The 288,358-nt window shown below is 41.9% G+C and overlaps 6 protein-coding genes and 2 long non-coding RNA genes across 20 annotated transcripts; 5 read left to right on the top strand and 3 right to left on the bottom strand.

Moving 5' to 3' along the window:
• Nucleotides 1-61,018: 61,018 nt before the first annotated feature.
• Nucleotides 61,019-215,147, top strand: PLPPR1 (phospholipid phosphatase related 1). Of its 8 annotated transcripts, none has more exons than XM_087926500.1 (8): nt 61,019-61,458; nt 146,748-146,844; nt 185,032-185,220; nt 191,761-191,893; nt 196,878-197,128; nt 208,206-208,382; nt 209,102-209,233; nt 212,674-215,147. In XM_087926500.1, exons 2-8 carry the CDS (start codon nt 146,782-146,784, stop codon nt 212,794-212,796), a joined length of 1,068 nt encoding a protein of 355 aa, XP_087782626.1. In that variant the 5' UTR covers nt 61,019-61,458; nt 146,748-146,781; the 3' UTR covers nt 212,797-215,147. The 8 variants fall into 8 exon arrangements, with proteins under 8 accessions (XP_087782626.1, XP_087782622.1, XP_087782628.1 ...); XM_087926496.1 differs by having other exon boundaries at nt 61,020-61,458; nt 146,738-146,844; XM_087926502.1 differs by lacking the exon at nt 212,674-215,147 and adding an exon at nt 210,737-211,175 and having other exon boundaries at nt 61,023-61,458; nt 146,738-146,844.
• LOC148127254 (uncharacterized) lies at nt 148,514-169,166 on the top strand. The gene is made up of 3 exons (XM_087928491.1): nt 148,514-148,603; nt 166,147-166,825; nt 169,066-169,166. The coding sequence occupies exons 1-3, from the start codon at nt 148,514-148,516 to the stop codon at nt 169,164-169,166; spliced, it is 870 nt and encodes a 289-aa protein (XP_087784617.1).
• Nucleotides 215,148-217,973: 2,826 nt separating the features above from the next.
• Nucleotides 217,974-221,713, bottom strand: MRPL50 (mitochondrial ribosomal protein L50). The gene is made up of 2 exons (XM_026713387.2): nt 221,560-221,713; nt 217,974-218,929 (listed from the first exon to the last, which is right to left on the bottom strand). The coding sequence occupies exons 1-2, from the start codon at nt 221,646-221,648 to the stop codon at nt 218,548-218,550; spliced, it is 471 nt and encodes a 156-aa protein (XP_026569172.2). The 5' UTR covers nt 221,649-221,713; the 3' UTR covers nt 217,974-218,547.
• Nucleotides 221,714-221,852: 139 nt separating this feature from the next.
• Nucleotides 221,853-256,183, top strand: LOC148127252 (uncharacterized). The gene is made up of 2 exons (XR_015742138.1): nt 221,853-221,886; nt 255,586-256,183. It is a non-coding gene; the product is annotated as an uncharacterized LOC148127252 (long non-coding RNA).
• Nucleotides 225,029-243,893, bottom strand: ALDOB (aldolase, fructose-bisphosphate B). The gene is made up of 9 exons (XM_026713386.2): nt 243,822-243,893; nt 233,936-234,052; nt 232,983-233,194; nt 232,353-232,407; nt 231,612-231,772; nt 231,369-231,452; nt 229,963-230,137; nt 228,248-228,447; nt 225,029-226,293 (listed from the first exon to the last, which is right to left on the bottom strand). The coding sequence occupies exons 2-9, from the start codon at nt 234,045-234,047 to the stop codon at nt 226,198-226,200; spliced, it is 1,095 nt and encodes a 364-aa protein (XP_026569171.1). The 5' UTR covers nt 234,048-234,052; nt 243,822-243,893; the 3' UTR covers nt 225,029-226,197.
• LOC148127253 (uncharacterized) lies at nt 235,782-250,473 on the top strand. Its single transcript, XR_015742137.1, has 2 exons — nt 235,782-236,114; nt 249,240-250,473. It is a non-coding gene; the product is annotated as an uncharacterized LOC148127253 (long non-coding RNA).
• On the bottom strand, nt 247,681-255,818 carry PGAP4 (post-GPI attachment to proteins GalNAc transferase 4). 4 transcript variants are annotated; one of them, XM_087926495.1, is made up of 2 exons: nt 255,762-255,818; nt 247,681-250,627 (listed from the first exon to the last, which is right to left on the bottom strand). In XM_087926495.1, the coding sequence occupies exon 2, from the start codon at nt 250,553-250,555 to the stop codon at nt 249,323-249,325; it is 1,233 nt and encodes a 410-aa protein (XP_087782621.1). In that variant the 5' UTR covers nt 250,556-250,627; nt 255,762-255,818; the 3' UTR covers nt 247,681-249,322. The 4 variants fall into 4 exon arrangements, with proteins under 4 accessions (XP_087782621.1, XP_087782618.1, XP_087782619.1 ...); XM_087926492.1 differs by having other exon boundaries at nt 255,646-255,783; XM_087926493.1 differs by lacking the exon at nt 255,762-255,818 and adding an exon at nt 255,608-255,743.
• A 470-nt stretch (nt 256,184-256,653) lies between the features above and the next one.
• RNF20 (ring finger protein 20) lies at nt 256,654-283,507 on the top strand. Of its 3 annotated transcripts, none has more exons than XM_026713389.2 (20): nt 256,654-257,077; nt 258,679-258,847; nt 259,355-259,522; nt 259,609-259,756; nt 259,888-260,070; nt 262,018-262,136; nt 264,469-264,615; nt 265,545-265,622; nt 265,744-265,863; nt 268,907-269,086; nt 269,538-269,673; nt 270,347-270,468; nt 271,615-272,000; nt 272,580-272,697; nt 273,525-273,674; nt 274,517-274,729; nt 276,160-276,285; nt 281,218-281,358; nt 281,863-281,964; nt 282,237-283,507. In XM_026713389.2, the coding sequence occupies exons 2-20, from the start codon at nt 258,719-258,721 to the stop codon at nt 282,411-282,413; spliced, it is 2,943 nt and encodes a 980-aa protein (XP_026569174.1). In that variant the 5' UTR covers nt 256,654-257,077; nt 258,679-258,718; the 3' UTR covers nt 282,414-283,507. The 3 variants fall into 3 exon arrangements, with proteins under 3 accessions (XP_026569174.1, XP_087782617.1, XP_087782616.1); XM_087926491.1 differs by having other exon boundaries at nt 256,688-256,792; XM_087926490.1 differs by having other exon boundaries at nt 256,690-257,083.
• Nucleotides 283,508-288,358: the final 4,851 nt, after the last annotated feature.

The raw sequence follows: 288,358 nt of genomic DNA, 5'->3' as shown, positions 1-288,358 counted from the left end.
GCAAGGCAAGCCACTTCTGAAAAACCAGAAAAAACTGCAGGACCTTGAGATTCAGAAACAATTTTATGGAAGAAAAAAAGAGACAAAGAAAAGTATTTAAGTTGAAATTAATAAAGGTGGGTGGAAATCCTCCATGCAACTTTTAACACAACCAAATTTCAATGAAAAAGGATATTAAAAGAGTGTTGGGTCCTCAAGTCTCTTCTCTCTTCTGCTGTTTTTAAGGCTTCCAGGGAGGCAGCAACCATCTTTATCAGGATAGCTGAAGTAGAAGCCTACCTTCAGCTCAATTACTTCCATCATTCCTCAGTTTTTCCACAAATATATATATGACTTATTAGGTTATTAGATTATTTATCAATAAATAAATAAGGAAGCAAATCCAGAGGAAAACCACATAAAACTAATATAAAATAAATTTGTATAAAGCTTTAAGAAATCCCTTAATCCCAGTTCCATTTTTCTTTTATGCATTTGATTTCCTGTCAGGTCTGCCATTGTAAACGCTTCGGCCTGCTTCACTTTCTTTTTTTATGGTATCCCGTCACAAAGGGAATGTAATGGTGGAGGGATGACAGGAACCAGAGGTACCAATCTGGAACAGACCAGCACATCCAAGGACATGAGAGTGAGAACAGAATGTGAAACTACACCAAAGAAGCCCCAAACCTTAAAGCTGTTACCAAAACACCAAATGCGAACATTGTTGGACACTCATGAACTGGTCATGGAAGTAGGGCCCAGGAAATGGGGGAAAAGCAGGTTTGAGCGGGAATATTCAGATCCAGCTTTGCTTATGCTTTAACCACTTGGCTTTAGTAAAAGTGTACCTTTTGCTACAAATGGAATTGAGGGTCTTTCTTTCCTAAATGCCCAAGCTGGGACAATCCTGACTTTTTCCATTTATCTTCACAGGTGCTCAAATTCCAGACTGGATGCAACTATGACATACTAGCCTGATCCTCTGGTATGTCAATTTGAGGCAGTCTCTATTTGAGCTTATTTTTAAATGAACCTGCTAAATACCACCTCTGATGTAATGTAGTGCAGTGGTGGGATTCAAATTTTTTACTATCGGTTCTGTGGGCGTGGCTTGATGGGCCTGGCAGGGGAAGGATACTATAAAATCTCCAGTCAGAGAGTGATATTTTCCAGTTCTCCGAACTACTCAAAAATTTTGCTACTGGTTCTCCAGAACTGGTCAGAACCTGCTAAATACCACCTCTGATGTAATGTGGTTCTTGTTGTTTTTGCAATAATTATGAAAGTAATTGCTATGCCTCCTTTCGTTTTTAGTTTCCCAATGTAGAGACTCAAATGTTTCCTGAGATTTCTTATGCAATTAATAACCAGACTTAATCCTGATGATTTCATTTTGAGATCAGTGGAAGTTATCCTGATGCTATCAACTGTTTAAGTGCCTTTAGCACTCTCACCTCTAACAGCCTCATTATTTTCATCATCATTCTCTTTCCATCTTCTTGAGTAGATAGTGTAGTATATGCTAGACTGCTTTTTCTCCATCATGACATTTACATGCACAATGAAATGGCTTTGATTTAGAAAGACAGATGGAAAAAAAAAATAAGGGTAGAAATAAAAGGAGGGTTGGCATGAAGATGAATATTCAGGAAAGAGGGCAGGCAGATGGCAGACAAAATGTGTTGTGTAGTGAAAAAAATGATTCTCCAATCCTGAATGACATTTTCATCTTCCTCCTTCATTTGCTTCAGTTACTTATAACCAGTTTGGTGCATCAATTTGCATATGTGAAGGTTTCCCTGTGATATGAAGGGATATTTTCAGGTATTACTCAGCTCTGTAGCCTTGAACTGAATTGCTTATCAAGTCAAAGAAGCAAATCAAGCATGTACTCCAGGGGAAAGCAAACAAAAGTTCCTTGGTATCACCATGTAATATGGGGATGGGGGGGAAATCCTGTTTAATTTCTCTGTCTGATGATCAATCAGACTGACCTTGTCTGTGAGGAATCATAAAACCATCTGTTGAAATATCCGCCCAAAAATGTTATTGACACACGCTCGCTATAAATAGCTTCTCTTTAGCTAGAGCAATTCTCAGGCCAGTTTATACTTTTTCTTCTTCCCCTCTTCCCAACTGAAAGCAATTTGGAGGATTATTTCTTCTTGAATGCATTTGGGCCAATATTAAGGGGTGGGGGGGAATGACATTGCCATAAGTCTATACTATAGACTACTCAACCAAACATTACCAAGCTCTTGCAGTGTTCATATGTTTTAGCCTCCAGCCCCTGAATCTGTTCTCTACACCTTTTGTAGAGTCTTGACATCTTTTTCGTATTGTGGCAACCAAAACTGGACACAGTATTCTAAATGTGGTCATACTAAAGCAGTGTGGCATGTGTTTTCTTCCGTTTCCTGATGCCCAAAGGCATTAAAAACTTGGCTTTTTCCTCTGGCCTTGGGCCAGGATGTTTTTCAGGGGGTTGTAAATATGAACATGGGAGTTGCCTCTGGTACAATGCATTTTTGGTGGCGGCGGCTGCTGTTGACAATATTTCAATGGTTTTAATTATTGTTTACTACCAGAGTCATAAGTCAAATGGGTAGCTATATACATTGAAATAAATAAATAAATAAAAATTTAAAATTATCTAGCGGTAACTTCCAACGTATCAGCATCTTTCAAGTTTCCCACATTCCTCTAGGTAACCTGAATCTCATTACCTGTTGTGGTTCATTGACTGCCAGTGGAGATGGCAGTTGAGTCAGATGAGTCAGAGGAGATGGAGGGGGTGTCGGGGTACCATTGGAGCCAGCTGCAGCTCTGAGGAGCAGGAGGTCTCAGAGCCAGATGCAGAGCAGGGCCCATCTACTCACACTTAGGCATCTACTCACACTCATTCAGCCTGAGCTGAATGAGCGGAACAGCTGGGCCCTGTCCCAGCTGCAAGTATGTGCAGAGAAGTGCAGAGAGGAGAGCAACACAGGACTGAGGGCCAGCTATCTAGAAAAAGAAGCAGACATTAACAAACCCCTCCCTTGCTGCGATATAAAGAGGAGGGGCATGGGAGGCGTGGTTGTCAGAGACCATTCATGCTCCAGAAGAGTTCCCTCTGGCAGATTCCTTGCCAGGATTTCTTTGCCACTAGTGTTAAGTTTGAGCAATGAGAGGCTGAACCAGAGCATGAGTGCAACAATACTTTATTTTACAATAAAGGGCTGACCGTGCTTGCCACGCCTGGAACTGGCTCGCAGCAATCAGCAACTGGTTGGACCCCGCAGCCTGCTTTTATAGCTGGCTGCTGGAGAGAACCAACCAATGGGAATGGGGGAATAACGCCCACACAAAGTGAGTGGACCTGAGTGAGAACTCCTAGAGTTCTCAGGACATAACACCCCTTCCCCCCAGATGCGAACATGCATAGTCCTTGAGGTAGACGGGGGGTTTGTGTTGGCGCCCGGAACGGCGCAGCTCGGGAACATTGTCTGTCTGTTCGGTATCAGTCTGAGACGGTTGAGCCGGCATAGTGTCGCCAACGCTCCCTCCGGACTGGGCATCCTCGGAAACCACCGGGTTGGTTACTGGGGTCGAGCTCTCGTGGGTTGGATCAGGCTGGTCAAATCTCTGGGCGCTGTTGTCCGAGTTTGGGTTGACTGGGGCGACCGCTGGTGCAGACTGGTCGTTGGGTGCGATGTGGCTGGGCGGCGGATGTGGTGGTTCCTCTTCGACTGGAGACTCTGGATTCTTGTTGGCAAGGGTGCTGGGGTGCCTTCTAAGCTGGTCTATGTGTCTCCTCCAGACGCGACCATCCTCCAGCCTTACCCTATACGATCTCGGCCCGGTGACGGCGATGACCTCGCCTGGAATCCAAAGTGGGTCCCCAGCAAAATTCCTTGCGAATACTGGCTCCTGTAACATAAAATGTCTAACCCCCAAAGTAGAAGCGAGGGGAGAGTCAGGGCAGTATTGAGGGTGCAGTCTGTCCAATACAGTCCTCAGGCGCCGGCCCATTAGAAGTTCCGCTGGGGACTTATTGGTGACTGTACAGGGGGTTGAGTGCTGGCTCATCAGGAACCGTGCGAGTTTGTGGTGCCAGTCATCCCTGCCAAACCTAGCGAGGGCCTCTTTGGTGGTCCTGATGGCCCTTTCAGCCAACCCATTACTGGCAGGGTGAAATGGGGCTGTGAAAATGTGGCGAATGCCCAGGTTGGCAACAAAACGGCTGAATTCTACTGATGCGAACTGTGGGCCATTATCGGAGACAATGGAGTCGGGTAGTCCATGTGTAACGAACAGGCGCGTTAACACGTTGGTGATTGCTAGTGTGGTGGTCGTGGATAGCTGTGCCACGTCTATCCATTTGGAATAAGCGTCCCACGACCACTAGGAACATCTTTCCATGCACGGGCCGGCCAGATCGATATGGATTCTAGACCAAGGCGCTGGCGCTCTCCCATCTGGTAGAGGTGGCAATGGGGGGAGCCGGACGGGATTCCTGGCAAATGCTGCAGGAACTTACCCAATTGACAATGTCCTCGTCTAGACCCGGCCACCACACGTAGCTGCGTGCTAATGACTTCATTCTCACGATGCCGGGGTGTCCCTCGTGCAACGCCTCCAGGACTCGGAGTGCGCAGCGAGGTCGGAATGACCACTCGAGTGCCCCACAGTAGACAACCCTGCAAACTGGACAGCTCCTGCATGCGAGTCTTAAAGGGTGTGAATTTGTTATCAACGTTGCCTCCCGGCCACCCCCTCCTCACCCAGTCGAGCACCTGGGCGAGTGCTTGGTCTGCCTTGGTTTTAGCAGCGATGTCAAGGGCGGTGATGGGCAGGTCCAACTGGGTGATTTCGAAAATGGCGTTGACAGGAGCTGGGTCTTCAGCCGGAGCGGGTAAGGGCAGCGACTGAGAGCGTCGGTGTGGGATAGAGTTTTGCCCGGGCGGTGAATAAGTTTGTATGAGTAGGCCGCTAGGAAAAGTGTCCACCTTGTCATCCTAGGGAAAGGACTTGAGGTGTCTGTTTGTGCGCCAGTAGGCCCAGGAGGGGTTTATGGTCGGTGATCAGTTCGAAGAAGTGGCCAAAAAGGAATTCGTGAAACTTTTTCACGGCCGCAACAGCTGCTAGGGCTTCCTTGTCTATTTGGCTGTAGTTTCGCTCCGTGGCCGAGAGCGTCCTGGAGAAAAAGGCGATGGGGGCCTCGGCGCCATTGGGGAGTCTGTGACTAAGGACCGCCCCAATTCCAAAAGGGGATGCGTCTGCTGCCAGTACTAAAGGAAGGATGGGGTCGAATTGGATGAGCACTGCCTCTGACGTAAGTAGTGATTTGACAGCGTTAAACGCCTGGTCTTCTTTGTGCCCCCAGTGCCACGGTGACTTTTTGTCTAGTAATCTGTGTAGGGGTTCGGCTACTGAGGCTTTATGGGGCAAGAAGGATGCATAAAAGTTCAGCAGCCCCAAGAAAGCTTGTAGCTCCGTTTTGGAGGTTGGTTTGGGAGCTTCGTGGATTGCCCTAACCTTGGACTCCAGGGGTGAATGCCAGAGGCGTCAATTTTATAACCCAGAAAGTCCACCTGTCTAGTGGCAATGGCGCATTTTCTTTTTTTAACTTGAGGCCATGCTGTCTGAACCTCTCTAACACTGCTCGCACTCTCTGGAAGAGTTGGGGTCTGTCCCTGGCCGAGACCAAGATGTCGTCGAAGTAGGGTACTACACCAGGGAGGCCCTGTAAAATCCGCTCCATGAGGGATTGAAAAATACCGGGGCAACACTTACGCCAAATTGGAGGCGCTTGCATCGGAAGGCACCCCTGTGAGTGGCGATGGTCTGAAGTTCCGCTGTTTGGTTATCAACAGGGAACTGCTGATATGCTTGAGACATGTCCAATTTAGCAAAAATACTGCCCGGCTCGAATGTGTGTAATAAGTGCTGAATGACGGGCACAGGGTAGGCGCTAACTTGTAAATATTTATTGATTGTTGTCTTGTAGTCGAGCAAATTCTCAGGCTACCATCTTTTTAAGGGGTGTGACAATGGGCGTCTCCCACTTGGCGAAATCTGTTGGCTCAATGACCCCTTGTTTTAGTAGTTTATCCAATTCAGCGTCTAGTTTTGGTCGAATAGCAAATGGAACTCTACGTGGTTTTAATCTGATTGGGACTGCCTGGGGTCAACGGTGAGCGAGATGGGGTTCCATTATAACACCTCAGCTCTTCGCTGAAGACATCTGCGTAGTCAGCGAATAAGGAGTCAGTGTCTGAGGTTGAGACAGCATGGACTCCTGTTAGCCCTAGGCCGAGGTGGGGAAACCAATCGAGCCCCAATAAGGTGGGTAGATTGCCGTTAACTACCACTAGAGGTAGGTGGCCTTTAAAAGCTCTAAAACTGACAAAGAACTTGCCTCTGCCGATCACGGGAATGGCCTTCCCCTGGTAGTCCTTCAGACCGAACTGGCATCTCTGAAGCCGGGTAGTAGATAGGCTGGGATGGAGTCTCTTGAGGGTGCTCCACGAGATTATTGAGAGCGCTGACCCTGTGTCAACCTCCATGTGGCACGGTTTACCTTCTAGGGAAACGGAGAGAGAAATTTTACTAACAGTGTGGCAAGTCGCCTGGCAAGGCGGTGCGTGCGACAGTTTAATACTTGCCTCTGTGGTCCCGAGTGCGAGGATGGGGGTCTGTGTGCAGCGCTTTGAGGGGCTTGGCAGACTGTCGCGATGTGCCCCCTCTTATGGCAGTTGTTGCAAGTGGCTCCTTTAAACTTGCAGGTGGCCCTTTGATGCGATCCCCCACAGGCTAGGCACAGTGTGATGTGCCTGGGTGGACCGGTGTATTCTTGTTTGGCCCCTACCTGCGATCGTCTGTCGTTGGCGAGGCGGTGGACGTCGTTTTCATCGTTGTGGGTTTCCTCTGCTTCCACCTCTTCGGAATGGACTGGGAACGATGCCAACTTGGCACTTGGGCCCTGAATTTCGGTGGCTGAGTTCGTTGCTAGCTCGGCTGCTAGGGCCTCCTCGACCGCTTGCGCGAGGTTGAGGTCTTTTTGCTAGCAGGCGCCTCTGTAGGTTGAGATCCTTGACCCCACAAACTAATTGATCGAGGAGCATGTCCTCCAGGTATGTTCCAAACCCGCAGTGCAGGGCTGCTGTTCTGAGGGCGGCCATATATTGATTGATGGTCTCCTTACTTGATTGCTTCCTCATACAGAACGTGAACCTCCCGGCGATTTGTGAAGGCCTGGGAGCGTAGTGGTTAGTGAGGATCTCAAGCAACTCCGGACCACGGGCGTTTTTCAATTCTCTCGGCGCCACGAGTGCTGCGGTGGTATCGTAAGCGGTGGCTCCGCAGTAGATTAGGAAATAGGATTTTTCCGATGCTCTCCGCATCCGCCAGGCCGACCGCATCGATGTAATGATTGAAGCGGTTCTTATACGATTCCCACTTCTCTTCGTCTGGTTTAAACGCCGGGAATACTGGGTTGGAACTCATGGTGCTGGAACGGCTGGGTTACCTGCGGAAAAATCTCTCTGGGACAACGGGCGCTCGTGAGTTACTAGTGATATCAGCTCTGGAGAGGTTTTTTGCTACCCTCTCTTTTTCTCTCTGGGTTACCACGTTGGCTGCTAGCCGTTGGAGGTATCTTGATTCGCGCCAAAAGTGGGCGTTAGTGACTTCCTACAGCGCTGTGCTGTGTCTCCTACTGGCTCGAAATTAAAATGACACCCGTTTGAATTTCGCGCCAAATACAGAGCGGCTGTGGCTCGCAGCGCTTCACTTTCCCCGTAGCGGGGCTAACAAGCGGCTACGGACGCTTCTAACTTTTGAACCAGACCGCTTTCTCTGGCTGCGGATCAGCGTTTGCTCTTTTTGATCGCTCGTTTTGTTGGCTGACCGCTCTCTCTGGCTGCGGATCAGCGTTTCCCTTATCGCCAGCCGATCGCTCTCTCTGGGCTGCGGATCGGTGGCTAGTGACTCAGCGGTTGCATGGTGCTTCTGGTAGCCATCCCATCCTCGTCGCCAGTGTTAAGTTTGAGCAATGAGAGGCTGAACCAGAGCATGAGTGCAACAATACTTTATTTTACAATAAAGGGCTGACCGTGCTTGCCACACCTGGAACTGGCTCACAGCAATCAGCAACTGGTTGGACCCCGCAGCCTGCTTTTATAGCTGGCTGCTGGAGAGAACCAACCAATGGGAATGGGGGAATAACGCCCACACAAAGTGAGTGGACCTGAGTGAGAACTCCTAGAGTTCTCAGGACATAACAACTACCAAGTTGGTCTGACTCATTGTGTTGGGATTGAAGTGCTAATTGAGGCTCTCTGTGAGGAACTCAGACTTCTACAGCTTGTGAATCACCTATGGATGTGTGACCTGGAGCTTTGTCAGTGAATAGCAATAGCAATAGCAGTTAGACTTATCTACCGCTTTATAGTGCTTTATAGCCTTCTCTAAGTGGTTTACAGAGTCAGCCTATTGCCCCCCCAACAATTTGGGTCCTCATTTTACTGAGGTCGGAAGGATAAAAGTGTGAGTCAACCTTGAGCTTGGTGGGAATTGAACTGCCAAATTGTAGGCAGCAGGCTGCAGTAGAAGTAGCTTGCAGTACTGCACTCTAACCACTGCACCACTGAGGCTCCTCTGTGTATTTATTTATTTATTCTGTGTATTCAGAATACAGAATGCCATGTATAACTGCCTTTCTATATTAAAAAGGGGGTTTCCTCATGAGTAGGTTGTTGAGTGCGGCTCGTGAAAGTTGGGTCAGAACATTACTCATATATGAGCATAGTTACAAATGCTCCTCATTCAGCTATTTTCAACAGAGAAAGACAGAAGAGATATCTACATTCATACAGTATGTCAACTGTGTAATATGCTAAGAAGATCAAAGAAGCTCAGGCAATCCAAGAACAATATCATCGTATTTTCATCTGAGATCACATCATATTACCAGCTACAACAGACAAGAAATACCGATATTTGCTTTCAGCAAAGCCAATGTTAATAGATTTAGGGAAGTATTAGGTAAGATACAATATGCAAAGTAGTTGGGAGTGTCTTGCAAATAAATCACAATCACACCCATTCTAAAGCTAAGGAAAAAAATGCGAGACACTACAAAAAGTGTTCTGGATGCATAGGAAGCTTTTGAATAATTATTTTTATGTCTATGAAGAGCAGACTTGTACTTTAAGACAAGGTAGACATGGCAGGTACAATGAGTTTAAAGTACAAAGAAGTAGCTTTTGATTGGACAACAGGTAAAATTTCCTAATGGTAAAAGTTATTCAACAAGGGAATAGACCACCTTGTAAAATAGTGAATAGACTATTTAAACAGATAGCAAAGAGACATTTAAACAGAGGTCAGATCAGAGATGATATTGTGGTAGACTTTTCTTGTACTCAGCAGGGGATGGGATTAAATGATCCCTTCCAACATTATATATTGCTATGAAATTTTATAAGTTTTTGATTTTGAAGAAGTTTAGTGCCTGAAAAAGTTATTTAATCTACTAAGTTACTTATATTGTTCTAACCAATATATCTCTCTACGTGGAATTATCTGTTTCACATGTCAACTCAGTGGGTTTCTTAAATTTTAAGAAAGCTATTTTGCTTTACTTCACTGTTTTAGAATGACTGCCATTGAATAAATTAGTGTTGTTATTATTATTATTCCGCATAACAGATGTTCCATACTTCCAACACCAATATTCCAAAATGTGTATTGGACAAAAGAAGTAAATCTAATCAAAACAAGTATCTTATTTTATGCACATTCACATTGGTTTCAAACATGTGATTAAGCACAATAATGTCTGTTTTTATTAATTTGTTAATACAAAACGGTAGTAATTACATTTCAGACTCACTTTTCTGACTGTTCCACAGAGGCAAGAAAATATGCACCAATCCTACCCAATCAAGTTTTTTTTTGCTTTAACACAAACCAAATAATGAACCTAGCATTTAAAAACATTTAAAATCCTTGTAGACCAGATGATTAAACCATCGAATCAAGCATACAGAATGTCATACAGAGGTTAACTAGATAGATTCGAGAAGATGAATATAAGCATATACTACAGGGTGATGGCTTCTTCCTCTGTTGCTTTTGGGTGTATGTGAAACATGCTCCGTATGCTTCAAGAGACAGTAAGCAGTGATCAGTATTAAAAGCCACTGATAGCCTGATATTTCATAAACCTCATCCATCAATATCAAGTCATCATAATTAGAATGAGATAACGGATATCTTATCCCCTGAGAATCCTGTCATCTCTCTGTCATGTTCTGCTATTCCAGTTCATCTGCCTTGGCGTTAAGAGAACAAATGTGCTCTCTGAGAACCAAGAACTCATTGCATCCAGTGTACACTCATGTCTTCTGCCCAGCAGATAGATACACCCTTCTTGGCCTTCTGGCTATTTGCGATTAGGATTTAATACCCTGTATTAAATACTATATTAAATCTGCTACATTTCAATTTGGTTGTAAGAGTCTTTTCTGCATGTGTGTTAATTATATTACAATTTGATTGCATTGCTAGCTGCTTTAATCGAATCACCTTTAAAATTGTCTTGGAACCAATAGGTAGAATTAACACCTAAGTTAATGTTCATGTGCCCATGTGTATTTAATACTTCTCATATTCTGCACCTATGGATTGTCTCAGTAGGTAATTAATTATGGTAATAAATCTTCCATACTAGGTTGGTTGTCTGACTCTTAATGTCCATTATAAGAATTATAAAGAGAACTAGCAAGGTTGCTTATGCTGCAAATTTTAGGATTTATGGCGGTGAGAAAAGTGCAGGAAATGAAAGCCTTTGCATTTTTCAGAGGCAAGAAGGAGAATCAGGACAAGTTCTTTAATTCATCAGTCATTGCTGAAGCAATCCAGAGCAGGGATCAAGCAAAAGGAAAAAGGGGTTTGAAATATGACCAGGCCAAGACATTTTGCAGCAAAGACAGGAAAAGGAAGAATAATAACCTATGAAGAAAAGATCTAGATAGCCAGGAACCTAGCGTGAATTCAGGTAATTGCCTAGTGTTTTCTACTACACTTGAGGGCAATGGACAGTGTGAAGTGGCAGAATAGACCATAGAGACTTGCAGAAAAGAGGAATGTTCCAGGGGCTGAAAAGGAAATGATATTCATCTTATGATTGCTGCCTGAGGAAAAAAAAAAATTTCAATTTGTCTAACATAGTCCAGCCTATGCTCTATAGATTTCAAGCTATCTTCATACCCATTTGCACCTCTCTAGTCAGATTCTCCTTTAAAAAAAAAAACACATTTTCCATACCTGGTACACTTCAGACATGTAAAATCATAATTACCATCAGGGCTTAGGCAGATGGGGGGTCAATGCAGGATGTGATCCCATGTATCTGGAATGGAGTTCCAAGTTAGAAAAGATTGCACTTGAAAAATAGACATGTTTTATTCTGCGCATTAGTATACTGATGTAGCACTCATTGGAGAAGACCCTGATGTTGAGAAAGATTGAAGAAAGACAAAAGAAAAAGTGGACAGCAGAGGATGAGATAGAATAGAATAATAACAGAGAGGACCTTGGTACTCTTTCATTACCCTAACATTCTCAGTGGTGGTAAGGAGTGCTGATTGGTGTCAGTTTATATTCTAGTAGCTTGCCTGTCAGGGTTGATGGCGGGGGCGGGGTAGTCTTAGAGATTCTTTGATTGAGCTGTTGGCTTCTTTGGCAGTTTCTTTATTAGGGAATTGTTTACTTGGTTGTTAGTAAATAATAACAGAGTTGGAAGGGACCCTGGAAGTATTCTAGTCCTATGGTTAGATAGTGTCATTGATGCAATGAATGTAAGTTTGGGCAGAGTCCAGGAGACAGTGAAGTTTGGGGGGTGGGCTGGTGTACTATGGTCCATAAAGTTGCAAAAAGTCAGGCACAACTTAGTGACTGAACAGCACTGATGCAACACTTCTCACAAACCTGTATGAATTTATTATTTACAGCAAACCATGACTGAGATGTTAGCTGTCATAATATTTCAAAACAATCAGAAAAGGTATTGAGATTAAGATCAGACTCCTGCTGATAGCAACCTGCAATTATTGCTTTACAAAAAGAAATACCCAGGAAACTCATTCCCCGTATCTAGTAAGAACCTACACTTAATTTGAAGAAACACCATGGAAGCAGTGTAATTAAAAATAGAGAGGAATTGAAAATGTAAACACAATTGTATGTTAATTGCTACCTTTGTTTAAAATCCCTGGTTCTCCGGGATTACTTTTTGATTGTTTTTGTTTGTCTTCTGAATTATCTGAAGCTGTATAATGGATGCCTTTGTTAACTCCACTCCTAAGCCATACTTGTTATGCTACTTTACTAAATCATATGACTACATGCTAACAAAGTGGGTTGGGAAACATTCAGGACAAAGAGATATACAGTATATATACATGCTATGAAAAACATTCTGGGTAAGAGCAATTTTAAGATTTATTACACAAAATAAATAAATATACAAACGTTCTGGTATTTAAATGTTTAAATGATACAGTTAGCAATCAAGGGTTTGGGAAGTCAAGCCTATCATTATTAGACTTGCCTTCAGCATGATCCCAGATTGACATTCCCAACCTCTAGATGGGAGATTGAATCTGCTTTTCATGTATGTGTATATATTCATATTATAAAATAATATGTAAAATGAAATATAATTATGTATACTGTGTTGCATACAGTGATCTCTTTGATACATATACACCATTGTATATGTGGATAGTGGAAGCCTAGAGAGTGATGAGGCTTGGAGCAGGAGGTGCATTTACAGTGTCCCATTGATGTAGGATTAAATATTAACTCAATGTTAAATATTAATATTAGTGGAATTAAAAATTAATTCCACTGTTTGAATCCTAAAATAAGTTATAATAAGGCACATTTTAACATGGGCTCTGATAGTCTTATATTGATTGACTGAAATTAATCTGCCCTAGGTATTAGGCCAAATGCTTATGGAATGTTTATGAACATTCTAAGTGATGTAAAGTTTTTTTTAAAAAAAGCAAAAGACAAAAAAAATTTATAGACTGAAGGGCTGTGCAAAGAGGGATAGAAGTAGTAAGTATTGATCAGTTGCTATAATGGATATTTTGATGCTATTTGTTCATGAGAATTTTTATAAGACTGAAAACTGAGAATAATATGTGTGACTTTCTCTCTGTATGCCTTAGGGTTAGTCTTGACGCCTAAGCAATCCCTGCAGTCTTCTTGGCAATATTTTAAAGAAGTGGTTTGCCATTGCCTGTTTCCTAGGGCTGAAGTAGAAGAACTGGCCCAGGGTCACACAGTTGTATTTATGTATAAGGTAGCACTAGAACTCATGGTCCCACAGGTTCTAGCCTGGTGCTTTAACCATTAACCAGCACCTTCTTTCTATTACTGTTATACATTCAGAATATCATTTATGAGTACTCTGAATGAGTACATAATTATAGGGATATGTGCACATGTTTATGAAGAAATATGAATCTGTGAGAAACGGTATAGGAACAAACAGCAGATTTTACGTGCATATCTCTGGTTTTAATCAGAGCTTGGCTTATTTAGTTTTATAAAACTTACATGATCAGCATGTACTGCTAAAGCATATGGAAGCTCTCTTTTTCTATTCCAGCAGGTGGTAGTAAAACAGATCCTGGTTTTTTTTCTGGTGCTAAAATTAAAAGTGCCATCACATTTCACTCAAACCAGGAATTTACAGAATACTTATGGAAACTTATGGAATCACTGAATTTACTTTGAAAATTACAAATTCAAAACTTATTTTATTTTGCAAAACAATAGTTTCATATTTTATATTGTTCCCAGTTTGGAAAATTGGTGTCCAAGTACAGTAAAGGTAAAGGTTCCCCTCGCACATATGTGCTAGTCATTTTCGACTCTAGGGGACAGTGCTCATCTCCATTACAAAGCCGAAGAGCCAGCGCTCTCCGAAGACGTCTCCGTGGTCATGTAACCGGCATGACTAAATGCCAAAGGTGCATGGAACACTGTTACCTTCCCACCAAAGTGGTCCCTATTTTTCTACTTGCATTTTTACATGCTTTTGAACTGCTAGGTTGGCAGAAGCTGGGACAAGTAACAGTAGCTCATTCCATTACATGGTGCTAGGGATTCAATCCGCCGAACTGCCAACCTTTCTGATAGACAAGCTCAGCGTCTTAGCCACATATTATAGTATACAGTATATGTGCTAACTGAAGGTAAAAATATCAAATATTGGAATCAGGTTGAAATACTGTGATTCAAACATTTCCAAATTCTGGTTGAGATTCTTGGTACTTTTTTTCTTTTAATTTTGTTAATTAAGATTGTTAAATTGTGCAGAAATTAAAAGATGTACCTTTAAAAGCTAGCATTAATTATAATTATTCTAATTACACAGCATTATTTTTTTAAATAAAGCATCTTCAACTGTTTAATTGATGGAAGTGTGATTTTCATAATGTTATTGAAAAATCGCTATAAGAAGTCCCCAAATTTATTATGGCATATAATCCTTTGTTTCACTGAAGTACTCTGCTAGTACAATTCATTCTCTTTTAGCAACTACCTCGTTGAGAGACCATTTGCTGGTACAATAGTGATGAAAAAGTAATTTTACAATCAAACTCCTTGCATTTTCAACCTTTGCATGTTTGTAAAGTAAGATCATAAGGAAAATTGTGGTTTCATTTAGAGACCATTTCTCTTAACGACTGAGTAGGCTGTTCCAATTGTGTTATCGTTAATAGAGAATTACCTGTACAGAAATCGCTAACCTGAAACATCTCCTATCAATAAAAAACTCTCTGCTTTTACTTTCCAATGCAATGCTATTTTGATTTTTGTAATTACTAAAATTCTAAAAAAACCCAACAAACAGTTCAATAATCATGAATTCAAGAAGCTCTAATATTTTTGAGATTTCATAATATGTTTTGTACATGCACATGACCACATTTGGAAATGGACTTCCACTCTTGCTGCATTCTGCAATCCTTGTGAACCCAATGTAGTAGAGAGGGTTTCTTAAAACCCCAGAGCAGAACTGAAAACAGATTAACAGATTAACAGAGTTTGGAAGGGACCTTTTTTAAAAAAAGTCTCACCTATTCTACCTGAGGTTTTATATTCACACTTTAATATTATGTGGTATTATAGTAAATATTATGCTACAAAATATATTTATTATGCACCACTATGCTGTATCATATAGTACGATTTTGCAATATAATAGTATAACACTAAATTTTATACTACTACTTTAATACTACATACACATTCAGACTACTTTCTAGTCTGATTCTGTTTTATAGCCATAAAACAGGGTGCAACTGTCAAACAAACTTGCCATTTCTGAAAATACAATTCATGTGATTAAAATGCTTTCTATTGATTTCAGTAGTTGCCATTATGTTGTCTACATTTACAAACTCCTCTGATTTAAATTAATTGGAAAGAAGCCCAGCTCTTGACTCAATGCTGCCAGGAATGAGATGGAGAGAGTATCTGAAACAAGTCTTAAGACTTCACTTAGGTCCACATTATATATTTTTGGTTTGGTTTTTAAATGTTGAATTTTGAAAATATTCCCTTTGAAAAAAAATTAATTAAGGATGAACCATAGCTCAATCTTAGAGCATGAACTTGCTGGTCTAGCCTCTAGACTGACCATTGATTTGATTGGCAGATTAGGAAGTTGCCTTATATTATATTTATTGCTTGCCCAAATATATTGATGCTATAAGCAAAGGAAAAAATAACAGGTCTATCTGAATTAGAATTATTAGCATTGACCAGAATGTTTTTCAAGTATTATCTGGATATGTTGACAATATATGTGAGGCCTTCTGCAATAATCTATATATTTTGAACATGCAGCATCTGCTTGTTATTAAAATATATATTTCCTTCATAGAAACCACACCTTATAAACAGTGCTGTGATTCAATTTTTTTTACTACCGGGTCTGTGGGCATGGCTTGGTGGGCATGGCAGGGGAAAGATACTGTAAAATCTCCAGTCAGAGGTGGCATTTTCCAGTTCTCCAAACTACTTTCCACTACTGGTTCTCCAGATCTGGTCAGAACCTGCTGAATACCACCTCTGCTTATGAAGTGTTGAGTATAAAAAAAAAGAAAATATGTTTTTAATTTAAGAGTGGTAACATCTAGATTCTAATCTTCCATTAATCAGACAAACTGATTGAATTTCTCTCTTTCTCAGTTCTAAACCGGGATGTTGAAAGACATTTATTTACAACCAACCTGAAGTGGTTCAATTATAATTAATGATCTTCATTAAAGAAGTTGATAATTATTAATTGACAGACTAGAGAGAGAGAAAATGCATACACACACCCATACCCACACAACTATTTAAAAAGACTTAGCATTTTAAGAGGTGATTTTCTTTATATTTTCATTCATTTATGTGACTACCCATTTCACATACATGATTCTTATATGAAGATCTTGCTTAATATTAATTCAGTGGCTTCTCTGAATCACCAATCAGTTATGGAGATTTCATAGTTCAAGTGTAATCAATAAGTGACAAACACTATAAAGAAATACATTGAAATTGCTTTGAAGTTACAACAACACTGAAAAAACGGACATTATCATATTTCACACTTATGACCATTGCAGCATCCCTGTGGTCACGTGATTTACATTTGGATGCTTGGCAACTGACTCACATTTATGACAATTGCAGTGTGTGGGGTCATGTGATCCCCTTTTGTGACCTTCTGACAAGTAAAGTCAATGGGAAAACCAGTTTCACTTAACAACTATGTTATTAATTTAACAACTGTTGTGATTCATTTAACAAATGTGGCAAGAAAAGTCCTAAAATGGGACAAAACTCACTTAACAAATTTCTTACTGAGCAACATAAATTTTGAACTCAATTGTGGTCATAAGTTGAGGACTATCTATCTATCTATCTATCTATCTATCTATCTATCTATCTATCTATCTATCTATCTATCTATCCATCCATCTATCCATCTATCTATGTGTGTGCGTGCACATGTGTGTGTGCATATATAATCCCAGCTAATACATATTAGCTGGGATTGAAGAAGCGATCATGTTATTAAATACAGGAACAACATGCCTTTTGCTGGAAACTTTTGGTTCATTCAACCCATACGCTCTATCACTCTGTAACAACTTTTTCTTCTTTATATAAATAGAGTCCACCATGAATGGGCATTGTTACAGTAACGTAGTAGGTAAAACTCTTTTGAGATTCAAATAAGATTCTTGGAAAGGATTCAAAACAGTATTTGTAAGGTGAATGCTGGAATCTTTTCCTAACCTTTGCAATTTTAGCTTCAGTTCCTTTCATTTTAAGAATGTTGCCAAGGCACTTTCTTATTATTTTCTATATATAAATTGGCAAAGCAGCAGCTGTGCCTAAACCATTTAAACTGTTTATAGTCATTCACTGCATTGATTACACAGCCTGCCCCAGGAAAAATTGGGTCCAATCTAGGCAGGATGAGGATTATAGGTTAGCATTTTCTGCTCCCTTTTTTTAATGCCTCAAATTTACCTGTGGCTTGAGGCTGCTAGGAGAATGATTGTCTCAAAGAGTTTGGCAAAACATCTGGACAAATAAGATATTCTGTATCAAAAGGTATAGCTTTCATATTTTAATAAACACATTTTAATAAGTTAATAAATGGTAATTAATAATAATTTTAAAAGTTACAAATAATAGATATATATGGGTCTCTCTTTTTAATGACTCCTGGAGCCCTGTCTTCTTTAGTTAACTTATTACATCCATTTGATTTTCTTTCTACAAATAAATCTTTCACCCAGAAAACCTGCAATGGTGGCCAAATGTAATTATTGCCAGGAGTCCTTGTCTATGCTGGAGATGTTTATAGCCTTGTCTTGGCTCTTCTTCCTGGGACTAATTTTGGAACTAAGCCTTGCAAGTGAGCTCATGAAAACAAGATGCTTTAATCTTTATTCAGATTTGAGGTTTTATTCAAGTGTGTTAAATCAGGCAAGAATGCAGTTGCATTGAATGGAGGTTTGCAATGAAAGAGCATAGCTTTCTTTCCCTTCTCTGTATTTTTCTGCTTCACACATTCTCTTCTCTCTATACCAAAAACTGATTCTCAGATCAAAACTATGACATTAACCCCCTGTTACATATCTATGATTTATCACAGTTTATATATAAGATTTCCTCAACTATCTAAACAAGTGTTTTGATCACATTCCACAACATCACAGCATTTTGGCTGTGAGAAGACAATGGCCAGCAGGCAAATGATCAACCACAGTAGATAGTATGGAATTAAATTAGTCTCTTTCAGCCAGATAAGTTGAGCTACTCAAATATTCTGTACTAAGGATGTGATGCCAGAATGAAATGCAATAACACAAAAATGAATCCTCCTTTATCAGGAAGCTGAATGGGCAGAGAAGGCATAAATACAGAAGAGACATTAGATTTTTAAGAGACACCAGACCTGTTATTTTAATCAGTGCAATCGCTGATGCTATTGCCATATGATCAGAACAATGAGAGCAAGAGTTCCATAGGTCTGTCACTAACCAATTATGGAAAACATGCTACTTGCCATTTCCACGATTCTTCTCAAAAAGTACATTAATTTGGTAGGTCCACTGCATCTGATGACTGATCTGCTACTGTTGTACCATAATTTCCTGCAAAACAGAGAAGGGCATAATAAAAAGGGAAATCTAAGAGTTCATGTTTTTACATTGTGGTATAATGAGATAATTTAATCAAGTGCTAATGGCTATAGCTCTTTCCCTCCTTTACTAAGCTGTGGTTTTAGTAGAGTGTATTGAGAGGAAACTAAGAACCCAACAAAACTATATTGTGTGTTATCCAACTTCAATACAATTGTTACACCACATATGTTCTCTCTCCCTCCCTCTCCCCTATCTGTATAGACAGACAGACAAATATAGATAAATCTCTATATTAGAACTGCCAGTTCTCAAGTATCCTCTGGCTTCTGTACCAACACGCTTTGCAAAAGATGGAATGGGATGGAGGGAAAGAAACTGGACTGCACCTTGGAGAAACTGCCATTTCTTCTTTACATCAAAACCGGCCTTCTCTATCACTTGATAGAGGAAACTGCGCTAAGAAGTGACACCAGTAACATCAAAAGGATTGTGTAGACAGGTACCAGCATAAAAGTATCTTAAAAAATCTTTTCATCTCTATCAGGGATCTTTTGCAAAGAATGGACTCTGCTGTGCCACAGATATTCCTAATAACACATCTAATACAAGGGGGTTGGAAGGAACTGGAGAATGCATTTCAACCTATCAGGCAGAATTGGTGGTAGAAGGCCTGATTGTTCCAAAGTAATGTGGACATGTAGCAAATATGATAACGAGCAATATCTGCTAAGCGACATTATCTCGATGAACCAAAATTAAACCTCACATATCCTAGCTGGGTTAAGATTAGGTGAAATGAGGAAAAGGTCAAAGCATTAAATATTTGAATCTTAACGATTATATTTCCTTTCCCTTCCCCACAGTATTTTTTTCGCTTGCCCAGATGTTTGCGCAAATCGTTGCCTTCACTTTCACATTTTCCACATATCTCCTTTGACACCAGTATTGTTCCTTTCTAAATTAATCAAAAGTTGGGGAACAAGTTGCTTTTTCTCCTATGTTCTTCTATAGGCCTATGAAAATGTCTTTAATCTTCTTTGTTCAATGTTTCCTTCTGGTTCTGGCAAGAAATACCTACTGGATATCATGGTTTAGTTTAATATTTTATTTTTCTTATATGTATCCATGTATTCAAAAACTATGTTTTTATTTATACCTATTATCTTATAAGCAATTGACAAACCACATAAAATAAATTAAAATAAATAAATAAAAATATAGAGCAGCATTCATTTAACTGCACTGTTTACTCTAATAACCAATGCAAAAAAGTCATGAACTTGGGTGCAGTTACATGGCAACCCCTTAACGTCCACAGTACCTCACAACTACAATTTGGAGCTCAACTATGGTTATAAATCAAGGAAAACCTATAGTGAAGAATGGAAGAATTGCAATTTTAGCCTATCTGGAATGCATTAAGTAGGGTACAACATTCTTAATGCTTTAAGTCCTGATTTTTTTTTTCTTTCCCCTCTCCAAGTTAATTCAGGAAAAACAGTTTTAGAGCTGGTTATTTCGTGAGATGTTATTTCTCAATTACAACTTTTTATAATCGATTGCTAGAAAAAATAAAGATTTTTTTTCAATGACTAGTTCTTTGGATATGAGAAATATTTGAATGTTTCCCCAAATTTAGACATGCATATTGCTCTAGCTCAAACTTAACATTAATGTAAAATGTAAAAGTTTGGCCTGTCAGCAGTACAAGTCTTTAAACACCCATCATCTGTGGGTACGTCAAATTGCAGACCACATTGTGACCAGCTGTAAACTGAGGGCATATACAGAGTATGGTTATTTTTTAATATAAACGATGCTGCACTTCAACAGTTAGATGGCCTAAACACTGATATTTGAATATAGATCTTTTTAACATTTAAAACATTTATATTTTATTATGTTTTATTACCCTAGATAAATGTTAATAGATATTGCTAATGATGAATGAAGTGTGTGTGCGTGTGTGCATGTATTTGTGTGTGTGTGTGTGTGTGTCTGTGTGAGAGGGGGGGGGGAGGGAAGGAAGGAAGAAAAGAAAAGAAAAGGAAAGAAAGAAAGAAAAAGAAAGAAAGAAAGAAAGAAAGAAAGAAAGAAAGAAAGAAAGAAAGAAAGAAAGAAAGAAAAAGGCACAGAGATTTCAACATTTGCTCCCAATATCCAGTGTAACCACTGGCAGGCCAAGCCCCTGGGCAGGCCAGCTGGAAGGGCTGTTAGAGCCTCCACATGACCACTCTTGAAAAAGGGCCCATGGCGACTTTTGATGTTTGGCCCTTTCGTTTTCTCCCCCCAGAGAGGACAGGCACTGGAGGCCAGGGCTGTCCACCATGTTGGAGACCTTCACTGAGTTGGTAAGGCTTGGACAGTTCCTCCCCATGTGAGAAGAAGAAGCCCTGTCTGTGTGGTTTTCTAGAGATGCCAACAGACGGACTCTTTGCATTTTGATTGCAGAAACCAGAAGATCAACTGGTGGAGGAGGAGCTCTCTCCTGGTGGGGAGGAAACGCCTTCCTCACAGGTAAGAAAGCTTGGGCCATGGGGCCGATGGAGGCCATGCCATCATTCCTCATGGGAACGGGAGAAGGCACCCTATCTTTCAGCAATCTTACTGAAATGGAGAATGCTTGGTATTTAATATTGTCGTTTGCAGGATTCACTGACAGTCCTGGTGGGCTCCAGCAGCCTGGGGGATTTGGACTCCTTAGCTGACCTTCTGGAGGAGGAATCTGAGGACAGCAGGGACCAGGGTGCAGAGGCGTCAGAGGCCAGTCCTTCTTCCAGTCCATGGTTAAGAAAGACAAAGTGTTTTGGGTTAGGGAGGGATAGGGTCCCTCTCGTCAGTTCTCCTAACCTGAGTGAGCTGGGCTGGAGCACTCTGGGCAGTGGAGCAAGGGGAAACCCGGCCCTTGGGAGAACGTCCTTAGGCTAACTCTAGGCACCCAAGCTCTGGTGCGACTGGTTTCTTTGCCGCAAAGCAGCAGGGACTGGTGCCCTAAATGGATGTGGTCCCCATTCAATAGGCCCTCTTTTAGGAATTCGGAGTCTCTTTTCCCTGATGGCTAAAGAGGAATTATTGTGGTTCACAGGATTCTCCAGAAGGGGAAGACACCCTGGAGGATGTCAGCATCCTGGAAGAGGACATCCTGGACTCCCTGGAACGCCTTCTTCAATGAGAAGAGGTATCTATTTTGGCCTCTTCATGGATCAATGTTTTGCCTTGCGACGCTCAGTGAAGCCATGAGCTATGCTGCGCAGGGCCACCTAAGTCAGACAGGCCCGAGTGGAGGTTGCTGACACAATGGGGTCCACTGGGGAAGGAAATGACAACCCTCTCCAGTATCCTTAGTAAGAAAACCCCAGGAAAAGTATCCAAAGGCTAAAAGCTACGATGCCAGAAGATGAGCCCCTCAGATCAGAAGGCGTCCAGGTGGCTACCTGGGGAGAGCGGAGGGCTATTAAAGGAGCTCCAGAAAGAACAAAGTGGTACTAATAGTAGCCTTTGATTCCTCCCTCAGATGCTTCCTCAGATTCCTCTCCAGATGGCAGCTTGGAGGAGGAGGAACCCAGGCACCTCAGGAGGTGAGTTGGTCAATGGCTCTGAGCAGCCTGCCAGAGTGATTGGGCTGAAGCAACAGCCGCAACAGGGTAGCCCTGAGGCTTCAGGTGGGGAATGCACGCACCTGCCATCTAGTTAGTGAGGAAGAGGAGGAACTGCCTTCTGCAGCTGAACCCAGAACACTTAGGGCAGAGCAAAGGCAGGAGCAGCGAAGGTCAGCTTGATTACTTGCGAGGAGCCAGTCTCGCTCTTCTTGAGGGGCTGCCCCAGAATCTGGCTCTGGAGCACAGCAGGCAGACGAGGCAATGCTGGGAACAATTTGTTGGTAAGAAGGGGGTTGGAGTAGAAGACCTCCCAAGGTCCCTTCCAACTCAGTTACTCTGTTCTATTATTCTTTCTGTATATAGAGGGACGGCTTCAGCAACCGAGGATGGAGGGCTGAATCACCCCCACCGGTGAAGCCCATCGAGGAGCCGCTTTCCCTCAAGGAAGTTTCCTTGATTGATGGCTTGCTGTTTTTTGTTTGTTTGTTTGTTTGTTTGTTATCATCGTTGTTAGTTTTAATATTTATTCATTTTTTTAAATTTGGTGTTTTTATGTTATTATTTTATAAACATTTTTGTTTAATTTTTGTTTATATCAACAAAACTTTTAATTAAAATCAACAGTTAAATAAACAATAAGCAATAAACAACAGTCAAATAAACAATAAACATTTGTTCATTGACCGTTATTATTTTCTATATACAGCTGTATACAGGTAGTCCTCAAATCACCACCAAAATTGAGCCCCAAGTTTATGTTGCTATGTGAAAGATTTGTGAAGTGACCTTTGCGCCATTTTATTGCCCGTCTTGCCACAGTTGTTAAAGAAATTAGTCCGTGGTGAGATTCAAAAAAAATTACTACCAGTTCTGTGGGCATGGCTTGGTGGGCATGGCTTGGTGGGTGTGGCAGGGGATGGATACTGCAAAATCTCCATTCCCACCCGACTCCTGTGGGAAGGTTACCACCGATTCTTTGAACTATTCGACATTTCCGCTACTGGTTCTCCAGAACTGGTCAAAACCTGCTGAATACCACCTCTGAAATCAATCCCGTTCTTAAGTTAGTATCACAGTTGTTGTACGAATCTGGCTTGCCCATTGCTTTTGCTTGCCAGGAGGACACAAAAGCAGATCGCATGACCCTGGGAGACTGCAACCGTTGTAAAGATGAGTCAGTTGCCAAGTGGCTGAATACTGATCATATGACCGTGGGGATGCTGCAAGAGTCATAAGTGGGAAAAAGGGCATAAGTCCTTTTTTTCAGTACCGTTATAATCTTGAACGGCCACTAAATGAACGGTTGTAACTCGAGGATCACCTGTACTTTCTGCAGCACCAACCAGTAAGAAGTAGAATTTTGCTCAGCAACTTCAAGAAGATTGGTCCTTGGAACATCATGATGGTACTAACAAAAAAGCACAGTAGATCTTCTATACCGGCATAAACTTTGTGTTCTTCCAGAAAAAGACATTTTACAGATCGGTACCCAGGTTACAGTGTCTAAGAGGTTATAATTTATGCTCATGCTAAGTTGGTTTTACAATACATACACTAGCAAAATGCTGTATATAATAAGATACACAAATGAGACCGCTAAAATGGCCGGGAGAGTGCATGTCTGAACCTGGCATGGAGAATTTCCAGGCACAGTGATTTCAAGTAAAGTGTAAACAAACATTCTACCTCATGTGAATGGCAATGTAGCATGCCTTGCTTTGATATTGTCCGCTAAGTAGTAACCTTGTTAGTTGGTGCAACATTTTCAATTGAAAAAGGAGTCTTGATTCAAGTTCACTAAGAATTAAGAATATAAGAGGACAACAAAAGTCCATTCTTCTGATTTGGATAAAGGGCAGACCTTATGGACTAGAAACTGTAAGTTAACCATGTCAACGAGCTACAAAGAGAATTTGTATAAGATGCATGAAAGGTGGCACTTACCCTCAGCGAGAATGGCCAAGAAGTTCAAAGACAAATTGGTGAAGTGTTGGAAATGCCATCAGACACCTGGATCATATTACCATGTGTGCTGGACATGCATTGACACTAAAAAATATGGACTAGAATATACACGTGGTTGGAAAAAATGATAAAACAACATAGATTTAAAATCAGATATATTTTTATTGGGAATTTTGCCTGAAGGTTACAACAGAGAGATAACATATTTGATTATCAATGTACTAACAGCAGTTAGAATTGTACTTGTACAAAATTGGAAAAATGAGAAAATTCCATCAGAGGAGGAAACAATTAAGAAAATAATGGAATGTGGGCAAATGAGTAGATTGACAATGACAATTAGAGACCAGGAAGAAAAAGATTACTGTAAGATTTGGAATTTATTTTATGAATGGCTAGATAGAAGAGAGAGAAAGAAAGAAAGAAAGAAAGAAAGAAAGAAAGAAAGAAAGAAAGAAAGAAAGAAAGAAAGAAAGAAAGAAAGAAAGAAAGAAAGAAAGAAAGAAAGAAAGAAAAAGGCACAGAGATTTCAACATTTGCTCCCAATATCCAGTGTAACCATTCCTTCCTATTGCCTTCCCTTGTTTTGCCCTGGTATTCATAGTTATTTATGGGATTTTGTGTTTGTGTGTCTGTCTTCACTACAAAAAAGTGTGGAAAGCATTGGAAACACTGGCTCTCTCAGCCTGAGGAGCAACTGCAGGAGGACAAACAGCCTGGACTGCAGGCCTCTCTCACCTCAGGCCTGATTTTGAGGCCCTGTGTTGGGAAAGGAGGCGGCCATTTCCTAGTGCCCAGAAATTCACTGAGTGCTGCTGATTGGATCTTAGGACCATCCATCAAAGGACAGTAACACGGGGTTCCTCCTCCTGGATGATATCCTTGCGAATATGGACAATTTTCTGTCCAAAGGTTCTTGGGACAAACTCAAACGAAATGCCAGCTTGTTAGGGACTCAAGTCCCAGTTCTCATTTGCCTGCACATGTCCTCCTCGGCTTAAAACCATAACAGAGCTCAACATTTCTGTTGAGAGATTGGTAAAGTAAGTTTTGCCTCATTTTGTGACCTTTCTTGCCACAGTTCATAAGTGATTCACTGCCGTTGATAACTTAGTAACTTCGAACCTGGCTTCCGCATTGATGTTGCTTTGCCAAAGGGGAATCGCATGACCTTGGGATACAGCAACGGTCATAAGTATGAACCAGTTGCCAAGCATCTCAGTTTTGATCACATGGTCATGGGACTGCCAGAAAAATCGTCAGGTGGTGATATGCGGCCAGCATAATCCTTAAAATAAGTCATACATAACCCTGGAACAGTTCTTCATAACTTCAAATGCAACCAGTCATAAATCGAGGAGTACCTATAATGAGTGGCTTGTTTAAATACGTATAGACAATAAAACACACCTGTAGACATTGTGGTGGAAACAAAAAGTTAGTAATCAATACTTTCAAGAAGACCACTAAATAATTGTCTTTTATGAGGGGAAAACCCTGTAAGGAGAGAGGAGGGCCTGTCCTGCCCCTTCCTAAGCCAGGCCAGGGGAGGAGGCCACGCGCGTCCGGCATGGTCCCTCAGCAGCCAGCAGCAGCAGCGAGAGGGGCAGCAGCCCAGCCAGGGTCCTTCTACCTCCACCCAGGGGCACACAGGGCCGGGGGCACAGAAGGCTCCAAGTACCAGGGCCCCAGGAGAGGTCACGCCTGAAGTCTGAATGGGGATGGGGAGGAAACCCCTCCTGGGGACCCTGGCCAGGCTGGTAACATAAAGAAGAAGAGCCTCGAGGATGGCTGGAAAGACCTTTGGGGCTTGCAATGGAAAGGTGACAACATTTGCAGAGCCTTTCCAAGTAATCCTCACCTCCGTTGGTGTCCCTGGCACAATTAAGGGGTTGCACCTGTGAACCTCCTCCTAATGCTTCACCCCTCCCTTGGGTTGAGTGGGACTCTGTGTAAAGAGGTCAGGGCGCCTTAAAATCAAATCTGAAAATGTTCCGTATATTAGGATATTCTAAGCAGACAGGATTGGGCCCCACTAACAGGGGAGCTAGAGATGCCAGGCTGTGCTTCCCAATGGGTAAAGGAAGGTCAAATTGCCCAAGGAGCCCAGCATAGAAGCAAGTCGGCTTCCGGGGCGTCTTGAAGAGAACACCAAGGAAAGACATGATGGCAGTCTTCCAATACTAGTAGGGCTGCCACCGAGAAGAGGGTCTTGATCCTCCAAAGCAGCTGAAGGAAGGACACGGAGCAATGGATGGAAACTCATCAGAGAGAGAGAGAGAGAGAGAGAGAGAGAGAGAGAGAGAGAGAGAGAGAGAGAGAGAGAGAGAGATCCAATCCTGGAAAAAAGGAGAATTTCCTCACAGTGAAAACTGTTAAGCTGTGGAACAGTTTGTTTCCAAGACTTGTTTATGTTCCATTGTCAAGATGTTAAAGAAAAGATTGGGCAATCATTGGTCTGAGATGGTAGGAGAAGTCCTTCTTTGGGCAGGGAGTTGGACTAAAAGTGGCTTCCACACTAGGATTCCACGATTGCCTCTCTGCTTTGCGCCACAATGATGGAGCTTCTCTCTTGTTCATGAACAGGCAACTCCCCACATGAAATCCAGAGGCCCAAGACCACCAAAGAGTCAGGCCCCAGCCACTCCTAGACCCAGGTGAGCTGCCCTCCTTGGGTAGGTATAGAAAATGGCCATTGTTTACCTGGATGCCAAGGGAACAAGGTTGTCACTTGCCCTGAAAAGCCACTAGCCACTGCACAACTGCCCATTCTCCCTTGGTGCACTGCAAGTAGGAGCAACTAGTTGGTCATGGCTGCCAGAAGGCTTTTCAGAGTAAGTATGGCCATCTCAGCTGCCAAGAAACTGGCAATAGGGGAGAAAATCACGCTTCTCAACTCTTCTCACTGACTCACATTTATTTCTCTTCTCTTCACAGAACATCTGGAAAAGGTGTTCGAGCCTTTTCTGTTGCTGGAAGAGCAACATTGAAGATCTTCCTGTGCCTCCTGACAGGTACCCCCACCCCCTTCTCTTTAAACCCTGGGCGTGGGGGCATACAGAGTCTAAGGGCCTCTCCCCCAAGTAGCTTTTTGTCCAGAAGGGGCTTCAGGGGGAGAAAGATGGGTGGGTGGGAGGGCTGGCCGGGGTTAGAAAGGAGAAGCTGAGCTAGATGGATGTTCTTTGAAATGTCACCTTGTTCCTTTGATCAGCACCGAGGAGGCACAGGAACCGGATGACCAGCAGGGAGATTGGGAGACACATCTTCATGTGTCTGATGGAGGCAGATCTTCCTTTCCTGGGGTAAGGACGCTTCTGCAACAGGGACAGTGGGGCTTCAGGTTTCAAAATCGGGTGGGGGAAGGGAGGAATTTGCCCTTGAGGGGAACCTGGCCAGCCTAGAAAACTGAAGAAGAGTCCCTTGGATTTGTGGAAAGATCTTGATGGCTTGAAAGGGAAAATCCTGGGGAAAACTAAGGAAGAGCCATTTTGAGCCTCTTCCCATCAGCCACATTTTCCATGACCTGCTGCCTCTTTGCCCTCTGGGGAAGATAAATGTCCATCACATGCAGAGAATTTTTAATTCATACTTTATATGAACAATTGTTACTTGCAGGTTGTGATGGGTGTTCGTGCAATCACCCGGAGCCCCAGGATGGAAGAGGTTAAGCCCACTCTCATTTTAATGAGGTTAGTGTTCTCATCTGAGGGATTCTGAAGCCCCCAAGAAGGAGGTTGCACTGAAGCTGTTAAGTTTGAGCAATGAGAGGCTGAACCAGAGCATGAGTGCAACAATACTTTATTTTACAATAAAGGGCTGACCGTGCTTGCCAAACCTGGAACTGGCTCGCAGCAATCAGCAGCCGGTTGGACCCCGCAGCCTGCTTTTATAGCTGGCTGCTGGGGAGAGCCAACCAATGGGAATGGGGGAAATAACGCCCACGTAAAGTGAGTGGACCTGAGTGAGAACTCCTTGAGTCCTCAGGACATAACACCCCTTCCCCCCAGATGCGAACATGCATAGTCCTTGAGGTAGACGGGGGGTTTGTGTTGGCGCCCGGAACGGCGCAACTCGGGAACATTGTCTGTCTGTTCGGTACCAGTCTGTGATGGTCGAGCCGGCATAGTGTCGCCAACACTCTCTCTGGACTGGGCATCCTCGGGAAACACCGGGTTGGTTACTGGGGTCGAGCTCTCGTGGGTTGGATCAGGCTGGTCAACTCTCTGGGCGCTGTTGTCCGAGTTTGGGCTGACCGGAACGACCGCTGGTGCAGACTGGTCGCAGGGTACGATGTGGCTGGGCGGCGGATGAGGCGGTTCCCCTTCGACTGGAGACTCTGGACTCTTGTTGGCAAGGGTGCTGAGGCGCCTTCTAAGCTGGTCTATATGTCTCCTCCAGACGCGACCATCCTCCAGCCTGACCCTATACGATCTCGGCCCGGTGATGGCGATGACCTCGCCTGGAATCCAAAGTGGGTCCCCGGCGAAATTCCTTGCGAATATCGGTTCCTGTAACAAAAAATGTCTAACCCCGACGTAGAAGCGAGGGGAGAGTCAGGGCAGTATTGTGGGTGCAATCTGTCCAATACAGTCCTCAGGCGCCGGCCCATCAGAAGTTCCGCTGGGGACTTATTGGTGACTGCACAGGGGGTTGAGTGTTGGCTCATCAGGAACCGTGCGAGTTTGTGGTGCCAGTCATCCCTGCCAAACCTAGCGAGGGCCTCTTTGGTGGTCCTGACGGCCCTTTCAGCCAACCCATTACTGGCAGGGTGAAATGGGGCTGTGAAAATGTGGCGAATGCCCAGGTTGGCAGCAAAACGGCTGAATTCTACTGATGCGAACTGTGGGCCATTATCGGAGACAATGGAGTCGGGTAGTCCATGTGTAACGAACAGGCGCGTTAACACGTTGGTGATTGCTAGTGTGGTGGTCGTGGATAGCTGCGCCACGTCTATCCATTTGGAATAAGCGTCACGACCACTAGGAACATCTTTCCATGCACGGGGCCTGCCAGATCGATATGGATTCTAGACCAAGGGCGTTGGCGCTCTCCCATCTGGTAGGGGTGGCGATGGGGGAGCAGGACGGGATTCCTGGCAAATGCTGCAGGAACTTACCCAATTGACAATGTCCTCGTCTAGACCCGGCCACCACACGTAGCTGTGTGCTAACGCCTTCATTCTCACAATGCCGGGGTGTCCCTCGTGCAGGGCCTCCAGGACTCGGGTACGCAGCGAGGTCGGAATGACCACTCGAGTGCCCCACAGTAGACAACCCTGCAAACTGGACAGCTCCTGCATGCGAATTTGTTATCGACGTTGCCTCCCGGCCACCCCCTCCTCACCCAGTCGAGCACCTGGGCGAGCGTTTGGTCTGCCTTGGTTTTAGCAGCGATGTCAAGGGCGGTGATGGGTAGGTCCAACTGAGTGATTTCAAAAATAGCGTTGACAGGAGCTGGGTCTTCCGCCGGAGCGGGTAAGGGGCAGCGACTGAGAGCGTCGGCGTGGGATAGAGTTTTGCCCGGGCGGTGAATAAGTTTGTATGAATAGGCCGCTAGGAAAAGTGTCCACCTTGTCATTCTAGGGGAAAGGACTTGAGGTGTCTGTTTGTCGCCGGCCAGTAGGCCCAGGAGGGGCTTATGGTCGGTGACCAGTTCGAAGAAATGGCCAAAAAGGAATTCGTGAAACTTTTTCACGGCTGCAACAGCTGCTAGGGCTTCCTTGTCTATTTGGCTGTAATTTCGCTCCGTGGCCGAGAGCGTCCTGGAGAAAAAGGCGATGGGGGCCTCGGCGCCATTGGGGAGTCTGTGACTAAGGACCGCCCCAATTCCAAAAGGGGATGCGTCTGCTGCCAGTACTAAAGGAAGGTTGGGGTCGAATTGGATGAGCACTGCCTCTGACGTAAGTAGTGATTTGACGGCATTAAATGCCTGGTCTTCTTTGTGCCCCCAGTGCCACGGTGACTTTTTGTCTAGTAGTCTGTGTAGGGGTTCGGCTACTGAGGCTTTATGGGGCAAGAAGGATGCATAAAAGTTTAGGAGCCCCAAGAAAGCTTGTAGCTCCGTTTTGGAGGTCGGTGTGGGAGCTTCGTGGATCGCCCTAACCTTGGACTCCAGGGGGGTGAATGCCAGAGGCGTCAATTTTATAACCCAGAAAGTCCACCTGTCTAGTGGCAATGGCATATTTTTCTTTTTTTAACCTGAGGCCATGCTGTCTGAACCTCTCTAACACTGCTCGCACTCTCTGGAAGAGTTGGGGTCTGTCCCTGGCCGAGACCAAGATGTCGTCGAAGTAGGGTACTACACCAGGGAGGCCCTGTAAAATCCGCTCCATGAGGGACTGAAAAATACCCGGGGCAACACTTACGCCAAATTGGAGACTCTTGCATCGGAAGGCACCCCTGTGAGTGACGATGGTCTGAAGTTCCGCTGTTTGGTTATCAACAGGGAACTGTTGATATGCTTGAGACATGTCCAATTTAGCAAAAATACTGCCCGGTTCGAATGTGTGCAATAAGTGCTGAATGACGGGCACAGGGTAGGCGCTAACTTGTAAATATTTATTGATTGTTGTCTTGTAGTCCGAGCAAATTCTCAGGCTACCATCTTTTTGAGGGTGTGACAATGGGCGTCTCCCACTTGGCGAAATCTGTTGGCTCAATGACCCCTTGTTTTAGTAGCTTATCCAATTCAGCGTCTAGTTTTGGTCGAATAGCAAATGGAACTCTACGTGGTTTTAATCTGATTGGGACTGCCTGGGGGTCAACGGTGAACGAGATGGGGGTTCCATTATAACACCCCAGCTCCTCACTGAACACATCTGCGTAGTCAGCGAATAAGGAGTCAGTGTCTGAGGTTGAGACAGCATGGACTCCTGTTAACCCTAGGCCGAGGTGGGGAAACCAATCGAGCCCCAATAAGGTGGGTAGATTGCCGTTAACTACCACTAGAGGTAGGTGGCCTTTAAAAGCTCTAAAACTGACAAAGAACTTGCCTCTGCCGATCACGGGAATGGCCTTCCCCTGGTAGTCCTTCAGACCGAACTGGCATCTCTGAAGCCGGGTAGTAGATAGGCTGGGGTAGAGTCTCTTGAGGGTGTTCCACGAGATTATTGAGAGCGCTGACCCTGTGTCAACCTCCATGTGGCACGGTTTACCTTCTAGGGAAACGGAGAGAGAAATTTTACTAACAGAGTGGCAAGTACGCCTGGCAAGGCGGTGCGTGCGACAGTTTAATACTTGCCTCTGTGGTCCCGAGTGCGAGGACGGGGGTCTGTGTGCAGCGCTTTGAGGGGCTTGGCAGACTCTCGCAATGTGCCCCCTCTTATGGCAGTTGTTGCAAACGGCTCCTTTAAACTTGCAGGTGGCCCTTTGATGTGATCCCCCACAGGCTAGGCACAGAGTGATGTGCTTGGGTGGACCGGTGTATTCTTGTTTGGCCCCTACCTGCGACCGTCTGTCATTGGTGAGGCGATGGACATCGTTCTCATCGTTGTGGCCTTCCTCCGCTTCCACCTCTTCGGAATGGACTGGGAACGCTGCTAGCTTGGCGCTTGGGCCCTGAATTTCGGTGGCTGAGTTCGTTGCTAGCTCGGCTGCTAGGGCCTCCTCTACCGCTTGCGCGAGGTTGAGGTCTTTTTAGCTAGCAGTCGCCTCTGTAGGTTGAGATCCTTGACCCCACAAACTAATTGATCGAGAGCATGTCCTCCAGGTATGTTCCAAACCCGCAGTGCAGGGCTGCTGTTCTGAGGGCGGCCATATATTGGTTGATGGTCTCCTTACTTGATTGCTTCGTCATTCGGAACGTGAACCTCCTGGCGATTTGTGAAGGCCTGGGAGCGTAGTGGTTTGTGAGGATCTCAAGCAACTCGGACCACGGAACGTTTTTCAATTCTCTCGGCGCCACGAGTGCTGCAGCGGTATCGTAAACGGTGGCTCCGCAGTAGATTAGGAAATAGGATTTTTTCCGATGCTCTCCCGCATCCGCCAGGCCGACCGCATCAATGTAATGATTGAAACGGTTCTTATACGATTCCCACTTCTCTTCGTCTGGTTTAAACGCCGGGAATACTGGATTGGAACTCATGGTGCTGGAACGGCTGGGCTACCTGCGGAAAAAATCTCTCTGGGACTACGAACGCTCGTGAGTTACAAGTGATATCAGCTCTGGAGAGGGTTTTTTGCTAACCTCTCTTTCTCTCTATCTGGGTTACCACGTTGGCTGCTAGCCATTGGAGGTGTCTGGATTCGCGCCAAAAAAAGTGGGCGTTAGTGACTCTCTACAGTGCTGTGCTGTGATTCCTACTGGCTCGAAATTCAAATGACACCCGTTTGAATTTCGCGCCAAATGCAGAGCGGCTGCGGCTCGCAGCGCTTCACTTTCCCCGTAGCGGGGCTAACAAACGGCTACAGACGCTTCTAACTATTTGACTCAGACCGCTTTCTCTGGCTGCGGATCTGCGTTTGCTCTTTTTGATCGCTCGTTTCGTTAGCTGACCGCTCTCTCTGGCTGCGGATCAGCGTTTCCCTTGTCACCAGCCGATCGCTCTCTCTGGGCTGTAGATCGGTGGCTAGTGACTCAGCGGTTGCAAGGTGCTTCTTGTAGCCATCCCATCCTCGTCGCCAGTGTTAAGTTTGAGCAATGAGAGGCTGAACCAGAGCATGAGTGCAACAATACTTTATTTTACAATAAAGGGCTGACCGTGCTTGCCAAGCCTGGAACTGGCTCGCAGCAATCAGCAGCCGGTTGGACCCCGCAGCCTGCTTTTATAGCTGGCTGCTGGGGAGAGCCAACCAATGGGAATGGGGGAAATAACGCCCACGTAAAGTGAGTGGACCTGAGTGAGAACTCCTTGAGTCCTCAGGACATAACAGAAGCCCTACAGAGAAGGGCTAGAAGAAAGGATTGCAGAGGGGAGGCATCTCCACCCTCTGCCTCTTCTTCTGACTCAGGCCCTTCATTCTCTCCCCAGATATGAGAGGACATTGAAGTGGACGCCACAGCTCCCTACAATCTTGGAGACCTGCACTGAGTCGGTAAGGCCAGACCAGCTCCTCCCCAAAGTAAAGGCAGAAGCCCTGTCTCTCTGGATTTGCTAATAGGCCAAGAGACAGAATATTTGCCTTCTTCTTGCAGGATCCATTGGAAGAAAGCCGACCGATGGAGATGGCTAAGAGCCTAAGGGACGTGCAGGAGGAAAGCAGTGCCTGCCTACCAGGGTAGGCAACACTTTGGAGGGTGAAACTTTTGCAGAGGGGAGGCATCTCTGCTTCTGCTACGGGAAGGAGGACTCAGGGCAATCCCACTGGCAGGCCAAGCCCCTGGGCAGGCCAGCTGGAAGGGCTGTTAGAGCCTCCACATGACCACTCTTGAAAAAGGGCCCATGGCGACTTTTGATCTTTGGCCCTTTTGTTTTCTCCCCCCAGAGAGGACAGGCACTGGAGGCCGGGGCTGTCCACCATCTTGGAGACCTCCATTGAGTTGGTAAGGCTTGGACAGTTCCTCCCCATGTGAGAAGAAGAAGCCCTGTCTGGGTGGTTTTCTTGAGATGCCAAGAGACGTAATCTTTGCATTTTGATTGCAGAAACCAGAAGAGCAACTGGTGGAAGAGGAGGAGCTCTCTCCTGGTGGGGAGGAAACACCTTCCTCACAGGTAAGAAAGCTTGGGCAATGGGGCTGATGGAGGCCGTGCCATAATTCATCATGGGAGCGGAGGACTTCCTGTTTGCCTGGCTTCGGTGACAGCAGGGATTCACATTTCTCCGTGATCCCTGCTGTGCTAGCCGTCTTGGTGCCTCCGATCCTGACGGATTTGGAGGATAAGGCTGCCCTGTTGGGGTAGCTGAAGATAGGGGGGATCCGGATAGGGGTTGAGGGGTATCGCAGACCCTCTCCCCAGCCGGCAATAACCCCCTTTTCTCAAGGCGGTGGAGCGGCAGTCTCAATGGCCGCCATGAAGAAGCCGGCAACTGGATTAAGAATGTGCAGGAGGAAGAAGGAGGAAGTTTTAAAATGAAAGTCTTCTTGGCTGAACCGGGAGTTTAAGGATATATTTAATGCCTGGTAAATTATTATCTTTCTGGATGCTACAATGTTTCTAATGGAGGTTTTCAGCTGCAAAGGGAAATGTTGAAAGAGAAAGTTACTCTCCCTCCCTTATGGAATTAACAAATGGACATGGAAAATCCGCTCTCTAACAGAAGGTAAAAATTTAAAGCCCTTTATTACAAGTGGGAAGGGAGCGGCTTGGAAAAAAAAATATTTTCAAGACTTCGTTGGAGGAGATGCTTTGAAAATAAAAAGATTAGAAGCAAACTGCAAAAAAGAGTTAAAATACAGATTGGGTTTTTTTCCCTAATTGACTTTACCCCAGAAAGAGAAACTGTAGAAGGAAGAAGTTTGTGCTTTGCCTGGACTGTTTGATGATTTTGGGATTTCGGGAAATTCTTTCAAGTTTGGAAATATTTAACTGGCTTAATAACAAGAAGAGGATGCAGAAAAAGAAGAAGAAAAATGGCTCTACCTCTCGATGAACTAAAAAAACAATATCTAAAAATAAGGAAAGAAGGCAAGGACGCTATGGGAGAAGCCCTTTGCTTTCTAGATATGGCGCTTGCTATGTGTCAGCAAAATAAACAACAGCTGGAAGAAGCGGAAGAAGAAGAAGCCATTTTTAATGAATTAAATAGTGTGATTAAGAAAGAAAGGAGAAAGAGAGGAGGGAAAAGGAAGGACTTAAGACATAAAAAAAATCTATGAAAGAGGAAAATAAGATGCAAAAACAATGTACTGCCAGAAAGCAAAAGGAAAGAAGAATGCAACAGAAAGGGGAAGCTAAGAAGGCAGAGGTTTGGAGAGGAGGGGGTAAAAAGTCTAGGTGGGCCGAGAAAGAAAGGAAAAAGGGGGGAAAAAGTTATAAAGGTATAAAACAAGATGGGAAAAAGAAAAAAAAAATTAGGGACAAAGGGTAATGTATGATTTTTTTCTTTTTAAAGGGGATTCTGCATAGTACACATGATAGTATTGTAGTAGCTGTATTTGTATCAAAAATAGAAAATTAGAACTTTATAAGATTTAATAAAAGATTAAATATTAAGGCACAATGTTAAAATGTTTAATAATGAATGATTTTAAGTTTTAATAAAACATTAAAGGAAATGTTTAAAATATTAGTTTAATTATAGAGGTTAACGGGCTAATGCGTTGATTATTATAGTTTTATTACTGTAGTATTTGTTTTTGAAATAGTAGAATGTACTAAGCAGAATCAGATTGGGACTTAGGTGTTATTTCAAATTTCAGTTTAGGGGAATGATAGAAAGGCATCATACTCTGACTAGTGATTTCAGGAGAAATTATTCTTTTCTATATTGGGAATGAGATAGATGTAAATGGGAAAATGGACAAAAGATATAAAAATATTGCTTTAAAGCAAGATGAAATATATAAGTGGGGAGGAGTTATATAGAAGATATAGAATGATAAATAAGATAGGCAATGGTATATAAGAAGAGCATGTATTTAATTGAAGTCCATACAAAAAGAGGTAATCTGGAGCCAAGTTACTTTCTACAAGGAAGTTTTATGTTTTTTGTGTTTTATATGTGTGTGTCTAATTGAGAATTATTAAAATCTCGGAGGAAGGCCAGATGAGAATAACTGTAAACAAGCCAGAGGAAAATATAAATGTGATGATTGAATAGCAGATAAATTAGAAAAGAAAGGTTATTGAATAAGAGTAAAGAGAAATAATGTGAAATTTGTTAAAGGGAATTTACGTGTTTATATGGAAATGGGATAAATTAGAAGAATGTGATATAAAATAATGTGTTATCTGACTTGTAAAGATTTATAATGGAAAGAGGTTTTGTTTTTAATGTTTAATGATGTTTTGTTTTGTGTCTTTGTTGTTAAAATCAATAAAATTTGCTTAAAAAAAAATTCCTCATGGGAGCAGGAGAAAGCACCCTATCCTTTAGCAATCTTACTGGAATGGAGAATGCTTAGGATTTCATATTGTCCTTTGCAGGATTCGCTGACCGTCCTGGTGGACTCCAGCAGCCTGGGGGATTTGGACTCCTTAGCTGACCTTCTGGAGGAGGAATCTGAGGACAGCAGGGACCAGGATGCAGAGGCTTCAGAGGCCAGTCCTTCTTCCAGTCCATGGGTAAGAAAGACAAAGGGGTTTTGGTTGGGGAGGGATAGGGTCCCTCTCGTCAGTTCTCCTAACCTGAGTGAACTGGGCTGGAGCACTCTGGGCAGTGGAGCAAGGGGACACCCGGCCCTTGGGACAACGTCCTTAGGCTAACTCTAGGCACCCAAGCTCTGGTGCGACTGGTTCCTTTGCCGCAAAGCAGCAGGGAAGGGCCCACTGCAATAGACTGGTGTCCCAAATGGATTTAACCCATCCTGCTTATTCTTATTCTTTTTCTTTTTGTGCATCCTGCTGTTTCCAGACAGGGAAAGGGTAGACAGCCTACTTTTCTGGGGGATGTTTGGGGTGGGAGCAGGGATTCCTCTCACTCTGGAGATGGGACAGAAGCATTGTTCTGATCATGGATCTGAGTCAATAGGCCCTCTTTTAGGAATTCTGAGTCTCTTTTCCCTGATGGCTAAAGAGGAATCATTGTGGTTCACAGGATTCTCCAGAAGAAGGGGAAGCCACCATAGAGAATCTCAGCAGCCTGGGAGAGGACTCCCTGGACTTCATCTTTAATAAAAGAAGTACATATTTTAGAGTCTGGATGGATCAGTGCCTTGTCATGTCAAAGAGTCTTGTGCAGCTGTGGCCGCCCAAATCAGAAAGGCTATAGTGGAGAGTGCTGACACAACGTGGTCCACTGGAGAAGGAAATGGGAACCCTCTCCAGTATCAAAATACTAAAAGTTATGCTGCCAGCAAATGACCTCCTCAGATCAGAAGGTGCCTAATATGCTACCTGGGAAGAGCGTAGGGGAATTACAAGTAGCTCCGGAAAGAGCAAAATGTTTCTACTTCTACAGAAAGCATGTGGTACTAGTAATGGCCTTTGATTCCTCCCCCAGATGTTTCCCCAGATCCCTCTCCAGATGTCAGTTCGGAGGAGGAGGAACCAGCCCAGCTCGATGACTTGCGGGGAGCCAGTCTCGCCCTTCTTGATGGGCTGCTCCAGAAGCTGGCTCTTTAGCACGGCAGACAGAGGGAGGCGATGCAGGGAACAATGTGTTCATAAGAAGGGGGGCGGTGAGGAAGACCATCGAGGTCCCTTCCAACTCAGTATTTGGTTCTGTTACTCGGTCTGTATGTACAGCGACGGCTTCAGCAACGGAGGGTATGGAGATGGGGGGCTAAATCGCCTCAATTGATGAAGCCCAGTAAGGAGATGCTTTCCCCCAAAGAACTTTCTGTAATGGATGGCTTGTTGTTTTTGTTTGTTTGTTGTTGTTAGTTTTAATATTTGTTCATTTTCATTTTATGTATTTTTTTGTTTACTGGTTAAAATTAAAACCAACAGTTAAATAAATAACGTTGTTCATTGACCATTATTATTCTTCCAGTTTTTTTCCACTGTTGTATGGAATACAGTGAATTAGTACTCAGTTACCATATTGATGGAAACCTGACACTTGCAGATATTCCACAGCTATATACAGTTAGTCCTCAACTTACCACCGGAATTGAGCCCCAAATTTATGTTTCTAAGTGAAACCTTTGTGAAGTGACCTTTGCCCCATTTTCTGACCTTTCTTGCCACAGTTGTTAAGGAAATCAATGCCGTTCTTAAGTTAGTAACACAGTTGTTATAAGAATCTGGCTTGCCCATTGCTTTTGCTTGCGAGAACAATGCAAAAGCTGAGACACTGCAACTGTCATAAAGATAAGTCAGTTGCGGTGTCTGAATATTGATCACGTGACCATGGAGATGCTGCCATGGTTGTTAAGTGTGAAAAAGTCACACTTTTTTTTGGTGCCGTTGTAACTGAACAGTCACTAAATGAACTCTTGTAACTCAAGGATCATTTCTACTTTCTGCAGCATCAACCAGTATATTGTCTAGTAAGAAGTAGAACTTTCTTCAGCAACTTCAGAAAGATCGGTCCTTGGAACATTATGATGGTGGGGCCAGAAAGCACAGTAGATCTGCTATGCTGGCAAAAATTTGGTATTCTTCCAGAAAATGGAATTTTAAAGAACAGTACCAGGTTACAGTGTTTAAGAGGCTATAATTTCATGCAGGTCATGCTCCAATGCATACATTAGCAAAATACTGTATACAAGATAAATAAATGGGACATGTAAAATGACAGGAAAAGTGTATATTTTAACCTGGCATGAAGTATTTCCAGTGATTTCAATACAAATATAAACAAACATTCTACCTCATGTGAATGGCAATGTAGCATGCCTTGCTTTGATATTGTCCGCTCAGTAGTAACCTTGCAACATTTTCAATTGAAAAATAAGTCTTGATTCAAGTTCACTAAGAATTAAGAATATAAGAGGACAACAAAAGTCCATTCTTCTGATTTGGATAAAGGGCAGACCTTATGGACTAGAAACTGTAAGTTAACCATGTCAACGAGCTACAAAGAGAATTTGAATAAGATGCATGAAAGGTGGCACTTACCCCCAGCGAGAATGGCCAAGAAGTTCAAAGACAAATTGGTGAAGTGTTGGAAATGCCATCAGACACCTGGATCATATTACCATGTGTGCTGGACATGCATTGACACTAAAAAATATGGACTAGAATATACATGTGGTTGGAAAAAATGATAAAACAACATATAGATTTAAAATCAGATATATTTTTATTGGGAATTTTGCCTGAAGGTTACAATAGAGAAATAACATATTTGATTATCAATGTACTAACAGCAGTTAGAGTTGTACTTGTACAAAATTGGAAAAATGAGAAAATTCCGACAGGAGGAAACAATTAATAAAATAATGGAATGTGGGGAAATGAGTAGATTGACAATGACAATTGGCTAGATAGAAGAGAAAGAAAGAAAGAAAGAAAGAAAGAAAGAAAGAAAGAAAGAAAGAAAGAAAGAAAGAAAGAAAGAAAGAAAGAAAGAAAGAAAGAAAGAAAGAGAAAAAGGCACAGAGATTTCAACATTTGCTCCCAATATCCAGTGTAACCATTCCTTCCTATTGCCTTCCCTTGTTTTGCCCTGGTATTCATAGTTATTTTGGGGCTTTTGTGTTTGTGTGTCTGTCTTCGCTGCAAAAAAGTGTGGAAACCATTGGAAACACTGGCTCTCTCAGCCTGAGGAGCAACTGCAGGAGGACAAACAGCCTGGACTGCAGGCCTCTCTCACCTCAGGCCTGATTTTGAGGCCCTGTGTTGGGAAAGGAGGAGGCCATTTCCTAGTGCCCAGAAATTCACTGAGTGCTGCTGATTGGATCTTAGGACCATCCATCAAAGGACAGTAACACGGGGTTCCTCCTCCTGGATGATATCCTTGCGAATATGGACAATTTTCTGTCCAAAGGTTCTTGGGACAAACTCAAACGAAATGCCAGCTTGTTAGGGACTCAAGTCCCAGTTCTCATTTGCCTGCACACGTCCTCCTCAGCTTAAAACCATAACAGAGCTCAACATTTCTGTTCTTAAGTGAGAGATTGGTAAAGTAAGTTTTGCCTCATTTTGTGACCTTTCTTGCCACAGTTCATAAGTGATTCACTGCCGTTGATAACTTAGTAACTTCGAACCTGGCTTCCGCATTGATGTTGCTTTGCCAAAGGGGAATCGCATGACCTTGGGATACAGCAACGGTCATAAGTATGAACCAGTTGCCAAGCATCTCAGTTTTGATCACATGGTCATGGGACTGCCAGAAAAATCGTAAGGTGGTGATATGCGGCCAGCATAATCCTTAAAATAAGTCATACATAACCCTGGGACAGTTCTTCATAACTTCAAATGCAACCAGTCATAAATCGAGGAGTACCTATAATGAGTGGCTTGTTTAAATACGTATAGACAATAAAACACACCTGTAGACATTGTGGTGGAAAGAAAAAGTTAGTAATCAATACTTTCAAGAAGACCACTAAATAATTGTCTTTTATGAGGGGAAAACCCTGTAAGGAGAGAGGAGGGCCTGTCCTGCCCCTTCCTAAGCCAGGCCAGGGGAGGAGGCCACGCGCGTCCGGCATGGTCCCTCAGCAGCCAGCAGCAGCAGCGAGAGGGGCAGCAGCCCAGCCAGGGTCCTTGTACCTCCACCCAGGGGCACACAGGGCCGGGGGCACAGAAGGCTCCAAGTACCAGGGCCCCAGGAGAGGTCATGCCTGAAGTCTGAATGGGGATGGGGAGGAAACCCCTCCTGGGGACCCTGGCCAGGCTGGTAACCTAAAGAAGAAGAGCCTCGAGGATGGCTGGAAAGACCTTTGGGGCTTGCAATGGAAAGGTGACAACATTTGCCGAGCCTTTCCAAGTAATCCTCACCTCTGTTGGTGTCCCTGGCACAATTAAGGGGTTGCACCTGCGACCCTCCTCCTAATGCTTCACCCCTCCCTTGGGTTGAGTGGGACTCTGTGTAAAGAGGTCAGGGCGCCTTAAAATCAAATCTGAAAATGTTCCGTATATTAGGATATTCTAAGCAGACAGGATTGGGCCCCACTAACAGGGGAGCTAGAGATGCCAGGCTGTGCTTCCCAATGGGTAAAGGAAGGTGCCTGCCTAACAGGGTAGGTAACACTTTGGAGGGTGAAACTTTTGCAGAGGGGAGGCATCTCTGCTTCTGCTACGGGAAGGAGGACTCAGGGCAATCCCACTGGCAGGCCAAGTCCCTGGGCAGGCAAGCTGGAAGGGCTGTTAGAGCCTCCACATGACCACTCTTGGAAAAGGGCCCAGGGCTACTTTTGACCTTTGACCCTTTCGTTTTCTCCCCACAGAGAGGACAGGCACTGGAGGCCGGGGCTGTCCACCATGTTGGGGACCTTCACTGAGTTGGTAAAGCTTGGACAGTTCCTCCCCATGTGAGAAGAAGAAGCCCTGTCTGGGTGGTTTTCTTGAGATGCCAACAGACGGAATCTTTGCATTTTGATTGCAGAAACCAGGAGACCAACTAGTGGAGGAGGAGGAGCTCTCTCCTGGTGGGGAGGAAACGCCTTCCTCACAGGTAAGAAAGCTTGGGGCAATGCGGCCGATGGAGGCCATGCCATCATTTCTCATGAGAGCAGGAGAAAGCACCCTATCCTTTAGCAATCTTACTGGAATGGAGAATGCTTAGGATTTCATATTGTCCTTTGAAGGATTCGCTGACCGTCCTTGTGGGCTCCAGCAGCCTGGGGGATTTGGACTCCTTAGCTGAGCTTCTGGAGGAGGAATCTGAGGAAAGCAGGGACCAGGGTGCAGAGGCGTCAGAGGCCAGTCCTTCTTCCAGTGCATGGGTAAGAAAGACAAAGTGTTTTGGGTTGGGGAGGGATAGGGTCCCTATCCCGCAAAGCAGCAGGGACTGGTGGCCTAAATGGATGTGGACCCCATTCAATAGGCCCTCTTTTAGGAATTCTGAGTCTCTTTTCCCTGATGGCTAAAGAGGAATTATTGTGGTTCACAGGATTCTCCACAAGGGGAAGACACCCTGGACGATGTCCGCAGCCTGGAAGAGGACTCCCTGGACTCCCTGGAACGCCTTCTTCAATGAAGTATGGCCATCTCAGCTGCCAAGAAACTGGCGAGAGGGGAGAAAATCACGCTTCTCAACTCTTCTCACTGACTTACATTTATTTCTCTTCTCTTCACAGAACATCTGGAAAAGATGTTCGAGCCTTTTCTGTTGCTGGAAGAGCAACGTTGAAGATCTTCCTGTGCCTCCTGACAGGTACCCTCACCACCTTCTCTTTAAACCCTGAGCGTGGGGGGCATGCAGAGTCCAAGGGCCTCTCCCCAAAGTAGCTTTTTATCCAGAAGCGGCTTCAGGGGGAAAACTATGGGCGGGGTTAGAAAGGAGAAGCTGAGCTAGATGGATGTTCTTTGACATGTCATCTTTTTCTTTTGGTCAGCACCGAGGAGGCACAGGAACCGGATGACCGGCAGGGAGAAAGGGAGACACATCATGTGTCTGATGGAGGCAGATCTTCCTTTCCTGGGGTAAGGACGCTTCTGCAACATGGCCAGTGGGGCTTCGGGCTTCAAAATTGGGTGGGGGAAGGGAGGAATTTGCCCTTGAGGGGAACCTGGCCAGCCTAGAAAACTGAAGAAGAGCCCCTTGGATTCATGGAAAGATCTTGATGGCTTGGAAGGGAAAATCCTGGGGAAAACTAAGGAAGAGCCATTTTGAGCCTCTTCCTATCAGCCACAATTTCCATGACCTGCTGCCTCTTTGCCCTCTGTAATGCAGCCCTTCCCTCCTGGGGAAGACAAAGGTTCCACCACATGAAGAGAATTTTTAATTCATACTTTATATGAACAATTGTTACTTGCAGGTTGTGATGGGTGTTCGTGCGATCACCCGGAGTTCCAGGATGGAAGAAGTCAAGCCTAATCTCATTTTAATGAGGTTAGTGTTCTCATCTGAGGGATTCTGAAGCCCCCAAGAAGGAGGCTGCACTGAAGCCCTACAGAGAAGGGCTAGAAGAAAGGATTGCAGAGGGGAGGCATCTCCACCCTCTGCCTCTTCTTCTGACTCAGGCCCTTCATTCTCTCCCCAGATATGAGAGGAGATTGAAGTGGACGCCACGGCTCCCTGCAATCTTGGAGACCTGCACTGAGTCGGTAAGGCCAGACCAGCTCCTCCCCAAAGTAAAGGCAGAAGCCCTGTCTCTCTGGATTTGCTAATAGGCCAAGAGACGGGATATTTGCCTTCTCCTTACAGGATCCATCGGAAGAAAGCCGTCCGATGGAGACGGCTCAGAGCCCAAGGGACGTGCAGGAGGAAAGCAGTGCCTGCCTAACAGGGTAGGTAACACTTTGGAGGGTGAAACTTTTGCAGAGGGGAGGCATCTCTGCTTCTGCTACGGGAAGAAGGACTCAGGGCAATCCCACTGGCAGGCCAAGCCCCTGGGCAGGCCAGCTGGAAGGGCTGTTAGAGCCTCCACATGACCACTCTTGATAAAGGGCCCATGGCGACTTCTGATCTTTGGCCCTTTCGTTTTCTCCCCACAGAGAGGACAGGCACTGGAGGCCGGGGCTGTCCACCATGTTGGGGACCTCCACTGAGTTGGTAAGGCTTGGACAGTTCCTCCCCATATGAAAAGAAGAAGCCCTGTCCCTGTGGTTTTCTTGAGATGCCAACAGACAGAACATTTGCATTTTTATTGCAGAAACCAGGAGAGCAACTGGTGGAGGAGGAGCTCTCTCCTGATGGGGAGGAAACGCCTTCCTCACAGGTAAGAAAGTTTGGGGCAATGCGGCCGATGGAGGCCATGCCATCATTTCTCATGGGAGCGGGAGAAAGCACCCTATCCTTTAGCAATCTTACTGGCATGGAGAATGCTTAGGATTTCATATTGTCCTTTGCAGGATTCGCTGACCGTCCTTGTGGGCTCCTTAGCTGACCTTCTGGAGGAGGAATCTGAGGAAAGCAGGGACCAGGGTGCAGAGGCCTCAGAGGCCAGTCCTTCTTCCAGTGCATGGGTAAGAAAAACAAAGTGTTTTGGGTTGGGGAGGGATAGGGTCCCTATCTCGCAAAGCAGCAGGGACTGGTGGCCTAAATGGATGTGGGCCCCATTCAATAGGCCCTCTTTTAGGAATTCTGAGTCTCTTTTCCCTGATGGCTAAAGAGGAATCATTGTGGTTCACAGGATTCTCCACAAGGGGAAGACACCCTGGAGGATGTCAGCAACCTGGAAGAGGACTCCCTGGACTCCCTGGAACGCCTTCTTCAATGAGAAGAGGTATCTATTTTGGCCTCTTCATGGATCAATGTTTTGCCTTGCGACGCTCAGTGAAGCCATGAGCTATGCTGCGCAGGGCCACCCAAGTCACACAAGCCCGAGTGGAGGGTGCTGACACAACGGGGTCCACTGGGGAAGGAAATGACAACCCTCTCCAGTATCCTTAGTAAGAAAAGGCTAAAAGCTACGATGCCAGATGAGCCCCTCAGATCAGAAGGCGTCCAGGTGGCTACCTGGGGAGAGCGGACGGCAATTAAACGAGCTCGAGAAAGAACAAAGTGGTACTAATAGAAGCCTTTGATTCCTCCCTCAGATGCTTCCTCAGATTCCTCTCCAGAGGGCAGCTTGGAGGAGGAGGAACCCAGGCACCTCAGGAGGTGGGTTGGTCAATGGCTCTGAGCAGCCTGCCCAGAGTGATTGGGCTGAAGCAACAGCCGCAACAGGGTAGCCCTGAGGCTTCAGGTGGGGAAAGCAGGCACCTGCCATCTAGTTAGTGAGGAAGAGGAGGAACTGCCTTCTGCAACTGAACCCAGAACACTTAGGGCAGAACAAAGGCAGGAGCAGCGAAGGTCAGCTTGATTACTTGCGAGGGGCCAGTCTCACTCTTCTTGAGGGGCTGCCCCAGAATCTGGCTCTAGAGCACAGCAGGCAGATGAGGCAATGCTGGGAACGTGTTCATGAGCAGCAGGTTGGACTAGAAGGCCTCTTCTGCTGCCTCTTTTTCCCTCTGGCGAAGATAAATGTCCATCACATGCAGAGAATTTTTAATTCATACTTTATATGAACAATTGTTACTTGCAGGTTGTGATGGGTGTTCCTGCGATCGCCCGGAGCCCCAGGATGGAAGACGTTAAGCCCACTCTCATTTTAATGAGGTTAGTGTTCTCATCTGAGGGATTCTGAAGCCCCCAAGAAGGAGGTTGCACTGAAGCCCTACAGAGAAGGGCTAGAAGAAAGGATTGCAGAGGGGAGGCATCTCCACCCTCTGCCTCTTCTTCTGACTCAGGCCCTTCATTCTCTCCCCAGATATGAGAGGAGATTGAAGTGGACGCCACGGCTCCCTGCAATCTTGGAGACCTGCACTGAGTCGGTAAGGCCAGACCAGCTCCTCCCCAAAGTAAAGGCAGAAGCCCTGTCTCTCTGGATTTGCTAATAGGCCAAGAGACGGGATATTTGCCTTCTCCTTACAGGATCCATCGGAAGAAAGCCGTCCGATGGAGACGGCTCAGAGCCCAAGGGACGTGCAGGAGGAAAGCAGTGCCTGCCTAACAGGGTAGGTAACACTTTGGAGGGTGAAACTTTTGCAGAGGGGAGGCATCTCTGCTTCTGCTATGGGAAGAAGGACTCAGGGCAATCCCACTGGCAGGCCAAGACCCTGGGCAGGCCAGCTGGAAGGGCTGTTAGAGCCTCCACATGACCACTCTTGATGAAGGGCCCATGGCGACTTCTGATCTTTGGCCCTTTCGTTTTCTCCCCACAGAGAGGACAGGCACTGGAGGCCGGGGCTGTCCACCATGTTGGGGACCTCCACTGAGTTGGTAAGGCTTGGAAAGTTCCTCCCCATGTGAGAAGAAGAAGCCCTGTCTGTGTGGTTTTCTTGAGATGTCAACAGACGGAATCTTTGCATTTTGATTGCAGAAACCAGGAGAGCAACTGGTGGAGGAGGAGGAGCTCTCTCCTGGTGGGGAAGAAACTCCTTTCTCACATCTGGAAAAGGTGTTTGAGCCTTTTCTGTTGCTGGAAGAGAAACTTTGAAGACATACCTGTGCCTCCTGACAGGTGCCTTGGATTTAGCGTTGATACTGTCATTTGCAAGACTCAGTGAAAGTCCTGGTGGGCTCCAGGACCAGCAGCCTGGAGGATATGGACTCTATTGCTGACTTTCTGGGTGAGGAGTCAGAGGGAAGCTTGGAGGATGCTGGAATGTCTTCCAAAGCCAGCGATTCTTCCAGTCCATGGTAAGAAAGACAAAGTGTTTTCTGTTGGGGAGGGATGGATGCCCTCTATTCACCTCTCCTAAACTGAGTGAACTGTGCTACATTGCTCTGGGCGCTGGAACAAAAAGACACCCGACCCTTTGAACAACCTACATAGGCTAACTATATGCACCCAAGCTCTGGTGCAAATGGTTCATTTACCACAAAGCAGCAGGGAAGGGCCCCCTTGCCTTCTTCGGCACCATCCTCTCCAGCACCCTGCTGCTTCCAGGCAGGACTTTTACAGGAAAGAATAGAGAGACTATTTTTCTATGGGACAGGTGGGAGTGGATATTGCTCCAACTCTGGAGATGTATCCAGCAAGAGGAGCACTGTTTTCATCAAGCATCCCCACTCAATGGGGCCCCTTTTAGGAATGCTGACCCTCTTTTGCCCTGATGCCTAACGAGGAATCATTGTCATTCACGGGATTCTCCTGAAGAAGTGGTAGTTGCCCTGAAAAGCCACCATCACTGCACAGCTGCCCATTCTCCCTTTGTGCAGTGAAAGTACGAGCGACTAGAGCAAGTAGCAAGTGGTGATGGCTGCCAGAAGGCTTTTCAGAGTAAGTTTGGCCTCTTGGCTGCCAAGAAACTGGCAATAGGGGAGAAAATCTTGTTTCTCAACTCTTCTCACTGACTCACATTTATTTCTCTTCTCTTCACAGAACATCTGGAAAAGGTGTTCGAGCCTTTTCTGTTGCTGGAAGAGCAACGTTGAAGACATACCTGCACTTCCCGACAGATACCACCACCAACTTCGCTTTAAACCCTGAGCATAGGGGGCACCATTGATGGACTGCAGACTCTCTAAGAGCTTCTCCCCATAATGGCTTTTTCTATGGGAGAGGTGGGAGTGGATATTCCTCCAACTCTGGAGATGTATCCAGCAAGAGGAGCACTGTTTTTATCAAGCATCCCCACTCAATGGGGCCTCTTTTAGGAATGCTGACCCTCTTTTGCGCTGATGCCTAACGAGGAATCGTTGTCATTCACGGGATTCTCCTGAAGAAGCAGAAGCCACCCTAGAAGATCTCAGCAGCCTAGAAGGAGACTTCCTGGACTTCTCTCTTTAATTGATAGAGGTATCTATTGCAGATTCTTCATGGATCAAGGCTTTGTCATGTCAAAGAGACTTGTTCAGCTCAATGAAGCAATGAGCCATGCCGTGCAAGGCCAAGCACAAGCTGACAGGTCACAGTGGAGGGTGCTGATACAATGTGGCCCACTGGAGAAGGAAATGGCAACCCTCTCCAGTATCCTTACTAAAAAAAGAAAAAAGAATCCCATGAAACTTATCAAAAGGCTAAAAGCTATGTTGCCAGAAAGTGAGCCCCTCAGATTGGAAGATATCCAATGTGCCACCTGGGGAGAGTGGAGCGCAATTGCAAGTATCTCTAGAAAGTGCAAAGTCTTTGTACTTTTATAGAGTATGTGTGGCATTAATAATAACCTTTGATTCCTTCCCCTGATGCCTCTTCAGTTGTCACCTTGGAGGAGGATGAACCAGCCCCAGACAGATCAGGAGGTGAGTTGGTCAATGGCTCCAAGCAGTTGACTGAGAGTGATTTGGCTGAAACCCAGTTGCATCAAGACACCTCCGAGGCTTCAGGTGGGGAAAGCTTGCAGCTGCAGAGCGTTCGTGTTGAGGAAGAGGAACTGCCTTCTGCACCTCATCTGAGAACATGGAGGGCAGAGAAAAGGCAAAGTAGTGAGGGTCAGCCCGATTTCTTGCTATGAGGAGCAAGGCTCTGAGTTTGCCTTGTAAAGCCACTAGCCGGTGCACAGCTCTCCATTCTCCCTTCCTGCAGTGAAACAACCACTTGGTAATGGCTCTCAGAAGGCTTTTCAGAATGTGGCCATCTTTTGTGTTCACGCCTTTTCTGTTGTTTGAAGAGCAACATTGAAGATCTTCCTGTGCCTCCTGACAGATACCAACACCAACTTCTCTTTAAACCCTGGCCGTGGGGGGCACCATTGATCAACTGCAGAGTCTGTAAGAGCCTCTCCCCAAAATGGCTTCCTGTCCAGAAGGGGCTTGTGGGGACAAAAAGATGGGCAGGTAGATTGGCCGGTCTTAGAAAAGGGTGGCTGAGCTAGATGCATGTTCTTTGAAATGTCACCTTGTTCCTTTGATCAGCACCGAGGAGGCACAGGAACCGGATGACCGGCAGGGAGAAAGGGAGACACATCCTCATGTGTCTGATGGAGGCAGATCTTCCTTTCCTGGGGTAAGGACACTTCTTCAACATGGCCAGTGGGGCTTCGGGCTTCAAAATCGGATGGGGGAAGGGAGGAATTTGCCCTTGAGGGGAACATGCCAGCCTAGAAAACTGAAGAAGAGCCCCTTGGATTCATGGAAAGATCTCGATGGCTTGGAAGGGAAAATCCTGGGGAAAACTAAGGAAGAGCCATTTTGAGCCTTTTCCCATCAGCCACAATTTCCATGACCTGCTGCCTCTTTGCCCTCTGTAATGCAGCCCTTCCCTCCTGGGGAAGACAAAGGTTCCACCACATGCAGAGGACTTTTAATTGATGCCTTCAATGAACAATTGTTACTGGCAGGTTGTGATGGGTGTTCGTGCGATCGCCCGGAGCCCCAGGATGGAAGACGTTAAGCCCACTCTCATTTTAATGAGGTTAGTGTTCTCATCTGAGGGATTCTGAAGCCCCCAAGAAGGAGGCTGCACTGAAGCCCTACAGAGAAGGGCTAGAAGAAAGGATTGCAGAGGGGAGGCATCTCCACCCTCTGCCTCTTCTTCTGACTCAGGCCCTTCATTCTCTCCCCAGATATGAGAGGAGATTGAAGTGGACGCCACGGCTCCCTACAATCTTGGAGACCTGCACTGAGTCGGTAAGGCCAGACCAGCTCCTCCCCAAAGTAAAGGCAGAAGCCCTGTCTCTCTGGATTTGCTAATAGGCCAAGAGACGGGATATTTGCCTTCTTCTTGCAGGATCCATCGGAAGAAAGGCGACCGATGGAGACGGCTCAGAGCCCAAGGGACGTGCAGGAGGAAAGCAGTGCCTGCCTAACAGGGTAGGTAACACTTTGGAGGGTGAAACTTTTGCAGAGGGGAGGCATCTCTGCTTCTGCTACGGGAAGAAGAACTCAGGGCAATCCCACTGGCAGGCCAAGCCCCTGGGCAGGCCAGCTGGAAGGGCTGTTAGAGCCTCCACATGACCACTCTTGATAAAGGGCCCATGGCGACTTTTGATCTTTGGCCCTTTCGTTTTCTCCCCCCAGAGAGGACAGGCACTGGAGGCCGGGGCTGTCCACCATGTTGGGGACCTTCACTGAGTTGGTAAGGCTTGGACAGTTCCTCCCCATGTGAGAAGAAGAAGCCCTGTCTGTGTGGTTGTCTTGAGATGCCAACAGACAGAACCTTTGCATTTTTATTGCAGAAACCAGGAGAGCAACTGGTGGAGGAGGAGCTCTCTCCTGATGGGGAGGAAACGCCTTCCTCACAGGTAAGAAAGCTTGGGGCAATGCGGCCGATGGAGGCCATGCCATCATTTCTCATGAGAGCAGGAGAAAGCACCCTATCCTTTAGCAATCTTACTGGCATGGAGAATGCTTAGGATTTCATATTGTCCTTTGCAGGATTCGCTGACCGTCCTGGTGGGCTCCAGCAGCCTGGAGGATTTGGACTCCTTAGCTGACCTTCTGGAGGAGGAATCTGAGGAAAGCAGGGACCAGGGTGCAGAGGCGTCAGAGGCCAGTCCTTCTTCCAGTGCATGGGTAAGAAAGACAAAGTGTTTTGGGTTGGGGAGGGATAGGGTCCCTATCCCGCAAAGCAGCAGGGACTGGTGGCCTAAATGGATGTGGGCCCCATTCAATAGGCCCTCTTTTAGGAATTCTGAGACTCTTTTCCCTGAAGGCTAAAGAGGAATTATTGTGGTTCACAGGATTCTCCACAAGGGGAAGACACCCTGGACGATGTCCGCAGCCTGGAAGAGGACTCCCTGGACTCCCTGGAATGCCTTCTTCAATGAAGTATGGCCATCTCAGCTGCCAAGAAACTGGCGAGAAGGGAGAAAATCACGCTTCTCAACTCTTCTCACTGACTCACATTTATTTCTCTTCTCTTCACAGAACATCTGGAAAAGGTGTTCGAGCCTTTTCTGTTGCTGGAAGTGCAACATTGAAGATCTTCCTGTGCCTCCTGACAGGTACCCCCACCACCTTCTCTTTAAACCCTGGGCGTGAGGGGCAGGCAGAGTCCAAGGGCCTCTCCCCAAAGTAGCTTTTTGTCCAGAAGGGGTTCAGGGGGAAAAAGGTGGGCGGGCGGGCTGGCCGGTGTTGGAAAGGAGAATCTGAGCTAGATGGATGTTCTTTGACATGTCATCTTTTTCTTTTGGTCAGCACCGAGGAGGCACAGGAACCGGATGACCGGCAGGGAGAAAGGGAGACTCATCCTCATGTGTCTGATGGAGGCAGATCTTCCTTTCCTGGGGTAAGGACGCTTCTGCAACATGGCCAGTGCGGCTTCGGGCTTCAAAATCGGGTGGGGGAAGGGAGGAATTTGCCCTTGAGGGGAACCTGGCCAGCCTAGAAAACTGAAGAAGAGCCCCTTGGATTCATGGAAAGATCTTGATGGCTTGGAAGGGAAAATCCTGGGGAAAACTAAGGAAGAGCCATTTTGAGCCTTTTCCCATCAGTCACATTTTGCATGACCTGCTGCCTCTTTGCCCTCTGTAATGCAGCCCTTCCCTCCTGGGGAAGACAAAGGTTCCACCACATGAAGAGAATTTTAATTCATACTTTATATGAACAATTGTTACTTGCAGGTTGTGATGGGTGTTCGTGCGATCGCCCGGAGCCCCAGGATGGAAGAGGTTAAGCCCACTCTCATTTTAATGAGGTTAGTGTTCTCATCCGAGGGATTCTGAAGCCCCCAAGAAGGAGGCTGCACTGAAGCCCTACAGAGAAGGGCTAGAAGAAAGGATTGCAGAGGGGAGGCATCTCCACCCTCTGCCTCTTCTTCTGACTCAGGCCCTTCATTCTCTCCCCAGATATGAGAGGACTCTGAGGTGGACGCCACGGCTCCCTACAATCTTGGAGACCTGCACTGAGTCGGTAAGGCCAGACCAGCTCCTCCCCAAAGTAAAGGCAGAAGCCCTGTCTCTCTGGATTTGCTAATAGGCCAAGAGACGGGATATTTGCCTTCTCCTTGCAGGATCCATCGGAAGAAAGGCGACCGATGGAGAAGGCTCAGAGCCCAAGGGACGTGCAGGAGGAAACCAGTGCCTGCCTACCAGGGTAGGTAACACTTTGGAGGGTGAAACTTTTGCAGAGGGGAGGCATCTCTGCTTCTGCTACGGGAAGAAGGACTCAGGGCAATCCCACTGGCAGGCCAAGCCCCTGGGCAGGCCAGCTGGAAGGGCTGTTAGAGCTTCCACATGACCACTCTTGATAAAGGGCCCATGGCGACTTCTGATCTTTGGCCCTTTCGTTTTCTCCCCACAGAGAGGACAGGCACTGGAGGCCGGGGCTGTCCACCATGTTGGGGACCTCCACTGAGTTGGTAAGGCTTGGACAGTTCCTCCCCATATGAAAAGAAGAAGCCCTGTCCCTGTGGTTTTCTTGAGATGCCAACAGACAGAACATTTGCATTTTTATTGCAGAAACCAGGAGAGCAACTGGTGGAGGAGGAGCTCTCTCCTGGTGGGGAGGAAACGCCTTCCTCACAGGTAAGAAAGCTTGGGGCAATGCGGCCAATGGAGGCCATGCCATCATTTCTCATGGGAGCGGGAGAAAGCACCCTATCCTTTAGCAATCTTACTGGCATGGAGAATGCTTAGGATTTCATATTGTTCTTTGCAGGATTCGCTGACCGTCCTGGTGGGCTCCAGCAGCCTGGGGGATTTGGACTCCTTAGCTGACCTTCTGGAGGAGGAATCTGAGGAAAGCAGGGACCAGGGTGCAGAGGCGTCAGAGGCCAGTCCTTCTTCCAGTGCATGGGTAAGAAAGACAAAGTGTTTTGGGTTGGGGAGGGATAGGGTCCCTATCCCGCAAAGCAGCAGGGACTGGTGGCCTAAATGGATGTGGGCCCCATTCAATAGGCCCTCTTTTAGGAATTCTGAGTCTCTTTTCCCTGATGGCTAAAGAGGAATCATTGTGATTCACAGGATTCTCCACAAGGGGAAGACACCCTGGACGATGTCAGCAGCCTGGAAGAGGACTCCCTGGACTCCCTGGAACGCCTTCTTCAATGAGAAGAGGTATCTATTTTGGCCTCTTCATGGATCAATGTTTTGCCTTGCGACGCTCAGTGAAGCCATGAGCTATGCTGCGCAGGGCCACCCAAGTCACACAAGCCCGAGTGGAGGGTGCTGACACAACGGGGTCCACTGGGGAAGGAAATGACAACCCTCTCCAGTATCCTTAGTAAGAAAAGGCTAAAAGCTACGATGTCAGATGAGCCCCTCAGATCAGAAGGCGTCCAGGTGGCTACCTGGGGAGAGCGGAGGGCAATTAAAGGAGCTTGAGAAAGAACAAAGTGGTACAAATAGAAGCCTTTGATTCCTCCCTCAGATGCTTCCTCAGATTCCTCTCCAGAGGGCAGCTTGGAGGAGGAGGAACCCAGGCACCTCAGGAGGTGGGTTGGTCAATGGCTCTGAGCAGCCTGCCCAGAGTGATTGGGCTGAAGCAACAGCCGCAACAGGGTAGCCCTGAGGCTTCAGGTGGGGAAAGCAGGCACCTGCCATCTAGTTAGTGAGGAAGAGGAGGAACTGCCTTCTGCAACTGAACCCAGAACACTTAGGGCAGAACAAAGGCAGGAGCAGCGAAGGTCAGCTTGATTACTTGCAAGGGGCCAGTCTCGCTCTTCTTGATGGGCTGCCCCAGAATCTGGCTCTAGAGCACAGCAGGCAGACGAGGCAATGCTGGGAACGTGTTCATGAGCAGCAGGTTGGACTAGAAGGCCTCTTCTGCTGCCTCTTTTTCCCTCTGGCGAAGATAAATGTCCATCACATGCAGAGAATTTATAATTCATACTTTATATGAACAATTGTTACTTGCAGGTTGTGATGGGTGTTCCTGCGATCGCCCGGAGCCCCAGGATGGAAGACGTTAAGCCCACTCTCATTTTAATGAGGTTAGTGTTCTCATCTGAGGGATTCTGAAGCCCCCAAGAAGGAGGTTGCACTGAAGCCCTACAGAGAAGGGCTAGAAGAAAGGATTGCAGAGGGGAGGCATCTCCACCCTCTGCCTCTTCTTCTGACTCAGGCCCTTCATTCTCTCCCCAGATATGAGAGGACTCTGAGGTGGACGCCACGGCTCCCTACAATCTTGGAGACCTGCACTGAGTCGGTAAGGCCAGACCAGCTCCTCCCCAAAGTAAAGGCAGAAGCCCTGTCTCTCTGGATTTGCTAATAGGCCAAGAGACGGAATATTTGCTTCCTTCTTGCAGGATCCATAGGAAGAAAGCCGACCAATGGAGACGGCTAACAGCCCAAGGGACATGCAGGAGGAAAGCAGTGCCTGCCTAACAGGGTAGGTAACATTTGGAGGGTGAAACTTTTGCAGAGGGGAGGCATCTCTGCTTCTGCTACGGGAAGAAGGACTCAGGGCAATCCCACTGGCAGGCCAAGCCCCTGGGCAGGCCAGCTGGAAGGGCTGTTAGAGCTTCCACATGACCACTCTTGATAAAGGGCCCATGGCGACTTCTGATCTTTGGCCCTTTCGTTTTCTCCCCGCAGAGAGGACAGGCACTGGAGGCCGGGGCTGTCCACCATGTTGGGGACCTCCACTGAGTTGGTAAGGCTTGGAAAGTTCCTCCCCATGTGAGAAGAAGAAGCCCTGTTTGTGTGGTTTTCTTGAGATGTCAACAGACGGAATCTTTGCATTTTGATTGCAGAAACCAGGAGAGCAACTGGTGGAGGAGGAGGAGCTCTCTCCTGGTGGGGAAGAAACTCCTTTCTCACATCTGGAAAAGGTGTTTGAGCCTTTTCTGTTGCTGGAAGAGAAACTTTGAAGACATACCTGTGCCTCCTGACAGGTGCCTTGGATTTAGCGTTGATACTGTCATTTGCAAGACTCAGTGAAAGTCCTGGTGGGCTCCAGGACCAGCAGCCTGGAGGATATGGACTCTATTGCTGACTTTCTGGGTGAGGAGTCAGAGGGAAGCTTGGAGGATGCTGGAATGTCTTCCAAAGCCAGCGATTCTTCCAGTCCATGGTAAGAAAGACAAAGTGTTTTCTGTTGGGGAGGGATGGATGCCCTCTATTCACCTCTCCTAAACTGAGTGAACTGTGCTACATTGCTCTGGGCGCTGGAACAAAAAGACACCCGACCCTTTGAACAACCTACATAGGCTAACTATATGCACCCAAGCTCTGGTGCAAATGGTTCATTTACCACAAAGCAGCAGGGAAGGGCCCCCTTGCCTTCTTCGGCACCATCCTCTCCAGCACCCTGCTGCTTCCAGGCAGGACTTTTACAGGAAAGAATAGAGAGACTATTTTTCTATGGGACAGGTGGGAGTGGATATTGCTCCAACTCTGGAGATGTATCCAGCAAGAGGAGCACTGTTTTCATCAAGCATCCCCACTCAATGGGGCCTCTTTTAGGAATGCTGACCCTCTTTTGCCCTGATGCCTAACGAGGAATCATTGTCATTCATGGGATTCTCCTGAAGAAGTGGTAGTTGCCCTGAAAAGCCACCATCACTGCACAGCTGCCCATTCTCCCTTTGTGCAGTGAAAGTACGAGCGACTAGAGCAAGTAGCAAGTGGTGATGGCTGCCAGAAGGCTTTTCAGAGTAAGTTTGGCCTCTTGGCTGCCAAGAAACTGGCAATAGGGGAGAAAATCTTGTTTCTCAACTCTTCTCACTGACTCACATTTATTTCTCTTCACAGAACATCTGGAAAAGGGGTTCGAGCCTTTTCTGTTGCTGGAAGAACAACGTTGAAGACATACCTGCACCTCCCGACAGATACCACCACCAACTTCGCTTTAAACCCTGAGCATAGGGGGCACCATTGATGGACTGCAGACTCTCTAAGAGCTTCTCCCCATAATGGCTTTTTTCTATGGGAGAGGTGGGAGTGGATATTCCTCCAACTCTGGAGATGTATCCAGCAAGAGGAGCACTGTTTTCATCAAGCATCCCCACTCAATGGGGCCTCTTTTAGGAATGCTGACCCTCTTTTGCGCTGATGCCTAACGAGGAATCGTTGTCATTCACGGGATTCTCCTGAAGAAGCAGAAGCCACCCTAGAAGATCTCAGCAGCCTAGAAGGAGACTTCCTGGACTTCTCTCTTTAATTGATAGAGGTATCTATTGCAGATTCTTCATGGATCAAGGCTTTGTCATGTCAAAGAGACTTGTTCAGCTCAATGAAGCAATGAGGCATGCCGTGCAAGGCCAAGCACAAGCTGACAGGTCACAGTGGAGGGTGCTGATACAATGTGGCCCACTGGAGAAGGAAATGGCAACCCTCTCCAGTATCCTTACTAAAAAAAAAAAAAAAAATCCCATGAAACTTATCAAAAGGCTAAAAGCTATGTTGCCAGAAAGTGAGCCCCTCAGATTGGAAGATATCCAATGTGCCACCTGGGGAGAGTGGAGCGCAATTGCAAGTATCTCTAGAAAGTGCAAAGTCTTTGTACTTTTATAGAGTATGTGTGGCATTAATAATAACCTTTGATTCCTTCCCCTGATGCCTCTTCAGTTGTCAGTTTGGAGGAGGATGAACCAGCCCCAGACAGATCAGGAGGTGAGTTGGTCAATGGCTCCAAGCAGTTGACTGAGAGTGATTTGGCTGAAACCCAGTTGCATCAAGACACCTCCGAGGCTTCAGGTGGGGAAAGCTTGCAGCTGCAGAGCGTTCGTGTTGAGGAAGAGGAACTGCCTTCTGCACCTCATCTGAGAACATGGAGGGCAGAGAAAAGGCAAAGTAGTGAGGGTCAGCCCGATTTCTTGCTATGAGGAGCAAGGCTCTGAGTTTGCCTTGTAAAGCCACTAGCCGGTGCACAGCTCTCCATTCTCCCTTCCTGCAGTGAAACAACCACTTGGTAATGGCTGTCAGAAGTCTTTTCAGAATGTGGCCATCTTTTGTGTTCGCGCCTTTTCTGTTGTTTGAAGAGCAACATTGAAGATCTTCCTGTGCCTCCTGACAGATACCAACACCAACTTCTCTTTAAACCCTGGCCGTGGGGGGCACCATTGATCAACTGCAGAGTCTGTAAGAGCCTCTCCCCAAAATGGCTTCCTGTCCAGAAGGGGCTTGTGGGGACAAAAAGATGGGCAGGTAGATTGGCCGGTCTTAGAAAAGGGTGGCTGAGCTAGATGCATGTTCTTTGAAATGTCACCTTGTTCCTTTGATCAGCACCGAGGAGGCACAGGAACCGGATGACCGGCAGGGAGAAAGGGAGACACATCCTCATGTGTCTGATGGAGGCAGATCTTCCTTTCCTGGGGTAAGGACACTTCTGCAACATGGCCAGTGGGGCTTCGGGCTTCAAAATCGGGTGGGGGAAGGGAGGAATTTGCCCTTGAGGGGAACCTGGCCAGCCTAGAAAACTGAAGAAGAGCCCCTTGGATTCATGGAAAGATCTTGATGGCTTGGAAGGGAAAATCCTGGGGAAAACTAAGGAAGAGCCATTTTGAGCCTTTTCCCATCAGTCACATTTTCCATGACCTGCTGCCTCTTTGCCCTCTGTAATGCAGCCCTTCCCTCCTGGGGAAGACAAAGGTTCCACCACATGCAGAGGACTTTTAATTGATGCCTTCAATGAACAATTGTTACTTGCAGGTTGTGATGGGTGTTCGTGCGATCGCCCGGAGCCCCAGGATGGAAGATGTTAAGCCCACTCTCACTTTAATGAGGTTAGTGTTCTCATCTGAGGGATTCTGAAGCCCCCAAGAAGGAGGCTGCACTGAAGCCCTACAGAGAAGGGCTAGAAGAAAGGATTGCAGAGGGGAGGCATCTCCACCCTCTGCCTCTTCTTCTGACTCAGGCCCTTCATTCTCTCCCCAGATATGAGAGGAGATTGAAGTGGACGCCACGGCTCCCTACAATCTTGGAGACCTGCACTGAGTCGGTAAGGCCAGACCAGCTCCTCCCCAAAGTAAAGGCAGAAGCCCTGTCTCTCTGGATTTGCTAATAGGCCAAGAGACGGGATATTTGCCTTCTTCTTGCAGGATCCATCGGAAGAAAGCCGACCTATGGAGACGGCTCAGAGCCCAAGGGACGTGCAGGAGGAAAGCAGTGCCTGCCTAACAGGGTAGGTAACACTTTGGAGGGTGAAACTTTTGCAGAGGGGAGGCATCTCTGCTTCTGCTACAGGAAGGAGGACTCAGGGCAATCCCACTGGCAGGCCAAGCCCCTGGGCAGGCCAGCTGGAAGGGCTGTTAGAGCTTCCACATGACCACTCTTGATGAAGGGCCCGTGGCGACTTCTGATCTTTGGCCCTTTCGTTTTCTCTCCACAGAGAGGACAGGCACTGGAGGCCGGGGCTGTCCACCATGTTGGGGACCTCCACTGAGTTGGTAAGGCTTGGACAGTTCCTCCCCATATGAAAAGAAGAAGCCCTGTCCCTGTGGTTTTCTTGAGATGCCAACAGACAGAACCTTTGCATTTTTATTGCAGAAACCAGGAGAGCAACTGGTGGAGGAGGAGCTCTCTCCTGGTGGGGAGGAAACCCCTTACTCACAGGTAAGAAAGCTTGGGGCAATGCGGCCGATGGAGGCCATGCCATCATTTCTCATGAGAGCAGGAGAAAGCACCCTATCCTTTAGCAATCTTACTGGCATGGAGAATGTTTAGGATTTCATATTGTCCTTTGCAGGATTCGCTGACCGTCCTTGTGGGCTCCAGTAGCCTGGGGGATTTGGACTCCTTAGCTGACCTTCTGGAGGAGGAATCTGAGGAAAGCAGGGACCAGGGTGCAGAGGCGTCAGAGGCCAGTCCTTCTTCCAGTCCATGGGTAAGAAAAACAAAGTGTTTTGGGTTGGGGAGGGATAGGGTCCCTATCCCGCAAAGCAGCAGGGACTGGTGGCCTAAATGGATGTGGGCCCCATTCAATAGGCCCTCTTTTAGGAATTCTGAGACTCTTTTCCCTGAAGGCTAAAGAGGAATCATTGTGGTTCACAGGATTCTCCACAAGAGGAAGATACCATGGACGATGTCAGCAGCCTGGAAGAGGACTCCCTGGACTCCCTGGAACGCCTTCTTCAATGAGAAGAGGTATCTAATTTGGCCTCTTCGTGGATCAATGTTTTGCCTTGCGACGCTCAGTGAAGCCATGAGCTATGCTGCGCAGGGCCACCCAAGTCACACAGGCCCGAGTGGAGGGTGCTGACACAACGGGGTCCACTGGGGAAGGAAATGACAACCCTCTCCAGTATCCTTAGTAAGAAAAGGCTAAAAGCTACGATGTCAGATGAGCCCCTCAGATCAGAAGGCGTCCAGGTTGCTACCTGGGGAGAGCAGAGGGCAATTAAAGGAGCTCGAGAAAGAACAAAGTGGTACTAATAGAAGCCTTTGATTCCTCCCTCAGATGCTTCCTCAGATTCCTCTCCAGAGGGCAGCTTGGAGGAGGAGGAACCCAGGCACCTCAGGAGGTGGGTTGGTCAATGGCTCTGAGCAGCCTGCCCAGAGTGATTGGGCTGAAGCAACAGCCGCAACAGGGTAGCCCTGAGGCTTCAGGTGGGGAAAGCAGGCACCTGCCATCTAGTTAGTGAGGAAGAGGAGAAAGTTTCCTTGATTGATGGCTTGCTGTTTTTTGTTTGTTTGTTTGTTTGTTATCATCGTTGTTAGTTTTAATATTTATTCATTTTTTTTAATTTGGTGTTTTTATGGTATCATTTTATATACATTTTTGTTCAATTTTTGTTTATATCAACAAAACTTTTAATTAAAATCAACCGTTAAATAAACAACATTGTTCATTGACCGTTATTATTTTCTATTTACAGCTGTATACAGGTAGTCCTCAAATCACCACCAAAATTGAGCCCCAAGTTGATGCTGCTATGTGAAAGATTTGTGAAGTGACCTTTGCTCCATTTTATTACCTGTCTTGCCACAGTTGTTGAAGAAAGTAATCAGTGGTGAGATTCAAAAAAAATTACTACCGGTTCTGTGGGCACAGCTTGGTGGGTGTGGCAGGGCAAGGATAGTGTAAAATCTCCAGTCAGAGGTGGGATTTGCCGGTTCTCTTAACTACTACAATTTTCTACTAGCTCTTTTCCAGAACTGGTCAGAACCTGCTGAATACCACCTAGGGTGCCCCCTCCCCATCCGCACTCATGCAATGCACTGTGGGCACTCAGCAACCAGCCCATATTCACAGCTCTTTGCAGCACCCCATGATCCCCTGGCTACAATTTACAATGTTTTTCTTGGTGTTTACTTCGACTTTCTCACAAAAAATGCTCATCATGAACAATGGGTTCACTTAATGACTGCAGCTTTCCTTTAATGACCACTTCAAAAACTGTTGTAAAATACGATTGCCCCTATTTTGTTGACCCATTTAATGACCAGTAAGACTTATAACCTTAATTCCAAGGTTAATTATGGTTGCAAGTCAAGAACTACCTGTATAATTATTTGCTACATCTTGGCTTGGAAGAAAACAAAGGAAGCCCTGCCAATAAAACCTGTGGCATAACTGCTATAAGATGCCAAATGCTATTACTCTTTTTTTTCAAAGATATGAAAAGTTATCAGCATTTTAACCTGTACATCTACATCTTTATGCAAAAGTCCAACTTTCTCTGGAGAGATGAGTGCAGTTCCCAGATGGCCTTTCAGCAATTGCAACCCGAATATTTAGAGAAGGGCACCAATTTCATCTGCCACAGGCAAACACACCTCAAGGAAGTTCCCTAGGGAGCCCCTGGAAGCCACCTTTGAGTTCTTTTCTGTCTCACATACCACCATGTATTCCTAGTGCCTTTCAATATTGTTTTGTCGTCCTTTTTAAAAACTAGAATAACATAGCTGGAAGGGATCTTGGAGGTCTTCTAGTCCAACCCCCTTCTCAAGCAGAAGCACAACCTGTACCATTTCATAGAAATGGCTCTCCAGTCTCTTCTTAAAAGCTTCCAGTGACAGAGCACCCAAAACATCTGAAGGCTGGTAAATAGTTCCAACTTCCACTGGTAAATAGTTCCAACTGTTAGGAAGTTATTTCCTTAGTTGTAGGTAGCTTTTCTCCTTGATTAGTTTCCATCTATGGTTTCGTGTCTTGCCTTCTGGTGCATTGGACAATAGGGTGACTGACTCCCTCTTCTTTGTGGCAGCCCCTCAAATATTGGAATATTGCCACCATGTCACTCCTAGTCCTATACTAAAGATGCCTAAGTCCTGCATCATTATGTTTTAACCTCCAGCCCCACAGTCCACTTTGTTGTTCTTCTCTACTCTCTTTCCATAGTCTCTACACTGTTTTTATACGGTATAGTGGTGACCAAAACTGGGTGCAATATTCCAGCTGCGGTTTCACAAAGGCCTTATAAAGCTGTGCTAGCACTGCTTGCTTGTGATCTTTTTTATTCTATCCCTCTAGGAAGCCTTCCGTGGAAGAAGTAGTGAAGGCCGATCTAAGAGATGATGCTGTAGCACACAGTTCAGGCAAGCAAGCAATTTTAAGCAGGCGCTGGTAAACCGCAGCGAAAGCAGGAGTCCCCCTCTCCGCCCTCACATACGATGCCCCCACACCCCACTCCCCTTTTCCCTCTCCCTCAGCAAGCCCTCCAAGGAGAAGAAGAACCCGGTCTACCCGCAGGGCATGGACACCCACATGGTAAGCGAGGCGGGGCAAGGCAAAGACAACCTCAGAGGTCGTGGAAGCGAAACAGCACTCAGCTTTCCAGGGGGAAAGAAAAAAAAAAGAGGCGGGAAGCCACCCACCCACACCCGCCACCGCCACGCCCCCTTCGCCTATAGGGCAACTGCTTCTGCTTGCGGGACCCAGGAGGTGGGAAGCGGCACGAGGGGGCTACCGCGCACGCTGAGTGTCCTCCGTCCTGCGCCTGCGCAAACCTACGCTCGCTGTCCCTTCGATTCCCACCTCCTCACACCATCATCAATCTCCTTTTCTGCCCCGGCTGTTTCTTCTGTTGAGCAAGTAGGAGACAGCCCCCCCCCTCTCCCCCCCCCCGAATTTCCACCCCTCCTCCTCCTCCTCCTCTTCTTCTTCCTCCCGCTTCGTCCTCAGGACCTTGGTAAAACGAGGAGTATCCGGGCTCTGAAAGAACGGACCCTCCGCCGAAGCCCCAAAGTGCAGCCTCTTCCCGTACATGCCTCGCTACACACGGAGATCATGATGGTGCATTGGATGGAGACGGCGTCTCGCGGCAGCCTCTTGAGTGGATTTTGCTACCCCTAGCTTGGATAGCGGCGGGGCCGGAGAAAAGGAAAAGGAGAGCCGGAGGTGAGGCCAAGGGACGGAGATCGGAGCCGCGGTGGGTTGACTCCGAAAAGGGGGTGGGTGGGAAGAGGGTTTTGCGGTCTGGTCTGGGGAGGGAGGTCGCTGGGGCTGATCCCTCTTGGCAGGGATGGGGGTGAGGGGTTAATCTCCGCCGGAAAACTTTGCTTTCCCTTCTCCGCTTTTTAGTTGGGGCAAGAAGCGAGGAAGGGACACAAAGAGCCCTTGGTTAGGTCTGCGGGGAAATTGTGGGAATATTAAAAGAAGGCGCAGGGTGAAGAAGGCGCAGCTTGCAATTGCATAGAGGTAGGGGTGTGTGTGTGTGTGTGTGTGTGTGTGTAAGTGTAAAAAACCTCGGGATGCCTGGAAATATTTACTACGCGTTGCCTGCCGTAGAGGATTTAATCTGGATTCCACGAGGCATTTCAAAAAAAGTGTGCTAGTGTGTGTGTGTATGTGCGCGCGGGCGCAACAACATACAAGCAGAGCTGCCTGCGTTTTTCTTTGTACCGGAGGATCGTACAGCCCAGATACCTGGCGGCTGCGTGGGTGACTTTATGCCTTTCGTTGCGCGGAGAACTCGAGGGTGCCTTATTCGGATGCCTTGGGTTGTGCATGCGTGTGGAGAAGATGCTTAGCCTGTCTTTGTATGGACAATTGGATTTCCCAGCCGGAATCGGTACCAAGAAGGAAAAGGCGCCCGAAACTTGGATGCTAGAGAAGCAAGCAAGATTAAAAAGGCCTCTTTAAACTGATGGGAGGGTTTGGACTAGCCAGATCTACCTAAGTAAAGTTTTGCACCACATCTTGGTTTCTGGAGTTGGATTTGTGCGGAGCTGCCTGCTGCTAAGCAAAGCTTGGCTTCTCTATTCTCCGAAATAAGGGGTGTGCGTTGCTCTCTTTTTCAGTGGCATTTTGTGCGTTCAGTTGGGAGGCTCAGAAGCAACTGCAGCGTAAGAGATTCTCTCCCCCCCCCCCTCCATTTTTGTTACTCTTGATCTGCCGCGGTTGAAAAGGCTCCACCTGTGCTACTGGCAGACGAAAAGTGATTTATGTGTGCACCGGCCAGGGGGGAAAAAAACCCTTGTGATTTATTGTTGCTATTTGGATGCAACTAAATGCATGTTTCAGGAAGGCAAGACAATGTTGGTGACCTTAATGGATGTTGAAAATGAGTTAATTGCAAACATGTGGGATCTTTTGAGCTGACTAAAAGTACTTAGTGTGTAGAAGCCAAGGAAGGCAGTCTAGTGTCCTCCATTTTGGACTGCAACAACTATGTGAATCCCTCATTGTTATTCTTGGTGGATGGAGTTTTGGGGTGTTCCAGTCCAAAAGTACCAAGTTGCCTATATCTAATATAGGGGATTATAAGCGATGGCTTCATAAATTTTAGAGGCTGTTTCCTGCTGACTTTTCCCATTTGCAGTGCATGCCAGTGGAATGCTGTGTTGCTAGGTATTTCTTGTCTACTGTTCTTGTGGAGAAGAATGTGCTTCAAAAAGTGAGCTGTTTGTCCAAGCATCAAACCATCATTCCTGTAATGAAAAATGTCACAGGCGAACCAGCCTGGAAGTTGTTCCTGTTGACCTAGAGATGTAGATCAGTGAGAGGTGATTGTGGTTGATGCCTCAGAATGGAAGTTCTTGATATTTATTGAGGCCAGATTTGGTGACTAAACCTTCAAATTAAATCCTGGCAAAGATTTTGTAGAACATGATTACTGTCTGATTGCCACTTCCTCACTGAGGGATGAAGCAAACCTATTTTCTCTTTATATATCCATTTTTTGCCACTGAAAAAAGCTACACAAAAGCCAGTTCTGGCTCTTTCATTTAGTATTTGGATTCATATTTCTCATCAAGATATATGTGATTTCATTTTATTTAGCTTATCATTTAGGTGAACCCACACATTATACCTTAGCAGAAAGCCAAGCTGTTATGATTTGTTCAACAATAGTTAACATCCTAGTCCAGCTTTAGGTGTGAATGCAGTACTTGTGTTTGCAAAGAATTTGCAAACAAATATGTCCCCATTTCTTATAAAATAATTTGAAAAAGTGATGTTAGTAACTTAAGAACATAATATATGGATGAATATTCAAACTTCAGCAATAAACTTAAAATAAATACTTATAGCATGCAAACATGAACATGAATTAGTAAAAAAATAAAGAATAGATACTATTGCTATTATTTGCAAAAATATCTTTTGTTTAGATAAATAGACAATGGGAAGAACAAATGATGAAACACAAATATTTCTGAAATAGCAAGACTTTGTAGGTACTACAAGCTCCTAAAAGAACAATTGGGTTTTTTAAAAATGTAGTAGGAAAAATGATTACCTCACTTAGTTCACTAGTTTGGGATATGCTAGTGTGACTTAAAACAGGGGTCCCCAACCAGCACTGGGCCATGCCCCATCTACAAGGTGCAGGCAGCATGTGAAACCATGCCCCATTGGGGCCAAGGAAAAGCCTATCTCCACAGAACCGGTCTCTGATGCTCAAAAGCTTGGGGGCCACTGACTTACCAATTACGTTTTGCAATTCTTTCCTGATTGGTGATCTAAAGTGTTTAAAGACTAAAATTTCCAAAATTCTTGGCCCAGTTGGAAAGTATCAAGTTGAGGAAATTTGACAACATTGCATTAAGCCATGTTGATTGTTGAGTAAGTCACAGCTGATTGAGTCCCCATATAATGTGCAATATGGAATTCACACTGCAGATTAAGCCAGACTAAACAAACCATGTTATGGATGAATATATTGTGTCATATATTATGGCTACAAGATCTGGAGTGTAACATGTTGGATGACTATGGATAACAATAAGGAGATACAAAAAAACCTGTTTGATGCCTTCTAGTGGTCTACTCTGATTTTACAGTCCAGACTTGATGCCTCTAATATAAAATAATTGAATGAAATAAAATCTCTGTCCAGATAATCAGTGTAATCTATTTACTGGCAGTAAACATGCTCTTGAGGCAGTAAAGGAGGGAAATGTTGTGGGTGGGTGTTTATTCTCAGTCAAAACAAAAGTAGCAAATGAAAAAGTAGGGTCAGTGAGGTCTGCTTCAAAGAATAAAAGACTGCACCAAATCCCTTGGGAAATTCTTCAGCTATAGGGTAAGAAAAAATTTGACAGAACAGTACCTCCTTCATGACTACACCAATATTATACATGAAATAAACAAAATGTTAAAAAGTTATATTTATGTAGTTACTTAACAAGCACATCTAAATTATATTAAAGTAACCAAAATATCTTTACAATCCCCAAGGCATGCATGTCACAACTTTAGAGTGCCCCAAAGTTTGGAAATTGAAGGTTGAAAAATTAATAAATATTACATAAATATTACATAAATATTACAGTAGTCTTTCCCACTAAAATATCTTCTCTTTTCCCTTCCCTTCCCTTCCTCTCTTTCCTCTTTCTGTCTTTTGTTTTTAACACATCCCTATTGTGGCTAGCTTTCTCCCTCATAGAACTGGTTTCATTTCAAAAGGTTGCCTTTATTTTTTTACTGTATTTTAAAACAATTCATTTTTATGATGTGTTGTATGATTTTAAATCATGAGTTGTCCCCAGTGGAGGAGCAACACAAGAAATGTAGGAAATCAATTTCTAGATAAGGTAAGTATGATCTAAATCCCAGGACAGAACAAGGCAAACTGATTGAAAAGTCCTCCTTTCGGACGTGCCTTAGAAATTTCCTGTTTTCCTTAACCGAATAGGTACAGAGATTACATAGCCTTGGAAAGAAACAGACAAGATGCTAAATTAGCATGAGCAAAAAAAAAAAAAAATGGCCATCCACTAGGCAAGAAATTACATACTTTAGTTTTTCAATAAAGCTCTCCCTGAATCACATACTGATAAGAACTGCTTTTGAAGATTGTATGTGTGTGTGTGAGAAATGCAGCTGCCTTGTGAATCCTGTCAGTAGCAGAAATTGTTTTCTTTTGGAAATGCCAGATTTCACAAATTATGTTTTCATTGAGCATGGCCCACTAATGAATTTGTCAGGTTAAGGCTGTTCATAGGTAGGAGCATTGTATGTATAAACCAGCTCCCACATGTTGTAAAACATCTCACAATAAAGCATTATGCATATGTTTACAACATGGTGGAATTTACATTCCAGCTGCAAGCTACTTTGGACTGGAAAAAAAATAGGATCTATCCTTGCTGTAATTCAAAGCAGTAGTTTCTATGGGTAGTCATTGTTGGGCAAAGAAATCCCAGTAGAATTTCTTTTGTTTTTTCCTTCCATAATTAGCATCTGTTATTGATAGTTTCTTCATTGAGCAGTTTCAACCCTTATACCAACAGCAAATTTAGGTGGTGAATTATGACAGCCACATGGCTTATTTTGTTAGGGAGGGAATGGGGTAGGGGTGTTCTAAGACATGACTGCCTGGCAGACTCTTAGCTGTTGGCAATATTTTATTTAGGCTCCTCTTAAACTCAGTTTTGGGAGATACAGTTGTTTTGCATGTATTAATTTGTGGTATTCTAAGTATTTTATAGTTATCTGAAGCTTCTTGATATAAAAGTAGACCAAGCATGCTTGTATCTAAAACATTTCCTGCCTTTTGGAAAACAAGGTTGATTTTGAAAGATTGGAGTCATGGCAATGGATTTAGCTGGAGGAAAATAAACATACACTAAGCGTTTGCACCTAGCAGGGCAACCTCTGTGATGTGGGAGATTGGGAACAGCATTTCATGCATTCATCCTGCACAAATCTCTAGCAAATGTCAGGCTGTAATGATTGCAAACATAGGCTTGAAAATGTGTGGGCAGTGTCTAGTAAAAGCTTTTAAAGCCATGCAGTGTCTCCTGGCAAAATTTCTGCAACCTAAAGTTGAATCTGAGTTGTCAAAAGGATCCCTGCTTAAAGAATGAGCAGATAAATTGCTTTTTCTAGCCCAGAAACTCCAGAGGAAGTTTGACAAAATTCCTGGTCAGAATGACATTCTATCTGAAGTCACCTGCTTATGGAAGCCACTTATTTAGCATAACTGACTAAAGAAAGAAATATCTTGACAAGAGTTCTTTCATTTCATTTTATCCATTTTGGACAGACTCCTATCCATCCTTCCAACCACTCATCATCTATCTAATCCATCTCCCCAAACCTCTAAATATTATTACTTGCAATGTTTAACATGACACAGGGGGATATAATTAAATAAATGGTTGACAGTACTACAGTATTCAGGATATTTAATTAAACATAACTGTAAATGAGAACAAAGTTTTTATTCCTAATTCATTAGCATACCACTCAAAAGCTATCAATCCACTAAACTTGGGCACTCCTATATAATTTGGTACTATATCTACCCAACTGCTGCTTAAAGAAAAATATGATTAAAACCAATGATCAGCAAATCTTCTTCCTCCATCCCTTTCGTAATTTTCATTTTGCCTGAAATAGCCGCAGACAGGTATGCCATGAAGCACTTTTTTCAAATTATTTTCAAAGCACAGCACAGTCCTCTTAATTAGACACCAATGAATGAAATATTTCAAGAGCTGTGGTTAGAATACAGTACTGCAGACAAACTCTGCATTCCCACAGCCAGGAGTTCAATCCTGATGGGCTCAATTTTCCACCCTTCTAAGGCTGGTAAAATGAGGGCCCAGATTGCTGTGGTCAATATGCTGACTCTGTAAATTGCTTAGAGAAGGCTGTAAAGCCAACTGATACATGTCTGACCTGAGAATCATAGCAGAGTTCCCTGAAGAATTTGGTAAAGCTTTGGAAGGATGATTTTTGTTGTAATAGGTTTTTTAAGGATTTCTCCTGAGATCAGTTGCCATTGTCAGCCTTATGTCTTTCTCTTCCAAGAAGAATTAATTATTTTTATGTATTAGGGAATACTCCTGGACATTTAGAAGTTTGGTTAGACACATTTCTGTCTTATTTATTTTCCTGCTTAGAGGAATGTGGAGAGGAATCCTGAGAGACCCAATAGTAAAATTGGTTGCAAGCTATATACAGACAGAGTGACTTGGGAAATGGCAATTTGTCAAAATAGACATTGCCCTTACCATGTCATCCTTAAAAAAAAAACCCAATAGGAATTGGTTTAGTTAGTTGAATTGTAAAGAAGATTGGATTTTGCTAAGTTGTTATGATAATACCTTGAAATGTACCTCAGTTTAAATTCTCTGGCAATCCACTAAAATTTTAACCAATTATGTGAGAGTAATTTGCAGGTCTGGAGATAATTTATGTCTGTCAATGGAATAATCAACTATTCACTAATCGAGAGAGAACTTTTGCAGTTGATATTTTTAAACTTTTCAACTTTAAACAGTTACAGAAAGCTTGACTTTTTATGAAGTTGGACCATAGTTGGGCTTGTAATTTGATTTGCATGAAAGAGAATCATAAACAGATAACTGCCTTTAAATGTCACTATAAGAGGTTTTATATTTTAATTATTTTTATTTATTTTAATTAAATATATGGCACTACCATTTGGACTGGGAGAACAATTCATCAGTCTTTCAGAAATTTAAGAATAATATTTTATCTGATTTCTTTTTCTTGATCATAATATTGACTTGAAAGAGCTTCCTTTATTTGGGGTTCTAAAATCCCAAGAGCGTTTCTTCAACTTAGAGCCATTCTTTCCTAATCTATTATCCTGATTTTTGAACATCTCTTTGTTGTATAGCCTTTTTTCACTCTAATTTTGATTGGCACCTGTCATTTGCAATCAACTCCAAAGTTTTAGTGTTCTTCTGTAACTCCTACAAGTTGAACAAAACTATGCATTTCTATGGGGGGGGTGGGGTGTTGCAGTATTTTTTATATTTTATTCACAACATTAAAATACAGACTCAAGAAAAGAACAAATATAAGAACAAAGCAAAAATAAACAAAATATATTAAAAATGTGCATAGGAAAAAACATATACACATAGATTGTTCCCCCAGTCGAATATTGATAAATATATTTCAAGAATAATAGTTTTTCTCCCTTGTGAAAGAGGCCCACAGTTTATGGACTCCTACAATTCTTATGTACCCAATCAATTTGACCTGATGTCTGTCTGTCTGTGTAAAATAGTTAACAGGTAAAGCCAACAGCAAGGTTATATTTCAAAGTCTTCTGTTAACCTATTATTGTTATGTCACTCACAGAAAGTCCACAATGGCTTCTAATCTACCATAAACCACCATCTGCTGATACAGTTCTACAGAGTTGTGTATCAGTTTTTCTGATACAGTTCTACAAAGGAATTATTGAGTCTGTCAATTGTACATCTATAATTGTTTGGTTTGGCACAGGAAGCAAACAGAAAAGGTACGACTTCAATGGATAGTTAGGACTGCAGAAAAAATAATTTCAACCAGCCTGCTTTCCATTGAGGACTTGTATACTACACACACTAGAAAGAGAGCTGAGAAAATATCCATAGGTCCCTCACATCTTGTTGAAACTGTTTCAACTTCTCCCCTCAGGACGTTGTTATAGGGCATTGTATGCCAAAACTACTAGACACAAAGATAGTTTCTTCCCCCCCACCCCCACCCCATGCCATCACTCTGCTAAATACCTAACTCCCGTAGCACTCCTATGCCTAAAGATATTTACCCATGTAATAGGCTGTATTGTTATTAATCTTGTTACCTTCTCATCCTTCTCACCTATCATCTTTCCTTCAACCTTCTCAAATTGGTATATTATGATTTATCAATTGTTGTTTATATCTTATGATTTATGAATTACTACTTTGTTGTTTGTATGTACACTGAGAGCTTATGCACCGGAGACATATTTCTTGTGTGCTCAATCACATTTGGCCAATAAAGAATTCTATTCTATAATCTTTATCTCTGGTCCATCCAGGATCATATATTCTCAGTTGATTCTTAATGATAAGGCTTTTCCTTAAAATTTTAATTTTAACTGGAATCTTTCCCAACAATTGGATCTCATTGCCCCAAATCATAAACCTCTCTTCTAGATATATCTGCAGCATTTGCTGTTCAAAAAAAACCCCTTTTTTACTTGGGTATAATAAGTCCATTCCCCAATCTCTATCAATATTCTTAAGTAAGTCCCAGTTCATTACCATCAATTCTGTGAACTCTTTTAAGTTTTTAGAATCCATGGCCCTTTTAGCCTTCTCTGAATGTGGAATCCACCTATTATCTGCCCATTATCCACATATTAGATAGATAAATTGAGAAAATAAATCACATCAGAACAACACCTTCATTGCTCTATTAATCATCAGCATGATTATTACATGCTGAATCATAGTGATATTCACTTATAATATCCCAGTTCACAAATGCACTCTTTTATCACAGATTTATGCCATGTCCTTGCTTTTTGCTAGATACTTTCTGGTCTTTGCCTCACCCTGTAGGATGGCAGTGGCCTTAGCTGAGGTCCTGACCACAGTGATGGAATTGTCAAGGAGTTCCACATTCTCCCTTGTAACGCTGCGACAGGTCAGGATGGGTGTTACTCTTCTCTAGCTTCTGAGTCTGTGTAAAAAGCTTATTAGCCTAGCTCCACCACTCTGGGTATCTCCTCCCAGTTTCTACTCAGTCCTCAGCTAAAGAAGGACACGGATTCTTGCCTCTCTCTTGCAAAGGAGAATTCTTTCACTTTAAAAATCACAGAAAAAAAAAGCCTCTTGCAGCTCTCCCCTTTGAATTTCGGGGTTCCTCTCCCCAGCTGGTTTTCGGAGCCGCTTAACAGCCACAAAACTGGTGCACCTTATAGATGATGCAACTCACAAAGGGATCATGCATTAGATCTTTGTCTCAAGACAGTGGCAAGGTGATACGAGATTAGGGGACATTAACACCAGTCCCTTGGCATGAACACATGGACAGATCATTCCTCTTGGTCCTGGAATTCTCCAGCTGCCTCCCACTGCAGGGAGGATGGGCCTATTTGATCAGTCTGTTCCATGATTGGTGGATCCAGTAGGGTTTCAGAAGGAGCTTGAAGTTATTCCTGAGGTTCTCATGAATTTGCTGAGGTCTTAATTGCAGCCTGGAAAGAGTACGTGACAAGGGCCTTGAAGTTTGAGTGGTGCTGGAGGAATATGAAGGATGAAGCTGACCAAACATTGCCATTAATCTTTATTAGAACTTGTGCAGTAAGAGCAGTGAAGCTTGCTTACTTCTTTGCTCTTATTGTGTGTGCTACAGGGCTTAACTCTCTCCCCTCTTATTTAATATAGGAAGTCCTCGACTTGCAATAGTTCACTTAGTGACTGTTCATAGTTGCAATGTCACTGAAAAAAGTGACATGACCATTTTTCACAGTTACTATCTTATATTTATGATCCCTTTTGCAACCTTCTGACAAGCAAAGTCAGTCTTAATACCCAGTTACTAATTTAACTACTGCAGTGATTCACTTAACAGCTGTGTCAAGAAAGGTCATAAAATGGGACAAAACTCACTTAACATATGTCTCATTGAGCAACATAAATTGTGGGCTCAATTGTGGTTGAAAATTGAGGACTACCAGTATTTTTGATCTCTCTGTGGTCAGGACAGTTGTCATCTCTGACTGAACCAGGGATAACAACCCCCCATACGGATCTAAAACCCAATTTGGCAATCCTCTTGGACTTATGGCTCCTGCTGGAAGAGCAGGTGGCAGCCATGGCAGGAGAGCCTTTGTACTAATCTCTCATGTGTCAGTTGCTGTACCAAGAGGCCTTGCTCACAGTTACACATGCTTTGATCACTTCCTGTTTGGATTACTGCAAATGCACTTTACATGGGACTGCTGTCGAAGACCATTTGGAATCTGCAGCTGGTCCAAAATGCAACAATCTGACATCCCAAGACAACTGTTCCTATTTGGAAGCTCTTTCTGTTCAATATCACATGTTTGACCCTCTGTCCCTCATTCTTGCTGTGCAGTAATATATTTTACTGTATAAGAGTACAGTTGGAGAACTTGTAAGAGCATACAGAGCACTTCTTTTCAGTTAATTAAAACAACTGGTTCCTGCCCTGTGGAACATCTTTTCTCCCCCTGAGGTGAGATTGGCTTCTATTTTTCTGACCTTCTGCAAGTCAGAAAAGACCCGGCTCTGCCAGATGGCTTCAGGCAGAAATGTGGGAACAACACACCAGAGGTGGTTCATGAATTAAGATGCAATTCCCCCCCCCCCCTATATTCTGTTCCCTCTCTCCCCATCTTTTAACTAATTTTATCTTGATTGAAAGTTTCATTTTTATCGATTTAAATATATTTACTTGTTAGGATTTTAATGTTTTAATCGTGTAAGCTGCCCAGAATCTCATTTTGTACAAGATGGGTGGCAAAATACATTTAATAAATAAATAAATGGCATATTTTTCATGGCTGCTTCAGGAGCTGTTCTGTTCTGTCCCTAGTTGCATGAGCCTGGGAAGAGATATGGCTGCTTTAATTAACACTCCAAAAGTTTTCAGAATTGGAACGGCTCATTGGGTGCAGGAGAATGTAGGGCATTTTGCATACCTAAACAAACTCACTCTTCATGGCCTCCTGAACATTGTTTCTTTTGCTCTTATTATCTTGACAACAATCCTTAGTTAACAACTGCCCTGTTCAGTAAACCACTCAAAGTTATAATGGTGCTGAAAAAAACAATTTGATAACTAACCCTTGCAGTTATGATGGCCAAAGCATCTCAGGGTCACAGGATCAACATTTCTATGATTGGCAGCTAGCAGTTGTTTATGACCCACAGTCAACATAATTGCAATTTGCATGCTTCACAACCAGTTTCCAACCAGCAGAGTCAATGGTGAAACTGGCACTAAAATCACAAGTCATGATGATGTGTCACACTTCACAACTGCAATGGAACTGACATAATCCATTGCAGTCACACAACACTTTACTCAATGACCCCATTGCTTAGTGACAGTGTTGCTGCTCTCAATTGTGAAGGGAAAGTACCTCTTATCCTAAATTCTTTTTAGTGTGCAGAAGTATTTCCATAATTAAGAGACTGGAGTAGCAAGGCAAAGATTATAGGCAACGCTTGGAAAAATACAATTGGGGAGGGAATTTCTTCCTTACTAGCAGTAAATGGAGCATTCATTAGCTCAGATTGTTTTATATGATAGGAATTCCTTTTTTTCTGCCTGATAAACTGCATCTATCTTTTTATTGCTAGGTTGTGTCACATTGTTATCTTGGTGGATCTGCTATCATAGATAATTTCCTTTTATCATGTCAGCTTGCCACCAAATGAAAGCAGGCAGGCTGCGATGTGATAAAGAAAGGCAATCCATGATAATGTATCTAGGATAATAGTCTTACAAAATAAAACAATCTGTTGATAGTTGTTGTGAAATTAAAATTATCACCTATTGGCCTGAAATAGATACACACATAGTAACATTGAAACAATGTTTACTTGCAATGTTTAAATAGTAGCAGCCTTTGCTTTTTCAGCCTTCTTAAAGCAGATTGGAGTGAGAATGGAGGATGCATGTTGAATACTGAAAATGCGATGCTAAACATTTAGCATACAGGTAGTCCTTGACTTATGACCACAGTTGACCCAAAAATTTCTGCTGCTAAGTGAGACATTTTTAAAGTGAGTTTTGCCCTATTTTACAATCTTCCTTGCCATATTTGTTAACTGAAGTTATTAAATTAGTAACTTGGTTGTGAATCTGACTTATCTGTTGATTCTACTTGTCAGAAGATCACAAAAGGTGATCACATGACCACAGGACACTGCAACCATCATAAATATGAGCCAAGTGTGAATTTTGAACACATGACCATGGGGATGCTGCAACAGCCATAAGTGCGAAAAATATTCATAAGTCACTTTTTTCAGTGCCATTGTAACTTCGAATGGTTACTAAATGAACTGTTGTAAGTCAAGGGCTACCTGTATAGGCAAGAAGTTTGATGACTTAACTTTAATAGAAATTTAAAGAATGCACATAAGAGAACAAATGGGTTACACTATGAAGTGGGACCCTAAATTTATGGGCTCTACTAGAGGAAGAAATGATGCTTTATATTTCTCTCAGGCTCTTGTAGTGATTATCTAACTTAATTAGGCAACTTCAGGGGTGGAAATCTTTGGTCCTTCAGGTGTTGCTACTGGGTGTGCCTAGTGAGGCCATTGAAGAATCATAACGATACAGTTGGCAGAAACACATCATTTGTACCATGATGTCATAACATGTTCTGTAATTTTGATATCATGGCTTGTTACATACACTGTTTTTAGACTCTTATTATCTCAGCCATATTAGCTGGACTGATGGGAACTACTTGTTCAGAATTTGGAGGATAGGGTCACAGGTTCTATAACCCAATAGCACTCATTTCTTTTACTTAGAGGGTTTGCATGCAAAGTATTATTGGAACTATTTCTGAGCTTTGGTGGTGCAAGTGATTAGATGGTGTGACCCGTGTTTTCACAAGCAATATGTTGACTTTTGTCCTCAGCTGGAAAAGCAAGGAAACAAATTAGGCCCAGTTATTTAAAAGTGCTCAAAATACATCTTATATGTTTTTTTTAAAAAGATTCTCTTCTTGACATTGGGAAATAACATCTTTCATCCACATATTAATCAAGGTTGCATTCATTCCACCAGCTAATTAAGCGACCTATGTGCCCCAGCAGCTGAAGATCTGGAATGACTTCATCTGTCATCCGTCTGCCATTTTCCTTCTTTTTCTTCCCAGCTGGTGCAGAATAGCCAGAGAGGTTTCTGCCTCTTTCCCAGCTTTCTATTTTTTTTCTGCTGGAACATTTTTTTAAAAAAATCAACAGTGATAAGATCAAGGACAGCTGAAACAAATACCTCCCTGTCCCTCCCCACATCTTTTAAAGTTGTTTTTAAAGTTTAGGGCAGTCTTGCTATTTATTATAATTTATAGTGTACTTCAGGCATATATTTTTACTTGGGTCAAAATGTTTAGTATTTATTTTTAGCAGAGTTATAGTTTATTTTTAAATCGTGTTTTAAAAAAAAAATTCTAGGTTTTCACAGCATTGAATTAAGTTGAATTATCATTTGTGGCTGCTGACTTATTTATAGTAATACAATCCTCATAAATTTTGAACTGAAAACAATACAACAATTAAAACACAATTAAAAATCATTGATTTTAAAGCTAGCAAAATGCTTACATGTCGTTGTAAAAGAGTTACTTGCAATAGCATGTCAAACCACTAAACATATGCATTTTTATGTGAAAATAAATTCCATTTAGTAAAATGGCACTGCTAAGCTAAGGAGGGCTTTGAAATTAGTTAGAAAAGGTACTTCAGAAAATGCAGAATCTGAATGTAACAAAGATCTGCAACTCTTTAAAACAGCCATGGCTTTTCTTGGAGTTACATGATTGCCTTCTGCATGATTTTAAAATAAAATCTGAAGCATTTCATTATCTTATTCATAATTTTAAAAAAAACTAGTAACAGGGAGGGATGATTACTATAAACTTTAAAAATACACTTTTTTGGCACTCTTGAGACTTCATTGTGATTTCTAATATGAGTTCTTACTTGTGCTAGTTCAGATTCATTCTTTGTCTTCTACTAGGTAGTAGGGCTTTAAACTATCTCTTCTGATTTCAACTACCAAAGTTCCTTGGAGAATTAAAGGGCATACAGGATCAACACACATTAAGAGACGGTATAGTACAATCTGGCTCAAATCCCATGCCTCCCTATCTATTTCAAGCAGTGACCAAGGAATCAGCTGAACTGCCCATCAGATTCACAGAAAATGTTCCAAGCTTTCTTTGGGATCTAACAGGATGCATTAATCTTCTGAGGCAATCCAATATAGTAGATCCCACCTCCCTGAAGGAGGGGCAGCACCAGTCAATCAAAAAGCAATTGGAGACTGATCAGACCACAACAACGGACTGATGGTAATGTCTTCCACATTGAGATTATGTTCTAATTGCTTTGATTAAAAAAATCAGATCTAAATGCAACCTCTGGTGTGTACTACTATTGAGATATGACTCACTTTATAGGATTTCAATATTTATGTCAGCCCTTTGAGGTAGGATAGGTCAATAAACAGCTATCATAGGAATTGTAGAATGTTGTAAGATATAACAGAATCTTGAAAGCCTGTCAGGGTTTTCTCTCTGCTCCAGCTTATATCAAACAAAATCAAGGTGGAATTATTTTGAGTTTCTTATGCTCTAACTTTCTTAGGGTTGAATTGCTTTTTCTTCTCCCTTAACAGTTTCTTCCTTTCCCAATGTCATCTCTTTACAATTGTATTACAGAACAATTGATTTAACTATGTGTGGATACAGGTAGTTGACTTACAAACAGTTCATTTAGTTACTGTTACAATGGCACTGAAAAGTGACTTAATGTTTTTCACACTTATGACAGTTGCAGCATCCCCATGGTCACGTTATTTACATTTGGCTGCTTGACAACTGGTTCATATTTATAGTGATTGCAGAGTCCCAGAGTTATGTGATTACCTTTTGTGACCTTCTGACAAGCAAAGTCAGTAGGAAAGCTAGATTTACTTAACGACGATATTACTAATTTAACAACAAAAGTTATTCACTTAACAAATGTGGCAAGAAAAGCTGTAAAATGGGACAAAACTCATTTAATCACTGTCTTACTTAGTAACGTATTTTTTTGGCTCAATTGTAGACATAAGTTGAGGACTACCTGTACTTTTGCTTTATTTGCATTGTTAATAGTACTTGTATACTGGTTTGGCTATTTAAGCTATGAACTAATTATATTGTATGAAATATTGTAATTATTGGGACTTCCTGATGTGTATTGCACTTTGATAAATAATAAATGTCCATAAGTCTGGATCTAAGGACACCTAATTCCCATCTAGTCAGAATTTCTGAAACTTACGATTGCTACATCTGCATGCATGAAATCTGGGAATGCTACTGTAGCTTATTTATATGATCTTTATATAATTGTATGCATATTAGTAACAATTAATAGTAGGACAAAGCAGTGGAGAATAATGCTATATGATAATGCTAACTAACTTATACTGGACATTTTGGAAAGGAAAATGTAAAGAGATATATAGAGGCATCAAAGTTGAAGGAATCTTTTCTTTTATCATGACCATACAAGGACCTTAGACCATGCATTTTGTTTTAGCATTCTAAATAGCCAGTGCAACAATGAAAAAACAATAGCCTGCATATGCTTGATATCTTTGCCTTTATAATGAATCGCTTGCTTGTGGTGCCTCTTGTCAACAATAACAATGAGGCTTGCAAACATGATTCCTCTAGGGAAAGAAACTATCCCGATTCATGTGATTGTCTTAAGCAGGCCTATGACTGTTCACAAATGCACACCATATATTTATGCTGCCTTCTGGGCTTCTCCCCAGAGAGAAAAGGTAATTTTGTTTGCTCCAGTGGTGCTTCTGGTGAGAGCTGGCGCATTTATATTGGAAAGTCTGATGAGCGCTACCTTATTACAATTTTTTATTTGCTCTCTGCATCTGAGATGTAGTGTGTTATGCTAAAAGCAGCATGTAGTAAAAGACTGAAGCTATAATTACTTTGGAAACAGAGTAGCACATAGATAGTTGAAGATTTAATCAGTTCCCTTGTAAGCACAATGTTCCATCATTATTTTTATCATCAAACTAATAGATGAAAGTGATACAATATTAATCAATTTAAGGAATTCTCCCCTGAGGTGGAAACAAATGCAAAATGCTATTTTCCATGCTGTTTTTTAAAGTATTTCTTGAAACTATCCCTTTAAACTGGACTATTCCTTCCAGAAGGTTGATTGAAATTGACTATTGCAAGTCGATGAGGGGAAAGGAGACTTTGTTTTAAATTGCCCCTCCTTGCTCTTCTGTAATCTTGCTAAAATCCAGCTAATAAAAAAATCTCATTTAGAAGTGAGGATGACTAAAGGCCAGTGAATAAGATTAGGGAGTAGAAAGGACAATACAGGCTCAATAAAACACAAGAATTTATCAGCTGTTTAAAAATGGACAGTGTATAGATTTGTGGTTCCTAAAAGTGTGCCTCGTGTCCCATGGTGGTACAAAAAGCATGGCGTGCCATGAGACATTTTAAATTTGGATCCAATTCTTTAAATAACAAAACTGTTAGGTATTTCTTTTGATTTAGAAGTGCTGTAAAAAAATCACCAAGGCACTAGGAACAGCACTGAACTGAGAAAGTTTGTGATCCTCTAGCATAGATCTTTGTCAGAGAATTGCGCAGCCAGTATTCCAATGGAGTCAGAGATGAACCAGTTTTATATAAATAAATATATTTTATATAATAAAAATAAAAATATATTTATAGTAAATAGGCAAAGAGGAGCATCCTCAGATGAATCAACACAGCAGGAACATCATGAGGTAAATTATAGAGAACACACATAGCACATGGGGGGGAAAGGTAAACAAGGAACCTCCCCCTTTATACAGCAACCAATCACAGGTTAGATTGCCTCATGCAATGGCCAATCGCATGAGGCAATCTAACCTCTTCAACCAATTAGCTATAACAGTACTTAATGTCCAACTGTCACTGGTCCAGCTGTTAAATTTTAAATTTAAATTTAAAAATCTTAACGATATTTTTTTCATGAATTTGAAAATATAATTAGGCAGGTATTACTCTTAGCATCCCCTCTCTTTTCTTCCTGTTGCTGCAATTGGTGGTCAAATGAATGTTGCAGAACTTGAAAGCACTACAATAATTTTGTCTGATGAGAAGTGAGAACCATAATGAGACCAAATTAAGACCCACAGAGGATGGACTTTAAAATACAAGAAAACTCATGGCCAGTACAACAATATTACAAAAACCATGTGTCAAGTATTACAAAGTCCATCCTCTGTATCTCTCAGAAATATGCAAGCAGATTAGTTAAATTGTATATACTTTGCTTTTTGTTTGATCAGCATCCACGTGTTGGTAGTATGTTACCTCTAATACAAAGCAATTGCTAATGACAGTTAACTGAGGAGGAATTCTGGGAGTTGAAGTCCACAAGTCTTAAAATTTCCAAGTTTGGAGACTCCTGGTTTATCATTTAGATTGGCACTGGGCGATTTAAGCTGAAATTCCATCTTCAGCAGTGGGAGGTTATTTAGTGACTTTGGACTGGTCTCATAAAATAGTTGCTGTGAGGAAAAACAAGAAGATATATGCTGCCTTGAACTCCTGAAAGAAAAGCCAAATATAAATACAATAAACCAGCCAATAAATATAAGCTGGTGCTTATACTCCTTCCCCCAAATCTGTGTACAGCAACCAAGCAATTGAAGCCCATTTCCAGAGGGAAACTGGACAGTGTTCTTCATTTAAATAGTAGATACGGGGAATTTAGGAGATCAAGGGCAGTCATGTCACAAGCTCATCTCTGTGCATCTCAAATGTCAGCAATTGCTTCCTAAGACAATTGCTATTTTTTTTTACTTCCCTCCTTTCATACTCTCTCTTGCATGAGAGGCTTCTGTGCCAGCCAGTGTTTATCAGAATGGGAGCTGGCATCGTTTGTATTATACTAAGTGATGAAGTAGCTCATTACAGCTAGCTGGCAACCATATGGCATGACCAAGCTGCTTCTTTAAGGATCAGTGACCAGCTTTTTGTTTCAGTTAAAGAATCCATAAAACTACAGAACGGTCCACTTCCTTGGCAAATACAGTACATTCCAAATCTTACTAAATATCTATTCTACAACATAATATTACATGCAGTGAAACCTCATTCTGAAGGAATTAATTTGCAGAAATTAATTTCCTTTATTCATAAATGTCCATTCAACGCAAAAACAGGTCCTTTTGCCCATTTACATCATTTATGTACATCATTGACGTCATTATGCAGTGTAAATTACATTTTCTGCATGATTAGTGTGGTGACATAAATTGCTGCAAACTTACATAATCCACATCATTTACATAATAGTGTAAATGCAAATAATGGAAATGGCATTAGTTGCATAATGACAGTTATGCAAATAACATGCATTGCATACAAAGCCCATTTTTAAAATATCCACAAAATTAGTATTTTCACTGTATTTGGTTAGTATTTCTTCATATGCAAATTGGTTAGAACAAATACTTATTAGATTTATTACTTTATAAATAACTCAGAGCAGTGAACATACCTAATATTCCTCCCTCTTCCTATTTTTACCATAACAATAACCCTGTGAAGTTGGTTTGGCTGAGAGAGAATGACTGGCCCGAAATCACTCAGCTGGTTTTCATGTCTAATGGAGGCCTAGATTCATCCTTGCTGTTTATGGCTCAAGGATAAAAGCAAAAGCCACAGAATTTTTCAGTCAGATTCTCTGTGGGAAAAATGCTGTAATATTGTATTTGAAAGCAAAGTCACTGAAAAATTGCACAGAATTTTGGTTAAGTGTGAGGGGGGGAAAGACTGACAAATATTAAGGATTAAGTGGCAAAGGACTTAGCAGACTAGAATCCTAAATTGTAATGTTTCATGAGGCAACATTTTGTTGTAGTCTCCATTTATAACTTTCCTATTTTAAACTTTTTGATGTTCTCTGTGAATTAAAGAGGACATAAATATCCTTTGTTGAATAATATTATGATTCTTCCTCATGACCCAACAATCTGTGTTTTCTTAGCTTTTCTTAGGTTTCTCAAGTGAAAAAAAAAACAATGCCACAAGAAACCCAAACTTTATTATTTTATTTTTATTTATTAAATTTATATACTACCCATCTATCCATCAAGAGCAACTTCATTTAACTATGAAGTTACTTAGAAACTAACCTTGCATATTCTGGAGTATATGTATACTATCTTACTGTTGGCTGTACAGTTTCAAACATAACGGTACCTTTGCAATCCAAGGCTAAAAATTTGGATTTTTTTTTTCCTAAATAAAATGTCATAGGATTCATGGGATTTTGTCCTGAGTGTAGTTTCTACAGACAATAAAAAGCAGCCTGTGTATATTCCTAGGCTTCAATGAACCAGTTATCTGCTAAGTATGAGCAAGCTGTCATAGCTGTCTCTTGTTTATGAGGCTACAGTACGCCAAAATCTAAATCTTAGAAGTTGCAACAAATGTACCATTGCAGCTTGTCTTAGGCTAGAAGCCAATACAAAGCAGGCATTCTAATATACTTTATTATGGCTGTTGTGAATATCAAAATAATTAGCCCATATCTATTTGTAATCACACCCATCCAAAACTGAATTGTTCAAATGCATATATACAAGCACACATACAAATGTGCAGCGTGACAGTATCCATAGCAAAATTCTAGCATGTGTTTACTCTGGAGAATACACAATACCCTTGGGTAAATCATCAGATTTCAACCTACAGAAATTTCACAAGTTTGCATCACACTCTGGGCTACACATCCCACTATCCCAAGAGTGTGATTGCAAAGGTGAATGATGAGCTGTAGTCTTAACTTTTGATTTTTAATGTACACAAATTTTCTAAAGCGAAAACAATGTTCCATAATCACATTCACAAAGTATCTAATTCTTAAAGGAATAAACACACATCCTCTATGTAAATTACAGCCTGTCTTCCTTCCTCCCTCCCTAGCAAGAGCAAATAAATTATACCTAGTCTAGGTGGCCAATACCTACCCTTCATTGACCCTGTCAATCATGATTGTAATTCATGGTAGGCTATAGAATAATACTGAGGACCAGAGTGTAGCTGATGACTAGCTAAGCCTGAGGGAGGGGTCAAACGCATCATAAGTCATGCAAGATATCTAAGTCCAACCCAATTTGAAGTATTTTGGTCAGATTCTTGTAAAGAGTTTAAGCTTGCAATAAATCTTTATACTTATTTCAATGCTTGAACCTCCTGATTTCCCTGGTGCTTGACATAGAGGGTTTCTCCTGTTAACTCACAATGTACGAACTCTGGATTGCAGAAAGCATGGGTCCTTGACAGTTGCTGAATGACAAATCCTAGCATCTGTTATCCTTCCAAGACCGCTTTTTAGGTACTGGTTCAACAAAATCTCAAGAATCACAGATTGCTTCCTTGATCTGAATCTATAGCCTCTTGTTTTCAGAAATAGTACAGACGATAGCTTTGAAAAAACATATTTAAGCTGTTACAAGATTACCTGTTCAATTTATTCCAAGTTCCCTCTCAGTAATTGCTTTTTATTCAAAAGTCCTGAAGGTTTTTAAACAGCTTTCAGACAAATTCATTAAACTTCCTGTTTTGTTATCTGTCAAACGACTGGCTGTTTGTATTTTTCATCAGTTTATTTCAAGTTACTATTAGACATTAGAAGCTCATGTATGTACTTTTTTTTGACCAAACTTTTTAGGCATATTTTCTGACCTTACCTTGGATTTTAGATTACATCTGAAAGTTACCAAATGAATATATCTGATTTCCTCTAATAAAGGAAAGCAGAGGACAAAGCCTTACAGGCATGTTTTTATTAGATGCTTTGTGTACTTAACGAGAAAAAAAAGAACATTTTTCTTAGTATCTCAGCATAAGGAAATCACATCTATTTGTCTTAGAATGACTTCTGGACAATTCATGAACTATTGAACAAGCTTTACCTTGTAGAGTATTAAATGTATATTTTAAAGCTTGAAATAACTATTTAAAGCACTAAGGTTTCTATGATGTTTCCAGTTGACAAATGTGGATTTTTATTTGTTGACTGCTGTGAAGTAAGCAGCTTTTTCTTTCTTAGACATTCCCATGTTTTACACTTATTGCTTGTGGATTCAGTAACCTAATGTTTGATAATGGATGCTTTCATAATGTTTGCATTATTAATGTTTTCTGCCATTCAATAGAGATGTTTCATTTGTCTTCTTCATACTTCACCTTCCGTGCTTGTACATAATAGAGTCTTATGTCAAGTAATCACTGCCACTGAGATTGTCAGAGACGACTTCACCTTATCTAAGCTACTATTTTGTATAGTAGTTATTATTATTTTTTAGAAAAAAGCACCCACCATTCACAAGAAAAAAGATGGATTATATCATGTACATGTAATTTGATTTATCAGGCGGGCCCACACAGTATGCCCTATCCATCAGAAGCTGCAGTTCCTACCAACCAGCAAATAATCTATGGGTTATTTCTGGTTTCTCTTTTGCCCATCTCATTTGCTTAGTCTTTCTTTTATGTTAGTGTTTCTCTTTCTCTCTTCCTTCCTTCTCCTTTTTGCTGTTCTTTCCTCTGCCCACTCTGTTGATTCTTGCTCACTCCATTCTCCTCCATGCTGCTGCAAGAGTCCAGGATAGGGAAAGATTCCTGCTCCTATGTCATCGAGCTGAGTCTGCCAAGCTATAAAAGCCAGCTCCTGTTGCTGGTCCCTAGCTTTCAACTCAGCTCCTTGTCAAAAGAGCAGCATGTCTTTGAAGCTGTATGGTTAAGAGCAGCAACAGCAGCGTGGACGAAAGAAGAGCGAAAGCGAAACCATGAGCTCCTGGGGATGCAGTGGAGCCTAGACTTCGCAAAGAGTGGGGAGCCACTTTCTTTTAGCACCACGGTTTCGGCGCCAGGGCTTCAGCCCAACAAACCATAAGTGACTGCCTGCTTGCAGAAGCTTCCCACGCTGTGCCTTTTAGCGAGCAGCCAGGGAAAGCCTTTTTCAGCTGTGCTGAACAGCTAGGAGTCAGGGAGTGGTTTTTGGAGTGCCTCTTAGCCAGTGGCCTTTGCAGAGCAGATTGAGTGATAATTACCCTTAAATGTTGTATTGAACCTCAATGGAAGAATGTGGCCTTGCTCAGGCCTCACAGCGGGACCCCACTCACTTGGCCTTGAGTTTAGGGCAGCACGTTAGAGAGGCAGCTCTCAGTGCCTCATCTCATAACAGGTGCTTTTAATGTGAGCCCTTCCTTGGCCAATGCCCTTCTAGTGCCACCAGTAGATGCCCCTGTGGTGGTTGCCTCTGTCTCCACATGTGGAACTCTGACAGAACCAGAAGATTTCCTTAAAACTGACAATAAGAGGGCAGAACAGACCCTTAAACAAACGCATCAGGCCGCAGCCTGGGGAGTCTGAGCTTCTACCACAGCATCATTCTTTACAAGGTCATCACTCTGTTGGCTGAATCAGCTACAGCAGGGGTGTCCAACCTTTCACCTTCCCTGGGCCACATTAGAAGATGAAAATTTGGTTTGGGCCGCACATAAAATAAAATAACAGTAACAATACCTGATCATCCAAAAAAAACCATAGAAAACATAGTTAACATATTAAATTTATTTGGAAATGAAGTTAGTGAGATGTTTTTATTATTAATTATTAATTAAAAATTATTTATTTTTTATCACAGTTTTTTTATCACGGTTTTTTTTATCATGGTTTATTTTCCGGCCAAATTTTGCGGGGGGGGGGGAGAAAGCTCGCCCACCTCGCACCTACCTCTCCTCCTGCAAATGGCCCGGCTGGATGAGGCAGGACTGGAAGGCAGAAGCAGCAGCAGTGGCGGGGGCAGAAGCAGCGGCGGGGGCAGTGGCGGCGGGGGCAGAAGCAGCAGTGGTGGCGGGGGCAGAAGTGGAGGCGGCGGGGGCAGAAGTGGCAGCGACGGCAGGGGCAGAAGTGGCAGCAGGGGCAGAAGTGGCGGGGGCAGAAGCGGCGGCGATGGCGGTGGTGGCAACAGCAGGAGGTGGCGCTCTGACGGCGCCTGCTTTTTCTGTTGCTGCTTGGCCTGGCGCTCACCTCGCCCTGCCTCGCGCCTGCTTCTCCTCCTCCTCCTCACTGGCTCTGGCACAAAGGTTGGGGTGGGCACTGGGCCGCATTACAAGGTGACCTGGGCCGCATGCGGCCCTTGGGCCGCAGGTTGGACAAGCCTGAGCTACAGGATTGTTTGCCTCCCAGTGATACTAGGTCGCACCAGGACATAAATAAGATCATTGTTGCAGCAGAGTTTACAGCTGGCACAACCCTAAACTCTGCAAAATTTGCATCTCAAGCGATGGTATCTCTGGTGGAGGCGAAATGCCTTCTGTGGTTGCAGAATTGGCAGACAGACTCGCGTTGGAAATGGAGGCTTGCTTCTACCCCGTGCTTGGGCGACAGTCTGTTTGGGGACTCCCTGGAACCATATCTGGTGGAAACCAGGGACAAAAGGAAGATTTTATCATCGTCCGTAAAGAGGACGGATTTTCGTCAGGCACTGTACTTCTGGCCATCTTCCTTCCAGCCAAAATCCAGTGCCCATTTTCCTCCAGGGGCCAGAGGGCATTCCCTACTCGCCAGGAGCAACAATCTGATCGATCGGGCAGGCAGCAGCAGTTTTCAAGTAAGCGGCCCTTTTGAGGCAGAGGAGGCCATTTGTTCTGATGCTCCAAATGACTGCCTTCTGTCTCCTCCCATCAGGGGGTGCCTGGCCTTCTTTGCTTCATAGTGGAAGGAGTCAACTACAGATGTCTGCGTGTTCAGGACCGTGAGGTCAGATCTTCAACTCGAGTTCCTTTCTCCTCCTCCAAGGTTTTTGGTCTGCTGTCCAATTTCTCAGGACAGTTCCAGACGGACCCTCATGGAATCCGCCATTCAACATCTGGTAGACATAGAAGCTATCCAAGCAGTTCTGGTGAATCAATGAGGCTGGGGTTCTACTCCTGGCTCTTCGTGATCCCAAAGGCCTTGTGGGGGAAGGATGATCCACGACCTCAAGCCTTTGAACTAGTTCATTCTCTACAGGAGCTTCAAGATGCAGTCCCTCCAGATTATTCTGGAGAGGGTCTAGGAGGGCAACCTCCTCTCATCTATAGACCTCATGGAGGCATACCTCCATATCTTGTTCTGGCCCCTCTGTCGCCAGTTCCTTTGGTTTTGCTACAAGAACAAGCACTACCAATACCGGGCCCTTCCATTTGGCCTCCCATCATTCCCCAGCGTATTTACCAAGGTTCTGGCAGCATTGGCAGCATCTCTATGCACCCTCCCTGTGAGGGTCCACTGCTACTTGGACGATATACTGATTAAGTAATCTTCAACCCACTCCGCCAACAGTGACCTTCAGACCATGATGCGGATCCTGCAGGATCACAGCTTTTCTATAAATTTCAGCAAAAATCATCTTCTACCGACCACCCATCTTCTGCATCTAGGGGCAGTCATTGACACAAACTACTGTGAGGTTTTCCTTTCACCGGATCGTCAAGAGAATCTGAAAGTCAACCGGATACGACAGCAGCACACAGTTCCACTAGCTCTGCTATCCCAGCTCCTTGGAAAGATGGTTTCCTGTATAGGCATCATTCCGTGGGCCTGTCTCCATGCCCGGAAGCTGCAATGGTTCCTGTCTCCATGCCTGGAATCTCCTGCTGCCATTTCAACAGGCGGGAACCAGTCACTCATCTATCAAAGTTTGAGTTCCTCTATCAGTCTTACGTTCCTTCTGGTGATGGCAGTCCCAGACCATCAGGAAGGGCTATTTTTTCAAAGAGCTAGAAAGACACATGATCACAACAGATGCCAGTCTTTATGGCTGGGTTGTTGGTCCCAGGCAGACAGGTCTCGCCCCATCAATTGGCTTTAAAACATTTCCGGGACAGGGCAACTGTGATGACCCAGGGTGGGATACAAAACAAACACAGTCACAGAAAACAGGCGAAGCCTCTTTTATTCCTTCACTTTGCTTCCAAGCTCCAAATATCTTTAACAGAAGACAAAAAAACTCACACAAAAAAAGTTACACAAAGAAGGAAAAAAGCAATACAAATCAGGCAAGATAAGGGCTGGAGGATGTCCACAGATAACACACACTGGGAAGGATGCCAAACTCAGAGAGGAACTATAAACTAGAGATATTTACACGCTTTGTTTCCAGTGTTTGCCAGTACGCAGGTCCAAACTCTTATTCAGTTGTCACACCTGCAGCCCATGAAGAGGATCAAGGCCCTCTCCTCCTGAGGAGACCATATCTTTCCCTTATCCTCTCCTTCCTGGTGCCCTAGGATGGATAGGGGATGGGCCCGGGTCCTCCTGACTGCTCAGCCGGCCTCTGCCCTTCCACAACCTCCTCCACAACCTCCGGAGCCACACTTCCACTCCCTGTCAGCTGTTCCTCCTCTTCCCCAGTCATCATCAGGGGCATGACAGCAACAGGGTCCCACATGTTGATCATGACAGACAATGTAGCCGCCAAGGCCCATATCAACAGACAGGGGGGACCCGGTCCAAGTCCTTGATGCAGGAGGCCGAATGCTTGGGGCTGTGGGCAGAGAGGCACCTTCTGTCCCTCAGAGCAGACCACATCTTGGGGGTCAACAACATCCAGGCCAACTGGCTGAGTCGAGCACTCGGAATGGTCCATCCCTGTTCCAGGAACTGTCCAAGAGGTTTGGTTCCCCAGTAGTTGACTTGTTTGCCACCTCCCAGAATGCCCAGTTAGAAAGATTCTTCACCAGGTTCCCTACCCAGGGAGCAGAGGGAACCAATGGCCTCCAGATCTCCTCTGTGCCTTCCCCCCTCTTCCTTTCATTCTGGTCGTTCTTCGGAAGATGTTGGAGGAGAAGGCGGAATTGGTACTTTTGGCCCCTCATTGGCCCAATCAGCCCTGTTGATCCTCACTCATCCTTGTCTGCTTTTTCTTTCTCCCTCTATTTAAAAATAGCTGCTTGGGTAAGTTGGAGGTGGATTGTCCTGCTCGCTCCTATGTTGCACAACTGGGCAGGCTGACAAGTTGGTATTTATCTAATCTGTGTAAAAGAGGAGCCTGTGTAACGCCTGACCAGTGCTCTTATTCACTGCTGCCTAAGCCAAAATAAACCCGTAAAGAAATTGGTAATAATCAGAAAGGAGGGAATGCATTTGATGGAACCAAAGTGGCCAATAGGCACTGGGTAAACAATAACTACTAATGTGTCCTCATTAGTATTTCTGCTAAATAACTGTGTCTGTAGCAATACTTACATTGGAAGAAGATGAAAAACACCACTTTAACATTGGATCAGCTAAATGCAAAAGTTAAGGTCTGGAGTTAAGATAAAGACCGCATCACAAAGACTTGCTCTTAAAATGGCTAGTTGGTTATTTTTAAGCCACAGTTAGGTATATGTGTGGATAAGCTTTATGAGAGACAGCTCATGACCCTCATCATGTTTTTCTTTTTTCATTAATAGTCCCATTTTTGTTCTCTTTTTTAAATGTATGCCCAGGAGTGTTGGTGTTCTGAACCTATATTGTACTGCAATGGCACACCACCCATAATAAGGAAAACTTGCACTAGGTGTAATTATGTTGTAAATATTTTTTTTAATCTATGGTGTATTTGTTAAATTATATGAAGGAATGTGTGCCTTATGAAAAGCACCACATTATGGTGAGGATTTTAAAGAAAATTTGGAAAGAGTTTGGGGTTGTATACTTTCTAATTTACTGAAAAACTGATAAAATACAGAAAAGTAATGTGGCAGCAATTAGATTCTAGCAGAAAAATTAAAATTAAAAGCAGTGGAAATAAAAAAAGAAGCTAAGAATAGAAGCTTCTTTTCTCTTGTGCTATGTTTTGATTTAATTTCTGTTTCTAAGAGATACTACTGTATTATGACATTTTGGTACTGTAAATAATACACATCCATGATAAATACCCAGAGGAACCGCTTAGCGTTAAATTTTTGCTAATAGATAAATTAGACTGCTTCTGTTTCTTACCAGTTTCATATTTATTGCTGGCAGTTCCATCCAGCTTTTCTTATTAGCATGCAGTTTAAAAAAATCTTCAAGAAAATTTGCATTTAATCATTTTTATTAATCTGTATTTTTGTATGCAATCTTTGAACTGAGAACTTTACTGCAAAATTCAAAGAGCACACTGTGAAGAACAACTGCATCCAAGTGTGTTAAATGTTGTGTAGCATCTGAAATATTTCTAGGCAGTGTAAATTATATTAGTCAATTTGAAAATGCCAATGAAAGTATTTGCTTTCCCCAAGTGTTAAATAAAAAAACATTCAAATTTCTTGTAGTCTTCCCACTATATTTGCTGTTATTGTTATATCTATCTTCCCTGCTCTCTAAGCAGTTTTTTGGTTTACTGCAAGCCTTGTGCAGTCATACCCTCCCTGGAAGAAATTGTCATAAGAACTAGTTTATAAATTGGAAGGATAAGAAGGTTAAAAAAAATCCATAGAAAAGTATACGTTTAAGTGTGCCTTGTTCCATTGGAACAAAATATTCTGAATTTTCTACAATTAAGAATCTTCTTTTTCTCCTTTCCTTTCTCTCCTTTCCCTTTTTTCCTTTCTCCTCTTTCCTTTGTTTCTCCCTCTCTCTAAGTTAATCTCAGTCATAACTTTTTAGTTCTAACTATCCCACCACAAGGATAATAAAAAATTAAAACATTTTGACAACTCTATTTTTAAAGAGGTGGGCCTAGTCACAATACTCTTGGCAATTGCCATAATGTTTGAGGGTGTTTATAATATGAATCTGACTGTTTTTTGAAAAAAAAAAAGCCACATTTCTTTTAAGTTGAGCTCAGCTTCCTGTGACTTCATGAACATATCTGTATTGTTTCCTTAACAGTAAAAAGATATGACTTTCCATTGCCTTTTTTCCAAGATGCTTTTTTCAAACAATGCACTTTGCCAATAATTTTGCCATTGAAACCACATGCCACATAGCTTTACTTCGTCAATTTTACACAAGTATTTTGCCTCATAGTTCCTTTAATAACAACATTTTTAGGACATTTGGATTTGTTGTCTCTGAATTATAACGAGTATATATAGTATGTATTCTAGTGTAATTACAAACTTTGATATTCCTTGTAATTCTCCCATTCCACTAATCAGAACTGACCTGGTTTAACTTCTGAACACAGAAGAAGGTCAGTTGGTGATATCAACTGTTGAAATTTGCTATTTTGTGGCAGAATCAATCCAGTGACACCTTTAATTTGATATAAGGATTCTTTAAGCCAGGGGTCCCCAATGCCTGGGTTGAGGCCCACTACTAGGCCTTGAGCAGGGGTGGGATTCAAAAATCCCAGCAACCGATTCACTGCCTGGTTGTTGGGTGGTTGTAGCCATGGTGGGTGGGGCCTACTTCCTGTTTCTGGCTTCCGTTGGGCCTTCAGAGCCTGGGGGAGGCCATTTTTGCCCTCCCAGGAGTCCAAAGGCCTTGCTCGGGCCTCTGGGAGGGTGAAAACAAGCTCCCCCAGCCTCTGGAGGCCCATTGGAACCTGGAAATAGGCCCATTTTCCACTTCTGGTTTTTCCAGGAAGCTGTTGGTCACCTGCCCAAGGGTCCATAGGCCTTGCTCGGGCCTCTGGGAGGGTGAAAACAGCCTCCCCCAGCCTCTGGAGACCTTCCGGAAGCCGGAAACAGGCCCATTTCTGGACTTCCAGAAGGCCCGTTTTTTCCCCCTCCTAGAGCCTCTGTGTAGATTCTGCACTTACCTTCATTGAAAATGGGCCATGTGGAGACTCCTGGGAGAGGCAGGCCCAGCCAGTCGTTTGAAATACCAGTTTGGCAAACCAGCTGTAACTTTAACATCTGGTTTGCGTGAACCGGTCTGAACCGATAGAATCCCACCCCTGGCCTTGAGCACTCCATTTGGAATAGTCCTTTATGCACCACATTGTTCTGTATGTATAATGATGTGTGTTGTATATTGCAGGGGGGATTTTATATTCAAGTAATGTTTAGACCTCATCAATTAAAAATGTAAACATCATCATTATAATCTTTTATATTAATATGGTTTTTGAACCCTGACATTCTTTCTTTCCAATATCTTATATTACACAGGAAATTTGTAATAATAATGATTTTATTTCTCATGTGTGAGGAAAGGCTTATTCCTTAAAATACTTTTTTTTCCAAAAAAAATTCTGGTATATTGAATAAATAATAGGAACACAATCATTTAAATGTATATATAGGTGTTCTCATACCCACATTGATGCTGATGTAGCTATCTCTGTAGAAATAGAACTGCTGAACAATGAATTTCTGCACTCCACAATGGCATCTAATTCCATTTCATGGTGGATTCTCCCCTCTGCCAACCTAACTGAAATCTCATTTAAACTAAGAATGTACAGTTCTTTTTTCTAGCAGAGGAACAGTCTGAGCCAAATCATTTTGAGATTTGTGATTTAATCCCTATATTTTAGATCTTTGTCCAGTTACAATTTAAATCTACAAGCTTGTCAAAGGAACTATTGTGGTAATATGAAATGAAACCAGCTGTTACTCTCTTTTTTCATGTTTGCAACAAACCATTTTGGTTTCATTTGTTTCCAAATAACTTTCCACAAGAGATCTCTATCTTTAAAGAGTGCTCTAACATGCTCTCCACCATCCTTATAGAAAAGAAATTTAAGAAAATTCCTATGGAGCTCTAATTTTGCCATTGAAACAACAGGCTACATTGATTTATTTTGTCAATTTTACAGAAATATTTTCATTATAATTCCTTTAAGAGCAATAGTGTGTCTTTTTTAAGAGACACAGATTTGCTTTCTCTGAATTATTTATTCTGCAGCAGAAATACATTGTTTTCTCTTAATTGTTGCAAAATTTTGAGTCATGGTATACATTTAAAATTTGGCAAGGGCTAATGACCTAATATCAGAGTCCATGTGTTTATCCTATGGATTTTGCTGTTTTATGTAGGCTGGTCAGTGAGCACATTAAAGAATATCTCTCCTTCATGAAGGTACTATGTGCACTGGGACATTCAGTTTTTTAATAGTCTTATAAAATATTGTTGTCATGACACTGACCACCAGAAAGAGCCAGTGCAATGCAGCCAACATATTTATTCTGGAAGATAAATATTTCAGTATTACTCACCTTACAAGTACGGTATTGACAGAATAGTAGACAGCAGAGAAAATTAGTAAATTGCTTCAGGTTCCTTATGCTGCAAAATGTATGTATATTTGAGAACAGAAAAACCTATTAAAAACTACTAACTACTAACCACATTTGATATTACCCTTTCTGGGCTATGAATACAACAGGGTGAATGCTGTAAAAATACATACATACATACGTACATACATACATACACACACACACACACACACACCCCTATATATACATACACACACATACATACATACACATTTTACAGAAGCACTATCCTATCCTTTACAAAGCCTTTAACTGCTTGAAAGTAAGATTTCCATTATTTGCTTTGCTTTGACATGAAACTATTCTCAGAAGTCACCATTTCACCATTTCTATTCTATTGGCTTATAATTATTATTTAATAACTAAAATTATTACATTTGCTGAACTCAAAATGAACAAATATTTCCGCTTTTACACAAAGCAAAATAAACATGTTAATTTTTGAAATTATGGGCTGCATTCAGTTTTAATGAGAGCCAGTTTGGTGTGGTGGTGAAGGCACCAGGCTAGAAACTAGGAGTCCAGTGAGTTCTAGTCTTGCCTTAGGCACAAAGCCAGCTGGATAACCTTGGGCTAGTCACTTTCTCAAATGTATTTGTGTAAATGTATGTTTTTTAAAGTATCTTATACTCCAAAAAATGCAGTACATCCCAGAAACAATTCTGTGTGCTATTGTCTTGTCTGGGAATGGTTAATTTGGAAAAGGGTGGATCCAGTTTATTTTTCCCTACATGCTTTAACAAGAGCTCCGTTTGTTAGAGATCTGATTATCCTTTTTTGTCAATCAGATGTCACACATTAAAAACAGGAACATATTAGAGGTCAAACTTGTTTGCAAATACATGTTTTGCAAAGAGGATACTTCAATTTAAGGGAGGTGAGAGGTTAAATCCCAGGGGTGAAATTAAAAAATGTTCCCTACCGGCTCTGTGGGTGTAGTTGTGGGCATGGTTTGGTATAATAATAACAACCAGGGGTGATTTTTTTTACCAATTCAAATGGTCCCTACCACCTCTCCCGAGCCGTGCCAAGGTGGTTGAATTTTACCCCTGTAAAATCCCTTCATCACATCTTATAACTGTTTCACCTGTTCTTTTTAGTTGCTAGGTAACAATGTCTCCTCCCCTGTAGAAGCCAGAGAATCTAATACAGATGATTGACCTTTTTTATGATGAACATAGCCCAGGAGTAATTATCAGCAGGCATTTCTCCAACCTGTCTCATAAGTGTCACTTGCTTTTTAAGTGATAGCTTACACACTTAATTCATCAAATTATTTTCTACAATATCAAGTGAATTTTAAAAAGTAGTTGAGACTTATCTCCAGAATCACTGGCAATTTAAAGTTATCAGCTCTCTGTTCAACTGAAGTGATGTAAAGAACTTTCAAAAGAGCTTGGCAGACTAATTTAGCTAATATTGGTTGGGTTCATAGAATACACCAAGCTAAAATGTGAATAGTTGTTTTATGACTCAGTGGCTGGTCATATAACTTGGTCATATACATTTAGTTGGTAATATACTTGGTAAATTGGTGGGTTGGTGTAACCCACTTGGTGGGTTACATAAATTGGACTATACATTAAACTACTGTTGAAATTTCAATATTGGTCAGTAGCATTATACAAAGTTTTATAAAGGCCCCTTGGGGGGGAGTCGTGAAGCTTCCAATATGAAGTCCAGACAGATTAACTCTTATAGCTCCCTAGTTTAAGAGCGCAAATTAAAAAAAAGGTGTATAATTCATAGCATCTGCAGACTTCTCTGCCAAAGATAGCTGTAAATGCTAAATGCACTCAATGTAGTCATCAAAATGCAAGGCCTATAAATTTACTCGATGGGAGGTTCTCAGAGGCATGAGAGACAGTGAGCAGAGCCTCTCTTATTTAATATGTGACTTATCGGTAACATAGGTGTAGGGGCGTTACCCATATCTTCGGTCCAACCAGGGTGAAACCAGGTGTGTAATGCCTCTTAGTGGCTAGTAGTGAATGCAATCACTGTAATACAAAATTATGTAAATCCTCCGGGACAGATCTTCTAGAGATGCTTCTAAATTGTGGCCCAGACAAAATGGCTCCTATAGTTGTCTAAGACTGAAAGAATAGAAAATAAGAGCCATCATTTATAGCACTCATTCACAGAAACAGCACCTCCAGGTTCCATTTTTGTTTCTATTTTAAATACTCACAGCTCTTGGAAGCAAGAGCAGAGAGCTAGTAGAATCTTCACACCAGTTCTCAGCTTGCTACATGATTTGCTGGCAGAAAAGCAAGTGTTAATCACATAAAACAAGATAATAATTTTGGAACGGAGGCAATTGCCTTTCTTCTGTATGAATGAATATCATGTGCTGAGAGTTCATGTTGCAAAACAGCTGTAACATTCTTTTTTTTTATTATAAATTTTTATTGGTTTTTAAAACAAACATAAACAAACAAAACATAAAAACATCAGGCCATCTTCCATACATGTACATACAGTGTGCCGTTGGTTTACAAATTGTTTTGTGCTTCCATTTCATAGTCTTCAATTATAATTACATTGTATATAATCTCGTATGTTCAATCAATATATTAAATACATTAATATCATTATTAATCATTTGACTATACTTTTATTCATTCATGTTTTCCAAAGTGATCATATTTTACTTAATTTATTTTATGACAATTCATATTATCATCCCAGATCTATCTTAGAATCATTTTGTAGATATAATAAGAAAAGAATACATCTTTATATATTTATTATTTTCTGAAAGTCTACATATTTAATTACTATATTTTATTGTCTAACCATTGATAGAATAGATCCCAAATTTTATAAAATTGTTTATCATCTTGTTCTCTAATTTCAAATGTCAATCTACTCATTTCAGCACATTCCAATATTAATGATTTTCTCCTGTGATGGTATTTTCTCATTTTTCCAGTTTTTAGCAAATGCAATCCTAGCCTCTGTTAATACATTTACAATCATGTATTTCAAGTCTTTACTATATATTTCAGGTAAAATTCCCAATAAAAATATTTCTGGTTTTAAATCTGTATGCTTTTTTGTCATTTTTTCCAACTATGTGTGGATTTTAGTCCAGTATTTTTTAGCATCCACAGAAGTCCACCACATATGGTAATATAAGCCAGGTGTCTGATGACATTTCCAATATTTTTCCGATTTGTTCTTGAACATTCTTGCTATTCTTGTCGGGGGAAAGTGCCACCTGTAAAATATCTTATACAAATTTTCTTTATATGCTGTTGACATTGTCATTTTATAATTTTGACACCACAATTTTTGCCATTTCTCTAGATCAATCCCATATCCAAAATTCTTCCCCCAAGCAATCATAGTTTATGATTTGGAATCTAAGATAAAATTCTGATCTGTCCATCTCCCATCTCAGCATACCACTTTTATCTTGTTCAACCACAGTTAATCTGTTATCAATGTCTCCAATCTTCTTGTCTCTTTGTTTATCTTCTTCCTCAATTTTCTGGAGTCTCTCATCATACTTCATCATCATTTGTTGAATGTTCTCCACTTTTTCGTCAGTTTTCCCTGTTCTTTGTTCAATGTTCTCTATTCTCTTTTCAATATTCTCTGATCTTGTTTGAATGTTTTGAATTCCTTGCATAATCATCTGCAGGGTCACTTTTTCTTCCCTTAATATTATCTGTATTGAACGTTGTCCTACAGATGGTGGAGAGGAAGAAGTGGAAGTTGAAGAACCAGGAGCTGACATTACTTTTTCAACATTAGAAATATTAGTTTTTGAATTGCAAAATTTTTCCAACAAATCTTTATATTCACGAACAAATCCTAGCAATGATGTAGAATTCTGTATCATTGATGACCATCGAAATGTATGACACATGATCTCCCGACTACAATGAACATACAGTACAGGAGCTGGATTGATGTTGATTGCTAAAATCAGGAAATAATGAAATATTGTAAGTCTAAGATATTGTTGACAGACCAGGGAAAGAAAGAAGCAGATAATTTACAAGGTCAAAGTACTGTACTATGAAAGTTAGAATGACTACTGTTGCAAAAAAAACAGACCAAAATAGAAAACAAGACACTCAAAGAGTGGGACGATATTTGATTTTATGCCTATCTGTGAATGGAGGACATGAAGACAAAAAGGAGGACATGTTCTCCTGTTTCTAAAGAGCTGGTAATCCTATTTAGAGTGGTTTAAAAATTATGGATATATCTATTTTGGGTACATCATAATTTCCTCAGAGAAATAATTTTACTCTAGCTCCTTATTGTACCTCACTGCTTTTCAATGGCTTCTGTCACACAACATGATTAATGAGGTCAATTAAAACCACACAGTGGAGTGGTGTTCACGCAGCCTATTTTGCTTGGTTAGTTTTAATGTTGGTTATTCTTTTAAAACATGTACAAAGCCAGCCTGCTGGCTTGTGTATGACTCAATAAATTGTCAAAACCAGAAAATAGAATAACTAAGTAGGAAACCTAAGTAATCATGTGATACAGATGGAATAAAGAAGTAGGTTGTACCTGAGCTTAAAATGGATGACTCAATAAAATAACCATTCTCATGACTGCCTTATTTTTCTGACATTACCTCAGTTTGTTTTTTTACCTCTATCTAGGTATTTATTATGTTTTCTTTAGAGATTTTCCCCAGATAGAGAAAATCTCTGTAAAACCTCATCAAAAAAGGACTTAAGTGCATTGTGTGAGAAATTTAGGAGGCATTTTGACATGATTGACTTTGCTGTGATAGACTTGGTATATATTTTGATTGGATCATACTGGGTGGGTTAAATTTCAGTGGATGAGCTTTGAAAATGCTGGCAAAAGGCTTAGTTAATTTCATTGTTACTTGTATGGTCACATCTTCGATTAGTTGCTTTGCTTGTTTGTGCCTTCCAATCAGCATTGCCTGGACAAATCCCTGAAATTGTTTTCGCAAGATTTTGTAAGTGATTTGCCATTGCCTGCATCTTCAGGCTGAGAGAGAGTGATTGGCCTAAGGTCATCCAGCTGGCCATGTGCCTAAGGCAGAATTGGGATGTACAGTCTCCCAATTTCTAGCCATAAGCCTTAGCCATAATACCAAGTGATTTATTGCTTGATTAAAGAAGCAGGAATTAGGGGTAAAATACACAATCTTCGCAACTGCAATAGTAATCTTCCACCCCTTTTTATTAGCAACTTCATTAAGGCTGAAATCTGAATATTTAAAATCTTTTCTTCCAGGCCTTTGTACAAGCTGGATTCAGCTGACATTTATGAGATAAATTACTGATAAATTCTGCCATCTGCAGATTGTTTATGTATAGAATTACTCTTATTTCTTTCCAGCCTCCTCACAATCTTTCACAAGCAACAAGGATGAGTAATCTGCAGAGCCCCAGGAAACTCCCAAACTTTACCGCTAAAGTTTAGAGACAAACTGCCAAATAATGGCAGTGCAATTTTCTGCTGATTTATTCCTGAAAATTAGTGAGGAGGGTGTTAGAGTTTTTATATTTTAATGCACTTTGTAAAGTTGTTTTTTAAAAAAATAACCAAATGGGGAAGAGTGAAATCCCACCTAGTAATCCCATCCTTTCAGATTCATTAAGCCTTGGTCAGTCTGGCTGGAAATAAGGGTAGTTGCTTAAGTTGCTTAAGGCAAATGTCTTTGAGGGATATTGGGAAGTTTCAAGTCCATTAAGGTGACTGTAATATTTGCTACACACGAGAGTGCCTTGTATTATTCAGGAGCCCTGGTGGCACAGTGGCTAGAATGCAGTATTGCAGGCTAACTCTGCCCACAGACCGGATTTTGATCCTGACTGGCTCAAGGTTGATTTGGTCTTCCATCCTTCCAAGGTTGGTAAAATGAGGACCCAAATTATTGGGAACAATATGTTGACTCAGCCTTCCTTCCTTCCCATGTCAGTAAAATTAAGACCCAGATTATTGGGTCATTTACATTTGTAAACCTCTGAGAGAGTTATAAAACACCAGAAGGCGGTATATAAATCTAAGTGCAATTGCAATTAACTTGTGATCAGCTCGAGAATTTTGCCACTTCAACCATTTTCCCTTTAATATGTCAGTCAACAGACTAGCAATTGTCTGATGAACTGGCATATAAGTAATCCTCAATTTATGGCCACAATTGGGATCAGAATTTCCATTGCTAAGCATAGTGGTTGTCAGTGAGTCGTGCCCAATTTTATTACCTTTTTTTGTCACAGTTGTTAAAGGAATCACTTCAATTAAGTGTATCCCATGGTCATTAAGCGAATCCCACTTCTACCATTGACTTTTCTGGTTTGAGGCCCTCAAGGAAAGTTGAAAATGGTGATCACATGATCCTGGGACACTGCAGCCTTTACACTGGCACATACATGCCAGTTATTAAGCTCTCAAATTTTGATCACATGACCATGGAGATGTTGTGATGGTCTTAAGTATGAGAATTGGTCATAAATCACTTTTTTTCATTGCCATTATAACTACGGTAAATGAATGATTGTAAATTGAGGACTATCTGTAATCAATACACATTGTTGTCATTTTCAACAATGCATGTATGTGTAGGGTTTTTTTTCTTTTGTGCCCACAGTTGGGCACTATTGTTGTATGCTGTGAAAAAAAGCCCATTTTGCATAAAAGTGTTATTCTCTCCATTACTACTGAACACAGTTCTCCATTGGGTTTCTCGCACCAATGAATATTACAAGTAAACAGATTAATTGATGGCCTTTAAAATTATGCTTTTCTTCCAAGGTTTCTGCAGTTCTAATATATGTTGGAAGGACATTTCAGCATTTTTTTATTCCTCTTCATCTCTTCTCATGTTATAGATTCCCTTTTATCTTTGTATCTCTTGCTCTTTGACCTTGCTTTCCTCAAAAGTCTCTTGAGAGTTAGTCTTATGAACGTTATTTTGTGCTGACAGCTACTTTCCTTCCTCTGCAAGGAGAATTACATTCAGCGAGGCAAAGAATTGCATTTTTCCCTTTTGCTCATTGGCACCTATAGATTATAAATAACATAACAAGGAGTCAACAGTGCTTCTCTGCATTTGGTGCTAGATTTTCCTAACAGAAGCATCTTTTTATCTTTTAAGGAACATCATTTTGTATTAAATTGAATATGGTGTCAGCTGCTTCATTGATTCACTTTTGTTTCTTGTCTCTTTCATTCTTTGATTCCACCCCCCTCAAATTAACCAGCTATTTTCTAATATTAGGCAAACATTATTTGCATGTGGTTCATAGGCAATATCACTGTGAAGATTGAGAAAATTGTGGGAAAGATGCTATACCTACACCCACGTTTCAAGATGTTTCTTCCCTTAGTATTATTCATCTATGTGTTAATATATTTTTCTTAAAATAATATGTTTTAAAAGTGCAAGTGTGCTTTTGCATTATTTGCAATATTATAGCCTGCCTCTAAAGATAGTCCTCAACTTACGACTGGTCATTTAGTGGCTGTTCAAAGCTATAATGGCCTTGCAAAGGGTGTTTTCCAGCCAGTGGTGGGGTTCAATTTTTTTTACTACTGGTTCTGTGGGCGTGGCTTGGTGGGTGTAGCAGGGAAAGGATACTGTAAAATCTCCATTCCCTTCCCACTCCTCAGGAAAGGTTACTGCAAAACCCCATTCCCTCCCCACCCCACTAACCTGCTTTCCAGCTCCGTTCTCCTGTGCAGGGCAACAAAAGAAGACCCAGCCGATGAGCTGGGACACGGGAGAGAGAGAATAGATGGGGGCGGGGCCAGTCAGAGGTGTATTTACCAGTTCTCTGGACTACTCAAAATTTCCACTCCCGGTTCTCCAGAACTGGTCAGAACCTGATGAATACCACCTCTGTTTCCAGCCCATAAACCACTTCCAGCCATTCTAAAATGTGCTGACCCTCCCCGCTTCCCCCATGGTCACATGAGAACATTTTGGGGCACACTTGTCAAATTATTTGCACCTATCATCAGTTGCCAAATGCTCTGTGATCATGTGCGTACCATTTGCAATCTTTTCTGCTGGCTTCCTCAATAAGTCAATGGTTGCAACCTGCAATCTAGTATTGCCTGATAAGAGGACTCCTTTTCATCTCTTGGGGTTGGTTGGAAGAGCTGCCTACTGGGTAGAGCTCAGTCTCTCCAGAAGGCTGCAGAAATGGGAGTTGCATTCCAAATGACCCAAGCACTGTTTCTGGAGCCTGGCTGAAGCATTATCACATGCAGATGGAAGAGGCTGAAAAGCTAGTGAACAGCATCGCTTAAAGCTATAAAGGTTAGGCTAAGAAGGATAGAATACAGGGTCATTCTTGTGATTGTTTGGAGGGCCCTTTCTCCCAATTGTGCAATTTGGAGAAGGAGCCTTCTAACGCTCATGAAAATGGGGCTTGCTTGCAAGGCAGTTCTCCCTCGAGCTGCTCGGATCATCCAGAGAGTGGGAGGTGCTCCAGTCTGCGTCTGTGTAGGCTGGACTTAATCATTAGGGAACGCTCCGCCCTCTGTCACATGGTCCCTTGTAGCCTCCCAGTTTATGTCCAGCCTTTGCAGAGTTAGGCTGTGTGTTTTGATTGTGCTTCCCACTCTTTGGCTGATTCAAGCAGGATAATATTTCAGTTCAGGTTTGATTTAAGCTTATTATTTCCTTAGCCTCTGCGCATCTGGGGGTGTCTTGAGACTTAGGGGTGTGCGTTTTTCACCCCCAGGGGACTGGGCGGGCAGCTTAGCAACACTTAGTGCTAACACCCCCCCCCCCCCCCACCCCCCTCTCTGCTGTTTATTTCTTTTTTTCCTGCCTTGCTGTCCTGGTGCCTTTCTAAGGTCTGGAGCCTTTTTTATACTGGTTTTCCCCCCACTAACGCCAATTTCAGCATCCTCGCCCTCGTGGCTTGCAGGATGCACCCACCCTGAGCCGCCCGCTTTGCCTTTCACTTTCGATTTCCAGGCGGCCGCCATTTTGGGTGCTGCCTCATGGCCGGGTGACATTTTGCAGGCCTCCTATTGCTGCGACGTTCTGCTGGCCCTAGGCTTAGGCTCCCAGGCCTAGTAGGGCTGATTTCTCTATCTCCTTCTCCCAGAGGGGAAAAAGAAAGCTGTTCTTTACTCTTTACTCTGTTAATGGTTGGTGTAAGTGTTGGCTTCCGCAGCAGATCTCAGGGTGGGGAATTAGAAAAGCAGCCACTCCCTCCCTGAGGGGGGGAAGCTGCCTGAGGCCTTGTATTGCTGGCGTTGATTTGGCTGATTGGCTTCTCTTCCTTTTACCAACTGCCGGGTTGTTATTCAGTCTAATACAGAATATCTTCATATTTCCTTACATGGGTAATCCAATCTCATTCAATTGGCATATTTTCTCTCTCAGATTTGCTTAGAGAGACCTAGCTTCCATCACTGTCGCTGCAGTGTGTTTTCCTGGATCCTTATCCTGGTGGGATATAATTGTACATTAAAAGTCTATATCTGTGGCAGTTTTTAAAAAAAAAATAAATTTTTTTTTGGTCATATTTTCAGATTATTCATTGCAAATTCCAAAAGGGGGCGCGGGCCAGTTTCTGGATACCCGGCCTTACCCAGGTCGTATCCTAGGTGTGCCAACCGCCTGTACACACACACACACACACACACACACACACACACACACACACATATATATATTTCTATATATTCATTTTGATACTTCTGTTGTTTTACCATGGCAGATGATAACCCTAACTCCCGCCATTCTTTGAAGGCGAAATCTAAGTCTCATCATGTGCGCAGACAGGCTAAGGAAACCTCCCAGGAGACTTCTAAGGCCTCTCAAAGGGTCGCCTTAAGGCGTCATAAGGCACTAGAGAGGGAGTTCGATAGGCGCTCTAGGGTGACTCAACCATCACCCCCAGCCGCCCCTTCTACTTCCAGGCACCCCCCCCTCCAGTTTGTTCCCCTCTCTCCAGGCACAGCTCATCCCAGGAGTCTCACGACCCTGGACCAGCTACCAGCCGGATGCCTGAAGCAACCTTCACTCCCACGGCCGCTGGCCTGAGACAGGAGGACCACGATCGAGATGCCTGAGTACATGAGAACTTGGATGGAGCAGGCTATTCAACAGGAGATAGCTCAAGGCATGCAGCAGATGGCCGGATCAAGCCTTCCTCAGACGGTTCCCGCGCAAGAACCGGTGCCAACTAGGTCCATGCCCGCCCTGGACCCTGCTCCTGGTCAGGTACCCTCCCGGGGGGCCAGCCCTCTTCCAGAAAGGGAACCGGAGGAGGGAATGGAAATTTTAGACCAATACAGGGAGGAGGAGCACCTTGAATGGGGATCCACCTTCCATGGGGAACCCTTTTCAGATTTAGACCCGATGCAAGCAGAGTTGTCGGAGGACGAGGGCCTTACCCCCGTCCAGCCTTCCTTTGTGGGGTTATTCAAGCCCCACATGTTTAAGTCCATCTTGTTTAAGGCCAAGAACACCTCGGGCCTGGCCACTCAACTTCCCCCTGTCCCCCACTCCTCTGGGGAGGAACCGGAGGATGCAATGTTCAAACAGCCCGTGGTGGCCGAGGATGTGATTCCCGCTCCTCCCATTTTCCACGATCTGGTTTCCAACCAACTGGGTTTTACGGGGGCTCCTCCGGCCCCATCCCCACAGGATAAGAGGTTCTTTAACCTCGAACCGGGTTTCTGCTCCCTCCTCAATACCCCGGAGGTGGACGAGCCCATTGTTGGTCTCGCCTCTTTCTCCTCCCCGAGTGACCCACTGGAGGCCCTCAAACCCGAGGATAGGAGGTCTGAATTGGCCTTGCGGCGGGCTCATCTAGCCGACGCCTGGGCAATTAGATCGGCCACTGCAGCCTCCTTCTTTACCAGGTCCTCTGTCCGGTGGCTCCATCAACTGAAGGCCCACATCCCTCCATCCAATACACGGGCGCTGCAGGACATTGCCAAAATCACAGCGGCGGCAGAGTTCTCAGCGGACGCCACGTACCATTCGGTTAAATTCGCCTCCCGGGCGTTAGCGTCCCAGGTCACTGCCCGCCGCCTGCTCTGGCTCAAACCATGGCAGGCGGACGTGAAGAATAGGGTCAAGCTGGCCTCCACCCCCATTAGAGGGGAGAAGCTCTTTGGGCCGACCCTGGACCCTCTCTTGGCCGAAACTAGGGGAAAGAAGAAATTCCTTCCTCCTCTTTTTCGGAGGCCTGACTCCCGAGCCCCTCAGACCTTTCAAAGAGGATCCTCCCAGTCCTTCTACCAGTCCCCCTTCCCCCCCAGGTACCCGAGACCTCCCTCGTATAGAGCATCATATTCCCAGGATCGTTCCGACCCGAGCGATCGAAATAGGAGGGGCGGAGGATTTAAGCGTCCCTTCAGGGGTTCCGGGGGGAGACCCTTCCGGCGCTCCAAATGAATCCTTTCCTTTTCCCCCCATTGGTGGTCGGCTGAGGCATTTCGCCGACCTGTGGGATTCTACCACTTCCGACAGATGGGTCAGGGACTCCATCAGGTTTGGACTCGCTCTGGAGTTCAACTCTCAAACTCCCGAGTTCTTCATGTCATCTCCCTCCTCTAGGGACCCCTCCAAACGCAAATTAATGGATGCGGCCATCCATCACTTACTCTCCATCCAGGCCATCCAGCCAGTTCCCCCCTCTCAGCGAGGGCAGGGTTTCTATTCCCACCTCTTCGTGGTTCCCAAGTCCTCGGGAGGATGGAGGGCTATCCTGGACCTCAAACGGCTCAACCGCTTCCTAAACCCCCGCAAATTCAAAATGCACACCCTCCGATCCATTTTGCAGGGTACCAGGCAAGGAGATTGGCTATCTTCTATAGACCTCTCTGAGGCATACCTCCACATCCCAATTCGGCCTTCACACTCTAAATTCCTTAGATTCTGTTACAATCACCACCATTTTCAGTATGTGTCCCTTCCCTTTGGGTTAGCCTCCACTCCCAGAGTTTTCACTAAGATCCTCGCGGTCCTGGCAGCTCGCTTAAGGGACTGCCCGGTCCGTCTCCACTGCTATCTGGATGATATCCTCATCCTGTCCCATTCACAATCCCAAGCAGAGCGGGACACCAAGACTACTCTCTCCGCCCTCCACGCCCATGGTTTCCTGGTCAACCAAAAAGAGCCAACTGGTCCCTTCTACCCGAATTGCCCACTTGGGGGCCATCATTGACACGGTGCAGGAAAAAGTGTTCCTTTCCCTGGAAAGGCTTCAGAGTATTCGAAATTCAATTCAGGTTATTCGCCGATCAAAGAGGGCTTCTCTGTTAGATTTATCTAAATTACTGGGAAAAATGCTTTCATGCATCTCTATTATTCCTTGGGCCTGTCTTCATACCAGGTCCCTGCAGTGGCTCCTGCTTCCGTTTCAAAGGTCCGGCAGAAGCAACTCAAAATCCTCCATCAAGGTACCTCCAAAGGTCCTCTCGTCTCTCCTCTGGTGGACCAACCCTGCCATCAACAGGGGTCATCTCTTCAAAGATCCCCAGCGTCTCATCATCACCACAGACGCCAGCCTGAGCGGCTGGGGCGCTCACTTCCAGTCCCTTACAACACAGGGCAAATGGTCCCATGCAGAGCGGGCCTGCAGCATAAACTGGCTGGAGCTCCACGCCATCCACCTGGTCCTCCGCCACTTCCTGCCTCAGGTATGCGGGCGGCACGTCCTTATTCTCACGGACAACGTTACCGCCAAGGCCCATGTCAACAGGCAAGGTGGGACCCAGTCTATTCGGTTGATGAGAGAGGCCGAGAGACTCTGCCGTTGGGCAGAGCGTCACCTCCTCTCGATCAAAGCAGAACACATTTCGGGGGCCTCAAACACCCGAGCGGACTGGTTAAGCAGGGCCACCGTGGACCAGTCCGAGTGGCGCATTCATCCATCCCTTTTCAGGGAGGCGACCATGATCTTCGGTCTCCCGTTAGTGGACCTCTTTGCATCCCCCTGCAACTCCCAGCTCCCTTGGTTCTTCTCCAGATTCCCTTCCCCCGGGGCCGAGAACCATGACGCACTTCGCTGTCCGTGGCCCCCCGGACTCCTGTACGCCTTCCCCCCGTTAGCTTTGCTTCTCAGGGTCATTCAGAAACTGATCCAGGAGAAGGCAGATCTGATTTTGGTGGCCCCCTATTGGCCCAGGTGACCATGGTTTGCAGACCTCCGCAACCTCTCGGTGTCTCCCCCGTGGAGAATCCCTCCGGACAGGATCTCCCTGTCTCAGGGGCCCATTCGACATCCGGAGCCCCAATGACTCCAACTAACCGTGTGGAGGTTGAGCGGGAAAAGTTGAGGAAGGAGAATTTATCTGACCAGGTCATTAACACGATCCTGGCCGCCAGACGGCCTTCAACCAATCGGATATACGATGCCACCTGGGTCAGCTTCTGCAGGTGGTGCCATTCATCCATGGTCAACCCGCTCTCGCCTTCGGTGGCCCAGATTTTGAATTTTCTCCAGGATGGGCTCAAAAAAGGTCTCTCACCTAATAACCTGAGACGCCAGGTAGCGGCCCTCTCAACTGTCATCTCCGGCGACAATCTGGGTCCCCTCTCTCACCATCCCTGTATCAGGGCCTTCCTAAGGGGGGCTACTATCCTCCGTCCCCCTGTTGTGCACCGGTACCCCACTTGGGACCTTAACAAGGTCCTGGTGGCCCTCACCAAACCGCCTTTCGAACCCATTAGAGAATCCTCTCTCTAAATTTTGACCTTTAAGGTAGTATTCCTGGTGGCAATTACCTCGGCTCGCTGAATTTCGGAGATTGCTGCCCTTTCAGTGAGAAAGGACCTCTGTATCTTCCATTCCGATCGGGTGGTTCTACGCCCCGACCCGACCTTCTTGCCCAAGGTCAATTCAGCCTTCCACAGGGCTCAGGAGCTTACACTCCCGAACTTTTGTCCCCATCCTTCGCGGGAAAGGGAGAAACAATGGCACACCCTAGATGTCAGGCGGGCCCTCCGCATATACATTAACCGCACGCAACCCTTTAGAAGGTCAGAGTCTTTATTTCTCTCCTTCCAGCCCAAGTCCTTAGGCCACAAGGTGTCCCCTTCCACCATCGGGCGATGGATCAGAGCCACCATCGCCAAGGCTTATTCGTCTCAGGCCTTGCCAGTTCCCAGTGGGATTACGGCGCATTCCACCAGGAGTGCGGCCACCTCTGCGGCCTGGGCCACCCAGGCTCCAATCTCAGACATCTGTCGGGCCGCCACTTGGGCTTCCCCCTCCCCTTTCATTAGGCACTATAAGATTGACATCTTTGCGTCGGCTGAGGCCTCGTTTGGTAGACGAGTCCTCCAGCGGGTCATCAAGGACCCAGGGGAGCTTCCACCCCAGACGGATTCCCTCTCGTAGGACAGCCAAGCTTTGGTATGTCCCACTCTCTGGATGATCCAAGCAGCTCGAGGGAGAATGGGCGTTGGTCTTACCTGACACGCCATTTCTAGTCGAGCTGCGAGGATCATCCAGCCCCACCCTTTTTAATTTTTTTCCGTCTGGGGGAACCTTGTTTCAGCCAATGATACTTTAGGTCTAGTTAGATGAGAGTTAGATGACTTCCTCCTCTCTCGACTTCGCATAAACTGGGAGGCTACAAGGGACCATGTGACAGAGGGCGGAGCGTTCCCTAATGATTAAGTCCAGCCTACACAGACGCAGACTGGAGCACCTCCCACTCTCTGGATGATCCTCGCAGCTCGACTAGAAATGGCGTGTCAGGTAAGACCAACGCCCATTTTAGTAAGAAGGCTGTGCCTTGCATCAGTTGGGCATGCCTGCAGCTGCAGAAAATAAGTGATAGAAATCAGAAGTATTTTTTCATTCACATCTTTCCAAATTTGATATTCCACATTTTAAATGTGCAGTCACACAGTATTGGCTGTTTTATGATTCTAGTGAATTAGTTAATGGAGTCTGCCTCAGTTATCAGCTACCTAGAGTGGCTTCTTCCCTATCCTCTTCTTCATTTCCTATTTCTAGAAATGGTCTTTGGTTGCCTCTACGGTGTGTGTATTTATTCAAGGTAATGTCTTGGTTTGCTCAGATTTCTAAAGCAAGGTCTTCTTCAAAACTGAGAATAAACAAGATTTATTGAAAGGAGAATTCATTGTCCCTTTTTCAGTGTTTTACTGAGGGACCAAAATCTTGGTCATTGAGTGAAGCAGTCAGTAAGCAAGATAACTATGCGAATGCTTCATTCAGTGACTGCAATCCTGGCATTGTTGGTTATTCTGTTTGGCAATCTCATGGGTCATTTAAGCATACAAGTCCCAGATATGGAATGTGGACTACTTCAGGGGGTAGAGGAGACCCTGGGAGGTTCTGCTTAGGTGCTGGAAATACTCTCTGCCAAAATCCCAGCAGGATTTTCAGCTCCTGAGCAGGGAAACATATACAACGTATCATGGGCCTGTCCCACCTTTGGAAGGCAATGTGTGCACCTTTCCATAACACGTTGCTTCTCTGCTCTCTGGATTTTAGTTTCTGAAATTGGTTCTTCTCTGAGAGAGGCTGAAAGAGCTGCCTGCCAAAGGATTTCAGCTCCTGCCTGTGTACTTCAGTCACTTAAGTAAGACGGGTGTGTACAAATTTAATAAATAAGTTAAAAAAAATTTAAAAAACCATTTGATTATTGGAATGCTTTGTTTTACTATTGCTCTTAGATAGGTAGCAGTCTCTAGCTCAAGGGTGTCAAACTCAAAGCCTTGGGGCTGAATCCGACCAATGGGGTGCTTCCATCTGGCCCATAGGACCACCCTGGAAACAGAGAAGGACTGGTCTGTGGTGCCTCTGCAAGTGGAAATGGAGCTCAGGAGGCCTGTGGGCAGCTCTCCCAAGCTCCATTTTCGCTGGTAGAGGGTTGCAGAAGGCCGTTGCAGCCAAAAACAGAGCTCAGGAGCCCGTTTTCATTGGCAAAGGTCTCAGGCCACCACAGGCACGAGTGACACGAGTGACGTTGAGCTGGTCACACCCATCCTGGCCATTCCTACCCTGGCCTCCCAAGGTCAAACACAACCCTGATGCAGCCCTCAATGAAACCAAATTTGACACTCCTGCTCTAGCTGATCTCTGGTAAGTTGCAGAAAGCTCAGTAGCATCAGATCTTCTTGGTATTTCCATAGGACACCCTAGAAAATCTCAACACTTCAGAGTAAATCATTGTGGACTTCTGGTTTGGGCTTCTTTGGCGATGAACCGAAATTGCGATCGTGCACGATTTTGATCCGTGCTCGCTGCTGGGGCGCCCCGAGCCACCCAGATTCGGGGCTGAAGCCACCCCGTAGAGGTGGTGAAGAAGGGGGAGCCGTCAGCAGGGTTGAGGAGAGCTGCATCTCTCCTCCTCGGCTGGCCATTACTCCCTTTCCCAAAGGCGGTTGCAGCGGTGGTCAGAAATGGCATCTCAAAGAAGAACCCCAACCAGACAAGATTGTACAGGAGGAAGTTTTAAAGGAGAAAGTTTGACTGACCAGGTTGAATGGAGAACATCTATTTAAGGTTCCTGGAACCTGAATTTGAAAGACTAATACTATTCCTAAAAAAGTTTTTAAGTGGCGAAAGAGAAAGGGAAAGGAAACGGAATTGGCTTTTTTTCTTCTCACATTGACAGTTTTAATTGGAACATTAAGAAGAGATTCGAATAAGAAATAGATGCTAATCCACTTTGACATTAATAGGCTATTTTTAGCTGAAAATAAAGTGTCAAAGGGATAAAGATTCTTGGATAATTTAAAAATTTTCTTTAAAAAAAGAAAAAAACAGCAGAGGGAAAAAGGAAAAAAGAGGGTGGAATCTGGAAAATGTAGGACACCACCTGGAACTTAAAAAAAATCAATAGTGGAATTTTAACAAGGCTTGAAAAAGATACATTGTAGCTGAAACTTTGTTACAAGATAACTAAGCCCCTGGAAAGAGAAAGTGAGAAAAGAAAAAAGAAAAAGGCAGTAACAAATCATTTTCATCACACTGTTATAAAGAAAATTACATGGATAAAATCAGCAGGAGTTGATTGAGCTTGACTTCCATTAGTTGTACTATTAATTTCTTAATTTTATTAACCTGCGTAATGTCATTTATTCATTTTTTAAAAAGCTCTTTTGAGTTCACTGAAGTGGAATACACATTTGCAAAACAAAAAATAGCCTTTCACCCAAATGGTTTAGATTCAACAAAGAATCATTTCCAATGAACTAAATATAGGGAAGATGTCAAGTTGATATATCTTATTTCACAGTATCTAATCAACTAAAACTAGCATTTTTTTAAATCCATTTTTTCTTTATGGTTTAGAAATTAATAAAGAACAGAATATTTAAACAATGTATTCTGACATTTATACATTGGGGATGATTTTCTGTTCATTCCTGCTAAATTTTTGTTTATATTTTTGTTTCCTAGATTAAAATATTACATTGGCATTTTAACTTAAATGAGCGAAAGAGAAGGTCTTATAGTAATGATTTCTCTCTGTTATGATCATTTATTTAGGGAATCCTAATTTATTTTTTAAAAATATATCTTGCTTTATCTATTTGTCTAAAACATAAAGTGTTTTAAGGGGGATCAGAAGGACAAACGACAAAATATGTCATGATATAACATTGCAAAAACCTTGATTCAGTGCTTTCATCCAACATTGAAATGCCAGTACAAAAAACTGAATTTCACATTGTGATTTTGCCACACTCCTCTCCTCATTCTTTTATCATTGTACATATAGTCCTTGACTTACATCAGTTCATTTAGTGACTGTTCAAAGTTAAAATGGCACCGAAAAAAGTGACTTATGACCATTTTTCCATGGAGCTGCTCCGAGCGTCCAGGTTGGGAGGTGCTTCAGTCTCGGCTCCTACAGGCTGAGCTTGAAATTGAGGAACGCCTCTCACCATCACGTGGTCCTCCGGTGTCCCAGTTTTTAGCTCAGCCTCGTGGCAGTCAGGCTGTTCGCTCCTTAGCTCCTTGGCTGATCGGTTTTTCTACTCATTCTATTGGACCCTCTCTTCACCAGCGCAGGAAAATTGAGGTTTGCACTCTCAAGGGAGTACCCTGATACAAGGGGGAGAGCTTTATCGCGTATTTCAGGGGCAGAGGCTAGCGTTCCGAATGCCACCCCCCCACCCCCACCCCTCCTTCGCTCGTCGTTCCTTCGCCCCGGCGAAAACGCATCGTTCCTTGCCTGCCTTGACTTTCTCTTCTCACTGTTTCCCCCCCACGAACGCCTTTAGCTCAGGGAAACTGCTCCCCTGCCTCTTCCTTCATTAGGAGAGTTCCGCCGCTGGGTTTAGCTCAGATTGTTTGCGGCCGCCATTTTGGGGCTCCGCATGGCGTCCGCCATTTTGAAGGTGGCCTCAGCATGGTGTCCGCCATTTTGAATGTGGCTTCAGACAGCGACGCCATTTTGAATGTGGCTTCACCGCATGGCGTCCGCCATTTTGAATGTGGCTTCAGACAGCGACGCCATTTTGAACGTGGCTTTCTGGCCTACCTTTCTTGTCTGAGGCACTCTGTTACAGGCTGCAGGTAATTGAGACTCTAGGCAGCCCCTGGGACTACCTAGACTACTGCTCGTTTTTTCCAGGCCTCTCAAGGCTTACAGAGCTTCAAGGGTCCGTTGGCTTCGCAGCCTACCCAGCAGGCGAGGTAGCAGCATAGCAATCCCCCCACCCGGTCCGTCCGGAGAGGGTAGCTGCTTGGCGTTCACCTTTTGGCTGATTGACTTCACGGGCCAGGCCCTCAACTCGATAGCAGTTCACTAAAAAATTTTTGATCAAATGGGGGCGCGTGAAACAGTTGCTAGGATTCCTGGCCTTCCGTAGGCCACATCCAGACATGCCAACCGTCTAATACTAACCCAAAATTCCTCTTTTTGCTCCTTCAGATGGCAGACTCATCACCTGCGTAAACAGACCCAGGAAGCCTCTAAAGCCTCCCAGAGAGATGCCCTCAGGCGACACAGGGCACTTGAGAAGGAGATCGACAGGCGGTCCAGAGAGTTAGGCTCCGTACCTCTGGCTCCTTCCGCCCCTACTCCCTCAACCTCCACCCAACCCCCCTCCCCTCCTCCCCGGCACCCTCCTCTCACTCTCAGCCTAGACAGGCCCCTGAGGCCACATTTACTCCCACCGCTGCAGGTCTACGCCCAGAGGAGCCTCACCCACTTCCCGTGCTGGAAATCCCGGAGAATCTCAGGCAGTGGATGGAGTTGGCCATCCGACAAAGCATAACGCAAGAGCTCCAGCACATAGCCGGTCCGGCTCCACGGCCCGCGACCTCTGAAGCGCAGGCACCTTCCGTTCACTCATTCTCCGGATCCGAGGCCTCGCATGGGCAGGTAGCATCCCACGGGAATTTCCCCCTGTCTTTGGAGGAGGAGATAGAAACTCAGGAGCTCGGGGATCCTACCCAATTTGGGGAAGGCGAGGACCTAGACATGGGGTCCATTTCTGGCAGTGAGCCCTTCTCGGGAGCAGACCCACTGGAGGGGGACATGTCGGAGGACGAGGGCCTCACTCCGGACCAACCCGCCTTCGTGGGCTTGTTCAAGGCGCACCTGTTTAGGTCCATTCTATTTAAGGCCAAGAATACCTCCGGCCTGACCTCCCCCACTCCTTCCCAACCAGCGGCTTCGGGGGAACCCCTCGACTCTATCTTTTCCCAGCCCATGGTGGAGACTGATGTGGTCCCCGTCCCACCTATCTTCTCGGACATGGTCTCCAGGCAGCTAGCCTCCTCAGGGCCTCCCCCCCTCCCTCTGCCCAGGATAAACGTTTCTTCAATCTTGACCCGCAGTTCACTCTTTTGCTAGATCCCCCCCACTGTGGACGAGCCCATTGTAGGACTAGCTTCCCGGTCTACCCTAGCGACGCTCTCGAGGCCCTCAAGCCCGAGGACAAACGAGCCGAGCTGGCCCTACGCCGCGCTCATCATTCCGACGCCTGGGCAGTCAGGGCATCCACTGCTGCTTCTTTCTTCATTAGGTCCTCGATTAAATGGCTCCAACAACTCAAACAACATGTCCCTGCGGCCAACCTCAGAGCCCAACAGGACATCGCCAAACTTATGGCCGCGGCTGAATTTTCGGCGGATGCCACCTTTCAAGCCGCCAAGTTCTCCACCAAGGCCATTTCCTCCCAAGTCACCGCCCGCCGCTTGCTCTGGCTCCGCCACTGGCAAGCGGATGTCAAAAACAAGGCCAAGCTGGCCTCAGCCCCCATCTCTGGGGGGAAACTTTTTGGACCGGCCATCGATCCCTTTCTGGCCGAGACTCGGAACAAACGCACGTACCTCCCCTCTCTTTTTCGGAGGCCCGACCCCAGAGGCCCCTCCCCCTCCCCTCGTTGAGGCTCCTTTCGTCCCTCCAGATTCTCCCAACCTCCCTACAGAACCCCCTCCTCGCAGGTCCGGTCAGACTCGTCTGACAGGTCCAGACGAGGTTCCTTCAAGAGGCCTTTCCGGGGATCCGGAAACCGACCTTTCCGTCGATCTCGCTAGGGCAAACCTTCCCATAGGCGGCCGCCTCAAGCATTTTGCTCACCAATGGGAGGCCATCACTACTGACGCATGGGTCAGAGATACGGTTCGTCTCGGACTGGCACTCGAGTTCCACTCCTCCCCCGAATTCTTTATGTCTTCCCCCTTCCAGGAACCCTGCAAAACGGGCCCTCATGGAGGCCGCCATTCACCACCTCCTAGATATAAGGGCCATCCAGCCCGTTCCCTCCTCTGAACGGGGGCGTGGCTTCTACTCCCACCTGTTTGTAGTGCCCAAGAGTTCGGGGGGTTGGAGGGCGATCCTAGACCTTAAAAGACTAAATCGCTACATTGCCCCCCGCAAATTTAAGATGCACACTTTGCAGTTGATACTTATGGGAACCCGGCGAGGGGACTGGCTCTCCTCAATTGACCTTTCCGAGGCATACTTGCATATTGCTATTCGTCCCTCCCACTACAGGTTTCTACGTTTTGCCTATAATAGACAACATTTCCAGTATGTCGCGCTTCCCTTTGGTCTGTCCTCCGCTCCCAGGGTGTTCACGAAGGTTTTGGCGGCCCTTGCCGCTCACCTGCGTTCCTTCCCCGTCCGACTCCACTGTTATCTGGACGATATCCTCATCCTCTCATCTTCTAGAGCTCTCGCCCTAAGAGATACCAAACTCACCCTTAATACCCTGCAAAACCACGGGTTCATTATCAACTGGAGGAAAAGTCACCTTTCCCCCTCTACCCAACTTACTCACCTGGGGGCAGTGATTGACACCAACCGGGAACTAGTTTTCCTGTCCCCAGACAGGTGGCTTAGCATCCAACAATCAATTAAGGAGGTCAGGAGGGCAGGAACTGTTTCTCTCTTAGAATTGTCTAAGTTGCTGGGGAAGCTTATTTCATGCATATCTATCATTCCCTGGGCCCGTTTCCATTCCAGGTCTCTACAATGGTTTCTACTGCCGTATCAACGTTCCGGAAGGAGCAACTCGCGACTTCGGGTCAGAGTTCCTCCGAGAGTTCTTACGTCCCTCCTTTGGTGGACCAGGCCGGCCATAAACAAAGGTCATTACTTCAAAGAGCCCGACAGGCTATCCGTCACCACAGACGCGAGCCTACTCGGTTGGGGAGCTCACGTCCTCTCCACATCGTCACAGGGCAAATGGTCACCAACAGAGCAACTCTGCTCCATAAACTGGCTGGAGCTTCACGCTGTTCTCCTGGCGCTTCGCAGCTTCCTACCCCAGGTACGCGGTCGTCATATCCTGGTCCTCACGGACAACATCACTGCAAAGGCCCACATCAACAGGCAGGGGGGCACTCAGTCAGCAAGTCTCATGAGAGAAGCCGAGCGCCTTTGCAGGTGGGCGGAATCAAATCTGGCCTCCATCAGGGCAGATCATATATCAGGGGCCCTCAACATTCAAGCGGACTGGCTCAGCAGAGCCACTATAGACCAAGCGGAATGGAGCCTACACCCTTCTCTCTTCAGGGAAGCAGCCTCCATTTTCGGGCCCCCCTTGGTGGATCTCTTCGCTTCCCCTCTGAACGCCCAACTACCGAGGTTCATTTCAAGATACCCCTCTCCCGGGCAGAGAACCACAATGCCCTCCGTTGCCCTTGGCCCCCAGGGCTCCTTTATGCATTCCCCCTATCCATCATCCCCAGGGTGATCCACAAGTTGATCCTGGAGCAGGCAGAGATCCTTCTAGTAGCTCCCTATTGGCCCAGACGCCCTTGGTTTGCGGACCTCTGCAACCTCTCGGTGGCTCCTCCCTGGAGGATCCCCCCAGACAGGATCTCCCTGTCTCAGGGCCCTCTACTTCATCCCAAACCCCAATGGCTCCAGTTAGCCGTTTGGAGGTTGAGCGGAGCTGCCTAAGGGCTCAGGGAATTTCTCACCAGGCCATAGACACCATCCTGGCAGCCAGACGATCCTCGACCAACCGCATATACAATGCCACATGGGCCGCTTTTCGTTCTTGGGCCCTCAAACTTCAAATTAATCCTCTTTCTCCTTCCATACCCCAAATCCTTGATTTCCTCCAGGGGGGTCTCGACAAGGGTCTCTCTACCAATACCCTGAGACGCCAGGTTGCTGCCCTCGCAACTGTTGTTCCCTCAGACGCTGGGGAATCCATCTCCCATCACCCCCTTGTCAAGACCTTTCTTAGGGGAGCTTCCAATCTCCGCCCCCCAACCATACACCGTTTTCCGACCTGGGACCTCAACAAGGTTCTGGTCGCCCTTACCAAGCCCCCCTTTGAACCCATAAGGGAGATTCCCTTACAGCTCCTCACCTTCAAGACCGTCTTTCTCGTGGCCATCACATCCGCCCGTTGGATTTCGGAGTTGGCGGCCCTTTCTATTAGACAGGATCTTTGTACTTTTCACTCTGACAGAGTCGTCCTCCGTCCCGACCCCACCTTCCTCCCTAAAGTAAACTCGGCATTTCACAGAAATCAGGAGCTCATACTTCCTGATTTTTGCCCCAATCCCTCTCACGAGAAGGAGAGACTGTGGCACTCTCTTGACGTAAGACGCTCCTTGAGGGTGTATATCACACGCACCCAGCCCTTTCGCAAGTCAGAGGCCTTATTTGTGTCCTTCCAACCTGCTTCTCTTGGTCACAAGGTGACGTCCTCAACTGTGGGCCGATGGATTAGGGCCGCTATCGCCAAATCCTACCAGGCTCAGTCCCATCCAGCTCCAATGGGCATCACCGCCCATTCCACCAGAAGTGCGGCTACCTCTGCCGCATGGGCCACGCAAGCCTCCATACTAGACATCTGTAGGGCTGCCACCTGGGCATCCCCCTCTCCCTTTATCAAGCACTATAAGATTGATATATTTGCATCCGCTGAGGCTTCCTTTGGCAGGCGTGTCCTTCAGCATGTTATCGAAGTTCCAGAAGAGGTTCCACCCCAGACGGGAACCCACCCGCAGGACTAGCCAAGCTCTGGTATGTCCCAACCTGGACGCTCGGAGCAGCTCCATGGAAAAGGGGCGTTGGTTCTTACCTGATACGCTTCTTTTCGTGGAGCTGCGGAGAGCGTCCAGCCCCACCCGTTAATCCGTCTGGTGGGGAACCTCGCCGTTCAGCCAAGCACATTAACGTTCTTTAGTTAGTATGAGTACAGGGCCTTCCTTTCTCGTCTTCGCAAAACTGGGACGCCGGAGGACCACGTGATGGTGAGAGGCGTTCCTCAATTTCAAGCTCAGCCTGTAGGAGCCGAGACTGAAGCACCTCCCAACCTGGACGCTCTCCGCAGCTCCACGAAAAGAAGCGTATCAGGTAAGAACCAACGCCCCTTTTCACACAACTGTCACAGCATCCCCATGCTCACATGATCAATATTCAGATGCTTGGCAGATGAGTCATAGTTATCACGGTTGTAGTATCCTAGGGTCATGCGATAAAGTTTTGCGATCTTCTGAAAAGCAAAGTCAATGGGGAAGCCAGATTCACTTAATAAGCATGTTACTAACCTAACAACTACAATGATTCACTTAACAATTGTGGCAAGAAAGATTGTACAATGGGGCAAATTTACTTAACAACTGTCTCATTTAGCAACATAAATTTTGGGCTCACTTGTTATGGTAAGTCGAGGATCACCTGTACTTTGCTGAGAATATTCCTGTATCCAAGACAAGTAGAAAATTGAAGCTGATGTAAGTCATTCTATATTTTGGTTTTCAGGGTTATTTGTTGGAAAAACAATAAAAGGCGAGGAAAATTGAACTAAATCTGACACATAACAAGCTGGACATAACATATTGATAAACTACCAGAGTATTTCTGAAATCCATTTGCAGCTACCACCTGTGCTTTATGAATGAAAACGCCATTACTTTTGAAACGCTAAAGTTATATTAAGAAATAATAGTTTCATTTCTGCTTTAAAGAAAAGCAAAAACCTTCTGATTAAATTCAGATGTTACATTCATATTTCCTCTCGCCTCCCCAATGTATTTCTGGAAGAAGAAAACAAATATAAACAATTGATGTGTGTGTGTGTGTATAAGTAAAACTAATAAGTATAAAGTTGTATTCCTGCATAAGAGGGACACAGCGGCTCAGTAGTTAAAAATGCTGGAAAGCTAACAGCTTGGTTTGAGACCCAAGTGCTGAGGAATGGGTTGAGCTCCCATTAGTTGCTCCAGCTTCTGCCCACCAAGCAGTTCAAAAGCATACAAATGTGAGTAGATAAATAGGTACCACTTTGGTGGGAAAGAAATAGTGTTCTATGCACCTTGGCATATAGTCATGTTGGCTACATGACCAGAGCAATGTCTTTGGACAATGCTGACTCCCTCGGCTAAGAAACGGGGCGTTGGTTCTTACCTGATACGCTTCTTTTCGTAGAGCTGTCGAGAGCGTCCAGGTTGGGAGGAGCTCCAGTCTCGGCTCTCACAGGCTGAGCTTGAGATTGAGGAACGCCCCTCACCATCACGTGGTCCTCGGGCGCTCCCCAGTTTTTGCGAGGACGAGAAGGAAGGTCCTGTTCTCATCACACTCAGGAAAAAAATATTAGTTCGCTCGGTCGAACAGCAAGGTTTCCCACCAGACGGCCTACGGGTGGGGCTGGACGCTCTCGACAGCTCTACGAAAAGAAGCGTATCAGGTAAGAACCAACGCCCCTTTTCCATAGAGCTGTCTCGAGCATCCAGGTTGGGACATACCAAAGCTTGGCTAGTCCTGTGGGTGGGCCCCTGTCTGGTACAGAACCTCTCCCGGAACCCTGATGACCCGCCGGAAGCCTGCCCGACAGGAGAACCCCCTGGAGATTGGAATGCCTCAACAAGAGGACCTAAAGGGAAGGCGAAGCTGTCCAGAAGGCAATCCCACCGGGGAAGCCAGCAGATGCTCACTGGGACCGTGAAGCGAAGAGACTAGGCAGATCGGCCCAGACCCTGATAGGGACCCGGGTCGAGGAGCCCGGGCAGGGGCAAGGGAGGGGATCTTCCCTGGGGGAGACCTGGCCGGGGTCGAGGGGAGAGGCCCTCAGTGACCGGGGAGCCACCGTAGCGAGGATAGCGATATGGCGCCCTGGGGAATTATGAGATAGACCCTTGTTGGGAATTCCCCTGGGAGAACTCTAGGCCAGAGTGGTGGAGGGGAGGCACGGAGGTGCCCTAAAACCAGAGACCGGGGGGACCCGGCAATGGGCTACCTCCATGACCCGGGAGAGGAGGAGGGGCCCCTCTGCTGGGATCAGGGTGGCCCCGGAGAACCAATTGCCTGGACATAGCGAGTTCCCGAACTGCGGCCTGTCCTGGTGGGAGCCAGGTTCGGTTCCGCCCAACGGCGGGGTGGACGACCTGGCCAAGGTCCCAGCTGGCCGAGGGCCGCCTTGGCTGGGAATAAGGTTGTAGAGAGGGCTAGAGGTCCGTGAGAGGACCGGGAGCGCAAAAAAAGGAACCCCAGCTAACATGGGATAGGGGTAGAAGTGTTGCCGGCCAGTTGCCCTGGGGCAGGGTGAGGAGGGCAAGAGTGCTCCGGGATAGGAGCCTGTGCCAAGCAGGGGTTAAAGGGCTTTCCCGCTCTCCTTCCTCCTGTTTTTTTTTTTTTTTAAAGGGCAGCCGCCTGGGGACGACTGCATTATCGGGAACGACGGAACGAACCTCTCCCGGATCCCCGGGAGGGCTTCCTGGAAAAGGTGCCTCCGGGCCTGTCCGATTCCGATCGGTAGGGAGGCCTGTAGGGAGAGGATTGGTAGTACCTTGAAGAGGAGGAGGAACGGGAAGAACCCTGGCGAGAAGAGGGAGAGGAACCTCTGAAGTCAGACCTCCTAGAAAGGGAAGGGAGGTACTTGCGCTTGTTCCGGGTCTCGGCCAGGAATGGATCGAGAACCGGTCCAAATAGCTTTCCCCCAGAGATGGGGGCTGATGCTAGCTTAGCCTTGTTTTTTACGTCCGCTTGCCAGTGGCGGAGCCAGAGTAGACGACGGGCGGTGACCTGGGACGAAATAGCCCTGGTGGAGAATTTTGCAGCCTGGAAGGTGGCGTCTGCCGAAAACTCGGCCGCGGCCAGGATCTTAGCAATGTCCTGGTACGCCCTGAGATTGGCTGCGGGAACATGCTGCTTGAGCTGCTGGAGCCACTTGATGGAAGACCTGGTGAAAAAGGACGCGGCAGTGGAAGCCCTGACTGCCCAGGCGTCAGAGAGGTGAGCGCGGCACAGGGCCAGTTCAGCTCGCTTGTCCTCGGGCTGGAGAGCCTCGAGTGACTCGCTGGGAGTAGAGCGGGAAGCCAGACCTACCACGGGCTCGTCCACGGGGAGGGGATCGAGCAAGGTGGAGAACTGCGGTTCCAGATTAAAAAACCACTTGTCCTGGGCATTGGGAGGGGGAGGGGGCCCCGAGGAAGCCAACTGCCTAGAGACCATGTCAGAGAATATGGGCGGGACAGGAATCACTTCGGTTTCCACCACAGGCTGGGAGAAAAATAGAGTCGGGAGGAACCCCCGCCGCCACTGGATTGGTTGGGGGAGGGGGGTTCAGGCCCGAGGTATTCCTGGCCTTGAACAGGAGGGACCTAAATAGGTGCGGTTTGAAGAGCCCCAAAAACGCGGGCTGGCCTGGAGAGAGGCCCTCGTCCTCCGACATGTCCCCCTCTAGGGGGCCTGTTCCCGAGAAGAGTTCACTGTCTATGAGGGACCCCATTTCGAGGTCCTGCTCGTCCCCAAAGAGGGTAGAGTCCCCGGGTTCCTGGGCCTCCATCCCCTCCATCTCCAAAGGTAAGGTCAAGTCCCCTTGGGGAGCTGCCTGACCATGCGAAGTCGCTGATCCTAGAGCCTCGGGGGCCGCAGGCCGAGGAGCCAGACCGGCCAGCTGCTGCATCTGTTGCGCTATCCTTTGCCGGATGGCCAGCTCCATAGCTTGCATCAGGTTTTCGGGTATTTCCGCCATGGGGGGTGGGTGAACCTCCTCCGGGCGCAGCCCTACGGCAGTGGTGGGTAAGGTGGCCTCAGGTGAGGAGGAAGAAGCAGAAGCAGGAGAGGAGGGGAGAGGAGGATGGGTGGAGGTTGATGGAGTGGAAGGGTCCAGGGGCACAGAGCTTGACTCTTTAGAGCGTCTGTCAATCTCCCTTTCAAGGGCCCTGTGTCGCCTGAGGGCATCCCTTTGGGAGGCTTTGGATGGTTCCTGTGCCTGTTTGCGCAGGTGGTGGGATTTAGCCTTGGCCTTCAGGGAAGTGCCACGGGAGGTACTGTTGTCTGCCATCTGGAAAGGAGAGAAAAAGGGAAAAAAATTTCTGATTAATGCGAGGCGGTTAACGGGTCTGGATACGGCCTAAGCAGAGGCTGGAACTCCCAGTGCTCGTATCGCACCCCCCTTTTGTCAAAGGCAACAGAGGTGTTCTGCAACGTTGTTGAGAAGTAGGACCTAGCCCAGGGGCCAATCAGCCAGAACCAACGCCAAGCTGCCCCTGCCGGGCGAACCGGGGACGGGGAATGGCAAGCAGCTAACTCCCTTGCTGGGGAGAGACTATGGAGCCAGAGATTCTTGTGTCTAGAGGAGTACCAAGGCAGGATTGCAAGGTACCAGCAAGGATTTGAGCAGTCTTTGGATCTGCCCAGAAATCAAGGAAACAATGCGGCCTACTGGTAGGCCTCTCGCGATGACGGACAACCCTGGGGCCACAGGCCAGAAGGAAGTAATGCAAGCTGAAAAGAGGTCTGGATGCGGCCTACGTAGAGGCCGGGAATCCCAGCGCACGTTTCGCGCCCCCCTTTTAGTCAAAAAATTGTTTAAAATAGAGGTTTGGTACTAATCAGGGCCTGGCCCAGAAACCAATCAGCCAGAAGGTGAACGCCAGGCAGCTACCCCTGCCGGACGGACCGGGGAAGGGGGGTGGTGGCAGAGCTGCTACCTCGCCTGCTGGGGGGAGCTGCAGAGTCAACAGACCCTTATTTCCACAGGAGGCCTGTCAGTATAATGAAAAGACAGGCTGAGATGTAGGAGTCCCAGGCTGCCTAATGATCGGTTAAGGCTGCGGCCTGTAAAAGGGCCTCTGGTAATGGCGGACGGCCATGCGGCCACTCACAAGATGGCGGCTGTTCCTGGGCACACCCAAGATGGCGGACGCCACAGGGGGCCCCAAAATGGAGGCCGCAAGTAACGGAGGCAGCCCCAGCGGCGGTAAACTCCCAAGAAAAAAGAGAGAAATCAATCCTTTGGGAGAAACAGGGAAGCAATTCCCTGGGTTAAATGGCGTTCGCGGGTGGGAAACGGCAGCTACAGCGAAGAGAGGCAGGAGGAAACGAAGCGGCCTCGCGCGGAGCGAATAGGCGGCAAACGAAGTGGGGGGGGGGCAGCGCTCAAAGCGCTCGTTTCGCTGCCTGCTGGAATGGCCCACGAAGAAACGATGAGAAAAAAACCTAAAATGCTGAACGACCGGAGCAAGAGAAAAACAGCCTGACTGCCACGAGGCTGAGCAAAAAACTGGGGAGCGCCCGAGGACCACGTGATGGTGAGGGGCGTTCCTCAATCTCAAGCTCAGCCTGTGAGAGCCGAGACTGGAGCTCCTCCCAACCTGGACGCTCGAGACAGCTCTATGGAAAAGGACATGAGCATCACCTCGTAGAGTTGGACATTACTGGACAGGGGGAACCTTTATTTTTACCTTTATTCCTGCATAAAAGACAGTTCATTATATTTTATGTGTCCAACCTCCCTTACCCCTGAGTCTTTAAAAGAATCATAATCTGCAAGGGTTAATAATTACCTGGATGCTGTGAAAAGCATTAGCCCCAATTCTGTACTGAAAAAGTGAAATAAGTGAGGATTTCCCCCCACCTCCTTCTACTGTTCCTTTACTAGCAGTGGATATTGTTTATTTCTTTTCTTATTTATGTATCATATTTCTGTGTCTGAAGATCTATTCAGTTAAACTCTGAGTAACAAAGTAAACCATATCCAATCTATTAAAACCCAAGAACAAAAAATTTGGGTTGAGACCCTTTGAAAAATTTCAATTTTTCCATATCAAATACCCAAACACACCACAGCTCCAGTGAATCTGAGCCCCGATGCCTTCTTGGGTTTTTCAAAAAACTAATAAGAGTTGGGGGCCATATATATATATCCATTGGGAGGTTGTTCCATAGGGCAGAATCCATAGCAGAAAAGATGTGCTTCCTTGGACCTACACCAAGGGAACCCAAAGCCTGTCTGCTCTATCAGTTCTGGCATCACAGGCAGACAGTATCAAAAACAGGATAGGCAATATTTACAGTATCTAGCTCAAAATGCAAATTCATACAGACAGCGACTCTGTCACTCTTGTACAGCACCTACAGGATTGAGGGTTCAGTTCTGGATAGCTTCAGTTTGAAGAGACCAGATTGCAGGTAGGGTGAAAATTTTAAAACTTGAGATCCTCGCAGTAAAAGAGACAGACTCAAGCTAGATCAGATGCCCTGAATTTCAGCAGCTTCCTGGTCTAAGAAGATCCAATATCCACCATTCCCCAGCCAGCATGATCACTGAGAGAAATCCTGGGGCTGTAGTCTAGTGATGTGAATGGCACCCAGATTTGGAAAGCTGCTTCATGGGTAGGCAACCTGTATGCGATACCTTCTAAATGGTTTGAAAAATAACTTCCGCAAGCTAATTTGTTAAGGAAGAAACTAGTGAAGTAACTCTACAGTCTTTTCTAATTGGTAACACACACAGTAAAAAAAAAAAAATTCTTTGCTGGAAGTGTTTTCTTGCCAATTTTATTCCGTTATGCTTCTGTTTGCCCACTCTGCCTTTCCTGAAGACTGAAAACAAGCAGGGCTGCATTTGTGCTTGATGGCACTGATGCTATTGAAACCAATTAGGAAATAGTGGCTCAGCTCTTTTCTGTGCCCTTAGCAGTGCTTAAAGCTGCAGAAATCCTCAGGCAAAGCTTTTTATGGCATGCAGAGAAGCAATATCACGTACAAATAATGGTTGATCAAATTGCCCTTAAAGGTGTCCCTGTGGGCCAGCTGAAAAGGAAGCAGTGCTCCAGACCCAAGAAGAGAACAGAAGAAGGGAGAGGAAAGAGAGAAAGGATGCCACGCCTTTCTCATGCTGAGTTCTTTGGGGGTATTTTAAAAATTTCAATGCAGATTACTAAAATCTACCTTAGCAATTCAGTTATATTCCTACTGTTACTCAGTCTGTTATATTCATGGGTTTCTGAAAGGTATTTCTTGCACTACCAAGGAAATGATTTTTATCAGGTTGTCTCATGATCTGCCCATTTTTACGGTGTTCTGATAAAACAATCAAGAAACTTTCTCTATGTGGGTACAGGTAATCTTTGACTTACAACAGTTCATTTAGTGATGGTTCAAAGTTACAGCAGCACTGAAAAAAGTGACGTATGATCATTTTTCCCTCTTACAGCATCCCCATTGTCACATGATCAAAATTTGGATGCTTGGCAATTGGTTCATATTTTTGACAGTTGCAATGTTCCTGGAATCATGTGAACATATTTTGTGACCTTCTGACATGCAAAGTCAATGGGGAAGCCAGATTCACTTAACAACCAGGTTATTAATTGAACAACTGCAATGATTCACTTAACAACTATGGCAAGAAAAGTTGTAAAATGGGGTAAAACTCATTAAACAAATGTTTTACTTAACAACAAAAATGTTGGGCTCATAAGTCAAGGACCATCTGTACTGGGACATATATTTCTGAGTTACTCCCAACTTATTTGGAAAACAAAGGGTTATTTTTGTCTTTTTATAGACAGTGAATTGAATTACAGCTAACTGAATAGTATGCAAGAGTGAACATGTTGTTTGTGATATTGCAGTGTCCTTAAACAAATTCTTCATTAAGTCCTCTTAATGATATCTCTTTGTCATTAAATACAACGTATTTATTCTCATTAAGGTTAATCTAAAAACAACATAATCCAGATGCATTCTATTTGAACCAAGGTTGTCTTGCTTAAATATAGCAACTAATTCATGAAGTTGGGCTAAGCTATTTTATCGATTATATAAGGAATACTGATGAGGAATATCCTTGATTGCACATGAGTTAACTACACTATTAAGTCATTCTGGTTGTTATTCTTTGTCTGACAGGAAGAAAGCTTTATTGTGTTCCAGTTCTTTGCAAAGCCACCACTTGGCTTGATGGTTTCATATGGTTTGAATGAATAGAAAAGCAAGGCTACCTGGAGGGTAAACAAATACAGCTAGTCCTTGATTTACAACCATGATTGAGCCTAACATCTCTGTTGCTAAGCAACAGACAATTGTCAAGTGATTTTTGCCCCATTTTATGACCTTTCTTGCCACAACTGTTAAGTGAATCATTGCAGTTGTTAAATTAGTAACAGCTAACAACAATTAGTTGTTAAAGCAATTCCGTCTTTCCCATTGATTTTGCTTGTCAGAAGATCACAAAAGATAATCACATGACCCTGGGACACTGCAACCATCATAAATCTGAGTCGGTTTGCCAAGCATCTGAATTTTGATCACATGAACATGGAGATGCTACATAAGTGTGAAAAACAGTCATAGGTCACTTTTTCCAGTGCCATTGTAACTTCAAACGGTCACTAAACAAATAGTTGTAAATCAACTTCTGGTCCATTTCACCTGAGCTGCTCACTTTCTTGAAGATTCCAACTACTTATCAGAGATGGTTTAGAGATAGTGCACCCCAGTTGAGTTCCAATCTCAGTCTAGCAACCTCAGCTTTGCTTTAAAAGGATAAGTCTTTATCTGTATCTAGCAGGTGAAGCAGTGGAGATAATCTGACTTTATATGATCATGAATCTCTCTCATGAATTTATGTATAATCTGCCTGAGAAGAAGTATTTCAGAATGGAGCATGACCAACCTAGACACAATATGAATCTTTCTCATCGTAGAAATCACTGCCATCTCAGAAGACATGCTCTGAATAAGGTAGTAAACTTGACCTTTTCAAGTGCAAGTCTGGGATTGATAAAACAGCTGAAGTGGGAAATCTGAGAAAGGGCCATTGTGATGAATAGTGGTTGTCCTTGCAGATAAATGTTATCGCTAATTTTCTAAGCACATTTACTCTTATGGCAATTCCCTCTGTGGACACAGCTTTGTATTCTGAATGTTCATACAGTTATTAGAACTGTGATTTAACTGAACTTGATTTACTCATTTGTCCCAGTTACATGAGTTCACCCAATTTGCATTATAAAGTGATCTCATAGATTTGGTAACTGCTGCACAAAGTTTGAATACTCAATTTGGGGTCCAATGCCTTATGTCAACCCAAAATTTATTTTGAATTTGCATAGCCATTTTATTCATGTTTTCAAGCAGTTCCTTCCTTTCCTCAATTGGTAGAGTACATTCTACTTAAGCCTTTGTGAAGTAAGTAAGTAAGATTCCAGGTAAGGAAGGAAAGTAATGGATATGTATTTCCTTGAGATAGACAAGCCATTATACAAATGAAGAAAGGGGGGATAAGCAACAGTCACTCCAAAGAGTGAGTTTGCAGTTTAATAGATGTACAGTATGTTCTCTCAATGCTAGCGTGTAGTGTTAATCATTTATATAGAGAGGGAGTTTTGTCCCCAAGACAGGACTGAACACTGAAAAGAGTATGTCCCAGTGGCATCTGATTTTAAATATACTGGACTTGGAGAATGAGAGTAACATTGGTCTCTAAGGAAAAACACTTCCCAAGATCTCATATCCAACACAACATTTTCTTCCTCCACTTTCTATTTCAGCAGTTTTATCAATCCCAGTCTCCTCACTAAATGGATCTAGTCTATTTCCTATTTGGAGCACAGACTCCTGGTGTTTTCTGTTGATGTACTGTGGTAATTGACCAACACTGATAGTTCTGATGCGCTAAATTTGTCGTGATTTACTAATGCACATTCAAGGAGAAAAAGGGATGCTACATGAAAATAATTGCTTAATCTTTTCTAGTGGATAATTCCATATGGTTATCAACTTCAATATCTGTTTAATTTTCTAAAAGATAAGTCTTCTTTGAACCATGTTCAGTTCCGGGTGGCCTCATGAGCCCATGTAGTTTTCTTGGCAGCAAAATAGAATTGCTTTATTATTGCCTCCTTCCAGAATAGCCATCTAGAGAGCACCAGATTGGAAAAAGCTTGTCCCTGTTAAAGTAGATCAATGACATTTAATGAAATGTTGACATGGAGGGCGGGTGTCTAGTGAGAATGCTCATAATTATACTGAAGTGGCTGCCGTTACAGTCAATGTTGGGCTTCTACATTAAAAATCATCCTGTGTAATTAACATTTACCGTAGTTCTTTCAAAGTCCTGTTACGTATTGTGTTAATGTTGCATATTGCTAGTATATACATAGCCCGCATTATTAGTAAGATTGCTACAAATCTATCACACTATTTAATTCTGCAGCTGAATAGCCAGCCTTCTTGTCAGGTTCTCAGATCAGTTGGGTGACCCAAGAAGCCAATACAGGTAGTCCTTGACTTACAACAGTTCGTTTAGTAGCTGTTCAAAGTTACAACAGCATCGAAAAATGTGACTTATGCAGTTGTTCACAGTTGCAACCTTTTTCAGCATCCCCGTGATCAAAATTCAGATGCTTGGCAACTGAATCATATTTGTGACCATTGCTGGGTCCTAAGGTCACATGATCCCTTTTTGTGATCTTCTCACAAGCAAAAGTCAATGGGGAAAGCCACATTCACTTAACAATCAGGTTGCTAATTTATCAATTGCAGTGATTCACTTAACAACTGTGGCAAGAAAGGTGGTATGATGGGGCAAAACTCGCTTAAAAATGTCTCATTTCACAGAAATTTTGGACTCAATTGTGGTCGTAAGTCAAGGACTACCTGTACTTCACTTAATTCACTTTCTTTATTGCAGCTACATCTACCACAAGTCTCTTATCAAAATGCTGTTTGCCAAGGTTGCAACAGACCAAGAATTTATGACTGTAGCTTTCCTTTCTCCACATTACTGGCTCTTGGTGCAGAGCTAATCAAATTTGCAAAGGAGCACAGAAAGCATTAAAAAAAAAAGTCTTCAGGGATGAAAAAGGCAAATGCAGTCATTTGATCTTCGCTACTTTTGATTTACACACAATTAGATCTTCCCAGTGACTTGCTGAATGTAAACCTTAACTGCATTTTAAGCAGTGACTCTGAATAGTCAAATTGCATTGATCAGGGTTGAAAGAAAATTACAATATTGATTAAATAAAGATAATCCTTTCCCCCCTCTCAGCCATTGAGTTTCAATTGTATGTTTAATTTCCCGAGGTGTCTTATAACCAGAGCCCTCTAATAATAACACAGAAGCAGCTCTGCAATTTGTATGAACTTATTATGGAGATTACTCAGTTCATGTTTATTCATAAACAATCATATCACTACAATGTTCATTGTAGATCTGGCTCACAGTTGCTAGGCTACAAAGAACAATCACGATTTACATTTAATGGAATCCATAGAATTTTTAGAATCTTTGCTAGGTTTGGTACTGGGTTCAAGCTTTGTAAAGCCGTAACATGGTTTTGGCTGACTGTATGAAAACATAGATATTATGGTTTACAAATCATATTTTATGATACATATGATGCATGACTCAAGCTAGAAACGCAGATATATTGTGCCCAGCTTCTTCTGGCATTCAGTTAGCAGGGAGCAAGGTAGTCTTGTTTTATAGATATCCTGGGAATTTGCAACTTGCTAAGTTTAATTTCAACCTTAGTAAAACCAGCTTGGACAAGAAAGTGATTCAGAGGAGCCAAGGAGGTAGCCAGTAGGTCTCCTTATATTTGGAAATATATGTACTGACCAACTCTCTGCTGAGTGTTAGATTAAAGGGCTCTGCCACTGTGTACTGAATATAATACCTCTGTGGCCATTGTGGGGTTCAGAATTTATACCAGTGTGTATTTGTTCTATGTAACTAAGCTTGTGACTTTGTTTTTTATTTTCCTAGCACTACTTCATGCCTAATTTGACTTAACATTCTGGCACCCAAAGTAGTTTTGTTTTTCTTTTAACATTCCTTTTGTTAAGGGCAATTATTTTTCATTCCCTGCAGTGGTCATCTTATTGCTAGTTTTCTTCTTAAGCTTTCAGCTATAACTCTTAAACTGAAGTAATTTTCAGTTCAGTGCAGCTGGTAAAGTACATTAATTACATCTAGATCAGGGGTGTCAAACTTGTGGCCCAGATGTGTCACTTGCTGGCCCCGCCTCCGCCCGGTTTAGCGAAGGGGGAAAAAGTCCCAATACATCACGTAACGCCACCGTGATGCCACAAGTTTGACATCCCTGCTGTAGATTATTTTAGAGAATAGTGCTGAACTGGGATCCTATAAAGGAAACAATTGGTTGATCTGTTTCTGTTTGTATGTTTGTTCATTTCCTTGGCTGTCCATGATATTCTCAGGAATCTTCTAGCACGAGAGCTGAAAAGTGTCTCCTTTATATTCTTCAATTTTTGCTTCCATAAATGTCAAAATTAATACCATTTCCTGCTCTGTGGGTTATTTGTAAGTGCAGACACATCACAGTATCTAAATATCTTTTCCAAGGCCTTCAGGATCACTCTATCAAATAGCAGTATATGGTGTATTTCTTGATTTCTCAATTATCTAGCATGTATCAGCAGTAATGTCTTGGTTACATTTTTGGGAGTAATGAATTGATGACACTGCTTTATATTATTTTGTATTTCGATCAGTACGGTTTCCAAACGCCATGTAGTAGCAACTGTGTGATCAGAGTAATTTAGAAATTTCGATTTCAACTCCTCAGTTAATAAGTTGTAAAAAATAAATGGTCCTATTTTTATCCCAGTTAATATACTATTGTACTAACTGAAGGAAGGACTAGGGTTCTTTTCTCCAAATAATTTACATTTAAAGTATAAAGTCTGCTAGAAGTATTGTAATGGAAGTAGAGAAGCAAAACTTTCTTCACTTTTGACATTAATGTAAATCTAGAGAAATTTTTCCCTGGTTTGCTGTTTTGTATAAGATATAAGTAAGACATTTTAACAGTCCTAAGCAGTTAGCTTATGTAAGACGATTTTAAGACAGAATTAACTCAATATTCCCTGTTGCTAATACCTCTTAGGAAGTCTAAATGGGCAGACGAAAATAGAGCAAGTTTTACGTTCTCTGTGGTGTGGAGTATGTCTGAAAAAGAGAAAGTATTTAGAGTAGTTCTAGGATTATGACGGTGTTTAGACTAACTGCTGGGGTTTTGAAGTGGAAACGCCTCCACAGCCACATTTATGTGACAGTTCCACCCTGGGAGTTAAATCTGCACTTTTCCAAAGAGTAGAGCAGATGTCACAGGCTCTTCAGACATAGATCATCAGACAAGCCGTGATGAGTTGGTGATCACAGCATGGAATCATGAGGAGCTAATGAATGTCTGACTCGTGCCAGGTAGTGTGACAGACAAATGGGTAAATACTGGATTTATGGGTGAATCCAGGACTGGGGAAAGCAAATAGTTTAATATATCAGTGTCTCTATCACCAAATAACCTCTGTTTTACAGGTCAGACTACCCATTTTCTGATAAGACTTGTTGAAGTCCCAAGGGTCAGTGAATACTATCAACCCTAAAGCTGCCATTATGTTTGTTTATTGGCAATTCTGCCCTTGGTTTATCAGGCTTTCTAGGCCAGGAGTGGACAGCAAGCATAATTGGGATCTGCCAGTCTGTCAGTTACCTTAAAACTTTATGCGCCTAGAGACGTGCAGTAATTTAAAAATAATCATTGCTTGTCTCATTTTTATTCTGGCCTACAACGACCCCTATAAATGGCCAAACATAAAAATTATAAAGTCAGGCTATTTCTATTTTATTTGATTATTCTGTTGAAATATTTACACCTGCCTTTTTGTCCATTGGCATGATCAAAATTACTTAGCAATAATAATATTAGAGCAAGACTAGAAGAGTCCAAAATTATTAGAACCTAATGCAATACTGAAGTAATAGTTTTAAGAGGCAACCAGAGGCCATTTGTACTTTCTGAACATTTTCCCATATTTTTAAAAGAAAGCTCTGGGAAGGGCAGAGTTTTAAATCTGTATTCAGAGAAAGCTGAAAGACAACCTTTGCACTGTTCCTTCTTTGATAGCTATCTGCATCAACTTGAATGGCATTTTATTTTAAGTAGACATCCGTAGGAGGGTCTATGGCAGTGTTGGCTAACCTTTTTGGGCTCCTGTGCCAAAAATTGTGCATGCGCTTGTGTGCCAGAACCCAAAAGGCAATGCGTGCGGTGGGCCCATACCCCTCCCAGTCTCCCTTACCTGCACTGCACCTCCCTTTTTCGGCCTCCCAGAGACTTAAGGAAAGCCTTTGCAGGCCGAAAAATGGACCCATTTAGTCACTTTTGTATTTCCAGAAATACAGGAAGTGATGAAATGGGCCTATTTTTCAGCCTGCAAAGGCTGCAGAGGCTTTCCTCAAGCCTCTGGGAGGCTGAAAAATGCCTCAAACGGGCCGAAAATCAGGAGGTGCGCGCATGCACACTGAGGTAAGTTTACCTGGGGCTCATGTGCCCACACAAATGGCTCTGCGTGCCACTTGTGGCATGTATGACATAGGTTCGCCATCACGGGTCCATGGCAACTTGCTGCTGTCAACTGACCATGGCCAACTCGCTGTGGCACAATTCAGGTGGAGCTCCTACCTCATAATCAGGAGGCTGTGAGTTCGATCTTAGGTAGAGGCTAATATTTGCTCGAGCAGGGGGTTGGACTAGATGACCTCCAAGGTATCTTCCAACTCTGTTACTCTATGAAATCAGAAACTTGCCATGGCCAACCCACCATGGGACCACTCACCAGGGGACAAGAGTTACACTGATATTGAAGAAATATTGGAATAGAATCATTAGAGAAATGATGCCAAAATGAAATGTGAATGACAAAAATTAAAATATTTTTAAAATAATTTTGAATAATTAAACTGAATTGTTGATTTGTCCAGCAGTGAGTCGCCCTGTGGCAAGTTGGCCATTGGAAGTTATCCTGTGGTGAGTTGTGCCACAGCGAGTCCATAAGCACAGGGGTTTCTGGGCTTCTTCTTGCTTTACTCCTTTATAAAACCTGGCCACACCAGTGGGGCCCCAATAACAGTAGCAGAAGAACAGAGAAGAAGGAAGGAGGGACTGAGTGAGGGGAGAACCATAACTGCTGATCCACTACTGCCCACTGATGCACCTTAATGAAAAGCACCTGGCAATTTTCTCTGATGAGTTGGGTCACCTGGAATCAGAGCAAAAAAAAGAGAATTCTTGGATGCCCTGACAGCTCTGGGGCCCTTCCTCAGAAATCAGGCCTGGCCCCTTTTTTCTCTTAAGCAGGGATCTCCAAACCTGGCAACTTTAAGACTTGTGGACTTCAATTCCCAGAATTCCTCAGCTAGCAATGCTGGTTGCCAAGTTTGGAGACCCCTGCTCTTGAGGTTGCGGGGGGGGGGGTCTGGTGTTGTGGCAGAGATGAAGACAAACACTGGTAGGTGTGATGGGATTTGATCTGACTTGGAGAAAGTGAATGCTGAGCCATTACAGAAAAGCTATTTTGAGTCCTTGAAAAATAAAAGGATAAGAGTAAATATCAAGATAACTTTACCTTGATTATGTTTGTTATGAGTTGAAGAGAAGGGCCTTGATCGGTTTTCAAAATCCTGACACAAAGTGCATTTAAAGTACATTCTGAGACTCCTAGACCACTCCTGTTTTCTGATTTTAATCAGTCTCAAAGGGCTGGCAGTATAGGGCAGTCCTCCTTGCCTGCCCTTAATTGCTGCAGCTTGAGTGGGCACCCTGTTTGGCTTCACCGGAAGATAGGTTAAATATCGTATACTCAACAGGAGTTTCTGACAGAATGAAGCGGGGAAAAACCAGTCACTGAGTTTCCTTCTTTTTGCTCTCATGTTTGTCATTGGTATTGTGCCAGTATGACAAATTAAGGCAGTTGTAGCCTAGAAGAAGCTAATCGGGTTTTCTTCTGAAAATAAATTAGGAAAGCTCCTGCCCATGACTGGTTATTCCCTGGACAAAAAGCGTGCACCAACTCCTTGGCCGTCCCTTTTTCTTTCTAGTGCATTTTCCCAACAGGTCAAAGGCAGAAGGAGAAATGAACCCATGACTTCATTCAAACCCTTCCTTCAAAGAGGAAGCCTTTCTCTTACTGTAATAATTACTGGTTGCGAGTGGAAGTTCTACCATCTCTCCTTTCTATCTTGTTTCTAAATATTCTTCACCTGAGGAGCAATTGTTGCTGAACTACAGTAGTTCAGCTGGACAGGTGAACTGCTTGATATATTTCAAAATCTTTTAAAATGTTGTAATCTTTCTTAGTTTGCTTCTCTTCAAATGTGTTGAAATGTCTGTTGTCTCCAGCTAACAAGGATCACGAATAGGGGGTTTATAGTCCTTAATGGAATAAACAGATTAATTACTTACAGTATAGTACAGGGATCCCCAATTCCCAGACCATGAACTGGCACTGGTCCGTGGCATGCCAGAAACCGGACTGCACAAACAAGCGAAGCCCAATTCACAGGATGCAGGCAGCACACAAAACTACACCCCCTCTGGTCCACAGAAAAATGTCTCCCTGGAACTACTTCCTGTGCCCAAAAGGTTGGAGTCACTGGTATAACAGATTCATCAAGTAATATAGAAGCATGAATGTCTAAATCCACGGGCAGATCTCCAGTGCTGTAGGAATCCTGCTGGTTGAGGATGATAGAAATTGTAGTCCTAAACCTCTGGAAGGTATAGAAATAGAGAGCTAATTGAAACCTAAGCTGAAACATAGAGAATAGTACAGGCTGAGAAATGTTGTAAATGTTAATTTTGTTGGCCAGTATACAGTGGAGGTGGGGGGGTGTTCACTGAAAAGTGTATTTTGATTCCTCACTGAAAGTACACAACACAGATTTGTTGCATGGGTGGCTATTTGGAATAGCCAAAGGGACAAAGATGATCTGCAACATATAAAGACTTGCTGTTCTTCCATCTTGTCTAAACATATTCAATACCACAAATGGAGCCTCAACATCAGTCAGACCACCCAGAAGACGACAGTAAATTATAGGTTAGGTGTTGCCTTAGAATTGACTTAATGTTTCTTTGGATTAAATTTTGAACAGCCTTCCTTTGTATTAGTAATAAAATTAAATGACCTGCAGAGAAAATTACCTGGTTTCATCTAGTAGTTTTTATTTAGCAACTAGCCTGTTCTCTCCCTTCCTGAGCAGTATATTATACAAAAAAAGGGATTTTGTTAAAATGCTTATGTTTGGAAAGAGTTAAGGGACTGCTTGTTTCAGTGAAATTTTAGTTCAGCTACCTCTTCAAAAGCATATTTGTGAGTGGAGTTCAGAATTCCGGATGGAATTAGGAGGCCTTGAGCTGCTTTATAGTTTTTTGAAAATTCAACAGCTTTTGGGACTCTAGCAGACACCTCTCTTCCATTTATGCAAAAACTCTGGTGGGGTTTGAGTGCTGTGGTAGACTCTGACAGTGATATGAGTAGCTGACCAATAAGATTTTATCCCGCTATTAAATCCTACTATCAGGAGCTCTTTGAGGGTGGAAGTATTTGTGCATGCAATTTTACTTCTGCCCATTCCAATTTTTCTCTTTATGCTGGGATTTGTTTGCTTTACAGCTTATTTCAGATAAGGGTGAAGAGAAGGATCTGTTCTGTTTCTTTTGCTCTGACTTGCCGCTTGTTTGTTGTGGGATACAATCACGTTTCCTCAAATCCACATTTTATTAAATTGCTTCTGTTTGTATGACCGAATTCCCTGAAAGTCTGTGTCTTTCACATTTCAGTGTTTCAATCATTCTTTTCATTTCCCTCCCGTGACAGAACATGGAATAATAGAGCTGGAAGGGACCTTGGAGGTCTTCTAGTCCACCCCCCTGCTCAAGTAGGAGACCCGACACCATTTCAGAGAAATGATTGTCCAGACTCTTTTTGAAAGCCTCCAGTGATAGAGGCACCACAACTTCTGAAGGCAAGCTGTTCCATTGATGGATTGCTCTAACTCATGGGTGTCAAACTCGCATCGTCATGGCGCTGTCATGTGACACATCAGAACTTCCCCCTTCATTAAATCGGGGGTGGGTGTGGCCAGTGCATTATGCCTCTGCCCCGCGGCCTTGAGTTTGACAGCCCTGCTCTAGCTGCTAGGAATTTTCTCCTTAGTTGTAGGTTGCTTCTCTCTCCTTGGTTAGTTTCCATCCATTGTTTCTTGTCTTGTGCCCTTTCTAACTCCCGTTGCTCCCACTTCCCCGATTTTAAAATTGCCTCTGTTATCTACTGCTTGTTTTGAATAAATGGATCTCAAAGTGTGTTTGAAATTTGAAATCATGCTAAAATGCCACCTGCATTTAATATCATGATAGTCTCTGCAAGGTAGTAGCTACAATTACACACCCCTGAGAGAGTTACTTTAATTTCATTAGTTCAGCAAACTATTTTACTAGGTCAATTATATATGAATAAATGGCATGATCAGGGAGCAGACAGAATCAAGGGAGCTGACATAGAGATGAGCTTTGGACACTACCTCAGTAATCTGTGGTTTGTTCTTCTCTCTTCGTGCGTTAGCTGACAGTGTACACTGAGGCACTTGGTGTCCCACCTGCAATCAAGGAGAGATCCAAAAGCAGCAGAAAGGCAACCTCTTCTGTCCCACTAGCCTCAGGTGCCACTAGTCCTGTGGTATAGATTTTAGATTTTTTTTAAACACCACCTTTATTTTATAAATAACTCAAGGCAGAGAGCGTACCTAATACCTATTCCTCCTCCTGTTTTACATACAACAGCAATCCTGTGAAGTGGATTGGGCTGAGACAGAATGACTCCAAGTCAGTATTTCGTAGAATCTCTTCCAGAAGGCAGTGTGTGAAGCTTCAGCTGGTGCAAAATGAGGGGGTATGTTCAGCTTCCTTCAGCCCTGCTGGCCTTCGTGAAGTACTAAAACCTTGGCTTTGCCATCAAGTGTAGGACCCTGGCTTGTTTGAGTAGTTTTGACTTTTCTCCACTGCTATTTTTATCTTTTTTTTTTAACTCTGCCCATTTTTATTGTTTTAATTGTGAGCTGCCCAGAGTCATTACAGGTAGTCCTTGACATATGACCACAATAGACCTCAAAATTCATGTCGCTAAGTGAGGCAGTAGTGAAGTGAATTTTGCCCCACGTTACGACCTTTCTTGCCACAATTGTTAAGTGAAGCCCTGTCGCTGTTAAATTAGTAGCATGGTTGTTAAACGAATCTGGCTTCCCCTTTGACTTTGCTTGTCAGAAGGTTGCAGACGGTAATCACATGACCCCAGGCTACTGCAGCTGATTTTTTTTTTAATCACATGACCATGGGGATGCTGCAATTGTCGTAAGTATGAAAAACGGTCATTAGTCACTTTTTTCAATGCCATTGTAAGTTTGAACGGTCACTAAATGAACCGTTGTATGTTGAAGACTACCTGTAGCACCTTGCAGCCTTTCTCTCAGGTGCCTTGGGGAGGAAATGCTGGGAGAAGAGGACAAGCCATCCGCAGATATTTCTGTACACAGAAGTGATGGATGGGTACCAGGGGTGGGATGCTACCGGTTCTGCCTGGTTCTATAGAGCCGATAGCTCTGAAGAGCAGCAGACATAGAACTGATTCTGTGTTTGCTGCTGTTTGGCCCACCCGCCCGCCTGGGCTCTTACCTGTCCTTTGTGCAGCACAGCTGAGGTTGAAAAATCAGGAAAAAAAGAGGCTTTTTAAACGCTGCGCACCTGCACACAGCAATTTTCAGCTATCTGGGCGGCTCAGCTGATTCTTTTTTTACATGCGCATGAAGCACGCATGCGCATGCAAACCGGTAGTAACACTGGTTGAATCCCACTCCTGATGGTTACCACATCGCATGTGAGTTGAGGCATATCATAGGCCACATATTGGAGGGATGTCAACCTTTCAAAGTGAATAAGACTAGGAAGCTAATGTGATGTAAGTCACTACTATTGTTATAGTAACACTTTAAAAATAGAATCTTGCTAGTCTCAAAGTGTTTCCACCCCCAGCCCCCACTTAATCTTCATGTGAACTAAGGAGGAGATTGACTGAGAGAGTGACTCATGTTATTCTATTGGCATGAGCTCGGGTCCCTTGTAGTTGATTGTTGCCTTGCCCTTCCCTCTGGTGGCCACAGGAAAGAAGATGAGGCCCAAAGCCACACTACAGCCTTGCTGCCCCTCTTCCCACTGACCCACAAGGTCATCCCCTCTGCCCTCCACAGTGAGTGGCCTACAGGGCGGACAACCTTATCTGCGGCTTCATATTGGCAGAAAATCACAACGTTGGGAGTTTAGGTTACCTTGTGTTTACATGATACTGAGATTGATAATTGGATCTCTTTCTAGGTCAAGCTATGCGTGCCATTTTTTTTTTTTTAAAGGTACATGTAGTCTGGCAACCCAAAATGCAAGTGGTTAAAATATGAAAGTGGTGTTATAATAGTTTAAATATTTGCCTTAGTATGTATCTTTCCCAAGGAGTCATGTTCAGTGTTTTTTACCTGTGCATATAAATAATTTTTGTCAACCAGGTCTTGTTTCTTTGGCCCAAGACAGGTTTAAAACTCAAGTCAATATTGACTGGATAAGCAGGCACACATTCCTAATGATAGGCTTCTCCAAAGTACATAGTGTGGCTAGGAATCAGATAAATGAATGAGCAAGTGTTTCCATAGGAGATCACTGCTGTTTGTTAATTGCTTTATTGATAAGCAGCCTGGTCCCCCTCCCCATTTGCAACTGTGCAAATAGAGTGGTAGCAAGGCTAATGAGGCTTTGGACTTCATCCCCTTTCTCAGTTCAAATAGAATAGAATAGAATAGAATAGAATTCTTTTTATTGGCCAAGTGTGATTGGACACACAAGGAATTTGTCTTGGTGCAAATGCTCTCAGTATACATAAAAGAAAAGATACGTTCGTCAAGAGTCAAGAATCATAACGTACAACACTTAATGATGGTCATAGGGTACAATAAGCAATCTAGTCATACTAGGAAACAGTCAGTATAGATCATAAGGATACAAGTGACAAAGTTACAGTCATACAGTCACAAGTGGGAGGGGATGGGTGATAAGGAGTGATGAGAAGGTCATTTTTTTTTTCATGTAACCGGCCAGAATTGCTTGCTCTTTGGTGAATAGAACCTTATGTTTCTTCAGCTGGTCTTGCCAACGCCCTTGGGAAATTCCCTTCAGTTTTCAAGCTACTAGTCTAGCATGCAATCTTGATCAAAGCCTATTTTACATTCTGCACAATTCTGCATCTCCACAAGGAGTGAATGGATGCCAGGCTAAACACTGATGGGTTGCTTGATACATTTACTGTTCTGAAGAATGATTAAATAATTAGCATTTCTTAAAATTGAAAAATAATTTTAAAAGTGATTAAATAAATAAATAAAAATAAATCACTTTTAAAATTAAAAGATGATATTAAAAGAATATATTCTCTCTCTCTCTCCCTCTATCTCCTATATATATTATATTATATTATATTATATTATATTATATTATATTATATTATATTATATTTATTATATTATATTATATTATATTATATTATATTATATTATATTATATTTATTATATTATATTATAATTATATTATATTTTAATTAATTAAGAACACCTGGGGTCTACCTGTCTCTCTGTGGCATTGTTTATCACCGTCCCAGTGTGTTTCTGTTTGTTCTGCTGTCTAAGGAACGTCTACAATGCTGATAGAACCTACATAACTGCCTTTTATCAGTTTTGAGAAAGGAGGGACTAAGTTTTATGTCACCTCCTGAAATCTAGTGCCCAGAGGAACAAGGCAAAGACAAATAAATGGTCACTGTTAGAGGCTTGCCAAATAAATGAAAAAGTTAAGAGCTCACTTTTTAAAGCAATTCTGAACATTTGTACTCTTAGGCTGGAAAGGGGCACTTTCCACATTAGTTCTGCCAACTTCTCTGTAGGGAATTTATTAGACCATCCAGAGGCTGTTATTCTTCTTTCAGTCCTGATTTCTCTACCATAAAAAACATAGGAAATTTTTATCGTTGACCATAATAATAGAAACTAAAAAGTGATACATGCAGAGAACATTAAAAAAAAAACCAGTGGTAAAGTCTTTGAAAGGTATCCAGCTAAAACATGGTGTGTTTAATGTCTCCAAAAGAGTCCCTATTTCCATCCCACCCCACCCCAAAAAATCAAGCATTTTGTTATTTCCCCATTATTCTTTAAGGATATAATTTTTCTTTAAAAAAAAATCCATTATTTTTGCCTCAAATCATGTCTCAAATATGTTTGCTTCAAATCATGTCTGTTCAGACCACCAATTTAGATAGGATTGTGGCTGGTTCACACAGATCTAGAAAAACTTGCTAGTACTTACACCTACTATGCTGAGCTATGAGGTTAGAGCAGAATCTTGGTGGTTTAGTTTCTTCTGGATGGACGAGAACATTTAACAAGTTGAAGTCGTCTTTTTAACCGTTAACAGGTAGTCCTCAACTTGTGACCACAATTGAGCCCAAAATTTTCATTCCTAAGAACAAAATTGTTAAGTAAGTTTTGTCCATTTTACGACCTGCAGTTATTAAGTTAGTAATATAATTATTAAGTGAATCTGGATTCCCCATTGCTTTTGCTTGTTAGAAGATCATAAAACGCCATTGGAACTTCAGATAGTCATTAAATGAATGGTTTTAAGTCAAAGATTACCTGTATTTTTTTAAAAAAATATACCAGTTGACACCCTTCCAATATCTAAGGGAATGTCCCAAAGAAGAGGAGGCCAAGCTATTCTCCAAAGCACCTGAAGGCAGGACAAGAAACAATGGATGGAAACTAATCAAGGAGAGAACCAACCTAGGACTAGGGAGAAATTTCCTGACAATTAGAACAATTAACCAATGGAACAACTTGCCTCCAGAAGTTGCGGATGCTCCAATGCTGGAGGTTTTTGAGAAGAGATTGAGCTACCATTTGTCTGAAATGATATAGGGTTTCCTGCTTGAGCAGGGACTAAGAAGACCTCCAAGGTCCCTTCCAACTTTATTTTGACAACACTTAGTGGAGGCAAATATTGTTTCAGGTAATGGAATATCTGCTAAACCTGTGTCAGAACTCAGGTGAGGATGTTGTGTCTGAACAATGCTTCACTTAATTCACAGCTGCCCCCTATTTTTTAATCTGAATTTATTTTTTTTAATTCATCCTACATATTGGCTCCAAACTGCAGATGGACTACTATTTGATTGCATGGTTTAATTTGTTAGTTTGCCTTTTATTTTTTGCTTTGTTCACTCTTATTTTTCATATCTCAATGCAGCTTTTTTTTATCCTAATTCGATGGCTTTGAAGAATTGTCCCTTAAAGCATGCTTGTTTTTTTTTTTAATGCATAATTTAGCTTCAGTGTGCATAATGTTGCCTAGCAATGGGCTTCTAAGAGAACAACCAGGATTGTATTCACAGATCATCCTGATTGTTCCCAATCCCTTACGGTACAGTTATATTCTGTGCATAAGGTTACTGCCAAAATGTCACCTCAATGAGAACTCCCTGCTTCCCCCATCTCCTAACATGTAGAATCCACCTACTCTGGGTGACATTACCATTGTAGATTGCTTCACTTAAAAGCAGTATTTCACTGAGTGTTGGGTAGGCGTGTGGGAGGGAATGTCACAATTTTGGAGAAGCTCTCTTTCATATATGTAGGAAAACCCTAAAGGGGAGGGGAACAAGGAAGGGGGGGGGGCACAGGATTTTTCTAAGTTAAAGCCTATATTTCGCAGGAAATATTCTCTTCCAGGCTCAATAACAATATTAAAAAGGCAGAATCTACCAAGGGAGAGCAACATTTCCCCCCTCCTTTTTTCTTTTCCTGACCTACCTTTTATTCTTTTTCTGACACTTTCGTTATGTCCCCATTTTCCCAAGAGAAAAAAACAACAACAACAATCACAGATATGAGCAAAAGCCATTTGCAAAAAGCTTTGGAAAGTGGGTCAAGGACTACAGGTTGCTCGGTCTAACAATAGATGCAGGTTTTTATGTAAATTTAAAAAACAACAACCCAGAAACTATAAAATGAGCATACATATCAGGCATTTCTTTCAACATAGGTCTTGTTTTTGGAAGCAGATTTCCCTACGATGATCCATATCTAGGTATTTAATTTTATGAGTGTTTTCCCATTAAGGTTTCCATTACTTATATACTGTACCACCTGACGAACTGCATTGCAAAATTCAGAGTACCAATGTAACTGTACTGATCTATAAAATGCTAGATAGCATGTTGGGAGGATGTGTTAAAATCCTCTTAATCACTATAAGTGCCTATGAGAACAAAAATGCATTTGCCTGACTCAAAGTTGTCTTCAGGCATACCCTACTGCCATGATGGCAAACCTATGGCATGCATGCCAGAGGTAGTATACAGAGCCCTCTCTGTGGGCACATGAGCTGGTGCCCCAACTCAGCTCTGCTGCGCATGTGCATGCACACCTCCCACCAGCCAGCTGGTCTTCAGGTCTGCTGCGCATGCGTGGGGGCAGGGTGCATGTGTAGGTTGGGGTACATGTGCGGGGTGCATGTGCATACATGGGGTTGGGCGCATGCACGGGGACGTGCATGCGTACACAGGGACACAGGCACATGTGTGGAGGCAGGAGATGTGCACACATTGCATTTGGGGGGTGCGTGCATACACGCTTTAGGCACTCAGTGCCGAAAAGATTAGCCATCACTGCCCTACTAGAAACAGTACTTTGGAGAAAACTCAGAAGGCTAAATTCTGGCCAGCTATTGACAGTATCTCAGCGTGGAGAGGCATCCTGAGGAATTCCTTCAAAGATGACTTCAGAGTATGGAGGTGCAGGAACTCTAATGTGACTTTCCCCAACTTGGTGGTGTTTAAAATTACTGGACTTCAGTTCCCAAAATGATATAGCAGCATCACTAGACTGTTTGGAGATATGAGCCTGCGGCCCCAAAAAAAAAAAAAAAAAAAACCCCCAAAAAAAGTTTTTCAAGAAGAAAAAGAAGGAAAAAAGAAAAAAAAAAAGAAAAGGGGAAGGAAAAAAAAAAAAAAAAGAAGAGGGGGGCGCACCCCCAGACCCGCAGCCGACACAAAAAAGAGGAAGAAGAGGGGGGGCGCGCGGGGGGGGGCGCGGGCGGGGGCGGGGGGCCCCGGGGCCGGGGCGAGGGCGCGGGGGCGCGCGGGCACGGGGGGGAGGGGGGGGGGGAGGGGAGGAGGGGAGGAGGGAGGAGGCGCCCCCCCCCCCCCAACCAAAGGAGAGCCCAGCCCCCCCCCCCCCCCCCCCCCCCCCCCCCCCCCCCACCCCCCCCCGAAAGCAGGCCCCGCCGGCGGGGGGGCAAGGGGAGAAGGAGGGGGGAGGGGGGGGGGGGGGCGGGGGGGGCGGGGGGGGGCGGGGGGGCCCCCAGGGGGGGGGGCCCCACCGCAGCGCGCGGGCGGGCGCGGGGGGGCGGGGCGCGCCCCCCCGCCCCCGCCCGCCCCCCCCCCCCCCGGGGCCCCCGGCGCGGGGGGCGGGGGGGCGGGGGGGGCCGCGGGGCGGGGGGGGGGGGGGCGCGCCCCGCCGCCCGCGGGGGGGGGGGCGGGGGGGGGGGGGGCCCGCCCCCGGGGGGCGGCGGGGGGGGGGCCCCCCCCCCCCCAAATCCAGAGCTTCCCAGAAGAAGAGAATCAGCTCTTTAAAAGTATATTCTGAAGTTCTACAAGTGATTTTTTTTAAATCTTTTTCTATTGTAGAAATATAAAATACCTGCCCATACAAGTGAAAATACTTGTTGATATTACAATCAATTTAGTGGAAAATGATTAACCTATCACTTATCATCTGTTGGCACCTCTTGAGCAGTGGTTGCAGAGGTCAGATTGTCTATGTTCCTTTCCATTCTGTAGGTCTTTCCTTTGAATTACTAGACACAAAAAACAAAAAACAATTCAGATGCTGCTCCCTGTCACTGATCTGTTAGAAGAAAGATTACTTTTGGCATCTTAGAGAATCATCTTTTTTTCCCCAAGGCAACTCCTTTTGTTCCAGAGAAAACATTGCCAAATATTTAGTTTGGGTAATGAATCCGCAAATGTCTCTTTGGCGATAGGATTTTGTTTTTCCTGTGTGTCCTGAGAGGTTTCTGAGTTCTATGGTTCAGTCTTACCAATTTTACTGTAAAGCCAGACTGCTGTTGCTAAGAGTTTGCTCTGGGAATTATGCATCTGTGAGGCCCGTTTCACAGCAAGGGGAAGGAGATAAAGGCCCTTCGCTTCCCTAACTGAAAGCAAATGGAGAAAGATTGTGAACCTGCTTGCTTTCACTGTCTTTTGGTTTATCAGAGAGGCAAGAATAGCAAAGGGCAAAGCAGAGGAGATAACATGGTTCGTTCTAAAGTAATAGGAATCACAAAATCAGTCTAAAATGTACTGAGTCTGATGCAAGGGAAAACATCTTATCCAAATATGTCTTTTTGTTGTTCTACACTTTGAGTTTTACTCTCTCCTCTCAACCTTTTCCAAAACTAACAGAAGGCAAGCTGTGTTTGGGTGAAAAAAGCAACTTTCATATGTATGAAAATGAAAATGAAGTAACTGCAAATGCAGGCTCTAGAGCCCTGATTCCATGGAAAAATGAATTACAGTTTTCTTAATCATTTTATTTTATTTATTTTTCATCTGGGAAAACTAGTCGAGCAAATAACATAAGAAAAGGTTATTTGGACCAGGGGTCTCCAACCTTGGTCACTTTAAGACTTGTGGACTTCAGCTTGCTGGCTGAGGAATTCTGGGAGTTGAAGTTCAGAAGTGTTAAAATGGCCAAGGTTGGAGACCCCTGATTTGGAACAAGAGATTATCAAATTATATAAAACTGAGAATGAATTCTGCTGCAACAAGGCACATGGAGAAGCTCAGTTTTTAGTGAGCTTGCTTGGCTAATATGGGTGTCAGAAGAACTTCCTTCTATATCATTCCCTGTCCAAACCCCAAACTCTTTATATATGCATAAGAGATTTGATTGCTTAGTTTGGATTTTTTTTAAATACTCCTCAAATCATCAAAATACTTGCTCAGAGAATGGTATAATTACTATATGTTATGGGTAGGGTTAAAATTCATTTACACTCTTTGCTCATTCTCTTTTTCATACCCAATGACAAGGGGAAATTTTACTTTACTAGTTAATTTTTACTAGTTAAATTGCCAGCCTAGAAGATGGCTTTATGTTTACAGGATGGTTTAGAACAGGGGTGTCAAACTCGCAGTGTCACATTGTAGTCACGTGATGTATCACAACTTTTTTCCCCTTTACTAAACTGGGGGTGAGAGTGTCCAGCGCATAACACATCTGCCCCGCGGCTTGTGAGTTTGGCACCCCTGGTTTAGAAGGAGCTTGATTTTCACTTGTTCTGAGTAATTTAAATTAACCACCTATTAAAAATGTAAGGTAGCCTGGAAAGGCCTGGTTTCTTGAAAATAGTATGGTAGTGAAATCTTTTGCCTTGAGAAAGGCTTGCGTAAGCATGAAACAGACATTTATTTTCATGTGAGAAAATGGTGGCTTTCTACCATGCCGGACCAAATCTTTGTAATTGTTTAAACTCTGGATTCAAACATGTTTCTTATAGAGTACATGTACATGTGTCACAGCTCAGACATGGTATTTAGCTTGTTAACTACTAGTAAAAACATATCTGATGGAACAGACACAGAAAACAGCTTCCACATTCTTTGAGTTATTCCATATCATTTCCAGGATCTGTATATTTGTATCTAAGAAACTTTTATTTCTAAGCAGTTTATAATGCCATATATTGTATCTACAGGAGTCATTCACATGATCCAACTGAAATACGTTCTGTAGTAAACCATTGTGAGCAGCATGATAAACTGAAGATGTCTTTGCAAAAGTGGAGTTGACAACTGCAACAAAGAAATTGGAAAGTAGACTGATTCTTTGGAACTTCTCTTGATAAGGATCAGATAAGAGTTTGCCCACATGTGCTCTGGACAGCTGCTCCTTGTGAGGAGAATGTGAGTCAGTAATCTTCTTCAGGCTTGAGCGCTGGGAGACAATGGGATTCACCATCTTGTTCCCAACCCTGGTAGAGCCTTTTAAAGAATACCAGATTCACAAATCTCTTTTCTAGTCTCTTTTAAAAAATTGCCTATTAACCATTTTAATGTTATTAGAAACCTTTGGAACCACAAGACTGAAAAGTGGCCAGGTGAGCTTCAAAAATAAATGTAAAATTAACAAAAACTTTAATAGCTTAAAAGAATTTGAAATAAACAACTTAGCTTAGAAGAATCTGTAATAAAGCTAAATAAGGTTTTGATCTAAGAAAGTTACAAATGGATTAAACGTGGAATTAAATTTTAAATACTGACTTTTACAGTAGGATTTCCACAAATGGCAGAAAAGGCTTTCTTACTGGATTTTGCCAGTCAAAATTCTTACTTGATAGGGCTCGTAACATACCTTCTGTGTCTAACCGGGTGAGCTGATGTAGTGATAGTTCTGCAGATAACCGGGCCCCATGCCATGTATTGCTTTAAAGGTCATAACCAGTACCTTGAATTGGACCTGGAAGCAAACCAGCATGCAGCGTAGCTCGCGTAGCAAAGATGTTACATGCACTGATCTTGGGGTGTCAAAAATTGCACACATGGCTTTCTGTATCATCTGAATGTGGGGTTTTATCCTTTCAGGAAAACTGATGGTGTTTCTCAAACATGATTCTGTAATTTGTAGCAACCAGAATTGTCACTGCTCTGAACTGATTCTTTGGAAAAATTGTAACAGAAAGAACTGGTGGAGAAATTGTTTGAATTTAGCAGACTATAAATACTTTAATACATATATACATACATTCTTATGTATTTTTATTTTCACACGCAGGCTGTAATTTATGGTGTTTATAACTTTCTCTTATAAATTAATCATTTATTGATACACAGTGCTGTCAATTCAGGATTACAAATTGCTTTTGATGTTAAACTAATTCTTTGGCTAATCCAATTTTCATTTTGTTTTTGTTTGAAAGAAACCTGTGGATATTGTTAATTGATATTAACAGTGAGTATGAATACCATAATATGTATATAATAATACACACACACACACACCTTTACACTGTAGGTATGAACAGAAGCCAAGAGCAGCTTCCTTGCTTCATATAAGAGTAAGTGATTCTATTAGAAAATACCTTAAACAATATGTTGGAGGTAGGTCCCATTGGTAACCAAAGCACTTTAGTAATAAAGAGATCACAATTTGATATTTGTGCTGGCATTCTTGAAATGTAATAGCTATAAAGGGGCAAAACTATTCTGGTAATAGTATCTTCCCTATGAAATTGAACTCTTTGTTTTGAGATCATTTCCTAGTCTAGGTGTTAATTTTTGTTCTGTGGAAACCAACAAAATATGTTTGCTGCTGCTAGCTACTTTGTTAATTATGATATTGTTGTTTTAATCATTCTTAATGTTAATTGACTTGTCTTACTGATGGTACAATAAACAGCCCATTTATTGTAATTTTTATGAACTATCTTAAGGGCCTTTTTTTTGAAAGGCTGAATTGATGGGTTTTTCTCATTTATCAGTCCTTCCCCCCCCATTGCTGATTTTATTATTATAAACCCATTGTTTTACTTTCTAAAGAATGCTGTTAGCTATTCAGGGAAATAAAAGACAAACATTTAGTGATTGGTGGTCAGTAAACAGCTGGACAATTCAGTGATTTCAGTTCTTATCATTACTCTTGATTGGATTGCATTTCCCACCCCTCCCCAGAGAGATGCTCCATGCATTGGAGGTTCTCCTAGACTCACAGTTCTTGCTTAAGAATGGATGAAGTGACCGGAGGAGTCTTAATTCATCTCCAACAGATGTTTCAGTTACAATCCTATCTGGATAAAAAACAAAATCTTGATCACCATGTAGCTGAACTATTGTAACACATTCTTTGGAAGGCTGCCTTTGGAGATGACTCAGAAGCTACAACTGAGGTGCAGAAGGTGGTGACCAGAGGGCTTACGGTCCGAATTGATTCTGCAGAATAACATTGATTTCAAGTTGTTACACTGGCTACCAGCAGGCTTATTTGCCCACTTCAAAGAGCAGGTTTATTGTCTTTTCAGCCAAATACTTTGCAGCACTGGAGTGGGGGGTGGGTGTTTATCAGGAGCTATATTGACAAATTTTAATCTGCCCACCTGCTCTCTAGCTTTTTCTCATGAGGCTACATGGAATCTGGGTTGCACAGCAGACCTTTGTAGCAGTTGCCAGCACACTATGAAATATGACTGGCCCTGTGCATCTTTGTAGTTTACAAGACTGTGAAGGGTCACCAATACGCCCTTTGGCCCTGTCTGGTAGTGGATGATTCTTAAATTCAGGAAGAATGATTACTATTGTTTATGTTCTCCCTTTCTTGTCCTCTTCATTGTTTGCTGCTTTGGGGGAAAAGGGGTGGAAAAACCAGAGCTACAGACTTTTATTTTTTTTTAACTTTCACTGATGCATATTTAAATGGAGGAAATGTGAACCAAGTGTTGGTTTTTGCCACGGCCACCAGTATGCGTTTCCCCTGATGCTTCATTCTGGCCTAAGGCGGAAAAGAAATTTGCTTGACATTAACCTTCCACCTGCCTCAGCTTATTAGGATTTCTCTTTCCGTTCCTTTTGACGGGTTAACCCCATGTGCTCCTGCTTCTCCTCCCCGAGGAAATAAAACATTTACGTTTTTGTCTTCTTGGTTCACATTTCCCAACTTTGTAGGAATTGTGCTGCTCCCACCCCTACCTCACCCCCTGGAGTATTAAACAGTAGCCTCTGCCATATTCTTTGTAGTTCATGAGCTTGCCAGAGGTGAACTCTGAGCAAATTGGACAAGATGGGAGCTTGGCTAATGAATTCATGATGAATGTTCTATCTGCACTGGCTTATTTAAAGATCCAAGCCCCTTGTCAGGAAAATCATGCTGTTTGCCTCAAAAGGCAAAGATAACATGATCTTTGCAAGGCCAACTAGCAGTGCAGGTCAGTAGAATCTGGGAGGAGATAAACAGGCTGGCTTTACTTACTGTGCTCAGCTACATTTTTGTTGTGGTTTGCCGGCAGCCTGTGCAGATGGTAGTGGAATTGGACAGTGGGGAAGAATGGGGACCAGTCTGGAGAGGACTCGGACAAGGGTCCTGTGTCCGATGCAGAGATGGGGCCAGGGCCATTTGGAGTGGGGTGCTGCTTCTGGAGCCTTTGGAGTCTGGCAGCAGCGAGGCAGAGGACCAGGGGAGCCTGTTCCCAGTGAGTGTGTGCACAGAGCTGCTAGAAGGCGAGAGCAGCTGATACAAAAGGAGTGACTCAGGAGTCAGGCTTGGAGGTGATTGCCCCTCCCATAAGCTATAAAGGATAGGCAAATATGATGAAACCTTTGCAGGAAGCAAAGTCGTTTGTTCTGTTCAGATTAATCCTTGAAGGTCTGTGTGGACTCTGTACTTTGGTTGGTTTTTTATAATTCATTTGGCACTCTAGTTGTTGGCAGCAATTCAAAGGTGGGTGCTTATCTCGAAGGGACTGTTTAGGACTCATTACCAGCTGGGAATGAACATAATTCCCAGCATTGAAATAAAAGAAGAATTGTTTTAACTAAGTGTGTACTTAATTATGATCTCGGGAAAAATTGGTCACAACAATTTTGTTCAGGGAAAAACAGAAACTACATTTGAGAAAGAAATGATTCCGTGTTTGATGTTAGGACGGTTTAACAAAAACGCAAAGTAAGATTATCACTTTAAAAAAAAAACTCTTTCTGTCATTCTCTCTCTTACTTTCTCCCTTTAATATATTAGGTTTTAATGATCACTTTATTTAACTAGTGTTTTCCCCCCCTCCCTTTCTTTTTAATCAGCCTCGAACAGCTTTGGACACTAACCTTGAGGGGTGTGATGAGAAATGGCTTTGGGAGACAACACACAACGAAGTTACTCTATCATCCCATGTTTCATCTTCGTTGAGGTGAGCTTCTTGACAACTTGTGTAGGAAACCAATATTTGATAGTCAGTAGGCGTAGTAGGCGTACAGATTATACATATTCATATTCTTAAGTTTTCACGGCTATCTATATGTATGGTATTCAGCTTTGTTCGGGTATTTTCCCACGTCATTATAGTTGTGCTTTTAAAGTTGTAGCAACTCCAAGACCAATAAACCCAGACCAAGACTCCCAACCAATCAGGATGAAGAAAAAAAACCATTCTAACACAGCAGTAGGCTAGCACCAAATTTAAAACAGAAACAGCTGTGAAAGTCTGACTCACAGACAAACACAATACACAAGCCTACAAAGCTGAATACCATACATACACACATACATACATACATACATACATACATACATCATACATACATACATACATACATGCATGCATACATACATACATACAGTATATTACTACTGATATGAGAAACTAGGGTGAATTCATCATGAGAAATTGGTTCTGATGAGGAAAATAACACCAGGGCTGCAATGCTAACCATGTTAACCTGCATGGTGTTATAGTTTTAAATGGTAGTTTTCTTATGCATTTTGATTATTTTTATACTTTGTACTATATTCTTAATTATATGTTGTTAGTTTATATTATGTGTGTTAATTGTAATTGCTATCTAGAGCCCAAACAGGTTAAGATGACCTATAAATATTTAAAAATAAATAAATAGTCTTACTTGAGCCTTATTAAAGATAAAAAAAAGAGATTGGATCAAACGTTTGCTTTATTTCTTGTCTTCATGCTAGTCTGTGACTGTAATAAAAAATTGATTTGATTTATCTTGTTTTCCTGGAATTGGAACCCATAAAATATTTAAAATATTTAGTTATTTATTTATTAGTACATAACTGCTTTGATATAAGTCACTCTTCAGGGTAGTAGAAAATTGGATTCACAATATAAAGTTGATTTTTATCTATTTGTCTGAAATGACTAAATTGGATAAGATAGCATGACATCCAGAAGAAGGTTGGTTCTTTTTTTTTCGGGGGGTGGGTGGGGGGGAGTGAAAATCTATTGGAGCTACAGAAATGTCTGCAAGAGGGCATACATCTGATTTCATGACTTTTGTTTAAAAAAAAAGAAATAGTGAGAATCCTTTGCTGCATAAGCAGATTATATTTCTTCCACTCTGCTTCTTTACAACAGCCCAAAGCTGGAATTTCACATTTTCACTCCATCCCTATTAAAGTTTATGCAGCATATCCGTTATTCCTGGGGGAAATGCAAACTTAACTTGCAAAACTGTATGAATGAAAAAAAAAACACCATTAAAACAATAGAAGTTACACTCCGTTCTTTGTCCTCCAATATGTTTTTATATCCTCACTTTTTGCAGTATTATGAACATCAGATCCCAACCATACAATGTTGGTTCAATTGATAGTTTAGCTGCTTTGCCCATTCATCAAATGAGTCTACTTTTTTTTTCTTTTAAAGCCCTGCAAGTGGTTAAAAATGCTTACTGTAAATGGGCGCTTAAAGATATCCATTCCTTTGCCTTCCTGTTATGACTGTGATGGAAAAGGGTAAGCAATTTAAATAGACTGTAAAAAAACAAAAACCCACCCGCTCTAGGGGGCTTTATCTAACCTCTTAGACACCAGTAAATCAGTGGCTTTTTCATATGAAGATGGTGAAACCGCCTATAACCGTGACACGTGTGCCGGAAGTAGCACGCAGAGTCATTTCTGGCAGCACACGAGCCATCGCCCAAGATCAGGTACACTGCACATGTGCGCATGCCTCCCGACAGCCAGCTGATGGTTCGGTATCTGCAGTGCATGTGCGGGGGCAGTGCGCCCGTGTGAGACACAGGTGCATATGCAGAGGCATGCAGGATGTGGGGGTTCGCGCATGCATCAGTGGTGGGATTCAAATTTTTTAACTACCGGTTCTGTGGGCGTGGCTTGGTGGGCCTGGCAGGGGAAGGATACTGTAAAATCTCCCGTCAGAGGTGATATTTGCCGGTTCTCCGAACTATTCAAAATTTCTGCTACCAGTTCTCCAGAACTGGTCAGAACCTGCTGAATACCACCTCTGGCACACTTGCACAGAGGCATGTGGTGTGCGTGTGGGGAATCACATGCGCATGCGCAGGGGGACGAGGGGTTGTGTGCGCAGTGCATTATGGGTGCAGGCACGCACTTTTGGCACGGGAGAACTAAAAGGTTAGCTGACCTATAAATACCTCATTTTTTTTGTTTTAAACACGTATAATAAACAGGAATCCAGTTCTTGCCTGCCCAAAGTCTCTTCCAGTAGATTTAATGCTATCAGCTTCACCCACGTTTTCTATAATGCTCCCAAATAAACAGCAGCTTTGAATATGAAATCAAGTTTGTTTGTTCAAGTCAGAGCAATTTCCAATTTCTCTTTCTGGCAGAAGACTGTCCCTGCTCCTCTTGTTCCCAGAGGCAGCCCACTCAGCTGACTCTTTTATTCTGGTTGGTTTCATTTCTGGAGATAACAGCTGTTGTTTCCTTATGTCCCACAAGGTTTTCTTCCCTCCTCTCAATCTTCTGTTGATTCTAGAACTAGTAATACCAAATAAATAGCCAATTATTGGAATCTGGGGTTGGCCTGTATCTTTTCAGCCTACAAGCAGAGATTCTAATCTTTCTGATTTTGCTATCATTTAAAAAATAAAAACCACTACTGTATGTGCAAAAATGGAAGGAGACTTTGATTCCTACTAGGGAAGAAGGGTTGCAGAAGTTGATGGAGTTGGCTGAAGTGGCAAAATTGACTTCTTGGCTTAAAGGAAAGAATATAAGTACTTTTGTTTCTACACGGAAACCGCTTCTGAGCTTTGTGCTTGATGTGGAAAAGAATGAAATTTTGATTTTTGGTTTTACAGATTAGATTGATAGATCTTTATAAAAATGACTGGTTCATACTATTATGATAAAACAAAAAGTTGTGATCTGTTGTTAATGCCTTATTCTACTTGTGTAACAGAGAGAGTCGGAAGTCAATGTTTCTTTTTCTTCCCCTACCCTTCCTCACTTTTCTTTCTCTTTTTCCCTTCCCCCTCACTGTCCTCTTATTGGATTTTGTATTTTATATTGACTTACAACTTAATAAAAACTATAGTTAAAATAAATCCTGAATATATTGCCTTTCCCTCGATTGCATTGCATATAGGGATTTAAATATTGCATTTCTCCAACTAGGAGAAATTGTATGCCTTGCAAACTTGCATAATGTGACAAGCTTGCACTTCAGACTGGTCCCTGAGATATGCCCATTGCAGCACGTCTGCAGTCACGTGATCAAAATTTGGGTGTTTGCCGGCGTGCCTGCACTTATGACCAAAGTGGGGCTTCAACTCCACCATCCTTTCTCCCCACATCTGTGCCCTTTTGGCCCCCCTCCATTCCACAGCCCTTGCCATCCTAGCCGACCTTCAATGTCTCCTTTTCCCACTGTTGACCAAGCATGGCTGCTGTGGGCTTTTACAAGGCAACTTCTGGCTTCACAAGGCTTTCTTTCCCAGATTGTGTAGTTACTTTGGCGAGATCTGCAGAAGATGACCCCTCAGGGCCAGCATCTGTCTCGCGCAGGGCCAGGGCAGTTAGCAGAGTAGAAACAAGAAGACAGAGAAGGTCAGCTAGGGGCATCAGCATGGCAGGGGCTTCAGCGTAAGAGGTGGTGAGGGCCAGAGGTGGTATTCAGCAGGTTCTGACCAGTTCTGGAGAACCGGTAGTGGAAATTTTGAGTAGTCCTGAGAATTGGAAATACCACCTCTGACTGGAGATTTTACCCCTGCCACACCCACAGAACCGGTAGTAAAAAAAAATTGAATCCCACCACTAGTGAGGGCGACTGAAGTTGGGACAGTTGAGATTTCCTGGAGCTGCTGTGTCTTTGTGCCACATGGCTGGGGTTTCAACTTCACTCTCCACCTTTAAAACTCACCAAAGCATTGTTAACAGGGATAAATTGAGATAAATCCTTTCTATGTCAGCTTCAGCTCAAGCTGAATATTAGCCAATTCACTGCAAGAATTTGGACCGTACTAGTTGGAATGTTAGATTTCTAGTAATAGAGAAGAAACATGAAATACCTATAACAGCAGAAACATCAGCATTTTAATCCTTAATTAGAATAGCTGTATCCTATTAACATGGAACAAAGAGGTGAAGCTGAGGTCTAATTAAAACAGCACTCAGGCATTGATCAAAACTTATTGCTGAAAAGCTCGGAAACTGGAGTTGTTTCAGAAATTTGTGATAAAATGTTTAACTACAAATTCCCTCCTGGGGTCCATGAAAGGTCTATGAAAGATCTATGAAATCAAACATTCACTTTCTTATATAATCAGAGAGAAAGAAATACAATCTTACAGGGAACACAATTTCCTATTCTCAGGAACTATTAATCATAGATACAACTGATTTAAGCGTAAAGACTGCGTGTTAAATTTTGTGGTTCAAGGGTACTGGTAAATCTTGTAATTATCATAAATGTGGACTGTGATTAATATCTATAGTTGATATTTGAATAAAGAAAGCACCAATGCTTGGCTCTTTCATTAGATTTTGAGGTAATATAGTAATTACGTTTTGTATAATATGTTCTGTTTGTTTTACTGTAGCTTACTGTTTTAGCCTGGCCTTTAATTTTTCAGCAACCTAAGTTCTAATATACAGGTGAAACTCGAAAAATTAGAATATTGTGCAAAAGTTCATTTATTTCAGTAATGCAACTTAAAAGGTGAAAATAATATATGAGATAGACTCATTACATGCAAAGCAAGATAGTTCAAGCCGTGATTTGTCTTAATTGAGATGATTATGGCTTACAGCTCATGAAAACCTCAAATCTCAGAAAATTAGAATATTGTGAAAAGGTTCAATAGTCTAGGCTCAAAGTGTCCCACTCTAATCGGCTAATTAAGCCATAACACCTGCAAAGGGTTCCTGAGCCTTTAAATGGTCTCTCAGTCTGGTTCAGTAGGAATCACAATCATGGGAAAGACTGCTGAGTTGACAGTTGTGCAGAAAACCATCATTGACACCCTCCATAAGGAGGGAAAGCCTCAAAAGATAATTGCAAAAGAAGTTGGATGTTCCCAAAGTGCTGTATCAAAGCACATTAAAAGAAAGTTGTGTGGAAGGGAAAAGGGTGGAAGAAAAAAGGTGCACGAGCAGCAGGGATGACCGCAGCCTGGAGAGGATTGTCAGGAAAAGGCCATTCAAAAGTGTTGGGGACTTTCACAAGGAGCAGACTAAGGCTGGAGTCAGTGCATCAAGAGCCACCACACACAGACGGATCCTGGACATGGGCTTCAAATGTCGTATTCCTCTTGTCAAGCCACTCCTGAACAATGTCAGAAGCATCTTACCTGGGCTAAAGAAAAACAGAACTGGTCTGTTGTTTAGTGGTCCAAGGTCCTCTTTTCTGATGATAGTAACTTTTGCATCTCATTTGGCAATCAAGGACCCAGAGTCTGGAGGAAGAATGGAGAGGCACACACTGCAAGATGCTTGAAGTCCAGTGTGAAGTTTCCACAGTCTGTGTTGATTTGGGGAGACATGTCATCTGCTGGTGTTGGTCCACTGTGCTTCATTAAGTCCAGGGTCAATGCAGCCATCTACCAGGAGATTTGGAGCACTTCATGCTTCCTTCTGCAGACGAGCTTTATGGGGATGCTGACTTCATTTTCCAGCAAGACTTGGCACCTGCCCACACTGCCAAAACCACCCAAACCTGGTTCAATGACCATGGGATTACTGTGCTTGATTGGCCAGCAAACTTGCCTGACCTGAACCCCATAGAGATTATATAAGAGAAAGATAAGAGACATGAGACCGAACAATGCACAAGAGCTGAAGGCCGCTATTGAAGCATCCTGGTCTTCCATAACACCTCAGCAGTGCCACAGGCTGATAGCTTCCATGCCACACCGCATTGAGGTAGTAATTGCTGCAAAAGGGGCCCAGACCAAGTACTGAGTACATCTGCATGCTTATACTTTTCAGAGGTCCGATATTGTTCTATGTACAATCCTTGTTTTATTGATTGCATGTAATATTCTAATTTTCTGAGATTGTGGATTTGGGATTTTCATAAGCTGTAAGTCATAATCATCACAATTATGACAAATCACTGCTTGAACTATCTTGCTTTGCATGTAATGTGTCTATCTCATATATTAGTTTCACCTTTTAAGTTGCATTACTGAAATAAATGAACTTTTGCACGATATTCTAATTTTTTGAGTTTCACCTGTACGTAGAGTGCTAGAATAATCATTAACTTGATCTTTTTTTTTTTAATGTTTTGGTCATCAAATACACCAAAGTTCAGCCTTTCTTACTTTTGCCCATTTAGAGAAACGGGCAAGCAAAAAATGTTAAGGCAGAAAAGAGATTTGTCTCAATATTCTGCATTATGATTACGTCTAAGATATTCCTTCCAGTTCTTTTGAGAAGAGACTGGACAGTCACTTGTCTGAAATGGTATAGGGTCTCCTGCTTGTGCAGGAGGCTGGACTAGAAGACCTCCAAGGTCCCTTCCAACACTATTACTCTGCATTCTGTAGTCCTGGACACCATATTTTAGGAAGGACATGAACAAACCAGAGCAGGTCCCTAGGAAAGCCACCATTATGATAATGGGATTGAAGCACAACTGTATGAGGAATGGTAGAAGGCACTGGGTTATTTCTGGTGACCGTCTAGGCTTCAATTTTCTTGGCAAGGCTTTCGCAACTGTTTATTAAATTTGTATGCTGTTTATCACACTATCAAGTGACTGAGTGGCCCTTGCTCTTTCCTAGGGTTGAGTGTGGGGGGACTGGCCCAAAATCATCCAGCTGGCTTTGTGACTAAGGTGGGATGAACTCATGGTCTTTTGGTTTATAGCCTGGTGCCTTAACTCCTACATCAAACTGGAACCCCGGGATATTTAATTTGGGAGAAAAGAAAACGTCAGGGTGCCATGATACCCTTCAAGTTTCTAAAATGCTAATGTAGCAGATGGTGAAGAATCATTCAAAATTGTTCCAGCACTGAGGCAAGATAGAAGGGATTTAAATAACAAAGTAATTGATTTCAGCTGACACCAGAAACCATTTCCTAACAGTAAGTGGAACAGACTGTCTTGCGATGAGTGAACTACTGGAGTTATTAAAAGAAAGGTCCCTTGCATCAGCTTGTAAATCCATGCCTCTACTGGAGTTGTTAAAGAAAAGCACCCCCAACACCAGCTTGTAAATCCCTGTCTCCTACTAATAAATGCACAGTATTAATGGGACTATACAAATTATTCAAAATGATGCCCATTGTCATTGATGACAGAAAAGCAAGATAAAAATGCGGAAGCGGGGAGAGAATTGCCAAAGCTCGAAAGCTCACTCATGTTCAAAAGCCTCTACCTTATCATCCTGGCTGGCTCCTTTTGACACACATATATTTCCTGTAGAAGTGTTCTGCAAGCACAAAAGAAACAGTTCTTGACAGCTTGATTTACAGCACATTGGAGGAAAACTAGGCAATTTGGAAGGATAATTAAAACTAGAGTAGCATACTAGAAAGTGCATTATGATGTTGTCAGGTAGGATGCCTGAAACAGTCACGCAAGACAGGTGGATGTGAATTAATCCAGCAGAGAAGCTCTCTCTCTCTCATACACACACAAAAAAACCTTGTCTGAAGAGGCTGGATTGGTTTTTCTGGACAGATTAAATGATGGCCTTCTACATCTAAATCAAGAGGGCCACCCTGAGTAAGGTTCTTCCCTAGGCAGTTAACTTGTAGAATATTTGCTGAGAGGATTGTATGAATAAACAAGTCAGTTTGTTAGGAAAACTACTCTGAAACACGCTGATGTGCAAGTTAGCCATGGAAGATTTTTGTTATTGTTGTTGTTATTTTCCTATGGGCAATGGTACAGTTGTGAAACTCCCCTGTAGTTTAAAGCAGGAATCTCCAACGGGTGGGATATGATAGCGTTAACTACCAGTTCGGGATTTACGAGCTTCCCTGCATGCTGCGAGCCGCGCGCCTGTAAATCGTCATTAGCATGCTGTGTGCAGAGAAGCAGCCTTTGAAACAGCCCTCTTTTCCTGCTTTTTTAACTGCAGCTGTGCCTTGTTTGGCAGCTGAAGTTGAAAAATCAGGAAATAAAGATCAGGTAAGAGCCCAGGTGGGCAGGTGGGCAAAAACTTCAGCAGACATACAACCGGTTCTATGTCTGCTGTTCTTCAGAGCTACCGGTTCTACAGAGATGGACAGAACCGGTAGAAACCCAACCCTGGTCTCCAGCCTTGGCAACCTTTAGACTTGTGGACTTCAAGTCCCAGAATTCCTCAGCCAGCAAAACTGGCTGAGGAATTCTGGGACTTGAAGTCCACAAGTCTAAAGGTTGCCAAGGATGGAGACGCCTGGTTTAAAGAGAGAAAATTTATAAACCTCTCCTCTCCCCCCTCTTCCCTCTCCCCCTTCCCCTACATATAGTCCTCAAGATAAACCATAATTGCACCTGCCCATTACAATCACATGCAACACATTGAATTGTATTTATTATAGAATCTTCATTAGCAGCAGAAGGTCTGCAGGGGAAATTAGGATAGTTCCCACCAATGAAATGCAAGCTCTGTCTTTTTTTGTTTATGTAACATGCAAGCATCGACAAAAAAGATGGAGTTTACAGCATAACACTTCTTTCATATTTTGACAGAAGCATCAAATCCTTTCCAAAGTTCCTCTTTAAAATATTTCGCCTTAAACCCCACCAGCCACTCTTTTGTTTTGGGTTTGTTTGCTATCTTTTGGCATTTCTCAGGGGTAGGGCGGGGTGGTGGTTGGGTAGACATCTTAGATTTTCTTCACTGATTCCAGTTGGCTGCTTTCACTCGATCTCCAGAGACACACACACAGAATCTTGATGTGAAGTAGAAAACGAACTATCTAGGCAATATGAGGGTTTCCTTTATGTATCTGTACTCTTTCTTTAGTGTAATTTCAAGGCAAGCTGGAGAGGAAGAAGACTAGAGAAAGAAAGGGGAGGGGCCATGACTTAAACAGAGTTTATTGAATAAACCACGGTTGGGTGACTCATGTTGTATACAAAGTCAAAATCAAACCAACCAATTTATGATTTAATGAGATGGGCAAGTCTAACGTAGAAACATAGGGCAGTTACTGCATGTAGTCTTTGTATATCTAATCTCTCTCAGCTTCTGAGCATGCAAGGCTCTTCAGTGGCTGTTTTGGGGGGATTTCTTGGGAATTAAGACATTCTCCTTTGTATTGTGTGCCAACCTTGGGATCCTTTTGAGCACACTCCTCTCTCCCTTTTGTTTCTTGCCACTGCTCTGTATGTCCCTAGAGCTGCCAGTGTTCCAGACTTTGCACAGCCTTAGCAAGAGAGAGAGAGGGAGAGAGAAGAATTAAAATTGTGTTTCAGCCCTTTCAGAGAATTTTATGGCTGCCACAAGAGATGAATAAATTCTCTGACGTCTTCTGGTGAGTCACGGCAGGCATAGTGAGATTTCATAGGACTGGGGAAGAATTTCTTTAAAGGTCAGCAGCAAAGTGCTTATCTTTCCCCACAGAAAAGTTAGCTGGAACACCACGTAGAGGTGGCAGCAATGTTTTCTCACGGCGTTTGTTTTGCAGAGTCTATTATGGCCAGCCCATTATCTACAGATACCCCTCCCCAGTGTGTACTCATTGTGGTTTGTAAATAGGAACATGTTCCCTCCAGCAGCTGTGATTCATTGCAGTTTGCAATGGATATTTAGGAAATGCAACCTTTCCATGTGGAATCACAAATTATCTGACCCTCCACCCCACCCCACTTGCAATCGTACTGATAAAATATGGCTCAGTTCTCTCTTTTTATTTTTTTCAGATCTATGATTATTTTCCCCCCCAAACTTTTGGTATTTTTAGAACACTTTTTTCTTGGGTGAAGAGATTATACAGGTGATTCTCGATTTACGACCATAATTGAACCCAGAATTTATGTTGCTAAGTGGGAAATTTGTTAAGTGAGCTTTCTCCCCATTGTATGACTTTTCTTGCCACATTTGTTAAGTGGATCACTGCAGTTGTTAAATTAGTAACACGGTTATTAAATGAATCTGGCTTCCTCCATGGACTCTGCTTGCCATAAGGTTGAAAAAAACAGTTACATGACACACACCCCGGGACTCTGTAAACCAGGCTTGTCCAACCCGCGGTCCGCGGGCTGCATACAGCCCAGGTCGGCTCGTAATGCGGCCCAGTGCCCACCCCAACCTTCGTGCAAGAGGACGAGTCAGTGAGGAAGAGGAGGAGAGGCAGGCGCGAGGCGGGGCGAGGCGAGCGCCACGCCAAGCAGCAACAGAAAAGGCGGGCGCTGTCAGAGCACTCCTCGTACTGAGGCACCCACAGCCCAAGAGTCCCGCTCCGCCACCTCCTGCTGTTGCCACTGCCGCTGCTGCCGCTGGAGCTGCTGTAGTGGCTTCTGCCCCTGCCGCCGCTGCTGCACCGAGCCTCCCAGTCCTTGTCTTCCAGTCCTGCTGCATCCAGCCGGGCCATTTGCAGGAGGAGAGGTAGGCGTGAGGCGTGGCGGTTGACTTTTAGTATCTTGGTTTTTTTGGATGATCAGGTATCGTTACTGTTATTTTATGTGCGGCCCAAACCAAATTTTCATCTTCTAATGTGGCCCAGGGAAGGTGAAAGGTTGGACAAGCCTGCTGTAAACCATCATAAATATGAACCAGTTGTCACATATTCAAATGTAAATCACGTGACAAAGGGGATGCTACAACGGTGTGAAAAATTATTATAAGTCACTGTTTTTAGTGCTGTTGTAATTTCGAACAGTCACTAAATAAACTGTTCCATCCCTCTGGAGATTCATAATAGGAAAGATAGGAGCCTGCTCTAGAGAACACTATGCCAATTGCTATCTGTGCCAATATCCAGTAGCAAATAAAATACAAAAAGGAATCTTATCACGATGGCAATTTTGTTAGGACCTGAAGTGGTTAATATTTATTGCAAAAAACAAAAACAAAATCCGACCTGAGTGAAATGGATCCCAGCCTACTGTTGCAATTGCATGTCTATTTGCTTTTTATGCTCAATTACATGAAACCCTGCAATATAGATTGGTGTATGCTGATAATCTATTTTAAGGGGAGAGTTTGTGAGATGAAAATGTATATGCATAAGCTTTGCAATTAAGTCATAAAGTTCATTGGAGCCAATTAATCTGCCTCTGAGCTTTGCCTACATCAAAGGGGATAAAATAGAGGAAAATATATCTTGATTTCAGTAAAGCGAGTGTCAAAATGCTGCATGGTATGTTGATTAGCAGTCTAGATAAGAAAGGGATGGATTACTTAAAGATTGCTCAATTTGTTCCTCATATTGGGGAGAGATATTTGGATGCCTTGAGAATTAATCCTTGGTCCTCCACTTTTAGTATTTTTATAAATAACATGAATGAAGAGATGGAAAGAATGCTTCACAAATTTATGTGGCAAAATATCTGCCAGAAATACGAATACCATAGAAGACAAGTATAACATTTAAAACAAGCTTGATAAATTAGAGAAATGGGCTGCAAGTAATACTGACATTTAACAGCCAGTAAAGTTCTTCATGTAGGAAAAATATTCAAGATGCACAAGCATAAGGAAATATGTGGCTCAAAAATAATTATTTAAATATTTTAAAATAATTAAAATATTAAAAATTGTTTATAACTGAATACAAAACTGCAGTGTAGTGTGTAGCAGCCCATTCATGGTTTCACTTAACAACTGTTTCACTTATCAACAGGCTAGCCAGTCCCAATTGTGATCACTAAATGAGGACCACCTGTACTGTATGTCCCGACATTAAAAGGAAACTATGTAATATTTGGAGACTTTTCCTAAGGTTCAACTCCTTCATCATTTCACTTTTTGGGGATTATTAAATTCCAGACATTACAACAAACCAAAAGATGTTTTGTCTTAGATTTCCGCCTCATAGTTAATTGTATATATTTTGCCATTTACATTATGGATTAGTGGTGTGCATGCATGCATACACACACACACACACACACACACACACACACACACACACACGCCTTTGGTTTAGTGCCAACTCCTGGCAACTGCTTGGACAGTTTTCTTGGTAAGATTACAGAGGTGGCTTGCTATTACCATCTTGCTTGGTTAAGTCACCTGGATAGGTTCATGCCTAAGATGGGACTAGAACTCACAGTCTTCCAGTTTCTAGCCTCCTGCTTTAACCACTGTATCAAACCGGATCTCTAGGTTTTTTTTATTAAGGTCTTTTAGTTCCATCAATTGCAATTTAAAAAAAAACATACAAAAGGAAAGAATGCATGTCAGTGTCTTTGAAAACTTCTTGTGAAATATATGGCTTTAATTTTAAGCAGAAAATAATTTCTACTTCGCTTATGCTTTTGTTATTGAAAAGTGATAAATGGATTCTCATATAAAGGGAAAACCTATATGAGATAGAGCACGCATGGTTTCTGTCTCTCGTACTGTCCAAAGTATATCAATACACTCTTAAAGTTGCCATCTTCTCCAATAGAATTCAAATCGAATTTATATTAACTTTTTTTTTTCCAATTGCTACAACGGCTGTAAGTCAGAAATCATTCCTAGTTATAGGAAGCTTGAACTGGAGGTCTTAGGGATTCAACTTAATGTGTAGTTGAGCTTTGAAGCCAGCGCCAGACATGTACTTGTCTTTGAATCCTCTATGGTAGGATAGGTTGAACTTCGCCCCTTATTTCAATCACCACCACCATTTACATGATTAATAATTTTTACCTGGATATGAAGGAATCTAGGGCTCCTGAGGCTGGTGTATCTTACAGGTATCCTGTGAGATTTCTACCATTCCCACATTGGATTCTGGGGTAAAGTTGCTGAAATTTTGTAAGGTTTAAAACTTGTGAAATTTGATGTGAACCTGAGAAAAGAGGACAGAGTTAGCATCTGGTACCATCCATATAGCCAGTCCTTGTTCTAAGGGGGTAAAAGAAAAGGCTTAATCATGCATCCCCAAAACTCCTAGACCGTGTAGCCTTCTTCTCAAAAACATGATGCATTTTAATCACAGTTGACCTTAAAATAACATAAACACAGGAAAACCTGTATGAAAGCAAAAAAAAAATCTTACTACTTTGGCATGTCTCCAGCTTAAGTTTTGCTCTTATAATGATGGTTAAAAAAGTTACCTTTTTGTTTGTTTGTTTGTTCTGATCCTGAATTCAGTCAGCCTGGAAACTAGTATTCATGGATTATAATTCTACATATCTGAGCTTTTACCACGTCTCAAGTTTGGGTCTATCTCGACATAAAGTTTTAATGTGTAAATGTAGTTTGCTAAATAATGAAAGAATCCTTAGAGCTGAAAGAAATCCTGGTAATTCAAATAATTCACAGTCATTATTTGGTTAAAAAGAATTTGGTAAAAGAATTTCAATTGGTGGGATCCAGGAAGAAAGCCGCCTTCTCTGGAACACTTTACCCCCAAAAGTGAGACCAGCCTCATTTTTCTGGCCTTCCAAAAAGTGTCAAGACTTGGTTTTGCCAATTGGCTTGGAACTCGAAGGGAAATATGCCACCCTAAGGTGAAGGTGTTTGGTCATATGAGAATGGTCTTTCCACCTTTGTAACTTTTTAGCTCAGTTTTTAAATTTTGTTTTTAATTCTGTTTTAAATTTGTTTTTATTTGTTTTTATACTATGGTATTTTTTTTTATTGTAAACCACCCAGAGTCACTTTAAGTGAGAAGGGCAGTGTAGAAATGTGATATACATATGCATATACTGTACTTGTTGTTATAGTCAATTATTATCTATGGACTAAGTTTTAAAAAGATCCCAAATCCTCACTGGATGTAAGATAGCAGAACTAATCTAATGTTAATTGAATTTTATTCATTCTTAAAATGCTTGTAAATCTTTTTCTATATGTTCTTTTGTTTGCTTTCCTTTCCTTTCTGTTTTTGTTTTTTAACCTATTTTAATTTTTTTTATGTTTAAAAAAGTTGCAGTATGGGTCTGACATTCTCCTGGTACTAACAGCATTAACAATCTTTTGTCTTTAGGTTTGCTGCCCCAGAAATGGATTCGTGTAGTGCTGTCGGTTTAAACAAATGAACATTTCTATCACTTAAATTTAGGAGGAAAAAAAAATGAATAAAGGATTAGAGCTTATATGACTGATTAACCACAAAAGGAGCTGCTTGTTTCTTGTTATTTGTTTTTGATTTGCATTATCCTCTGCTGATGCTGCATTTTTAATAAAGTCCTATTAATAACAGATATAACGGTACTCTGGAAATGGAATGTGGATTTTGCTAGAGTCTAGCTAATTTATGAATTCAATTATAACAGAGTGGAATAATTTTTCAAATAGATTGGATAAAGGATTATGTTTTTATTATTGTAACGGTATAACTCATTTTGATTCAGTGGCAGTTAGTATTAGAATTCTGAGGAAATACATCGTGGTGATCTGGCCATCAGCATGAACATAAATTTGTGGTAAAGCTTATAATTCCGAGACTTGCACGTTGAATCCTCTTAACATCTACAGGCAGATTCTGAAATAAATAGAATGAGTTCATTGTACAGCGGTTAATCAACTGGCCCTGGAAACCTGCACCGCTTCTTCCACTAAATCACTTTTGGTAAAGAACAGTTGTCCATTTTCCACCCCTTATACTTCACATACGTTTTCAGGAAAATTTCTGTCTCAAAGGGATTAAACAAATTTATAGACCAGGATCCCAAGCACCTCTTTAGATAAACTTGATCCCTTGATCAGGAATTTATTTTACGATTTAAAATTTTATTTTGGGGTTTTGTTTTTATTTTACCCAGTCAGCACAAGTATGCTTATACTTGTCTAGGGCAGCTATCAATTTCATAAGTTATTTTACCTCCTAATCTGACTTCCAGAATATGCAAAAATCACCTTCTGAGTTCTGAGTTTGGTTAAAAATACACTCAAACTTAGATTTTTCCAAACACAAAAAAACACTAAGAGGAGTGGTATGACCTCAGCCACTTGATCTCTGTATATTCTGCAAGCATCAGATCCACCCACCCTCACAAAATGTCTCCAGCCAGCCAAGAATTACTTATGTCTGCTCCAGAGATAGAGCTGACATCTTCAATATTTGTGTCTGGAAAAATGAACAACGAATTGTCAGTGTTAAAAATCCATCTTTTCTAAGGACTAATAACCTTTGAAATAGCCTGACTTGAAAGCTTATTTATCAATATAATATTTTCCTCAGCATGTAGTGAAATAGAAAGCCTTGATAGTTGGCCATTAAAAAAAGATTAAAATATTCACACACATATCAGAAGCAGATGAAAACCAAACATCTTGAAATATGAACATGTTTTTTTTTCATATTCTACCTTTAATTTCTTCACCCAGCAGGATATTAAAATGGGAGATAAAATGAAAGTTGCTGAAGAACTCAGTGGTGATGATTGGAATATGCAAACGGCTTTCATAGCAATTGGTAATATTAAAAAAAAATTATAAGAGAGCGGGAGGCAAAGAAGGGCTCTTTTTCTTTCTAATTTTGCTGTGTTCGTAATTTGGAAGCAGACTATGTCTCAGGCTGGCATTACTTGGAGCCTCCCCAACAGCCTTGGTGGGTATTTTTGAAAAATAATCCACTGCCATTCAACATTGCAGCCCACCAGGAAGGATCCATCACTGCTTATGTTTTCCCACCCATTTCAAAAGACATGCTGTTCTCTGCCCCAGGTCTTAGGAACACTGATACCTATATACCGTGTTTCTCATATAATAAGGCTGGGTCTTATTTTTTTTTGAGCCCCGAAAAAATGTCTAGGTCATCTTTTCGGGGGTGACTTAATTCCCCCCCCCCTTGCATCTTCAGGCGGGCGGCAACGGCTTGGATGTCGACCTCGGTGTTGGTGGGGCACTTCGTATCAGGGTCAACGCAGGCAGCACCATATCCAGGTGTGCAACAAAAGTACTTCCTAACAGCAAGCCCCCCCCACCATTTCCCCCCATTTCGCATGTTTTAATATAGGCCTTAACTTGGGGGGAGGGGCTTAATTTCGTTTCATGCCTATAAAACATGCTGGGACTTCCTATTGGAGGAGGCCATATTGTTGGAGAAACAGGGTAGTTGCTACCATACCACTAATCACCAAACAACTCATCTGCACCCCAGCTATAGGTAGTCCTCACTTAATAATTGGTCACTAAGCAGCTGTTCAAAGTTACAACAGACCCCCCCCCAAAGCTACTTCTGTTTTGAAGTTACAGCTGCTACAGCACCAATATGGTCATTTATCCATATGACCAACAAGGACGCCACAACGGGCCCTCCACCTGTCCCTCCCCTTTATTGCACTGCTGGGTCTTTGCCCCAATCACCGATCACACACCTTTTGAAGGTCCCTGGATCGCATGTTAGGGAAGGCCACTCATTCCTAGGCCACATGGCTGCATCCCAGAAGTGGCCACCATTTTCAGCATGCTGACAATTTCATGCGGAAATGACATCCATTTCCAGACCTTTTTGCCATGACCATCTGGTAGTCGGGAGACTGCAAGCTTCTCCAAATTAAGTAGTTAAAAAGGATTGGGATTGGGAGGTCAGAGAGTTTAGTTTCAGCAGTTAAGAGAGGTGCGGGGGGGAAGGAGGGAGAAAGATCAGTAAGTCTATCCAGGGGTGAGATTTTACCAGTTTGCACCTATTTGCTAGAACCAGTTGTTAACATTCTAAGCAGTTTGGAGAACCTGTTGTTAGAAGAAATTACTGGCCTAATCCTGTAAGGAAGGCAGGAAGGAAACATTCTGGTGCTGCTTACAAAAACTGCCTCTCCGTTAATCCTTATTACATTCTTGGCAGGACTAGACTTCCTGTCTCAGGAACTTCTCTGGAGTTTTTTCCCCCTCCTTTGCTGGTACCTTGCTTGTGTGGAGTGACCATTCAAAGTTACAACGGCACTGAAAAAAGTGACTTAGAACCATTTTTCACACTTACGACTGTTGCAGCATCCCCACAATCTTGAGAGGCCAGGCGGGGAAATGCGTGCCTCAATGTGAGTGATATTGAGTTGGCCCCGCCTAGTCAATAACATGAGCACCAAGCCATGTCCACCCAGTCACATGACCACCAAGCCACACCTACCACCTAAGCCACGCCCACAGAACCGGTTGTTAAAAAATTTGAATGTCATATTCCAACTTTATTGAAAAAAAAAAGTGGGTTTGTGAAAGAGGGAGCACGGGAAAGGTTTTGGGAAGCTTTTCCTAGAGCTGCATCCTTTGCATGCAGGGCACTGGCTTCTCCAGAGCCTCGCAAGAACTAGGAGAGGCCTACAGTTTCCTGATTGCTGCTGAATGGGGCAGAAGCCCAGCCCACAAACCTGGCTTCATTTTTTTTGCAAAATACATCAGTGGGTGGATCACTAATAGCAAAAGCACTTAGATTTATAAGTCACGGTAATTTCCAGCCCTCTCAAAGCGGTCAGCCTATTCCCCACGACAATCTGGGTCCTCATTTTACCCACCTGGGAAGGATGGAAGGCTGAGTCAACCTTGAGCCTGGTGAGATTTGAACTGCCAAATTGCAGGCAGCTGGCAGTCAGCAGAAGTAGCCCGCAGTACTGCACTCTAACCATCGTGTCACCACTAAGCTTCCTTCCTGGTGTTTCAAAGCATGGCCGCATATGTAGGCTTGTTTGGAAACCTCTTTGGCATTGGAATGCAGAGCTGGGCCCTAACCAACCTGGGCTCTCCTTCTCCACTGAGCTGTTTTTGGCTTTGGTTGTCTACCTCCTTTTTGGATCCAGCTGTTTGGTGGACCTCCCAGGTTCTTCCACAAACCCTGAGGCACCCTGTGCTCTGCTTAATGACCTGCATGGTTGTTTAAGGGAGAGCAGGAGGTAGGGTTTGTTAAGAGAGGGCATCTCCTTTAACAGCCATCCCGACTTGTGACTGTCACACTCCATTGTGGTTGTAGGACAAGGACTACCTGTATTCCTTTCTGGCCCACAATTATTTTTAAATAATCTGCCTTGCTGTTAGTCATTGTTTTTAGAGGAATATTTATTTCTATAGTATGTCAACTAGTAAAAAGAAAAAGAAAACCTGAAAAAAATCATGTTCCTGAGTACAGGTTCCAAAATAATAAATTATGCACTATTTGTTTATGATTTCAGTAAAAACAAATAGAAAAATTTTGCTAACCCCATTATAGTCCCTACATAAGTAGAAGTTAAGCTTAATGGAAATGATCTCAACTTTCTAATTATGGTTTCTTAAAATATTTTGCCTTGCACATTAACAAACACATCCAGTGGCCATTTATATCCATCTGCTAATGCTTATTTCTATGGGGAAACAGGAGAATGAAACACTTATATGTGCTACCTTGGGCTCCTGGAGGCAAAGTGGGATATTAATCTAATAAATGGACGTTCCTATGGGGTCAGCATATTTCACACACATTTGAAAATAAAGCATTCGTATTATTTCACTGCAGTCTCTATAAATAGCATGAAGTCAGTACTGCCAAATCTGGCAATTTTAGGGATTTGAAATGCTATCAAAATATCTTAAGATACATTATTTTACTAAACCAGACACTTCTTTCTGTCAAGGAACTTCATGTGAGAAAGGGATTATCTCCCAACAATTCCTTGTAAAATGATAGACGTTTTCATTGGATAAAATGCCGTGAGAGCAGAAAACAGATTTAACATGGAGGGAATTTAATGGGGAAGTGGTGTATATGTGAGCCATTTATACAGTAAAATACCATCTGTTAGCTCAGTATAATTCTCCCTTTAAAAATAAACCAAAAAAGGTTAATTTTTCTACTATTGTTTCAAATCTCCAAGAGTTTTCTGCTACACTAAATGAAAGCTAAATAACAATTCTAAAAATTCAAAATGTCCTCTCCTAAATATGTATCAGGAAAAGGAGCTTAACTGCGCTGAATGAAATTTGCAAAACTAAACTATGCAATTCAATTATTGCAACCTGTCAATCAAAAAGGCCATTATGTTTTACAGTGTGACATCTACATCAGGTGGCAGATGTTGAGAAGTGGAAATAAAGGAAGAGCAGTGTGATAGTGAAGCAGTGTAGTTAACACAGTTTGTCCTGTGGTACTGTATAAATCAGCTTTCTCTCTTTATGTGGGATGGACGTATCCTGCTGCCTTTGTTTCATAAGGTTTGATTGCAATTGCAATTCCATTTATCTTCTGAAGATTGCAGTAGAGGTGGGATTGCAACATATTTCTCTCCTTAAACATCTCAATCCGCTTCTTACTTTGCTATCATGCCCCTGACTATGATATATTTCATGCAAACAAGCTAACTTCACTACTGACATGGGCTGCCTCCTGCCCACATCCTCTCATTTTTCTTGATGACCTCAACTTACCTCTTATAAATTGGACACTAAATGAATGTACATTTGAACCCATTCATACAACCCTGTACAATGCTGTTACCACACTAGGACTGGAACAACTAGTAACCAACAATACTAGACTTAACAACTGCCTCGATCTCATCTTCTGCAACAGTTTGAATTCAATTTATGGAATACAAATTAATGAACCCTTTTCCAACAGTGACCACAGCATGATTGACTTTTGTCTCAACATATGTCCACACAAAAATCACCATAACGACAGGATCCCCAATTATAACTTCAAAAAAGACAACTATGATCTTATAGACAATGATCTCTCATCTCTTGATTGGCAAATTCTATTCACTGGATGCAATACTGTTGAAGACCATTACAACGTATTTTTACTTGAAGTCAAAAGAGTCATCAAACTATATGTACCAATAACAACTCCAAAAATCAGAAAAAAAAACAGATTACCCATAACAATAACGAAGCTCCAATCCAAAAAGAAATCCCTTTGGCGGAAAAACAAATCTGGTTACGTTGCCAATTTTAAAAGCCGATACAAAAATTTATGCCACCAGATAAAGACTGAATGTACCAATTATCACTAAGCAAGAGGAAAACCTTCTACGCACCAATTCCACCTGTGCTTTCTACAATTTTGTAAACAAACTAAAATACTCAAGGTCCATCCCACTCCTAAAAGAACCAAATGGTAAAGACTGCAACAATGACACCATTAAAGCCAGCCTCTTTAACACATTCTTTGGCTCAGCATTTGTAAACAGCAATGGATCATGCCCAATATTTCCTAGTCGAACCACAGACAACTACAGTGATCTAGTACATATCAATTTTACAGAAGGCATTGTTGAAAAAGTACTGCGCAATCTAAAACCATCTTTATCTATTGGACCGGACGGAGTTTGTGCCTACTTCTTAAGAAAGCTATCCACTGCCATAGCTGAACCTCTAAGCATAATCTTTGAAAAATCTTTCAGGACCAGCTCCTTGCCAAATCTATGGTCACTAGCCACAGTCATTCCCATCTTCAAAAAGGGAGACCCCAGCCTAGTTGAAAATTACAGACCAATCTCTATGCTGCGTCACCTGTAAAGTCATGGAATCAATTATTAACCAATCCATTATCCTCCACTTAGAGACAAACAACCTAGTCTCTGACAAACAGTTTGGTTTCAGAAGGAAACTGTCCTGAAACTGCAACTCTTACACTGCAAAAACATATGGACTACATAACTCGATCAGGGCAAAGCAATAGACGCAATTTACATAGACTTCTGTAAAGCCTTTGATTCAGTGGTACACGACAAACTACTCCTAAAACTAAGGTCTTGTGGTATCTCTGGACACCTGCATAACTGGATAGAAGCATTCCTGTCAAACAGGCAACAAATGGTCAAAATGGGGAGCATCCTATCAAATCCTGTACCTGTCAACAGTAGTGTCCCCCAAGGCAGTGTTCTAGGACCAACTCTCTTCATACTCTATATTAATGACCTCTGTGATTATATTAAGAGCAACTGCGTTCTTTTCACTGATGATGTAAAGCTATTCAACACCACTGACAATGCTGCTACCCTTCAAAAAGACCTCGACTATGTGTCAGAATGGTCAAACAAATGGTAACTTCAAATCTCAACAAATAAATGCTCTGTCTTACATATTGGCAAAAAAAAATCAGAAAATAAAATACAAGCTGAATAGTCAAGACCTTGTTGATAACAAAAACTTTGTCAAGGACCTTGGAGTACTCATCTCAAATGATCTAAGTGCTAGAGCCCACTGTAAATACATAGCCAAAAAGGGATTAAGAGTTGTTAACCTAATCCTGCGTAGTTTTTCTCTGGTAATATCACTCTACTAACTAGAGCATATAAAACATTTGCTAGACCAATACTTGAACACAGCTTATCAGTCTGGAGCCCGCATTACATATCTGATAGTAATACAATTGAGAAAGTCCAGGAATATTTTACAAGAAGAATCCTCCACTCCTCTACTTGTAGCAGAATACCTTATGCCACCAGACTTGAAATTTTAGACCTAGACAACCTAGAACTACACTGCCTTCGATTCGATCTAAGTATAGTATATAAAATTATATATTGCAATGTCCTACCTATCAATGAATACTTCAGCTTCAACCAAAACAATACAAGAGCACAAAATAGATACAAACTAAAGATAAACTGCACCAAAATCGATTGCAGGAAATACGACTTCAGCAACAGAGTAGTCAATGCCTGGAATACTCTACCTGACTCTGTGGTTTCTTTCCCAAACCCCCAAAACTTTAACTTTAGCCTGTCTGCTATTGACCTCACCCCTTTCCTAAGAGGTCTGTAGGGGCCATGCATAAGCGCACCAAAACATGCCGACTGTCCCTGTCCTATTGTTTCTTTTTTTTCTTATTTGTATCCATTTCATGCATTAATAACCATGTTTATACTTATACCTGTTATCTAATAATTGTTTGACAAAATAGATAGATAGATAGATAGACAGACAGACAGACAGACAGACAGACAAGCTGAACTATGATATTAGTATTGGTAACAATATTTTATCTTGACTTTTTAAAATTTATTTGATCTGATAAGGGCAGCAAACATAACCAATATTTCTACCTCCTGTTTGGTCCACAACAACCACCATCCTGTTAGGTGGATTAGGCTGAGAAAGTGATTGACGCCAAGTCACCCAGCCAATTTTCATTCCTAAGGGAGCCTAAAAATCAGTTTCCTGCTTTCTAGGTCAGGACCTTAATCAATACGCCAACTGGATCCGTAGGAAGAATATGAAGGACCGGGAGAGAAATCCTATTGTAGAAAATTTGGAAGGAATCTTTTGTTAGGCCCAACGCTTTGTTACACCCAAAATGTTTTTATTTATTTATTTATTTATTTGGTTTTTCTTCTTCCCTTCCCTCTTTTCTGGCAAAATTGATTCTCGAAGGCCTTGGATGTAACTAGTAAAGAGGGAGAGAGAAACATCCAGAAGCTACGTTTTCCTTGTTACCGTTGCCGTCTGTCAAGAGTCTTGTAGGTTGATGAGATTTTGCAGCAATCACTGCAATACCACTTGATACTGGTTGAGGGTATAAATTTGTTAGTAGAATCCCGAAAACTAGTGTAAAAACAAAAATCTTTAGGAAATATCCAGAATATATCCCACTTCAAAAAACGATTGTCTCATTTATACTTGATTTAGGATACTCTTCTCCCACCCAAGGTCAGCACTATATTGAAAATTTTCATTTTCGCTCATCTCGATTATTACCATAGTCAGCTCACATTTGGATTACTGTAGCCTGCTCTGCGCAGTTCTGTCCTTCCAGCCGCTACAAATTAGGGCAGTGAGATTACTCCTCTGGTCAATATTCAGAAATGACTCGATATTGATTCTAAAAGAACTGCATGGACAAAGTAGAGATTACCTGCTGGATGTCACATCTTAACGATTTTCTGCAGTTGTTAACAGTCTTGATGTATTTCTCCAAATGTTAAGGACTGCAGGGAAATTCGCAGAGCATCTTTTTGGGGGGCAGAAGTATCTTATGCTATTCCGTTTGGCTTCTGAAGATTGCAGTAGAGATGGGAATGCAACATATTGGAGACAAGCTTAGCAGTATTGGTATTGGTAACGTTTTATCTTGCCTTTTAAAAATAGATTTGATCTGATAAGGGCAGCAAGCATAATCAATATTTCTACCTCCTGTTTTCTCCACAACCACCACCATCCTGTTAGGTGGATTAAACTGAGAGAAAGTGATTGGCCCTGAGTCACCCAGCTGGCTTTCATGCCTAAGGGTGGCCTAAAAATCTTATTTCTGGAATTAGAGCACCAACCAACTGCCAAATATAGAACTCCTAGAATAATAGAGTTGGCAAGGATCTTAGAAGTCATTTGATGCTCCCTGCTCAAGCATCTCTGAAACATCTTCTTCCCTAAATTACATCCATGCTCATCTAGTAGCATGTTCTTAACAAAAGATCTCACTCACATGTGTGAATAAAACTGGCAGGCTTAAGCTTTCTTCAGACATATAACATGGTATTCTCCCTGCCTGCCAAACAGTTCTGATGTAAAGTCTCTGAAATTGTTTCCATTTTTTCCCCTGGCCAGAGTAGGTGTGCTTGAAGAATAGGTAAATGGCATAGACTATAGCCGGTGGCAAATTTGAAAGCCGTGGTTTGTTTCATAAATCATAATTGATCATTCCATAGTTTTATACTAAGCCATACACTGTGGTTACTGACGCACAGATGATGAGATCTCATCTTGTGAACAGACATAATATGGCTTAGTGTGATTTCAGAACTCAATATTTACATTCCTGTGCTCTCAAAAGTGGCTCCTATTAACTTGTGCAAATCAGCTATTATGGAAAAAACCAAGAACACATTAAGAGCATTTTCTGTGGACAAATTGAACATTCTGGGTGCAACATTATGCTAATTACATTACTATAAAACTAGATTCCCCCATCACATGAAAATTTAATAATATACTGGCTGGACGTTGACATCTGTTCTGTTCTTAACATCGGGAAGGAAAAAAGAGGAAAGAAACATCTTAACATCTTATTGGTAGGAAAGAAAAAAGACAATGTTCTAGAGTGAGGTACATATTGTTAAGGATAAAAGCAAATGTTACATTATAAATATAACATGCAGTTCACTCCCCCTCCCCAATATTGTAAGGCCATGGGATTTTGGATTGAATCAATTTTGTGTGAAGGTTGGTAACCCTAACTTTGTTTTAAAATTCCCTAAAAGCAAAACAAAAGCATAGGCAGCTCCATGATTAGTAATAAGATTTCCAAAGCATTTCAGTTTGCCAGAAGCTTCCCTAGGAAATCATATTTACAGTTTGGACAATGATTTTGTAACTGCTAATTTGTTAAAAATCTATCTTATGAAGTCACTATGAATCAACACCAATTTGATAAACCATTACCAGTCAAATTGATGAGTATTAGTCCAAATGATGATTTGGTTAGTAATACTGTACATGCTGGTGTAGGGTTTCACAGCCAGCGTTTGTTGGGCAATGTAAGGATTGGGGTGTGGGAGGGGAGAGAAGGAGCACACAACCTAGATCCCATGCATGCAAGTTTATATTAGAATTCCCTCACCCATCGCTCACACCCAGCTGTGCAGCACAGTTCCTAACTTCTGATTGCCCTTTAGCCAAGCTGATTTCTGATTGGTTCAGGCTGGTTGGTGATTGATTCCTGATTGGTTCTTTGTTCATGCAGAGTTCTGATTGGTCATTTTTGGAATGCTGAATCCTGATTGGTTCTTGGTTTCTTCTGGGTTCTGGTGGTTAATCTGAGCAGTGAGTCCTGGTTAGGTCCTTATCCAGGCAAGTTTCCAATTTGTCCATTTTGGGAAGCTGACTCTTTTTTTGGGGGGGCAGGTCTTTGCTGTGACACAGGGCAAATAACCAAACTTTGTTAACTTTCAGATTTTTCTTGTTGAAACTTTTTTTTTTCTCCAGAGGGGTGGAGATAGATTTCAATAGCTTCTCTGTGAAGGAGTACATGGTACTTTCTTTCTGTAATCTGTCCTACCTAATCATAAAAGCCATGTATCCACGTGTTCTTTTTTTCCATTTTTACTAAAAAAAAGTGTCTCTTAAGTGGCTTTAAATTTCAGAAGAAATGTGATAATATATCAAACTTAAATATGAGTAAAACTGAATGAAATTCTAAGATAATTTAGGGTACAAGAAGCTCACATATTCTTGATTGAAGGAGGAGGAAAACCAGTGAGGGAAACCATTGATAAATTAATGAATGTAAGTTTTTTCCAGGGAGAGGTCTGGATAACCTGTATCCTGTAAAGTTACCCATAGAATATTACATATATATATATATGTATATATATTCATTCATTCAGTCAAGGCCCTGACACTTACTCTATGAATTCAAGATTGTCCTCTGCGTAGGGAACAATCTCAATCTGCACCATTGATTTTGCCAGAATATAACTGGACTATAGGATCATGGATATTTTCACCACAAAAATGTTATGAATTGGCACCATTTACATGATTTATACTGATTATATCATTAGTATTGTGATGATATCGTATGTTCATCAAGTCATTATGTCATCCAAGACTATAATCATCTGGACCTTTACATGTGTTTGGGCAACCATAGCAATTTTACAAATACCCTAGGTAATCATTCTAGGATTAATATTCTTTTACACTTTTTGTTTTGTAATGAAATAATTCATCTAGGAAGAAAAGCTAATGTCTTTGATACTATGCATATTCTACAGAGTTTCAATTCCAGAGACGTTGTTAGAAAGGAGCTATTGTTACCATCCCTTCCTCTCTTCTACATTAATTCTCTTGTACATGTTAGTTGATAAAGAGTATGAATGCAGCTATCTCACATATCTACATGCCGTTTTTATTTCTTCTTCCCTGTCTTTAAGCCTCAATTCATGAATTTCAATTAACACTGTTTAAAATTGCTGCTGTGTACTCGTTGTTTCTATTTAGCTCACCATTTTGCAAAATTATTCGGAGTGTCATTTGGAGGTGGGATTTATTGGGTAGATATAGTGAATTTTTTAAAAATGGTGCAGGATATCATGATTCATATTCATTTGCAAGTGAAGGATTGGCTGATGCTGATCAGAAGGGGATAAAATTTAAGCGTCACTCCTTCAATTGGATTATTAAAAGTTCTCTATATTTGTATACAGTCCTCCCCTCTTCTTCCATAAGTGCTAGAAAAGCATTAAAACACATCAAAGGTATGTATCTATGTAAGTATGTATGTATGTATGTATGTATATGTATATGTGTGTGTATATATATATAAACAGAAATGGCTGTGAAAGCCTGACTCACAGACGAACACTATACAGAAGCCTGATGATGGCAGATGAGATTCTGCCAAAACGTTGCTACAACTTTAAAAGCACAACTATAATGACATGGGAAAATACCTGAACAAAGCTGAATACCATACATACACACACACAGAGAGAGAGAGAGAGAGAGAGAGGTAGGTCTAGGTATGTTCAGATCTTTTCCTGTGTAAGATTAAGAGTATTTTGGCGACGTTTAGGCGAGGTCCCACTCGCCATCCTCAGGCTGGTGCTTTCGGCTTTGTGCCAGTGCAAGCAGTGTGTGAGACAGCAGCTCCGATCACACACTGCTTGCACTGGCACGAAGCCAAAAACACCAGCCTGAGGATGGCAAGTGGGACCTCGCCGAAACGTTGCCAAGATAATCTTACACGGGAAAAGACCCGAACACACCTAGACCTACATACCTGTACCCATGAAAATCTATGAAAACATATATATATATATATACACACACACACAACACACAGAGAGAGAGAGCCAATACCTCAGCCACACATGTTCTTATGAAAAAGCCAGCCAATCTGCAAACATCAACTCCATCAACCAATCAAGAAATGACAACACAGCCAACCTACCCACCAGTATTTATAGAGAGAGGGCAGCTCCGATCACGCTTTGCTCACACAAGCACAAAGCCAAAAGTACCAGCCTGAAGATGGCAAGTGGGACCTCTTTGAAACGTTGCCAAGATACTCTCAATCTTACATGGGAAAAGACCCGAACACTATATAAAAAAACAGTTGGGGTAGGGTGGGCGAGTTTAGATTTCTTACATCCCTTGCATGGTCGTCCCAATCTGGAAGAAGCAACCATATGTTTGTGATAAATTTAGGAATAAAACTAGAGCAATAAGAAATTGCCATGTCATCTACCGGTAGTTTGCTTCTTATTGATGATTGTTATAGGCACCATCAGGCAATTAATTTTCAAAAATTACTGCTTTCAATTTTCTTTAATTACTTTATGTTACTTATTGCTGGATGGGAAGACATCTTGCTGGGCCTGAGAATGGAAAGAGAAACCTGTACATATAAGGATTATGCACCCTCTAACTCAGAAGACAAAACCAATTTAAAAAATAGTATTAGCAGTATTTCTACTAGTAATTGCCGCTAAGAAAAATGCCAAAAGGAGGTTCAGAAGAAATCTTAATAGTGATGGTACAGAGAAGGATAAGAGGAAGGGGAACCAAACAGGGCCAAATTGGAGCCAGTAGGAAAATGAAGGAAAGAAGGGAACTAATAAAACTCAAGGGACAGGGAAACTCAGAAAGAAAGAAGAGGTGAGTGAGTAAAGAATTGCATTAGTATGTCATTCCAGATCCATAGTGCTTTTTCAAAGAAATACACAGATGCTCACAAGAAGTAGCGAGTGGCATAAAGGAGAGGCAAGAGGTAAGAATAGAATGAATGAATTACACAGGATATATGCCCCCAAATATCCTTTTCTGAGTTTTTTTGAAGTATAAAACAATATATTGGGAACAGGTTCATAAGCAAGGAAAAGTGGAGGTGGGATTGGGAAAGTCTTAACAGAGTTTATCAAGAGATGGCTCACAGGTTGACATTCCTTAATGCCCCTGGTAAGCCACTGGAATAAAACAGGCATTATCAAAAAAATGAAAATGATTTCTGAAAAAAAATTCAACTGCTGATGCAGACTTCCGTGCTGATTCAATGCTCCTAGAAGTTCTTGGGAACTGCACTTTGAAATCAGAAGATGGGAATCGCTAATAGAAAATTCATACAATTCTCACCAAATTTTAACTTTCAACATTGCATTAAGCCATAATGTGATTTATTTGGAATTGGTTTGTGTTGTAAAGAATGGCTAATAATTGTTGACATATTGAAATATTTAAAACGATCTGTGATTTAGTTTAATGTGTGAAACCGGTTTTGATGGGAGAGAAGCATGACAGCAATACTGAGAATGTCCTGTACATACACTCTTGACCGCAAAAGGATAAATAGGAATGAATCCATTATTAGTTAAATTTTAATCTATAGTAGATGATGCATCCTCAGCTCATATTTTCATTTTAAAGCAATTCAAATTTATCAAGGCCCCCATTTTTTTTTTAAAAAAAAAACCAAACGGCTTTGCTGCTTGTTGCAGACAATTTCTGGGTCATTGTTGAATTTGGATAGAATGCCCCCCTGCTGATAGGTTTCCTGCGCTTTATTTTGGTGAAATTAGAAAATAAGGTTGCACAATCTTGTTGCGGCAAATGTGTAACAGCAAACTACCAGGTGCAGTTTTCACAAGCGTTCCATCATAAGGTTCTCAGCCGATACATTTTTCTGAAACATAGGTGTCATTCCAAGTATGGTTGCCAAGTCACAATCAAAATTAATGGCCGTTGTTAAATCTTGCTACTCAAGAGATTAAGCAGCTGCATGTTTGTTCTTTCTTGCCTTTTCTCTTCTCATAAACATTTATCTCCACCTTCAGGATTTCAGCTGCATTATCCAACAGATAAATGAAGAATCCAGGAGAACTATGTACACTTGCACATGTTGGTCTTCATGCATAAATGATTGGCTCATTATGTGCCATCAAGTCAGTGTGAACTCTTAGTTTTTCTCCATGATGATCCATCTCTAACCTGGTTTTTCAATGTTTTTTTTAATGATGCACCCCATCCATCTTCTTTTTCCTTCTACCTTTCCTAGCATTTGAGACTTTTTCATATATAATTCTTCATACATTATTCTAAGCCTTAATGCAGCTTCTTTGGTTTGGCTTAATATGTTGTATTAGCCTACCATGACGGTTGACAGACTATTTATTTATGTCTTTAAAAAATCCATAAAAGGGAAGAAGGATATGCACATTTTAGTTTCTCGTTAAAAATGCATCCAATAACCCAGACATGGAAACTCTTTAAAAATTTGTAAAATTATATTCAATTTATTATTGTAGAGCTGCATAACAAAATTTGGGGTTATTGTTTTATGGTAATGGTACTAGATCAGTATATAAAAGAAATATAAGCCATGTAAACATTTCTCTGCCCATACTTTTCAGAAAGCCTTTCTATATATTTGAGCTGCTGCTTATTGGATAGTTTTCTAAACACTGTAGATTTTTAAATTTAATATTCACTTTAATTTGAGTCAATGTTTTCATCTGCATATCTGTCTGGCTACATGCCTGCCTATGTATAGATAACTAACTAATAGGTAACTAACCAAATCTAACATTATCTCAGAGCATTTTGTTTTTCTTATGAAGCTACATCAGAACCTTTTAAAAGTTAGGAAAATTTTTGATTGGCATCAGTAATGAAAAACACATTTGCAGGCCCTTGCAGGGAACTTTAGATAATCCATGTACCATAATACATATTTAAATTATAAACCAAATCGATCTTTATTCCATGATGAGTATAGAAGCCTTCAAAGTAGATCTTGGATGACATCCCTAGATAGCATTCTCTGGTGGTTTTCCTAGAAATACGCTCTAAACACAGAATCAGTGGCGGGAATCAGATGGTTTGTATCGTTTTGGCAGAATTGATACCTATTTTTTTGTTGAATTTGGTGAACCAGTTAGACGTATTACAAAAATACTGTATTTTCCAGAACACATCTGGTTTTTCTTCAACTTCCTTCCAGGTGGGGAAAAAAAAACCTCCCCAAAAGTTGTGCATAAGGCAGCAGCCTAATGTCAAAGTGCTGACAGAGCACTAGAGGATTGAGGCGGGTGCTGAAGCAAGCCTGCAGCACCCATGCCGGCTGCCCCTTCCTGGCCAGAGCTGGAATGCCACTGTGTTTAAGTGCCGGTAGATGCCAGCCTTCCCTCTGGTGGGCTTGGGAAACTGCTGGAGAGAGATGGGCCCGTTTCAGTGCCTGGCACCCAGATGCCCTTGCTTTCTGCAAGCATTCTTTGCTAACCTGGTTTCCAACTCCATTGCATTTCTCGCCATTGTGTGCAGGGAAACAAACAGTTTGTGGGACTAAATAAAAAGTTCAACCAATTCCAACTTCTTGCAAAAAAAAAAATCCTGTGAAGTTGGAATTGATTGAGCTTTTTTGTTTGTGCTTATTTTCCTGGTAGGTCTTATTTGGGGGGAAATACGCTATTAAATGCGCCTGACAATCTTAACTGGGACTTAATTTGGGGGTAGGGCTTCTATTACAAGCATCCTGAAAAATCAGGCTAGAGCTTATTTTTCTGGTTGGGTCTTATTTTTGGGGAAACACGGTACATCAGATAGAGCAGGGATGATGATTCGTAAATGAGGCTGTCATAGGGGCACTTCACTTAACAGCTGTCATGACTTAATGGGCAACTCCATTACGGTTGTGAGTCAAGGACTATCAGTATAGCATTCAGAAGATGGATTTGCTTCTGGGCTCTGTTTCTCAGAAGGCTTGTTTGGGTTATGGATGCAGAGGGTATTTTGTCCCTGACTTTAGGTTTTATTTTACTTGCCACTCTAAGCTTTGCTTTCAAGTAATCAGCAGGTAGTTGCTTCATGAGAAGCCATAAGCAGTTGCTATTATATAATGTTTTTAAGTAAACGTGTGTGGGAGATTCGTTTCATACTGTACATTTATTTTTATTTTTGTTTGGAGTTCTGCCATTTCATACAAAGAGCAGATGCCACACTAAATCTAATTATTATCTCGTCATCTATGAGAGAGTAGCTGTGGGAGATGGTTCTTGTTGGGTCTTTCTTTTATAAATTTCTTTTCTACAAAACTACTACAAACAATGATCTTTTATTCTACCTGTCACTCTCATTTTCAGAAGGTTGTAATCCATGGGTTGGATGTGGGGAGCGTGACTGGGGGAGAGTATCAATTTCTAATCAAACATTAGAGGTTGGGCACATGAGTGTATGTTCCTACCAAGGATATGATTATAAAAAGAGAAAGGAGGAAGAAATCATAAATCATATACCATAGTCATCTCTGGTTTGCTATCACTGGTAAATAAAGGAGAGTGATAAAGAACAGTGTATAGAGGCAAAGTAATTCCCCTTGTATGGTAAAACTCAGTAGCTTTCAACTTTATTCATAGCATGCACTGGTTTGAATGGTAACTCTGTAAACACTCCCTAGAAATAAGAAATAACCCCATGAAACCTGGTTGTAAGTTGACATACATCGGATTGAACAATTAGGCTCCCTTTGCTTCTACTTCCAAATGTCACTTTTAATCTTCCATTTTCAACAGAAAAGGGCATAGTCTAGGAATCCCTCATTTGCCATGCACAAGAGTCAGATTAACTACTGTGAGAAAATTAAGTGAAAGTCTAGCCTTCTTTAGGATATTAAATGATTTTGATGGAGGGAAGAATGCACGACATTCTTCAAACAGCATTGTCTGCAAAGGAAAAAAAAAAAACTGACAAAGCATTAATGCCCCCTGCTGCATAATCTTCTGAAGTTCTGTAGAAGCTTATGCGAGTTTAAATAGAAACATGGATCAGTGGAGCTCAAGGACTAGCTAATATTCAGCACTTAAACTCTGCGGTTTCTTTTCTTTTTTCTTTTAATTAAAGTGAGGGGGAAAGAACTGTGCAGCGAGATTTAAAACATACTTTTTAAGGGAATTTTTACAGGAAATCTGGAGCCCTTCTTAAGATAAAAAAAATCAGGTTTTTTTCCTAATTTTGTGCCTACTAAATTTTACGGAACCAATTATTGTTTGCTTGTTTCTACTCCTCAGCATGTTTTGGGAGAATTTTGCTGGAAATAAATCCCAGCTCTGCTACAGACTGGACCCAATTTGAATTTCTGCACACAAGTACTTTTTCTCAGATAAAATATTCTTCCAATTTTTTTTGTAAAAAAATTAGCCTGTGCTCATTTTACCAACATTGTAAGAATGAAAGGATGAGTCAACCTTGAGCCAATCAGGATCGAATTGCTATCACCAGGCAGAATTAGCCTGCAATATGGATTCTAACCACTGCACCACTACAGCTCTCACCACATATGGTAGCAATAGCACTAGATTTACATATCTTGAGTCCTCATTAGCAATTGTTTAATGTGATTTATGCAACTAGACAGTGGCAACCTGTTTGGCAGATAGATTAAACTACTTTTAGTTTAGCTTAGTGTGATGTTTATATCCAAATTTGTTTGTGGATGACAAAATGGATGGTCTCACAGAAGAAAACATACTTGTGGCCTAAGTTCAGTTAGAGCTGAAGTCCTTCTTGTTTTCAGTTCGAACTCTCTAAAATTCAAATAATCAGATCATGATCAATTGATTCAGCTCAGCTTCTATGGTAGTTCTCAACTTGTGGCTGTTGGTTTAACGATAGTTGAATTTATAACAGCCTTGGAAAAAATTATTTATGACCCATCCTCAAAGTAACAACCATTACCCTATTCCCACATTCACATGGCCACAATTGGTGTTTTTAGCAATCAGCTTTCATTTACCACAGTTGCAGCATCTTGTGATCACGTAATTGTGATTTGCCACCTTCCCAACCAGCTTTTGACCAGCAAAATCAGTTTGGGAAGCTAGATTTGCTTAACAACTGTGCAAGTCACTTCGCGTCCTTATGATGCATTCAACGACTGTGGTAAAAATGATCATAAAATCAGGTCTGGTCACATGATGACTTGTTCAACGACTCAAATTGCTAGCAACTGAAATCCCAGTCCCAATTGTGGTCCTAAATTCAGAATCACCTGTATTTTTTCATCAAGCCCAGTTGCTCAGTAGAGTGGAAGCGCTAGTAAGTCTAAAACAGTTGCAAATAAAGCCCTGTGTGACCAGCCTGCATGCATAGACAATTTATTTTTCTTTTATTTTTCTTATATGTACCCATTTCATGTATTTATAACTATGTATAAACTTATACTTATTATCTTGTAAACAATTGACAAATCAAATCAATCAATAAATTAATTAATTAAAATGGGGGGAATGAACTACATAAGCCCTGCCTCATCCAGACTTCCTCCCTCCTCAATTTCATGACAGGATGAAAGAGAATATGTGAGTGAGGTTTGTCCAAATGCAAATTTCTTAGTGATTGTGCCATTTGACAAACTTCTCATTCACAGGAGCATGATATATACTTTCCAGAGAATGTGCTAAGGCTATGTTCCTTTTTTCGTTCTTTATTAAAACCCAAGAAAGTTCTAATTCGAAGCCTGATATCTATGTTAAATTGAAGGAGGCTAGATAAATTGGAGTTTAATGCACACAGGAAATTTGCTTTTTGAAAACTTGATAAACATACAAGGAAATAATGATTCCATTGTGCTAGATGGGACTGTGCTGTCTATTCTTCTGAATTCATCTCTGACCTTTGATGGTTATGATAATTCAGCTCAAATTGAATGGCTTGTCACCTTTACATGACAGATGACCACCTTTTAATTTAAGGCAGGGCTATTTTTATCTTGTCATAATCCTTTGTATAGGCCTTGGACTGACACTTGGTGTGGGATCTAGAATGGGTTTTGTGGAGAACCAACAATGGAGAATCTTCTTCCCACGCAGCATCTAAATCCTTAGGGACAACAGCTACTACTCTTCCTGAGGGCTGAGTTTACACAACACCCTACACAACAATGCAACAAACATTTGGGTTTGTTGCATTGTTCAAACAAAGGTTGCATGAATCCAGATTTCGTCTTCATGCAGTTGCCTTCAGTTTTTCTTCCCTAAGAATCAGGACAGTGCTTCTCTCTCTTTCTAGTTGTAGCATTCTTAAGCTAAACTGCATATTCTTGCAGATGGTTAGGCCAGACAGCCATCTGTTTGGTTTGGCATTTCTCCCAACTTGGCCTAGCAGAAAAAGAAAGGAGAGAGGAAAGTGAGGTTGCAGTAGATATTCAAGTGAAAAAAACATGTTTTTCAAGGTTGCCTTTTTTTTTTCTCACAAGGAGGCAGTGTGGTTCTTTTCATCATTTCTACTTTACAGCAATCCATTAGAACTGCTGCTGTATGTTGTGTTTTTGTTTTGATTTGCTTTGCTTTTATGTGATACACAGTCTTTATATAGTAACAGAATATATGGAAATTTGTATCATTTCTCATTTAACATAGGCATTCTCAGTGCATAATAGTCCCATTGTGAAGGAGCAAAGACATATTTTGTCTGCTTCTATTTTTCATGGCATATATAGCAATTTAAAAATATAATAGCAAAGGAGTATGTTTGAGGTAATAAAAGGAAAGGAAAACTTCTGATTTTAGGTTGCCCCCAGAACTGAAATACAGGTACTGCTTGACTTATGACCAAAACTGAGTCCAAAATTTCAATTGCTAAGCAAGATAGTTGTTGTGAGTTTGCCCCAGTTTCTTGCCTCAGCTGTTAAGGGAATCACTGCAGTTAAATTAGTGACATGGTTATTAAGTAAAACTGGCTTCCCCATTGACTTCGCTTGTCAGAAGGTTGCCAAAGGTGATCATGTGACCTTAGGACACTACAACTGTCATAAAGACGTGCCGATCGCCAAGCATCCAAATTTGGATCACCTGGCCAGAGGGATGTTGCAACTGTCATAAGTGTGAAAAATGGCCATTTTCACTTTTTTCAGTGCCATTGTAAGTTCCAACAGTCACTAAATGAATGGCTATAAGCCAGTTGTGCACCATTCATAGTTTCATATTGAATGGATGGTTGAGGTTCCTGTCCGCTACCTCCTGTTACAAACTTTTGAGAAATCTGAAGGAGTTTGTTTAAGGTGAAGGATGCAAAGGTAGCGATTTCTAGAAAGTAGTTTTATTTGATGCTTTGCTCTATGGCAGGGGTCGTCAAACTTGACAGCTTGTGGACTTCAACTCCCAGAATTCCATGTTAGCTCAGGAATTCTGGGAGTTGAAGTCCACAAGTCTTAAACTTGCCAAGTTTGAAGACCCTGGCATAGTTTAATTAAAACCTCGGGATACACACTTTTGCCCTCATGGGTAAAATAATGGATGTTGTGACTTGTTCTTATACCTTTGTTAGCATATTATGAACAGTAATTTGAAAATTAGTTCAACATTGTTGGACGTTAAAGTGGCATTTAGCTTTTAACAGCCCCACCACACTACTATTTATGCTCAACTTTCCATCAACTTGTATGCCCAGGGTTTATTTTTAACAAGTAGCCTTATCAAGCTAGTACCAAGCCATCCCCCCTTCTTATGCCCATGCATCTGATTGTGGTTTCTTGAGAGCTGTGGTAGTGCAGTGGTTAGAATGCAGTATTGTAGGCTAATTCTGCTAACTGCCAGCAGTTTGATTCCCACCAGCTCAAGGTTGACTCAGCCTTCCATCTTTCCAAGGTCGGTAAAGTGAAGATCCAGATTATTGGGGGCAATATGCTGACTCCGTAAACCGCTTAAAGACGGCTGTAAAGCACTGTGAAATAATGTATAAGTCTCAGTGCTATTGTTATTAAGTGAAAAACTTTGCACTTGTCTCTGTTAAATTTCATCATCTTACCTTCAGTCTATCAAGATTGTTTTGAATTTTCAATTACTTACTACTGTAGTAGGATATTAATCTCAACCAATTTTTGATCATGTACACATTTGAGAATACACATTCCTCCATTCACAGAGAAGCTGATATACTAATTATTTTTTTCCTTTTATTTTGAACATATTTTTTAATATTCTGAGCATCTTTTGCTAACCTAATCTCATTTTGAATTTTGGGTTTCCTGACACTAGCTTTACAGATCTGGGTTATATGTGAAGTGGCCCTCTTCCCATTTTACTTTGTTTGTGTCTTCAAACCTTTGCTAAGCTTTTTGTGTTCCTGTGTTTAATTTCTTTTGTTGTCCTTCATTTCTCATCCTCTTTAAAACTGGTTTTTGATACCCTTCTTTAGGAAACCCACTCATATTAAACTCATTTTTTGCATTAACTTTCTTCTATATGATTCTACTTACCGTTATTTCGAGTTCATTAAAATCTGCTTTATTTGTTCGTTATTTTATTGATATCCTGCCTTTATTTTTATTTTTTTTCTAAACAACTCAAAGCAGTGAACCTATCTAATATTCCTTCTTCATATTTTCCCTACAATACCATCCTGGATAGGTGGATTGTACTGAGAGAAATTGACTGGGTCAAGATCACCCATCTGGCTTTCATGGCTAAGGCAAGACTAGAACTCTGGTTTCTATCTGGGTGTCCTAACCACTAGACCAAACTGATCGTTGTTTTTGAAATCATGTCTTTGGAAACATAAACATTCTGTCCTTCGGCCTTGTCATTTGTCTTCAATGTTTTGCTTTCCACTTCTCAACTACATCTTCCATAATGACTAGTATGTCAGGTCAAAGAAAGCTAGTCTCTTGTGTTTTCTTCTAAGGTCCAAAGGAGAATGTTGCCAGCAAGACAAGTTAAGGATTTCCTGTAAGGATTCTGCTTGGCAGAGTTGTATCCAAACAGATACCAGGATATTTTAACATTTCCCATGGGTATGACTTTCACACCTCTTTGAGAAATCTACGTTTTGCTTTTGGAAGACATCATCCGTATCTTTTCCTCAGTCAGGAAGACAATAATTGGCATCAGCAGAAGTGCTGTGTCAGTTGCATCTCCATTAAGTTCATCCTGAGCCTCTTTATAATATTGACAAATTCATTCAGTTGGATTTCTGATCAATTCCTCTCTTCCTGTTGCTTCCTTTCTTCCGCTATTTTATTTACTACTTTCTATTATTATTTTTTTCTGAATGAGATCAACACTGAGCGAGCCTGCCAGAAGCTTTTAACAGACAACATGGGGAAAAAGGAATTTCTGGCGTTCCAAGTGGGTTTAAATTTAGCATTTTCAGCCTGATACTCTGAACTTTTAAAGGATTTTGTTAAACTATTTTATGGGTGTTGCATGTTAATAATTTGTGTTGTATGTTAATTGTGCTGCTTTTAATTTGATCATCCTATTTGTATGTATGAATATTCATATTGGTGATTTGTGTTGTTTTTAATTTATTATGCTGTTAATTTGATCATCCTACTTGGATAGAAAGGGAAGACATAAATCAAATACATTAAACAATCCATCAGATAAAAAAATATATCCCGAGTACACGGTGGCAGGGGGAAGGAGCGTGACTAATTTAAAATTAGTCTAAATTAGCTGGAATTTCTCAAATGTTCTCCTTAGACCTGTTTCAGTCAGAATGGGCGAGATCGGCAGGAAACAGATTTAAAAATAAATAAAATGATAAAAGAAACGGATACTGAGTACAACATGGAAGTTTCACACACACCCCGCCACAAAAATAATAATAATAATTCAAACCCCAAAATATGGCATATTCTCCAGAGCGCTAAAAATAGGAAGTAGGTGGAGAGAGAACAGCAGAGGATTGTCATTGTCACTGTTTTGGTTTCCTTCTTTCTGAAACTCCTTGGCTATGTCACTATGCACCCTCCAGAGTAAATCTCACTAGATTCCACCCCCCCAAGGTTTATTTTCCCTCTGTATGTTGCTTTTGTCGACCTTGTGGGGTGGGGAGTGTTTATTCCAGCCCAGATTTCTTAACTGATAGGATGTATATACCCTGTTCAGGGCTGCCCTGTTTCATTTGCATTGATCCACGCTGCTGGTAACAACTACCTGCTTTGGACTAAGTCAGGGTTGTACCTCCTATTCCTTTGTGAGGTGCTTTGTAGTCCCCAAACTTTCCTGGGAGTAGAAAGGGGGCGGGGGTTACTTTGTGATTTATGAAAGAAGCACTCCAGAGGGTAGACATTCATCCCAGCACATTCCTTGCACCGATGTGGGCATTGCTGCTGGAAGGGTGGCAGTGAGAATGGAGGATGGCAATTGTCAGAGGCAGAAGTGCTGAGCAGCTGCTAATGTCTCGTTGTCACAATGCTGTATTTTCAGCTTGTTATTATGGCTGGGACGGTCTTGCTCGCCTACTACTTCGAGTGCACGGACACTTTCCAGGTGCATATTCAAGGCTTCTTCTGCCAAGACAGCAATTTGATGAAACCATATCCAGGAACAGAGGATGAAAGCTTCATTTCCCCTCTTATCCTCTACTGTGTACTGGCTGCAACCCCAACAGCAATTGTAAGTAGACCGAATCTATTAAATATACATGTATAAGCATATTTTAAAGATCCTTTACTGGATTGTTGATTGCCGACTTCCCAGAGAAGAGATTCTATTCCTTTTCTACCCTCATGATTTTTATCTAACTCCGTAAATGTCATGAGGACTCCAACATAACTTCAAGGCATCTATATTTATTTTTAAACTGAAGCTTTTGACAGACATTGTCATGTTATCATAATCCCTTTAGGTATTAATTATCCCACTAATTAATTAATTATAAGTGTGTGATTTCACGGGAAGACAAAACACCATGTTACATATTTCTCAAATGAAGTGCAATAGCTAAGTGTTTCTCACTGGGTAAACAGCTTCACACATTTAGATCAACCACAACACTTGGATGTAAAGGGTTGGTGTTGGAGTTTATCACCATGAGTTCTCGGGGAATTTAGTAAGTAAATAAACTATGCTTTTAGTAAAAGCAAAATGTGAATCTTGCAACATGCGTGAAGTTTCACATGCTGAAGGCAAAACTGGCTGCTTTAAAAATATTTCAACTGAGTAGTAATGTTTATGAACGAATAAAAAAAAATGCCCTTTGCAAATCAAATGTTGGTTTCCCAACTCTTTCCAATATAATTCCCCTGCCAAATAATTGAAGGCTGTCATAAGTCCAAGAAAATTATTAATTAGGAGATAAACGCCAGAAAGTGTCTGATTGCTTTTCTTTTCATGGGAGACATTAGCTTCTTTGTGCTACAAAGCAAATAGATTCAGCCACCGGTTTAATTTAAAATGCTGCTTCAGATAAGCTTCTGAGACATGTTTGTCTAGTTCCTTTTGTTTTTCTTTCCCACCAGAATATGCGTTATACTTGTTTGCAATTTTTTTTCCCTTAAGTTGATGCAAGAGGGATTTAACAGAAGAATAATGAGCAACATATATTAAGTACCTCAACCAGATCAGCGGGTATCAAACTCAATTTCATTGAGGGCTGCATCAGAGTTGTGTTTGACCTCAGGGGCCCGGAGTTGGGGTGGTCAGGGTGGGGTGGCCAGCTCAACATCACCCGTGTTGGGTGGCCTGAGTTCTGCCACAGAAAATGAGCTGGTGAGCTCAGTTTTCGGCTGCAATGGCCTCCTGCAACCCTCTGCCAGCAAAAAACAGAGCTAGGGAGGGCTGCCCACAGGCTGCCCACTCCCTCTCATGGGCCAGACCTTCACTATTTCCAGGGTGGTCCTACAGGCCAGATCTAAGCACCCATGGGTTGGATCCGGCCACCAGGTCTTGAGTTTGACACCTCTGAACTAGATGAACATGTCTATATAGGGTAGGCTCACTTCACCAAACTCATAATTTTAGATCCCAGGGACCACTGACTGGTTCTGTGGACGGGGCCTAGTTTGTGGATGTCGCTTGGTCATGTGACTGGCTGGGCATGGCTTGTGTGTAAATATTATAAATATTTATATAAATATTGATTTTTTTTATAAAAAAGAGCAACTTTTACCCAAAATAAGGCAAACCAGGCAGATTGAGTTGCTCACTGAATAATAGATTCATTCAGAGATCTAAGTATCTGCCATTGGCTAGTTCAGTCTGTCACATAAAATTTGCTAGCAAGCAAACTCACAAAATTAACTCACAACATGCCATGCATGTAAATATTGATTTTTTTATTTAAAAAAAGAACAACTTTTACCCAAAATCAGGCAAAGCAGGCAGATTGAGTTGCTCACAAAATCATTCAGTGATCTATCTATCTGCCATCGGCTAGCTCAGTCTCTCAAGTTTGCTTGCCGTGAGTCTGCACTGAATTTGCTTGCAAGTAAATCTTCAGTCCTAAGGGAGTTTTCACTGTGCTGAGAAGAAAATCTAAAGACTAGCTAGAAAGCAAAAAAAAAAAATCAACCATTTCCTGCTTCCTAGCTAATCTAAATCTCCCAGCACAGCAGAACAGATGTTGGTCGGAAAAAGGAAAAATAGCAATTTAGCAGGCAAGTTTACCGGGTAAGGAGTGAGTGGGCGGGGAGGGTTCCCGCGGGCCATGTGGGCGGCTCAGCCTTGTGTTTCTGTGCAGCCTGGATTAATTGCTTTGTGGGGGTGTTCTGGGAGTGAGATTTCTCTGCGGCCCACCAAAATTTTCTCACGGCCTACCAGTGGGTGATCGCTGCTCTATGCCATTTCATGGCAGTCAGCCCCTGACAGCTATAGAGAAAGATTAAATGCTTTTTATTGTCCTTCTCTGAGATTCTTCCATATCCACTAGAAAAGGGGTGTCAAACTGGTGGCCCATGAGCCAGATGTATCACATTCAGGCAACATCCACCACAGCTCCACAAAGGGAAAAACATCATAATATGTCATGTGATGCCGCCAGTTTAATACCTGTGCAGTAGAAGCTTAGCCAATTAACATCCTATACATTCTATACCCACGATGGCGAACCTATGGCACGCGTGCCACAGGTGGCACGCAGAGCCATTTGTGCGGGCACACGAGCCCCAGGCAAACTTATCTCACTGAGCATACATGCACCTCCCAGCTGATTTTGGGGCCTTTTTCGGAAATACCAGAAGTGATGAAACGGGCCCATTTTTTGGCCTGCAGAGGCTTTCCTCAAGCCTCTGGCAGGCCGAAAAAGGCATCAAACGGGCTGAAAATCATCTGGGAGGCACACTGCAGCTAAGGCGGTGGCAGAGGGGAATCGCGCGCACTGCTGAGGGGGTGGGATGGGGCTCGTGTGTATTGCCTTCTGTGTGCTGCGAGAGAGCGCGCACAAGTGCACATGCAATTTTTCAGCACAGGATCCCCTAAAGGTTAGCCACTACTGTTCTATATAAATGTATTGGGATATACACAGGATCCTTTAACACTGATGCTAACACACAGAGCCCCAAGAGATACAACTAGCCTGTGCTTGCGGAAATAACATTAGGGAAGGGGGTCTTATCACTTTTGTGCATAAATGCAATGCATGGCATTAACCGACCAAATCCATCTGTGGCACACTATATTTCATGCACCCAAAGTTTAACTATAAAGGAATTTCCATGTAGTGTGGAATCAATGTACAGCAGGTACAGAATGACCCAAATTGCCATTTCAGGGATTTTTGATTTGCAATCCACATTTCTTCAAAGGAGCTTAGATCTCCACATATAGGAGTAATTAATGTTGTGCATGTAAATTCATTCACCCCCTTCATTTGGGATTTTTATTTGAAGTTCTTTGATTCGGTAAAAACGTGCTTCCTTTACCTGCTAATTTTCCGTCCAGTGGTTGAAGCCACGTTAATGGTAGAGCAGGAATTGATGGTCACATGCTTGATGGTGAAAGCCAAGAGTGCTTTTCTTTTGCTGTCTACTCCAGGACAACTGAATAGCATGAACTTATTGTTATATATGGCAGGCACTGTCAAAGGAGGATATGCACTCCTTCAGGTGGTCCTTGACTTACAACTGTTCATTTAGTGACTGTTCAAAGTTACGAATGGCACTGAAAAAAGTGGCTTATGACCCTTTTTCACACTTACGACCATTGCAGCATTCCCATGGTCGCGTAATTTACATTCGGATGCTTGACAACTGGTTCATTTTTATGACGATTGCAGTGTACAGGATCATCTGATCATCTTTCGCGATGTGCTGTGACAATGCGAATGGGAAATCCAGATTCACTGAACAACTGTGCTACTAACTTAACAACTGCAATGATTCACTTAACAACCGTGGCAAGAAAAGTCATAAAATGGGGCACAACTCCCTTAACAAATTTCTCACGTAGCAATGTAAATTCTGGGCTGAATTCTGGTCATAAGTTGAGGACTACCTGTATTACTTTTCTGACTGGGAGATAGGTCAAAGCTAGTGATAGGCCCAAAGTTATCTAGTGCTTTTCTGTGGCTGAGGGTGGACTGGAACTTGGTTCTCTTTGATGCAGTACTATCCCATGGCTACACTACACTAGTCTCCTGGATAATCTTACTTATCAACAGAAATTCTTAATGCCGCTGTTTCAATTAAACTGGTAGATTGTTATATCTCTAGCGATACCAGCTGTAGTTGTGTTTCTTGGAAAATAAGTGCCCAAACTGATTAAGTTGCAGAGATTCAAGAAGTGAAAAACATTGTGTGAGGAAGATGTCCTCCTTGCCAACTAATAATTTGTATATAATTAGCAAAGCTAAATTCGGTGTTGTGGTTAAAATGTTGGATTAGAAAGTGGGACTAGTTTGCCCTTAGACATGGAAGCTCACTGGTTGACTTTGCTAGTTCTTTCTTAGCCCAGCAGGCTTGTAGTGGGCAAAAACTGTTGGAGAGAGAGCTGTGTACACCACGTGATTCTCATGAATGAAAGGCTAGACAGAATCTAAATAAATAGTAACCAATAGAGCCTGAGAATTGATGGTGCATCTGATTGGAAGGAGGAGAGGTTGCTAGAAGAGAAGAGACAGCACAGAAGGCAAGATTAGTTAAATGTAATAATTCCTATAGATATTTATTTGAAAATGGAGTTTCTTTATCATTCCTGTTGTACAGCTCCTTACATTATGATTATCATCATTACTATTAGTAGAATAATTATTATGACTATCGTTACTATGTTGCTTTGCTTTGCATGGACACTTGAGGGTTTCTGCACCGGAGACATAATCCTTGTGTGTCTAATCACACTTAGCCAAATGAAGTTTTCTATTCTATCTGTTGGAAACTTTAGCAACAAACTACTCAGCAGCATCATAAGTCTGGAAATCAGATTAAAATTGGTTGGGTGATGTCTTTTTCAAGCCTCCAGTTCCAGGTAGCACGAATGGGAGAACTCTGTTTTCATGTCTGCCTCAAAGGTACTCTGGCTGTGGTTAATTTCCTTTCTGTTGGGAAAAAGAAATCAAAGATCTTTATAAAGTATCATGTCTTGTGTAGCCTGCACCATTTCTCCACCATTATTCCACTACAACACTCAGTTGAATAATAATAAAGATGCTGAAGAGAATGGGAAATAACAAGGAAAAAGGAAGCAGAGCTTTTCTTAAAAAAAAGAAAATCTGGGAAAATAAGGAGAGTCGGAAATACAAGAGGCCCTAATTGATAGACATGTAGCCAAGAAGGAGAAGTAGCAATAAAAACAGAAATACAAATCCTTTTCAAAAGAAAGACACCATGAGGATTAATTTTTTGCCCACATTGTATGTTTATTGCATAATGAATTTGACAGCCTTTATAATCTACAAGGCTTATTTATTGCCATTTTTGCTTTTAGTATAACTGTCCCATATTCCGCTTTCTGCCTTTCCTATTTTTTTAGTTCTTCCTGCAACTAGCTGAAAGGACACAAATTAAAGTTTGGATTATTATTTTTTTAAATATAATACTTTCCCATATTAATTTGTTATTAGGTTCTGTTCTGTTCCTATACTGATTATACTAATAACAAAAAATAAATACATCTTGTAAAGAATAAAATTGTGTTACTCCCAAATAAGGGTAATTGGCAAAATATAAAATAAATTTAGTTGATATAAGTAGAAAATCATCAGGCATCAGGCATAAACCATTAGCAAGTGGGAGATTGAAAAAAATCTCATTTGTTTTGATTGCAATTTTTTTTGCTTATTTTTAAATTTAACCTTTTAGATATTTAAATAGATAGCCTGTGCTGTCATGGGGGGTCATCATTTCAGAGATATTCCTTTATCAGTGCTTTTAATAATGCTTTTTCCTCAGTGCTTTTAATAGTGGCACAGCTTTTTAGTTGGGATACATTCAAAGATGGGTCAGCCTTGAAAGTAGCCCATGTTGAACTGTATAGCATAGCCAAACACCAGCACAGGAAATGCTTTATGACATTTTGTATCATCTCATAAACTGCTTTATGATAAGGTTTATGTCATAAAGTGTTTTACAAACTTTGCCAAATTTCAATTCCAAGGGAATCATGGGACCCAGATTTTGGATGTATTCAGTATGTTAGGCCATTGCCCCCCAATTTTTTGGACACCAGGGACCAGTTCTGTGGAGAGAGGTTTTTCCGTGGACCACAGAGAGCGTGGTCTCGCATTCTGCCTGCATCCTGTGGATGAGGCTTCGCTTGTTTGCACGGAATGGGGATTGGGGACCTCTGTGTTAACCCATTTAAGGTAACTTGGTTCCAAAGGTTTTGCCTATGATGTAGTATTCTGCCCAATTAAAAGTTACAGGATTCAGAATTTTAGTAATATATAGAAGATAACCTTTGGAGAATTCAGAACTAAGTCTGTTGCTTCAGATGTAAGCTACTGAATTTTAGTAAGTGGTTAATTAACCTCTTTAACCAGAAATGGTAATCCAGAATTGGTGAAAACTCAATCCATCTGACTTCTCTGCTACTCCCACCTATTGTCCGCTATCAGTGTTCTGCTCTCTTAGAGTTAGATTAGGTTAAGAAATGGTGGGGTGAGATGGATTAACATGCCTTTCCAGAGAGTGGTTTCCAGTTACCAAGGGGAGTTCAGCAGTGACCCGTGAATTGATCTTTGTGATTCTCAGCATTCCCCTTTCCGCTTCCCTTTTACAGATTTTTATTGGAGAGATATCTATGTATTTCATCAAGTCCACCAGAGAAAGCTTAATTATCCAAGAGAAAACCATTTTGACAGGGGAATGCTGTTACCTGAATCCGCTGCTTCGGCGAATCATCCGATTTATAGGTAAGCATAATTAACAGATTTGCAGAATAAAAATAAAATAAGCTGAACAATTTCATATGTTTTTCTGCACAAACCTTCCATGTAAGGATTCCCCGGGGGGGTGGGGGAGAGAGAGAGAGAGAGGGAGAGAGAGAGAGAGGGGGAGAGAGAGAGAGAAAGAAAGAAAGAAAGAAAGAAAGAAAGAAAGAAAGAAAGAAAGAAAGAAAGAAAGAAAGAAAGAAAGAAAGAAAGAAAGAAAGAAAGAAAGAATTTACTATCTCCAAGGTTTTGAAAGTCTCTTTGTTTAGTCAGGAAACCGTTTTTTTGGCATTTTTCAGGCAAAATATTTCACACCTAACAAATCACTTTTCATAAAGCTTAGTGATATAGAAGGCCTTGTACAGTTTGATTGATAGCCAGAGACAGACTCTCTCAAAGGGCCTGTGACAAAAGAAGGGCAAAACTATTTTCTTCTTTTTCCTTTTAGAACTAAGAAATAAATTGCATTATGAAAGGCCAACTACTAACCTGCCATTCTGATGACTTTTGGCTAGCAACCATCACTTTTATTTCCCATTAGTTTCCCGTAGCAGTCATGATTTTCAGTGGCTTTTGAAGTAGAATTCCCAACTAGAGGCACCCTCTAAAAACATATTACAAAAATGAAATAGTAGTTTTCTTCAAGAAATTGAATGAAGAGATAAAATACAGGTAGTCCTTGATTTATGATCACAGTTGAGCTCAACATTTCTGTTGCTAATTTGTTAATTTTCTTTGTGAATATTGCCCCATTTTATGACTTTTCTTACCACAGTTAAGTGAATCACTGCAGTTGCTAAGTGGGTACCATAGTTGTTAAGTGATCTAGTTTCCCCATTGGCTTGGCTTGTCAGGAGGTTGCAAAAGGTGACCCTGGGACCCTGCTACATCATAAATATGAGTCAATGGCCAAGTGTGTGAATTTTGATCACGTGACCATGGGGACGACTGCAATAGTTGTGTGAAAAACAACCATACGTCACTTTTTTGTGACTTCCAGTGAAAAACATATTCTAATTCAGCTGAAGTCCTAATTCTGTGAAAGAATTGGGAGAAATTTGGATCTAGGCAGCAATCAAGTTTTTTGCTATTTCAATAGAACTCTGACTCCTGTCAATCCATTATGATTATTCCCTGTGTTCTCATGAGCAAAACTAAATAATTACGTACTTTCTTTTCTGGCTGAACTATGTCCAAAGAATCAGGCTTAGTACATTTCACGCATTCTGTGCTTCACATGCGCTATCTAAATCATATTAGCAGCCTAGTTAATGTTATTCCCATCTCTCATCTTACAAACTGAGTTGTAGAATTAGTGTCTTATGAGTGGCTTCCTTGTGTGTATCCATTTTAAATGAAAATAGAACTTAAGATTTCCTGCCTCACAGTGTAGCTTGCTTCTTTTCCGAATAAAGTAATAGAAACGAAAGACATCACTTGTGAAAATTTTTTTTTAAAAGTCCATGTATTAATGATTTGAAAATATCTATTTTAAACAATCTCTATCGCATTGATAAGAGGAAAAGAGGCCGTTAGAAAATCTAGGAAGTGCTTTCACTGTGCTGCTGAAATCCAAACTAACCAGGACTTCTACTGTGCATGTATGGCTAAATGTTTATTATTAGCTGGTATGCTTTTCAGCAGCTTCTGATTTCAATTAGTCTACATCCCAAGTATTTTCTCTTTCTGTCTGCCTTCTTTAATGTCTTATAGTTGGAGGATTAGATAGGCGGAGCCAAATGTGAAAGTTGCTTCAGTTTAGACAGCTTTCATCTATATATAAGCTTCTGAAATATATAGCTCCTTAGACAGAAAACATTTTCTGTATGTGGATCATTATTTAGGGGCAGAATCCCCCGATAATGGAGATTTAAAAATAAAGCACCTGATGTGATTAAAGAAGATTGATTATTGCTCATATGAGTTGTGTTCATTATTATTCTTAATATGAGAATACAAAACAAAATTTGAAGGGCTCAGGTCAGTGATCATGAATTGTTAAGCATAGTTGCTTAGAAGTTGGATGGGAAACCACAAGGGCTATCAGAAGAAATAAAAAAGAAACCATTTCCATTTTGTTGCCAAAGAAGCTTGACACCATGGACATATTCCTGTACTGTTAGAATAATAAATAAATTAGCACTGAGCTGGAAAACCTCTAGGCCTCCAAATATTGTTGAATGCCAGTTCTTATCAGTAGCAGCTAGCATGACCTCTAGTGAGGAAGTAAACTACTTATAGCCCCGTTGGGTCATCTTTTCAGAGATATTTCTTTACCTAAACAGAAGCGGAATGACCATGGATTGGCAAAAAAGAACAAAAAACAGGTGGAATGGAAGCTTCCGACTTGCCTCTTGACAATGCTTATGGGAAGCTGGGAAGAAGTATCAGAAATCACTCTTCCTTCTCCTTGGCTGACCTGAGGAACTGTCTGTTATTTTGCTGGGGGGTGAGGGAGAAGAACAAGGGGAGTCACAGACCATGAGGAAAACTGCACCCCTGCTCCCCATCCTGGTATATCCCCAAGAGCCCCTCCTTCCAGGGAAGAACACCCCCACTGACTGCCAGCATCCCCCATCCAGCCTTATCTCACCAGATAAGGCATCCAAGTCATCCTTTATCCTTCCCTTGCCACCCACTGCTGTTAAAAAGAGATTTAGATTTCAGCCTTCATCAAATCACTGCTCATTTACAGGTCTTGCCGCCAGCTGATTGGATGCAGCAGTGGCAGTGGGAGTGATTTCTGATTTCCTGCTGGCTTCCCCATTGACTTTGCTTCAAAGAAGCTGTCAGAAATCATTCTTCCTCCTCAGATTACCTGAGGAACTGCCTGCCAATTTGCTGGAGGTGGCGGGGAGAAGGAGAGGGGGAACAAAGAGAGTTTGTTCCAGGGAGGAAGAGGGCTCATTCATCGACAACCAGCATTCCCAGCCAACCTACCTTGAAGTATAATGGCAAGCTTGAGACTCTGTGACTGGTAAATGTGAGCATTGGTTGCAAGGTTACTCTTTCATCACTGTTGTAACCTCGAATTATCGCTAAACATAGAGTTGAAGCTGAGGACTCTCCGTACCGTACCTGGATAAGCCCCATAGAATGGCAGCACTTAACTGATATGGAAAATTAAGCAAGGGTGGCCATAGTCAGCCCTTGGAGGACCATAGATGGAAATGTAAAGTATGGATATAGCAAGTGGCAGCACCTCACCAGCTTATCGGGGCTTGGAAATTAAACAGGGAACATGAATGAAAAATTATCAGCAAATAGATTAGGTTGTAGGTGGTACAGTAAAATGGGAATTTGAAAAACACGATAAACAAAAGGCATGATATTCTATTTCCATATTGCTGTCAATAAAACTGGACAGACATGTCCATTAAGTCAGCAGAGGGTTGAGCACAATTGAAGGGAGTCCTTTCCTTTCCTTACCTTATACTTTACTCTATATGCCTGCCTGCCTGCCTGCCTGCCTGCCTGCCTGCCTGCCTGCCTGCCTATCTATCTATCTATCTATCTATCTATCTATCTATCTATCTATCTATCTATCTATCTATCTATCTATCTATCTATCTATCTATCTATCTATCTATCTATCTGCCTACCTACCTACCTACCTACTTATCTATCGATTGATCTATCGATCTATCATCTTTTTTAGTATTCCTTAAACTAGATGGGATATTTCTGCAATCTCTTGTGGCAAGATGTATCTATTAAACAGACAAAAGGGTTTTACTGAGAAAATAATGAAAGTGTTTTCTAATTTTCCAGTTGAGAAATGGAGATTGTATAAACTTTCCATCCCAAAACGCTTATCCATGCTTCATTTAATTAATGTATTCAGCTATCCTAATGTTCCGTATTTTCATTAGATCCTAACCATTTTCCTGCCCTCATTAGTACAATTCTGAATTGATTACTCGAAGAAGACTCGCTCCATCTCTCTCTTCATTTTCCTCTACATACATTTCCATATTATGTTTCAGAATGTTAATAAAAGCTGGGCTTTCATCTCTCTCTATATAAAAGCGAAATACCACTCAAGCATCATCACAAAATCTCCAGAACCACAAAACCTACCAACTTGAAATTTTGCACGTATGTTCCTCTTGCCTTCTAGGTGCTCACTAAGAAAGGATTTTTCAAAATGACCGTCAGAACATTAGTATTTCGTATATTATTATTAACACCCTCTGATGCTAAGGAGTTCTACTCCCCGTCCCCACCTGAAAAGAAATCTGTTTCAAATGCAAAACACAAGCAGAGGAGAGGAGTTTCAGTTTCAGTTTTACTTTCACAGCAGCAACCAGCTTTAGTACAGAACAGTTGAGCTAAGCCATGCCCAGGCTCCTTGCTGTCTCCTTCTTGCTCACACAGCAAATACTGTGTCAGTTTCTCAATTCTCTCACACACTGACAGGACCCTAGCCAGATGAATACTGATGGATGCTGGTAGGCAGAGGCACAATTTCCCCCCCCTTATTTTCCTCCCCCACATCTAAGCCTGATCACATAGTTTCGTAGTGAAGCACAGGTATAGAGCACGGGTGTATTCTTTATATGTGCTAGGCAGTTGGTGTTCAAAGCCATGCTTGGAACGTGGCCAAGACTAGCATAAAATAATATTAGGTAACTTTGAAGGATTCAAATAGGTTGGAATGTCTCCATATCTATTGTACATAGTTTTTTTTTTGTTTTCAACATGTTCAGCCTCCACAATTGGTTTAATTACATTGATCCTTATTTTTAAATCTCAAGAGATTTGATTGCAGATATTCATCACATCCGTAATTTGGACTTGACCTTCAGGGGTTTTTTTGCTTCCTAGTTCTGTTGCAAATTTTCCTTCCCCCCCGCCTTTATTTTTCCAGGCGGGGGAAGGAAGCTATTATTTTTCTTCCATGTCTATCATGTTTCAGTTCTGATGATTCCACTTTTCTTGTTCTTTTACCTTTTTCTTCTCTCAGGAGTATTTGCATTTGGTCTTTTTGCTACCAACATATTTGTAAATGCTGGCCAGGTAGTGACGGGCAACTTGGCACCCTATTTCTTGACTGTGTGTAAACCCAACTACACTGGGAGTGACTGCCGAGCTCATCACCAGTTTGTTAACAATGGGAATATCTGCACTGGCGACCAAGATGTGATTGAGAAGGCGAGGAGATCTTTTCCATCCAAACATGCTGCTTTAAGCATATATTCAGCCTTATATGCCACAGTAAGTACCTGTCCCGTGTGCTCCGCTTATCATTTCTGACTGCTTTATCGCCCTCTTATTTCTCTTAAGGCCTAAATGCAGAATCACAGAGATCTGCCATGCCAGTCTTGTTGGTCTGTACCGCTTCACAATCAAATACTGGTAGTTCTCGACATACAACAATTCGTTTAGTGATAGCTCAAAGTTACAATGGCACTGAAAAAAGGGGTGTCAGGGTTCCAAGTAATAAACCCCCATTGCAAGCAAGAACTCCGAGGCAGGTGAATTCCTCAAAGAATAGCTTTAGTGGAAATACCCTGTTTTTCCAACAATACGGCCTCCCCCAATAGGAAGTCCCAGCATGTTTTATAGGCATGAAATGAAATTAAGCCCCTCCCCCCAAATTAAGGCCTATATTAAAACATGCGAAATGGGTTAGGGTTAGGGTGGGGGATGGTGGGGGGGCTTGCCGTTAGGAAGTACTTTTGTTGCACACCTGGATATGGTGCTGCCTGCGTTGACCCCGATACGAAGTGCCCCATCCAAGCCGTCACCGCCCGCTCGAAGATGCAAGTGGGGGGAATTAAGTCACCCCTGAAAAGACGGCCTAGCCATTTTTTCGGGGCTCAAAAAAAAATAACACCCGGCCTTATTATATGAGAAACGCGGTATCATATTGGCACATATCTGGTGAAAAGCAGCTCTGAGAGGCCCTTTGATTTTCACCTAATTAAAAGTAAAAGATTTTCCCTCAATCCCAAACAATCAGTCACATGTCCCAATCATTGCAGCTTCTGTGGGTCTGGTGACATGACTCCTCCTTCTCTTGGCCAGGTATGAGAACGTTTCCCAGGAGAAAGTCTTGAGAAAGTATTTTATTTTGACTACACAAGCTCAGTTATCTCTAATCCCCCCTCTCTATCCTGCACTCCAGTGTGGCAAGACTAAAGCTCCAAAATGGCTTCACCCAGGTCAGCTTCAGGGTTGACAAGTGGCTTATGACCGTTTTTCACATTTACAACTGTTGCAGCATCCCCATGGGGGATGGGGTCACAGGTCAACATTCAGAGGCTTGGCAAGTGACTCATATTGATGATGGTTGTAGTGTCCCTGGATCATGCAATCCTCTTTTGTGACCTTCTGACAAGAAACCCTAATGGAGAAGCTAGTTTCACTTCACAATCGTGTTGCTAATTTAACAACTGCAGTGTTTCACTTAACAACTGTGGATAGAAAGGTCGTAAAATGGGAAAAAGCTTAACAAATGTCTCACTTAGAAATCAACATTTTGGGCTCATTTGTGGTTGCAAGTCAAGGTCTACCTGTAACCATTGTCATCTCCTCCGTGGGATCATGTTTATTTCTAGAGAGTGTGCGTGCTTAAATTTGGCCTGGAAATATCAAAGGACCAGCCCACAGTGCCTCTGCTAGCCAAAATGGGCCACGGCCATGAGGTGGCGTGCAGCCACCTCATGGTCTGTTTTTGGCCTCCCTGGCCTCCAGAGCACTCTGCCAGTGAAAAACAGGCTACTGGGGCCTCCACGTGGCCTTCACGAGGCCCTTTTTTGGCTGGCAGAGCGCTTCTGAAGGCCGGGGTGTACTGTGAAAACAAAGAAGAGAAGGGAAAAAATGCCCACCATGACCACACACATCTCAGCCACACCCACCATGACCACGCCTCCCCCAGCCTGGTCAAACATAACCCTGATGCGGTCCTCAATGAAATCGAGTTTGACACCCCTGATCTAGATCATTTATAAAAATGCTCAATGGGGCCCAGAGTAGAAGGCTCTAAACTAATATGAAGTCATTGACTAATTAGAGACTGCCTTTTTGAGGGCAGTGATTACGCCAATTAAGATTTCAATACTGAATATATCATGGACTGCATTGAATATTTTGCTGAGGTCAAGATACATTGTTGTCCAGGGCACTTCCCCAATCTACCCTGTTTCTCCAACAATACAGCCTCCCCCAATAGGAAGTCCCAGCATGTTTTATAGGCATGAAATTAAATTAAGCCCCTCCCCCCAAATTAAGGCCTATATTAAAACATGCAAAATGGGGGGAAATGGGAGGGGGGCTTGCCATTAAGAAGTACTTTTGTTGCACACCTGGATATGGTGCTGCTTGCGTTGACCCCGATACAAAGTGCCCCACCAACGCCGAGGTCAACATCCAAGCTGTCGCAGCCTGCCCGCCCGAAGATGCAAGGGGGGGAATTAAGTCACCCTGTAAAAGATGACCTAGCCATTTTTTCGGGGCTCAAAAAAAAAATAAGACCCGGCCTTAATATATGAGAAACACGGTATTAAATAAATAACTGTTACAAAAAAGGAGCAAATGGTAATTTTGCATCATTTGTTTGGGACAAACACATACTGGCTCTGGTTAGTTGCTGCATTGTTAAGTGTTCATAATCTCATTTGTAGTTCGAACATGAATTAATAATGAAGCTGCTTCATTTTTTAATATTCTTAAACTTGAAGGTCTGTAATTTTTCTCTTTTCAAAAAAGGGACAGCATTTGTTGCCATCTTCTGGATTCACCAGATCTCCAGGAATTCCCTTTAGTGAGTTTGCAGTTTGCAAGTTCCATCAGTATTCCAGATGACTAAAGTTTATCTGGCCCTGGAGACTTGAAATTTAAATTATCCATGTATTTTTAATCCGGTTCTTGTCTATCCTAAACTGAAACTCCTGTCTTCCACTAGTGTCACAACAATAACCAGTTAGGTCTTAATTTAGGTTAGGTCTAAATTAGGCTAGGTCTTAATTTCCAACCTGTGAGAAGATAAATGTAAACTATGAATTAAAGACATTCTGTTCTGCTTCTTAATGTAAGGCAGACAGAGTAACTGCACAAAGCAACCACACAAAGTCTTTTTATTGGTTCATCAGGCATCCTCAAATAACTCATGGTTATGACAAGGTTCTTCTCAATGTCCAATTCTCTGCATAGCTGTAGTTCATGGTGTAAAAAGATGGTAATCTTTTATCCCTTTCATCCTATATCGTGGGAGCAGGGGTAGAGATGCTAGCACGAGGCTGGGTTCAGGCAAGAGTGAAGAAACCTCCCCCAACCCACCAAGGTTCAATTCAATGACCAATCAGGTTTACTGATGTGGCCACATGACATGGACTACATTTCCCAGGATACCTTAACTACATTTACCATGATGCATTCCCTTAAGGGGACAGCTCCCAATTACTAACTAACTATACCGATTCCCATTAACTATAAACTGTCTGGATAGCATACATTCCACCCTCTCACCTGCAGCCATTTTGTTTGTGTAGTAGTAGCAGCAGCAGCAGCAGTAGTAGTAGCAGTAGTAGTTTTTGTTCTAGGCTTTTTTCACAAAGCTCAGCGTACTCAGAGTATTAGCCTTTCTATAAAAACACAGTTTCTATAGTTTTTGGCTATTGCTTTATATATCCTTCTTTGATTAAACAATCCCTCTTCTATTTCTTATATGTATCTATTTTTGTTAGCCTTTAAGAAAGTTCGGTAATTATCTATACTGCCTTCCTTAAATGCCTCCCTTTTTTTCCTAGTATGGATTACTTGCAATGGTGCCTATAATACAGGTAGTCCTCGAATTACAACTGGTCACTTAGCAACCATTTGAAGTTACAATAGACTCCTTAAAAGGTACTTAACACCTGAACATTTTGCTTTCTTGAGAAGACCTCATCTATACCTTCTGCCTGTCTACACAAATCCCACAAGGATATATCTCTTTTGTTTCTCCTTTTATTTTTACTCAATTGCTCTCAGCAGGATTTCTGTTCTCTTATTTGTGAATTTCTGTACAGGCATCTGTTTTTCTATACATAGAAGTCCAAAGCTCCCTTCCTTCCTGTTGAATCTGTTCCTTTTATATAAGCTGTAACCGGTGGGGGGGGGTTTCAAAAATTTTAGCAAAGGGTTCTCTGCCCAGTTACTGGGTGGGTGTGGCCATGGTGGGCATGGCCTAGTCAGCCTCCTGCACACAACTGAGGGGGTGTTTTTGCCCTCCCGGGCTCCGGAGGCTTTCTGCGAACCTCCGGGAGGGTGAAAACGGCCTTCCCAGGCTCTGGAGACTCTCTGGAAGTTGAAAACAGACCCATTTCCAGTCTTCCCAAACTTCTGGGAGGCCCATTTTTTTGCCCTCCTTGAGCCTCCACGTGCGCCCTGCACTTTACCTGCATCCGAAACAGGCCACGTAGGGATTCCTGGGAGGGGAGGGGTAGAGTGGGTGTGGCCAGCCAGGACTGGGATTTGACGGTTCTCCAAACTGCACAGAATCTTAGCTAGGGGCTCTCCTGAACCCCTGCGAACCCCCAGCAGCCCACCCCTGACTGTAACTTTCCAGGGCTTTGTTCCAGTCATGTCCCATCGAATGACAGTGACGCCTCTTGCATCAAAATTGCCCCCCCCTCCCTCCCTCCCAGTATTAGGGTGTCACCTTTCCTCTGTTTGATTCCTATATTCTTTGCTTTGTTGTAGAAACATCTAAGATTCACATACTGCCTTTGAATATTGCATCTGGCTGTCGTTGCGAAAAGCTTTTGATAAATCCATCCTATACACGTTTGATTCTTCGGGGAAACAAATATGTCCAAACCTTTGGTTGTTGCTTCAGTTTGTGTCTTGTAGTGCTGTGAATTTATTTGGCTGTTTAACAGTTATTTGAGCTGTGTTGCTTAGTTTCCCTGCGCATTGTTAGTGATAACGCAAGCAACAATTTCATGACAAACTGAACCATAGTTGATAAGCTGTTAACTCACACTTTTGTGCCCTGTGTATTTATGGGTTCCTCCCATGAGGTACCAGTTCCTCCTAATAGTTATATTCATCTTGCTGCTCAATTGTGCAGAATTCATTTCTGTGTTTCTGGAGTTTAATTTGGTTCTTTGGCAAGCATTTCCAAGTTCGCAAATCTCACTGCTCTTTCTTCACCTTCATATATTGACTTCCCAAGGAGCAGTTTTTCTTATTGTCATCCTTTTTGATCCAGTTTGCAAAAATTTCAGCTGCTGGGTGGCAGTGAATCAAGGTAGTAGTCTTTGATTTACAACCATCCATTTATTGACTGTTATAATGGCAGTGAAAAAAGTGACTTAACAATCCAGTCCTCAAATTTATAACTGCTGCAGCATCCCCACAATCACATGATCAAAATTCAGGTACATAGCAACTGGGTTGTGTTTATGATGGCTGCAGCAGACCCGGGTCATGTAATTACCATTTGTGACTTTCCCAGCCAGCTTCCAACCAACAAAGTCAATAGAATAGAATAACAGACTTGGAAGGGACCTTGGAGGTCTTCCAGCCCAACCCACTGCTTAGGCAGGAAACCCTACACATTTCAGACAAATGGTTATCCAATCTCTTCTTTAAAACTTCCAGTGTTGGAACATTCACAACTTCTGGAGACAAGTTGTTCCACTGATTCATTGTTCTAACTGTCAGTCTAGGTGGCTTCTCTTCTTGATTAGTTTCCATCCATTGTTTCTTGTCCTGCCCTCAGGTGCTTTGGAGAATAGCTTGACAATGGAGGAAGCCAGATTGACTTAACGACCACATGTGCTTCATTTAACAACTGCCACCATTTGCTCAACCACTGTGACAAAAAGTAAAATTGGGCAGAGCTTTAGTTAACACCTTGCTTAGCAACAGAAATTCTGGTCCCATTTGTGATTAATAAGTTGAGACTACCTGTAAAAAGTCAATGGTGTTTTGTATTTCTAGTAGTCACCTGGATTGTTGCAGTTAGCTTGCATTTAATCATCATCTCCCCAAGGAAAATAATAATAATAATAATAATAATAATAATAATAATAATAATAATAATAGTATTATTATTATTATTATTATTATTATTATTATTATTATTATTATATTTATTTATTTATTTATTTATTTATTTATTTATTTACATGATGAGGAAAGAGCAGTTGGCATGGCAGGAACAACAATGATCTGTGTGCAAACTGATGATTTTCAATCAGTCTGAGAACATAAAACTGCTCCGGTAGAAAACATTCTTATCTCATTTTACATTCTGACTCCCCCGTGGAGTCATTTAATTTGCTTCTCAGAGGAAAGGCAAGAACGTTAAGGAAAAGGAGAGGGGAGTGAGAAAAACCTAATGTAAATTACGAGTACCCCTTTCTAACCTTTTTGAATCTCATTGTGAAGGTGATGAAAAGAGATTGCTTGGAAAGGCCCGTGGTTTTTTAAAAAAATATTTCAAACCGTTTCCAGTAAAGAAAATATTGATACATAGCTCACCAAAGCTGTGAACTACCTTTTACTCAGCGCCACATGCCCTCCGTGATTCTATTTTGTGATTCGGTGTTTGTGTGTGTATTGTGAGAGTGTGAGAGAAAGACAGAGACTGGCTGCTGTGCTTACTCAGCCTTGAAATGTGGAGATGTATAATTAACGGGAGAGGTGGGGGGGCATTTGAGAAGTAATTACTGTTACTATCCCCTCCAGAGCAATGTACACGCCCAATAAAATCACTTTGCTCACAGAATTATCTGTCACCTAGCAGATGGTGAAAGTGTATATTTATAAAATGCTAAATGGATGCACTACAAACTAGTTCATTTTGTGAAATCAGTAGGAATTTTATTTTAAAATATACACCTAGTTTATATGTTTATATGTTTTATACGTTTATATTCAGTATTCATGACTTGGCTGCAGTAAGCAAAGCAAAGTAAGCAAAGCAATTTTTGTTGAATTTCTTATTTTGAAGAAGCTCTGAATTCTACATAATGGTAAACATAGAATAATAGTTGGAAGGGACGTTGGAGGTTTTCTAGTCCAACCTATACTATTTCAGGTAAATGATTGTCCAGTATTTTCTTAAATGCCTCCAGTAATGGAGCACCTACAAGTTCTGAAGGAAAGCCGTTCCGCTGATAAAATACTAGTTCTAACTGTTAGGAAATGTCTCCTCAACTCTTAAGCTGCTTCTCTCTTTGTTTAGTTTCCATCCTTGCTCCTCATCTTGCCTTTTTGGTGTTTTGGAAAATAGTTTGACCTCCCTCATCTTTATAGGGACCCCTCAAACACTGGAACACTGCTATCCTGTCTTCCCCAGTCCTTCTTTTCATTAGACTGGACATATCCAATTCCTATAACCATTCTTCATATGTTTTACCCTGCAGCCCCCTAATCCAGAGTCTCAACATCCTTTTTATATTGGAGTGACCAGAAATGGGATGGGAATATTCCAAGTGTGGTCTTACTAAGGCTTTGTAAAGCGGTACTAGAACTTCATGTGATCTTGAGTCTATCCCTCTGTTAATGCAGCCCAGGATTGCACTGGAAATTTTAGGTGTTGCTGCACACTATTGACTCATATTTAAGTGATTGTCCACTAGGACTCCCAACATCCCTCTTACAGTTATTGGCATTAAGTTAAGTTTCACCTAGCCTGTACCTATACAGTTGGATTTTCTTGCCTGTGTAAAATCTTACTTTTATCTATGTTGACTTTCATTTTGTTAGATAGGGCCCGGTGTTCAAGTCTGTCAAGATCTTTTTGGATCTTGAGCTTGTCTTCTGGAGTGTTTATAATTATGAAAACTATAATGGTGTTGGAAGAAATGTCCATCTGGGTTCAGTTCCAAGTGGGGAGAAAGACACTGGAAACATGGAGGCTGCTTGGAAGGATGGTTTAATGGTGGACAGGACCACAAGGGTTTGAAGTCCTGGGTAGCTGACCACATGGAGTCTAGAATGAGTGTTATTTATATCCACTCTTGGGCTTTGACCTTAAGCTTCCTATTCCCGTGGCAAGGGCATGTATCCTATTGGTTGCAGACTCCATATGAAGTCAGATTTGTCTGAATCAAGTCAGTTGAACCTTGCTGGGTGATGTAATAAAGGGGCTTGGTTGTGCCATGTGGTAAACTAGATAATCCTATTATGTCCTGGAGAGTCATGTCTTAATCCCATCACCTTGGAGCTGAGATTATTAAAAACCTGCTTCTCCTTTTTCTATCCAAGGAAACACAACATTCTGCCTTTTTAAATATTTCCTAAAACATTTCATTCTTCTAGGAGGGGTGGGTGCTAACTTTCCTCAATGGTTTGTTTATATAGCACAGTTGACTCACCTTTTTGCTTATTATTCTGAAGATATTTGAATAGAACTGTGATTCCATTCTGTGTGATTAATTTAGTGCAACTCACTTTTCAGCCATTATGGTAAGTCTCCATGGTATTTCTGTGAGCTCAGCCATTGACACTTGGAAATCATGGTTTAGACCTTAACGCTTTATGGGAACCAGGCCACTGTGATTGTTCAACAAACGGAAATTATAGCAATCCACTTAATTATATCCCCCAAATTTTTTGCAGTTTTATTTTTTCTCTATTTGTATCCCCATGAGATTGATCTAACTTGGCCTAACCTTAGTTTGCATCCCATTAAGCCTCATTTGATACTTGGAAAGCATCTGTTACTGGGATGATGCTATTTTGGGAAGTGAGGTCTTAATGAAGCCAGGCTGCGTTTTGGAAAGCATAAATTGCTGGAGAAGTTTCTATTGTATTTGCTGATTTATCCCATCACTTTTATTTTAGTGCTACAGTATCTGCCTACTGATGTCACCCTTGTAATTATAGCCTCAAAAATTAGTGTTAACTTTGTCCTCAGTGCTGCCGATTTTTTTTATCGTGGTTTTGCTGTTTCCTTGAAGGAATAGTTGTGAATACAAAGAAATCTTGCATCCTATAATTACATTTTCATTGTCTTTCATGGTACTTTTGCCTTTTTTTAAAAAAACTGCATACATTGTTCATTTCCTGTCATTTATTAATTACACTAAAAATCATAATGGTAGTTTTTAAAAGCTGGAAATGGGATAAAATAGCAAAAAATATTCACTGTTACTTGTTTATGCCTTTTTAATACCTCATTTTGTTGTAGCATGTTGATCAGACAAAAATACATGTTTCAGGATTTAAAATCATTTGCTATATCAATCTCAGAAACTCAGGAACAGTATCTGTGATTTGTTGGTGACTTTTAGACTCTATTCCCATTGCTAGATCTAATGTGATAATTGCAAATATTTCAAACATTCAGATCTTTAGACTTCGTAACAAGTGTAATGCGTTTTGTTAAAATAACACAAGCCTGCAAAAAAAGTTGTGGCTCCTTTAAGAGTCATATTAACTCTGCATGGATCAATATATTTTTAGACTCTTGCAAAAGCCTGAAAAAATACACATAAGCTTTAAGGAACAGCAGTGAAATGTTTATATTTCTTACTGTGCGAGATTCCAATAATAAATCAGTTTTAAGGCATGCTTAGCCATATAGATTTCATCTTTTAAAAAAATCCTAAGAAATCTGAATAAGGCCCAACATTCGAAGCTTGCATCTTGCACTAACATACCAATACAGTCCTCAACTTATGACACAACTGAGCCCAACATTTCTTTTGTTAAGTGAGACATTTGTTAAATGAATTTTGTCCTATTTTATGACCTTTCTGCCATTCTTGATAAGTGAATTGCTACAATTGATAAGATAGTAACCTGGTTGTTAAGTGAATCTGGTTTATTGTCCCCAACAATCTAGGTCCTCACTTTACTGATCCTCACTTTACTGACCTCGGAAGGATGGAAGGCTGAGTTAATCATGAGCAGGTCAGGATCAAACTCTAGGCTGTGGGCAGAGTTAGCCTGCAATACTTCATTCTAAGCACTGCATCACCATGGCTCTTTATTATGACACAAGACGAACAAATAACAGATATCTTTGCTTATCATCGTGTGTGAATTCTGCTACTTAGTTTTCAAATTACCCGATTAATTCTCTGAGTGAACCAATTCATGTTTTGAGTTCTTTGAAGTGAATGTAATGAAAGTATTCATATTGAAATCGACTAACCAAGCATTGCTTCCAAGGTTAGTTTGCCATAAAACTGAAAGGAGCACAAATCCAAACTTTGTACAAGTAGTCCTTGACTTATGACCACAATTGAACCCAACATTTATGTCGCTAAGTGAGACTGCTGTTAAGTGAATTTTTCCCCATTTTACAGCCTTCCTTGTCCCAGTTGACAAATGAATCACTCTAGGTGTTAAGTTAGTAACAAGGCTGTCAAGGGAATCTGGGTTCCCCATTGACTTAGCCTGTTAGAAGGTTGCAAAAGGGGATCACATGACCCTGGGACACTGCAACCATCATAAATATCAGTTTGCTATATGTCTAAATTTTAATCACATTGTCATGCTCCTGTCAGAGTCTGAATCCGAGGAGGAAGACCAACAGCTGACACGGAATGGGAGTGTGGCACCATTGGCTGTGGAGGAGGCTGAGGAAGGGCAGAGTCTGATTGGGCAGAGCAGGGGAGAGATAGAACAAGGGAGAAGGAGTTCAGAGGAAGGCCCAGGCCCACCCCCTCTTCATCCTAGGGAGGAACAGAGAAGAGAGCAACATGGGTTGTGTGGCTTATGGGGGAGGAAAGGGCCTTGATTCCCTTCATCAGCCACACCTGGGATGAAAGTTTATAAGAACTGAATGCTGACTGCGACAGCTGCTGGGAGCAAATGCGACTTTATCCTGTGTTGTCTTTGCTTATCTGTGTTCCTGGCGTCTTCCCAACCGTGTGAGTTTTGCCATGCCTGCATGACTGGAATTCTTGCTCCTGCCCTGCCAAACTAATTACCTCAGTTTGGCTTGATTGGACTTAAACTTACAGTTTGTGTTGCCCATGTTTTGGATTTAATTCTCTGTAGTCAGAGGCTGTTCCTGGAATAGTTTTTCTCCAACCAGAAGGTAACCTGGACATTGGGGGCAAGGTTGGAGCTAATAAAGGGACTCTTATTGATTATCTGACTTGTTGCCTTTGTGCCACACCCCAGGTCATCACACACATGAACACAGGGATGCTGCAATGGTTATAAGTGAAAAACATGCATAAGTCACTTGTTTCAGTGCGGCTGTAACTTCGAATAGTCAGTAATTGAACTGTTGCAAGTGAAAGGCTACCTGTATACAGATGACCATCATATGAGGTGAATGGTGCTGGATTGTTGAGGGTTAGGTTATGTGACTAAGGTCAATCTGTTGATATTTCAGATGTACATCACTAGCACAATCAAGACAAAGAGCAGTCGGCTTGCCAAGCCAGTGTTGTGTCTGGGGACACTTTGTGCTGCCTTCCTTACAGGGCTCAACCGAGTTTCTGAGTATCGAAACCACTGTTCAGATGTCATTGCAGGCTTCATCTTGGGAAGCACAGTAGCACTCTTCCTGGTAGGTGGATAAACTTTTTACTATCATTTTCATGAGGAGAATTTCCCCTGCCTGTATCCAAACTGGGCCAGCTTGTTCACACAGGGCTGAAGAAACAGAAAAGGCTTTTTCAAGACCAATTTGCATCCTAAGAGCAAAGGACACGCTACTTCCTGCTTCCATCATTTGTACAGAAATTGAACAGACTTTTATATAACTACTGTGGTCGGTCAGTGGTTCTTGGCCTCAGCTATACTTGTGGCAAACTCTGCTTCCCAACATCTCTGGTTTACTTCTTACCACAGCATCTGTCCCATGAAGTGGCTACTGCTTTCTCATCTCAGTCACAAGTTTGTGCACTGCAATCTAAACCTTTGACTGGGAACTATGTGATATGATCATGGATTGATGTAATATAAATCTGCTTTTGAAAGTTTTAGCAGATGCTTTAACAAGGGTGTTACTGATCCTGAGGGTGAGTAAAACACCTTTGCTAGATGTTGCTCAGCATGAGCCAAAATTATACCACAGACATGGAATGCTTTTAGAATACACAAGAGCTTTTAATTGGTTGCAAAATTACAAACAAGATAAAATTGGTAGTTTATGTCAATCTAAAAGAATGCCACTCAGTGATAGAAACTAAGTCCATGCCACAAAACATATGCAAATATCTTCTGGGTTTTAGTAATTATGATTGCTCCATAAACAAATCTTCTTTTCTCTTTCTGATCCCCAAGGGCATCTGTGTAGTTCACAATTTCAAGGGAGCACATGGGACAACCTCAAAATCAAAATTGGATGAACAACGAGGCGTGCCCTTGATGGCATTTCCACGAGTGGAAAGTCCTTTGGAAACATTGAGTGCCCAGGTACCATTTAACCTTCTGTTTATCCATTTCTCTTTTTGATTAGCTCTTTTTCAATAGTTCAGTTCTTTACATTACAAATAAACATGGCAGTCAGTTTTCTTTTATGTTTTTAGCATGATAAATAAAGACAACTATTTAGAAGCACCGTTATTTAATTAAATTAGTCCTTCCATTTTGCATTTTTATATTCTATCAGTTTTATCCATTCTGGATTAAAGGTAATCATTTAACTGGGACAGTCTGCTCAATAACAAATATCCTCCCACGTATCCACTCTTGGCGATTATATTTGAGCCTCTGAGCTACTTCAGATATTATGTCCTGTACAAGTGTTTTTAAAGCAGGATGGGGAACTGTGTTGTAATCCAGTTCCCATTAACTCCAATTAACAGAGTAGAACCTCATTAAATATGCTAACTGGGGCTGGAAACTCTTGCATTAAGTGACATGGCTATAAGTTGAAAAAACCCACAGGACTGTGCTGCTGAGTGACAGCACTTCTGGCAGTCCCAGTTGTCATTGTTAAGCGAGGACTGTATGGATCATTAAGCAAAGCAATGTGCTTTGTTGCTGAACTGTGCGACATGATCCCAGAAGCAGCCGCCATTTTCCAAATAGCCGCATTGAATTGTAGGTTCTCAGAAAATGGCGGCTGCTTCTGGGATCGCACTGCACAGCCCAACAACAAAGCAGCTTCCTTTGCTTCCCTTAGGCAAGCTCTGGAGCTCTTGGAAAGGTAAGCGTGCAATGTGTGATGCAGGTGAGAAGAAGGGGGTGGAGGCTGGTGGGATGGAAAGTAGGCCCAAGGCAATGTGAGAGGAAACAAGGAAGCGGAGCATGGGATGCCTTGGGGTGGGGGGAGCCTGGAGTAGGGCCTGTACAAGGCATCCCAGGACCTCCCCTCAGGCCCCTGAATGTGTTCCACTTAACAACCTGCACATTTGTTTAATGACCGCATCGAGAAGACCAGGGATGGGGGCCTTGAGGCAATCATATGAATGCTTCACTTTATGGCTGACATTACTTCTGACTTTAATGGGCAAGACTATTGTATATCTTTGATTTTTTTCCCCCTATCTTATTGCTTGTAACCTAGCAGAATGTTTGAAATAAATAAGGAGATCAAATCAATGTCTCTTCACCTGTCCACCAGCAGGATAATGCTCCCAAAATGAGCAAAATGGAATTATGTTTGGTATTTGGAGGGGAAAGAGTACAGAAACAGTTTGAAACAGGAGAAAAAAATCTCCAAAAAATAAAAAAAATCCTGATAAATTGTTATGAAACAGGCAGTTAGGCAAAAAAAATAATGGATCCTCCATTAAATCCTCCTTCCTTTTCCTTCCTGTCATATGCCTTAGGATAGAAATGTTTTGAACAGATTAAAAACAACTCTAGTGTGCTTTCCCTATCTCATTTCTTATTTGTCCCAAGATCAACAGTTGTGACTACATCACTGCATATTAAAACATATTCTGTGTCTTCTCTCTTTTTGTTGTATAGAATCATTCTGCCTCTATGACTGAAGTAACCTGATCTGAACAACATCAAGAGAATTTTTTTATTGCCCTCTGCTACAGTACTCCCACAAGAACACACAGTTATACTAATTGTCAAACTATGATGACCAGTATTATGTTATGTCTAGTTAGGAACTAATGTTTTGTACATTTTTGTATGAGGAAGTGATATAGCTTGCCCTGGAATTCCCACCCACTTTTTTTTCCTTGTTGTCAGCTTTAATATATTTATGCCAGAATTTAAGACAAATGAAAACAAAAAAGAAACAAGACAAAAAATATGAACTCCTTTTTGATTACAATGTGTTCTGAGACACTACACCTTTGGGAATTGTTGACGTTTTGTGATATTTGTACACACAAACTTTTTTTGTTTTGTTTTGTTTTATATTCAATAAATTAAATGATAATTATAATACTAATTCATTTTTTACCTTTTTATTACCAGAGAGATGATGCTTCCAGAAAGTGAGGAGTTCAGATTCAGTATTGGCAGTGCAATTCTACAGAATTCATACTCATTTTCTAGAAGTTACTGTAGAATTGTTCTCTGCATGACTGCTATCTGGTCCTTCAGGTTATCAATAATGAGAAATATGTATTTTGAATGCTGGTTTAACATAGCAAGACTAAGTAGTTGTCGATTTGCAAACTTTGATTCCTCTTATACAAGCCCCGTAATTGTGACTGTGACTAGAGCAGGAAATACCTGAACTTTTTTTTCAGGAATTCCATGTTTTTTTAATGGAGCTTGCTCAGGAAATTGTCCCAAGGGGGCTCATGGTGTGTACTATTTGGGTTGTTGACTCAAGACTAGTTTACTTAGCCCCTAGGTCTTCACTGAATGTGCATAATTCACACTGCTTGCTTAGCTAGCAGCTTTTTTGTTGTCTCGTAGAATCTGCTTCAAGCAAACTTTCTTTGTATAAAGCAACCAACAACATTTCTTTCGGCACGATGGAAATAATTGACAAAGCCTGCGTGTGAATGCACACCTCTTGTGCACTATCCTTAAGATTATTGCCTTGAACTGCAAGAACAAATGACAGCAGCTTTTAGCCAGAGTCCAGTTTAGTACTAATAGCTTAGCAGATTGAATCAAGATTTCATAGTGTGAGTCAAAAGACTGTATCATTAGCCTTTTAGTAGATTTGAGGAACAGAAGAACAAGTTGGGAAACTTGGGAGAATGAAGTATTATTGCAGCATTATTGCAGTCCCAGGCCAAAGAACAATGGTCTGCACTAAGCTGAAATCCACCTCAGTGTGGTACTTTTGAATTTCTTAAGAACTGTCTCTTCCTAAGAAGCATGAAAATCATGTAGGAAAATTTGTAGCCATAATCATTGAATCATTTACCAGAATTCTACCAAATGAGCATTTTTTGTTGTTGCTGTAGACATATATGTATCGCTTTCTTGTGACATATGCATGCGTTTCTAAGACATGATAAACTTTGGAAGTAGCACTTAACCTTGGAGCAAATATATTAATCTCTTTAGAGCCACTCCAAATCCTGTTATTTCATACAGTGCTTCACAGAAGGCTCCAAATTGACCCCGAAAATTGGAAACCCATCACATGTGTTACCAACCGGTGTTTTGTAATAGAAAGAGTGTAAATGTTTCATTGCTACATTTGAGTGTTATTTTGCAACTCAGAAAGATGCCTTAGGGCAATGCATTTGTGATTCAGTTCCATTGGTGCTAATATATTGTAATACCTTTCACATTGACACAAAGAGGAAATCAGCTGCCGACTACGTGTGTCAAATATGAACCATGTGAAAAGCATCTTTGTTGTGCCTCCACAGAAATGTCCCTTCTCATTCACAAGGAAATGCAAAAGAAATTTAGAACATCGGATCGAGGAGAAAGATTGGTCAAACTTGGTACCTTATCTCTGCTTTTCCTTTTCTCAGCACCCTGGGAAGATAAGCTGTCAAGGAGTTAAGTGGAAACACCAAGGAAAAAGGCAGCCGAAGAGGACTTTTGGTTTCGGCAATTTTCCTTGTTTTCAGGAAGAGATTCTTCTGAAGAGATAGAACTGAGCATCTGTTAAAATAAAAAGCAATGCCTAGAGCAGCTCTTTAATCCCCCCGAAATGTAGGTGTTCCTTTCTCCTAGTAATGCCGGATTAATTTTCTGAATCAAAATGTAACACATTTGTATCCAAAACTGATTTTCGGTTTGTAATTTATTGTTGACGAATCAAAGGAAATTAAAAAGACCATCCTCTCCCTCCCCCAGCCCTAGACATTTTTCTGCTACATCCCATTTTTCTAGCATGATCATGATCAATAGTGTTTCCTTTGAGAAATGGAACTTCTCTCTGTATTTTTGCTGGAATGCCTGCCATGTTGATTCCTGGGTTTTTGTATATCATTTTTTTTTTCCAAAAGAGATAAAAAGAAATTATCACAAAACTGTTCGCATCAGGGTTTTGTCATTTTTCTAGGAGTTGGGAGGGATATATGAGACCTGCCTTGTTTCTTAACTTATGTTCTTCAGCTTTTCAGGAATAAACCTCCAATCATAGATTTCCTTTAAAACAGTCATCCTGTTGGTACCTAATCGGTATTTTAGAAAGTGCAAGTCATTCAGAATCCTGTTAACTCAGCTAATAATTCTCAAAATTGTTATCCAATACATTTAGAAGATCTAATTCAGAGACGACTGGGATCATTAGTGGCTATAATTATATTTACCTCTTGCATATGATATAAAAACATTATTAGGTCCGAAATTCCTTACAAGAGTATTCTACCTAAACCCACAATCCAATCCAATCCATTCCGTAATACAATGCACTACACCACTGATTCTCAATCTTTTCTTCACCATGGACCCTGTTTAAATAACTTTTGTGGTCACAGACCCACCCCACCCAAGACTTAAGATTTAAATCATAAATTTTCCTCAAGCCTTTGCGGACCTCTTGACATTGTGTCCCCCAGGGGTCTACGGATCACAGGATGAGAACCACTGCAATACACAATACAGTCAATTGGAGTCACTCTCATCTTATTGGGGAAAGACATTCAAATACCAGCAGTGGGTATTACGAGAATAAGGGCATGCCAAAATTGACCATTGTAGCCATAAACTAACATTGGACTAAATACAAGCTTACAGAGGACAAAAGCAGGAATCTTGCCAAAGACTTTCAGAAAAGAATCAAATCATTAAGAGCCAAGCAATGTTTTTATTTATTAAATGTATTTGCTACCTATCTTGCTGCAAGGCAACTCTTATGTATGCGCCTAACAGAAATATCATCAGGCAAAAAGGCCTGGAGTGCAAGGAAGCCTTTATCCCATTAACCCTTGGATGAATTTTACAGATCAATAAAGCAAGGACTTTGGGTGCTAGAAAGGATCTTGTTCACATCAGCGGTTTGAAACATTTGGGGTTTGGGCTTAGTGACTTCCCTTCCTCTAGCTTACACATAGTCTGGTCAACGGATGAGTAGGCTGTGGGCATGTGAGGGTGTGAAGAAGAGTGAATGAGTGTATCAACATATAGTACTTAAAATCAGGAACGCTTTGTAATGGCTTCAAGTTTGACAGTCTCAGCCTTTGGTTGAAAGTGTCTCCAAGTCTTCCACCAGGGGCAACCATGGCTATGCATTCTACACATTCTCGCCATACCCCTTTGGATCATCGAGCTTGCAGGGTTGTTACAGATGCAGAAGTAGGAACAGGTTGTATAAGTGGAGCAAGAGGTCATAAGACAAACCTGGATATCTTTTTTAAAAGTAACCATTCATCCAACTTGAAAAGAGAAACTCTTTTCTATAGAGTTGATTAGCTGGATGTGCAGAACACTAAACTGCAGATGTGGATTACCAAAGTTCATATATTATGCTGTCCCATCACCACCACCCCCGTCCCCTGGGCCGAATAAAGCATATTCTGGTTTTATGAAATTGCCTTCTTCACCTAATACTGTACTATAACAATAGCTGGATTTCTATGTGTTTCCCCACAAACTATCCAATCCCACTTTAGTCTAATGCAGGAGTCTTCAAACTTGTCAAGTTTAAGACTTGTGGATTTCAACTCCCAGAATTCCCAAGCTAACATGACTGGAGGAGGAATTCTGGGAGTTGAAGTCCACAAGTCTTAGAGCTGACAAGTTTGAAGATCCCCGGTCTGATGGGTTGTACAAAACAACCCAACAGTTTAGCATGGTGAACCCGTAATTGATCATGCCATACAACAGGAATGTATGAGTGTTATTTTTGAGTGTCTAAAATTCACATCATTTGCAAAGATTTATATTGTTTAAGCAATGGGACTATTATGCAATCAAATAGTGTTTGTATCATTTATATGCCATTATGCAAATAACACCATGAACTCACCCTTGATGTTAGTATCAATGTCACTTTCCAGCCCTACCTCTATGCTGTGTCCATGGCCTGGTAGTCATGTCTAGAGACCGTGACTCCTGCTGCTTAATGCATGGCCAGCCTGTAATAAAGCTGGTCTCATCCATAACTTCATTTTGGATGAGGGGGTGGAGCATCTTTGCATTGTTGAAACTTACCTGGGCATAGGTGTGGGTGGGTGAGATGTTCCCCTCTAGATGTGCCCAGCCAGGTTTCCTGCTTTACATCAGTCATAATCACAGAATCACAATAAAGAGATGTGGCAACGATTATCTGAGACACCCTAACAGCTTTGCAGATTGCCAAGCATCAGCCCTTGTTTGTGAAAATAAATTATAGCAACAGCAATAGCACTTAGACTTATGTACCACTTCAGTGCTTTACAGCCCTCTCTAAGGGGCTTACAGAGTCAGCATGTTGCCCCCTACAATCTGAGTCTTCATTTTTCCGATCTCGGAAGGATGGAAGGCTGAGTCAACCATGAGCCGGTCAGAATCGAACTCCTGAGTAGTTGAATTAGCCTGCAATACTTCTTTCTAAGCGCTGCACCACCATGGCTTAGTTATAGCCTGAGAAGAGACTGGCTTATGTACCACTCTTCCTATTGGATAGTAACCTACTTGAGCTGCTCAAATCTGTGGCTAGACAGGTAGTGGCATTCCTTCAATCCGCTGTCCCTTCAGTTGGCATGGACTCAGAGATGCCTTGGGAATTCTCAATCACCATAACAATTATGGATTTTACCCAAGTTATTTCTGGTCCAGCTCCTTGTGAACCTCATGCATCTGTCATGGCTTTTATGTTGCATCAATACAACATGATCTAGAGTTGGGAGATGTTACCATCTTCTCCCTTGACATGGAGAAATTATTCCTCATTGGTTTGGAGTTTTCTGGTGCTGCACTTCCCTCTGGGGAGGCAGGATCTCTGAATAGTCTACCTACCCTAACCACAGGATAAACCCTACTAGATTCCAGAGTAAGCTTGGAATTGTTCCTGGGGCTCTGGTACAGGGTTCAACTGAGACCTTTGTTGAGCTTGGAACGAGGAGGAGATTTGGGCCTTCAATTAGATGGCACCTATGCTTGTGGATCCTGGAGGGGCCTCTTTGTTTTCAAAGGAGCTCTGGGTGATGAAGCATCATAAAAGATACCTGGAATGCCACTGAAGGAAAATGAAGAGTGAACTCAACCAAACACAGGTAAGAGTTATTCTAAGGATTATCTGTTGGCATTAAGGGCAGCAAAGCACTGCTATTTCTCAACCATTATTGTGACCACAGAGTGCCAACTGGAGACAACATCTTCAAATGAATAAAATTCACAAGGGAAGAAGAAAACCCTTCCTGGATATCCTTACCAGCAGAAGAAATGATAACAAGTTAGAAATGCAAGTCTATCAAAACATAATGCACACTAACCGAGTGCACCACCAAAATAACAACCTAACTTCCCACCAGGGATGTGTAAGAACATTACAGATAGTCCTTGACTTACAACAGTTCACTTAGTGACCATTCAAAATTCCAATGGCCCTGAAAAAAGGGGATTTATGATGGCGTTTCACACTTATGACCGTTGCAGCACCCTCATGATCATGTGATTTACATTTTGGATGCTTTGACTGAATCACATTTATGACGGTTGCCCTGTCCTGGGGTCAGGTGATTTACCTTCTGCAACTTTTTGACAAGCAAAGTCAATGGGGAAGCTCGATTCACTTCACAACTCTGTTATTAAATTACCAACTGCAGTGATTCACTTAACTACTGTGGCAAGAAACGTTGTAAAATGGAGCAAAACTCACTTAACAAATTTCTAACTTAGCAACATAAATTTTGAGCTCAATTGTGGTCATAAGTTGAGGACTACCTGTATTCAAAAAGAAGTATAAATGCATTATAACAACCAAGAACACCAGAAGAAGGAAATAAATCACCGATATATCTTCTAACCAAATGAATATCTGCACAACTTAATTAAAAAGTGCCTGACTAACTGACCCACTACAGCACAACAGCACAAGCCATGGAAAGGATAAATTGCCATTAATCAAAAACATTTCAGAGACAACAGACTACTACAACTGCATGGATACACTATCGCACACACCAACTAAAGCCTTCCAAAACATTTTAAGCAAACCCCATAGCACGAGAAGGAAAAAACAAACAAATTAAAACAGGAGTCATATACAACTTACAGTGTAAGGACTATAACAGCCATTATGAACAACATGCAGAAGACTAGCAGAGCATATTCATAAACACCAACTAGCAGTCAGAAGGCACAATTAAAATTCCTTAATCTCACAACATAGACAGACTCAACTGCATTGTCAACTGGGAAACTATTAGCATCTTAAACAAAAACAAAATGAAAAATGCTTAAAATGTTTAGCGGGCAAATCAACCATCAACAGACTTATAAACCACATCTACATACTGTACCATTCAAAAGAGACAAAATCAAAATGTAAGAAACAAAAAGACCAAAAGATCATCTTCTGAAACCAACACCCAAACAAATAGGGATTAATACCAGACAAACTATCAACAAGAAAACAATATTCCAATCAAAGAACTACCAAGGAAAACACACACATACACACCACCAACACTGACAGGCAAACTACTGTATATAAACAGGAAGCAAATTTCATATTTACTCACACAGTGGTTACCTAGTTGTGTAATAGGGCCCAGATATCACAAGCCAGCCAGTTAAATGCCAGGACAACATCACTGATTCCACAGTTCAACTCTGAGCCATATATATAAATATTCTCTTGTAATAGAGAACTTTAATTTTTTACATGAGATTCCCACTATTTTTATGTCCTAACAGGAAATCTGTCCTCTTTATTATCTTGTTACTTTTATACTGAATACAGCAAACAAAATTCATTGATGTAGATTAAAAAAAAAACAGGATTCAGAGTTGTCTTATATTAAGATGATGAATATATCCTTCCTATTCAATTAACAGGTTTGCTATCTGAGAGAGAGGTCTCCAATGTTTAATAGACTAAATTAATTGCTGCCTCAACCCCAGTTTATTTATGATCAACGTAAGAACTTTTCTTGATTAACAAATACAGGATAAATGAGGGTAAAAGGAAGAAGAGGAAAACCAAATCTCAAATATTTTCTGGTGACTCATTTTGATATTCACAGTCTCCTCTGATGAAGAACAGCCTGGAAAAAAAAAACACCCTCTCGAGTTCTTTGTCTCAAAAAAAAAAAAAAAAAGGCATGCATGAATTATTTGCTTGAATGTATTAATATTATTTGCAGGGAGGTAAGAAGCATTATTTGGAAACTTGGGAAAACAAAACCAAGCTTTATCTCCTTGTTATACTGATGCTGTTTTACCGAGGACAAATGACATCAGTACTTTGACTCTTACTCCCAATTGATCTTCAGATTCGATGGAAGCTCTTGCATGCTCAATTCATCTAACTTTGAAATGTCTTTTACAGGTGTACTGTAGAAATCCAAGACGTCTCCCACACTCTTCATTTGATGGAGCTGGTTGTTGGGGACTGTGTGGTCCACATCTGCTGCCATTTGTGCCAATAGCTGATACTTTAAACCGATGTCTGCTAGTGATGTCCTCTGCCAGTCACTCGAAACTGAGGATCCCCAAATCTCTCTCACGCGAGATTCTAGGTGATTCTGGAGATATTCAGGGGGAGTGTATTTTTTACTTCGTGGTGGAGGGCAAACGTCTATCACAGGGCAAACTTCTTTCACGGGTTCTACTACTGTTGACTGATCTTGTTTCCTGTTGAAATAAATTAGAAGAGGATTTTTAAACCAACCTGGTATCACCGCCTACATATTCAAAGACTTACTATTTATAATTAATGCCCTTTATTCCAAGACAATCATTCTCCCAAAATGGTTTGTGGATTGTATAAATGTTTGTAAATCAAAGCATAATAAATATGTAATAATAAATATTACTTAAATCCAAACAAAGGAAGACATTGTTCAACTCCTTCTCGTAAAGTCAGGGGTAGTAATGGACCTCTGGGACAAATAAAAAAAAAAAAGTTGTGTTGAATTTTGTTGAGATCTGTCTCATAGATCAATTGGTTTAAAAAGCCTTGACATCACCTAATCTTACTGGGATTTGCTGCATATGTATGTAGGCATAAATCTAAACTCAGAATCTTTTCCCTCAAAATCTAATACTTCAGGGACACATCTCATATTTATTAATACCAATCTGTCTGACTACTATGCTCATTTTTTTGAAGAAACAAATCAGGTACTTGGACCTAAAATTTCAAATTATCAAGGCCCTTGAGCAAAAGTACACCTCTTTAATAGCTTGCTTTGGCATTTGCTGATGTTAGCTCATGAGTTATCTTAAGCTAGCACTTTATTTTTAAATGGAAACTAGGACGGAACTAACCACAAAAATTAACTAATGCAGACCTCCAATTTATTGTTCTGCTTATCTCACTATAAGCAGAAAATCTAATTGTGTTATGATCAGCATTTATTATACAACCATATAAAGGCTGTTCGTACCCTCCTTCAGTGGATGGTACTTATACGGGTAGTTCTCAATTTATAACCACAACTGAGCTCAAAATGTATGTTGCTATGTGAGGAATTTGTTAAGTGAGTTTTGCCTCATTTTATGACTTTTCTTGCCACATTTGTTAAGTGAATCACTGCAGTTGTTAAATTACTAACCCAGTTTGTTAAATGAATCTGGCTTCCGCATCGACTTTGCTTGTCAGAATGTGGCAAAAGATGGTCACATGACCCCGGGACACTGCAACCATCGTAAATGTGAGTCATTTGTTAAGCATCTGAATGTAAATCATGTAACCATGGAGCTCCTGCAATGGTCATAACTCTGAAAATGGTCATAAGTCATTTTTTTCAGTGCTATTGTAACTTTGAACTACTAACTGAATTTTTGTAAGTAGAGGACTATTTCTAGTTTGTCCACAGCACTGTTAGTGCTGTGTGGTCTCCCCTAGTACACTGGGTCATGGGGACTTTTCCCTCTTTATTTCCAAAGAGCTTAAAGTTGCCAGCAATAAAGAATCTAACCAACCACACTGGCAGGAAAACCTGGAACTGTACATCAGGGTCTTGAAACATAACACCCTGGGAAGAGTGCTATTAATCATTGCAACTTCAGAGGTAGGAAAACATATGAAAAGTTTAAAAGTGCAGCCAGAGGCTCACCAGGTAAAAGCTGCAGAATAAGAAAACTTGAGATTTTGCCTTCCAAGGACTCTCTCCTGCAAACATCCGGGCGATCCTAAGAGGACAGCCCAGAGTCCCTTCTTGCTGCCATCTAGTGACATTTGAATTTTTGCAACTCAATTCTGTTAACCATCTCTCCCCCGCACCCCTTACTCCAACTTATCCCTATGTCCCAAAGGTCCTTTTTCAGGAGGCAATTGGACTTTCTTTTTTTATTTTGAAGATGTTTCGCTTCTCATCCAAGAAGCTTCTTCAGCTCTGACCAGGATAGTAGGGAACAGAAGGATTTACATTCTTTGCAGACAGCTGGTCACCTGCATCCTTTGAGAGGGTCCTTGAAGTACTTGAAGGTTTATTTGTGTCTTCAGGGTCACTTGGAGGTTTATCTGTGTCCTCAGGAACCAGGAGCACTACTCAGGTAACCCTGAGGACCTAGATAAACCTCCAAGTGCTTCAACGACCCTCTAAAACAGAGGTCTCCAAACTTGGCAACTTTAAGACTTGTGGACTTCAACTCCCAGAAATAGACAACCTTGAACTAAGCCGGCTAAGATTGGACTTAAGCATAGTACATAAAATTATATGTTACAACGTCTTACCAGTTAATGACTATTTCAGCTTTAATCACAACAACACAAGAGCACACAACCAATATAAACTTAATGTAAACCACTCCAAACTTGATTGCAGGAAGTAAGATTTCAGCAACAAGACTGGTCAATGTCTGGGACTCGCTGGCTGATTCAGTTGTCACCTGCTCAAACCCCCACTCCTTTACCCTCAAACTAACCTCTATGGATCTCACCTCATTCCTAAGAGGTGAAGAAGTAAGAAGTAAGGGGTGTGCATAAGCACACAATCGTGCCTACCGTCCCTGTCCTATTGTCCCCATTTATTAGTTTCTATTTCTTATACTGAAACTTGTTTATTCTTATTACTATTGTAAGCCTTCAAGGAATATAAATCCTTCCATTTCCCATATCCTGTCAGAGCTGAAGAAGCTTCTTGGATGAGAAGCAAAACGTCTTCAAAAGAAAAAAATCAAGAAAGTCCAGCTGCCTCCTGAAAAAGCACCTTTGGGATAACCCTGACCCGGATGACTGAGAATCTCTAGACTTTTAACTTATCCCCGTATTATGTACCCGTGGTTGTTGCATGGAAAGAGGCCCATCAGACACTTACTTCTTCCCCCCCCAGAAACTCCTGCGTCCAGGAACCCCGCAACTCAGCCGGTGACTCCACGCTTTCAGCAGCGCGTTGGGAGCCGCCATCTTGGAGACGCAAAGAAAAACCCGCCCCACCGCTGGGAAAGAGAGGGCGCGAAAGCCCTTGGCATTGTGGGATATGTAGTTTGTGCCTTAAGGCTCAAACTAGATTGCCCCCAGGTTCCTAGCCAGCGCTGGCTGACTCTGAAATCCACAATCCATAGAGACATAACAGGTTAGAAGTAAACTTGGCGCGATCGGTGCGGCCTCAATGCGAAGTCGCTGTTGCTCAGAAATATAAAACGTGAGCTTTTCCTACGGCTGGTTGTTTTGTTCCTGATGCCGTAGCAGTCGGAGCATGCTCTGATTCTTTTTTTTCCCCGGCCCTGGAAAAGGTGCTGAAAACAAATTAGAAAGCGGAAAGAACCGCTTGGCTCACGTTTTATTGGGAAAGAATCAACATCTGTTTAAAACTGAGCAGGTTTTAATTGCACCGGGACTTTTTTGCCCCTCTCCGCCACAGAGAAGTGAAGATCGCGGGGTCTAACCGGGCTAGAAGGTGATTTCCGTTCTCTTTGGCTGATATTTATACAGATAGTCCTCTTACAACAATTCGTTTAGTGACCGTTCAAAGTTACAACGGTGCTGAGAAAAGTGATTGATGACTATTTTTCAGAGTTACCAGACTTTGCAGCATTCCCACCATCATGTGATCAAAATTCACTTGTTGGGCAACTGATTTCACATTTATGACCATTGCAGAGTGTCCCAAAAGGCCATGTGATCCCTTTTTTGTAACCTTCTGGCAAGCCAAAGTCAATGGGTTATGCCAGATTCACTTACCAACTGCAGTGATTCACTGAACTGTCACAAGAAAGATCATAAAAGGGGGCAAAACTCACTCAACAGATGTCTCAGCTAACAACAAAAATCTTGGGCTCAATTGTGGTGGTAAGTTGAGGACTACCTGTATTTCTCCATTTCGTTTCGGCAGTGGCCAACGACGACCCTGCAAAAGTGCATCTTTTTTGTCCTACCCTTGGAAAGATTGGCATATGAGAAGTGAAAATGCTGGTAGGATGAGCTCTCTCCCAAGTTGCGAAAATGGCTTAGCTCAGGGGTCGCCAACCTTTTGGACTTCAGGGACCACCAAACTCATAATTTTAAATCCCGCGGACCAGAGATCCTGGGAAAATTCCCCACCCTGTTTTCCTATCGATCAATCATTCTTTATTCGGGATCGCAGGATACCATCTCCAGCTCCATTCTCAGGGAGATAGAGAGAGAGAGACTTTTGGTTTCATGCAAGGAAAGCAGCAGAAGTCTTTCTTTCTCTCCCCCAAATTCCGCCAGAAATGAGTCTTTGTGAGACTTGTCATGCTGGTGCAACCTCTTGGAGCTGGATGCCTTGCAAGGTCTCAAAGACTCATTTCTGGTGGAGTTTTGGGGAGAGAAAGAAAGACTTTTGCTGCTTTCCTTGTGTGCAGCCAATAGAAGAAGAAAGAAGCAGAAAGAAGCAGCCTGGGGCCAGGCCAGGCATGTGGGGCAAGTTCCCTCCCTCCGCCCTTTCTCCTCTCCCCTCACTACCTCATGTTGTTCGCAATGCAAGCGACACAAGCCTTGTGTTCCCGCACAGCCTGGATTAATTGCTTTGGGGGGTGCTTTGGGGTAACATTTCTCTGCAGACCACCAAAATTTTCTCACAGACCACCAGAGGTCTCCGGCCCACTGGTTGGCGACCACTGGCCTAGCCCATCATTGGTCTCAAGATTCATTCCTGACCAGGACTTTAAATCAGACTATTTTATTTCTACTCAAGTATACATGCAGATCCACCCCTAGGTAGGGGTGGGATTCAAATTTTGTAACAACCAGTTCTGCGGGCGTGGCCAGGTGGGCATGGCCATGTGACTGGGTAGGCGTGGCTTTTTTTTTTTTTTTTGCAGCACCCCCTCCCATTTTTTGGACCTTCTGGGCCTCAGGGGAGCCTCCTGTGGGGGTCATTTTTGCTCCCAGAATGCTTTCCTGGGACTCAGGGAGGAAAAAAATGGAGCATGGGGTGTGGGACACGCAGCACCCTTCTGCACTCTGTTTTGGGGCTTTCTGGGTCTCTGGGGAGCATCCTGGGGGGCGTTTTTGCTCCTAGGAAGCTTCCCTGGGGCCTAGGAAGGCAAAAAATGGAGGGGGCGTTATGCTCCTGCACCCGTTCCCTCCATTTTATGCCTTCCTGGGCCCCAGGGAAGCCTCCTGGGCAAAGCAGTAAGGCAGGAAGGGGAATCCCGGCACAGCTGATCACAGGAACAGCTGATGGGAGGGAAAAAAAAGAAATACCTTAAGGAGTGACTGGGCGGGGAAGAACACAGTCATCGATGTCTGCATGCACGCAATGTTGCACATGCGCGATAAGGACTGACTACGCGGGTGGGGGAGGGGTAAGTGGAGAGGGCTGGGCCAGCCAGGAGCACAATTTGCCGGTCCTCCAAACTGCACTGAATCATAACTGGTTGTATAGAACCAGTCTGAACTAGCAGAATCCCACTTGGCTCTTTTATCACTTATGGACTTCATTTCCCAGAATTCCTGAGTGAGCCATAAAAGATTCCCCATCCCTGGCCTACTGGTTTTTCAGTTGTGGGGGAAATCAAGTTTTGACTGGAATGGGACTGTTAAATATATCAATGTAGGACATATTCTTTATATTATTTATATGTCCTATATTTTATGGCTCACTCAGGAATTCTGGGAGTTGAAGTCCATAAGTGATAGAAGAGCCAAGCTTCCCTACCCCTGGCCTAGGATTATTATATATGTAAACACTTCTGTTTTATGTTGGTAGCATGTTCATGCCCGCTGTGTACATTTATGCATTGTTTACATATTGGCTTTAGGTAAGGACACCATAAATGCTACTCCCACAAAAGGATGCATGTATATCAAAGCAGAAATGAACTTACTAGCTTCTGCTGACATTAAACATCAACTTGTATTGGATGACAGAAAAATTGAAGCTCCTTATGAGAAGAAGCTGAAGAGGGCTGTGATTAATTTAAACAAGGATATTGAAATTAGGCAATGTCTGATCCCTGCCACCAAAGATATCTTATTTCGGGCAGGTAGAGTTTTTGAGAGGGCAGGTCCATTTATGCACTTATACTATCTGGTTTAACCAACAGGTAGTTTGGGCCTATGGATCATTTATCTAAAGCAGGATTTTCCTGGGTGATTTTTCTATGCAATGTGTTTCTTTTAAGTACTTAAAGAAATAGTTCAGTTCTTGTAATAGTTCAGGTTCTAGATGTATTCTATTTGAAATGTAAAATATCTCTCTCTTCTCTCCCCACCACCCAGAACAAAAACAAAAATTCAATGGCTGAAATGAATAATGAATTATAATAATTAATGAATAATAATAATGAAATGAAATGAATAATGGCTACAGACTTGGCTAAAGTTTTACAGCCATTTAATCTTTTCACAGTGGTAAGACATTGGCTCTGAGTTTATTGAATGGAAAAGTCACTCTCTGCTTCTTCTTTCTTCCTCTTGATATTCTTCATGTTGTTCTCTGCACATGGGCATTTTATTCATATTTGTCCCCTTGGATAATAATAGGACATGGAGGGAGTCATAAGACAGTGGACCAATTAATGATAAATTAGATTCTTAAAAACTGCCTGGTTCCTTATGAATGTATTTAAATTGATTTGCATGGTGCCAAAGGATTTACAGACTTGCCATGATGCCTATCATTGAAATCCATCCATTTGCTGTTCCTACTAAGAATATACTGTTTCCCTGAAAATAAGACTGTCTTATTTTCTTTTGGGCCCCCAAATAAGTGTCAGGTGTTATTTCAGGAGATGTCTTACCTGCTTACCGTACAACTACAGCAGCTAGGCTGCCCATGCCCCTGACACCTGTTGCACCATTGTTTCACTTCTTTTGCGGCTGCTTGTGGCTGCTTGTGGCCATATGCCACATGGATCGTTGCACCGGTGCTGCCACCAATGCAATGAGCTGGATGCACCGGAGCAACAAGCTGGTTACACCGGAGCACCAAGCCGGAGGCACCAGAGCACCGAGCCGGTTGCACCGGAGCGCCGAGCCGGTGGCACCGGAGTGATGAGCCGGAGGCACCGGAGCGACGAGCCACGCAGCATAATGCTGCAAGCAGCTGCAAGCGGCCCTAGAAAAATTGAGGCAGCAGTGCAACGTACTGCTGCGGCAGTACTAAAGTAAGTGTGTGCAGGGCATGTGAAGCAGTTGCATCCCCCATCCCCACTCTAGCTTCACTTTTACCCATGCGCCTTGCCCCACCTCATATAATCAGATGGTGGGTGGAGCTTAACTCAGGCTTAGTTTTGGGATAGGGCTTATATTAGGCAAAGGCATGAAAATGGGGCTATAGCTTGTTTTGGGAGTAGATCGTATTTTTAGGGAAACACAGGTATATTGTGGAATGTTTTCTCTTTCAGCCTTTTGTCAACTGTAGGAGAGGGTGACTGAACTGCCATGCTTTATGAACTAGCATGTCAGTAAAGGAGAATATTTGTAGCTCAGGGTTGAAATGAGGGGTCCTTGGTGTTGTCGAAGTTGGTTGTTTTGGTTGTTAACACTAGTATGTGTAACTGGGACTAAACAGTGATTGGGTGGCTGTTCCACTGCTCTTTTCAGATGTGACATACTGGCCTTTGCAAGCTAAGCCATTAATCTGAAAAAGAAAAGAGAAAGATACAGGTAGTAACAAAAACAAGGAATTAAGAAAAATCAGTTAATCTAACCAATGCTTAAGTTTCTTACGCATGTTTTACTCATCAGGCCCTTGTTATAGTGCTGCATTGAACTATACTGAATAATTTCTACAAGAAATTAATCTGTCAATTTGGCTGGTGGAAAAATACACTACTCATAGTCTATATTTTTAAACCAATTATGATATAATATGTAATTATAGAAACAATGTAATTTTATATCTGATATATTAAATATGAAAATAACATTAAATTTGAATTATTTGTTATTGTAATAAATCATTTGTAGATAAGAGCACAAATATGTTAGCTATAGAGTCAATCAAGATGAATTGTGAATTAAATATACCACAACACAATGGTAGAAAATCCTCACATCTGTGTAAATTTCACTCTAATAATGCTTTCATAGAAGTCTTCTCTTTCTTCTCAATGTCTTTAAATAGTTCTCAAGGTGATGAATATACCTACCGGTAATACTTCTCTCTCCTGTTTTCCCCACAACAACAACCCTGTGAGGTGGGCTGACGTGACTAGCTCAAAGTCACCCAGCTAGTTTTTATACCTAAGGTGATGTGGGACTAGAACTGACTGTCTCCTGGCTTCTACGCCAACATCTTGGGCTTAACCACTAGACTAAACTATCCCATTTATAGTGCAACTACTATGGCTTGACCACAAAATTTGCATGGTGAGGCTCCATAGCATCCTGAGCTTGGCTTAACTCAGGTGTGTCTCATTTAACTTGGGTTTATTGACTGAATGACATATTTAGATTTTTACATGATAAACCAGGACAGATGACCTGCTTGGTCCTTGGGGCACACTTTTCAATTATAATTATGGGCCCCTTTTATAATTTTGTCCTCCAAAGGATGTATCCACCAGTGTGGTGACAGATAGCTGGATCATTTAAAAGAAATGAAATTTGAGGGAAGATGCATCCATTCCTGTTCTATTAGTGCTAAAAAAATGTTAGAAATAGCTTGGCTGAAAGCTAATCTGTCATATTTCAGGGTTTTTTTTCAGAATAGAATACCTTTATTGTCATTGCATTCCATGAATACAATGAAATTTGAAAGCTACTCCAGCACAGTGCCCCAAACACCACATCACAATCACACCACAGAGTATTTAAAAATTGAAATAATTAAAATAATAATAATAATTAAAAACCTAATCTAAGACCTATCTAAAACATTCAGTAAGTTAAATAGTTTAAAAATGCCACTATATACATAGGACTAAATCACAAATGCACTGTTTGATTCAAGACAGTTATTGCCTTGGAAAAGAAATTGTTTCTCAGTCTATTAGTCCTCATTTTTAACGTCTCCCTGATGGTAACAGTTCGAAATATGAATGACCAGGATGAGAACAGTCTGTGGAGATTTTTAGTGCTCTAGAGAGGAGTCTGGTCTTCGCAATATCTTCCAAAGAAGAAAGAGAGCAACCGATGTTTTTTTGTGCTGTGAGCATCATCTTATCCACTACAGAGTGTCCAGCATACCACACTGTTACACAGTATGCCGAAATACTCTCAACGGTAGAACGGTAAAAAGTAACCAGCCACTTCTCACCCAGACCACTCTTTTTCAGCAGCCTCAGAAAGTGCAGGCGCTGTTGGGCCTTCTTTGCAGTGGCCCAACAGAAATATGAGTTCCTAGAAATATAAAACTATGAACTCTTTCCACATAATCTCCATTGATATATAGTGCTTTGCATCATCTAAAGTCTATAATCAATTCTTTGGTTTTTTTGATGTTCAGGGTGAGGTTATGACTCTTGCACCACAAGACCAGTCTGAAAACCTCTGACCTATGGGCCATCCCGTCTCCTCCTGAAACATATACAGATTATGTTGTTTAGATTTGGCACCTTAGAGATTCTGGTTCTTTTAAGGTACTGGCTTACCTTTGCCCGTTTCATGAAGGCCTCTTGGGAAGCCTTCTTATTCTCAGGCTTGCCAGACCAGGCAGCCAGTGCTGATGCCTGTAGAGCTCGTCCATAGGAGAAAGTCAACTTCCAGGGTTTGGGCAGTGGGCACAGATTAATAGCATTGAGGTTAATGGAGGCCTCCTCTTCACTTTGGCCCCCAGAAAGGAAGCAAATTCCTGCAGTTTGAATCAGATTAGAAGATACTGATGGCTCAAATTCATAAATGATAAAGTAACTGTGCTGGATTAATCATGACTTTTTATATGATTAGACTAATAAATCCAAAACCTCAGAAGGAAATGATGGTCAGCTAGTTCCATATTACAGGTAGTCCTTGATTTACAACAATTCGTTTAGTGACCATTCAAAGTTACAACGGCACTGAAAAAAGTGACTTATGACCATTTTCGCACATAAACAATTACAGTAACCCTGTAGTCATGTGATCAAAATTTGACAGTTACAGCAACCCTGTAGCCACGTGATCCAAATTTGGACACTTGGCAACTGGTTTGTATTTATGACGGTTGCAGTGTCCTGAGGTCACGTGATCACCTTTTGAGACCGTGCTACTAATTTTACAACTGTAGTGATTCACTTAACAACTGGGGCGAGAAAGATCATAAAATGGGGCAAAACTCATTTAACTGTCTCACTTAGCAACAGAAATTTTGGTCTCAATTGTGGTCATAAGTCAGGGACTACCTGTGTTGTCATGAAAAATATGTGAGGTTGGACTTCACTCAAGGGCTTCTTTACTTTCTGTTTATGTGCCTCCAATGTTTCTTATCAAAACATTTTTTTAAATTCCCCTTTCAAGGTAAAAAGTTTCTCAAGGTAGTTTACGTTTCATATTTTTCAAGAATTTCTTATTTTTCAAGAATTCAGAGAATTAAAAAATATTAAAGGACAGCTAATTCAAGCTACACTATACTGTAAACATTCCATTTCAACAGAGGCCACATTTAAACATAATAAAAGCAAACCCAGCGAGATGTCAAATTTTGGAGCTGCATTTTACAATCATTTTAAATGTGGACTGAAATTTTCAGGCTTATCAAAAAAGTAATCAAAAATGAAGACAGGAACCCTTCTACTGAGAGGTTGCAATAAAGATGGGACTACACCAGTAAAAAATACACATTGACCTGAATGAGAAACCTAAGATGGTCTTTATTGCCCCAATAGGCCACATTTTGTAGGGATTCTTTCAAATAACCTAATTCTAAGCCATTTAGTACTTTAAAAATTAAGTTAAAATGAAACTAGACTATCTCACATATCTAAGGAAGAGAGTGAACTCTAATGAGGTACTATGGAAGATAGGAGTGACAGAAGGAGCTACCTAGTTACTCCCTGAAAGCATGAGATGAAACTAAGATGTGAAGACTCAGAAACTTGTGGAATAAGGCACTAGAGTTTTCCAATCTTCCACTATACAAACTGAGCCGGCTGAAGATAGGTGCACAATTGGCAAGTGTGAGTGCAAAAAGATTTTGTGTTCCAAAAATCCATTCTTGCTGTGGATAGAACATTCATATGTAAACACATTTTTCCCTTCAAAAACCAAGGAATATTGATTCAAGGTGTTCAAATTAGCTTTAAAACAGCCTTAATTAGTAGGGAAAGCGGAAATGAGATAATAACCAAGGAGATTTCAGTTGCTCAAATAACAGGGCCTGAAGAATTACCTGGAACAGCTGCTGGGACTGTCCGAAGGAGAGCTGTAACTGTTGCCATGGCCACATCTTGTGGGGTATATTTTTTGGGACAAGCTTGTCCAGCTGTCACCATGTTGGGCTTTAGTAGTGTCCCTTCCAAATAAACATGGTGGTCATTCAAGGCCTTATAAACAGCACTCAGCACCTGAGATACAAAGAAAAGTGATGGTGGAAGTGTTTATAATATGCTCACTTCTTTTAGTGTGCTAACTCTCAGATAAGTGTGTCTTTATCCTCAGGACAAGATGGTTTGGCAACAATCTTGCCAGTAAGTTTCCTTCAGTGTCTCCCATGGCTATTCAAGATGGCTGTTCTTCCTCAGTCTGGTACATTTCTTCGGTGTCAGACTATTCTCTGTCATTCATTAACAATCACACTGATTGTAAATGATAGGAGTGCAATACATTATCATTGATTACACTTTGCTTACATCTAACCAGGTCCTCTAAATCAGAGGTCCCCAACCCATGGCCCACTACCAGGCTGTGGCTATTCAGAACCAGGTCACATGATCAGTGGGCCAACGCGCACATCACGTGTGCACAATTCAACTTGCAGTCGAGCTATGTGTGCATGTGTGTGCTGGCCAGCTGTTCACACGGCCCAGTTCCCCTCTCCTCCCTGGCGGCTGCCAAGCCACAAAAGTTGGGGACCACTATTCTAGATGTCAAGTATGTAAGTTCCTTTAACCTCCATTATGGTCCAGGATAAGAAATGTTGGAAGGTGTGGCTCAGTAACATATGCTTGCCTTATATTTTTTAAAAAATGGAGAAAACAAATCTTCGACTTTACTCATTTCACTTCAAAAGGCATTAGCCCAAGATTTCAAAACTGGCATATATGTTCATGGATGGTGTGTATTTTTGCCTATTTATTTCTAATAAAAGTACAAGCCTGCACAAACCTCTAATTGTACCCATAACGGCTGAGGTTAAAAGGTTCTCCTATTTTTTTTTAAAAAAAATGATATAACTTAGGAGTATAATGAATATTAAGAGACACAAAACAGGACTTAAAGTCCTTGAAGACTAGAAATACATTCTAAGTGAGTAAATTCTGATAATCAGGGGATGAGACCATTGCACTCATAGGAATTTAATTTTAGACCAAAAAGTGGACCACATTGATGATGATGATGATGATGATGATGAAGTCAATTGTAGAAGGTGGATTTACTTGGAACAGCTTCCATATTGCGACAATATCTGTAACATTATCAGACATCCAGATTTGCCTATCCTAGGTCCTTGGCAAAGACTCTATAGGTAAACTAAAATGCCAAACCCAGTCTGAACATCTATCTGGCTGATTGTGCAAAATAATAATAATAATAATAATAATAATAATAATAATAATAATAGCAACAACTCTTTACCTTTTCAGTCACATACTGACATCGCTGCAGGTCATGGTCTCCATCAGGTAAGATTTCAGGTTCCACAATAGGAACTAAGCCATGCTGGTGTTTAAACAGAGAGAGATGATTAAATTGAAATCCAGATAGGCTGTACTTGAGTTTAGCCAGCTTAAAACTAGGAATACTCACAATCATACTCATTATCAAACCACTGGACAAACTGTCCCAAGCCCCCAAATATTTGTGGACATCTAATTGTACCTGTTGGCAAATGCTAGCATAGCGTGCCAATGTGTTAGCGTTCTCCTGGATGGCAAGGGGGGAAGGAGTTGTCTGTGTAATTTTCAGCACAGCACGCCACTTGCCAAAATCTGCTCCATCTTTCTTATATTGGGCGCAGCGCTCAGCAAGCCCATCCAGACCTGAAGGCAAATGTAAAAATATTTTAGCAATTGGGTTGTTCCAATGTGGCAAACTCAATCCTTGAAGTTAGCTTATGGCTCCAGTTGTCCAATCTCCAATCTAATACTGTATATTGGTCTCATTGAAAAAATCTTGAGTTAACCATGGATAAGAATGCCATGTAAATAAAACCACTGCCTTCTGTAAGCTTGGAATACCAGATAGACAAATTGAATTGTTTTGTAGTCCTGAGGAAGTTTTAGACAAGAATTCCTTGTTTTTTCATAAATCCTTTTAAGCACTGCCTCTGCGGCACGTAACAATAATTACTTTTTCTACCTTAAGCATGTAATTGTGTTCCCATTGGAACGTAAATTCTGTTTTTTGGATTCATCATTTCTTGAGTTTTCAGTACTAAAGGCAACCCTGCCTCTCAAATTCAGGCTTCAATTCCTCCTAATGTTAATTTGTTCTTGCTTTTATTGTTTATAGAAGTGTTTCCACTCAAATGCGCTGTGTCCATTTCCTTGTTCTTCAACCCTTTTATCTAACGTTCTAGCTAATGCTTCTGAAGATTCTATGAGGTAAAAGAAAGCTTACCTTGAATGCTGGTTTCATTGTTAGTTCCTGCCAATGGAGCTGTGCCTTTATCCAGCTGTGGATAATTAACGCACAATGTAATACACATGTGTCACAAAATGTAGTAAAGCACACAGGTCATTTAAACACGGGCACTACCAATATATGTTGGATTTATGGGATCAACTTCACCCTGATGATTTACCACATGTAAACTCTGAGTAACTCAGCCAAATCACAGCTTCCTTCTTTACTTTATTCTATCTTTGTTTTTGCATGGCCTGCAATCCAAACTATAATAGAAGTGCAGATAAAAGCAGGATACTGCTACTTTTCTGCAGCAACTAACTTTAGGAAAGGGTGTCTGTGGAGAATCTCAGTCATCCAGATCATTGTTGTCTCAAAAAGCAACTGGACCGTTTTTTCCCATGAAGAAGAACAAAAAGAAAATGTTTTGCTTCTCATCCAAGAAGCTTCATCAGTTCTGATGCTGGGGATCAGTTCTGATCCTTTCATCCTCCCTTCATCAGAACTGATGAAGCTTCTTGGATTAGAACCAAATGTTTTCTTCATCAAGGAAAAAAACAGTCCAGTTGCTTTTTGAAAAAAGCACATTTGAGACATCTAGGAAAGGATTTTGAAACTATTTACCTTGATTCCAACAACTATGCCTTTGTCCTTAATGACAGCTGGGAAGAGTTTTCCAGTGTTGTCCTTCTGATAGAGAGTCTCGTGGAAGAAAATAACTCCCCCAATCTGTTGGCTGATGGATGGGTCGGAAGAGAAGAGAATATCACGGAACTGACGGCGATTTTCTTCCGTATTCTCCACCTTGATGCGTTGCAACCTGTTACCCATTGTCCCTATGGAGAGGGAAACCAATAAAAGTCAGGAACTTTGTGTTGGTGACCTTTACCTATAATCCGTCCTTTTATTTATAACAAGTTTTAAAAGTGCCGCAAAAGAAGATGGTAGGGTGTACTTTCATGAATAACATGCAATGATTTGAAAAGTGCCATCATCTAAAATATAGCTGGTGGTATCACCTATGTGGATTACATTCCTTCAGATTACAGGCATGGAATTTAATCTTCACATTCCACATCACATGAAAATATTCTCGATATTTATAGAAAATTGGCTAATCTTTTCCATCCTATAGGATTAGGGGAAATTGAGATTATACTAGCAATTTTTGATTGGAAAATTCACATTTTCTATCCCTTGCCTGCAGTCTAAAAGTGTGCAGACTAGGAAAAACAGAGGGAGATTAGAAAATAATGTGAAATTCATTTCTGAATGTCTTCCCTTATCTTGCTTAAGGCAGGGGGTCCTCAAACTTGGCAACTTTCAGACTTATGGATTTCAGCTCCCAGAATTCCTCAGTCAGCATGCTGTCTGGAGAATTCTGGGAGTTGAAGTTCAAAAGTCTAAAAGTTGCCAAGTTTGGAGACCTTCTGGTCTAAGGCAACTCTGAAAACGAGCTTCATTCATCATTTATCAATGGTGTACCTTATAGTTGAATCATTCTCTACTGAAATGAATGAATCTAACCTTTCAGCCTCAACAGAAAAGAAGAAAAATAATTGTTTGATGATACTTACCAACAGATTCATCTGCAGCTAGGATCCCTTTGCCAGTAGCTACAATCCTCTGAGCTGTGTCAGAGAGTGCCTTTTTCTGCTCCGGAGAGAGGCTTGGAAACTGGTGGGTCATGGTGGCTGGAAGAAAAGACCATTCCAAAGTTTTAAGATAAATTTATTTGGATATCTGTATAATCCTATGATTTTTTAAAATTTATTTTCACAACAGCAGCATCATTATAATGGCATAAGGCAGGGGTGTCAAACTCAATTTCATTGAGGGCTGCATCAGGGTTGTGTTTGACCTTGGGGGCTGGGGTGGGTGTGGCTAGGGTGGGCGTGGCCAAAATAACATCACTTGTGTTGGGGGCGCCTGTGGTGGCCTGAGTGCTTTGCCAGCGAAAACGGGCTCTCAAGCTCCATTTTTGGCCGGGACGGCTTCCTGCTACCCTCTGCCAGCAGCCCTCACAAGCTCCATTTTTGCTGGCAAAGGCACTGTGGGCTGGTCCTTTGCTATTTCCAAGAAGGCCCCACGGGCCAGATCTAAGCACCCGCTAGGCCAGAATTGGCCCCCAGGCCTTGAGTTTGACACCCCTGGAATCAGAAAATTGTGTATTTAAATGTAACAGGAAGAGGACACATTCTCACCCACATTGAGGTTTTCAGCCATTATATATCAGTAAAACAACACACAAAAAAACAATAAATAGTGGATTTTAAAAATGTCTTCAGCTTCAAAGGGCCTGGGATTCATTTTGGTTGGGATTCAGACAGGAACTTGGTACAGAGATGCCATCGGGGACATTTGTGGTGGTCTCTAGAGGAACCAGGATTATCCCAGTTCTTGATGTCTTGGCTGTTTTCAATACAATTAACCACAGTGTATTTCTGGACCACTTTCTGAGGATGAAGAATAGGAGGCACTGTATTGTGCCTCGATGGCACAGTGGTTAGAGTGCTGTACTGCAGGCCACTTCTGCTGACTATCAACTGCCTTCAATTTGGCAGTTCAAATCCCACCAGAATCAAGGTTGACGACTCAGCCTTCCATCCTTCCGAGGTGGGTAAAATGAGGACTCAGATTGTTGGGGGCCATAGGCTGACTCTGTAAACTGCTTAGAGAGGGCTGTAAAGCACTGTGAAGTGGTATATAAGTCTCCGTACTATTGCTATTGTGGTGATTTTCCTCTTTCTTTATAATTGGTCCCAGTCAGTCTTAGTGGGAGGAGATTATGAACCTGAGTTCCTTGATATGCAGGGTGCTGTTGGACTTGGCACTCTCCCCTCTCTTATTTAATATCTGTGTGAGGTGATCTGTCGTTTTGAGGTTAGGTATGACCACTAAGCTGATGATATATCTAAGTTTAGGCTAACTAAGCTAAGGATAACTAACATCAAGGTCTTATCTCAGTGTTTGGAGACTGTGAAGGTCTGGATAGTGAGGAACAGTCTCAAACTCAACCCTGGCACCCTGCCAAATGGACATATGTAGTTGGACCAACTGAAACCAAATTTTCCATTCTTATTCCTGAATGGAACTAAAACTGTGAGACCCAGAGGGGCAGGAAGCACGCCCAAGACCTGTGTGGGGACCCAGCCAGGTGGAAGGTAGGCCCAAGGGACCCAGTGGGGTGGGATGCAGGTGGGAGCATCCCTGAGGTCTGTCATAAGGGCTGGTGGATAAGTGATTGGATGGGTACTGCAGCATCCACAGGTTTAGGAACAGGTGGTAAATCCCTTTGTTCAGAGCCATTGTAATTTTGAAAGGTTCCTGAATGAATGGTCATAAGTTAAGGATTCCCTGTACAGTCCTGAATGAACGGTCATAAGTCGAGGATTCCCTGTACAGTTCCCCCCCCCAAAAAAAAAACAGGTGAAGGAATGAAGAGTTCCCGCTCAAAGAGAAGTGGAACAGCAACATCTCCACACAAGAAGGCAAGAATAACACGAGTTCCACAGCACTCTCGTCTAAGCCACAGCTGAGCTGGAGATAAACCAGCTTAATTTTCCAGCCCTGCTGACATCATGGGAAAAACAGACGTCTGGAGCTGCTTAGAATCCTCCTGTGGACATGTTCTCAATGTGCATTATTGCTTAACGCACACAGGACCTTCAGAATTTGGAACAATATCTACAGTGTCCTACATTCTTCAAGCATTGACATCTCTAGAAATTGGTCTTCCTTCTGACCATCTCTAATGTAAGTAATACGTGGCACCCTGTTAATTTTAAGGCTGGAAAGCGTGGAGATTATAAGATTATTTTCTTCTAATAAAATACCTACAAATAAACAAATTCCTTATTTAGAAAAGAAAGGTAAACATAATGAGGGAAACCCCACATTTTCAGCCTTTCCTGTTTATTAGATCCTGGGTAATAAGAACAACAAACCGAGCAATTATTTTCTGTGTTTGCTAAGATTAATGCCTAAGATATTTTGCCTTTCTATAATTCTGATCTAATTAACAACTGGCTTAATAAAATGATACAATGGGCTCTAAGTGTCATGCAGAGGTGGTCCTCGACTTACGGCCATCTGAGACCAAAACTTCCATTGCTAAGCAAGATAGTGGTTAAGTGAGTTTTGCCTCATTTTATGACCTTTTCTTAGCACAGTTGTTAAGTGAATCACTGCAGTTGTTAAATTAGTAACGTGTCTTTGTTAAGTGAATCTGGCTTTTCCTGTTGACTCTGCTTTTCAGAAGGTCGCCAAAGGTGATCACATGACTCTGGGACACTGCAATTGTCACAAATCTATGCCAGTTGCCGAATATCTGAATTTTGATCACATGACTGTGTAAATGCTGCAACAGTCTTGTGAAAAATGGTCATAACTCACTTTTTTCAGTATCGTAACTTCGAATAGTTACTAAACAAATAATTGTAAGTCGAGGACTATCTGTATTTTAATGAATCACATCTGGATGGTGTATATAGCATACATACCATATTGCTCTTTTGACCAGAGAGGCCAAAATTGCATTTTTTATACCATGGGTGCCACAGTCGGAGCAAAGCTAAAATTATGGGCAACGCAAGTCCAGTCAAGGTATAAGGGAGACTGAGTGATCATGTGAACAGCAGTACTCTTAAAGTGACTGTTTTATTTATCTCTATCCTGGGAACAGTAGACATTTTAGAAAGGAAAGCAAATAATCAGAACAGATGTTCAAAGCCTTGATGCATTAGGCTCCTCTTTTACGAATAGCTGATTGGAAAGGATGGAGCAGAAGTGGTATTCAGCAGGTTCTGACCAGTTCTGGAGAACCAGAAGTGGAAATTTTGAGTAGTTCGGAGAACCGACAAATACCAGCTCTGACTGGCCCTGCCCCCATCTATTCTCTGCCTCCTGAGTCCCAGCTGATCGGCTGGGTCTTCTTTTGTTGCCCTGTACAGGAGAATGGAGCTGGAAAGCAGGTTAGTGGAGTGGGGAGGGAATGGGAATTTTATAATATCCTTCACCTGCCATGCCACCAAGCCACAGCATGCCCACCAAGCCACAGCCACAGAACTGGTAGTAAATTTTTTTGAATCCCATCATTGGATTGGAGCTGTGGAAAAACACATCAAGGGAGTGCCAGGCAAGATCTAATTGAGCCTTTCTCCAATTTTGAAATGTCTCAAGACCCAAGTTCTACTGTAGTAAGAGAAATATATATTTTTGTACTTCCAAGACACTGTTTCTTTGCAGTATTGTTTAAAGAGATGCACATTCTCAAAAATAAAAAAGAATGTGTTAATCGGCCCATTGAGACAATATTTTTGGAGGGTTTCTGTTATAAAATCATGTGCAACTCCATAGGCAATCTCTTAGGTCTTTTGATGTTAGTAAAGGTGCTTTTCATTATTCCTGCATTCAATCTATTTTTTTGAAAAAAAGAAAGGCGTATGTGCAGACATGTGTTGAGTACGTACACATGCGAATCAGAAACTTGCCTTAAGTTGGACTGGAATCTGGACAACGCTGTTTTTCTTGCTATTTCTATCGTAATGTTGCCTTTAAAACAAAAATGCCAGCTAAAAGCAAGTAGACACAGAATGCTGTGCCTTTCTCTTCTATTTCCTTCTGCTTTTTATTTCAGGTGTAATATGTTTTTGGTTATTTTAATCACCACTTTCAATTAACTATCCACAGCAAGGAAAAAAATTCAGGGTGGTGAAAGCAAAGCCCTGTTTGATATTTTCCCTTCCCTGTATGGTCATGAACCTCATCCAAACTTGTTTGAGGAAACCAGTCTAGAAGTTGCCCTGGGAAGGTAAGGCTCTTAAAAGCAGCCTAAAAATACCTCATTGAAGAAACAAATTATCCGTATGATGAGAAGAAGCAATATGGGTGAGGGCAGGCAGATTGCTAGAAGCAGAGAGCAAATCAGTGGGGGGCTGCAACCGGTTTAACAACCGGTTCTGTGAGCGTGCAGTTCTATTGTTTTGAAAAGTACAAGTCATAGTCAAATAACAAACTTTGGCTTCTAGGGAAAATTGTCCACCATCCCCGCCCTCCTGCCCATCCCAAAGCTTTGAAGGCTAGCAATTGAGATGGATGTAGCTAGATATTGAATGAAACCCACTTGTCACACAAATAAATTGTATTTTCCAAGCCTAAAAGTTTCACAATGAGAAAAGGGTGTTGCAGCACTATAAAAGTGTGGCAGCATTTAAGATATATCAGTGGCATCCAAAGTAAAGAAGACTGTTTGCCTAATCAAATACCTGGCAGCCAGTCAACAGGATCTGGGCAGAAACGGTCAACCTTGCTAGAGTGTAAGTCTTTTTTTTAAAAAAAAAGATCTATAGAAAAAGATAGAGGGGGGGGGAATTCCCCATTAGAAATAGTGCAAAGGTTGCCTTCTGTTAATGTTACAACAGATGACAGACCAAAGTGCAAGAACTGAGGTCAGAAGAGGGTTAGCAGGTTTCAAGGTTGCTGCAGTGTGGACTGGTGTGTGTGTACTTTTGGGGGCAGGGAAGATAGATGTGCAATTTGCAAAGTCTCTTGTGAGTCTTTTAGGACATGTGTCCAACTTTTGTTCCTAGGTAATAGACAGCTAATGTTTAGTTTTGCTAAGTCTAAACCCTGGTTGTGTGGAGAATAATTAACCACTGAGTACAGGCATTACGCGCATTAGAAAGATCGCTCTTTTCACTTGCTGGACCTAAAAGATATGGACTTTAGTAGCAGTCTAAGCAGATTTAATAATATAGTGATTCTCTATATTGGTTAAAAAGAATTTTGGATTAGCAGAATTTATCTACAGTGAGTTTATAAAGTACTTCTTTAATTATATGATTGATATGATGGTGAAAAACAGGAGAGAGTAGTGTTATTTATGGTGGCTCACTGAGGTCTTGGATGAAAGACAAAATACAAATTTAATAAATAAATAAATCTTCTACAGCAGGGGTCTCCAACCTTAGCAACTTTAAGACTTGTGGACTTCAACTCCCAGAATTCCTCAGCCAGCAAAGCTCAAAGTAAAGCTGGCTAAGGAATTCTAGGAGTTGAAGTCCACAAGTCTTAAAGATGCCAGGGTTGGAGACCCCTGTTCTATAGTGCAATTAAATGAGAGACACTTCAGCATGGTGGTTAAGACATCTGGCTAGGAACTGGGCAACTGTGAGTTCTTGGCTCACCTGAGGCACAAAGCCAGCTCGGTGACTTTGAGCTAGTCACACAGTCTTAGCTCTAGGAAGGAAGCAATGGCAAACCACTTCTGAAAAATCTTGCCAGGAAAACTGCAGGGACAAGTCCAGGCAGTTGCTAGGAGTCAACCCCGATTTGAATGTGTGGGTTCGAGACCCAAGTGCCATGTGACAGGGTGAGCTCCTGTCCTTGGCCAACTCTTGCTCTCCTAGCTGTTCGAAAGCATGCAAATGCCATAAATAGGTGCCCCTTCTGTTGGGGGGCGGGGAGAGAGAGAGAGAGAGAGAGAGAGAGAGAAGCTAAACATTAAAATAAACCCTAGATGCATTTGTAGATTTTTGCAGACCTGCAAGAATGAAAAGATGAGAGTTGCTTTTTGCAAAGAATTCGGTTAAGCAGAAAGCTCTAAAATTTCAAGACGAGATTGGGTGGAAGAGAATCGTATAGAGGACTATGGTCAAGAGGCAACTTCCAAGTGTTGGTGATCATAACCTGCTCCATTGATTTTAATGGACTCACTATTTCAAGCATGATATTCAGTCCAATAAAAGGAGCCTTCTGTCCGTTCACAGCTTCCAGATATGATGTACTGCCCATTTCTCCGCTTTGCTCATGGAATGCAATGGAGATGGGTGTATATGAGTGTCCAAATACTAGCTGTAACTCTTCTGGGTGATCGTACCAATGTATGCCTCTTTGCCTTAGCACAATACAGGACCCAATAATACACACAATATTTGGAAAGGATTGAATGCTTCCGTAACGTCTTTTGATTAGTAATACTAGGAGCTCTCAAAATTTTTATTTAGTTATTTATGCGCATGGGAGGGGAAGGATTTCCATTGCATAATGGAAAAGAATATGTGCAAAACAGAAGTTTCTGCCTCTCTGCTTGTATAGAATTGACCAATATTGCTTTGACTGGAAGGGTGGGGGGAACTATCTATGATATGCACGCATTCTTTTTTCACCCCAAAAAGTCCTATGGTATCAGGAACCCAAGGAGTTCTTGCCACCTATCATTAGTGAATTTTATTCTTCCAGGGGCTCTTTAGTACTATCACAGAGATAAGTATCCAATTATTGCCAGCATTTTCCACAAGACTTTCCCAGACAATAAACGAATCAAAGAATTAATGCGTCTTGAAACCCAACATTCCAGTCCTATATTCATCTATACTATTTATCATTTGAACCACAGCTTCCATGCAGCTCAGTCACAAATGAACCAGGTTTTTCCATAGCCACCTGCATAAATGTTGCAACCAGGAGATTCAGTACTAGAGAAAGAGGTTTTCGTAGGTTGCATGTATGCATTCATCTGTCCTTCTAATGATATCACCATTTTGACTTAAGAGAGCAATGACTTCAAAATATTTAAAGTGGAAAAAAAGCCTCAGAAACTTCTACAGCTTTGTTTGGGATATTAGCAGATCCTAAACAATATCCTTATTGCCAGGACCTCTAAAAATAATTTTAAAAAATTAGAACCCCCCCAAAAAAAAAAAGCAAAGCTGATGACACTTAGAAATAGAACAAGCCATGGCTACCAAATATAATTTGGATACTTAAGAAAAGAGATGTTATCTAAATCTGAACTACATTCCGTATGAAGTTTTTCAAAATACCAACTGCATTAAGTAATGAATGCTAAAAAAAATAAGCAAAATGTATTCAGCATTCCTACCTAGTACATAGATTTTTTAAAAGTCAGTTGATGTAGAAAAACATCATATGATTTAAAACAGTGATAGAAAGAAAAGATGCCCTTTCTGCCAACAGTCATTTCAATCTTCCTCAGCAAAAGCAGTCAACTATGCAATGAATTAAAGAAGATAATAGAAGATGTGGACTGCTTTGAAACTTGGTGTGGACAGATGCAGAGGGCTGTTTTTAATACAAAATATTGGTTTATCTTTGAAGTCTCTTCAGGCTCTTCATTGAAGAATAACTGCCAAACCCTCTTCCAAAGTGTGGGTTGGTATTTGAAGATAACAAGTGTAGCAATACTTTCTTCCCATCTATTAAAATTTCTCTGTATTTGTATAATAAATAGCAATAGCAATAAAACGTATACAGTATATCACTTCATAGTGCTTTACAGCTCTCTCTAAGCGAATCTGTGTCCTCATTTTACCAGCCTTGGAAGGATATAAGGCTGAGTCAACCTTGAACTGGACAAGATTGAACTGCTGGCAGTCAGCAGAATTAACCTGCAGTGCTGCATTCTAACCACCATGGGTCTTAGAAGTAGTAGAGAAAAAGATGGCATCATACCAGCAATGAGGAAAACTGGAGGGGTTGAACAAGCATTCTCCTCCAGATCTCCTAAAATCTTTGAAAGTCCATGTCCCTGATGAACACTATTGGAAGAAAAGTAGTCCTGATAAAGCCATGGAAAGGCTAGCTATGTTCCTCATCCAGCCAAAGATGACTCTTTGAATGACTTTCTACTGTCTTCCTGGCACATCAAAACACACATGGGCACTATTCTGGTTTTGGCACACAGTAAGAACTAAGAACCTTCTTTGTGTACGTAAGATAATAGGATTTTCTTATCCAATAGTAAATCAGCTTTCCCAATAGATTTTGCAGTCCTTGACTTAACAAGGCGTGTATCATAGTCTTAATGAATGTTTGCCTGAAATCTTGGATGAACACTGAGCTACATCTTAGGCATTCTTTCAAACCTACTCCACAACAACCTTGCTTGGAGCACAGTTGGGCAACACGTGGCTCCCTGAATGCTGTCAAACTCTAATTCTCATAAGTCCAAGATAGCACGGTCATAGGAAAGACTGATGGCAGCCGCAGTCCAACAATACCTGAAGGTTTACATATTATTCACTGAGAGATTTAAATGTATGTTTACTGGGGAATAGGAACAACTCCACCAGTTCGCCTTTGGGTAAATGACCTTTTGAGGACTGCCTGTCACTGCTTAGAGCAAGGGTCTGCAAACTTGGCAAGTTTAAGAGTTGTGGACTTCAACTCCCAGAATTCCTGAGCTAACATGACTGGAGGAGGAATTCTGGGTGTTGAAGGCCAAAAGTTTTAAAGCCGTCAAATTTGAAGACCCCTGGCTTAGAGCAACCACTTTGTCAATACTATAGACATCCTCTCTCATGGTATGTGGAAGAGTTCTCACAAGACTCTATACATCCAATAAATATATAAATAATCCAAATTTCAAGTGTGTCATCATCTCAGGAAGACTGCTTATCATTACAATGAAGGACCAGTCCATCCAGTCCTGTGGCTCCATGGTTAATAGTGGAGTTGCTGGGAATTCTACTTCAGCAATATCTCGAGAGCCACAGATCGGTCCCTCCAATTTAGGGTGGTAAAAGCCCCCAAAGAGAATTTTTAATTACACTTCAGCCCTCTGTCCCCCGCTCCCTCCCCCTCCATAAGACTTCCTTGACCCATTCTTCTCTCTTATATTTTGCTCATTTTTACTTGGCGATACCAATGTCGACGTGGCAAAGATCTCTAGGCTGCTTTTAATAGGACTAACTTCTAGTATAATTGGTGCGGACACTCAATCTTGTTAGCTATATTGAGGGATCCGGGGCTGTATCCTTATTCTGGATAGGGAGTCATCTCATTAGCGGCTTTAAGAGCAGGTGAAATCCCTCGAGTGAAGATTTAGGAAGAGAAAGGAGCTTCTTCTACATCGGAGTTGAGAAATCCTTTCAGCCAACGCAGAAAGGTGAGATGGGTTCTAAAAGAGCAATTCCACGACTTGCTTTTTCAATAGGAAGGACAAAAAAGCCTCTGCAAGCAATTGTGTAATGAATTGCAGGCATACAATTACACAACTCTTGGGGTTGAAGACCTCCTCAACTTGAACGCAATTTAGGTAGAAATGCGCTGAGCGATTGCTGAACCGACTCGCACCTTTCCCGATCGATGGGCAAAGTCTATAGGGAGCTCAGCTGTCCTTCAAGTAAGAGTTGAAGAAAGCGACGTTTTAAGCCAGGGGTGGTTTCAAACTTGGCAACTTTTAAGACTTGTGGATTTCAACTCCCAGAATCTCTCCTCCAGTCATGTTAGCTCAGGAATTCTGGGAGATGAAGCCCACAAGTCTTAAACTTGACACGTTTGCAGACCCTTTGTTTTAAAGTTGAGAAGGAGTATTTCCGGGATCCAGACTTTTGTGTGTGTTTTTTTTCACACTTACCCCCAACCAAAAAAAAGCTTTCTCTCTTCTCTAGTTTCCCAAGAACCCTCATGAACCCTTTGGCACATATAATTTGCACGTACCGTTTCGGTGGATCTTCACCGCCTCTCCCAGAAGCTCTTGTGAATGGATGAGGGGGGCTTCAGCCAAACGGGACGAGTTTTGCCACGCGGGAACTTTTTATACCTAACACTACTAGTTAACTCTTCCCCCTGATTTTCTTTCCCTCTTCCCCCACTTCAAGCTGGTTGGGCAGATGGAACTCCTCAGCAGTTCCGATTGGCTGCGAAGGGTGATAAGGTTTGTCCAGTAAGAAACTGGGGTGTGTGTGGGTGCGAGTGCGGGTGTGGGTGTGTTTGCTTGCCTGCTTATTTCCCCTCCTCCCCGCCACGATATAATAGGTGCACAAACAACTTCCCCGTATGTACTCGAGTGCAATACGTTTTGCAATGCCCTGCATGTGACGAAAGAAGCAAGGTTTTGCAAAGGGGAAAATAGCCAGAAAGTTCTCCCTACGAAGGGCTGCTTTGGCTAACTTCAGTTCAAGGGCCGCCAGTTTGACACCCTCCTAGCACAGGGTTCCCAACCTTTTCTATATCCCGAACCCCTAGAATGCTTCTGATATATTCTTGCACTCCTTACAAAAGTAAATGATAAATATTACATAATAAAAATCTGGATGTGTGCAGAAATGGACAAACTGACCAAGGAATTAAAAAAAATTAGGATGAATCGGATTATTACGAAGTATGGGATAAGTGTTATGCTTGGTTAGAAAAGAGAAAGGATCAAGTAAGAAATGATTAAATGTATATATATAAAATATATATAGAATGTAAAAATGCACTATTTTTATATGTGATTTAGCAATGTAAGACAAGTATGTGGGTTAGGAGGATTGTACCATGTTCAATGTTTTGAATGTTTTGTTTTTGTTTGTCTAATAAAAAATATTTAAAAATAATAAAAAAGTAAATAACGGTATGCATATAATTATGTATATAGATCATAACTTATATTGCCAACCTTTTTGTGGCCTTTTGATGAACGTGCATATTTGACTGCATGTTGACAAAAGGGTATGTCACACAGCTACACTGTGTCCTGGGGAAAATGCAATTCTGATGCAGTACAGAGAAACGTTTTTTGAATGGATCCATTACATTCATTGCATGAAAGATCTAACTGGGGGTTGGATCTGCAAAATCTCTTTGACATTTACCTGATTAGTTGCCCTGAAAGGTGAAAGCTCAAGAATTTTGTTAAACCAACATTGTCCCAGTTTTAATGCAATCTCTCTGTGGCCTTGATCATTAGTCTGCTATTTCTCTGAGAGATGCAATGTTTGCTAAGCCACTGACATTCTCTCTCCACACAGTTGAAAAGACAAACAAGCAGGAACTTTAGCCACCAGACGTAGTAAGGGGAGCCTGAAGTTTTGGTCAGTAAGACACCTTCATTTAGCCTAACTGCTGCCACAAGGTTTTCCTCTGCCTGCTAACAGCATTAGCCTTATATACCGCTTCACAGTGCTTTACAGCCCTCTCCAAATTGTTTACAGAGTCAGCATATTGCCCCCAACTATCTGGGTGCTCATTTTACAGACCTCAAAAGGATGGAAGGCTGAGTCAACCTTGAGCGAGTCAGGATCGAACTCCTGGCAGTTGGCAGTGTTGGCCTGCAATATAGCATTCTAACCACTGCGCCATCATGGCTCTCAAAAAGTTGCACAACATAGAACATTCTCCTCTTGATTTGATCCTCTCCTCTAATTTATATTAGTTAAGATTCCAGAGTCTTAATTCAATCTGGCATGTTTGTCTTACCTATCTAAAGATCTGCTGCTATCTAGACCAGAAATCCTGAATCTCCACCCCCCACCCTTTTTGCTCATGGTTGTCTTCTCAGCCTCATGTACCTCTGTGACCCCCTCATAGTTGCTTTTAGCTAGAAGTATTTTATCATTTGCACTGTTTGTTAATTTAAACAGTATCATGTAAGATTGTGGCACCATAGAAATGTGGCATGGGGTATATGGTTATGTTGAGAACCAATAATCTGGTCCGTTTGTGCTTCCGATGCAGGATTATGAATTCCTGGGATTGGGAATCTAGACAGAACTATTTTCATTCTTGCCCTTAGCTTGATTTAGTTTTGAAAAGAAGCTGGAAAAAATGGATGTTTTAAATATATTGAGAATCTAGGGCAGGTAGCATGTATATTTCACAAATAATCTCGGCATTCTAAGACTTTTCTAGAGTTGGTGCATTGAGAAATGTGATTCCCCCCCCTCCATTTTATGAACTGATTTACTGCAATCCCACAGGGATGAGAACTCATAGTGAGAATTTGTGCAGACAGGAAGAAAAAAGTTTTATTTCAGGTCACCTTCATGGAAGGCCTTTGAATCACTCCCAAATGGTTGCCACATCTTTTTGACTCTACGCTATTGCTTCTGTCAACTGGGTCAACTGCATTAATCTCCAATAGCAACTGAAGTTACTATATTGCTGTTGTGAAGTGCCGACATTCTATAGAGCTGTGAGAAAGCTCATTGATGGAAACTTGTGCAAAATCCCATTTCCCAGTTTCTGAACTCAAACTTCAACCTCTTCCCTCCAACCCAAATCCAATAGGCTATTATTCGCAGTTTTTAATTAACAATTTATTATTAAAATAGTGAGCTTCCCAGGCACTATTCTGTGGAATACTACGTTTATGTAAGTTGTGTTTTCTGAGCTGCTGCATTGGATCTTATGCTTCAAGGATCAAGAGCTGCTTGTGGGCATGGCTGTAATTCAGTGCTGAGGATACAAATAACTCCAGAATCAGTTCCAAGCAGCTACAAGCAGAGTCTGAAGAAAACCTTTGAATCTAATTCATCCTGTTGGTACAGCTTGGCATGATTACAGGTGCTGCAGGTATATTGCACAAATCCACAGAACAATGGCACTGCTTGTGTGAAGGAGGAAAGCATGTGTTTCTAGCACAGATAGAGAGACCTGATTCTTTGAAGTAATCAGGGCAGTTCATGTGTTATCTAGTCAGCTTTCAACTGCCTAGAATTTAGGCTACAGGCACATATCTACATCCATATCTAATTTCGATTCAAGGAAGCCTGGCTAATCATTCTTGAAGAACACTACACCACCTGATACAACCTTCCATTCATCCCCAACCCAAAGCACAAAACCGAACCACAACTGATGTGGTGCACTGTATTTTCTCCCAACTAACCCCTTGCTATTTGCGTAGCTTGTGGTACTTTAACACTAAATGAGCTGATCACACAGTAGAGGGCGGGATCTTTCCAGCTTGTTGGCTACTGTCTGTCTGTACTGCCCAGAGTGGCATAAACTTATCACTAGCACAGATGCCCCAGCCAAGCGTACTGTCAGCCTCTACTCATGCCAAGGGAGATTCCTACTAAATATTCTGCTGGTCAGTCCCTACCCACTTTCTGTCTCCTGGGTGTATAGGGCTGACTTGATAGGACTTGTGTTCTTTTGCTGTCCATCAATGGCTTGCCTGTGAACCTTTATCCACTTGCATATGTAGTGATGACAAGGCGGGATGTGCGGAGAAAAGCTCATGAGGGTGGCAAAAGCTCATGAGGGTGCATGCTATCAGCAGCTAAAAAACTTGTTATCAAATAACTAATACAGAGCCGCTGCATTAGTGAGGTGGGTGGTATACAAATTCAACAAATAAATAAACGGCTAAATAAATTGATTCTGATCCAGGGGTATTACTTAGCTATGCTGTGTAATACTTTTGACTGGATTCCCCAGATATATTTTTTGCAGCGTGAATTGTTTCTTTCTACATGGATGCCTCTAGAAACCCCTCTACTATGTCTCCCCCCACACAATTTTCTAAAATTATTGTTGCAATAGCAAGAACGTTGGAACAATACATCAACTTTTCCAAGAACCGTACAGATGATGGTGCATTTATTTATTTCAACTGAATTCTCGTGGAAAGAAAAATACATTTCTAAGTTCAAGTTTTTTTTTTCAAGTAGGGTGGAAAAAGCCGTGCTCTTCTCACAGATTCCCAGAGTCAGAGGAAGAAAAAGCTTCTCTATAAAAGTGTTTAGGTATCATCTAAGTAAGGCACTTGTATTTTTTAATAAGCCCATTAACAGGGAACAGTGTGAGTAGTATGTGAAGTAGGAGGTAGCAAATGCAGAGGAAATCAAGAGAAATGAGAACGTCACATTTCCTTTAGAATGGTTTTGAATGATGCGCATCTGATTTTTAAACAGTACTATCAGTACATTTCAAAAGAAAGCAACCGATTGGGATGGGCAGTTGTAGAAAATATTTCAAGGGTTTCCTGCCTTGGGAAAAACAAAATGAAAAAGGAACGGTAAGAAACTGCTAAGCCAAAATTAGCTGGCAATTGACATGGCAATTCTAATTCATAGATGGAGGGTTTTAGGATTAGGATTTAGGATTTCTGGTGATCAGCTGATTCTAGAAATCTGTTAATGGAGTGATCTGAGCCTTTGGTATAAGATATACCATCAGGGTCACTAATATAGGGGACAAGAATAGATAGGGCAAAGGAAGAGCCACATTTGAGCACAATCAAACTTTCTGCAGCTATGACTATGTCCACAATATTAGCATCGTTAGACTTTTCATTCAATCTAATGGGCTTTTTCATTTTCTCAGCCGTGCCAACTCTGTTGTAAACACAGATTAGGATAACACATAATTCAACTATCTCCAACCATTTTAGCTGCTTCAAATTGAGCAACCTTACCTTGTTGCTGACTTAAAAGTTTCTACAAGCAAGGAGAGCTTGCCATTTGCAAGGGATCTTTAATATTCAGGAGGTATGCACAAAAGCCCACTTAAATGGCTCATGAGAAAGTGACAAAGAGATGAAAGATTTGGAACAAGAAAGAAAGAAATGTTAAGATTAATCGCAGGCCTAACACTTTCACTGAAAATGATCATTTGTCTTTGAATGTACACCAGTCTTCCCAAGCTGGCATCCTTTTGATTGGTTAGGACTGCAAGCCTCCAGAAGATTGACGGGCAGTGTTGGCAATTTTGCAGCCAACATATCTCGAAGGCATCAGCTCAGAAAAGATAGACTAAGGCAATTTAAAAAATAGTTTCTCTTTTCAGTTAATGCTTCATGATTATGGGAAAGAACCATTTAAAAATAATTTATAAGTTGATACCCAAAAGTTAAAGCATCATCTCTGGTATTTCTACAAAACTGAGGAACTCTTATTCATTATCTGTAAGCTATCAATCAGAGCTAACTTTCACAACCTAGAATTTGTAAGTCAAAACTACCACCAGCCACATTGGCTGGGATTCTCGGAATTGCAACCTCACAGTGGAAGGGCATCGTGTGGAAGGCTGATTTAGAGCTATTGTGTACTCTCTCTTTTTTTAAACATAGAATGCTAGAAAACAATTCCAAGCTTACTCCTAGAGAACATTATTGACCTTAATTATTTGATTTGATTCAAGCCCCAGCTTGCAACTGGAGATGGCTCAGTGCAGCAAAGCTCGGCAAGTATTTGCTCATCTGTTTCAGTCCTTAAAAAAATATTGAAAAGTCAAAGCAGCTCTGGGTTTTCATTGACCCTGACAGAGGAAAATATCCCCACATGTCTCACCAGATTGGGCTCAATCACAAACGCACGCTCGCCCTTGGTACGCAGCAGTGAATAAAGAGCAATATCTTTGGCAAAACCGAGGCGACACTGAACTTCTTTCATGTAACCCAGAACACGGTGTGCTGAAGGAGCAGAGAACACCATGGCTGGAGTGCAGCATTCGGTCACAGGCATAATGTTGTAGAAGGATGGCGCCAGGCGTCGAAGTTCCAAGAGATAGTGGCGCCCAACCAGCTCTACTAGCAGCATGCTGTACAGGGCAAAAAACAACACAATGGACCAACTAAGGCTGGAGCGGCTGGATGCCCATGAGTAGACAAAGCCCAAGAAGGATCCTGAAAACATGCCTAATCCGAGCCATTCCAGGATCCTCATGGGTTCTGGATTGATGTAATGTTGAAGTCTCTCGGGATGATACAGTTTGATATAGAGAGCATCTCGGAGGTGGGGCTTTGAGAATCGTGTCTTTAACAAGTGATGGAGGACTGGAAAGAACTCCTTTTCTGGGAGGGTATCATCTTCCACCAACAGGACATGTTCTGGTCTATACAGCTGAAGTGATTTCTCAAGGCAATAGGTGTAATCTTGCTTCTCCTTCTCAAAACGGTTTGGGAAGAGATCTAAATTTTCCTGACCGCTGTAGCGGTTCACCACAGCAAAGAAAGTGGCAAGCAGCTTAGCATCCTGGTGGTTGCTGGGATCTGTTTCCACGTTACAGAGTAAGAGCCGATGGTGCTGGCAAGAAGGGCCACATTCCTGGAGCAGGCGGTGGAAGTGGGCTGCTACTTGAAGGACATAGTGGAGTTCCGGCCTCCTTTGGACAGTAATGATGGTAATCAGCAACCACGGTGGCAAGGCCTCTTTGGTCAACTTCTCTGATGTATTCTTCAGTCGCTCGAAGTAACGGAGAGCACTCAAGCCTTCCTCTTGGTTCTGCTTTAAAAAATGTTGGGTCATTGAGCTCAGGTACCAACCACGCATGTAGAAGTAAGAATGTAGGAGGTCTCGGCAAGTGAAGGGAGCAATCACACCAAATGTCACAACGCTCAAGACAAGGAATTGCAGGAATGGGCTGGACCAACGGCATAGCCGGCCCCAAGGCAGCAATCTGTACAAGAAGATGGCTGCCACATCTGCAGTTCGAGAGTCCTTTGGTTTTTTCCTGCGTGCCATTTGCTTAGCTTCTTGCTTCAAGCAGCAGACTGGGCAGAGGGCCTTCTAGCAAAGTCATGATTAGATCCAATTCTGTAAAAAGTAAAGGAAAAAAAAAGATTATGGAAACGTCATGCCTGATGAAAAAGTAGTTGTACTGAAAGCCTTCATTTAAACAGTATTTTGCATGATTGCTACTCCCTCTTAGGTCATTTTAAACAATAATGACAGGTTCATATCCAGTTGATCTGTTGCAAATTTAATAAACTCATTCACATGCCATTAAATTGAAATTAAGATCCATGCTATTCTTCCTTCTCCTTTTAATTTGGCTTTGGCTCCAAAGCCTCTTGGATTAAGTAGAAATACTAAATATTAAATGGAATTGCACTAAGAGACTGCTGAACACATGGCCCTCCTATTAGCAGATGATATATTTCACTCATTGAGCATTTCTATTCCTAAACTCACTTCATAAGTTTGGTTTTCCTATCTGATTACTCTGTTAATTGGATAAATTATATTAGATGCCACTGGGGACAACAGTAATTTTGTCACATAAGTGGAATGGAATTTTTACATTGTATTTCACTCCTTTATGTAAGTATTTTCAATAAGTTTTCTCAACTAGAAAATGTAAAATAAATCCACTGTTTTCAGGCAAAGAAATTCCAGATATTTGTCCTCGAATTCCTTTTGAATATTTGGGATAGGCTAAATGTGATTTACATGAATTAATTCTAAAGGTGCTTGACTCTTTGAGAGGCCTTTCAATGCTTCTTTCCTACATTATCTTTTTACAGGACACTGAATAAATTATTCTAACATGGTCATCCTGTGGGATTCTCATTGTATAAATTATAATTACCTCTTAGGAGGTAATAATTTATAATTTTATCGCTAGGCAATTATTCTAGATTTGTCACGATTTAGCGTACCATGCTCCTTTTTAACTCATAGGTTAAAAGTGGCTTAGAAGTGGTACATTTAAAAATTATTTGACATATTATTTTTAGTACTTTAAGCTGTTGGTTTATCCTCCCTCATTTAGGTATAAGCTCTAATGAATTGAAAGGAACCTACTTATAAAATTCTCCTGTAAAGAACTTTAATAAGTAGGATGATTAGTGGAATACGTAAATATGTGCAATGTGCTACATTTCTTAGAGCATACTTATTTTAATTTTCTTCAGATAATAAATATGCTGTAACTAAGTGTTAATTATGGAAAATGACTAGTCACAAATATACACACACATATAAGTATATACAGAGTAATTTTAAAGAGGAAGCAAGATGGGGCAGGTAAGCAGCTCAGAAGTATATATCAGAGGCACTGCAGGAAAAATACATAAGTACAATTATAAGGAAGTCCCGCAGGATGTGTATAGGAGCAGGAAAATGGGGTGGAAGGAGGGGACTGCTAGCTTGCTTAAACATTTGGTGTTACCTTTATTTTATAGCTCTTCTTGAGTTTTTGACAGTTGCAAGCTCTATTTTACCTACCTAGGAAGATAAATTACTAAAGGTACCAAACTGGATTTCTTCAAGGACTGGATCAGCACGGGGGTGGGGAGATGGAACAGACGCTTCCTGCAGCATTGCAGCACCATTTTCTACAGCACTTTGCCAGCCAAAACAGGGTTCTTTGCCATTTTGGCTGGCAAAGTGATGCAGGAGGCAGTCCAGGCCAAAAATGGGGTGGGGTGGAGAAGGCTGTGCATGCCCTCCTGTGCCCCATTTTGGCTGCCAGAGGTACTGTGGGCTGGTCCTTTGCTATTTCCAGGCCAGCCCCCTGGGCCAGATTTATGTACCCCACAGGCCTTGGGCCTTACGTTTGACACCCCTGTACTAGACTAAGCTAAAGGTCCTCACAAAAGTTTGTCCTGTAATATAGCACAAGTTAAACAGCCTTGGACAGAGAGCCCATCAATGAGCTATTTGTAGAAGGCAATATAAAAAAGGTGAAATTAATGGGGTGTAAAACAACTAACAAGAAGAAAGGTCTTCGGGAGAACAGGATATATGTTTTCAAGGAAATGTAAATGATTAGAGACGAATGACTTTTCATGAAAAACACATGCTATGTCTGTAAGTAGTACTAAAGTAGTACTAAAGCAAAATACAAGGAAGAATACAAAAAACAAGTCGTTTTTTGGTTTCTGGGAAATAAAAGCCAGGAGGAAGACAATATTCCAGAGTAGAAAAATATCTTCCTGACAGGATTGTTTGCATGTTGAATCTGTGTTTTCACCATACTTACATCTGATAAATTCTTTATTTTGATTTCACTGTATGTGCTTTGTTAAATAAAGTTAATTTTATTTTAAATCTTGGTTCAGTTAAACATTCCAATAGCAGGAAAGGCATTTGGCTTTAATTTTCTTTTAATTGGATTGCAGAAAGGAAATAATGTGAGCTTGGCCCAAATGACTGAAGTTTTGTTCTAACATTGTTAAATTCCACAGCAGTATTTCTCAACAATTTTACCCATAGCAAGTTACCGAATCCTAAAATAACTAAATGCATTTTGATCACTTTATGTTGGTTGGAAAATCCAAGAAGAGCAATCCCAATATATCTGATACAAGCTTCACTGGAGAAAACTAAGGATAGAATATAATTAGCATACCTTGGCCAGATTGTGTCAAAATTAATTTTAAGAATGGCCATAGCTAATAATGCAATTATATAAAGTTTTCTGATTTCATTTCCCTCTAATGATTAAAGTATCACACTATATTCTTATTTGAACAATAATTCAAACAATACCTAAACTATGGAGTCATCTCTGTTTTTTTTCTTGACTTTTCATGGTAATAAAAGTATGGTTTCCTTTATGGGATTTTGTTCTCTGATATAATGCTCCACTAGAAATCTACATTGGGGTTCCCACAGCACACTGAATCACAAATAAACCTACCATAATATCTTCTTCTTTCATACTGTGTGAACTTAATTCACATGTTTATTTTTTGGGGGGTGCTATCTGAACCCAGAATATTGAGCTGAGAAAAACATGGTATACTATGTCACATGAATACATCACAAGTTTCAAACAGTTTGAAAATGATACGCCACAAAGGTTCTCCTACTCTGGCCCACCATCTTAAATAGCATACTGGAATTACTTTCTATTTAGTTTGAAACTTTTAAAAACTGTTTTCAAAGAAAGACTAGTCTCGTTCTTACATGCTTTTATACTTTCTCTAAGGTCTTCAATTTAAGGAAAAAAATACATTGCCTTTCTATTTTCTCAAGGGCTGGCAAACTTTGTGGCTAATAAATGTAAAACTGTTCAAGGGAAATGCGGGATTGGAAGATATGTAGATAACTTCCAGGCTATAAAAATTTTATCAATTAGGTGAAAATGTGTAGGCTAGAAAAGATGGTTTTTTGAGGAAAGAATATATATTCAGAAGGGGAAAAATAAAGAATATGAAACCAGTGTTTTTTGGATAGGGCATTAATTCATTCCAATGCTAATTTGCCCAAAGCAGTGGAAATGCATTGAAGGAAGACATCTTTTCCCAAAGAAAAGACAAAACAGACGAGTATGTGCTCTTTCCAACCAGTTTTCCAGTTGTTAAGCCTTTAAAAAGTGCTCTGGTGATGCCAGCAAGAATGTTAATAAGCCAACATTGTGAATAAATTTGCCTTTATTTTCATCCCTGTATTTAGGAAGGCAAGGGAAAAGTCATTTTTATCCTAAATGTGCAAACTTTTCCCCTGTTAAAAGAAAAAAATGATTAATGCAAATGAACTAACCTCTACACATCTCTTCCACCAAAGCATGCACATAATTGATATAATGCATGTATATACAACTGGTGCAGGGGTGTCAAACTCGTGGCATTGTAACTTTTCCCCCTTTGCTAAACCAGGGCGGGCATGGCCAGCGCATGACGCATCCAGCCAGCCGGCCACGAGTTTGACACCCCCGTGCTACAACTATTCTTCTTGCATGAATAGTAATGACAACATATCCTACCAACCAGTGTGAAATATAAACCACCTACCTATAAACTGTGCATGCAGATGGAAAACAACAAAAGGTTGAAATATGACTGAACTGATGAGACAGATGTATCCCTTAGAGACCAAGGGTCTTCAAACTTGGCAAGTTTAAGATTTGTGGATTTCAACTCCCAGAATTCATGACTGTCCACAAGTCTTAAACTTGCCAAGTTTGAAGACCCCTGCCTTAGACTATACAAATAGCGATCTGTCATGAATAGTGAACACACTGAAAATAATTTTAAAACCTGGTCACACAAAAGTGTTAACAGCTATTGATATTAAAAGATTAAAAGAAAGCTAAAGAGAGAGAAACTAAAGTGTTCTTTCATTGTATCTTCCTAGAGATACAATACATATGCTGCCATATGTGACTCCAGACAAAACAAGCAGGAAATTAGTCCAGTTAGTGTTATGACTCATCCTCCCTTAGTGTCTTGTGCAGTGACGGTTGAAGTTACAACAGTGGAAAAAACAATTTTGCAACCGATCCTCACATTTACAACCATTGCAGCATGCCACGGTTACGTTGTCACCATTCAGGCACCCCATAACTGGCTTGCAACAAGCAGAGTTAATAGAGGAGGAAATAACGTTTCAACGGGTTCTGCAATCTGCCAGTTAGCAACCAAGTTGCTAGTCCCTATTGCAGTCCCAAAGAGTGGACTATATATACATAAAAATTGTAATAATTATCTATGACGTACACATATTACACAAACGTATATAAAACAGATGTTTGACTTCAAACGGACTGTCCTTCAACTTGTCTTACTGGGAGAAACTGGGAAGCCCAATACTGACTTTCAACCCTATTTCGCATTTCTTGGAAAGAGGGAAATGGAAAGACAAACGAAGGAGGGGAGGAAAGAAAGGAAAGGAAGGACTCTCTGCAGATTTACTTGAAAAAGGTGTGAGCGACACCTTGTTCCTTCAAGAGTGCAATCCTCGCCAGCCACGGGGGAGGGGGGCAGCTGAAGCGTGTAAAAGCACTACGAAGCGGTATATAAGTCTTTGTGCTATTGCTTTCGCAGGATGGATACATGCAGTACGTGCCTCTAGCAATCCAGTTACACGTGTTCAACATCAGATACCGTTGAAAAGGCTCTTTGGCTTCCCCTTTCGGTCAGCATCCCCTTGAGGATCCCAGTTTCCAGCTTTGTTTGCCAGGTCTCCCAGGGCGACCTCCTGCTAGCCTTGCTACGCTTACCCGGGCACGATAGAGAGCAACATGCACACCACCACCAGACCGCCGAGAAGGAAGTGGAAGGCGGATATATAAGGAACGGAAGTTGCTTGCCGTAGACCAGCAACCGTAAACCAAAAAGGGGGTGGAACCCCGCGGAGGAGCAGCGCATGTTTTGACAGAAAGAAGCCGATTGGCGGCGGAACCAAAGCCCCCCCCGCCCCCTCCGGGGTGGGATTTTCCGTGGATAACTTAACCCTTAGGAGTTCCGGACCGCGAGGGGTGCTGGGAATTGTAGTTTCAAAAAGCACCACGAAGGGGTGTGGTCGCCACAGCTCCAGCTCGGCTAACCGAGCTCGCCAGGACCTCGGCTTTCTTTTTTTAACTTTAAACAGCATGTATGCTAACTTTTCCAAAAACTTCTCTAATAAAAATTATTACTATTACTACTACTACTACTAATAATAATAATGAGTCGACCTGTTGAGCTATCAACCAGCCACAAAGGCTGTGAATCTCACTAAAGAAATTAATAATACTAATAATAATAACAATAACAACGATAACAACGATAATAACAATAATAAAAAGCCGTACAGAAAACGACTTTTCAGTGGCAGCAGGGAGCCGGCGAGCTAAATCCCTACTGCAGCCGTTGAGATGCATGAATGGCCGTTTCCAGAAACCTCGCGCTGCATTCTTTGAGAAGTAGTAGTTCCGACTTGGTGGAGTATGGTACCGTGAGCCGTTCACAATCGCTTGGTAGAAAGAGAGAGAGAGAAGACTGGCGGCGTATAAATGTAATAAATAAAAGGAAAGAAAAGTTAAGGAAAACTGAACCCGGAACCTGAGCACCTTCTCTTTTTATCTCTCTCTTCTCTCTCAAGGTTGTGAAGCTATGGTGCGGCAGCCATTTTGGGTCAGGGCAAAAGAGGCCGTTTCTAAAGGTGGGGAAGAAGCGAGGCCCGATTGGTTGCTTGGCGTTTTGTCGTCAGCGCACGGTTTCCTGTGGCAATCGTCGTAGGCCGCAGGCTCTGGTGGGGATGTTGGTGTTGGTGAGCAAGTGCAGGATTAGAGAACGTATCGACGGTCGGGGAGGCCTTCCGGGTTTGTTTTTTGCCAGGGGTGTCACCCTCCTCGTCTCTTGGGACGGCGCCTGAGGAGAAGGGGGCTAAAGAGGCGGGATTCAGTGCTGTCGTAAACCGAGCGGTCTCGTCCTGAGCCTTGGGGTGCCGGGGAATATGGAGGAATGTGTGGGGCTGGAAGAACGGAGGACGTTGGACGGCAGACCCAGCGAGCGGTAAACGGTGTGCTGCTCTGGGTTGACAGCTTCGAGCACTGTAGGTGTCTCTCGTTAAGAGTTCCCCTGAGCGTGAGCAAAGTTTTTTTCTGCCTTTATTTTGAGCAAGCAGCATTTAGAACAGGGGTCTCCAACATTGGCAACTTTAAGCCTGGAGGACTTCAACTCCCAGAATTCCCCAGCCAGAAAAGCTGGCTGGGGAATTCTGGGAGTTGAAGTCCTCCAGGCTTAAAGCTGCCAAGGCTGCAGACCCCTGATTTAGACGACAGTGGAGCACCTGTTATTTTATTTTTTTTCCAGTATGTTTTATCAGTTCTTGTTTTTGGTTTCTTGCTCCTCAGGGCGCACACCTCCATTTGGTGGATACCTTTGGATACCTTTTGATCCAGCAAGCAACCAGTCTCAGCACCAAGGACTCCATAGTTCAGTCTTGAGCTCCAGATATTCTATTGTCATGTTAAGTTTTCAGTAAGTGGAACAGCAAAAATGCAATGAAGGGCAAGAAGGTGGGATAGAGTTACCAAACTAAACATCTGAATAGGCTAAGGAACAAACTTTTGATCCAGGGGTGGGATTATACTTTGTTCCTTAGCCTGTCATTGTGTTTTGTTCGTTAACCCCCCCACAACCTTCTTGCTGTCTTTGTATTTTTGCTGTTCTACTTACCGAAAGCTAGATGACAATGCAGGTAGTCCTTGACTTACAACAGTTCACTTAGTGACTGTTTGAAGTTATAGCAGCACTGAAAAAAGTGACTTATGACCATTTTTCACACTTACGGCCAGGGCAGCATCCCCGTGGTCACATGATTTATATTCAGATGCTTGACAACCGACTCTCATTTACGATGGTTGCATTGTCACTTTTTGCAACCTTCTGACGTACAAAGTCAATGGGGAAAGCCAGATTCACTTAACAATCCTGTTACTAATTTAACAGCTGCAGTGATTCAGTTCACTAACGTGACAAGAAAAAGTCATAAAATGAGGCAAAACTCAATAAATTTATTACTTAGCAACACAAAGTTTGGGCTCAATTGTCAAAAGTCAAGGACTACCTGTAGAATATCTCTAGTGTAAGAGTGAACTATGGAGTTCTTAAGTGCTGTCTGAGCTTGATTGTTCACCTGCAGATGTTCATTAGCAAACTAGGTAACATCAGTGTCAGTGAGTGTAGAGTTTGCTTTCTGTTTATATACAGTTGCTTGCCTGTTTTTGGTGGGGGTCTAGTAGGGCAGTGAAACATCTGCAAGCAACCAAGCTCAGAGAGCACTAAGGAGTGCATAACCAGATGCAGTCAAATTCCTATGTGCTTCAAAATAATTAAATGTAAATGTTCTCAGCTCTAATCCCAAGGGATTGTCAGCAGATCTCAAATGGGCAAAAAAGCAGTAAATAGTGAATTAAACAAGCATTTGTGAGATCATTTTGTGGATTCCAAGATGAAAAGAGATTTTTTTTTCTTTGTTTAAAACTAATGAGACCTTGAACACAAAAATATAATACAGGAGAGGGGATTTGCATGCATTTTATTTCAAAATAATTTGTTATCTTGTTTAGTTTTTTTCCTGATTATTGGAAATAAGACAAATGAAAAAAGTTAAAATTCATATATTTACAATGTCCCTTCTCTTTCTTTCAGGAAGAATAATTGGAGAAGTGGGAACCTCCAGTTTGTAGCTATGTCTGGGATTGGGAATAAACGAGTGGCTGCGGAGACTAGCCCATCAGCTCCTCCAGACAAGAAGGCAGGAGTTGAGGACTCAGAGACCACTGTGGAGACTATTAAGCTTGGTGGCGTTTCCTCAACGGTTTGTATCTCATGTTGGGTTTTACTCTTTCTGTGGAATGCAGTATTAATTTGGGTTATTATGCTCTCCTGGACTACCATAGCCACTGGGATGAGTTCTATCATAAAGCCGGGTGGGCTTGGGTCTAACTTTCATGGAATGATAAATTTGTTTCTAGGATAGGATGTGGATGATTAGTTGTGAGTCCTTATTCGTTCCTTTTCCCTTTCATACTAATTTTCTTTATGAATTTTTACAGGAAGATGGATATTTGAGAAACATTGTATGATAACCCCTTCCCTATAGTGTAAAATGTTATGAATTGGATTTTGATATGTAGATACCTAGCATTCTCTAGCTCTTTTGCAATTCAGTAGCAAAGGATTGGATATTTTGGTCCAAAAATGTGGAGACCATCAGGTTGCTTATTGCTGACTTACCACTTCAGACATACATTGAAATGAATAGTTGTTCTTCCCAGACCTAGATCAACAGTGTAAACACTATACCATGTCGACTGTATTTCAGGAAGAACTGGACATTCGCACGCTTCAGAGTAAGAACCGAAAACTGGCAGAGATGCTGGACCAAAGACAAGCTATTGAAGATGAGCTGCGAGAGCATATAGAGAAGCTGGAAAAGCGTCAAGCCACAGATGATGCTTCGCTACTGATCGTCAACCGCTACTGGAGTCAGGTCTGTTGCATTTTTCTCCTAATGACCTCATCCCTTTAATTTTACTTGGCAAACTCTCTTATCAGTGAAACGTGTCCTCTTTTCAGTTTGATGAGAACATTCGCATCATTTTGAAACGCTATGACTTGGATCAAGGCCTTGGGGATCTCCTGTCAGAGCGAAAAGCCTTGGTGGTACCAGAACCAGAGCCCGATTCAGACAGCAACCAAGAGCGTAAAGATGAGAGGGATCGAGGTAAAGTATCTGATACAGGATGGTAAATGTTCTACAAAATGCTTATGATCTCATGGTAGTATGAAATGATTTATTGTTTGGATCCAGATTACATCTAGTTATAATTACTTTCTTGCACTACTATAATTTAGGAGAAATATTTGAACCTGCATTCTCCTTTCTGGCTACACTGGCTAGTAGCACTAGTGAGGAAATGGAATCCCAGCTACAGGAACGTTTTGAATCTTCCCGCCGTGCAGTCACACAGATTGTGTCAATGTATGATAAACTTCAGGAGAGAGTAGATGTGCTGTCTCAGAAACTAAACAGTGGAGGTATGGCATTTTCCAGAATTTACGGCTATACTATATTGTATTTTCAAAACATTTGTACTTAAATAACTTTTCAGGGAATATGGGCTAATCTGTTGCTAGTCCATTGACTTTACTGCCAATTTGACAAATAAATAATGATTTTTTGGTTCTTTTGAAATTATGCTAAAAATAGATATTTGGCTGGAATTGCAACTTCACATTAAGAGGGTTGCCACAATAGGGCAGACTACACCTTGTAGTAAACTGGAATTATTAGATAAAACAAAATTTGAATCTGATATTTGACTTTTTTCATATTGCTAGATTTCCAATTCCCATTACTCCTGGCTATTGCTCATATTGTCTGAAGCTTTTCAATCCAACAAGGTGTATTGATAACCTTGAGTACATTATCTTGTTGGATCTGGGAATTGGTGATTTGCCACGCCTTCCAAGTTAAATGATGTGTCTATTCTTACATGCTTAGGTCCAAACTACTTGCAGGTTAACCTATATAATCCAGTCTGCACTGTAGCTCATCAAAAGGCATCTTTGTAATCTTCCTATCACACATGTGGTACTAATTGGTTCAGATACTTGTTGAATTTGATCCATCTTTTTATTGCTGAATTACATTTGTTTTCTGATTTAGTTGAACTAATAAAATCAGTGAACAACCTTCATTTTGGTTGCTTTATGTAGATAGTATCAAACATCATTAATATTTCAACTTATTCATGGTAGACTTTTGCTGCTTGAGGTTTGAATCCACAATGGTTATTTATATATTTTATAATTTGTAGTTACTTCATTTTATGTTTGATTTCTTTATTGTACTTTAGTTCTGTGTAATGGGGAGCTCACTACAATGTTATTTATACCATTATAAATGTATTTAGAAATATTTGTAAAAGTGAAAAGAAATAAGGAAAAGCAATAAAATGCTATAGGAAAGAGAAATCCTAAAATCTTATGATGTAATATAGAATCAAAATATACATTAGAGAGTGATTGTGGCACAATGGTTAAAATGCAGTATTGCAGGCTGCTACTGCCAACTGCCAGCAGTTGGATCCTGATTGGCTCAAGGTTGACTTGGTCTTCCATCCTTCTGATGTCACTAAAATGAGGATGCAGATTGTTGGGTCAATATGCTGACTCTGTAAACAGCTTAGGGAGGGTCGTAACTATTATGAAGTGATATATAAATCTAAGTGCTATGAGCACTAGCACTAGCACTTAGACTTATATATCGCTTCACAGTGCTTTGCATCCCGCTCTAAGCAGTTTACAGAATCAGCGTATTGCCCCCAACAATCTGGGTCCTCATTTTACTGACCTTGGAAGGCTGAATCAACCTTGAGCTGGTGAGAATTGAAGTAACAAACTGCTGGCAGCAGGCAGTCAGCAGAAGTAAGCCTGCAATACTGCATTCTAAACACTGCGCCACTGTGGCTCTATTGCTGGGGTGTCAAACACACGGACTGCGGGCCAGATGCGTCCCGTGCTGGCCCCACCCCCGCCCAATTTAGCAAAGGGGGAAAAAGTCCCAATACATCATGTGATGCTGCCGTGACGCTGTGGCTTGATACCCCGGCTCTATGGCTATACATTGCTTCATTAGATCTATTTTTGGACAATTATTTCCAAATTTTATTGTTGAAATTGTTTTCAAAGTTTAACAATAAAAACTATGAGGAGTGCAAATGTTTTATTAGTTATCCTGTTTTTTTTTTTTTTTTGAAACAATAGTCTAAAATTATTCAAGATTATTTAGAATTGTTCCCATCATTCTGAAGTCTGTTCTTAAAATCTGTAAGGCTAGAAACTTTCTTTAAAAAATAAAAATAATTGGGTTCCTATGAAAAATGTTATCATTATTGTGTCTTGTTTATTTCTATTTTTTAAAGAAAATAGAGGCCTGATAGCTTCAATATGATAGTGTTCATTTTTTCCCCTCATCTTCAGATGTACCCCTAATGGAAGAGGCTGTTCAAGAGCTGAATTCCTATCTAGCAAATGAGAACAGAAGGCTGCAGGAATTGGCTGATTTGCTTCAGGAGAAACATCGCTCTATGTCTCAAGAGGTACAAGGAAAGGTTCTATGAAGCCATGTAGCAAAAGTGTTGGGGCCAGGAAAATTGTGACCTGATTTTGTGGGGCAAAGGAAAAGACATAAAGGAGAAGGACGTTAATTAAGAAGTTGCTGAACCTTACATATAAATTATTTGCTTGGCCTTGTAATCTACACAGTGCAAAATTTGAGGGCTCTAGGAGAAGAATAGGTTGGTGAGGTTCAGTGAAGGGGGAAACTAGAAGCTGTGGAACCTAAAAGCAGATTGTGTAGAAGAAAATAGGAAAAACAGGAAGCAGTGCTCTCATAGTGCCAGCCAGTTAGGTGAATAGTATACATTTATGTGTATCACACTATTAATAAAGCAGAAACAACATTGAGTGCAGTTCATTGTTCTGAATCCTATGGGTGCAACCGGTCTTTTCTCATTCATTAGCTACCATGAGAAGTGCAAATAAAATATTTGTTGTTAATTTTAAATTTATTTTTATTGTAAAACTTTGAGACTTTAGAATTCACCAATACACCAAGTTAAATAAGCACTGCTTCGTATATATTGATTGTGGGTAGGAATAGGCTTTTGGAGGTTACAAGAAGTGAGTGCTGATGGCTGCACCCAGACATTCTGTTTATTCAGATATTATTGGGGCAACAGCATCAATGTTCTCATAATTTTTCTGCTTGGAGCGTGAGCCATAAGATTATGGCTTCTCATCTCTGTCAAGTTATAGTTTCACCATCCTCTTTGGCACTTGATATCCTCAACTTATTCTCAAATAATTGACAAACTCAGCTATTCAAGTAGTAAGGCTTCACACATATTCCTCCCCAATGGTTGCTGTAGGCTTTGTTGAAATTCATGGGTCGTAGATGGAGAATATGAATGCACTACAGGTAGTCCCTGATTTACAATAGTTTATTTAGTGACCGTTCAAAGTTACAACTGCATTGAAAAAATGTCTTATAACTGTTTTTCACACATGACTATTGTGGCATCCCCATGGTCACCTGATCAAAATTAAATGCTTGGCAAGTAGTTCATATTTATGACGGTTGCAGTGTCCTGGGGTCATGTGATTATTTTTTGCGACCTTCAGACAAGCAACGCAAACAACTGTGTAACTTAACAGATGCAATGATTCACTTAACAACTATAGCAAGAAAAGCCATAAAATGGAACAAACTCACTTATCAGATGTTTCACTTAGCTACATAAATTTTGGGCCCCATTGTGGTTGTAACTTGAGGACTACCTGTAATATATATGGAGGTGAATTAACCATCAAACTAGTTTTGGACTGAGGTGCAATATATTGGGGTACAAGAGTTGCATTCTCTCTAAAAGATCACAGCCTTAGGTAGTTCTGTACCTTGCATTGTTCTTGGAAGACAGAGACTATAGCTACTCTGGCTAAGAAAAAGAGATTCTGGCCACTTTCACTTGTCTTAAATATTGCAGCATGGACAATAGAGGGAAGCTTCTGGACAGTATTTAGAATTGAAAGCAAGGTCAAAATGCCATATTGCTCTCTGCAGAGTGCTGTGTTCATTGTCATTTGTTCTCTGTCAATTGCACTAGCAGCTTCTTTGTTTCTCAGTGATGTTCAAGATGTTGATTCTTGGAACCAGCATTTCTCACTTTTAATGAATATTTTATTCTGATACTGTTAGTCCTACTCACTAACAATTAAGTTAGGTTACTTACTTTCAGTTTTCTCTTTGTGTCTTGCTTTCAGCTATAAATGCATTTGAAATATTTTTCAATATTCAGTTTAAAAATTGTAAGTCTGTCAAAGCAATGCCTTCTTTTGTAGGGGAAAAGCTTGACATATTAAACAGGAAATTAATAAATGAAAAACTTGCCTTCTCCATTTTCCTGCCCGCAATTTAATTCATTGTTCTCCTGTTGTATGAGGACAATCCCATAATTATTAGTCATCATGAACATTTGCTTCAAAAAGAAGTATTCTGTAACTGGCATTTTAAAACTGAAATGACTCTCATGTTGTGAAGGTGCTTTTAGAGTTGTAGATCAACACTGTGGCACAGAAACAAGTCATTTGTAGGATGCGTATTATGCCTAGGTTGTGGAATTTGTAGTGACATCCTGAATGGAATGGGCTAAATGGGTGCAGTGGAAAGGAGGAGCAAAGAGGGAAGTTTCATTAGTAGCCCCTGAAAATTCCTTTGTTTGAAAGCATATGACAGTGGCATCCTTGGTGAAGGTATAAGTAAAATTTAAGATGTTTATGTAACACGCAGAATGTCAAAACTGAGTAGTTGCTCTTGAGAATAAACCCAGGAATCTCATTTAACGTCCATCCCTTCTAATTTCTTTGCCACAGTTTTCTAAATTACAAGGGAAAGTAGAGACAGCAGAGTCTCGTGTATCTGTGCTAGAAACTACGATTGAAGATTTGCAATGGGATACGGATAAAATCCGCAAACGAGAACAGCGGTTGAACAGGCACCTGGCAGATGTTCTAGAAAGAGTAAGTAGTAGTCCCAGATTGAAAAACTGGAACATATATTTCTCGGTTAATACGAAAATGTGGTCATCAACTTGGACTTTCTTTCCTACTTCGGCATTTTGCATTTCAGCGATTTTGCACTTCAGTTTCTGAAGTTGCACAATGATTGTAAAGTAAGGCAGTTTTTTTAAAAAAAACAAGAAACTAAATAGATGAAATTAGAGGAAGTAAAATATAAAAATGTTAATATATTGCCTTTCAGAAAAAAAGCTTTCTACTTTGAATGTCCTCTTGGAAAATTGTTCTTGAAAGGCAGTGGAAACTGGACATCTTTCAAGGGCTGCTCACTTGTTATGAAAAGGTTTACAATAGCTTGTGGTAGTGCTTTAAATAGCTTCCTGCCTTTCCCTGAAAGAAATAACGTTGTATTATTATAATAAATACACTATTCTAAAAGCAATGTATTAATAAATAAAATTGAATAAAATAAAATTTTGGAATTTGGCTTGCTTTTACACCTCACTTGAAATTGTTTTGAGTCAGAATAAAGTCTTTAATTCAGTGTTTTTTCTTCATAAACCATGGCTAAATATTTCTCTAATCTATTTTTTGCATTATCTATATGCATCTCCATGAGGGGCACAAATTATTGCTATTGATAATTTTGTTTCAAAAGTTAAAAGGCACATACAGAGAAATAACCAAAAAACTTTTTAACCTTTATATATGCAGAGGGAAATCTTAAAAACATTTTCAAAAAAGTTGGGGAGACCAAATACATTATCATTTTCTATTTGATGATGGCAGTGAGGATCAGTCCTTAACTCCAATTGGATAAGTTTTTATTTTGCCCAATTTGCAGCTTTGTGAACAGTGCCCTAGTAATAACAGCTGTAAAATGTTTCAAAACAGATAATCTTAATATATGTTTTTTACTGTAAACCTTACAGGTAAACTCAAAAGGATACAAGGTATATGGAGCAGGTAGCAGTCTCTATGGAGGTACAATCACAATCAACTCCCGAAAGGTAACTTTTAAAAGTTCAGCAGCAGGTTATAAAAAACAGAGGTAGTGGGGGGATCAGAGTGTGAGAGCACAAAGCAAAGGATGTTACACATTTGTCATCCTGGTGTTCTTCCATTTTGCAGTTTGAGGAGATGAATGCAGAACTTGAGGAAAACAAGGAACTTGCCCAAAACCGTTTGAGTGAACTAGAAAAATTGCGTCAGGATCTTGAGGAGGTGACAACTCAGAACGAGAAGCTAAAGGTATGAATGGGGCATGTGTTTCCCAAAAGTCTGGAAGCTGCGTTTAATTTGAAAGTGTAATGCTCTATCACATCTGCAAGGCTTTATTTAATTTTGGAGTCCATCCCAGAGTCAGAATTAGCAGTCAGTAGTTCCTGTCTTTGTGTTATTGAATGGATCAGTTTTCCCAGATGTGTCTTGTGAGTGCGTGAAGGATTGTATGCAGAGATGAAATCTCTGCAGTACTTGGAGGGCACTATCAGAAGTTTCAGTCAGGAAGGCCATTGGTTTTGGTCAGTGTCCTAACCCCAAACCTTAAAAGTCTGCTGCTTTATTCATCAGAGTATAGTAGTCTGTCTGGATATGTGAGTGAGACAGGAACCAATCCAGGAACTCAAAACAGCTCTCTTTCCAAGAAGCAGCTTTGGCCCATGGGAATATCTCTTGGAGCCAAAAGTAGCCCTTTCGAACAACAGCAGCTCCCATAAAGGGCAGATCATTGCATTTGTGCAATGGATTTATGTATTTATTAATGACATTTATATAGCTACCCGTTATTCTGGGTGGCTCTCAAGCCAGGAATATAAGCAGTAAAATAGAAAATAATAAAACCAAGAACAGAAAAACCCAATTTGCAACCAAACTTCCTCAATGCAATCCATAACAATACTTTGGGGAAAAATAAGTTCTTAAGTGCTTTCTGGAAAGTTAAAAGGGTAGGTGCCTGCCAGATCCCAAGAGAAAGAGGGTGAATGATGAATTGTTCCAAGTGTATCAAAAGGACCAGGATGATTAACTTCTTAGTTTACTACAAAAGCCCAAGGTCTGAAGAAAAGAAGCCGTTTCCTACCTAGCCTGGATCTCGCTATTTGTCAAAATGAGCATGCCCTAAATGTAGGCCAGAGATGCAACACTTGCACCAATACTGAATTGCAGCCTGCTGGCATCAATGCCAGCAGGTGATGCCTGCCAGCAGGTGATGCCAGCAGGTGATGCCTGAAACTTTCTCATATCTAAGAATTTATTGATCCTTTTAAAACATTTCAGGAAGCTTTGGTAAGTTTTGTAAAGTCTTAAGTCTAACAGATGGTTAAGGCATCCATTTAATCTCTTAAAAGTCCTGAACTCCTCCTCCTCTGGAGAACAGCCCTCAACATGATATGCCAAACCTGATATTATTAACCCTTCAAATTGATATAAATTGTAACCTCTCCAGATCTATGGTATGGGTGGAATTTGGCAGATATAAACTGCTTTGATTTATTGTCTTAATTCATCATTACTTTTCTGTTTTCTCCTTTAAAAAAGTATTGCAAGAGTGTATAACTCCACATTCTCGATATGCTGTGTTGATTTTAATACATTAGCTTCATTGTAACTGGTACACCAGTAGTTAGGAAGTAGATTTGTCTGATGCAATGCTGCCCCTCTCTGGACAAAATGGAGACGTTAGCAACATATTTTGTTTATATTATCTTAAAATATTACTCTGATATTTATTCCAAAATAGAAACAGATTTGGTTTCCAAAATAGAAACAAGATTATTACATACATTATTTAATATATATTTTTTCTCATATAGCTGAAAGCCAGATAATTAAGGTTTGAAGCGCTCCTCCATTTAGTCTCTGAAAACCACTCAGATTTGCTTAACTTTAACTAGATTGCTGTTGAATTGTCCATCTTCTCATAGTGTCAATCTGCACAGTTCTTTTTACAGGCTTCCCAAAATATACATGAGCAAAGCTGTATATATGATATCCTAGATATGTTGTGTGTTTTGATTTTACTTGGGGAAACAAAAACACAAACAAGATACTAAGATCATTCCATTGCCTTAGAGAACTCACGTCTCTTGCAATTAGGGGCATGTTGTGATACATATTTTATTGCAAGGAATATATAGTTGGAATACCATTGATTATCCAGTTGATCAGTTGAACACTTCTTGAAACTTTAGCCTTGTTTCAGTGTTACAATTGCAACATTTAATAGTTGACATCACTAATATGATATAAAATAAAGTCAGGTCTCTGTAAAAATCAAACACTCAGAGCACTGTTGTAGGTAGGGAAATGGCAACATGTCTTTGGGGTGCCATGGTTTCAGCAATGCCGTCAAATTGATAAATAACTGGGTTCCAGTGTATTTTGTTTGTAGGCAATGATCAGTTGAACAAACAAAACTAAAAGTTGGCAGTCTTCGTATTGACCAGTGTTCCTCAGCCTGACAAGTTGAAGATACTTGAACTTCAAATTTAAGATTTCTGGAGCCAACATGCTGGCTGGGGAATTCTGGGAGTTTGAGTCCACACATTTTGAGTCCGCAAGACTGAGAAACAGTGATATAGGCAGTAATATGAATCAAGGTTATAAATTCCTTGCAAACCCATGGCTTACTTTTTTTCCTGGGATTTTCCATTGGATAGATGTAAAATTGATTATTAATATAAATAACTTTCTCCCGAACTTTGCCCTGAACTTCTAGTATTAATACATGCATCTAAATATCCAGTGATATAACGCATGGTATGAATTGAATACAAGTCTCTGATGGGATAACTTCAGTTCAAGAAGTTGTCCTGCGGTTGTTTTAGCTTCCCTCTTTATTTTGCCTTCAAGATACTCTAATAAAGCTTGTTTGGAAATCATGTTGCATCCTCTTACTTTATTATGCTATATATAAAGTTTGCTACAAAATATGCAGGGTGTTGATTATATTTCATCAGAGCAATACATAAATGTTTACTACATGTTTGTGCTTTAATTTAAGAATTACGAGTAGCTTCAGATTATATTGCCAGATTTCATGATTTATTGTTGTTTTCTTTTTTAATGGCCATTTGGGATTTTATGTAAAAGCTTGATAGCAATTTTATTTTATTAACCATCTTGGAAAGAATTTTGTTCCAAGGATTGTCTTTGTTGTTATGAATGAAAGGGTAACCTAACTTTCAGATTTGGGACAGTTGCTTTCCTTGTGTATTTTTTGGATTGCATTTTATTGCCTTTATTTCTATCAAGTATATACTATCAACCACTTCTCTTTCATGGGCCCAACCAGGTGGATCTAAGGCGGGCAGTGGAAGAGGTAGTGAAGGAAACTCCAGAATACCGTTGCATGCAATCCCAGTTCTCTGTATTGTATAATGAGAGCCTCCAGTTAAAATCACAGCTGGATGAAGCCCGCACTCTGCTACATGGTACCCGAAGTACTCACCAGCGCCAGGTGGAACTGATTGAGGTAATGGCTTTCTCCCTTTGTGTCTCTTACTTTGTCCTGAAAATATAAGAAAGTGAGTATTCATTCTTTTGCTGATTTGCTCATTCCAAATGCTTTGGACATCGTAACTCCTGCTAGTCCCAGCTATGTGATGTATGGTTCTTGCTAGTTCGGAACATTTCAGGGTGAAAATGGTTTTGCAACACCATCTTTAAAGCCTGTGTATCAACATCAGGATAATCAGGTGGAGATTGTAAAGACATAAGCCATTTTGTAGGTAAATAGCAAGTAATTATTGACTTACTTAGAATAAAAAAAAGTGCAGACAGAAATAGATGTTATCCATTTTGTGTTTCAAGTAAACTGCGTAACTTCTGTTACGGGAATACCCATTATGGTTCTGGAAAGTGTATTTACAGCCTTTCTTCATCATGACAGCATTAATGCAGTAACCATTGTTTTGCCTTGCCAGCGGGATGAAGTCAGTTTACATAAAAAATTACGAACAGAGGTTATTCAGCTGGAAGACACTCTTGCCCAGGTTCGCAAGGAATATGAGATGTTGCGGATTGAATTTGAACAGACTCTTGCAGCTAACGAACAAGCAGGTACTTCATATCAGGTCTCTCATAGTGATCCTAATTTGTTGCTTTTGCAAAACCACCTGCACAAATAATCTTTTTAACACTGCATAGCTTCACTAGTGACGTAACTCTTCATGATTGAACGTTAAAGGGCTATTGATTTTGAGATGTATATGAACTTTTAAGTAAGCCTGAAACATGATGGTACACAAATCTAATGGATGGATGGATGGATGTGAGTCATGAAGATTCCACTTCTATAGTACAGTATTTTTGATTCATTAGCATGAGGGTTTTAAAGAGCACTTTCTGTGTGTTCTCGCAATATTTTTTTAATTCCACTATAGGTCCTTTTATAAATGGATTGCTAGAATCACAGGAGCTAAAGCCCTTTATAAGCAGCATTTTGAAGGATGGCTCCTACTTGATCATCTGCAGAATTCTTGTGTTCAATATGAATATGACATTATCTTTTTGAGCAGCATTTTAATAACTGGAAATGACCAGAGATCAAAAGGAGGGTCTTTTGGTCATTGAGAAATGACATTTCATTTGATTTGGAGGCTTGTATTAGTTGTCCCTAATATAAATCTTCATTGGTTACAATTAATCTAGGAATTAGTCTATTTGAGAAAGGGTTATTTATGGCAAAATTGAGAAGTTGATATAATACATCTGTTATGTGTGTGTGTTGTAGGCCCCATCAACCGAGAGATGCGCCACCTCATCAGCAGTCTCCAAAATCATAATCACCAGCTAAAAGGGGAGGTGTTGAGATATAAGCGGAAGTTGAGGGAGGCTCAGTCTGACTTAAGCAAGGTAAGGGAAATGGAAAAATAAAGGTTGTCTCAAAAAACTGGAAGCAAAAAGGTGTGTGCATAAGTTCGGGTATGAAGAACATGTGGGAGAGTCTTTGCATGACTAGCTGTGTTTTTTAAAAAGATAGCTCTTGATATTTATCATTTTATAAGTACTCCTATTAGAAACGTTTCTTAAACTACTCTCCAGGTAGATTTAATTGCTTGAAATTCGTAGCTTCAATTGATCCATTCTGGCTATTTTTGCAGAAAATCACAGTAAATGAAATGTGGAAGAAAAGCAAGTTGTGTGCAGAAAACACTGCAATCTGGAGATAGATCATTTATTTGGGAGGTTCTCTTACTGTTCCAGATCACGTCTAGAACACCACAAAACATGGCCTGTTTCAGAAAATTATATTTATAAAGATTGTAGCCCACCCCCAGAATGCATTATAGTATCTCAGAATTCCCCATACTATTCCATCCTTAAGTTCCAAATTCTAATTAGTTTTATCAAAATATAAAATACAAAGAAAAATGAAAATAGTGGGAAAGCGAGGGAGGAAGAAGAGAAGACAAATGCAGGATAAAAGAGGCACTGTCTTCCTATCCTTTTAAGCATAGTAAAATAAAATAATATACAGCCTCAACTTTTTACTTTTACGTAATAATATATACTAGCTATTTCTATAACAACAAGGCTTTCTAATCAGCAAAACCCAAGATCAAAATTTCACTTTTTTCCATCCCAAGCACAAAGTCGAGAAGCGGTTTCCAACTGGAAACAAAGTTAGCTGTATTCTTGGATTAGGTCAGTCAATTTAGCCATCTCTGCTAATTCCATCAGTTTTTTCCAGCCAGCCATCTATTGTGGGAATTAAAGTATCTTTCCATTTTTATGCACAAAGCATTCTCATTGCTATGAATAATGTTCTATCTTCAGAATAGAATATTTGCATGTATCAACTGCACAGGATGTGAAGGATAATATACAATGATCTCTTTATTTTCACATTTGGATGAACAAAAAAGTATCCCACCCTACCCCATTTTTGAAAGTGCCTTGATGTGTTTTGGCTGTAAAATGAAGGTAAAGAAGAGGCGTATATATCTTTTTGAAAACCCATATGGAAAGTATCCCTAATAAATTGTTCTTCTACTCCAGACTCGTTCCCGCAGTGGCAGTGCTGTCTTGCACTCCCAATCCAGTACTGAAGACACCAAGGAGGAACCATCTGAGATCAAACAGGAAGCTGAGGATCCTTCTCATGCTGCAACCTCCAAGGGACCCTCAGAGGATGCCTTGGAAACTAAAGCAAAACGAGACGAAGAAGAACGGGAGAGGGAAAGACGAGAAAAAGAGCGGGAACGGGAGAAAGAAAAGGAAAAAGAAAAAGAAAGAGAAAGGGAAAAGGAGAAAGAAAGGGAAAGGCAGAAGCAAAAGGAATCTGAGAAGGAGAGAGAATCTACCAAAGAGAAAGATAAAGGGAAACATGATGATGGAAGGAAAAGAGAAGCTGAATTGGTAAAGCAATTGAAAGCAGATCTTAAGTAAGTCGTTCGGCATATTTTTCTTTTCTTGGGGAGTGGTACTGCGATAGCTGACAGTGAGTTAAACTACAGATATTGTCAATTTACAAAGGGGATCCCTGGATTTGTGGAGGTCACCTGGGATTGCTTCTAGGCTGCCTGCACCAATGACGTGATGAAGCGTCTGTGTGAGATGCTCACAGCATTCAGTACCAATTAATAGCCTTTCAGCTATATAAGTTGCAATTTCTAGGCCATTTGCAAAGGGCTGATGATAAGCAGTGCCATCACATTCCACAGCCAGCGTTTTTTCAGGTTATCTCCTATGAGGCACTCACTTTCTTGGAACTTTCACTTAGCAAGAAGTGATCTTGCAGCCTCCACTTGTGACACCATCTAGGGTCAAGATAATTTATTGATTTGTTCCATCACAGTTACAGAACAAAATGAAGAGCCCTTTTTTTCTGTTTTGTCCCCAACATCACTCCTGGGGACAATAAGCCCTAACTTAGTGGGAAGAGTGAGCTGAATTGTTTGCAACTAGACAGTGCTATACCGTTTTACCTTTATAAATTCTGTTTTATTTTCCAATTTACTCAGGAAGGCACAAGAGAGCCAGAAAGAAATGAAGTTGTTGTTAGATATGTATCGCTCTGCTCCCAAAGAGCAGAGAGACAAAGTTCAACTGATGGCTGCTGAAAAGAAGTCTAAAGCTGAGGTAATCATATTTGATGTGGTCCAACTCCAAAGTATTAGAACTCCGTTCTAATCTCTCCCATAATATAATGGACTCTGATTTTTAAAGCTCATAAAGCAATCTGGAAATTTGGGAGTCAAATTAGAAGTGATCTCCATTGAATATTTAAAGCCAGTTAAGCATTTAGATTCTGCTTGTCAGTTGGAAATGTACCAACTGACAAGCAGAATCTGAATGCTTGAAATGTAGAAGATAAAGGAATTGACTTTAAATATTCAATAGAGATCACTTCTAATTCGACTCCAAGTTTCCAGATTTCTTTATGGATGCTTTAAAAAGGAGTTTGGCTTATAAGTCCATAAAAAAGAATCCTTGCCTTTTCTTTGCAGTCTAAAAAAGACATAGAATAAACAAAGAACAGGAACCAAACAAAGAGAACAGGAAAACAAGAATTTTTGGTATTGGATCCTAGTGAAATATTGAGCTTACAATGAATATAAAAGAACATGACACAAGTCATTATCTTTTTGTGTCACAAACTGGAGTGGAATCAGTTCTGTTTTTTTTTTTTTCATTTAAACCAGTGATATGATTCCTCTTCCTTTCTCTCCAACTGCTGTGCAGTTCAATGGGTTGATGCAGGCTCCTCTTTTTTTTGTTAAATTTTGTAAGATGGCATTCTGCCTAGTGCTAATTAGCAAATATATCAAACCTTTTTTACTTCCTCCAAGTAATTAGGAACAAACTTTAGGATCCTTTGAGCTCTCCTCCTCCTTTACTGTTTGCGTATTCATTTTCTATTCCTTTAAAAACAAAAACTTTTCTCCTGGACAATTCTTCTTGTACAGTTGGAAGAGCTAAGACAAAGGCTTAAGGAATTGGAGGATAAAGAGAAGAAAGAAAGCAAAAAGATGGCTGACGAGGACGCGCTCCGGAAAATCCGGGCTGTGGAAGAACAGATAGAGTACTTGCAGAAGAAACTAGCCATGGCAAAACAAGTAAGAAATAGTAATGAGTTAGTTGAGAGGCAAGCAGATTGTCTTATTCTTCAAGGATTCTAAAGGTTTGATTTACTCTTAGTGACTAGGTAAGAGATGATTGGAGTTTAGAATGTTGATATTTTTCTGTCTTCTTACTATACCCCCACCAGGTATCCACGTCCAAGTGGAGTCATCTACTTCTCTAGGAAAAAGCATATTTGTGGTAAATTATATGTATCAGAAAGGTAGAATCCAGGATATACTACATTAGATAATTTATGTTAATTAATAAATTGGTTTAAATTATATGCCAATAACTAACAAAAAAAAAAAATCTAGAATCTCCTGATAGTTATTTTTTCGTCACAAACATAATCACAAACTGATGAGGCCATAATGATGATATGCTTACGATGATGCCATGGTTACATATTTGATGCTACTGTTACATATTTGAGTCCTGATGTCCGAAGTAAATACTGTACATAGATTGCAATATAAAAATAGTCCTTTTTTACTGACCGCCTCATACAGCAGCCTTTTCTGCTTACGAAGGTGATGAAAAGGTAGCTATGCAGCCAATCCTTACATTTACAACCTTTGCAGGTCCGTAAAGCAAAGGCAAGCTGAAGTGCGATTTTAAGCACGGTTGCGGTTTCACTTAGTGGTCACTTTGCTTGGCGACCGAGTTGCCAGTACCAATTGTAGTCATTAAAGAACACGCTCCCTGTATTTGCTCGCATGATGATATCGCTCAAAAGTCATCATTTATATCCCCTCCTGTCAAGCGCCGACACATTTATCGACGTGTATCATAGTGGGTCCAGGAAAGGTGGAAACCATCTCCCTCTCAATTGCAGGAGGAAGAAGCCCTGCTATCTGAAATGGATGTGACAGGCCAGGCCTTTGAAGACATGCAGGAGCAAAACATCCGCCTGATGCAACAGCTGAGGGAAAAAGATGACGCCAACTTCAAGCTCATGTCAGAACGCATCAAATCCAACCAGATCCATAAACTATTAAAAGAGGAGAAGGAGGAGCTGGCGGACCAGGTCCTTACCCTGAAGACACAGGCAAGTGGGGAAAATGAGAAGAGTGGAGCGGGAAGCTAGAAGTCTTGAATTCTTTGACCAAGACATAAGTTGAAAGTGCAGTTGTTATCAGTGAGAGACTGCATCTTAAGATTGAGTTGTGTGTACATCTTTAACCATTATTTTTTGAGCAGTTTGGCAGTAATCTGGCACCTTTTTACATAGGGGCAGATGACCTATCACTACGAGGGACTTCAGCCCCATTTTTGAGACCATCCCCACCCCCATGTCAAGCTGCCAAGATTTTGTGGCAAATGTTCGATTTTTGGTGGCATGTTTTTTTTGCTTTACGCAAACCAAAACAGCTCCCCCAAAACATTAAGCCTCCAGTAACCTTCACGCAACTATTCTGAGTAGTCACTCAGAAAAGGGCTACAGGTTTCAACCCTACCCATTCAGGTGATATCCCTGTATTAATGACTTGCCCCTTATATGCCTCAGAAGCCATTTTTTTTAAAAAAAGGTGGGGTTTCAATTCATAAGAAAATGATCCGTTGCTATTCTGAAGCAATACTGGATTTTTGATCCAGGCGTGGTCTTTGTAGAGGAATGCTAGGAAGATGAAGAAAGAAACCTTACTATTTACAGGAAAGCAGGATATTAGGTGGATTTGGGGGCAACAATTTGATAAGTGCAAACATGCAAGTTATATCAGGGGAATTGCGGGGGGGTAATGCTTCCTTGATACCATAAAGAATATTAAAAGTATATGATCTGGGCCATAGGCATGAAAGTCTAAATTAGCCATTTGAAGAAAGTTCTTGTGTTTTGGAGACATAATTTCCGTAGTTGCCTTTTGGTTTCATCATAATGTATTTGGCAGACTAAAATCTGAAATACATTTTTTAAGCGTATGGAAGGTAAAAACATGATTCCTGGAGAAATAGCAATAGCAATAGTACTTAGATTTATATACCTCTTCACAGTTCTTTGCAGCCCTCTCTTACTCAAAAGTACTTTTACAGAGTTAGCATATTGCCCCCAACTATCTGGGTCCTCATTTTGTCCACCTCGGAAGGATGGAAGGCTGAGTCAACCTTTAGCCTGGTGGGATTCGAACTGCCAAACTGCTGGCAGCCGGCAGTCAGCAGAAGTGGCCTGCGGTACTGCATTCTATCCACTGTGCCACCACGGCTCAGCATCTTTTAATTTGTAGCCCTGCTTAGAAATAGGTGAGCTATGACTGATGTTTCAGGATCCATTAAAGGGAAGATTTCCATTGGCTGTTCTTAGTTTCTCATTCCATAATGGGCAAAAAAAATAATAATAATCAAAATTCCCATTATAAAACAAGCAGAACTCTTCAGTTTACTTCAAGGTTCCAATCCTAAGAGACAGAACCGTAAAAAAGTTGAGCAAAGGAAAAATCCTAAATCGAATGCTTTCCTCTTCCTTGTGTTTGCCTCTTGAAGGTGGATGCCCAGCTGCAGGTTGTGCGAAAGCTGGAGGAGAAAGAGCATCTGCTACAAAGCAACATTGGCACTGGAGAAAAGGAGCTGGGCCTGCGAACCCAGGCCCTGGAGATGAACAAGCGGAAAGTAAGTAGATACATACAGGTAGATCCTTCATTTACAACGGTTCACTTAGTGATCGTTCAAAATTACAATGGCACTGAAAAAGTGACTTATGACTATTTTTCACACTTATGACTGTTGCAGCATCCCCATGGTCATGTAATTTACATTCAGATGTTTGACAACTGACTCACATTCATGATGGTTGCATGTAATCACCAGCTGCAACCTCCTGTCATGCAAAGTCAATGGGAAAACCAGGTTCACTTAACAACGGTGTTACTAATTTAATAACTGCAGTGATTCATTTAATAAATGGGACAAGGGAAGTCCTAAAATGGGGCAATACCTACTTAATCTCTCACTGAGCAACATAAATTTTGGGTATAAAGTAAGCTCATGTAGCTCTCAGGTTTAACTTACACTGCAGGGTTGTTTGAAAGAATATAAAATGAGAGCTAGGGAAGAAGACTCACTTGAAGAAAAAGCAGACCTTTGCATGGGAAAGGTTTCTTGTTTTTACATTTGTGAAGGAGACTTAAAAAAATAAAAGTAACGAGAGTCAAACTAACTTGTATAATAAAAGCAGGAATAGATCCACAAATGTAGGTTTGTATAATAAATGCATAATAGGTATACATTTATACCTATTATGCATTTTATGTATAATAAAAACAGGAATAGATCAGAGGTGGGATTCTAGCAGTTCGTATCTATTACCTAGAACTGGTTGTTAACATTCTAAGCAGTTTGGAGAACCGGTTGTTAGACGAAATTACTGGCCTCATCCTGTAAGGAAGGCAGGAAGGAAACATTCTGGTGTTGCTTACAGAAACTGCCTCTCCGTTAACCCTTATTACATTCTTGGCAGGACTAGATTTCCTGTCTCTGGAAGTTCTCTGGAGTTTTTTCCCCTCCTTTGCTGGTACTTCGCTTATGTGGAGTGACCATTGAAAAAAGTGACTTATGACCGTTTTTCACACTTTTGACTTTTGCAGCATCCCCACAGTCACGAGAGGCTAGGCGAGGAGATGCGTGTCTCAATGTGAGTGATGTTGAGTTGGCCACGCCCAGCCAGTAACATGATCATCAAGCCATGTCTACCCAGTCACATGACCACAAGCCACACCCACCAACTAAGCCACGCCCACAGAACCAGTTGTTAACAGTTTTGAATCCCACCCCTGGAATAGATCCACAAATAATAATATGAGCAGTGGCACCATGATAAATACTATCCAGGCTTCCTCTTCCTTCTGCTTAACCAGTTCTCCAAGGAAAGGATATTCCTAGGTGTAACCTGACCAAAATCTAGATGGAACTCCATCCTGAACTGGCTTCTGTCAATCAGCCTTATGCTAAATAAGAATCACCTGGAAGATATTTAATCCAGCCATCTATAGAAATGAGCAGTCACTTTGAATTTTCCACCTAGAAATTGCCCCATCCCCTTAGAAACCCTTCAGTTGAGTGAAGGGTGCTTTGGCCTTAAGAGATTGGTGTAAGATAAAGACCCTGCAATTCCAGGGCAATGGAAACTGGGGAAAAAATTCTGTTCTTCACAGCTATAAACCCCGAACTTGGATTCTCAAATACTCAATCTGAAGGCTTTTAAGATTAATTTTGTGTATAGTAAGCAAATCAGATAGTCCTCACTTAGCAACCCTAATTGGGATTGGAATTCTGTTATTAAGCATAGTGGTTGTTAGGTGAAGCAGCACATAATGGCATCACTTGGCAACAGCAGTTTTAGTAGCTCTGATTTGTCATTAGGCAAGGACTGCTCCATTGTTAGATAAGGACTTCACACTTCTGCCCTGCACAAACTGCCAGCTCCATCCTGCTGCCTCTTTTCCAGCTAAGCCCAGCCAGTTGCCTTTGGGCAGAAGCTCCACTGCCCTGCCGGGCTCACCTCCATTTCAGCTTCCCCTATCACAACTTGTGCGCTTCAATTACCTGGCACCTGTCCTCCCCCTCCCCCCCGCCAATCTCTGTCATCTTGGCCACCATGTACTCTGCTGCTGCCATCTAAACGATCAACCCAGCCAACCTTGTTATCTTCTTCCTCCCGCTGCTGTCAAAATGCGCCTAGTGTCAACAAAGGGCCCAGCAGATGTTGGTGGAACGCATGGAGGCAGGGGCATCGGGAGTTGTGGGTTGCAGGATGGCAAAAAGGACAGGCCTGGTTGAGATGGAGAAGTACGCAGATGGGAATTAAAGTACACGCTGAAGTTGTAAATGTGGGTGGACAGTCGAGTGTCTGTTGATCACGTGACTGGGTGGGGTATGTGTGCTATGATGACTATAATTTAAAGAGCTGGTCATTACTATCGTTTGTTCAGCACTGTTACAACTTTGAACGGTCATTCAGCATTGATCCTCAAGCTAAGACTACGTATATATCTATTTATGAAATATGAACCAAGAGGGGGAGTGGAATGGATTGACAGCTGCAAACATTTCTATTTTACAAACAAACAGATTTCCCTAGAAGACAGAAGAATTTTTTTATTGAAAGCCTGAGAGACTTAGGTTGGCCTCGAAATAAAAAAACAGCTATTCCAATTGTTTGAATCCTTGGAAATGTATCTCTCCATAGAGAGAGATAGGCTAACTAGATCAGATAATTCTCTTCCCTCCTAAGGAAATGCTGAGAAATCACAAATGATTTGTTAATTAGGAGAAAAAGCAATGCTACAAAGTGATTTCATGGAGAAAAAGAAGTGTTGGGGGAAAAATTGAACTTTAAAAAAGATCAATGGAGTCTGATGTAAATAATTAGAAGGTTTAAAGCAGGGGTGTCCAACCTTTCACCTTCCCTGGGCCACATTAGAAGATGAAAATTTGATTTGGGCCGCACATAAAATAAAATAACAGTAACGATACCCGATCATCCCCAAAAACCATAGAAAACATAGTTAACATATTAAATTTATTTGGAAATAAAGTTAGTGAGATGTTTTTATTATTTATTATTAATTGTTTATTTAAAATTATTTATTTTTATCACGGTTTTTTTATCACAGTTTATTTTCCGGCCAAATTTGGGGGGTGGGAAAGCTCGCCTGCCTCACGCCTACCTCTCTTCCTGCAAATAGCCCGGCTGGATGAGGCAGGACTGGAAGGCAGAAGCAGCAGCAGCAGCGGCGGGGGCAGAAGCAGCGGCGGGGAAGGCTTCTGCCCCTGCCACCGCTTCTGCCCCCCGCCGCCGCTGCTGCTTCTGCCGCCGCCGTTCTGCCCGCCACCACCCCCGCCGCTGCCGCCGCTTCTTCCCCGCCACCGCGCCGCTTCTGCCCCCACCGCGGGGGCAGCGGCGGCGGGGGCAGAAGCAGCAGCGGTGGCGGGAGAAGAAGCGGTGGCGGCGGGGGCAGAAGCGGCGGAGAAGAAGGGCGGCGGCGGGGCAGCAGCAGCGGTGGGGGCAGAAGCAGCAGCAGTAGCAGGGCAGAAGCGGCGGGGGTGGCGGCGGGGCAGAAGCGGCGGGGGTGACGGCGGGGCAGAAGCGGCGGGGGTGGCGGCGGGGCAGAAGCGGCGGGGGTGGTGGCGGGGGCAGAAGCAGCAGCGGTGGCAGGGGCAGAAGCGGCGGCGGCGGTAACAGCAGGAGGTGGCGCTCTGACGGCGCCCGCCTTTTCTCTTGCTGCTTGGCCCGGCGCTCGCCTTGCCCCGCCTCGCACCTGCCTCTCCTCCTCCTTATCGCTGGCTGTGGCACGATGGTTGGGGTGGGCATTGGGCCGCATTACGAGGCGACCTGGGCCGCATGCGGCCCGTGGGCCGCTGGTTGGACAAGCCTGGTTTAAAGGTTTCCAGAAAAAAAGGTGGTGAGGATAAATGAAAAACAGAATCTGCTGAGGTGGAGTTGAATATCATGAGAAGAAGAAAGTTGAAAATAATGTTTTGAGAGTTTGCTATTTTGGTTACTGCATTAGCATTGGTTGTTAATACACATGCACAAAATAATATGATGCTAGTTTATAATTTTGTGTCAACCAAAGTTCTGTGTCTTCAATTCTTAGATGAGAATGAACTGCAGGGCCCGTTGACCAGACATTTAGGGCTGCCCTAATCTATAGATCAGCAAATTAGTCGAGGATTCGAGTGAACCTTAGGCCAAGAATTCTGGATCTTTTCTCTCTTGCCATTTCTGGACAACAATTAACACTTCTGACAAAAATAGCAATTGCTGAGACAAAAGTGCCTATTTAATTGGTGCAGGGTTTTTTTAGTTTTTTTGGGAGAAGTAACCCGTTTTCCAAAATTACTTTTAATTTTCTTTTCTCCTGGCCTTCAATCGAAATCCTCCAGCACTGAATTTTCAAAAGCAGGGGAGTGTGGAATCTCTAAGGCCTGCAGAGAACGTCAGAAGATAGGAATGATGTTGGGTCTATAGATCCCTGGGGATGGGGGAATTTTCTCTGCCCGGGGTTTCATTTCTGTATGGTATCTCAGGAGAATTTATTTCCTCACTCTACCCCGTCTCCTTAATTAGAGTGTCAAGGCAGCCTGTAAAAAGCTAAAAATCAGCTTCAGGTTTAAAAAATTAATAATAAAACACCACAGTATAAAAAGAATTTTTCAGAAGGAAGAAGCAGAAGAAATCGTAATAACTAAAGGAGGAACAAAGCATTGTGCAGTGTTTTAAAAGCCTAGGAAACTGGGCAAAGTGCATTTGCACTGAGATGAAAATAAGGTAGGTGGCAGGTTGTCCTCTTGGCTAGAGCTTTCCATAAAGATTGTCTGACTGGCTTTTGGTATAGGATAAGGAGATGGGGCTTAGAGTGCATTTGTATATACAGTATTTTGGACTGATTCTTCTTCCCCCATCATTCTCCCCAATTCCTCCCTCCCTTTCCTAACATTCCATTTAATCCCATTCTATCCTGCCTTGTGGAGTGCTGCTATGATCCCTTGTGTAAATTTCAATAAGTGGAATAGGGAAATATTACGGTTTTGTTTTTTTAGGCTATGGATGCTGCTCAGCTAGCTGATGACCTTCGGGCCCAATTGGAGCTGGCGCAGAAGAAATTGCATGACTTCCAGGATGAGATTGTAGAAAATAGTGTAACAAAGGAAAAAGACATGTTCAACTTCAAACGAGCCCAGGTAACCGGCATGCAGTCCTTTGCTTGGCTAGCTACCTCTCACAATTTGCCTTTATTTCCAGTTTCGTTCATTCAGATTATATGGCTGCCTCTTGTTTTCTGACAGCATTTTGGCTCCTCTAGTTTGATAGCTTGGTCACCATTATATGGCTCATTTTCAGTTGTTTCCACTGTTGCTTTTGTTAGTTGTCCATGCTGGCGCTGAACACCTAAACTGGAGCTCCTACAATTCACCTATCAATTTTAATTCAGTTTTTGACTTCTACAAGAGTTCTTTCTACAAGGCTCTAATAATAATGGAAGAGCTACAGCTTTCTCATTTTCATAATAGCTTAACATAGTTTTTGTAATTCATGTGAAACTCTGCGGCGGTAAAACCCAAAATGTAGGTGTTTATGAACCTTTTACCAGATTTATTTCCGCTATAAAGGGAACCTGACATTCTTCTTTGCCATCTGAAAGGCAAGAAGATAACAGGCCTACCCAACTAATATTTTCCCTGTAGGAGGATATTTCACGGCTACGAAGAAAACTGGAGACAACTAAAAAGCCAGACATGATTCCCAACTGTGACGAAATCCTCATGGAGGAGATAAAAGACTACAAGGTAGACTATTTGAGGTCCATTGACCCTTGGGTTCAGTGGGTTTGTGCATATCTTTGTAAGTTTGGAGAAAGATAAAAATTGCCACTAGTGCGGAGTTAGGTGTGGCTCATTTGGGAGATCTATTGTGTAAGTAGAAGTTACAACATTTCCTTCTGTGGAAAGAAATGTTCATTCTTCCAGATGAAGAATGAACATTTTCTCCCCCATAGACCAAAAGGGGAGGACTTGTCTGTTGACACCTGCTCTTAAACTCTGACCCATCTTTCCCGAAGGCTCGCCTGACCTGCCCTTGCTGCAACATGCGGAAGAAGGATGCTGTGCTCACCAAATGCTTCCACGTCTTCTGTTTTGAATGTGTGAAGACTCGCTATGACACTCGGCAGCGCAAATGTCCCAAGTGCAATGCTGCATTTGGAGCCAATGACTTCCACCGGATCTACATTGGTTGATGTGTCCACATACGTATGGCCAGAGGATCTCCGCCATCCGCTCCCATACCTGCCATTGTTCAGCAGGCTGGATACTGCTTATTGCCAGCTAGGTTTCCCCCTATTTTGACTTCTTTGTAAAGGAACGTCTTGGTTTATTCTTTTTGTGTATGTGTTCTTTTAGTTTTTCTCTTCATTTTTTTTTAAAGTACTGCCGAGTCCCAATCCAGTTCTCACTCTTATTAAATACACTTTCTGTGGGGCCCAGATACTCAATTGGTCCCTGAATCATCAGTGTTGTCATCATTTGGCGTAGAACGAAAACCAGGCAGCAACATTTAAACTGGGAAATCCACTTGGGATAGCTCAGTTGGCTTTCTCATGATTTTTAAGCTAATTGTTTCTCTGTTTTGGATAAAAGAGGAAACTCTTCTTTCTAATCATCACATTTCCCAGTTTAATGTCTGCTTGTGCGCCTGGAATGCTGTAGTCTACGGAAGGCATTCCTACTTCTGAAGAAAAAAGACAGCGATGCAGCCATCCTATTTCAAACCGAACCTTTAACTCCTGTTTTCTGAAAATGGCCCACAAAGTACATCTTGGAACTGGAGGCATTGAGAAAATGGGACCTTCACTATATTTCATCTCTTCATCATATGTAATCTGTTCTGGTAATGCAGAAACACATACTTGGTCTCATCCATAATTTTGGATCCGATTACATCATGATGCTGCTTCGAGACAAGGGCACTTTTTTGACACATTGCCTGGAGAATTTTTAATATTAGGGTAAGCACAAACGGTACCTGTTGGCAGCATTTGGTCAGTGCTTTCTTTGCAATCTGTTGCATAGATGGGAACTGGATCACACTCAAATGTATGAGCCTGATTCGCTTTGAACATTTTCTGTGCAGTGAAGGAAGCAATTCTGGACCAGAACTAAGTTTTGGAGACCACTGTTTCAGGGAAGACTTTTTGGTTGACCAGAATATTGTCAAACAGTGGCCCAGGGTTTTATTGGATGCTACTGTCTATTCTTTTGCTATGAAAATAAGATTTTCATAGGCATTTTTCAAAGGGCATTGTCTTCAATAAATTGCCATGGTTCTCTCTTGTTTTTGCTTTGTGGGATTGTTCTCCCCCTCCCTCATTCTGGCGAACAGACTTGTCTGTAAATTGATCTTAGATATGGACAGTTTGGGATTTTGATGTTTGTATATCCATGTACATACTATAGCTAAAGAGCTATTGTGTAAGATCTAACTAAAGAATGAGAGCCCAGTATGGTTTCGCACTTTTTGAATGGAATGGTGGGAAATAGGAATGTCTGGCTTTGGGAGGCAATCGATTCCCGTTCTAGAGTACGCCAGGATATGTCAGACTATCTATCCATTTGGTTTAGTCATTGAGAGAAGGCCTTCTGAAAATACCCTCCCCTCGTGAGATCCAACAAGGCAGGAATGAGACAGCAGAACTTCTTTGGTATAGTCCTCACTTTGTGGAATACTCTTTGCCCCCTCCCTCCAAAAGTACAGCCCCCACTTGCCGCAGTCCTGGAAATAGATTTAAACTGTTTTCATTTGAACATAGTTTTGATTCCCGCTGATTAAACTTGTGGGCACATTTTTTGGGTTTTCTTTGGGGCTTATATTTGCCCTTTGTAATATTGGGAGAGCGCTTCAGTTATTCCAATTGACTAATTTATTATGATGTTCTTGGCTTTCTTCTCATTTGACATGATATACTCACAACATCCTGTGGGATTGGGATGAGTTAATAAATTCAGTGAAATGCACAAACAACTACCTTCCCTCCCTTAATCCCCTACCAATAAAACTCCCTAGGCTTTCAATGATGCTTTGGGGCCTTTACCCAAGAATGCTAAAGGTGGGGATGAGAGTGATTTGACTCCCACTCCAGTTCCTTTTGGTAACACTCTCCACCAAATTTAGGCAAAAAAATTGGTGATTTCAGGTTGAGGATGTACTTATACGCAATATATAATAAGAGAATAGCTATTGAAACATGGTATTTTGCCATTGAATTTCAACAGGACTGTCTTAAGAGTGCTAGGGTACACATACAAGCTGCAAGATGCCCACTCAATAGAGCAGCGGTAGTCAACCTGGTCCCTACCCCCAACTAGTGGGCGTTCCAGCTTTCATGGTGGGCGGTAGGGGTTTTGTCCCCTACTTTATAAATCACCATTACTGTGGAACCAGTGGGTGGTTAGAGAAAATTTTACTACTAACAGAGATACAAAAGTGGGCGGTAGGTATAAAAAGGTTGACTACCCCTGCAATAGAGAATCGTCTCTTTACTTCTGACGATATTGAAGGCTTTTTATTTTCTGGGTATGAAGTACTTGAGGTGATACTGTCCAAGGTGAGCCAGTAATTGATTTAATGTATAGTAATCTCATATCCCTAAAACAAGATGGATTGATGACATCAGCAAGTATTACGGGGCCAATTGGCAAAAGAGCTCAGGACCATATTGGGTGGAAACATGCAGAAGAGGCCTTCAACTTGCAGTGGATAGACAATGTCTAAAATAATGATGATGAATCTAATATGTTCTGCTGGAGCAGCTTGGTGGCCTAGAGGTAGAGCTCTCGCCTCATAATCAGGAGGCTATGAGTTCAATTCTAGGTAATGGGAGATGATTCTGTCTCTGGGAGCAATGAGTAATTGTCTGCTGTGAACTCCACTTAGGTGTCAGGAAGGGCATCTGTCCAATAAACACTCAGTTCCATTCAGTTGTCCCAACTCTACCCTGATGCATGGGATTACAGGGTCATTAAAAAAAAAAACACCTCATACTCTGCTGAATCATCACATAGAAGGCTGATTCTGTGATGAAATCCATTTTATCCATGGATTAACTGGAAAAATGAAGATGGGGAAGGAAAAAGAACAGTTATACTGTAAAGAGAAGAATAAAAATGAATGAAGATAACCAAAAAGCCCTGGTTAGGCATCAGTTACTTTGAAGGCTAAAAGTTAACTAGGCAAGCAGCCATCCCAATTATGGTTAGTTTTTAAGAATCAAGATTTTGCAACAGGAACGTCAGTCTTCCACTTATTTGTTTTTATCAGTTTCTATCTGAATGAGAGTTGGTTCTCTCCATCCCCCACATTTACAGATAATTCATAGAAAACAGCCTTCATATTGGGCAAATAAAACATAACTCGTCTCCAAAGAGTGAATCTGCATTTTGTCATCCAACCAGCTTGTCAGCTAGATCCAAACTGTAAAACAAATCAACAAGCCTGAACAATTAGTATTAAAATTTATTTAAAACTAAAATAAAACAAAAAACCAGCACATTCCCCAACCAGAATTTTCATTCAGAAAAGGTGATGGCCAGGGCAACTTACAGAAGTCAAGGAAAGACTTCACTCATTGACACCAAAGGTATAAGATATATTGTCGTGCTGGCTTTCTCTTAGATATTTGACGATGCCAATAAACTACTTAAGCAAAGAGAGGGGCTTCTTAATTGGATAAAATTACTTGGTGACCTAGTGAGTAGAGAGACATTAGTCAGGCATTAGGCATCTAGACATTAATATCATCACATTTTGTTGGTAGATTACTCTCCTGCATTTGCTACACAAAAACTTGGCAGTTTTTAGGAGCAAATCCCCATTATGTTCATAATCTCACATAGGAATTATCTTGGACAGAAAAGCTAAACCTATGTGACATGTCTATAGGTCATGTTTTCTCAATCTTTGATTGGCAGAAGAACTTGAAAGTGAACTGGTCAAATTATACAAGGCCCTAGTATGTACATTACTTTGATTTGCCTCTTCTGTTGCTACTCGTGTGCCAATCAACATAATGTAATACGTACTCTGGATCTCTGATTAGGTTGGATTTCATAGTTATATGCCTTGTCGGCAGTGCCCTCTGTACAGGGTGAGCATCATCAGTTCGTTATATAACTATGTATGAGGCCCCACTGTTGAGAGAAGAGAAAAGAGAAGCATAGTGCTTGGAATAATATGAAATCATCTTTGAGACCAGGATTATGTCATTTAGAGTAGCACGTAAATTGGACCATACTGACAATGATGTTGTGCGTGTACGTGTATGTGTAGGCAGGGTGGTATAGAGGAATGGGAAACAGAATGGTAATGCCGATTGGTTGTACACCACATATAGTTGCACCCACTGCTTGTATAGCACCCTCATCAAGTATACACATTTAACAACTGGAGAGCAAGCCATCATCACTGGCAACTTACACAACACACTTCACTGAATGAAGGATACCACCGAGCTTCAAAAAAACCATTTAGTCGCTAGAGTTAGATTTGGATTAATGAGGGACCAGAGTTTCCCTCGCCTCCAGCCTAAAATGATAGTTCCTCAGAATATGACATGGAATATTTATATCTATAAATAAGACTCCGGTAATAGAAAAACACTTTAAAGAATATTTTAACTGATAATTTTAAAATTTCTCCTTTGACATTTAAAAAATACGCTCAGGCCATCTGTCTTGTCAAAGGCAGCGAGAGGATTATTTTGTGGAAGCAAAAACTTGGAAAATGGTCTAGTCTGAAAAAAGTGGCAAAACAGTAGAACTTTGTCCAAAGAATATATAAGTAGTCCTTGCTTAGTGACCAAAATTGAAATGAGCAACTCTGTCACAGTTGGTGTAAAGAATAAGAAAGAAAAAGTGTGAAATGCAAAATGCCTTTCTTTTTCATATTTTCTTTCCCTTTTCACACTTTCCCACTGTTTATTTTATTTTGCTATTTGAATGTTTCCTGGTTAGCATTTGCTTTTATACTTTTTCATTCTTAATAAGATTATTTGCAAAGCTGGGGTTATTAGGCAGTCAATCACATGATTGGGACAGATATACGACTGCACATTCGCTTCAGTCATTAAGTGAAACATCATGTGACTGTGACATGATTTTATTTCCACGTTCTCTATTCACTCTGCTTGTCGCAAGCTGGTTGTGAAGCACAGAAGTGGCAATTATGTGACTAAGGGATGGTGCAACAGTTGTAAATGTTAGGAGACAGGAAAGCATTTTGAATGCTTTGCCAAGTACAAAATTTTCTATAAGCACTCAACACATTGAAGCAAAATGTTTTACAATTCAAAGCTTGCTTATTTGCTTGTTTTAAGTGAACTGCTCAAAAAATATAGTCCTACTCTGTATGGAACTTTAAATGAAAGAATCTTAAAATACTACCTTTAAACAAAATTAAGAGTGTGTATCTACAACATCTGCCAAGGGTGGCTGTAAAATTATTTTATGTAGTAGAGAAAGTTGGGTGGATTTTATTCTGGCAATTCTGAGAATGGAAATAGCAAGGAATATAAGATGATAGCTGTTAGTGAGAAGCAATCTGCACATATTGCAAAAAAATAAATAAATAGTATGGTCAGAGTGCTGGGCTTTACCAGTAAACCTGGAGACAGGAAGCCATATTTTGAGTACATCCCCATATAAAAGATACCTGGTATGTGGTTATATAATACTTTGGAGCAACAAAAGTTTGAACCAAAACCAGTCTACTTTTTTTTTTTATGTCGACATTCAGAACGCATTTTTCCTTGTTTATCTTCTTCAGAAGGGACAGAATTCTATATGTTCCTACCACAATCCCCAATTTTTGAAAGTTATCCTGAGGTCTTCCCTCCAAGCGTGGTATCATTTTTTGATAATGGTTAGTTAAGAATGGGGTATAATTAAAACCTCTTACTAATGTGTTTAATCTTTGCATCTGATTTTTTTTGGTAGGGAATATCTGTACTCCTCTTGTGTCAATTGCAGAGAAGGCCAGCACCTACAGGACCCCTGGAGCCCACAGCCTGAGACATAATTATATAGGTTTAAAAACTTTGAACAGCAAAATCCATGCAGAGAACAATTCTGAATCATCTTTGAAAGGCTCTTGCTCTTTTGTTTTAATTAATGCAGAGAAAAAGAAGGGGAA

Source organism: Pseudonaja textilis, chromosome 2 (genome assembly GCF_049901715.1).
Source record: "Pseudonaja textilis isolate UNSWEBS1 chromosome 2, rPseTex1.2, whole genome shotgun sequence".
Taxonomy (NCBI): domain Eukaryota; kingdom Metazoa; phylum Chordata; class Lepidosauria; order Squamata; family Elapidae; genus Pseudonaja; species Pseudonaja textilis.
The sequence above is the reverse complement of the archived record's forward strand: the minus strand, read 5'-3'. Positions and strand labels throughout refer to the sequence as shown.

What these genes read in the sequence shown, in the direction of transcription:
- PLPPR1 (XM_087926500.1), top strand. Translation starts at nt 146,782, where the DNA reads ATGGCTTTGGGAGACAACACACAACGAAGTTACTCTATCATCCCATGT. An exon ending in CATGTTTCATCTTCGTTGAG is followed by an intron (nt 146,845 to 185,031) that starts GTGAGCTTCTTG and finishes CTGTATTTTCAG; the next exon opens with CTTGTTATTATGGCTGGGAC. An exon ending in GCGAATCATCCGATTTATAG is followed by an intron (nt 191,894 to 196,877) that starts GTAAGCATAATT and finishes TTCTTCTCTCAG; the next exon opens with GAGTATTTGCATTTGGTCTT.
- MRPL50 (XM_026713387.2), bottom strand. Translation starts at nt 221,648, where the DNA reads ATGGCGGCTCCCAACGCGCTGCTGAAAGCGTGGAGTCACCGGCTGAGT. An exon ending in AGTTTCTGGGGGGGGAAGAA is followed by an intron (nt 218,930 to 221,559) that starts GTAAGTGTCTGA and finishes TTATTTCAACAG; the next exon opens with GAAACAAGATCAGTCAACAG.
- LOC148127254 (XM_087928491.1), top strand. Translation starts at nt 148,514, where the DNA reads ATGGTGAAACCGCCTATAACCGTGACACGTGTGCCGGAAGTAGCACGC. An exon ending in GAGCCATCGCCCAAGATCAG is followed by an intron (nt 148,604 to 166,146) that starts GTACACTGCACA and finishes AGATTGCAGTAG; the next exon opens with AGGTGGGATTGCAACATATT. An exon ending in TTGGCGGAAAAACAAATCTG is followed by an intron (nt 166,826 to 169,065) that starts GTTACGTTGCCA and finishes CCTGCTTTCTAG; the next exon opens with GTCAGGACCTTAATCAATAC.
- ALDOB (XM_026713386.2), bottom strand. Translation starts at nt 234,047, where the DNA reads ATGACCCACCAGTTTCCAAGCCTCTCTCCGGAGCAGAAAAAGGCACTC. An exon ending in CAATGAAACCAGCATTCAAG is followed by an intron (nt 231,773 to 232,352) that starts GTAAGCTTTCTT and finishes ATTTGCCTTCAG; the next exon opens with GTCTGGATGGGCTTGCTGAG. An exon ending in AGTCCCAGCAGCTGTTCCAG is followed by an intron (nt 228,448 to 229,962) that starts GTAATTCTTCAG and finishes TTCAAACTGCAG; the next exon opens with GAATTTGCTTCCTTTCTGGG.
- PGAP4 (XM_087926495.1), bottom strand. Translation starts at nt 250,555, where the DNA reads ATGGCACGCAGGAAAAAACCAAAGGACTCTCGAACTGCAGATGTGGCA.
- RNF20 (XM_026713389.2), top strand. Translation starts at nt 258,719, where the DNA reads ATGTCTGGGATTGGGAATAAACGAGTGGCTGCGGAGACTAGCCCATCA. An exon ending in ATCGCTCTATGTCTCAAGAG is followed by an intron (nt 262,137 to 264,468) that starts GTACAAGGAAAG and finishes TCTTTGCCACAG; the next exon opens with TTTTCTAAATTACAAGGGAA. An exon ending in TCACAATCAACTCCCGAAAG is followed by an intron (nt 265,623 to 265,743) that starts GTAACTTTTAAA and finishes TCCATTTTGCAG; the next exon opens with TTTGAGGAGATGAATGCAGA.